The sequence below is a fragment of the Nerophis ophidion genome, linkage group LG03, assembly GCF_033978795.1.
Source record: "Nerophis ophidion isolate RoL-2023_Sa linkage group LG03, RoL_Noph_v1.0, whole genome shotgun sequence".
Lineage (NCBI taxonomy): Eukaryota > Metazoa > Chordata > Actinopteri > Syngnathiformes > Syngnathidae > Nerophis > Nerophis ophidion.
This window is the reverse complement of record NC_084613.1, coordinates 43,482,612-43,731,603: the sequence shown is the minus strand read 5'-3', so window position 1 is coordinate 43,731,603 and position 248,992 is coordinate 43,482,612. Positions and strand designations below refer to the sequence as shown.

At 40.9% G+C, this 248,992-nt stretch overlaps 1 protein-coding gene and 1 long non-coding RNA gene across 7 annotated transcripts; one reads left to right on the top strand and one right to left on the bottom strand.

Annotated features, from left to right (window-relative positions):
• The first annotated feature begins 9,487 nt into the window (after nt 1-9,487).
• On the top strand, nt 9,488-174,608 carry kif26ab (kinesin family member 26Ab). Of its 6 annotated transcripts, none has more exons than XM_061895270.1 (16): nt 9,488-9,906; nt 11,347-11,565; nt 90,855-91,289; nt 103,586-103,779; nt 141,450-141,633; nt 156,944-157,159; nt 157,993-158,086; nt 159,235-159,497; nt 160,271-160,454; nt 162,776-162,935; nt 163,266-163,428; nt 164,201-167,435; nt 167,950-168,143; nt 168,779-168,802; nt 168,894-169,044; nt 172,883-174,608. In XM_061895270.1, exons 1-16 carry the CDS (start codon nt 9,772-9,774, stop codon nt 173,065-173,067), a joined length of 6,036 nt encoding a protein of 2,011 aa, XP_061751254.1. In that variant the 5' UTR covers nt 9,488-9,771; the 3' UTR covers nt 173,068-174,608. The 6 variants fall into 6 exon arrangements, with proteins under 6 accessions (XP_061751254.1, XP_061751253.1, XP_061751255.1 ...); XM_061895269.1 differs by having other exon boundaries at nt 90,855-91,319; XM_061895271.1 differs by lacking the exon at nt 9,488-9,906 and adding an exon at nt 11,064-11,230 and having other exon boundaries at nt 90,855-91,319.
• LOC133549645 (uncharacterized) lies at nt 68,569-75,143 on the bottom strand. The gene is made up of 3 exons (XR_009806132.1): nt 75,075-75,143; nt 71,518-71,609; nt 68,569-71,322 (listed from the first exon to the last, which is right to left on the bottom strand). It is a non-coding gene; the product is annotated as an uncharacterized LOC133549645 (long non-coding RNA).
• Nucleotides 174,609-248,992: the final 74,384 nt, after the last annotated feature.

The following is a 248,992-nucleotide window of genomic DNA, read 5'->3' as shown; positions in this document are numbered from 1 at the left end:
GTCACCCCCCCACCCGCAGGGCCAACCCATACAAACAGACAACATTCACACACTAGGGCCAATTTTGCGTTGCCAATCATCCTATCCCCAGGGCCATGTTTTTGGAGGTGCAAGAAAGCCCAAATACCCGGAAGAAACCGACGCACTCCACACAAAAAGTTCCCGAGACCAGGATCGAATCCAGGACCTTCGTTTTGTGGAGGCACACGTTCCACCGTGCTGCATGGAATGAAAACCACATTCAACTGAATTGAATCCCGATAGATTTATTTATCTGCTTTTATTAAGCTATAGTTTTTAAACTGATTGCCAGACTTGTATTGATTTTTATTTTAGTAAATTGAGTTCCAGCCGGAGTTTCTATAACTGTCTGTATATTAAAACACTGAAGAAACAGCACAAGACTATTTATATCTAGGTCTATGTGGTGGGAAAGCCAAATCAGACACTCTTATAACAAAATCCAAATGCCCTTTTCTGAAAGAATGAAACAATCATTCATGAAGCACAGTGCACCATACTACATACCCATCTCTCTTATTTTTCTCCCTTTGATCCTCGCCATGCGGCGGAACTATCAATATTTGCTAAACGATTCTCACAAGGCCTTGTCTGTGGAGAAGGCGCACAGGTCTCACAAGCATGGCTAAGACATAAGAGAGGACTTAATGAGATGCTGTGAGCCATTTCCCTGTACGTGCACAAGGGCAGCAGATGTAGCAACCCAAGTCCCTGGGGGTTTCTTCCGTGGAATTTCATCAGTGAGTCGAGGGAGACCCCACCAAGACCTCCTCCACTGAGTGACGGACATGGTAAATCATCTTTACTATGGATTGTAATTATCGGCCTAGTGACAATCCCTGCCTCCACTCCCTCACAAATAAGTGTGTACTCCTGGGTGTCACACAGAGGCATGGTGCTTGTGCCTATAACAATTTATTCCACCCTAAAATATCAATTATTGACCCCTCTGCGATTGTCAAAATTGTTGCGTGTGGATGTTAATCTTCATGTAATCATGTCTAACCTACAATGGCAAAGGGCTCTAAATTTAGTCTCTGACCAATTTACATACATTGCTTACACTCACATAAAATTAACAAAGCTCTGATTGGACTTGCATTTTATAATTCTATTAGATTGTCTAATGCTATAAGGCATGCAATTAATCACGGAAAATATTGCATTAAATTATGCTGTTTTACCTTAACCGCAGATCGTTCCCTGAAAGGCGGCGTGGATTGTTATACGGTCAGTGATCAGGTCATTTCTTACGTCAGTGCAAATATGAGTGAGGACACTATGACAAATGTGAGCACTTGGAAATATAACTTCGAATTACACTCTGACTTTAGATAATACAGTTACAAAGTTTGTGCAAATTAATGTGCAAGTCAATCAATACTGTGTGATTACCCATCCATCCATTCAACTTCTTCCGCTTATACGAGGCAGGGTCATGGGGCAGCAGCCTGAGCAGGGAAGCTCAGACTTTCCTCTCCACAGCCACTTCATCCAGCTCTTCCCGGGGGATCCCGAAGCGTTCCCAGGTCAGCCGGGGGAGACATAGTCTACCCAACGTGTCTTGGGTCTTCCCCGTGGCCTCCTACCGGTCGGACATGCCCTAAACACCTCCCCAGGCAATTCCATGCATCCCTACTCTTCCGGGCTACATAAGCACCAAACCCCGTCCCTTCCAACCCCACCCACCTCAACCGACGCACAGAGGTGGTGGGGGGATTTGGTGCTGGCGGGGTGTATAATGCAGCCCGGAAGAGTTGGATGCATGGGATTCTGAGTATTTGTTCTTTTGTGTTTATTTTGTGTTACAGTGCCGATGTTCTCCCAAAATGTGTTTGTCATTCTTGTTTGGTGTGGGTTCACAGTGTGGCGCATATTAGTAAGAGTGTTAAAGTTGTTTATATCACAACCCTCAGTGTAACCTGTGTGGCTGTTGAAAAAGTATGCCTTGCAATCATTTGTGTGTGACAGCAGAAGCCTCGTACGACATGTGACTAGGCCGGCAAGGTGATTGGACGTGTTGTAGAGAGCGTCCAAGTCAGCACCTTCATAGGTTGCCCTTATTATTGTTAATCGAGGGAAGTTCTGCAAACTTTCGCGAGAATGGTTGATCGGACATTCGGTAGTCTCTCAGAATATTTGGGAGGGTTGGCAAGTGTGATGCTGTCAAGTGGCATTTATAAAAAACTTGCGGGCCCCACTATCATCAAATTTTCATATTAAGGTGCGGGCCGCGTGTCTGAGACCCCTGGTTTATACATAGTACAAAGTAAAAAAAAAACCTCTGTATGCAGTGTTATTTCATTTGAAATTTCAAGAGTTTTGTGACTCTTTGAGTGGTTAAGGTTGCCGACCCCTGTTCTAGTCCTAACTCAGCAGACTGGACGGTCAAACAGTATGTACAGTCGTGGTCAAAAGTTTACATACACTTGTAAGGAACATAATGTCATAGCTGTCTTGAGTTTCCAATAATTCTTATAACTCTTATTTTTTGTGAGAGTGAGGGAATAAGCGGTAGAAAATGGATGGATGGATTGGAGTACATACATGTTCGTCACAAAAAACATTCATGAAGTTTGGTTCTTTTATGAATTTATTATGGGTCTACTGAAAATGTGACCAAATCTGCTGGGTCAAAATACAGCGATGTTAATATTTGGTTACATGTCCCTTGGCAAGTTTCACTGCAATAAGGCGCTTTTGGTAGCCAACCACAAGTTTCTGGTGGAATTTTAGACCACTCCTCTTGCCCAAATTGGTGCAGTTCAGCTAAATTTGCTGGTTTTCTGACATGGACTTGTTTCTTCAGCATTGTTCACATGTTCTCAATAGGGTTAAGTCAGAACTTTAGGAAGGCCATTCTAAAACCTTAATTCTAGCCTGATTTAGCCATTCCTTTGCCACAGAACTTATCTTTGTCCATGTGATAAGCACCAAACTTTAGACGAGCCTTAAGTTGTTTCTTCTGGAGCAAGGGCTTCCTTCTTGCATGGTAGCCTCTCAGTCCATGGCGATGCAAACCACGCTTGACTGTGGACACTGACACCTGTGTTCCAGCAGCTTCCAATTCATTGCAGACCTGCTTTTTGGTGGTTTTTGGTTGACTCTTCATCATCCTAACCAATTTTCTCTCAGCAGCAGGTGATAACTTGCGTTTTCTTACTGATCGTAACAGTGACAAAACTGTGTCGTGGACTTTATACTTACGAACAATTGTCTGCACAGTTGCTCTTGGGACCTTTAGCTGCTTTGAAATGGCTGCTAGTGACTTTTCTGACTTGTCCAAGTCAATGATTCATTTTTTTCAAATCTGTGCCGAGTTCCTTTGACTTTTCCAATGTTGCGTTTTTAACTGAGTCTAATGACTGCATCACATGAACCCTATTTAAATGGGATCAGAGAAGTCAACAGGTGAGGTCATACATAATCACTCACATGAAGTTAAGAGGCCATCCCATGAACGTAGAAACCCCATTTCCATATGAGTTGGGAAATTGCGTTAGATGTAAATATAAATGGAATACAATGATTTGCAAATAATTTTCAACCCATATTCAGTTGAGACAAAGACAACATATTTAATGTTCAAACTGATAAACATTTGTTTTTGTGCAAATAATCAACTTTAGAATTTGATGCCAGCAATACGTAACAAAGAAGTTAGGAAAGGTGGCAATACATACTGATAAAGTTGAGGAATGTTCATCAAACACTTATATGGAACATCCCACAAGTGTGCAGGCTAATTGGGAACAGTTGGGTGCCATGATTGGGTAAAAATAAGCTTCCATGAAATGCTAAATACTTCACTAACAAGGATGGGGCGAGGGTCACCACTTTGTAAGCAAATTGTCGAACAGTTTTAGAACAACATTTCTTAACAAGCTATTGAAAGGAATTTAAGGATTTTACCATCTACGGTCCGTAAAATCATCAAAAAGTTCAGGGAATCTGGAGAAATCACTGCACGTAAGGGATGATATTACGGACTTTTGATCCCTCAGGCAGTACTGCATCAAGAAAACGACATCAGTATGTAGATGATATCACCACATGGGCTCAGGAACACTTCATAAAACCACTGTCAGTGCAAGTTAAAACTCTACTATGCAAAGCCAAACCCATTTATCAACAATATCCTGAAACGCCGCCGGATTGGCTGGGCCCGAGCTCATCTAAGATGGACTGATGCAAAGTGGAAAGGTGTTCTGTGGTCTGACAAGTCCACATTTCAAATTATATTTGGAAACAGAGGACATAGTGTCCTCCAGAACAAAGAGGAAAATAAACATTCAAAGTTCAAAAGCCAGCATCTGTGATAGTATGAGGGTGTATACGTGCCCAAGGCATGGGTAACTCACACATCTGTGAAGGCACCATTAATGCTGAATGGACCATACAGGTTTTGGAGCAACATATGTTGTCATCCAAGCAACGTTATCATGGATGCCCTTGCTTATTTCAGAAAGACAAGTGTTACAACAGCGTGGCTACGTACTTTCCTGGCCCGCCTGCAGTCCAGAGCTGTCTCCCATCGAAAATGTGTGGCGCATTATGAAGCGTAAAATACGACAGCGGAGACCCCGGACTGTTGAACGACTGAAGCTCTACATAAAACAAGAATGGGAAAGAATTCCACTTTAAAAGCTTCAACAGTTAATTTCCTCAGTTCCCAAACGTTTGTTGAGTGTTGTTAAAAGAAAAGTTGATGTAACACAGTGGTGAACATGCCCTTTCCCAACTACTTTGGTACGTGTTGCAGCCATGAAATTCTAAGTTAATTATTATTTGCAAAAAAAATAAAGTTTATGAGTTTGAACATCAAATATCTTGTCTTTGTAGTGCATTCAATTAAATATGGGTCGAAAAGGACTTGCAAATCATTGTATTCCGTTTATATTTACATCTAACACAATTTCCCAACTCATATGGAAACGGGGTTTGTAATTTGATTGTAACTTTTCTACATCACCAAAATTGATAATGTATGTTGCTGTATGTATACTTTTGACCCAGCAGATTTGGTCACATTTTCAGACCCATAATAAATTGATAAAAGAACCAAACTTCATGAATGTTTTTTGTGACAAACAAGTATGTGCTCCAATCACTATCACACAAAAATAAGAGTTGTAGAAATTATGGGAAACTCAAGACAGCCATGACATTATGTGTTTCGCAAGTGTATGTAAACTTTTGACCACAACTGTAACTGCTTGTTGTCAAATCTGACTTCTCCAGTCCGTCACTCAAATATGTCTGTCTGCAACATAATTTCGTAGCTGTAACTTTGGTGAAGCAGACTTACAAAAGTCTGCTTTCCATGGTAAATCCTGAACAATATTATACATTTCATAAAACTGTTGTAGTTATTTATAATACATGATATGTAATTGTAATGTTTTTGTTTAAAACATTTGACTGATTTTCAGACAAACAATTGACATAAGTTGGTAAACACACAAAAAAACGGTTTTCCCCCCCACCAACAAATAAAAAAATACATAAAATAAAAATGTAATAATTGTATTCATAATGATGAAGTAAGAAACCACAGACAGATGTCAACATAAAACCAGACAACCTGCATTCCTGAACAGCCTTAGAAAGATATGGCAACACACAAGCGCACAAAAGGCTCATCAACCACCCACATTTTGATTTGTTGACATTGTGTCAACAAACCAGGCTTGACCATACAGTGCATAAACGGATTGTCTTCAGTTTATCGGTTATGTACGCACATATACATTCTCAATTGGATCGCATACAGGGATGTATTTTAATGTGCACGCCACAGCCTAATTATCAGACAAAATCTAATAATTCCACTGGACCACAGCTAGACCAAGCCATTCGATTTGTGCGATAAAAAGGCTTGGCTCGTTGGATAAATGCTACAGGTCATTGAATACTGTTTAGCAATCATGCGGCTTTATTGGCTTCTCCTCCGTGATATTATAATTGAACAAAGGTTGCCCTAAAGTTTTATCTTTGAGCACCACAGTCCGAGAGGCTGCAGTATGTTACTGTAAATTCAAATCAATCAGAATCCAGTCAATTTTAGTTTATCACAATACGGCAGGGCTATTCAACTGGTGACCCTCGAGACAAATCCAAATCCATGACACCACATTTTGCCCAGTGCTCAGTTCAAAACATGGGTTTTTAAAACTTTGGGGGTTTTTTTGCATTTAAAAAAACTCAATTACCGTATTTTTCGGACTATAAGTCGCAGTTTTTTTCATAGAGTGGCCAGGGGTGCTACTTATACTCAGGAGCGACTTATGTGTGAAATTATTAACACATTACCGTAAAATATCAAATAATATTATTTAGCTCATTCACGTAAGAGACTAGACGTATACGATTTCATGGGATTTAGCGATTAGGAGTGACAGATTGTTTGATAAACGTATAGTTTGTTCTATATGTTATAGTTATTTGAATGACTCTTACCATATGTTACGGTATCATACCAGGCACGTTCTCAGTTGGTTATTTATGCGTCATATAACGTACACTTATTCAGCCTGTCGTTCATTATTCTATATTTATTTTAAACTGCCTGAAAAAATGTCTATTCTTGGTGTTGGGTTTTATCAAATAAATTTCCCCCCAAAAATGCGACTTATACTCCAGTGCGACTTGTATGTTTTTTTTCCTTCTTTATTATGCATTTTCGGCCAGTGTGACTTATACTCCGGAGCGACTTATCCACCAAAAAATACGGTAGGTCCAACATAGGCATCTTATTAAATTCAATTTTGAGTCGAATACAGTAGTGCCTCAACTTACGAGCCGATTTAGATCAATGACGGAGCGCTTAACTCAAAACACTTGTATCTCAAATCAATGTTTTCAATTTAAATGAATTTAAATCAGTTTAACTTGTGCTCCGTGACCCCAAAAACATCACAATTTTAACATCTAACATGCCATTTTTTTTTAAATACCAAAAACGCTTAGCTGTTATATAGTGTATCAAAACAGTACAACATAATGTATTACAAACAATTACAGTAGTTTTATGAAGTAATGTAATGGACCTCATAGAGCAAACTCTGAGGGCAGCGATTCTTTAACTGTGGTATGCCAAAGAATGACCTAAAGTGCAGCGTATTATATTCATATTATATTTTATTTTCATAGCTGCGATAGGCTCCAGCCCACCCCCCACGACAGAAAATGGATGAATGGATGGATACCGATTAAAACATAGTGTTACTCTTGAAACTGTGCAAGGATACAGGGGCCCAACATTAAATATAATTACATAAGACCTCGGACTTGTTTGTAATGAATACTTAGGCATACTATGCAACTGTATTTTAAATGTAGGTCACGATGGTGGTACTTGGAGAGCCATAACCTTTTTAAGGTGGTCCTTGGTGAAAAAAAATTGGATAACCACTGTTCTAGGGTATTTCTTACAGCTGCTTCTCCATCAAACACAGTCTCCATATTTTCCAAGATAAATGTCTGACGTTTAGATATTATCATTTTTGGCTGGCATTCTAGATTCTTTCAGCTTAAATATAGTGCAGATAAGCAGTGATTTGCTCAAATTGTTCTTTGAGGATTTGTTTCTTTAATTCAATGAATATTGTCCACTTTTGCTTGTCAGCACAGTTTTTCACATTCACTGTCTTCCTTCCCATTCTTGGAAAAATAATGTTGTGTCAATCTCTAGTTTTAGGCAAACACTAGTGAGTAATGCCAGATGTTTTGGGTGGATTTATAGGAGTTCACCGTGGCATTTGCTATGCCAACTAATGGCAGGGATGTTTGAAACTCAAATTTGTTTTGCAACTTAAAGCATAACAATTAGCCGAAAGAAACAGCTCTTATCTTAAAAACACTCTTAAGTTGAGGAAACACGGTAGCATACATTCTTTCCTAGGGCCCCAATTAAGCCTGGGGCATCCCTCGCCATCATCTACTGCAGTTGTATTTAGCATAATAAGGCTATTTTTTTCCTGAAATGTGTAGCTCTTGGCAAAAAATATCTATTAAAGAACATACTGGCTCTCAAATAATGAATTGTAGGGAATAGTGTTTTTTTTTTTTTTTTTGGAAATGTGGCTCCAAGAACAATTTAGTTCAAAAGTCCTGCTATACAATGCAGCTGGCATTGTGGGATAGATTATGTCCAGTGCATGTTGCAGGACTATTCCAGTAAAGGCCCTCTACAAGACGGGACAGAGCCGCATCTACTTCCTCAGGAGGCTAAGATCCTTCAACGTCTGTACAAAGATGTTGAAGATGTTCTACGAGTCAGTGGTGGCGGGCACCTTCTTGTGCGCCGTGGCCTGCTGGGGCAGCGGGCTGAGAGCGAGGGACGCTAACAAACTGCACAAGCTGGTAGAGAAGGCCAGTAACGTGATGGGAGTGGAGCTGGACTCTCTGGCGGTGGTGTCAGAGGGGAGAAGTCTAGCAAAACTCCTAGCCATTATGGACAACACCTCCCACCAACTACACTCGGACCTTGCGGAGAGAATGAGCAGGTTCAGTGGAAGGCTCAGACTCCCAAAATGTAACACGGAACGACACAGGAGGTCCTTCATACCGACAGCAATCAGACTGTATAATGCATATGTTCCTTCTTGACTGCATTTAAATGTAGAATATATTTATATTATTCATATATATTACATATACCGTACTTTTCGGAGTACAAGTCGCTCCGGAGTATAAGTCGCACCTGCCGAAAATCCATAATAAAGAAGGAAAAACAACATATATAAGTCGCACTGGAGTATAAGTCGCATTTTTGGGGGAAATTTATTTGACAAAACCCAACACCAAGAATAGACATTTGAAAGGCAATTTAAAATAAATAAAGAATAGTTAAACAACAGGCTGAATAAGTGTACCTTATATGACCAACTGAGAAGGTCCCGGTTATGTTAACGTAACTTATTACGGTAAGAGTCATTCAAATAACTATAACATATAGAACATGATATACGTTTACCAAACAATCTGTCACTCCTAATCGATAAATCCCATGAAATCTTACATGTATATGTTTAGTCTCTTACGTGAATGAGCTAAATAATATTTGATATTTTACGGTAATGTGTTAATAAATTCACACATAAGTCGTTCCCTGAGTATAAGTCGCCAAACTATGAAAAAAACTGCGACTTATAGTCCGAAAAATACGGTATATATTATGTCATACTGTATTTGATTTATTATTGTTTATTGTGAGCGAACTGTGGTGCTGAATTTCCCCCAGGGATAAATAAAGTACTTTCTATTCTATTCTAAAAATAGTGCCATTAAATAAGCCCCGCATGAAGTCATTTGTGTGCATACTGTAAATATGATGGAAACATCACAGGGATGTGTTAGCGATTACGACCCGTAATGTCATGTCTATACATCTTTAGGACCTGACATGCAGAGACTCAAGAAAGGAGAGAGCGAGGGGGGGGGAGAGAGAGCTACAAAAGGAGGGTGAAGGGATGCAGGAGAGCAGAGAGGACCAGTGGGCTCTCCTCACATCATGTCCTAAGAAGAACCCCAGTGGATAGAAATATGTCTACGGATTGTTTGGCTTCACTGTGAGGACATTTGAGAAGATTACTCTGTGCCAACTCTCTGGATGTCAGGATTAAGACTAGCATGTGGACTTTTTTTTCTTCTTTTTGAACGGATACACACTCTTTCTTCGTCTTCTTTACATGGCTCTAAAGATGCTATAGTGGAATATAATACGCGTAGGCGATATTTGCAGCCCGCATGGCTTTACCGAACTCACCGGGGGCTCCCGGAAGCGGCAAGCCGGACCCCGGCGTCATCGACCTGGGGACCATCTTCGTTGACTCCGACATCATTTTTGGATTTACCAGTCACCTGCTGAAGAGGAAAACAAGGGTGAGAAAACGCCGAATGTGTGACGACATTGCATCTATTTAAGGAACAACAACACTTTTTTTAAATTATTATCAACAATCTTACCTCTTTAGGGTTTGACTCGTTTTTCTTACTTTTCCACTAAGTAATGGCGGATAATTGTTGTCAACATAACAAGTAAAATGGGTATAACTTCCGGCAGACTTATTAGAAACAGGCGCGAGCCACTTAACCACGCCCATATTAAAATAGACTACCATCATTCCACAATATTAAAAAATACACGTTTTATTTTTTGGCGTATCAAATAAAATATATAAAAGTACTCTTAGTTAGAAAAAAAACCTGTCTATATATGGTTGTCTTTTTTTGTTGTTGGGTGCGGGGTAGGGGGGTCATGCGAGTGCACGAGGTGCGCGAGGCCACAGTCTGACGTCATCCGAATGAAATATTAAAAAGTTTACCAATGAAATATTTACCTGCTGAAAGAATATATATATATATATATATATATATATATATATATATATATTAGATTAGATTAGATTAGATAGTACTTTATTTATTTATTCCGTCAGGAGTGTATATATATTTAAAGTATATATATATATATATATATATATATATATATACATATATATACATACATACATACATACATATATACATATATATATATATATATATATATATATATATATATATATATATATATATATATATATATATATATATATATATATATATACATATATATATATACCCGCTGCCATCCGGTTAAAGTGGGTGTCATGCGATGTTCTGCCAGATGATGGCGCCAGAGTAGCGTGAAATGTCCAATGTGCGTTGAGCCGCTGAAATGTATTCAACACTGGCATAAAGTGCCAGAGTGACCCGCTAAATTACACATTTGGGCGATAAAAACCTGGCAAAATTTAGTATGACAATACCATTTGCAGGTGTATGAGGTAAATAAAATCCATGCAACTGTAGTTTGTAATCTTACAGTGTTTAACATTACCAAAAATTACTAAAAAAAACAAACTCGGCAGAAATCGTTATTTTCTTCCAATACTGAGCTCATTTTGCAGAGGATACTTTTAGCCCTCCCATCCCGTCGCAATAACACCGCCTCCTGGCACCGAAAGTCCCCCCACTTGTAAACTCGCGTGTGGGACATGCTGACACCATCACGGATGACAGCTCACCCTCCACTCACCCCGGCAGCCAATGGCTCGTTAACAACCTTCCCCTTGGCTTGTTATAAGTCGTGCACTTCCAGGGAACAATGAATGCATCTGCTGGCGACAACCCACCTCCTGACTTAGGAGGAGTTGAAAGCAGTGTAAGTGTATATTTGTGATTCAAACATGTTGTCAAGATGCTGCACACACTTGTATGCGTGACGTTTGACCTGACAGGTGGCCTCAGCAAATCTCATCTCATGTTTTGCCGCTGAAGGTGCAGGGATGTCCTCCTGGAGAGTCTCCCAACGCCCCCAGGAAGAGACTCTTCTCCACGGAGGACGCTCGCTGCAGCAGCCGACCTCCCCCTGAGGGCGCCGGGTCGGTTTCAGTGGCAGAGACGCAGGAGAAGGGAGGCTTTTGTCACAGTTGTCAGAAAAAAGTGTCTGAGCTGAGGAAGCTGGCGTTGGCCCTGGCAGACAAAAACTCATTAAAGGTAGGTCTTGTGTTACATTTCCGACTGGGATTCAACACTTGATGTTTATCAAAAGGTACAAACATGACTATTTGACTCCAGGCTAACAGTGTGTACATGTGCATGTATGTTCAGAAAATAGTTTAGCACCCCCATTTAGGGGTTTTAACCTTTAACGTTTCAGGGAGCGTACTATGGAGCTATCTTCTAATGTTGTGTATTGTTCCATGAACAACTGTGTCCACATCCATTGTAATAATTTGATTGCATGCAATTATAGACCATGTTGTAGTCTAGCTGCAAACTTGTAAAAGTGCAGGAGGAACCAATATTACACTTTTACCTAAATATTGTACAGAATTACATTTTTATATTTAAATGTTATTGTACTTTTGCAGGGGATGAGAGGGCATGTAAACTGTTCTAGGAGTGCCTTAATGATACCTTTGTAAACTTGTTTTCGCCCACATTGCAGTTATGGCTGCTCTCAGAGGGTCGCTTGTTGTAGTGAATCTATATTAAAGTTAAAGTTAAAAGTACCACTGATAGTCAAACACACACTAGGTGTGGTGAATTACCCTCTGGATTTGACCCCTCCCCTTGTTCCACCCACTGGGAGGTGAGGGGAGCAGTGAGCAGCAGAGGTGGCCGCGCGCAGGAATCATTTTGATGATTTAATCCCAATTACATCCCATGATGCTGAGTGCCAAGCAGGGAGGTAATGGATCCCATTTTTACAGTCATTGGCATGACTCGACCCGGGTTTGAACTCATGATCTACCGATCTCAGGTAGGACACTCTAACCCAGCGTTTCTCAAAGTGTGGGGCGGGCCCCACTGGTGGGGAATAGAGAAATGACAGGTGGGGCGCAAGGAACGGGAATACATTTTACTTAAATTATTATTTTTTTTTTTATTATATTCTTAGATTTTTTTTTTTTACTATGCTTTCGTTTTCTATACACACTGTAAATCACTTTGTGATTCTGTCTGTGAAATCCGCTATATAAATAAATGTAAATTACTTATTTTTCCTCTAGGCTTTAAATTTCTAGGTAGGAGCGAAAGTTTGACAGACATAGCAACAGTAACTAATGGGTGCGGGGCTAAGTGGAACAATCTTTCACGGCAGGCTAATGTGTGGACCACAATTACACAAAATGGATAAATTTGTGACTCACACCTCAAAGGTTGTCGAGCCAGTGCCTGCAGAGAAACAAAAATCTGACGGGCTTAATCAACCAAAAAGCCAACCGAAAAGAAAATATGATGAAGGGTATCTTGCTCTTGGATTCACGGCAACGGTGGTGGGGCAGAGGAGAGACCCCTGTGTGTTCTGTGTCTAAAACCGCTAGCGGCAGACAGCATGAGACCCAACAAATTAAAGAGACACCTCGAGACCACACTCCCCAATCACGTCAATAAGCCACTTGATTTCATTCAAAGTAAACTGGCAGAGTAGTTATTTTATTTATTGTTGAACTTGATGTAAGTTATACCACAGCTGCACAGTTATTTTATTTATTATTGAACTTGATGTTAATTTATGTTATTGAGTATACAACTTGAATGTTACTTGATGTTCAATAAATTTGAAAATGTTGAGCTTGGCATTAGCGTTCTGTTGGGGCGATGGGGGCAGGTGGGGCTTGAAAACTCCCCCTTGTCCAAAGTGGGGGATGACAAAAAAAGTTTTGAGAACCACTGCTCCAACCACAATAATAATAATAATAATAATAATGGATTAGATTTATATCGCGCTTTTCTATTGTTGGATACTCAAAGCGCTCACAGAGAAGTGGGAACGCATCATTCATTCACACCTGGTGGTGGTAAGCTACATCAGTAGCCACAGCTGCCCTGGGGTAGACTGACGGAAGCGTGGCTGCCAGTTTGCGCCTACGGCCCCTCCGACCACCACCAATCATTCATTCATCATTCATTCACCAGTGTGAGCGGCACCGGGGGCAAAGGGTGAAGTGTCCTGCCCAAGGACACAACGGCAGCGATTTGGATGTCAATAGGTGAGAAGCGAACCTGCAACCCTCAGGTTTCTGGCCGGTCGCTCTACCCACTACGCCATGCCGCCCCCAAGGCCACTGAGCAGGTTTATACTGAATGTATAAATATATATATATATATATATATATATATATATATATATATATATATATATATATATATATATATATATATATACATATGTATATATATATATATATATATATATATATATATATATATATATATATATATATATATATATATATAATGTATGTATATATATGTATTTATATATACCATTTACTAAAGAGTCATATATGCGGGGGCCATTTTCATATAATTTTGTTTCAATCAATCAATGTTTACTTATATAGCCCTAAATCACTAGTGTCTCAAAGGGCTGCACAAACCACAACACAAACCACTACGGTAGGCCCACCTAAGGGCAAGGAAAACTCATACCCAGTGGGACGTCGGTGACAATGATGACTATGAGAACCTTGGAGAGGACGAAAGCAATGGATGTCGAGCGGGTCTAACACGATACTGTGAAAGTTCAATCCATAATGGATTCAACACAGTCACGAGAGTCCAGTCCAAAGCGGATCCAACACAGCAGCGAGAGTCCCGTTCACAGCGGAGCCAGCAGAAAAACATCCCAAGCGGAGGCGGATCCGCAGCGCAGAGATGTCCCAAGCCGATACACAGGCAAGCAGTACATGGCCACCGGATCGGACCGGACCCCCTCCACAAGGGAGAGTGGGACATAGGAGAAAAAGAAAAGAAACGGCAGATCAACTGGTTTAAAAAGGGAGTCTATTTAAAGGCTAGAGTATACAAATGAGTTTTAAGGTGAGACTTAAATGCTTCTCCTGAGGTGGCATCTCGAACTGTTACCGGGAGGGCATTCCAGAGTACTGGAGCCCGAAATGAAAACGCCCTATAGCCCGCAGACTTTTTTTGGGCTTTGGAAATCACTAATAAGCCGGAGTCCTTTGAACGCAGATTTCTTGCCGGGACATATGGTACAATACAATCGGCAGGATAGGATGGAGCTAGACCGTGTAGTATTTTATACGTAAGTAGTAAAACCTTAAAGTCACATCTTAAGTGCACAGGAAGCCAGTGCAGGTGAGCCAGTACAGGCGTAATGTGATCAAACTTTCTTGTTCTTGTCAAAAGTCTAGCAGCCGCATTTTGTACCAACTGTAATCTTTTAATGCTAGACATGGGGAGACCCGAAAATAATACGTTACAGTAGTCGAGGCGAGACGTAACAAACGCATGGATAATGATTTTAGCGTCTTTAGTGGACAGAATGGAGCGAATTTTAGCGATATTACGGAGATGAAAGAAGGCCGTTTTAGTAACGCTTTTAATGTGTGACTCAAAGGAGAGAGTTTGGTCGAAGATAATACCCAGATTATTTACTGTGTTGCCTTGTTTAATTGTTTGGTTGTCAAATGTTAAAGTTGTATTATTAAATAGAGGTCGGTGTCTAGCAGGACCGATAATCACTATTTCCGTTTTTTTGGCGTTGAGTTGCAAAAAGTTAGCGGACATCCATTGTTTATTTTCATTAAGACACGCATCCAGCTGACTACAGTCTGGCGTGTAAGACAAAAACATATATTTGAAGGCAATACCTATCGTCAGCTTTGTTAAAAGTTAAAGTACCACTGATAGTCACACAGACACAAAGTGTGGTGGAATTACCCTCTACATTTGACCCATCCCCTTGTTCCACCCCCTGGGAGGTGAGGGGAGCAGTGAGCAGCAGCGGTCGCAGGGCCCGGGAATAATTTTTGGTGATTCAACCCCCAATTCCAACCCTTGATGCTGAGTGCGAAGCAGGGAGGAAATGGGTCCCATTTTTGTAGTCTCGGCCAGGGTTTGAACTCACGACCTACCGATCTTAGGGCAGACACTCTAACAAGTATTTTATTCCCACAAAAAATGTTTGGAATGTACATTAATAATACAGGGGTGTCCCAACTTTTTTCAACGAGGGCCATTTACTATAAAGTCAAATATGCGGGGGCCATTTTCATATAATTTTGTTTTGTAAATAAAAATAAAAAAAAGCCAAAAACAGGTATTACATATATCTAAAGTCAGCTTTGTGTGACAAAGTGTACTATTAAGAATTATTACAGAGGTAAAAACACAACAACAGTAAAACTGTGAACAAAAGAACAAAATGACGTAATGTTATGAGAAAAAGCTGACACTTTGATATTTACAGTATAATGGATAATAATACTTTGTAACTCATAACAAAAAGCTAACCCTAAGTTTTGTCTTTAAATACTAGATGTATAATGTCTGTTTTTATCTTCTTTTTTTTTTTTTTTTACAAAATAAAAAAAAAATTAAAATGGCCCCATACATTTTGACTTATTGGTATACAACCTTTGGTGGAAAAAGTTTGTATATCACTGAATTATTTAGAGCTTTTTCTTATTACATCAGAAATGTTTTTTTTTTTACATGTTTTACCGTTGTTTTTTTAATAAATGTATATTTTGTGGGCCAACAAAACTCGAGCTCCGGGTCCCACTTCAGACATTCCTGTGTTGATATAATGTTTTTGCATGTTCAGATAGTTCTCAAGTTTAAAATGAATGCAATTGTATGCAGTACATGCATTTTTTCTGTCAAAATTGAAAGAATCAATGCATTTATTTAGAAGGATGAAGTGCTTTATTCACACACATTATTTACAGACTTTTGCGGGCCTCATAACCCAAGTTGCTGTCACCTGTTGCACATTTACACAAATAACCAAATAAAAATCAGATGGTTCTCATTACTTGTTTGAGTCATGCAAGCTCAAAATATTTCATCTCCACCCTATAGCTGCTATTAACTCTCATATTTACACATGGTTGAATTAAACCCACCCGGCAATTAGTAAGCGAAAATGCACGAAAAGCTCTCAACATCTGCTGGAAATCTTGTTTATTGCCGTGCTTACTTAAACCAACTGGCATTGAATACCAAATTGTGGAGGGGTTTGTAGACTTTGAAATTGGGTCATTGTTTGGTCAAACAATGCTTATCTCTTTATTTTGCTGTTGGGTGTAAAGGAGGGGGGTGGGGGTGATTGGATTGAATTAAGCTTGCCTCAGACTTTGTAGACGGAGAAGGAAGTGGAGTCCCAGTCGACCTTCAGCGCGCATTGAAAGTGTTCCTGTATGGCTGCTGGTACAGTTCCCACCACTGTTAAATATAGGCCCTGAGACTACTGTTGTTGTGGCGGGCTGCGATTGCCAGCCCTCCGCCCCCGGCCTGGTCCTGCCTTTTGTTGTTCCATTTTTAGCAAGGGAGTCTAAAAAGTCAGATTGGATTACACCTCTTTAAGGTTCTCCCCCTAAATCCCGTTGCAGTTGATGGTCATACGGAGGCAGGTAGACAAGGGACAAGGGGCACCTGGGCTCGGAGTTCCAGACATCTGTATGTGTGGTCTCTGCTTGGCAGCATATCAGATCCATATTCAGGTATCAGGTAAAAAGAACACATTACGCTTCCCCTTGAGTGCTATTATCTCCCATGGGAACGGACCGCCCCTTTCAGCACGGGACTTTTCAACGGTGCTTTGTGGCTTTCACCAGGTGCTCTGTCTGCTAGAAGATCACTATTTAACACTTGTTGATGGCTAAATTGGGCCTTAACTCCGGGGTGGCAAACAGTGTACTTTAATTTTAGTAGGGTCATGACATGGGTCAATGCATAATAAAGCCACTGTCTTTGTGAGTCTGAGCTGTGCACCTGTTGGCCCTTATATTGAGGACCAGGTTGTGGAAAATTGCTTCCTCAAGTCAGAAAAGGGGCGACTCTTGCTGAATTTGCAATGGGGCTACCTGCTTAAATTGGCCAATGTTGTGTCTGGAATTTACATGGCTAAACGAGAGCGTAGATTGTTTACTTGAAGTCCACCCTCTTCATCCGGCGGCGGTCTCCTTTTTGTAAGAAGGAAGTGGGCTTGGTCCCCAGACACAACCTCCCCCAACCTAGTTCCAGACTTATTGTTTGAATACAGTAGTGCAGATTAGGAGAAAATTCAGAGTCTTTGTTGCGTAATTCATACAGTCAGAAAAGTAGTGTGCTCCTTCGGTGTCGTCTTTGGATTAAAGTTGTAACGTTTCTTTTAATGAGAGGAACACCAGTTGCCTCAATTTCACAGCTTGGAATGGATACTAATGTTCTTAAAGTGGACTGATGATGATTTTTGATCTACATTTAAACCACTTCCTTGTTCTCCAGATAATATGTATTGTATAAGTTTGGTGCAAAATTTGTGTAAATCTTTTACGAGTCTGTCTGCAAGATGTTTGATTCAGGATGCCTTTCCAGATTGCAAATAAAATTACGCCCACACCCTCCAAAAGCATCATAATTAGTTACTTGAAAATGTACACCGTTAGATATATAGTTTGAAATTGTCACAATATTTTCTTTCCAGACATTCATCCATCCATCCATCCATCCATTTTCTACCGATTGTCCATTTTGGGGTCGCGGGTGTGTCGCATATCAGACATGGTCGAAATTTAACTTAAGCGACATTAAATTACAAAGCAAGCCAGGATGACAAAGGAACTGAAAGAGGCTTGTAATAAAAAAAATACATTATAAAATACATTTATAACGCAAATATCCATATGGAGAGAAGTTAGGCACACAACATACAAGAACAAACTAACCAGCATCTTTTAAACATTTAGGAAATAATATTACAGTCATTTATTGGACAGGTACACAAATAACATGAGAGCAACATGGGGAATCCTAAATAGCATACTTTAAAATGGTGCTAAGAAGGATTACCCTCAATATTTCTCGGATAGAAACATGAAAAATAACAATATTATGACGACCAGGTTGCATGATGATGGGGGGTTCGTTCTCCCAGGATGCAAACAGACTTCGAGCACAGCGTGCAGGTAGGAAATGATTTATTTTAGAAATAAATCAGACGGGAACAAAAAAAAACGTGCTCATAGCACGGTAGGCAAAATCTATAAGGGGCTAGCGTGGGAGCTAGCAAGTAAAATAGCCTAGCGTGGAAGCTAGCAGGTAAAGAGCAGGAAAAAACTGTCGTCGACTGTTGCATAAAGCAAATTAGGAAGCCAGACTTAGTGAGGCCAGGATCTAGACTAAATAGCTCTCTGATTAGTGCCCGGGCAACAGGTGAGCGTCTCGAACACTAACCAGAGGCAGGTGAATGTAATCTGCCGTCATGGCAACTGAAACATACAAACTCAAAAGGTGCTGAAAACGACTTGTGGTGGCGACTTGTCCAGGGTGTACCCCATCTTCCGCCCGATTGTAGCTGAGATAGGCACCGGCGCCCCCCGCGACCCCCAAAGTGAATAAGCGGTAGAAAATGGATGGATGGATGGGATGGGCATCAGAGGGTCGGTTTTAAACTGGATTAGAAGCTACTTATCTAACAGGAAGCAATACGTGAAGGTAGGTGAACATGCAAATACATCGCTAATATATCTTGTGCCATACTCCAGGGATCAATACTGGGACAAAAATTGTTCAACCTCTATATAAACAACATTAGTAAAGTTACAAAGGATTTTTCATCAGGAGAGAACACACATAAACTAATACAAGTAGTGACAGAAGAAATGAACTAATTAAAGAAAAACAGATTATATTTGAATCTCAGTGAAACTAAAATGATGCTATATAGAAACAGCAGAAGAGAAAGTCAAATACAAAAACAAATAGACAAAGTAGATATTGACAGAGCAAAATAGATCAAGTTTGTGGGTGTAACAATAGATGATAAAATTAATTGTAAATATCATTTAAAAAAAATACAACATAAGGTAGCGAGAAACACTTTAATAATGACTAAAGCAAACTATATTCTGGACCAAAACTAGCTCCTTATTTTCTACTGCTCGCTAATAATACCATATTTGAGGTATTATGTAGAAATATGAGGAAACAACTACAAAATGTTGCTTATTTTACTGTACTAACTGTGTTACAAAAGAGATCAGTTAAAATAACACATGACATTGACTATCAAGAACATTCAAACACTTTATTTATTGAATTAAAAATATTGAAATTCAATGATTTGATACCTTTGCAAAAAGCTAAAAATATGCACAAAGCAAACTATATGTTGCTACTCAAAAATGTAAAACAATTCTTCTCAAAAAAAGACTAGATTCATAACCTTAGAGAAAAATTAAACTGAAAACATTTGTATAAACGTACAACTCTTAAGAGCTTTAGTGCGTTAGTATGTGGAATTAAATTATGGAATGGATTTAGCAGAGAAGTCAAACAATGTACTAATATGGTCCAATTTAACTGTTTACAAAGTGCAAAGAAGAATAATTCTGATAAATGTCTTTAACCTTATTGAAAAATGTGATAACTATTCATTTTATTGTGTGAATCACAACTTATTTAACTATCTATTGAGAACTTTTTTTTTTATGGAATTATATTGTGTACAGATTGAGAACAGGAAGTGAACAAAATGAGTTAGTAATTGCTATGAAATGGTAAAAAGGGGGAGAGGGGTGAAATAAGTTCTGCTTCTTCTTGCCCCTTTTTGGACATATTGTGATGAGGAACTGAAAAAATATCATGTATCATATTGTAACTGTATGCTTGTTTAAAATAAACCAAAACCCTAAACTAGACAATTTACGATATAAATTATGTACATTTTGTCAACGATACAGATTTTAATACTATTGTTATATCATAATGATACATTTAATGACACATTCAAGCTGTGCCCTGCAAAAACAACCCAACAAACGCCATGTCCTCGACACAATGTACAGTACCATTCTCTCTCGTGACTAATGTCTCTCCAGAGTGCAGCAAAGCCACTTCTAAGTCAGCAATCCTCGCCACCAAGGAGGCAAATAAAATATTTTCGTCATCAAGTGTCATTCCCTAGCTAAAGTTGCTATAGTACACACCATAGGAGGATATGCTAATCGCTAGCCTCAAACTAGACATTTTTAATGTAAACAAATGTGGGCGGATCAATACAAATTTTGAGACTACAAAGTAGATTGTATAATACTAGAGGAGTTAGATCGATCTATATATTTTTTTTTATCAAAACATTTTTTTGTTATTTTTGTATTGTTTACAAACTCAAAAATAAGACCCTGCATAGGGGAGGACTTTTATTTTTCAAATTTTGCCTATGGTTCACAATCCTTATGACAAACAAGATTACAAAAGTTTTTTTTTTTTTTTTTTTCATTTTAATATGTAACAATCGGCTCGTTCTAGGTGGCTAGCAATGCAGTTAAGGGAAGCAATCCATTCTGCCTCCAAGTCACTTTTAAAAAATGCATCCAAAAACTGCCAACAATACTTCATTTACGTTCCATGCCTGTATGATCCTGGGATTGTTGTGGCTCTAATGGGGCCGTGCCAGCAATTCAAGGGTTGCAGGTTCGACTCCAGCTTCTGCCATCCTAATCATGGCCGTTGTGTCTTGGGCAAGACACTTCCCCCACTTTGCTCCCAGTGGCACCTCCACTGCTGTGTGAATGAGCAGGACTCCCTTAAAAAAGAGGTTCTTAATCTAAATGGGACTTTTCAGGCTAAATAAACAAAAATAAAATAAATAATATTAGTAATAACTGAGCTGTAGTGACATTGTTATTGTAAGAGCAAACACGGAGAAACATTTTTTCTAGCATAGTAACACATCGCCTTGCGACGGCATGCTACGGCATGAGCCGTAAGCTAGCTTCTGCATCAGCAGCTGAATGATTTTTGAGTTTGTAATGCACAACACAATGCGATAGGACACAATTTTGTATAATATCTGTAAATTATTAGCCCACATTTCACATTTTGTTTATACACAGCTAGCTCAACCGTGTATGTACTGTAGTTGTAATAACACACATGAAGTACTGAATGTATCATAATCAATATTATAGTGACTCTTTCGATGGACAGTTGTGTGTTCGGTTCAGCTGGCCGGGCACATTCTTTTCCAGTTTAGTTTGGGTAAGCACTCCATTTATGTCGGCATTGCTCGGCTCCAAGGTTCATATTTACAGCGTCAAAGTTTCGTCAACTATACTCTCTTGGTTTACGCCCGCTCTATTGTTTAAGCCTTTCTCCGTGCTTGCTTGTAGAAGCAGTACTTTATCATCCGTATATTCAGGTACAAAAAGATAAAGTTGTGAATCCTCATTTGTCCAAAAATAGTCATCTTTGTTGTCTGTTATTAAGTCTGGCATGATTACAACATATTTGCGTTTATTTCAGGAAGTAGGAACACACATTTGTTGCCTGAAGTGTGTTTCTACGGAAACAGAAATAAATGCGCTGAGGGAATATGATCCGGTAATGCATAAAATCCCCAAAATACAGGAAATTTTGTACATATTGCATATTGTGAACGTTTCTCGTACTACATGATATATTTATTTGCAGTGTGCAAATACAATGTTGATGGAGGGTTTTGAAGTTGTTTTTGAGCGCTTTGAAGGCTACATTAGTGCATATTGCAAGTTTTTTTTTTTAATCATCCTTAAACTCCCCCCCAAAAACATGTGTGTTCTTGTTGATTGCGAACAATAAGCAAAATTCCAAAAAAAAGTGCAAGTCTTCTTCAAGACAGGATTTTCAAACTGTGGTACGTTTACCACTAGTGGTGTGCAGGCTCCATCTATGGGTACACCAAATAATCACTTGATTAAAGTACAGTGTTTTATTTTTGTATGTAAAAAGGCAGTATTACTGTTCAAACTGTGTGTATTGTTACAGTGGCCAAAATATAAATATGAAATACAACTTCTGCCTTGTTTTTCATGAATACTTTGGCATACTATGCTACTGTATTTTAATGTTTGTCATTATGGTGGTACTTAGAAAGCCAAGTTTTTCTGAGGCGGTACTTGGTGAAAAAAGTTTGAGAACCACTGCTTTAAGGGCAGAAATGAATTGGGGCGGCATGGCGTAGTGGGTAGAGCGGCCGTGCCAGAAACCTGAGGGTTGCAGGTTCGCTTACCACCTATTGACATCCAAAAAATCGCTGCCGTTGTGTCCTTGGGCAGGACACTTCACCCTTTGCCCCCGGTGCCGCTCACACTGGTGAATGAATGATGAATGAATGATTGGTGGGGGTCGGAGGGGCCGTAGGCGCAAACTGGCAGCCACGCTTCCGTCAGTCTACCCCAGGGCAGCTGTGGCTACAGATTTAGCTTACCACCACCAGGTGTGAATGAATGATGGGTTCCCACTTCTCTGTGAGCGCTTTGAGTATCTAACAATAGAAAAGCGCGATATAAACCTAATCCATTATTATTATTATTAAATCAGTGCCAATAGTAGCAAATTATATAAATATTTAGTTGATATTGTATTTTTTTCTTATGATAAAAAATGTATTTATTCAAGGATCTTGAAAATTGGAAGTATCAACACTGCCCTTGTAATGACTAGATATTGGACTCAAACCCAGAAAGAATGCCGAGTCAACAATTTTTTTTAACATTAAAGGCCTACAGAAATGAGATTTTCTTATTTAAATGGGAATAGCAGGTCCATTCTATGTGTCATACTTGATCAGAATCAGAAAAGTTTTTATTGCCATTGTTTGAGAACGGGTTCACAAATTAGAAATTTTACCTGGCGCGATCGTGCAACATAAAAGACATATAACACAGAATAGAATAACATGAGCTGTAATTGAGCTATCAGATCTTGGTATTGTTCACGTGTCTGATGGCCAAGGGGAAAAACTGTTCAGGTGGCGGGAGGTGTGGGTCTGGATGGACCGTAGTCTCCTGCCTGAGGGAAGAGGGGAGAATATTTTGTGTCCTGTCATTTCGTGATATTGCCATATTTTTGCTGAAAGGATTTAGTAGAGAACATAGACGATAAAATTTGCAACTTTTGGTCGCTAATAAAAAAGCCCTGCCTTTACCGGAAGTATGTGCGCGTGACGTCACGAGTTGCAGGGCTCCACACATATTCACATTGTTTTAAATGGGAGCCACCAGCAGTAAGAGCAATTCGGACCGAGAAAGCCACAATTTCCCCATTAATTTGAGCGAGGATGAAAGATTCGTGAATTAGGATATTGATAGTGAAGGACTACAAGAAAGAAAAAAAAAGCGACGGCTCCGGGCGGCGGCAGTGTGAGCGTCTCAGATGTAATTAGACACATTTACTAGGATAATTCTGGAAGATCCCTTATCTGCTTATTGTTTTAATAGTGTTTAAGTGACATTTTAAAGATTGTACAGACATACCTCGAGGTCGGATGGCTGCGGTGAACACAAAGTGTGTTAGAGAGAAGCCAAGGAGCCAAGCTCACAGCTGCCTTTTAAACAGCTGCTGCAGGACGACGAGTAAGCCAATGATTTCTCAAGTAAGATATATATCACAATTTCCCCATCCAAAAACATGCTGGTTGATGTAGAGAAAACATGTTCGCTTGACCGCTCCGCTTCACAACAAACAAAGAAACACCGGCTGTGTCTCGGTGCTAAAAACAGCTGCAATCCACCGCTTTCCACCAACGACATTGTTTTTTATAGTCTCCGTTATTAAATGAACAAATTGCAAAAGATTCAGCAACACACATGTCCAAAATACTGTGTAATTATGCGGTTAAAGCAGACGACTTTTAGCTGCAAGTGGTGCAGCGCTAATATTTCCTAACAGTCCGTGACGTCACGCGTACGCGTCATCATTCCGCGACGTTTTCAACTACAAACTCGCGGGAAATTTAAAATTTTTAGTAAACTAAAAAGGCCGTATTGGCATGTGTTGCAATGTTAATATTTCATAATTGATTTATCAACTATAAGACTGCGTGGTCGGTAGTAGTGGGTTTCAGTAGGCCTTTAAGAATAATTTAAAGTCAACACTAGGATGATTTCAGAGGTATGCTTTGGTTGAAGACTAAATTCTACAAGCTCAGATGTATTTAGCTTTAGTAGTGTATGAGTTGTGTGTACAAATACTGCAGTAACCATTCAGCATAAACAGGATCAAGGGGACGAAGACACATCTAATTTGTTTTAGACCTGTTCCCTCAGTTAATTACCTGCTACCAGTTGATAGGTACTGTACCTGGAGGGTTAGGGGGTTAAACTGAAAAATACTATGAATTATTTAATACAATGTTAATGTGAGGTTTCTAGGAATAATTTTTTTTCATGCAGATGATTAAAAACATGCAGAAATGGTTGAGACAACCCCCTTAGACTCGGTCAAACAGAAATTCATCCACTTTATTTGCATAATTAAAACCTGTGGGCATTATTTCAATTGAGGGCAGCGGAATTTTTAATTGTAGAATGAGCTTATTGTGGCGGGACATGGTGGCCGGGAATTACGGAAAAAAACGACCGTGTGCTGTAAAAAAAACAAAAAACTTCAAAGTGGCAAATTAACGCCTTGCCGTAATCACAGACTCCACAGACAAGACCACGTGGTTGGCTTAAATCCTCACATGCTAAATCTGCCTTTTTGGTTCTTCTGTTTTTATGTGTGGCAGTGACATCATCCAGCTCATGCAATAAACACAACAGAGTGTCAGTGCACAATAGGTGATTAGGCTCATGTGCAGCCAAGTCGCTTGGCGCTATTGTGACTAGCCTGGACTAATTCCCTGCCTGTGGCCACGCTGGAACATCTCCTGCATCACAGTGCTGACACTTGATATCCTCTTTTAGAAGACGCCCAGCCATAAGAAAGAGGACATTTGGAGAGACTAAAATGTTGAGTGAGTTCAATGAAGTGTGGAAGAAAGAACCCTTGTGTTCTATAAGTGGCCATAGCATGTCTCTGTTTTGGGCAGTTTCAAAACCACTTAAATTTTCCTACTGTCCATGTGGTATAAGTGTAAGTGAGAGTTAGAAATCCTTCAGGTTGCAAGTTGCTGCAGTGGCACTATCAGGACCTCTTCCGCATGGAGGCCAATTTGTGTATTTATTACAAAAGCTTTTTTTGGCACAGAAATTGGGATATTTTTTTTGCATTTGAATTTGCTGAACTGAATTTATTTTTTATTTTTTACATGCTGAATACAAAAATAAATACTAATTACATATACTGTAAAAGAAGGGACTCATAAATACTGCTGAAAAATAAACTTACATACAATTACGCAGTGCTTATTTACATAAATTCTAATTAAATCAGTAATGAAAAATTAAATATATTTCCTAACTAAGCTGTCCATACAATTAAAGTGCAAATAAAAGTCATAATTTTTGTGGTGCTTAAAAAACTTCTCTATGACTAACTTCTGTTTCTTTGATATTGCCCTGACTGCCAAAGGTGGTGTAAAAGTATATTACAACTGACTACTGCTGCCGCCCTGAGAAACAGATATTTTTTGGTGGCTTTCTAGGTGGCGCTCGCGTTTAAGAAACACTGCTTTAAACAGTGGAGGTTGCCGTGCATTAGTGAAAAAATCTCAAGATTCCGAACAAAAAGGATAAAAGCTAAGTACATTCACACTATAATGACTGATACTAAAAACGTTATAACAGAACATCTCAAAAACATAATGAAATGTTTTTTTTTTTACTAAATAAGACACTCAGAATGTACATGAAAATATAGAATGTGGTATTTACAATATTAAATAACAATACAACACAGGTTATTGAGAATATATGAGCATTGCTCCTTTATTTCCCAGACCACCTCTTTGATCGACACCTTTTATAATCAGAATCAGAAATACTTTATTAATCCACAAGGGGAAGTTTCAATTTTCAGCACAATCCCATTCAAGATCAGACAAACATGGAGACAGAAAAGGATCTGCCCACTTGTACCACGTGACTGTTTCGGAAAGCGGTTCAGATTTGCCTGGAGATTCAACAACCCTAAACCGCCCAAGCTCCAACGAAAATGTGAACATTTCAGACTGGTGGTCAGTTTGGAATATGGATACAGAATTTTTTTTTTTTTTTTTTAAATGCTGCTAGAATCAACTGCAACATCTGCAACATAATCAGAACTTTGGTGACACAATGGTGTGTGTATTTGCCTTTTATTCTACAAGACGTGGGTTTGATTCTTGGCAACATCAGTTCTGAAATGTGTTTATTACTGTAAACATTACATTTGTTAAAGTAAATCAATCTGTATTTATTCTTCTTAACCAGCTACCAGAAATCAATAGCTGAATGACGGAGAAGTTTTGTCCCCAAAAAAAAATAATTGCCTAAAACAAAAAATAAAGATTAACTAAATCTCCTCTGTTCTGTACATCATTGTCCAAGTTACATTATATTGTCATCATCCTCTTTATGCCATTTCTTCAAGTTGACAGAAAAAACAATATACAACTTGCCCTATTAATAAGTCTACAATGTTGGCAAAATACAGAAACAATATATGTACATATGTAACACAAAACATTTTACTATACTTTGATTTACTGAGCAACACCATTTTGTCAAACATTTACTGTGATTCATTGTCATTTCCATGAGCATAATAGACACAACAATTCAATGCGTCACACGTTATGTGGTTAAGATACAGCTGTTCGTATTTATACTTATGACTAGCAGGTGGAGTCTTGTGCCAAAGCATGCATTGAAGCTTCGAAGAAATTCTCAAACCAATTGGCTGTAGTGATTCAATGCCTCATGAGGCTTCATCTGACCATCACTACCGTGCAGGTAAAAAGGGTATTTAATCGAAGAACAAACAGAAGACAAGTGCAACAGGAAAAGTACTGCAGTATAGAGAAGGCTATGTAATACAAAAAACAACTAAGCAGGCTATAAAGTAAACTAACAGAATGTTGCAGGACGGCAAAAGTTTACCAACATGAAGCATTCAGAAAAAAACAATGTTCCAACAGCAGTCAGCGGCAACAGCTGAACTTAAAGTCTTAATTGGAAACAGGGAACAGGTGTGCTGCCAAAGAAAGTCAAGGTGCTGCATAACCAAAGTGACAGGAAGTGCAACTAAAATAAAAGCACAAGACAATAATTAAGACCCTAAACACAGAAAAACAACAGGAAATTCAAAATAAGACATGATCTGGTGTGGACAGATTGTGACACAAATGCACCTGCATACAGCTCTGCAGCCTCTATGATAGATGAAGAAGACCAGTTCCATAAACCTTTCCCTTCGTTTAAAATGAGTAAATGAGCGGTTTAGAAATATACAAAATACAGACTCCGACAGTGGAGGAAGAAGTATGTGAGCAGGCTAAACATGTTTGTGTACCTGGCAACAAGAGAAAATAAACACATCAATCAATCAATCAATCAATCAATCAATCAATCAATCAATCAATCAATCGTTTATTTTTTATTTACTTTATACGTGATGGCAGTGCTAGTAAGTTTGGGGAAGCATTGGATTCTGACATTTGCTTGGCCAGTGGTAACTGACCAGTTAAATGAAACCTTTGACCCCCCCCACCCACACTTAAAAAAAACCGAAGTGAGGTGGACTGACTTCAGGTTATGTGATTGCAACCAGCAATTGTTTCATTTAGCTCTCTGCCTTAATGTGAACATTTCCCCCAAATGTCTCTTGACTCCTATGTCATAGACGGTACTAATGTGAGGGTTTTAGCTACACAAGAGTTAGGTGATTGCAGACCTTGCAGGTCAATGATGAAGTCAGCAGTCTTTAACACGCTCTCATAAACTGAGCTTCATGAATATAAATGCACTGTTAGACCTGCCAGCTCTACCATCACACTGATTCATTAGCAGAGAACGTACTATAGGGATCTTATCGGTCTTACAAATGTGGATTAGGTGGAGTCATCACACAGAAAACCCCAATTTAATAAGAGTATTAGTTAAATATAAGAAACAACTATTAATAACAAATGCCAACCACTGCTGATGTATGCACAATATGTCTAAAGCGTTTGAGTGTGACTGCTGGAATTAATAAACCACAGGACCTTTTGTCTGCCTTTCATGCTGAATTCATAAAATATCTGAAGGCAAATGACTCACAGGAGACTCATTTGTATTTGTGTGTGATCGGTTTATGTTTTTGTTCCTGCTTGACCCTCCATTCAATTACAGTTCGTGAAACCTTCCATGTCTAACAAAGCAGTTTACGACTAAATGGATCAACCCCCACGTCATAGGACTAAACTTCTCAGCTTGAAAAGTCCATAACACCGCACAATCTTGTTTTGGTATGCAAAATCAGCACTGACAATTTAACTCTGTGCAATAAGTTCAACAGTCACTACATTTCCATGCACTAAATTAGTCTGATTTCTCAAATAGTTCGTTTTTTTGTATCTTCGCACCTATGTGTGAAGTCTAAGTGTCTACGCACACTCTCTAAGGCGACTATTGGTCATATGCCATGTGGCCCCTGTACTTTGGGAGGCCTTATTTTATTTTAGTGCTGATAAATTAATTACTTTCTGGTTGACCTATGACATCACCAGTGTTAACTTTGGCAGCAGTTTTTAATTGAATTTTAGTCATAGTCTTGACGAAAATGTATTTTAGTTTTAGTCATATTTTAGTAATCTAAACTGATTTAGTTTTAGTCTAGTTTTAGTCGTTTAATTCCTCAACATTTTTTCCGACTGAAATTATAGTAAATTTCATAGACCAAAATATAAATTATAAAGGATAACGCATCGTTAAAGTTGTATTGATACCACTTATATTAAAGTTATTTGATTTACTGAACTGCGATGACGTGGCGACTTGTCCAGGGTGCACCCCGCCTACTGCCCGATTGCAGCTGAGATAGGCATCAGCGATCCCCCACAAGCCCAAAAAGGACAAGCGGTAGAAAATGGATGGATGATTTACTGTACAACGTAATAAATCAACTGAGCATAACTTAGCATATACAGATACATTTCAATAAATCTGAATATGGTGCATCACATTATATCAGAATTAATTCAGTCCAAGACTCTAATTACATTTTTCAGTTAATATCCAAACGTGCATTGAAGAGAGAGTATTATGAAAATTGTCAAGCAGATCTGCTTCCATTACATTAAGCAAAGATAGCTGGGTAGGGCGGGGTGCATGGCAGGGTACAACATACTCACTTCCATTGAGTATAAAATGAAATTATGTGCAGTACGTACACTTGTATTAAAATAATAGTATTTGTTTAACAGGACATAATGAAAATGGAACATAAACATGTATTTGGCACTCAAACCATACTATTTAGAATGTATCAATAACTACTATATTTCAGTGTTACATTATTTACATACACAAAGTTGAATACATTAATTTTGGCAATTTGGAGTGGATAACCTAAAAAACCCCTCATATTTTAACTATTTTCTGTTCCATCAGTAAAATATGATAACAAAAAGAATATCGGTGACCATCATTTTGTTAAAAAAAAAAAAAAAGAAAACTCAATGGCAGTGTACAGTGCATGAAAATATATGTGCATGGTTATGGTCATATGAAAAAACAAAGTACTGTATTTCCTTGAATTGCCGCCGGGGCGCTAATTAATTTAAAACCTCTTCTCACTCCTGCGCTTATCAAAGGCATGCGGTAAAAGTAAGCATGCGCCAATTATTTTAAAACCTCTTCTCACTCTGGCACTTACCAAAGGTAGGCAGTAAACATTTGAGTGTGATGTAAGCTTGGACCTTAAATCCTACTTAATAACTCTTAATCTTCTTCCCTTTATGCGATTTCAAATTACCGGTAGGGAAATCAGCCTCCTCCATTTTGAAAATGATGACAGGGGGAAGTGTCACTCGTGACGTCTGAAGCTATGGTAAACTTAAGCACAGGAACAGGAATAAGAAGCATGGGTAACAAACGTAATGTTGCATGAAGCAAACAAAACAGCCAGACCCAGTGTGAAGAAAGGCAGGAATAAAAAGCTTTCTGATTAGTGACCGAGAGCAGGTGAGCGTCCCCAACACTAATCAAAGACAGGTGAAAATAATCAGCACCCAAGCAACCAAGAAACACAAACCCAGGGGTGCTGAAACAGAAATGAGAGTCTTAAACTAAAACAAAACATGATCCGGGCAACGGATCATCACAGTAACCAGTGTTATAAACTAATGTATACATGTACTGTATATGTCTCACATGGCTGTCTTTAGTCGTGTGTTTGCTTGAAATATGACCAATATGCTCTTTTGGGTTGTCAAGGTGTATTAATAGCTAAACAGTGTGGCGAGGACATCATAAAGTGTACTGTTCATGTATTTTGCTTTTTGTATTGGCGGATAATCATGTGGCGTCATGGTGTACTAGTTTTTTTAAGTAAGCATTTTTCTCCTGATCTGCCATCTTTGATAGTAACAGTAATTCAGTACAGTATGAGTTATTTTGAAGTATTATCTTCAGCCTACTTACTGTCGGGTAGGCCGAATCTAATGTGGTTAGTCTGCAGATGGCGCTTCAAGTTGGTCGTATTTTTACCGGAGAAAATGGAGCCACAAGGTTTACAAGTTGCTTTGTTTTCTACTGCGGCAAAAGGGGAAGTGCGCCCATATGTCTAATTTTTCTTTTTTCCCAGTGTAGAAGACATATTGTATTGATGTCTTGTATTGCGTCTTTTCCGGGTGAAAAATCCAAACTGTGATTGGCTATTTTAGCCCACATCCATCCATCCATCCATCCATCTATCCATTCATCCATCTTCTTCCGCTTATCCGAGGTTGGGTAGCGGGGGCAGCAGCCTAAGCAGGGAAGCCCAGACTTTCCTCCCCCTAGCCACTTCGTCCAGCTCTTCCCGGGGATCCCGAGGCGTTCCCATGCCAGCCGGGAGACATAGTCTTCCCAACGTGTCATGGATCTTCCCCGTGGCCTCCTACCGGTTGGACGTGCCCTATACACCTCCCTCGGGAGGTGTTCGGGTGGCATCCTGACCTGATGCCTGAACCACCTCATCTGGCTCCTCTCGATGTGGAGGAGCAGCGGCTTTTCTTTGAGCTCCTCCCGGATGGCAGAGCTTCTCAACCTATCTCTAAGGGAGAGCTCCGCCAACCAGCGGAGGAAACTCATTAAAGCCGCTTGTACTCATGATCTTATCCTTTCGGTCATGACCCAAAGCTCATGACCATAGGTGAGGATGGGAACGTAGATCGACTGGTCAATTGAGAGCTTTGCCTTCCGGCTCAGCTCCTTCTTCACCACAACGGATCGATACAATGTCCGCATTACTGAAGACGCCGCACCGCTCCACCTGTCGGTCTCACGATCCACTCTTCCCCCACTCGTGAACAAGACTCCTAGGTACTTGAACTCCTCCACTTGGGGCGGGGTCTCCTCCCCAACCCGGAGATGGCACTCCACCTTTTTCCAGGTGAGAACCATGGACTCTGACTTGGAGGTGCTGATTCTCATCTCGGTCGCTTCACACTCGGATGCGAACCGATCCAGTGAGAGCTGGAGATCCCGGCCAGATGAAGCCATCAGGACCACATCATCTGCAAAAAGCAGAGACCTAATCCCGCGGCCACCAAACCGGAACCCCTCAACGCCTTGACTGCGCATAGAAATTCTGTCCATAAAAGTTATAAACAGAATCAGTGACAAAGGACAGCCTTGGCGGACTCCAACCCTCACTGGAAACGTGTCCGACTTACTGCCGGCAATGCGGACCAAGCTCTGACACTGATCGTACAGGGAGCAAACCGCCACAATCAGACAGTCCGATACTCCATACTCTCTGAGCACTCCCCACAGGACTTCCCGAGGGACACGGTCGAATGCCTTCTCCAAGTCCACAAAGCACATGTAGACTGGTTGGGCAAACTCCCATGCACCCTCAAAAACCCTGCCGAGAGTATAGAACTGGTCCACGGTTCCACGACCAGGACGAAAACCACACTGTTCCTCCTGAATCTGAGGTTCAACTATCCGGCGTAGCCTCCTCTCCAGTACACATGAATAAACCTTACCGGGAAGGCTGAGGAGTGTGATCCCACAGTAGTTGGAACACACCCTCCGGTCCCCCTTCTTAAAGAGAGGGACCACCACCCCGGTCTGCCAATCCAAAAGTACCGCACCCGATGTCTACGCGATGCTGCCGAGTCTTGTCAACCAAGACAACCCCACAGCATCCAGAGCCTTAAAGAACTCCGGGCGGATCTCATCCACCCCTGGGGCCTTGCCACCGAGGAGCTTTTTAACTACCTGAGCAACCTCAGCCCCAGAAATAGAAGAGCCCACCACAGATTCTCCAGGCAATGCTTCCTCATAGGAAGATGTGTTGGTGGGATTGAGGAGGTCTTCGAAGTATTTTGTTCCACCGATCCACAACATTCACATTTGAGGTCAGCAGAACACCATCCGCACCATAAACGGTGTTGGCAGTGCACTGCTTCCTCTTCCTTAGGCGGCGGATAGTGGTCCAGAATCGCTTCGAAGCCGTCCAGAAGTCGTTTTCCATGGGTTCCCTGAACTCCTCCCATGTCCGAGTTTTTGCCTCCGCTACCGCTGAAGCTGCACACCGCTTGGTCTGTCGGTACCTGTTCACTGACACCGGAGTTCTATGAGCCAAAAGAACCTGATAGGACTCCTGCTTCAGCTTGACGACATCTCTTGGCCACCAGCCGCGCGTAGCCCACATACAGACAAAATTTAATATGATTGTATTTTGTCTGTCAATCTTTTCGTTTCGTTTTTATTCGTTGACTTAATTTATCAATTAATTTTGTCATTGTTTTAGTCAACATACTTTTGTTTTCATTTGTTATCATCCTAAATTAGTAATTTTGTCAAAAGAAAATAGGTTGTTGTCGATAACGAAAACAACAATTTTTAGTCAGCAAAATTAACAGATCCTTACAACTTTTTTTAAGTGATGTCCGTTTTAATATTGGCACATATTACAAATATTACGTTTCTAATGGTTATGCTGATGTAAAATAGCAGATAGCATCAAGAAAATTATCATGGATTGCGCTACAAACGTACCGCTACTGCAAAGTATGTATGAGGGCGGATGCAGGTCCGAAGCAAAGAAAGACTGACGGCAGAGTTTTTCGAAGGAATTTTCGGACAAAAATCATGGAAACAAAACTTTTTAATGTCTCGAAGTTCATTCAAAAGGTTCTGTGGATTGATGGAAGGAGTTTTATATCCGAAGGAAAAGCCAGTTTGTGCCATGATCGAAATTGTTCCAGATATAGGTTGCTATTGCTCTGGACTATCTTGCCAGTTGTGTGAAATACAAAATTATTTTGAATCAGTTTGGAGTGCACGAATGCAGTGTGAAAAGTGTTGTGTAGGCTCTATTATTCGCCTTTAATAAACCTGCTTCATTATCTTTCATCTTATTCATATTTAGTTGGGGGGTCCAAAGTAAGCTGGCATTTTACATTTCCTGAGCTCCCTTCTTAGATGTATCTGTGGGTTTTTTTTCCCCACCATCGATGCACATCAAAATGTTCTGTTCTTTTAATTTGCTAAGCAAAAAAAAAGTATCCTCTTCATTACAATTATTGCTACGTTTTTATTGAGTGGTATCTTCTTCCGGGTTGTATCCCGCGCGTTGAAACTGGCGCATGTGCGACACCAAGGGTCCTCTCTGGCCGCACACACTCCCTCGAGGATTCTATTTCACGATCGCATAATCCAGGTGTGTTAGTCTGACTCTTTAAAAAACGAACATGATCGAACTAAGGTGTTTCCATGGGCTGTAGGAGGCTTACTTAGAGTCAAACTATTTGAGAAATTGGATTAATTTAGTACATGGACACGTACTGAATGACTTGAAGCAATTTCCTTATCAGTGCTTCTGTTCTTACACACACATTTGCATGACTGTCACTCAGCAGTGTTTGGTTTCCTTGGATGAGAATCCAGCAAGGACATGACATTGTTGATTTGTGCACAAATAGGTAGAAGGCTGGGAAGCAAAGGGATGACTGCAGATTTACCTCTCAAGTGAGTTGAAGGATTGTGCGCTTCTGCTTTAGAGTTAGACAATCGATTTCTGGCCTTTCTGCTGCAACAGTTGACAAACAAAATGACTGAGTGACCGGCATCCTAAGAAAGGAAAGTATAAAAAAGCTTGAGCAGAGTTAAAACTTATTCTGCCCATAGTTTTCTTTTGAACTCTTAGCATCTTTACCTCTATGGCTCTGTATGTGGTGTGTGCAAGTGTGTGTGTGTTCAGCAGTGTGTACACTCTAGGAGAAGATGAGACACATCTCTTTGCATCAGATGTGGTCAGCGTGTGACTTGTGCTTTATGGCATGTGTCTGTGTGCGAGCACAGAGTGATAATATGGTGTCAAGTGGTGTGCAGACCTCAGACATCATTCATGGCTCTCCACTACACTCTGCATTTGTGAACCTTGGCAGCTGCTCACTGACACTTTACGTCGACACTCACACCTCTTTTGTTTACTCGTTGTGCAGCTGCCAGCCACATTTTCATCTGGTACATATTTTGGTGCTTCAATGCATCATCAATTATTTCTCATTCAGTGAGGGCTCTTGGACATTTCTGTTTGTAATAATAGTGGACAATGATTGCTTATGTTCAAAATAGAATGTGTGTCAGTTTTTTTTGTGCAGAAAGATCTGGCATTCCCAAAAGTCTTGTTGGTATTGCTAGGAAACCGAAAGTAGTCTAGCATGACGGGTGTCAAATAGTTGGCTTTACTAACTGCACTGTAGTGGTAGAATAGCATGAAATTAAAGGCTTGATGGAGCGAGCGCTCTTCTTTTTAAGTAAAGCAGGTGGCTGCAGTTCTTTGGGGAGAAAAATAACTTTAATTTTCCTCAGTTCTCAGCCTTGAATCACACCCAGGTTTTCCACAGTGGAAATGCAATTGAAATAGGTGTACATCCATCCATCTTCTACCGCTTATTCCCTTTTTTGGGGCCGTGGGGGGCGCTGGTGCCTATCCCAGCTACAATCGGGCGGAAGGCAGCATACACCCTGGACAAGTCGCCACCTCATCGCAGGGCCAACACAGCTAGACAAAAAACATTCACACTCCCATTCACAAACTAGGTGTTATGGTTTCTACTGGGGAAGAGACGGTACAGCAACGGGATGTCAAGTTCAATAGATTTATTGAAACTTTGATGATTGTGTGGAGTGTGTATGCTACTATGTGTTTGCAAGAATGACTATGTGTTGAATTATCATATAGGTATACCGTGAGAGTTGTTGAGTTGCGGTTTGGTTGAATGGCTTCCAAATCCGGAAGGGAATAAGCAAGAGGGAGTACAAAGTCCAACCTGGGGTCAGAGGCACGAGAGCGGGTCCAAAGTCCATAAACAAGGTCGAGGACTTGTGAAGGCAAAATGGGTCCAGAAGGGAAACAGCGGTGGTAACACAACACTGTGGGAAGAAAAGGAGAAACAGGGATCAGGGAAAACACAAGGGGCACAAGGAAATAGGCAATAAGCGAGATCAGGATGTAGTCAGAGACACGCAGCTTACAAAAGTAGTTTACGTTCCGACATCGAGGAGTCAGCGTCGGCCATCTTTATACTGCTCTCCTTCATTGGCGTCAGGTGTGGCCTGCCGTCGGCTGCGGCGGAGAGTAGGCGTGGTCCGCTTGATGAGTGCGTGGGAGTCTCTGGTGTTTGCAGTGGATCTTCTGCGTGCTCTTGCAGCAGCAGGAAGCACAGAGTGTGTGTGTGACACAACCCTAGGGCCAATTTAGTGTTGCCAATCAACCTATCCACAAGTGCATGTCTTTGGAGGTGGGACGAAGGCGGAGTACCCATGCAGTCACGGGGAGGACATGCAAACTCCACACAGAAAGATCCCGAGCCCGGGATTGAACCCATGACTACTCAGGACCTTCGTATTGTGAAGCAGACGCACTAACCCCTCTTCCACCATGCTGCCCAGCATGAAACTACTACTGTAGTAAACTCTATTGCATTGTTTTTTGATACAATAATCTTTATGTAGAATTTTTTTTTTCTACTACAAAGCATGTTACATCGTGTTGTTTTTTTCGAAGTACATATCATATTAATTAAAAATCTATTAATTTCAAAGGGAAACATTGATTTGAAATGCAAGTATTTTGGGTTACGAGCTCCATCACAGAACAATCAAATTGCAACAGGGACCTGTTTAATGTAGGCATTATTTTCACGGACCGGCCTTCCACATGTGGCAGATGAATACAGCAAAATTAAGTACATTAAAAATACAACTCACCTTAATGCTGTATCAGTGGTAGCAATGCCATTTTTCCCTTTGCAATACATTGTAAAAAAATACTTTAATTTTCGCATGATTCTGGGCTTACTTTTTGACTAACATATCGGATGCAGCGCCCTGGATTTCCACTGGATGCGTAACGGCTGTGTAATAGTGCCGTCAATGCGGTGGACTCTTTCTGTTTTCATTGTAATCAATGTGTCAGTTTCCACCGCTGTCATAAATAAATAAATAAATAAATGGGTTGTACTTGTATAGCGCTTTTCTACCTTCAAGGTACTCAAAGCGCTTTGACACTACTTCCACATTTACCCATTCACACACACATTCACACACCAATTGGGGGAGCTGCCATACGAGGCGCTAACCAGCACCCATCAGGAGCAAGGGTGAAGTGTCTTGCTCAGGACACAACGGACGTGACGAGGTTGGTACTAGGTGGGGATTGAACCAGGGACCCTCGGGTTGCGCACGGCCACTATTCCACAGCGCCACACCTTGTTATGATTTGTTTCAAACAAAAGTTACATTACAGAATATCACATGGTAACATTTGCACATTTGAACATATCTGAAAAGGAGCAGAGGTGGGTAGATTAGCCAAAAATTGTACTCAAGAGTATCATGACTGTAGAATAATTTGACTCAAGTAACTTGTGAGAAACTTCTGATTTATTTAGTAGCTACCGTATTTCCTTGAATTGCCGCAGGGCATATAGTATGCGCCTGCCTTGAATTACTGCCGGGTCAAACTCGCTTTGCAAAATAATTAGCGCATGCTTAGTATTACCGCCGGGTCAAACTGGTGACGTCACGAGTGACACTTCCCCTGTCATCATTTTCAAAATGGAGGAGGCTGATTTCAATATCAATAATTTGAAATAGCATAAAGGGAAGATGATTAAGAGTTATTCAGTAGGATTTAAGGTCCAAGCTTACATCACACGCAAATTTTTACTGCATGCCTTTGGTAAGTGCCGGAGTGAGAAGAGGTTTTAAAATAATTAGCGCATGCTTACTTTTACCGCATCCCTTTGGTAAGCGCAGGAGTGAGAAGATGTTTTAAATTAATTAGCGCCCCGGCGGCAATTCAAGGAAATACGGTATTTTTAATGGGTCTTGGACTACAATTTGAGCATGCGTGTGTAAGACATGAAAATCAAATACAATTTACTGCAGCATGTTTTCCAAAGTTGGAAGGGAAATTCTTGTTGGCTTAAATGGGAACATTTCTACTGACACAGATGACAGCACATTATGTAAGTGCTCCTATTTGTTTGTAAGTAATCATTGAAGATTTGTGCTGCCTTGTCTGATGTCATGTCAATTTCTACTATCAATACATTTTTATGCACCAAATGTGTATGATTTGTCAATAATTTACAAACCATGTTTCCATATGAGTTGGGAAATTGTGTTAGATGTAAATATAAACGGAATACAATGATTTGCAAATCATTTTCAACCCATATTCAATTGAATATGCTACAAATACAACATATTTGATGTTCAAACTGATAAACTTTTTTTTTTTTGCAAATAATCATTAACTTTATAATTTGATGCCAGCAACACATGACAAAGAAGTTGGGAAAGGTTGCAATAAACACTGATAAAGTTGAGGAATGCTCATCAAACACTTATTTGGAACATCCCACAGGTGTGCAGGCTAATTGGGAACAGGTGTGTGCCATGATTGGGTATAAAAACAACTTCCCAAAAAATGCTCAGACTTTCACAAGAAAGGATGGAGCAGGGTACACCCCTTTGTCCACAACTGCGTGAGCAAATAGTCAAACAGTTTAAGAACAATGTTTCTCAAAGTGCAATTGCAAGAAATTTAGGGATTTCAACATCTACGGTCCATAATATCATCAAAAGGTTTAGAGAATCTGGAGAAGTCACTACACGTAAGCGGCATGGCAGGAAACCAACAGTGAATGACCGTGACCTTCGATCCCTCAGACAGTACTGTATAAAAAACCAACATCAATCTCTAAAGGATATCTCCACATGGGCTCAGGAATACTTCAGAAAACCACTGTCACTAAATATAGTTCGTTGCTACATCTGTAAGTGCAAGTGTGGCACATTATGAAGCGTAAAATACGACAGCAGAGACCTCGGACTGTTGAACGACTGAAGCTCTACATAAAACAAGAATGGGAAAGAATTCCACTTTAAAAGCTTCAACAATTAGTTTTCTCAGTTCCCAAACATTTTTTGATTGTTGTTAAAAGAAAAGGTGATGTAACACAGTGGTGAACATGTCCTTTCCCAACTACTTTGGCACGTGTTGCAGCCATTAAATTCTAAGTTAATTATTATTTGCAAAAAAAATTTTAAGTGTATGAGTTTGAACATCAAATATCTTGTTTTTGTAGTGCATTCAATTCAATATGGGTTGAAAAGGATTTGCAAATCATTGTATTCCGTTTATATTTACATCTAACACAATTTCCCAACTCATATGGAAACGGGGTTTGTAGCTTTTCTCTCTAATGTCACTGTTGGCCATACTCCAGTTTGATTATCATACACAATGGGTTGGCCATTTCAGTTTGTTTAGTTATGTGACAATGTGAATATAGTTGAAGGAGAGAATGCTACATGCTAATAAGCTAGCGCTAGTAGCTTTCAAGCTCCGGATCTAACATATAGCTACAACTTTCCACTGCTATTTGGTGATGTTTTTAATGCTGTAAAGTGTTTAAAAAACCCTCGACGTTATTAGGATTATCAGAGACATACAAAAAGTTTGCTCTTTTAGTAAACTGTTTTAGGAGGTTTCTGCTTACAAGTTCATGCCACATAAATAAAGTGTCATCTTTGGGAACATTCGGACACTTATTAAACCAAGCAGGTTTCTATTTTATCATACCTCCGGCTTGTTATTCCTAGCGAAGTAGAATGCCATACTTTGTCTGATTGGTGTAACGGAGTCGTGTGATGGTGAGGCTCTCCTTGATTGGTAAAATGGAGTCAAACTTCACTAAAGCTTCTGTTGGGTTGGCCAAACAGAGTCATGTGCCGTCCATTTTTTCATTTTCTACCGCTTGTCCTTATCGGGGTCGCGAGGGGTGCTCGGGCGGAAGGCGGTGTACACCCTGGACAAGTCGACAGAGTCATGTGTTCTCTGGGAATTAAATCAATCACAACTGGACTGTTGGGTCCGTCTTAAAATATGTTTTGCCTCTAATCCAAGTAGGCTTCATCAGTTCATGCTCATAGACTTTGGTTGGTCAGATATAGCCTTAGACATAGATTGATCGGATTTAAGCCATGTGTACAGTAAGTTGTTTAACACCTTAAACAAATAATTATTTAGCCTATGCCCCGTTTCAGCCACACTAAACCAGCATTTAAGATCCCCCTCCTCGGACAAATTTTTACACGGATAATTACGCTGTGTATTTGTTGAATCTCCGGCACCTAGTTTTGTATAGACTCATTAATCGTTTAGAAACTGAGTTCGAAGAAGTGACGTCAGAAAAAACGCGCCCCAACCAGCTTCATAATAAAGCGGTTTCGTAACTCGGAGCTAACCATTGGAAATATGAAGGTGAGTCATCCAGACATGCCGTGTTTCTCAATCTTCTACATGTACAGACGCTTGTGGAAATCACACATGAATACATAGATACATAGATAGTTAGATAGTACTTTATTGACCTTAAGTGAAAGCGATTGCAGCTATTTCGTATACAATACTTCTCAGTCGCCAAGAAAACTTTTGAATGTCAGCTGTGATTTTACATAGCAAAAAACGTCATCCATTTGTCGAAGGAGAGACAAGGAGAATGCGAGCTCCCGTGGATGTGAATAAAAAAAGTAGCGTGTGCTTTGTATTACCTGGCCGTAGAGGGAAGATGAAGGAAAACTACTGAAAACAGCGAATGCATTTGGACTGGCAAAGCAGACTATATCAGTTATTGTCCGCCACCACGTATGTCACGGACTCAGCGTCTAGGTCCAGAGTATACAAAGTCACCAAAAACGAATGGACAATGAAGGTTAAGGCAAAAGAGTGAGTGTCCTGACCAGATATCTAGATCCCTAGTTTTAATTGATTACATGTCTAATAAAAATTTGATTAATTTATGATGGCTCAGGTGCGATTCACTACAATAGGGCCCCACAGCACACTTGATTCCAATTAATTGAAATACCACAACACTGGCTGTTGTTCAGATAAGTTAAATTTAAGAACTTGCACACAACGCAACACTGGTGATGACTATGACGTCTGTATTTTCCGCGCATGCGTCCTAAGCCGCGTTGCGCCAGCGGAAGGAGGGAGGAGGGGGTCTTAAACGGTGGCAGAATAATTGCAAAAAAAGCACTCAAAAAGGAGTGAGGAAAAAGTAACCAAGGATGCGCACGAAAGGTATGATGAACAAGCAGAAAATGCAGACTGGGGAAGGGCCACAGGATATGAGAAGCATAAGTGGAGCCAAAGCAGACGACATGAACACGACTAGAGGGGTGAACCATCAGGAATCTACTGGTGCCGAGTAAGGATGTATAGCAAGTACCTGTATTTTTGGGTACCGGTATTTAATTAGGTTGGTCCATAAGGACCGTGAAGATTCCGGACTAACGATACTGTTACTGGTATTTTTTGTTCCAGCTTACCGACGTAATTATGCCATGCTGTCACATTCATTCGCTATAATATGTTATCAGCATGCATTATAAAGATATAATAATTATATTAACACTTCTATCATTGTCAAAATGGATATAATATATACCGTATATTGTGTATATCACGCAACCTTAGTCACAACTAGCCGCAGAAAAAAACCCACTGACCTGCTTTTTTCAGCGAATGAATTGACCCTAATTATTACCCATATTTTTGAAGTTCTGCTTACCGCAATGGCCGATGGTGAATAGCCACAAGGTCGATGCACATCACATTTCAATAAAAGGCAGAAAAAATGTGGGAGGTGGTCAAGAAATTAGCATTTCATATCCAGCTGACATAGGCTCCAGCACTCCCCGCGACCCTGAACGGGACAAGCGGTAGGAAATGGATGGATGTGGAGACTTTATTTTTAAGACCATCTGGTCCTCTGCTGCTGTGGCTGCATGCCTACTGCGTGTCTTTGGGGCTCCAGATCTTCCCTCAGAAATCTGTGTAGGTGAGCTGAGCTATTTTAGCCAATTTGCTTTGCGGCCTTCTTCATTGTAAAGGCTGCACTTCCCCTTATTCACTGAAAAGCCAGCCAATTATGCTTAATAACAGCTATTCAGCAAAACATTCAATCAAAGCATGTGACTTAGGAACGAGCAGCTGTATCATTACCTTTATAATGAGCTGGGAAGGCGCCAAGCAAGCAGGCGGCCATGCAACTTCATACTTGGTTGAGTCTGAGCCTCTCGGAAAAAGCTTTTACATCGGGGCGGTGTGGCTCGGATGGTAGACTGGCCGTGCCAGCAACTTGAGGGTTCCAGGTTCGATCCCCGCTTCCGCCATCCTGGTCACTGCAGTTGTGTCCCTGGGCAAGATACCCACCTGCTCCCAGTGCCACACACAATGGTTTAAATGAAACTTAGACAATGGGTTTTACAATGTAAAGCGCTTTGAGTCACTACCTGAGGGTTCCTGGTTTGATTCCCAGCTTCTACCAACCTAGTCACGTACGTTGTGTCCTTGAGCAAGACACTTCACCCTTGCTCCTGATGGCTCGTGGTTAGGGCCTTGCATGGCACCTCCCGCCATCAGTGTATAGATGTGTGTGTGAATGGGTGATTGTGTCAAAGGTAGAAATGCGCTATAGAAGTATAACCCATTTCCCATTTATCATTTACTAAAGAAAAGCGCTATATACATATAATTCCCTCACTTCACAAATCTCAACCTTATGGAAAAAAAAGCCCATTCTCTTATTAAATTCTAACAAGCAAGAGCTATTGGGTAAGCATGGACCTCCGCCAAGGCTGGACAAGCCTAAACATGCCTGTCTGACTGAATAAAAAAAAAAAATATCATGAAGGGTTAGGAAATACTTTTGTACACCAATCCTGTATAGGTGACGAAAATGGGCATTACTGAGTGGGCACACAGTATTAATTTTTCACTGCAGCTCTTTCTGCATCTGTTATTGTATTTGGTCACAATGCAACCAAACTGTGGCAAAGTAAAGTAAAACTAAATTCCTACGTACAAGACATTTTCCAACATTTTGTAGAAGTCACAGACTTCAAGTGAGCTTGGTAGCGATAAATAATCATTGCTTGGTTTCTACATAAAAAGATATGGATCAACGGGACATTTGAGAACCGATGAAAAAAGAGGACGACATGTGTTTTTCTTGTTGGACACAATAGTGGAAGCACTGTGTAATGTGGACTTTGTGACAACGTGTATTATTTAGTCGTTTCTCATTGCTAACGTGCTTCAGGAAGGATCGCCCTCCATAATAGCGCTTGTGTTTGCCAGTGTTAGGTGCAGGATCATGCGTAACAAAGAGCCAGACTGCAGCTAAACAATAGTGCCGCGGTCCGGCCTGACAGGACGATGTGTTATAACACAAAAATGGTGTCCCGGCGTGTGAACACAGCAACAAAAGCAGAAATGTCAGCGAGCAAAGCACAAAAATACAACAAGAAGTTAATTAATCAGGTTGATTTGTTAATGTAGTGCTGGTCCCTCTCTATGTGCGTGTTTGTGTTTGCTTTGGTTTGTTGCGCTCAGCTCCATAAGTCAAGGAGACATGCACAATGTGAGAAGACCGTCTATTATTGGGTCTGATTCAGAGTATTGGAGAAACATAGTTGTCGTGATAAATTTAAGGCGTCAGGCTTGTACACATACGAGGAAGGAGCTCAGCGCTGGAGGTAATCTCTTGTTGGCTCCATAAAACATACTTCCATTGACAGCAGGCCTTGTGGTAGCAGACAAATCGCCTGGCTTATAGGGAAGCGTTGAAAGAGAACACCAGTGTTGTGCAATCCTGTCAAGATGGATATGTGGACGGCGAACTGCGCTGCTCGGGCGTAGCACCCTGGGCTCATTTAACATACTGGATCAGGGGAGGGCAATGCCTTACAAAGCTTTTAAATTGTTGTTTGTTTTTGTCTTTGGCAGAATAGAATAAAATTAATCTTCCACCATTTTGGATGACGGGCTTCACGGTGGCAGAAGGGTTAGTGCGTCTGCCTCACAATACGAAGGTCCTGCAGTCCTGGGTTCAAATCCAGGCTCGGGATCTTTCTGTGTGGAGTTTGCATGTTCTCCCCGTGAATGCGTGGGTTCCCTCCGGGTACTCCGGCTTCCTCCCACTTCCAAAGACATGCACCTGGGGATAGGTTGATTGGCAACAGTAAATTGGCCCTAGTGTGTGAATGTGAGTGTGAATGTTGTCTGTCTATCTGTGTTGGCCCTGCGATGAGGTGGCGACTTGTCCAGGGTGTACCCTGCCTTCCGCCCGATTGTAGCTGAGATAGGCGCCAGCGCCCCCCGCGACCCCGAAAGGGAATAAGCGGTAGAAAATGGATGGATGGCATTTTGGATGACAGCCAACCATCTACAAGTTGAAAAATAGAGCACTGGAATGTTGGAAAAATATAGACATCTGACAAAGTCCAACATTTTTATACTTGATCTGATATGATTGAAGTTATTGATCGTGTCTTACAGTGCATTCAGAAAGCAATGTACAATGACATCTCGAATTAAAACCAACGCTTGCCATCCAACCTGATGGAGCTTGAGTGGTGCTGCAAAGAAAAATACGCTAAAAGAAATGGGCAAAACTGCCCGAAGATAGGTGTGTCAAGCTTGTGGCATCAAATTGAAAAATACTTAAGGCTGTAACTGCTCCCAAATATGCATCAACAAAGTATTAAACAAAGGCTGTAAATGCTTGTATACATTTGATTTTTAATTTTTAATAATTTTACCAAATAATCAAAAAAAACTACACATTGTCATTGTCTAAAGAATTTTGAGGATAAAATGAATTTATTCCATTTTGGAAAAAGGCTGTACCAAAACGAAATGTGAAAGAAGTGAAGCGATGTGAATACTTTCCGGATGCACTCCAGCAGCACGAGTGTACAGCAATCTGTAACCAACACAGGTGTTGTAAATTCAGCCTCAATTAGTTTTGTCTAAATAAGTTATTGGAAGTTGAGATGTTGTAAATCCAGGAATACGTTTTCTGTTTTTTTTTTTTTTTTTTTTAGCTCAATAGAACACTTGTATGGAAACAGAACTTGTAATAGATTAACATCCATCAAATTTCGCAATGGCTATCCCTAATTCGTAGATACCCCCTCGTAATACACCATTTTGTCATCAATTAACAAAGGTTAATGTGCACTTTCTTAAAACTTTGGGATCAACCAAACATAAATGCAAAGTTATGCAAGTAACCAAGCATACTTTAGTGTAAATGTTTTGAATGGATAAACCATGGGTTGATTTTGTTGTCCATAAATTGACAGTAAAATAACCACAACCCTCCATTAATGTTCTGTATTGCTTTTCTTTGATATTGTTGCAGGGAGCTGCAGCCTATTCCAGCTGACATTGAGTGAGAAGTAGTGATGGTACGATTTACATGTTTTGGCGCTAGGAATTTTCAAAATGGGGTCCCAGGGACCCTTTTAAGTCATAAAAATGGGGTCCCACAGTAAATTTTTTGGTCCCATTTTTTGCAACCGTTTTGAAAACAAATTATAAATGTATGCATTATCCTGTTATATCTCACATTCTATATTGTGTTTTGGAAAAAGGTTGTCATAAACATTATTTAATTAGTTAAAAAAACAATTCGTATGACTTTTTATGCATACGTAAATTTAATCAGTTATAAACATTCATTCACTTTTTTCTTTCATGGATCTAAACTTTACCGCTGCTGGTAGTTTTTACTATATTTGTATTTAATAAGTTGTAGGTGTATATATTTCCGTATAAAAGTGTAAAAAGTTTTTTGCTCTGGTCATAAAATGATGATAATGGTGTGCCAGAGCATACATACATTATTTATTCAAAGCTTAAATCTCCAGAGTCTACATCAACTTCAGATCTATCCGTCAATTCTAAGTTTTTAAAAAAAATGTTTTTTTGTTTTTGTTTTCTGCTCTTTTTGTCAAACAAAATTATATTTTTTTTATGGCAAACACACAAAATATGCATAATCTTTCACAAAAAATAGTAATTGCAGCCCTGGATAGGTCAATAATTCATAAAAACATTGATTTGGATTCAATATTTGGTTTTGAGCAGTTTTAAAGAAAAAAAAACAGCTTTGTTTTATTAGTCAACATTGCAACTTTTTTTGTAAGCGTTTTTTAATTTCAATTGTGTTATGTTTTTGTTTAATTCAAAAGTATTTTTAGAATGTGCTGTGGGCCTTTAAAACTAGGCTGACCATACGTCCTCTTTTCCCCGGACATGTCCTCTTTTGCGGCGTTGTCCGGCGTGTCCGGGCGTTTTTTTTTTAAATGCGTCAAATTTCCTGCGTTTTGAATTAGGGTTGCGTGTATTTGTTGGCTGAGTTTTTAACGTTTACTTTCAGAGCGTGCATATCACAACATACAAGATGTCGTCATGGCGACACACCACCCCCCTTTACCGGGCTACCGCATGCTTGTCACTCCTGTTGCATGCTGGGTAGTGTAGTCCTTTTATTCCCTGGCTTATAACATCACACTAGCTTTTAAATATTCTAGCGAGGGGCCACGAGGTGTTAGCCAATAGCTTTGGTTGGGGGGCGGGACTTCCGGGGAAGCTAGGGACACTATTGACAGGAAGTGTTGGTTCAAGTTTTGCCGGGAAAAGGAAATAGACTTCTTGGTAAACACTAAGGTGAGTGTAAGACTCCAGAGATTTAAGTGTTAAATAAAAAATGTATGTATGCCCTGGCACACCATTATCATCATTTCATGACTCAAGCAAAACACTTTTTACACCTTTATACTGTAATAAATACACCTACAACTTATTAAATAAAAACATAGGAAAAACTATCAGCAGCAGTAAAGTTTAGATCTATGAAGGAAAGAAGAAAGCGAATGAATGTTTAGAACTGAATACATTTATATATGTATACACATTTGCTTTCTTTTATTATTTTTTAAAAATTAATTAAGTAACATTTATGACAACCTTTTTCCAAACACGATATACTGTAGAATGTGAGATACAACAGGATAATGAATACGTTTATCATTTGTTTTCAAAACGCTTACAAAAAAGTGGGACCCCAAAAATTTACTGTGGGATCCCATTTTTATGACTTGATGGGGTCCCTGGGACCCTATTTTAGAAATCCCTAGTGCCAACACAGCCGTCAAAAGAGGAAAAAAATGCTTTATTTAAATAAATATATTATTTATAAAGCAAGTTCGAGTATCATTGGCAAATTTTCACCTACTCCCGGCCTTGGCACGCGTACATGTGTCCTTTTTTTGGGATTTCAGAATATAGTCCGCCTATTTAAAACATTAGCTGCAAATGGCCTCCGGGCCACACTTTTGACACCCCTGCTATAGATAATAACAAATTTAATCTGATAAGTCTATGGATAAAAAGCAGAGCCTGGCGACGCATGCATGTTTATCATAATGCAGTCAGCATCACTGCTTCAGTAAACAATGACAGTGATGATGTCAGCGATGCGAGCGACTCTTGTTAACTTATCAGCCACTTCTCCAGGAGACTCCTTTTCAACACTGTTTGCACATTAATACTTCAAAAGCCACATATTTGCCCCCTTTGTTGACCTACAAAGTATGTTTTTGGGGTGGAGGATTCTTGAAGCTAATAGCTAGCCTGAACCATCTTTGAACGATGTCGCTTCAGCAGGAGATAAAAGTGAAGTTTCCATGGACTCACAAAGAATAATACAACTCGTTTACTGGAGACATGGCACAGGATGAAGTCAAAGGGGAACATTATCACTAGACCTATGTAAGCGTCAATGTATACCTTGATGTTGCAGAAAAAAGATCATATATTTTTTTAACTGATTTCCGAACTCTAAATGGGTGAATTTTGGCGAATTAAACGCCTTTCTATTATTTACTCTCGGAGCGATGACGTCAATACATGACGTCACCTAGGTAGTCAACGCCATTTTCGCCACCACATTACACGCAGCAAGTCAAATCAGCTCCGTTATTTTTCCATTTTTTCGACTGTTTTCCAATACCTTAAAGACATTATGCCTCGTCGGTGTTGTCGGAGGGTGTAACAACACGATCAGGGACGAATTCAAGTGGATTTATGTAGAATGTGCCTCGATTAGCACGGCATGCTAATCGATGCTAACATGCTATTTAGGCTAGCTTTATGTACATATTGCAGCATTATGTCTCATTTGTAGCTATATTTACATCCAGCCTTTCCCTCCATCCACATTTAATGCCAAACAAACACATACCAATCGACGGATTTAAGTTGATCCAGTGTCAAGGGATGCGAAAGTCCCTCGTTTGGTTTTTACCGGCGATGCTACGACAGAGATGGCATAGAGATGGCAAAAATGTCTGGATATCCTGCGACACTCAAAGCAGATGCATTCCCAATGATAAAGTCAACGAAATCACAAAGGTGAGTGTTGTTGATGTTATTGACTTATGTGCTAATCAGACATATTTGGTCGCGGCATGACTGCCAGCTAATCGATGCTAACATGCTATTTAGGCTACCTTTATGTACATTTGAAACTCTATTTACATCCAGCGTTTCCTTCCACCCACATTTAATGCGAAACAAACACTTTCCAATCGACGGATTTAAGTTGCTCCAGTGTCAATGCGAAAGTCCTGATCGTTTGGTCTGCACATTTTACCGGCGATGCTAACGCAAACATGGCCGAATAGCGTCAATAGCTATTTGCTCAATAGTTTCAGTTTCTTCTTCAATTTGATTTTTGCTATCTGCCTCCATACTCCAACCATCCGTTTCAATACATGCGTAATTTGTTGAATCGCTTAAGCCGCTGAAATCCGAGTCTGAATCCGAGCTAATGTCGCTATATCTTGCTGTGGTAACCACCACGTTGTTTGTATTGGAATCGCTATGTGACGTCACAGGGAAATGGACAGCGGCTTCGCAAATAGCGAAAATCAAGCACTTTAAAGCTTTTTTTAGGGATATTCCGGGACGGGTAAAATTTTGAAAAAAACTTAGAAAAATGAAATACGCCACTTGGAACTAATTTTTATTGGTTTTAACCCTTCTGAAATTGTGATTGTGTTCCCCATTAAAAAGGTTGACATTACACTCACCTTAGTATTTACCATGAAGTCTTTCTTTTGACAGCACCTCGCGGTATAGTTGTCCGAGTGCAAACTGAGGCAGTATTTGTGATCGATAAAACTTTCGGCAAATCTAAATTTGCGACCAATAAAAAAAACATTCAATGGGAACGGAAATTTGACCCAGCAAATATATACAAAACAAAACACAGGCGAAAAGTGAAATAATCGATACAATTTGAAAAAAACGAGCAAACCGGGCGGTAAAAAAAAAAGAAAATCAGCGCCCAGGGGACTTCCAGGCTTCCGGAATTGCTTGTCCTTTCTGATTTCAATGCGTAAAAAGACACAAAAAGTGCATTAACACCAACACTTGATTACATTTCAACTGATACCGATGCAAAATATGTACTTGAAATGGTAAATGGCCTGTATGTAAATGTCCTGTATGTAAATGTCCTGTATGTAAATAGCGCCTTACTATGTCTGCTCGATACTCAAAGCGCTTTTGTTTTACATTGTGCGTCACATTTACACACACACACTGATGGCGGAAACTGCTATGCAAAGCGCTAACCACGACGCATAAGGCGCAAAGTGGCTGGAGTGTCTTGCCCAAGGACACAAGGGCCGTGACTAGGATGACAGAAGCTGGATTCAAACCAGAAACCCTGAAGTTGCTGGCACGGCTGCTTTACAGTCTGAGCCAAGGCGCCGAAATGATGCCAGTGCCTAATTAATGCCTGAACTGATACTTAAAAAAATAGAATCATGCTTAAAAAAAATGTACTTGGGGGCTCAGTTGTTAGAACGGCCATGCTAGCAACTTGAGGGTTCCGGGTTTGATCCCCTTTTCTGCCATCCTAGTCACTGCCATTGTGTCCTTGAGCAAGACACTTTACCCACCTGCCCCCAGTGCCATCTACACTGGTTTAAATGTAACTTAGGCTGTGGGTTTTACTAAGTAAAGAGCTTTGAGTCTTTAGAGAAAAACGCTATCCATCCATCCATACATTTTCAACCGCTTGTCCCCTTTGGGGGGGGAGAGAAAAGCGCTATATAAATATAAGTCACTTCACTTCATTTTACTGAATAATGTGACATACAATTTGAACATAATAGTAATTTTAATAATTATGGGTTCAATCCCAGGCTCCGGATCTTTCTTTGTGGAGTTTGCATTTTCTCCCCGTGACTGCGTGGGTTCCCTCCAGGTACACCGGCTTCCTCCCACTTCCAAAGACATGCACCTGGGGATAGGTTGATTGGCAACACTAAATTGGCCCTAGTGTGTCTGTCTATCTGTGTTGGCCTTGTGATGAGGTGGCGACTTGTCCAGGGTGTACCCCGCCTTACGCCCGATTGCAGCTGAGATAGGCGCCAGCGCCCCCCGCGACCCCAAAAGGGAATAAGCGGTAGAAAAATGGATGGATGGATGGCAGCAAAAAAAGCACCAGCGGCAGCACGGTGTAACAGGGATTAGTGCATGTGCCTCAAAATACGAAGGTCCTGAGTAGTCCTGAGTTCAATCCGTGTGGAGTTTGCATGTTCTCCCCGTGACTGCATGGGTTCCCGTCGGGTACTCCGGTTTCCTCCCACCTCAAAGACATGCACCTTGGGATAGGTTGAACGGCAACACTAAATTAGCCTTAGTGTGTGAATGTGTGATGAGGTGGCGACTTGTCCAGGGTGTACTGCCTTTCGCCCGAATGCAGCTGAGATAGGCTCCAGCACCCCCTCGAACCCCCCCAAAAAATGGTACAAGCGGTAGAAAATTAAAGGATGGAAAAACAGCACCAAAAGAGAACAAACAGAATGTGCAAAAAACAAAAACGACCTACTTGTGTCATGTTAATGTTCGCAGTTCCGAGGCTCGTAAAAGCACCACACTTGCCATTACTGAGATTGGTGCATAATGAGAAAGTGTTGTGTTGCTGTTTTGGCTGCTAGCGCCTTGATAAAATGTTTGTGCGGGGTTAGAACTGAGGACTGTTGTTATGGTTTAACGCTGTTAACCATCTATGTGGCACCAGAAAAGCGATTCGGTACTCATGCCTCGTGAGAGGTGGGGTACACCCTGGACTGGTTGGCTGTCAATCACAGGGCACATAGACAAACTCACTAACATTCACAATCGTGGACAATTTAGAGCAGTGGATCCCAACCTTTTTTCAGTGATGTACCCCCTGTGAAATTTTTTTTTAATTCAAGTACCCCCTAATCAGAGCAAAGCATTTTTGGTTGAAAAAAAGAGATAAAAAAATAAAATACAACACTATGTCATCAGTTTCTGATTTATTCAATTATATAACAGTGCAAAATATTGTTAATTTGTAGTGGTCTTTCCTGAACTATTTGGAAAAAAAGGTATAAAAATACCTAAAAACTTGTTGAAAAATGAACAAGTGATTCAATTATAAATAAAGATTTCTACACATAGAAGTAATCATCAACTTAAATTGCCCTCTTTGGGGATTGTAATAGAGATCCATCTGGATCAGGGGTCGGGAACCTTTTTGGCTGAGAGAGCCATTAAAGCCAAATATTTTAAAACGTATTTCCGTGAGAGCCGTATAATATTTTTTAAAACACTGAATACAACTAAGTAAGACCAACTAATGTAAGACCAACATTTTTAGAGTATAATAAATCTCTAATTCTTTTTAATAACATTGTTATTCTGAAGCTAACCAATAATAAATAAAATACATCTTACCATTAATGCGACTTCTTGAACAGGCGCGGTAGAAAACGGACAAATGGATTAAAATGCATGAGAATGTTTTATATTTTGAACGTTATTTTTAACACTGCGATTACCAGCGGAATTATTAATTACTTATTCTGTTTAGTAATTTCAGCTAAGATTTATCTGAAAGCCAGATGCAGTCATCAAAAGAGCCACAACTGTCTCTAGAGCCATAGGTTCCCTACCCCTGATCTGGATTCATCAACTTAATTCTAAACATTTCTTCACAAAAAAAGAAATCTTTAACTTCAATATTTTTTGAACATGTCCACAAAAAATCTGGCTTTCAACACTGAATATTGCATTGTTGCATTTCTTTTTACAGTTTATGAACTTACATTCAAATATTGTATTATTCAATAAATATATTCATAAAGGATTTTTGAATTGTTGCTATTTTTAGAATATTTAAAAAAAATGTCACGTACCCCTTGGCATACCTTCAAGTACCCCCAGGGGTCCGCGTACCCCCATTTGAGAACCACTGATTTAGAGTTTCCAAGTGTCCATTCGTCCATTTGCATCTGTCCATGTATAATTTTATTTAATTCCCTTTGACATCTTTTCGATTAGTATTTGGGGCTTTCTTCCTGTGGATGACCGACATTTGCAGCCTTATTATCTCATTTTAATCAGCTTTTAGAGTGTGATTTTAACTGAGTGGTAAATTGACATCCCACATGTGTTTGTGTTGTGATAGCTGCATTGGATGGCTTGGGTTAACTGCCCTTACTATGTTTCCTAGCTACACTCGTGAGGCTATTCTTCTTCGTCAGGAGCTCATTCAGCTACCTATATAGCGCTCCATAAATCCTGGCGCTGTGTGAAAATGCCAGTCAAAGTTCACACCGCTCATGTTCATTTCATGCTTGAGCGTCCAGCGCCGTGAGTGAGGATGAGTGTGCGTATTGATGGCGTGCGGACGAGCGTGTAAGTACCGGAGGAAAGAAAAAGAAAGGAAGCACATTCTCTCTCCATTCCTTCAGACGTCATCCATCTTTTTCAACTTAACTGCCTACCAATTTATGATTGCATTACTGCAGTCAGTGTTATATCCTCATTCTGGCACTCCAAATGGAGGTCCGCTAAATACAGACAGTGATGTAGAAGGTGAAATTCTTCAGGGGGGAAATTGACTTGAGTGCACTGTTAAGAGTGACTGTATAATCATTTGAAACTGTATTCAGGAAGTTGTAAAGCTTCCACAGGTAAATATCCAAAAATGCCTTTGTTGCAAAGGTCGCACTACTTCTGCATACAGAGTGGAATCCCCTGTGCTGTTTTGTTTTACCACTTGAGTGATTTGATTTTGCAATCGCTTTGCAATTTGCCTGCTGACATTTGAGAGGAAATAGAATTGCGTTCCACAAAATGATGGCAAAGTTGCTTTTATTCTCCTGCAAAACAGTGAATTTCTGTCGCTATATGCTGAAAAGGTCACCCTCATCTATATAGATTTGTATAACGGATTTCCAGCAAAGAGAGTCAATCAGGCTATAAAAGCTGGATAGTGTGTCTTTTTGTCCTGAACCTTACACTCCCACTGCTAATGGACTCTCGAGGCACATTTGGAGGACTTTGAAAACAGCAGTGACTCAAATAGCTTGTGGTTTGTGTTGGTTGTTTTTTCTTACGTAAGATCAATTGTTACCAATATACAGTGGAGGGATCTCTCGATCAGTGGTTCTCAACCTTTTTTCAGTGATGTACCCCCTGTGAACATTTTTTTAATTCAAGTATCCTTAATCAGAGCAAATACAGCACTATGTCATCAGTTTCTGATTTATTAAATTGTATAACAGTGCAAAATATTGCTCATATGTAGTGGTCTTTCTTGAACTATTTGAAAAAAAAAGATATAAAAATAACTAAAAACATGTGTTGACTTTGGAATATTTAGGAGCGAGGAAATTTCACGACTGGATTTGTTGCACAGGCAGCATCCTATGACAGTTCCACGCTGGAAATCACTGAGAGCGGCCCGTTCTTTCACAAATGTTTGTAGAAACAGTCTCCATGCCTTAGTGCTTTTATACACCTGTGGCCGGGCCAAGTGATTAGGACACCTGATTCTCATCATTTGGATGGGTGGCCAAATACTTTTGGCAATATAGTGGAGGTTGAAAAGGATTTGCAAATAATTATATATATTTTTTTATTTACCATTTACACAACGTGCCAACTTCACTGGTGTTGTGTTAGTAGTTCTGTGCAAATTTAAAGAAACTTGAACAGTGGACATGAGAAATGTGGTAGTCGCCACACAGAAGTGTTTTTATCCATCCATCCATCCATTTTCAACCGCTTATTCCCTTTGGGGTCGCGGTGGGCTCTGGTGCCTATCTCAGCTACAATCGGGCGGAAGGCGGGGTACACCCTGGATAAGTTGCCACCTCATCGCAGAGAAGTGTTTTTATTTATGCTCTATTATGTTTTTGGTTCCACCCTACATGGGCTGTGACTTTGTAGACACACTGAGATGAAATCTAATTTGGAAAAAAAGGTATAAAAATAAATAAAAACTTGTTGAAAAATAAACAAGTGATTCAATTATGAAAAAAGATTTCTACACATAGAAGTAATCATCAACTTAAAGTGCCCTCTTTGGGGATTGTAATAGAGATCCATCTGGATTCATGAACTTAATTCTAAACATTTCATCACAAAAATATAAATCTTTAATATCAATATTTATGGAACATGTCCACAAAAAATCGAGCTGTCAACACTGAATATTGCATTGTTGCATTTCTTTTCACAGTTTATTACATTCATATTTTGTTGAGGTATTATTCAATAAATATATCTATTAAGGATTTTTGAATTGTTGCTATTTTTAGAATATTAAAAAAAAAATCTCACGTACCCCTTGGCATACCTTCGAGTATCCCCAGGGGTACGCGTACCCCCATTTGAGAACCACTGCTCCGGATGATTTGCACAAATTATAAATTCATATTAAACCGAATAAATTATTTGGGAATCGATGCCACCCTAGCAGGTCTTTCCTCCCAGCGGATGCTCATACAGTAAACCTTCCGTGAACTGACTCCCATGAATAGATCTGTCCTTTATACTTCCCATCTTGTTTCTTACTCTGAATTTTTATGATGTCACTCTCCGCTGCTGCTGGAGAGCTCTGTGCAGCTTTATCTCCTTTGTGTGTGTCAGGCACTTAAAGTTAAACCTCTCTGTTTACGAGCACCAATCTGCCTCTCCAACCTCTTGCGTTTGCAGCACAGTATCACTATTGTATCGCCCGTAAACCCGTGTGTTGTGGGAACGTGCAAGCTTTCACTGTGGACGTCCAGCTGAGGGATGCCTAGCTTGAAGTCTGAGCATGCAACAAGTGTGTGGATTTGTAAAAATTTATAAATATTACTTCCTTGAAAGCTAAGGCCTCCGAGTTGACATTATTGACATTAGTCTACATGTTTATGTATTACCAAGTTGTTGAGTATGTGCCAAAGAAGCAGGAGGGGCTCTAACCCCTGACTGGATGGCTATTAGAGCCCATCTGATTCATGTTGTAGGAAAAAAAAGAATTTATATATAGGAGGCAATGGGAAATACAGTAGCATTATAAAATTAATACACTCTTTTTACACCCAAATGCTTTTAGAAAGTCTAACAAAGGACATCATGAAAATAAATCCATCCATCCATCCATCCATCATCTTCCGCTTATCCGAGGTCGGGTCGCGGGGGCAGCAGCCTAAGCAGGGAAGCCCAGACTTCCCTATCTCCAGCCACTTCGTCTAGCTCTTCCCGGGGGATCCCGAGGCGTTCCCAGGCCAGCCGGGAGACATAGTTTTTCCAACGTGTCCTGGGTCTTCCCCGTGGCCTCCTACCAGCTGGACGTGCCCTAAACACATCCCTAGGGAGGCGTTCGGGTGGCATCCTGACCAGATGCCCGAACCACCTCATCTGGCTCCTCTCGATGTGGAGGAGCAGCGGCTTTACGTTGAGCTCCTCCCGGATGGCAGAGCTTCTCACCCTATCTCTAAGGGAGAGCCCCGCCACCCGGCGGAGGAAACTCATTTCGGCCGCTTGTACCCGTGATCTTATCCTTTCGGTCATGACCCAAAGCTCATGACCATAGGTGAGGATGGGAACGTAGATCGACCGGTAAATTGAGAGCTTTGCCTTCCGGCTCAGCTCCTTCTTCACCACAACGGATCGATACAACGTCCGCATTACTGAAGACGCCGCACCGATCCGCCTGTCGATCTCACGATCCACTCTTCCCCCACTCGTGAACAAGACTCCTAGGTACTTGAACTCCTCCACTTGGGGCAGGGTCTCCTCCCCAACCCGGAGATGGCACTCCACCCTTTTCCGGGCGAGAACCATGGACTCGGACTTGGAGGTGCTGATTCTCATTCCGGTCGCTTCACACTCGGCTGCGAACCGATCCAGTGAGAGCTGAAGATCCCGGCCAGATAAAGCCATCAGGACTACATCATCTGCAAAAAGCAGAGACCTAATCCCGTGGCCACCAAACCGGAACCCCTCAACGCCTTGGCTGCGCCTAGAAATTCTGTCCATAAAAGTTATGAACAGAATCGGTGACAAAGGACAGCCTTGGCGGAGTCCAACCTTCACTGGAAACGTGTCCGACTTACTGCCAGCAATGCGGACCAAGCTCTGACACTGATCATACAGGGAGCGGACTGCCACAATAAGACATTCCGATACCCCATACTCTCTGAGCACTCCCCACAGGACTTCCCGAGGGACACGGTCGAATGCCTTCTCCAAGTCCACAAAGCACATGTAGACTGGTTGGGCAAACTCCCATGCACCCTCAAGAACCCTGCCGAGAGTATAGAGCTGGTCCACAGTTCCACGACCAGGACGAAAACCACACTGTTCCTCCTGAATCCGAGGTTCGACTATCCGGCGAAGCCTCCTCTCCAGTACACCTGAATAAACCTTACCGGGAAGGCTGAGGAGTGTGATCCCACGATAGTTGGAGCACACCCTCCGGTCCCCCTTCTTAAAGAGAGGGACCACCACCCCGGTCTGCCAATCCAGAGGTACCGCCCCCGATGTCCACGCGATGCTGCAGAGTCTTGTCAACCAAGACAGCCCCACAGCATCCAGAGCCTTAAGGAACTCCGGGCGGATCTCATCCACCCCCGGGGCCTTGCCGCCGAGGAGCTTTTTAACTACCTCAGCGACCTCAGCCCCAGAAATAGGAGAGTCCACTACAGATTCCCCAGGCACCGCTTCCTCAAAGAAAGGCGTGTTGGTGGAATTGAGGAGGTCTTCGAAGTATTCCCTCCACCGATCCACAACATCCGCAGTCGAAGTCAGCAGAACACCATCCGCACCATACACGGTGTTGATAGTGCACTGCTTCCCCTTCCTGAGGCGCCGTATGGTCGTCCAGAATCGCTTCGAAGCCGTCCGGAAGTCGTTTTCCATGGCTTCCCCGAACTCTTCCCATGTCCGAGTTTTTGCCTCCGCGACCGCTAAAGCTGCACACCGCTTGGCCCGTCGGTACCCGTCCACTGCCTCCGGAGTCCTATGAGCCAAAAGAACCCGATAGGACTCCTTCTTCAGCTTGACGGCATCCCTCACTGCTGGTGTCCACCAACGGGTTCTGGGATTACCGCCACGACAGGCACCAACAACCTTGCGGCCACAGCTCCAATCAGCCGCCTCGACAATAGAGGTTCGGAACATGGTCCACTCGGACTCAATGTCCCGCACCTCCCTCGTGACATGTTCAAAGTTCTCCCGGAGGTGTGAATTGAAACTCTCTCTGACAGGAGACTCTGCCAGACGTTCCCAGCAGACCCTAACAATGCGCTTGGGCCTGCCAGGTCTGTCCGGCATCCTCCCCCACCATCGCAGCCAACTCACCACCAGGTGGTGATCGGTAGAAAGCTCCGCCCCTCTCTTCACCCGAGTGTCCAAAACATAAGGCCGCAAATCCGATGACACAACTACAAAGTCGATCATGGAACTGCGGCCTAGGGTGTCCTGGTGCCAAGTGCACATATGGACACCCTTATGTTTGAACATGGTGTTTGTTATCGACAAACTGTGACGAGCACAAAAGTCCAATAACAAAACACCACTCGGGTTTAGATCCGGGCGACCATTTTTCCCAATCACGCCTCTCCAGGTTTCACTGTCGTTGCCAACATGAGCGTTGAAGTCTCCCAGTAGGACAAGGGAATCACCCGGAGGAGCACTTTCCATTACTCCCTCGAGTGTACCCAAAAAGGGTGGGTATTCTGAACTGCTGTTTGGTGCGTAAGCGCAAACAACAGTCAGGACCCGCCCCCCCACCCGAAGGCGAAGGGAAGCTACCCTCTCGTCCACTGGGTTGAACTCAAACGTACAGGCTTTGGGCCGGGGGGCAACCAGAATTGCCACCCCAGCCCGTCGCCTCTCACTGCCGGCAACGCCAGAGTGGAAGAGGGTCCAGTCCCTCTCGAGAGAACTGGTTCCAGAGCCCTTGCTGTGCGTCGAAGTGAGTCCGACTATATCCAGCCGGAACTTCTCTACCTCGCGCACTAGCTCAGGCTCCTTCCCCCCCAGTGAGGTGACGTTCCACGTCCCAAGAGCTAGCTTCTGTAGCCGAGGATCGGACCGCCAAGTGCCCTGCCTTCGGCTGCCGCCCAGCTCACAATGCACCCGACCTCTATGGCCCCTCCTATGAGTGGTGAGCCCATTGGAGGGATGACCCACGTTGCCTCTTCGGGCTGTGCCCGGCCGGGCCCCATGGGAACAGGCCCGACCACCAGGCGCTCGCCATCGTGCCCCAACTCCGGGATGAAAATAAATATGGGTTAAAATGTTTGTGTTTGTGCTGTTTTTTTTTTGTTTTTGTTTTTTCTTTGTATAATACAGCTTCTATTCACTCTGTTGTGCTTTTAAAGATGCTATTATTCCTCAAAAAAAAAAAAAAATAATAAATAAATAAATAAATAAATAAATAAATGAAATAAATGAAAATAAATATGGGTTAAAATGTTTGTGTTTGTGCTGTTTTTTTCTTTGTATAATACAGCTTCTATTCACTCTGTTGTGCTTTTAAAGATGCTATTATTCCTCAAAAAAATATACAATGGCATTATGCTTGTATCTATTTTTTATTGTGCTGTTGTATCTGTTGCCCCTGTGATGAGGTGGCGACTTGTCCAGGGTGTACGCCGCCTTCCGCCCGATTGTCACTGAGGTAGACTTCAGCACCCTCCGCTACCCCAAAAGGGATAAGCGGTAGAAAATGGATGGATGGATGTTGTGTCAATCTGTTTTTATGTTGCGGGACTAAGGATGGAAATTGGCACCTTTGTTATAATCCGGCATTGTGATACAAACAATCCTAAGCGTAATTGTGTTCAGAAATGTGCGTTGTTCCTTTAAATAAATAAAGATATAGGAAAAAGAACAACACCACCGTTTCATTGAACGTACACTGAAGTTTGCTGTCATGCTGTTTTTAAGATAGAGTATATGCCAGGGGTGCTCACACTTTTTCAGCAGGTGAGCTACTTATCCAATGACCATCTATCCGGTATCTATCTATCTATGTAGTATCTACGTATATAGTATCTATCTATCAATCAAAGTTTACTTACGTAGCCCTTAATCACAGGTGTTTCAAAGGGCTGCACAAACCACCACGACATCCTCGGCTCAGACCCCACATCTGGGCAAGAAAAAAACTTAACCCTATGGGAACAAAGAGAAACCTTGGTGTAATGGATGCTGAGTGGATACGGTTAATAATGTGAGAGTCCAGACCAAACTGGGACCAGCATGGGATCATCTTACATGCAGACAAGTCAGGGTGCAGAGACGTCACCGACTGATGCATAAGGAGTGGTCACCCCGGGTACCGAGTTCATGTTGCAAGTCCAGTAAGGGATCATCTTGAATGGTCACAAGTACAAGTCAGCAGCGCAGTTAAGTGGTCCAACCCGGGTCCCAACTTTGAACAGATAGTGCTTTATCCGTGGAGGCTGGAGAGGGGGGCAGAGCAGAAAAGAGAGACAGCAGATCAAATGGTCTAAAAAGGAGTCTATTTAAAGGCTAGACTATACAAATTGGTTTTAAGATGGGAATTAAATGCTTCTACTGAGTTAGCATATCTAATTGTTACCGTTAGGGCATTCCAGAGTACTGTATCTCTCTCTCTCGCTTTAAATTTACATTGTGGAGGGAAAAAAGTCCTCTTCTCTTTCCAATAACACATGGAAGTGGTTGTTTTTAGCTTCTCATTTGTCCACCTTCCATACTTGTTTGTATAACCTTTACCGGAAATACATCAGAGCCAAACTTTGTAGCTCACTAGCTTATATGTGCTAGTTTTCTAAAACCCTTATATTATTAGCGCAAGCAGGATGGAGCCGCGCCTTTAATGTGACGACAGGAACTGTGCTGTCAGTCTTTTTAGACTTTTGACAGCGGGTATTTGGCGAGAGAGAGAGCGTTGCAATAAAAAGTGTTTCATGCGTTCCTGCCAGTCATTTTTGTTCTTCATATTGAGCTCGCAGAAGCCAGTGTCATCTGTGTGTCAATCAAGTGACAAAAATAACGTTATTGTGAAAATTGATGATCGGTAATTTTTAGCTTGATTTTTTTGTAATGCTTGGCAATCGATTGACACACCCTCTGCGATCGACTGGTATTTCGCGATCGACCAAATCGGCACCCTCGTATAGGCTATATATTCAGTAGTAGCTATCAAAGTAGCTAAAATTGACCAAATTACTATTTGTGTAGGTCACAAGAAATCGAATCGACATCAATGTTTTAATTAGTGCGATAAATAACAGCAAGAAACTGAGTTTGTTTTTTTCCTTTTTCTCAACCGTTTGTTAAGCTTTGCAATTGATCATCTCTTGCTTCAAAAAGGGACCAAGAGATCTCACCCTGTGCATCGCTTTCAGCACCTAAGCGCATTTAACAGTAGAATTACCTGAACTCAGTGAGCCCTCTTTTTAGTCATTCACAATCTTTGTCTTTGTGGGCGGAGAGCGACTCAGCAAAAGCACGTACAGCGACTCGCCAGTGAGAAGTTACGCAAAGCAACAGAAATGAAAAGAAATGAAATATGATTACAAAGCCTAATGTTCCGTTGTGTTAATTTTTCAGCTTTAAAATTAGATGGGCAATACGAGCCCATCAACACAGACGAACGAGCAAGAACGCCGTGATCACGATTAAACAAAAAGCCAATGTCCTTCCTCGTTTTTCCAATTGGGAAAAAAAAACACTTTACGATGCTCAGTATTAATCTAGGTACAATTTTGGTCATTGAAATGAGAATTCATTAAATTGTTTTGTTTGTTTATTTATTTAGGATAACAAAGTGATTTACCGTCCAATTACTATACACTAGTAAACTATTCTGCAGTACTGAAAAATAAAAGTTGATATCCTTTGAAATGGTTACTTGCATTATTATTATGTATTATGATAACATTACATCTTAAACACGGTATAGTTTTTCTTTCTATTGCTTCAGTATGAGATGATGTAGACAAAAGCTCTTAGTCTGTCTGCATAAAGCCAAACATTTTTTTCAAAGTAAATTATTGTATATTGTTCTTATGCGTGCCACCTTGAGACAAGAAGATGTTGATTGCCCGTCTCAAAGTATTATGTCTTCCTTCACTCGTTATTTTTTAAAAGTTTTATGCATTTTTATGCGTAAAATGTAAATATCAAAAAATGAATTAGGCGCCAGAGCCCCCTGCAACCCCAAAAGGGAGTAAGCGGTAGAAAATGGATGGATGGATGAATTACAATCACAATTTTGGAGAGAAAAATCTTAGTTATGTTTTTTCTGTAAATCGTGCAGCCGTGGCGTTTGTATGTGTGTGAGTGTTCCATAGGACATAGCTTCCGTGTGTTCAAAAATTAGCTGCTTTCAAGATGACTGACTGCCTTTCTGTTGACTTTGTGAGCAAACATTGAAATGAGCTATTGAGGTGTTTGCTGCTTTAAATGAATATGTTCAACACAATCATGGCATGAATGCTTCCATTTTGCAACACGGAAATACTATTTTTAATCAAACACACCAAGAAGAGAAGACCAGCTCCGCAAGCACACCTGTGCACATTGTGTTTCTTAGGTGAATTGCTACTTGGCTTTCTACTTTTCGAGTCATTGTGGACTCAGCTCCACTAAAATACAAACGTACATGACTTCCTCCTCAGTGGTCAGTGCTGTAAGATGGCATTATCTCTACAAATTCAGACAGCCAGCAGTAAAAGCATATTATGTGGACAAACTTGAATGTGTGAGTTTATTTGCACGTAACGTTTTACGAGCCTGACTCCGAAGCGACGCAACGGTTTCCAGGGCCAGCCCCACAACCAACCTCTGTGAGCGTCATGAACGGGAAGAGATTATATGATTGCTCTAAAGAGTCATTTTTGTCTAAAATGTTCCTCCCTCTTTGTGCGCATTCCACTGTGTTCGCTGCTTTCACACGGTCATTGCCACGTTGGTCTAGCAAAGCTCAGCCCCCTCCTACTCCTTCTGGCCATCCGATGACCTCTCAGCCTCCTCTCATCCCACGCTGAGCGTTTATGTCTTCATCTCTTTGTTGGCGAGGTGAATCCAGGGCACACTTGAACTCCCCCAGAAATGGTCACCGGGGACTACGTTTGAACTGGGTTTGACCTCCTGGACTAAAGTGCTTCCTCGCACACAATCAGGCTTTCACCTCGCCAGAGTCAGTTGATTCCTTGCTCAATCGTGATTGTCGTTAAGTGATGGAAGGTGCTGTAAAAAGCCTTACAGTAGCCATTTGAAAGTCACGGTGGTGCAATTGTGGTCGGAGGCCTGGAGGCTCCTGTAGTTCCTGCACAATGCTTAATTAGCTCATAAACAAAGACTAGTGGGGGATCACAGGGGACAATCAAAGTGGTTTGTTCCTTTGAGTTGCTCTCATCGTCAACAAAGCATTTCTAATAGTGCCGTTCCTCCATCTTTGTTGTGTCTCACCACAGTGCGCTTCCTGCCAACATAAAAGACCCAGATTCCAAAAAAGGGCCTCGGACAGCAGGCCGTAATCAGCCACACCTCCCTTTAGCCTTCAAAGCCAGGGCCCTTTCCTCTCGCTGCTGGAGAGTGACATTGCTTCTCGGCTCACCTCTGCACCGCTGCATGTTTGGGTCCCCAGCTTTCATGTGTTCGTGACTTTGGTGGTCTGCTTTCATTACCTTCCTTTGTGCGTCACTGTGTTGGGCTGGCACAAGACCGAGCAGTACTTGTCTTTGAGCGTGCCTTTGCATCACATCATCTTGGTCCGCAAAGAGGTTATGGTTGAAGCCTTTGTAGAGAGACTTTTGTATGGTAATCCACAAAGGCTGACCATTTTTTTATTCAAGATTTAGAGACTTAAGACTTCCTTTTATTGTCATTCATATTTGAACTTTACAGTACAGATAAGAATGAAATTTTGTTGCATTAGCTGGTTGTAGTGCAGAATAAAAGAGCAATAAGGTGCAGATATAAATAAATGGATTACTGTACAGATAAATATATTGCAATTTTTGCATATGCATCCACATTTATGGATGTATGTTATATTGTTATATTCCAGCGAGTTAATCTGTTTTTGGGGGGAATTTGTTGCGATCCGCTGTTTGGATCTTTACATAATCTTGTTTATTGTTCCTTTTTGGTATCACTCTGTTGTTTGACATCCTTATTTCCTGTTTAGTTTGTCACCATGGTAGCTCATTAGTTCACCTGCCCCATGCTATTCACGCACACCTGTTTCTTGTAATCACCTCCCTTATTTAAGCTCGCCCCTTTTCGTTGTTCATCCTGGGCTCCTAATTTGCCTTCGCGCAACAAGTGACGACTGCTTCGTATGTATTTTCTAGCTAGCTTACACGCTACTTCTTTGTGTTATGGTAGCTCTCATGCTAATGGTTTGTTTTCCTTTTTGTGTGCCTTCGTGCCAAATTTAGTGTTTTTCCGTGTATTATTCCTAGCCTCCATGCTAGCGTCTTGTGTTTGCTTTTTCTTTTTAGCTCCAGTGTTTTGTTCCTTAGCCCTTTATTAGTTAAATAAATACATTATATCTTACCTTTGCCGTGTTCTTGCCGACGCATCCTTGGAAGAACAAACCCGGCATCGCTATGCCACACAGCCGTTACAGAATTGAAGGGATTATTATAGTGCGTTCAAAATGAGAATCGATTCTGAATCGCACAACGTAGACGATTCGATTTGTATTCGAATATATTTTTTTCCCCGCCCCTAATATATATATTAGATTAGATTAGATATATATATATATATATAGATATATATATTATATATATATATATATAATATATATATATTATATATATATATATAATATATATATATATGTATATGTATGTGTATATATATATATATATATATATATATATATATACATATACATACATGTGTATATATATATATATATATATATATATATATATATATACATAAAATAAATACTTGAATTTCAGTGTTCATTTATTTACACATTTACACACACATTACACTCATCTACTCATTGTTGAGATAAGGGTTGAATTTTCCATCCTTGTTTTTCTAACCATATGCATGTACAGTAGATGGCAGTATTGTCCTGTTTAAGAGTGTCACAACATTGCTCTACGGTAGACGAAAACGGACTGCTGTTGTTGTGTGTTGTTTTTTCCGCGCTTGGAGGAAGTTAATGAAACTGCCTAACAATGAACCCACATAAGAAACCAAGAACTCGCCCTCGATCATTCTACAGTTATAACGTCATTGGGCAGACACACTCTTTATACACGTCACTCAGGTCTGCATGGAGCTGGAGGGGGTGTGGCCTCCAGCTCCGCCTGAATTTTGGGAGATTTTCGGGAGAAAATTTGTCCCAGGAGGTTTTCGGGAGAGGCGCTGAATTTCGGGAGTCTCCCGGAAAATCCGGGAGGGTTGGCAAGTATGAACTTACAACAAACAATAACATTATTGACATTGTTTCTGAGTCTGGAACAGAAAAGGTTTAAAATGCATCAATTTGCCTAAGATATATATATATATATATATATATAAACAATTCTTCTTTAAACTAACCGTTTTATACTGTAAAATAAAATTGAATAAACATGATGAATGATAATACATTCAAATTGATCAGAATCATTAATTCAAGAGCACAATATATAAAACAGATAGACAGACAACATTCACGCTCACATTCACACACTAGGGCCAATTTAGTGTTGCCAATCAACCTATCCCCAGGTGCATGTCTTTGGAAGTGGGAGGAAGCCGGAGTACCCGGAGGGAACCCACGCATTCACGGGGAGAACATGCAAACTCCACACAGAAAGATCCCGAGCCTGGATTTGAACCCAGGACTGCAGGACCTTCGTATTGTGAGGCAGACGCACTAACCCCTCTGCCACCGTGAAGCCCCCATTTTAACCTACAAAACAAAAATTAATACAATTTGTGCAGATGTTTTTTTCTTTATCAGTCTGAGAAAGTCAGGGTTAATGGCTTCAATGTACACATTTTGTAGTGCACAGCTTTTCAGGGTTTGAAGTATGAAGCAAAATATGACTCATGTAAAAGTAAAAAGTACTCATCCAAATAATTACTTGAGTAAGACTATGTTTTCAGTGGAAATACTACTTAAGCACTGAGTACTCTAATGAGTAATTTTTGACTTATTTAGAAGTGTTGGTAATGATACCTGTGTGTGTGTTTGTGCATGTGAGAGAGACACAGCTACAGCATATACTCTACCGCAAAAGATGCCCATTTTACAGTCATGTATTATGTTATGACAGGGCTAATGCTAGCATGTGAGCAGCTACATTAAAAAAGAAAACTTTACAACACCGGTTTTCAAACTTTTTTCACCGAGTACCACCTCAGAAAACACTTGGCTCTCCAAGTACCACCAAAATGACCAACTTTAAAATACAGTGGCATAGTAGGCCTAAGTATTCTTTAGAAACAAGGCAGAAGTTTTATTTAACAAGTATCTTCAATATTTCGGCCACTGTAACGTTGTACACAGTTTAAAGAGTAACACTGTTTTTGAATATCAGAAAATACAACTCTGTACTTCAATAATGAATCAAATACAAGTTAAATCGACATTGTACAGTAATCCGATTGTAACAACTTCCATTGAAGGCTGATAAATCTTTTATAACGGCTCGAGTAACGTCATTAAAATACTTAATAAAGTGATTCTTTGGCTTACTACTAGTTACCACAACATGTTTTCTTTACTTGAAAGTGGAATTATTTTAGGCTGAAATGTGATCATGTCTACTGATAAAAATGACAGTGCATGATATAAATGTTATTTTTCCTAGTTTGTAAGGTGAACATTAAAGAGCCTTGTCCCCATCTAAATGCGAGTTGCACACGTTCATGTCACTTTCTACAGTGTGGAGTGGGTCATGTGACTGCCAGGCATTAATTTAATTGGTGAAACAGAGTCAAACGTCACTATACGTTTGAGTTGTGAAACAGAGTCATGTGACAGTGCCTGCTGGAAGAAGTCTGCAAAACAATTTGTCTTTGCAAGCAGTAATCAATAAAGAATGAGTATAATAATGACATAAATAAATGTAGTAATTGGAAAAAAACTCGATGTAATGGTACGTTGCATTAAAAATAAACGGTATAATTTACATGGTAACCAATACTAGTACCAAATCGGTACTTTTAAAAACAGCCCTAGTGCTTCAACGATGCTTGAACTGGTACTTAAAATATTAACAAAAACCTGCATATTTCTGTTAAAAAACAAAACAAAACCCATTTTTGTTATTCTTATTAAATTTGAAGTTGAACCTCTTAGTAATTGAAATACTTAAATTATATTAGTTAAATGATTAGTGACACATTCAAAAATAAGGATCAATTTGTCATAATTATTGTAGCAAATCAGAAGATGGAGAATGTGCAAAAAGTGGCTTTTTTAATATTTATGCTGCCTCTCTTGATTTAATCTTTGTTTACATATAATAGTTAGCTTACCAATGCTAGCGAGTGACGAACCGGATGTTGGTCGGATTTTGCAAGATTCCATGTGGCATTTGCTACGTCAAAACTAGCGATGGGGGGCTATTTGAAGCTGGCTTGTAACTCTTAAATGTTAAAACCTAAAGAAAAAAATTATCTGACTGTCACGTCAGGGTCGCATGTTTACGCAGTGGTCGTTTCCCCAAGATGCAGATGGACGTCCGGAAGCAGTGTGAAGGTAAGATGGATGATTTATTTGAATCAACAGGACAAAAACACGAAAAAAGTAAAACGTGTGGATGGCACGAGAAACTACAGCAAAACTTAACACTAGACTAGCCAACAAAAGGAGCAAGAAGCAAGTAGTACCAACGTAACTGTCACGTGTTGCAAATAAGACTGCCAGGCAGAGTATGGCGCGAGGCAGGAATAATTAGCTCTCTGATTAGTGACCAGGAGCTGGTGAGCGTCCCAACCACTAATCAGTTGCAGGTGACAAAAATCAGCACCTGTGGCTACTAAGAACACAAACATGGGAGCTGAACTACAATTGACTAACAACTAAGGAAATACTAAACTAAACTAAACATGACCCGGGCAATGACAGATCATTGCCCGGGTCAGACAGAAACAGCTCATACCACAAAAAAACAATTGTATGATGCGGCACTCGTAAGGCGAGGTATCACTGTACCTTCAGCTTTAGTTTTTTTTACCCCGTTTATCCAAAACACTATAACTAAAATAACAATAACAAAATCTTGAAGATATACTGTATGCTTTTTATTGAACACACCACAATGCAACCTTTGATTAAAAAAACTTTTTTCCTCAAAACTTTATGACGTGGATTCAAGATTTTGTTAGAAACAGAGTGATTTCCAAGCTGTTCTTTTTCGGTGAATGAAGAATGCATCTTAAAATACCAGTAGAAAGGACCAAACAAGTTGCCTCTGTAGTGAAGCTATTATCATATATAGGAAATATATCTGATTTAAGACACATTAAGACTTCCAAAATGTGCGAATAAATATATATGATCATAATAGTATGAATCTTATTTTAAGAGATAATGAGGAACCCAGACACATCATCCTGTGACATAGAGGTCGGAACAGCAGATATCTTCCCCACCAAAAACAGTGCAAATCGCACAGACTTTGTGAGAGCCAACAACGATTACTTTAGGCAAAATTAGGATCCAGACCCTTATAGTGTTGACGCTGAATATAAGGAGGATGTGCTTCAAGTTTTAGATGCTCTGCTAAACAAATCCAGTTTTGGTGAAACACTATAGCATCATGTCGCAGTATTGCTAATTGCTAAACAAGAAATACAAACTACAAACATAATTAAATGATAGTTTACTGCAGTGGTTCTCAACTTTTTGTCAGTGATGTACTCCCCGTGAACATTTTTTTAATTCAAGTACCCCCTAATCAGAGCAAAGCATTTTTGGTTGAAAAGAAGAGATACAGAAGTAAAATACAGCACTATGTCATCAGATTCTGATTTATTAAATTGTATAACAGTGCAAAATATTGCTCATTTGTAGTGGTCTTTCTTGAACTATTTGGAAAAAAGATATAACAATAACTAAAAATTGGTTGAAAAATAAACAAGTGATTCAATTATACATAAAGATGTCTACACATAGAAGTAATCATCAACTTAAAGTGCCCTCTTTGGGGATTGTGATAGAGATCCATCTGGATTCATGAACTTATTTCTAAAAATTTCTTAACAAAAAAATAAATCTTTAACATCAATATTTATGGAACATGTCCACAAAAAAAATCTAGCTGTCAACACTGAATATTGCATTGTTGCATTTCTTTTCACAGTTCATGAACTTCATTCATATTTTGTATTATTCAATAAATATATTTATAAAGGATTTTTGAATTGTTGCTATTTTTAGGATTTAAAAAAAAAATCACACGTACCCCTTGTCATACCTTCAAGTACCCCCAGGGTACGCGTACCCCCATTTGAGAACCACTGGTTTACTGTACAATGTCTTCTCCTAGTTCGATGAAGGCTGAGAGGATGTCCATATTTTCTCATTCAGATGAACAATTATTTATGACGCACACAAAGTTAACAAGGAAGTCTCCCTGCAGACACCATCTTTGGTTGTGTGTGTTTGTCTCCATCTCCAAGCATGAATTAAATGTCACAGATGAACAGATTCAGATTCAAGGCTAAATCCTCCTTCTATACAGATGAGTGGCATGAGATTCATAATGTAGAATAACTTTGACGAGCAGAGGCGCGATTATGCGGGAGCAGCTAGTAATCGCTGCTGGCTCACAGTAAAGGGCTACTTAGCTGTCTGTATCTGTATCAAGAAATAGTTTGTTCGCGTTAGCGCTTATAATAAAATTGCTAATATTTGGTTAATATTCAGGTAACGATACGTATAGAGAATATTGTTGGTTATTTAGAGGGTTTTGTGGGCAAAATAGAGAGCCCCCATTGATTACATTGTTAGATTCCATCCATCCATCCATCCATTTTCTACCGCTTATTCCCTTTTTTTTGGGGACGCGGGGGGCGCTGGCGCTTATCTCAGCTACAACCGGGCGGAAGGCAGGGTTACACCCTGAACAAGTCGACACCTCATCGCAGGGCCAACACAGATAGACAGACAACATTCACACTCACATTCACACACTAGGGCCAATTTAGTGTTGCCAATCAACCTATCCCCAGGTACATGTCTTTGGAGGTGGGAGGAAGCCGGAGTACCCGGAGGGAACCCACGCATTCACGGGGAGAACATGCAAACTCCACACAGAAAGATCCCGAGCCTGGATTTGAACCCAGGGCTGCAGGACCTTCGTATTGTGAGGCAGACGCAATAACCCCTCTTCCACCGTGAAGCCGCCATTGTTAGATTACTTTTTATTTATTTATTTAGTTAAAATGCATAAAAAACATAATCGTTCATGTCTTATATAAGGATTCTGAATTATAAACAGCACATCTCTGTCTAATATTTGCATATTTCCAGTATGACTGATCTAAAATATGGTCAGAGTGCAGAAAAAATCCCTCCTGAACTAGCCAAAGGTATTCGGAGCAGAATATTAAAAATGGCTGACTGAATTTGGTGCATTTTGTGATGTTAAACTTTGTTTTTACATACTTTGCGGATTGTAAATAAAATTGGATATGTTTTAATGGATACAATGAACCACAATTAAGCATAAAAAGTCAACATGTTTTTCCACTCTACTGGTACTTTAAGGAGAGAAACAAATGCAGTAGGTGTAACCCAATATCTATGTCCTTGTTTAGGTCTTTTTTCTGTGTCTGGACGTAAGGCCCTTTGAAAGTAAGTCCATGTCCATTGCAGCAAGTTGGAGGTGATTGTTGCTTGTTTGTGTGGCTGTGTTATCATCTCCTGTTTCCTGTCAAAACAGGAAAAGTCAGGGGGTGAAAATGAAGGCTAGGAAAGTGCTGCCCTTGATGTGTGTTGGCTTGGTCTGTGGCTCTGGCCGACAACGACCCTCCCGGTCAGGAAAAACAGAATAGTTTGGGGTGGAGGCCACAGCCATGGTTTTATTTTTATCACTTTTACAAAGTAACAACGTAGTGAGGGATGCTTTTCCCCAACTGTTGACACAGGTTTCGGTCATTTTTATCTCCCAAACACAGCAGCTGCCGGCAACGGAGCGAGGGAGATGGCCCACCTGCCTGGTGGCCTCATATGATTGTGGTCTCTGTTTAGGAAAGGAAATCCTTTTTGACTTTTGGTTAATCATGAAAGTGAGACACCCCTTCTCTCTGGACGATCCCATGACCTCCAATCACAATGCCTCAATACCTCCCCTGTCCGACGGCGGCGGTCATGTGCTTTTATCCATCCATCACGCGCTTTAAAGTCGTGCAACAGGACGACACACACATGCACAGAGCTAACTTTGCACAATGGCCACACTGGAAGTCCGCTATCAGTGCTGTATAGTAATTGCTGATGGCTAAGCCGTTAAAAGACTCCGTCCATGTCTGCAGTGATATGGCTAAATGAGAATGCACAGGCTGACGCAGCTCAAAATTAGCTCATTAGGGAGCCGGCTAATTATTGTCTTTTGAATAATGATAACCATCTCCTGTCCTGGCCTGCGTCATGACTCACTCCAAAGTTAGATTTGTAGAATTCCAGGAGTCGGACAGCAGAGCTGCTTTTCGTTCTTTATGGGCTGTCAAACAACAGCATGTTGTTAGATTGCACCAAGAACTATTTTCTGTTTTGGCAACAGTGTTTGTGGACTTGAACCAGAGGCAATAGATTTCTATGATGGGAAAAACAACATGGAACATAAAAACATCAGCTTTGACACGTACATAGCAGATAAAGAGATGTTGTGTGCCATCGAAAGGGGGTCATCGGCAGGAGGGTCAGAATTCATTTGTCATTCAGGTGGTGTTCGAGTGCTCTTGCAGGAGTCCACACTGATGCTGACCTCCATTGGTCGCACAAATAGTTACCCTTTGACCCCTCAGTCTGACAATCAAACCACAAGCACGGGCGAGGGCATGCTTGTGCATCCCCAAACCTGCTTTAAATAGAACCGTGTGTGTGTGTGTGTGTGTGTGTGTGCAATTCAGTCCAACATGATGTCATTGCTCTTGGAGCTCTTCATTGTGTTTTTAGTGCCCCTGAAAAATAAACACAACAAAGGTAGAGCTGCGTGTAAAGATTTACAACTGCGTCTAGAGAATTTAGACCGAAGAAGAATATAGTAAATGTTTGTTAGCCTGGATCTCCCTGTGAAAAACTAAGGATGGGCATTTCACTACATTTACTACTCTAGAATGACTATGGGGAATATTAATAGATAATCAATTTCCTACCTTGGGGTCTCTGTGAATGAAGTTCAACTTCCCAGAGCTGATGTCTTGTTCTTTTTCACCTCTGCTGGTTGCAGCCAGGAAGTGCACTCGAACTGTTTGGATGTTAATAAGCACAATAGTATTCCCTGCAAGGTCTCACCGCCAAAGTGAAAGTCAGTGTGTAGGCAAAAGGCTATTGTTCCTAAAATACAAAGTAGCAGAATGTGCATGTGAAAAAACATGTTGATAAGCTCTGTATTTTCCGGGAAGGCAAATGAAAACCCTTCAGATTTGTTTCAATGGATTAGTGCCTGCTTCTCGCAACCAAGACAGTCCCGCCCACTTCCTTATCGTGCCCAGATTCAATTGAATGTGTCTAGACATCTCAATTAGCAAGAAAAAAAGGTGGTTAGCGCTTATCTCAGTGTGTTTTTTGTATCCTTATTCTCACCAGTGTGCGTAGTCTATGTAAACACAAAAGCATTTCCCATGGTCCTGGTTCTGGACTGAAGCAAACTTTTCTCTTATTGTTACACACTGATAATGGTATTCATTGACAAATCAATGGCATCGTAATCTTGGACATGGCCTTCTTTAATTTGGAATCAAAATTCCTAGCACTGGCAGACTGATTTTTACCTTTTGCAACTCCGTTGTTCCATTGTCCTCAAGGACATGCAGCAGTTTTGTTAGACACAAAGCGTGTCACTCAGCAAGATAATGCCTGCTGCTAGAGACGTGCTTGCACTGCTCACCCTGGCACAGAGAGAGCTAGGTAAAGCTACACTATTCCCAAGCAGTTTCGAATGGACCCAAACTGAGGGACGATGAAAAAAAAAAAAATGTTTTCATTCAATCTACTTAATAATTAATTGTGCTGAAATCAGGCAGGTCCAACATTTACACTTGTGCATTTTTGCATGTTATTAAAAACGAATTAAAATATTTCAAAACGGCTGCTTACGTATGCGCTAACGTAGTGCATCATTTATGTTTTTAATCGTGTATGCCCTGTGCAGTCGCTCTGTGTAGCTGTTGTACTATATTAGACTCTTATTGATGTACTTGCTCATTTTGAGTTCAGAGATGTTTTTTCTCCACTAGTGATGTGTATCGTTACAATTTTATTGATACCAGTACCGATATTACTTACAGATACCAAATGTAGCGGTACTCCTATCGATACTACGTGTAATTTGGTGTAAAAGATGTGAAAAGACTTTGAGCCTACGTTAATCGATATCAATATTTCGGACTACATCGACCTGTCCTCATCAAGTTTAGGAACATTGTTTTAAAAGTTAAGCACTTTAAATGTTAAGTACGCTTGTGTGATGTTTTGCTGGCATCGTGATGGGGGTGCATTCTCTCTAGGATGCAGTTCGGTCTCGGACACAGCGTAAAGTAAGAAATACTGATTTATTAAAACTAAAAATAGACTAAGAACAGAAAACTTGCACTAGGCACAAAAAGGCAAAAACAAAGAGCTAGCATGGGATCTAGAAAAACACAAAAGCATAGCGTGGAAGCTAGCAAGAACAAAGCAGGTTTTACCAGAATACGGAAGCAACGTCATCACTAGTTGCGTGCAATAAAAGCTAGGAAGCGAGAATGAATGAACAGAAAAGGCAGGCTTGAATAAGGACATAATCACATGGCAGGTGAAACTAATAAGCAACCATGGTGACAGAACAAACAAGGAAGTGCACTAACAAACTCAAAAATCCAAAAAACTTATGATCCGGGCAGCAGATCATAACAGCTTGCCGGAATTTAGCATCATCAAAGCAAAAATAACAGATAGCTACAGTGGTCGAAAATAGATCATAACAAATGCAAACGGCACTAGACATTATCATAAATTACAACACAAAACTTTCTGATCCAGCACGATTGCAAAAGCCACGACAAAGACAAATGACACAACACAATAATATAATGCCACAACTCAGATTTAAACAAGCCACAAAGGACACGACCGACACAATCGTGTGGACAATCGTATCGTTCCGAGAAAAAAAAAAAAAATTTTGAATCGTATCGGCAACCACAAATTCCGAATCAAATCCAATCATTGTTGAAACTAATCGTTACACTCATATTGCTCATATTTTGGCACGTGACTTCTTCTCGGAAGTAAAAAACAGTGGTGGTCAACCAAGCCAAAATGTCTTGAGTACGCAAAAGGCCTAGGTCTTCCTGCTGAAAGCAGATCGAGCAAACAATTATAAACTATGCTATGGAATAAACCCCTATACTTGATCATAAAAAGATTTATTCGAGTGATATCAAGGATTATACGTTGGTAGAGTTCTCAGACGTATTGAACTATCTTGTGCTCTGGGAATCATTCTGCAGGACAAAACAGATGCAAACATGGAACAGCATGAAGGTCTACAACTTATTTGTGTTTGGTTGGATAAAACAAATTGATATCAAGACTCTCCCGGATATGTATGCATCGGTTATGCTTATGCAAGGTTGCATTGCAAAAATTAATCTTGGCGTCTTGCCAGGATGCGTCCAGGTACACAAAAGGATTACAGCACCTGACAACTGCCACCCGGCACTGCATAGCCATTTAACAAACTAACAATTACTTAACCCATCCATCCATCCATTTCTACCGCTTATTCCCTTTGGCTGGTGCCTAGCTCAGCTACAATCGGGCGGAAGGCGGAGTACACCCTGGACAAGTCGCCACCTCATCGCAGCAATTACTGAACCATCACCATATTTTATTTTTGTCCTGTTTTAATATGTACTTTGACACACTTTTATGCAAAATAAACAAGAGCGGAAATGTAAAAGTACCTTTACTGACAAAGTATCATTGACCCTGACTTTCTGGTTTCTGTTTGTTAAAAACAATATACAAAAAGTATCAAGATAATACTTCGAAGGGAAATATTAAACAAGTAAATAAAAAATATATCAGACAAAGCTTTAATGAATTGTTCACTGCAAACTTGTGCGTTCTTGGACTTTTCTCCGTGGGAGTGGAGAGCGTGCCAGTTTGTCGACGTTGTTTCCTAAAATTTTGCACTCTTCCGCCCTTCTGGAGTTCCTCTCGACCTTTTCGCTATTTGAATTGTTTATACAGCCAAAAACAACGCAAAGGGCATTTTTCTTCGAGAATGTATAAATGGCGCCTAGTGCCCATTGAGAACAGATGCTGTTTGAAAACCACATATATTTAATGAGCCGGACGTGATGTCATTTAAATCCAAGCAATTCATTATGATTTATATTCAAGCTAGATTAGCTGTTAGCATGGCTTCCAGCAATAATCATTTTTGTAAGAAGAAATGTCGTTTATTTGCCACTATGAAGGCAAAGATTAGTTATTTAGATGATCCCCACCACACTGCGTACGGACATACTTTAGCCGAACCAGTTATCTCTCTGTCAGCCGGGATACAACAGACAAATAGGCTGTCATCAGCAACACAACACATTTACCCCCAAAAATGCTGTCATACAAATCAACAAGACACGCCAGCACTAGTAAGTACGCAGCAGTTTGGGCCAATGGTATTGACAAAATATAATTGTCAAACTCTACAGTCTAGAAATACCTTTACGATGGTAAGATCTGGTAACATCTCTGGAGAGATCTGAAAATGGCTCTGCGCTGATACTTCCCATTCAGCCAGATGAAGCTTGGGAGGTGCTGCAAAGAGGAACGGGTAAAACTGCCCAAACATAGGTGTGGCAAGTTTGTGGCATCGTTATCAAAATGACCTGTGGCTGTAATTGCTGCCAAAGGTGCATAAACAAATTTTTGAGCAAAGGCTGTGAATACCTACAGTATGTACAGTATATGTAATTTTGTTATATTTGCAAACATTTCTAAAAAAAAAACTTTTTTACATTATCATTTTGGGGTATTGTGTACAGAATTTTGAGGACACAAATAAATGTATTCCATTTTTGAATAAGGCTGTAACAACAAAATGTGGAAAAAGTGAATATTTTCAGGATGTACTGTACAGTAGTACCTCAGTTTTCATACACCCCACTTTTTGTACGATTTTTGAACGAAATGTGCCCCAATTATTGTACTCCTAAACTAGGGGTGTCTAACATACGGCCCGAGGCCCACGAACAGGTTTCATCCAGCCCACGGGATGAGTTTGCTAAATATAAAAATTAACCTGAAATTTTTGAATGAAAGAAACAGCTGTTCTAAATGTGTCCACTGGATGTCGCAATAGCAATTCTTTGTATCTTTGTAGATGGTGCTACATATGTAAAAAGTAAACCACATGTTAGTACATCAGTCGAGGAAAATGATCAAACTACATAAATAACATACTGTAATTTGATTTTCATATAATTTTTACATTGATGGATTGAAAATTAACACCAATGAGTTGACTGATGAACATTATCACATAATTTATTCAGAAAATATAAATAACGACAAATAAAGATAGAATACTTCTAACCGCAACATGTCAGTGTAAAAAAAAAACCAACAACATTTGGATTTGTACAATATCAGAAAGTGCTTGTTCTATTTTTAAACAAAGAAAATAACCTGAAGTTGTCTTTATTTTTAATTTATCGTGATTTTACCAGTCCGGCCCACTTGGGAGTAGATTTTTCTCCATGTGGCTCCCGATGTAAAATGTTTGACATCCCTGTGCCTAACGTAACAAAGTAATCTGTTTGCCTGTGAATAATTCCAGATAGAGTACCCAGACAAAGAATCCCATTAATCCCTATAAAATGTGTTTAGTGTTAATATTTGTAGATGTTTGAAACAGGCTAATTGGATTTACATTATATGTTATGGGGACATTTGTTTTTATGTTTGTTCAGTTTGGTCGTCGCAATTTTAGGAACTAGTTGCTCACAAAAACTGAGGTACCACTCACTGTACAGATGATTTACAACAGGAATGGAATGGCTAATGAAAGACATCTGAACCATTTGGTTGATGTGTGTTGTTCGGATCATAGTTGTTTTTTTTGTTTCAAGTCAGTTTTGAGCGTGTATGTGTAGGTCTGATTATAGGTGTGGGCATCGTGAGGTGAATGTGAAGCAGAAGAGTTGTAGAGGCATTTGTGTTGTACAAAGTGTGGAAAAAGTGAGCAAAAGCACCCGATCCCCAATGTAATATCACAAGGTCTGATAAATGGGCTTGACTTTATGTTCATGGTATAAAATGTGGTTAGAAATCATTTTCAACTTGAGAACCACAACTGATATATGGAAATGGTGGTTCACTGAGATGTATAAGATTCTGGGGTGCTAAAAAGAACACCGATGTACACTGAACAGAACTGAAAACCGTGACCACAAAACCAATCTTGTTACTGTGCCTGTTTTGCAGAGCGCATTGAGATATGTGAGAACTTTCACTGGGGGTCAAACTTTTGGATGGAGAAACAATGCTACCATGCAGTGTATTTGTCGGGAAATATAATAGCACAGACAACCCAGTAAGGGTGCGTGTTTTGCCAATTGTTTTCCCTTTTGTGTGCAGCAATTCAATAATAGAAGAGACAAACAAATACCCAATGGAGTATCCTAATTTTTTCCATGTGACTGTATGTTGGTGTCACAGTGGACGTGAGCTAACAGTCCTTCCATAAGGAGAGAGAAAAGGGGAGCTTGAATCTGCAGCAGTAACTGAAAACGTGACTGTTGTTCTCTACTCTGCTTGCCAGCGTTCTATAATTGCTGCAGTGTTCATTCTCACTGGATATTGGAGAGGAATTCTTGTTGAAGGATACTCAACATTTCCGTTGTCATCACTTTTATACCACTTTATTTTCTGAGACAAAACAGTGCCTCTTTTATGTGTGCCTTCTGTGAAATGTTGCTGTCATTATATAAAATGAGAAAAATATGCACTGTTCACAATCCATATGTTTAAGATTATGTTTCTGAAATGAAGACGTTGCTCTAAAACTGACTGATTTCATATGCTGTTGCATACACTAAGGTTTCTAAGTCATTAGATATAGACAATGTTTGATACTGATACAATTAATTTAGTTTGAGCATAAGTGAACACTTTTGCATTACTAGAATAGAGTGATACAACACGCCATCAGACTGTAAAGTTCCTCTCTGGGGGAAAGGGGCGGTACTTGGATGACAGGGGGTGCAAAAAAATCACAATACTGAAATAAACTGCAACAAAAAACAGTGCAATCAAAAGTGCAATACATTTCCATAAAATGCTCACTACTGCATAGTTTCTCTTGTAGTATTCTTATTTTTACTGGTATATTTTTATTGTTATTGTTGCTTTTTATTTTTACTCTTATTGTAATATTTTCTAATTTATTTCCATTTATACACCCATTATTTACTTTTTACTTTTTAAATTTGATCTCAATTCTGTACACTGCTGCTGGAATTTTAATTTTCTTGACGGAACTCTCCTGAAGGAATCAATAAAGTACTATCTATCTATCTATCTATCTATCTATCTATCTATCTATCTATCTATCTATCTATCTATCTATCTATCTATCTATCTATCTATCTATCTATCTATCTATCTATCTATCTATCTATCTATCTATCTATCTATCTATCTATCTATCTATCTATCCATCTAATATGCACACTTTTTTAAAGTATGTGTGGAGATGGTGTCATGGGTGGAGCTTTAGTAGAGATTTGCTTCACTGAGGGCACGCAGTGAAAAAAATCAAAGCATGCGGGCGCCATTTTGATATTTTTAAATTTTTAAAGCCAATACAATATATACCAGTCGATTTTTTTGTACCTTTAGGGCTCACTTTAAGTTTGGGCTCGGGGACCCGCAGGGGTCTCAGTCATTAAAATGTTAAAAACAAATCACATATATTTTTTATTCAATGCCTAAATCTCATGTTTAACTTCAAATTATTTTCCCACGGAATAATTTCAAAGTGGAATATTTGATGGGAAGCAATTAACTGGAGCCTTAGATACGTCAAACATTGATTTTAATTATTTTTATGAGCAATGACACCAGAAAAGAGTCACACTAAAAGTATTGGGGATATAAAAGGGCCCCACTCATAAAGGCGTTACCGTATTTTTCGGACTATAAGTCGCAGTTTTTTTCATAGTTTGGTCGGGGGAGCGACATATACTCCGGAGCGACTTATGTGTGAAATTATTCACACATTACCGTAAAATATCAAATATTATTTTTCTCATTCGCGGAAGAGACGAAGAAAATGTCAGCAATCGTCACATACACGTCAACCAATAAGAATTCGGCGGGTGAGGGTCATGGCAGAAATGCATTGTGGGTCATGGAATGCTAACTGCTATATGCTATATGCTTCTGCCGTAGCTATTAAAATTGATCATTTCATCGTTGGCGGTAACTTATAAAAACTGAGAAGGGCTGAACAAAAATGGCACCGAAAAGGAAATCATGTACTGAAGATTACAAGCTGGACGTAGTGAAATATGCAGCAGTAAACAACAAGAGGAAGCATATGTTATAGTTATTTGAATGACTCTTACCATAATATGTTACATTAACATACCACGCACGTTCTCCGTTGGTTATTTATGCGTCATATAACGTACACTTCTTCAGCGTGTTGTTCAATATTCTTCATTTATTTTGAATTGCCTTTCAAATGTCTATTCTTGGTGTTGGATTTTCCATCCATCCATCCATCCATCCATTTCTACCGCTTGTTCTCTTTTGGGGTGGCGGGGGGCGCTAGCGCCTATCTCAGCTACAATCGGGCAGAAGGCGGTGTACACCCTGGACAAGTCGCCACCTCATCGCAGGGCCAACGCAGATAGACAGACAACATTCACACTCAATTAAATTTCCCCCCAAAATGTGACTTTTTACTCTAGTGCGACGTATATATGTTTCTTTCCTTCTTTATTATGCATTTTCGGCCGGTGCGACGTATACTCCGGAGTGACCTATAATCCGAAAAATACGGTAAGTCTTAGATATTTTTTTCACTTTCAATGCTTAAGTCTTTGATTAGCCCATTGAGATGCAGCATCTAATTTCAAGGGGGGGTCTCTTAAAAATCCACTTAATATTTATCCGGTGATTGGTTTTTATTATTTTCTCAGGTTTGTTTTTTTGCCGTTTTTGTCAAAAAAAATGTATGGCGAACACACTTCGCCCTAAAAAGTATATAAAAAATATTTTTTTTATGTGAAATAATCTGAGCCTTGAATAGATCCATAATTCACAATAACATTATTATATTTTGAGAAATTACCGCTTTAAAGAAAAAAACTGCCTACATTGCAGCTTTCTGTTATTAGAAAGATAGCGATGTTTTCTCATTACATTTGACCTGTTTGCTCTTATATTCCACTTTTTTAAAGGTTAAAAAAAAAATGTTTTCAAGAATGTGCCACGGGCTGTTAAGGTCCACACTTTGCACAGCCCCATGACCTGTTTTCTCTCCAAATAAGTTATTGTAAAGTGGTAATATTTCCAGTTAGACCCCCGTCGCCTCCAAAACAAACTCCAACACACACTACTGTGACAGCTGAGACAGAGGAGAGGCAGGTGGCTGTCATCACTGGAGGGGGGTTGAAGTAGTGGCTTGGAAGACACTTTTGAGTCTGGATTCTGTACTTTGTGGCGAGTGTTTTAAAGTGGGCTCTTCATTTCAAATAGACCTTTCAACAGGCTCCAATGGGTGGTTTGGAATACTGAATTCGGGTTTACTTTGAAACCGCATCAGAGGACTTTCCAGATGCATGGCAAATAAGCTGTATATTCGCTTTTTAATATTCTTAGGATTCATATTTCTACATACTGCTCCATCATATGTGCATTAAGAGGGGTTTTGAACACCTCTGCCGCCCTCTTCAACTCTCCATCTGTCCTCACTTTCACCTGCAGTTTACTGCAACACCTGGCACCCGTCTCACCAGCTTGCCTGTTGAATCTTTCATTATTTTCCCATCTCCGTTTGTTTCCACAGCTCGGTCTGCTGGCTGAAGGAAGGGGAGGGGGACAAAGGTTATTTGGTAACAGGATGTAAACACAGCCCTACATGTAAGGATAGTAAATAAAAAAATACATTTTTACTGCTATAATATAGAATGTGATACATAACGTTAAAAAAAACCTGTTTGCTTTTTAGCAAACCATGTTGCTCTAACAAGCAGATGTCTATTCCTCCCTAGCACTATTACCCCCTTTTAAAGTGGATGAAAGAGACAGTAAATAATGCCTCAGCCTTGCCGAGGGGAGCAAAAGAGGTCAGAAAAGGTGGGGAGAGAGAATGGAAGTCTGTCCAAACAGTCTGGAAGGGGCTTGTTTTCTTTATGTGCGTGAGTGAACAGGAAAGGGTAATTAACTGACCAAGTGGCGAAAGGCCGGAGTGATGGATAGATGCGGCGTCGAGACGCAGCCACACGAGGGGACAACATACTCACGTGCACTAAAGCTTTGTCCTGTGAAACCTTTACGCAATGACACTTTTACAGTAAGGGCAGCTAGAAGCACTCTTGGCTGATAAATGGGTCCGTCGTGTGGGCTTATCATAGTCATAGATGGTTGATGACAGCTTTAGGCTCAATCCAAATTCTTCCTCTTAACCAGTTCCCCTTGTCTTAACCCTCACTCCTGGCCCTTACAATCTAGTACCATGGCAAAGTGTTGAAAATACGCACTTAGGAATTTGGCCGTCGCTCTAGTCTCGCTATGACCTCAACCCTCGCCGTTTGCTGCCGGTGACAATACTCAGATGCAACAAATGTTTCAGTTCAGTTCAGTTTCAGGTTATTTAGAACGTGCATTCAATACAATGTAATTCATCACATATTTTCACATATTGTTTCATGACAGCACGTCCGAAACGGAGTAGGAAGAAGCTGAGTTTTTTTAATCCTACCCTTTTTCATACCATAGCAATTTAATCCCATTTTCTTTTTCTCTGTAACAGAACAGTGAACAAATAAATAATAAACAAATAATATATCATCGTAAGTAAACAAATATTAAATACATAAATAATTTTGGTCTCAATAAAAAAAAAGGAAAAAGAAGGGGTTCAAGTTGTTCATCATAATTCTTGTTCTGTGGACTTTGTGAACACTTGTAGTTTGAACAGTCTCTTAATTAGATGTTCCTCTAAGGCAGTGGTTCCCAAATGGGGGTACGCGTACCCCTGGGGGTACTTGAAAGTATGCCAAGGGGTACACAAGATTTTTTAAAAATATTCTAAAAATTGCAACAATTCAAAAAATCCTTTATAAATATATTTATTGAATAATACTTCAACAAAATATGAATGTAAGTTCATAAACTGAAAAGAAATGCAACAATGCAATATTCAGTGTTGACAGCTAGATTTTTTGTGGACATATTCCATAAATATTGATGTTAAAGATTTCCTTTTCTACCTTCAAGGTACTCAAAGCGCTTTGACACTACTCCCACATTCACCTACTCACACACACACACACACACACACACACACACTGATGGAGGGAGTTGCCATGCAAGGCGCTAACCAAATGCAGAGGACACATTTCACCACACCAAATGTGTGTGACGATCATTGGTACTTTAACTTTAACTTAACTTTAACAGATGGATCCATATTACAATCCCCAAAGAGGGCACTTTAAGTTGATGATTACTTCTATGTGTAGAAATCTTTATATATAATTGAATCACTTGTTTATTTTTCAACAAGTTTTTAGTAATCTTTATACCTTTTTTTCCAAATAGTTCAAGAAAGACCACTACAAATGAGCAATATTTTGCACTGTTATACAATTTGATAAATCAGAAACTGATTTATGTGAAGATTGCCGAAACATAGTGCTGTATTTTACTTCTTTATCTCTTTTTTTCAACCAAAAATGCTTTGCTCTGATTAGGGGATACTTGAATTAAAAAAATATTCACAGGGGGTACATCACTGAAAAAAGTTTGAGAACCACTGCTCTAAGGTCATATTTCTCCTCTTTTGTTGAGAAGAATTGTTGTACAGTCTTTGGTAGTAGCAGGTTATAGTTTGCTTTGTACATAACTTAAGCTGTTTGCAAATGCACCGAATCGTTGAATTTTAATATTTATGATTCAATAAATAAAGAGTTTGTATGTTCTCTATATCCAACATTATGTATTATCCCAATTGATCTTTTTTGTAACACATTTGTAGTTGTTTCCCCATATTTCTACACAATAACTCAGATATGGTAACACTAGTGAGCAGTAAAGAATATAAAGTGATTTTTGGTCTAGAACATGTTTTGCTTTGTTCATTATTGACGTGTTTCTTGCTACTATATGTTGTATATTTTTTACATGAGATTTCCAGTTCATTTTATCGTCTATTGCAATACCCCAAAATGTGGTTTTCAATGTCTACTCAGTCTATTTGTATTTGTGTTTGACTTTCTCTTCTACTGTTACCAAATAACATTATTTTAGTCTTATTGAGATTCAAAGATAGTCTGTTTTTGTCAAACCATCTTTTTAATTTGTTCATGTCTTCTGTCATTATTTGTATTATCTTCCATGTGTTCTCTCCTGAACAAAACACAGTTGTGTCATCCGCAAATAATACTAACTTTAAGTCCTTTGTAACTTTACAAATTTACAAACCCTGTTGCCATATGAGTTGGGAAATTGTGTTAGATGTAAATATAAACGGAATACAATGATTTGCAAATCCTTTTCAACCCATATTCAGTTGAATATGCTACAAAGACAACATATTTGATGTTCAAACTGAAAAAAAAAACATGTGACAAAGAAGTTGAGAAAGTTGGCAATAAATACTGATAAAGTTGAGGAATGCTCATCAAACACTTATTTGGAACATCCCACAGGTGTGCAGGCTAATTGGGAACAGGTGGTGTCCATGATTGGGTATAAAAACAGCTTCCTAAAAAATGCTCAGGCATACAGGTTTTGGAACAACATATGCTGCCATCTAAGCGCTGTCTTTTTCATGGACGCCCCTGCTTATTTCAGCAAGACAATGCCAAGCCACATTCAGCACGTGTTACAACAGCGTGGCTTCGTAAAAAAAGAGTGCGGATACTTTACTGGCCCGCCCACAGTCCAGACCTGTCTCCCATCGAAAATGTGTGGCGCATTATGAAGCGTAAAATATGACAGCGGAGACCCCGGACTGTTGAACGACTGAAGCTCTATATAAAACAAGAACGAGAAATAATTCCACTTTCAAAGCTTCAACAATTAGTTTCCTCAGTCCCCAAACGTTTATTGAGTGTTGTCAAGAGAAAAAGTGATGTAACACAGTGGTGAACATGCCCTTTCCCAACTACTTTGGCACGTGTTACAGCCATTAAATTCTAAGTTGATTATTATTTGCAAAATAAAAATAAAGTTTATGAGTTTGAACATCAAATATCTTGTTTTTGTAGTGCATTCAATTGAATATGGGTTGAAAAGGATTTGCAAATCATTGTATTCCATTTATATTTACATCTAACACAATTACCCAACTCATATGAAAACGGGGTTTGTAATTTATATAGAGATTGAACAATTTGGATCCAAGTATTGAACCCTGAGGTACGCCACAGAATATTTTTAGCTCTGTAGAAGTGTTAAGTACCTGCTTGTTTACTTTCAAGATGCCGTGGCACGCGATGTTCGGCTTTGCTTGGTCTTTTTTTGTCATCGTTCACCTGTCTACATCAAGAAGAAGACAGTTACACATTTGAGAAGACATTTTCTGCAAATTATGGCACATCAACTTATAGTATGTGAAAAGTGTTTCATTGATGGAAGTGATTACACTTAGATTCTGGCTAGGTTTTATGAAATCCACTACTTAACTTATTATTTGTATCCATTTTTAACTCACACTCTTCTGATTCATGTGTTAACTGCATAGCACTCGTCGTCTCAGGAGGTATCTGAGCTCACTTCGTTTTTAGGGCTATGCGGTCCTAACTCTTGTCCCTCTCCCCTTGCCTGATGGAGACTTCGGACATCACTTGATTGAGGTGAACGGGCAAAACCAAGTTATTAGACACTAGTGATTACAACTAAGACAAGGCGGAGGGGGAAGTATTTGGATCAGGCCTTAATTTTGATGCAATTTCAGATGAAAAGCTACATTAAAATCGTAAAGTCATGAAATTGGTTCGTTTAGATTCTTCTGGAATTCTGCACAAGAGAAATGCTGTGATAGCCTGGACAGTTGGTCTCGTGTTGAAAGTGTCACTGAAGGGTAAAACCTATTTGCATTTTCAGTCAGCAGTTCTCTGATGGTCAAAAGGGAGGAGAGGCCTGAATCTCATAAGGCAGGCAGTCTGACATCTGTCTCTGTAAGCTCCTCATGAGGCAACAGATGCTAGATGCTCTCAGACGTGGCTGCTCATTTTAAGGGAATACACATGCAGACCTCTCAAGCTCACTCCTCCAAACAACGTAGCACCCTCGGTCGGTCCAACTTTAAAACCTTTGCTGACTGTATCGTGTTGTTCAAGTAAGTTGCCTGATGGATGTCTTTGAAGTATGCTGCGTTGTTTTTATTGTCTCTTTACTACTTGCCTTGCATGTTACCACCATGCAGTCATGAAGAAAAGACATGCTGAATTGATTCTGCAGATACATATGTCACAAAGGATCAAAGTCAGGCAGTCTAAAGTGATTTGCGTGCAGGAATGTTGAAATTATTGGCATGATGTAATTGCACTGTTATGTATCACAGGAAAATACATTGAGTGATAGCAGCCTTTAACCGAATCTTAGATAGATTAACTTATTTACTTCGTGACCCAAAGGGACAAAATGTCATAAGATCCTTCCTTTATCAGTCCAGCCAGGAAGTCATGATGATGCAACCTTGCCAATTCATTTGTTAAAAATGGCGGTAATGTGCAGTGGGGAATGAGTTGGACCATAAATTAATGGACGGACACTTTTTAAGCATAAAACATTCACTGAGAATGAGTGTTCACAACTTGCAGACACCACCAAAGATTGCCTGTGGTGGTGTTTTTTTCTCCAACTAATCATCAAAACAGTACAGTAATTTCACAATAAGTAAGTGCTTTTAATGCTATCCAGTGTCTACTTTTTGAAACTTTTCACCTAATTTATGAAATGGGTTACAACAAAGGTCAGTCCCATTAATACAATATTGGTTTTCGAGAACAATCAAACCCTTTATTTGTTGAATAAAACATATTGAAATTTAAAGATCTGGTGCATTTTCAAACAGCTACAATTATGCACTGAGCAAACTATAACCTGTTACCCAACAATGTAGAACAATTATTTTCAACAAAAGAGGAGAAATATAACCAGAGAGAAAAATTTAACTTTAAATATCTGTATGCCCACACAACACTTAAAACCTTTAGCATAGCAGTATGTGTAGTAAAATTATGGAATGGATGAAGTAAAGAAGTCAAACTACTAATAGATGTAGGAGATTGTTAAACTCAAAGTGTTTACAAAGTACAAAGAGGAAGAATACTGATACAAATCTTGAACTTGATTGATAAATAGCACATAATCCATCACATATTCAGTAAATTATTTGAACTTTACAGTAAATTAATTACCTATATATGTGAACTGTGTTGATATCTATTTTTTTGTTCATTCATTGTTGTTTTGTTTAACATCAAAAAAAGGAAGTGAACACTTGTGTTAGAAATTATATCCAGACAGGAAAGGGGTAGAGTTGAATAAACTCTGCTTCTTCCGAGTCCTTTACGGACATGTTTAAATGTGAAATTGTAAACATGTAACTGAAAACATGTTTGAAACATCACTATGTTGTTATTTTTATCTTTTATTACTAGTTTGTTGTTGTAGTTTTGTTTTGGGTTTCTTTCTTCTAATTTTTTTTTCCTTTTGGAAATAAGTATTTTCAATATAACACAGTACAATACTTTTAAGTCTGTGTGCTACAAAATGAGTGAAACATAAATACAGTATTTTTTGTTAAAATCCTGTGCTTTTTTATGATAATGTTGCTATAAACAGTTAAAACATTGATAGCAAATGTATAATATCACAAGTTAATTTAATATTTTGAAAAAAGAATGCACCTCAAAACATCTCAACATTTGCTCTTCAACTTTCTGAAAAAGCTGCCACAAAGACCCTGTAAAATCCTTGAGGGACTGCTTTATTATTTAGTTAAGACTGTGATTTGGATTTTTAATATCAAATGCAACATTGTGTGAATTGCATAGGCTGGATCAAATCTTCTCTGGTTAAATATATATTTTTAAAATATATTTTTTCCATTTTTATTTGATTATCTTCTATTATCATATAATTTGTGTCAGCTCTGAATAAACATGGCGATTAAACCATACGTGTTCTGACTTTCGATCATTGTTATGACATTATTATTGTGCACCAAATGTCTCTGCAGTGGTACGATGGTAAAAGTTGCACACTCTAAACAAACACATGCGTAGCCTAATCCTGTTGCATGGTCTTAAAACAGTCCTATTACAGGTTTGGCGCAAATATCTGTTTAATGGGATGTGCCGAAAGCGCCGCTCTCTGTTCCGCTGACGGCGTTCTCACAGTTTGTAGAGTAGCACACTCGTGTGACATCCTGGGTCATTGTGATGTGTGCCTCGGAGCAGGTAGTGGTTAAACTTAATGGTGTGTAACCCACAGGACTGCTGTGCCACTAAAAGCTTCACCTGATATCTAATCAGTGTTGGCGCTCGCTGCAGGCCTTCCAGCCCTCAAATATCCTTGAATGGATCTGAGCTTGAGTCGTCTGTTTTCAAGAGCACGTCATAGAGTGGGGGAAGTGTTGAGTAAGAGCAAAGGGGAGTAGAGGACGGCGGGCAAAGAGGAATTACACCGCTGGATGTGTTTCTTTTATCCTAAGGATGTAATCTGCTTTAATGCCCTCCGCCCACCCGGGGCAAGACCAGCAGCTGTTCTTGTACTTCTCCAACTTGGCTGTCAAGGGAGAACCCGGCTACCTGTGGGAACGCCGGCCCTCAGGCACAGGATTTAGACTGGGCCCCTGCGGCTTTATTGGGGACCACTCTCTTTGAGACTTATAGACTTGTGGTGTGTGGTGAGGGTCAACAGAGTCCCATGCAGAGTAAACTAGACGGCTCATGTCGCATCCTGTCGGGGCACCAGTGAAGACCATAACAAGTAAATGAGAGGACTTTTCTGTGTGGTCCTGATTTTACACAAAGTACCTGAATGTGTAATGTGTCAACAAGACTGGTGCAAAGTCTAGTGAGGCAAGAACTGCCTGGTAATCTATAGTATAAAGCAGGGTTTCAGAGACCCTAAAACGGTTAGGGCCTCCTAGTGCCCCTAAAAAATGTTTTTCTGTGACATACAGTATTTTGAGGAGTTTTGTGCTCAGACCAGATTTTATTTGCTATTACTGGTTAAAGGCAACTTTCACCCCAAAGTATTCTGCTGTGTTTAGGGGAACCCACTTCACACTTTGACAGTAAAATGTGAGGGAAGAATGGTTAAACTGTTAGTTAAATGAATACTCTGCAGCATTAAGGAGGAGGGAAGCCTTTTTTGCCATGAGAAATGTGGATTTAGTCTGTCCAAAGTGCGCTGTTGACTCACAAAATAAATCACACAAGCAGAATTGCTAAAAATATATTTATGCGGCACTATCTCACTTCCATTTTTGTTGTCATCATAGATGCACATTGGTCCAATTTTTCTTCATTTGTTTTTCTGCCACCGTGGGCAGCAGGGTCGTTCTCTGCACAGGAAATGGGCTCAAATGGAATATTTTTTTCAGTGAAGCGTGCCTTTCGGCGTGCGAGGCACCTCATGCATTTCAAATCGTTGTGACCTTCTTGTGATTTAAGTCAACTCCACATCAGTACATCGTTGAGCGCTTTATGCAAAATGAATCGATAGAGCTCCACTTTGTCTAAATAAAGAAAAGGTGCCCGGTAAATGTTGTGATTTCTAGTTTGAAAAAGAGCTTTTGTGTGATTTTTGCCATCTTTCTCCCTGTCCTATCATCTACAATTGGCCAAGGTTGAAGTTGTTTCCATCAGCCTGTGGGCATGCACTGCATGTGATGACACTCTCCATCAACCCAGAGACCCATTCACTTAGATGGTCTGCGGTGGTTTTCATCATGGATAGTGTGAGGACAGGGACAAACTTAGATCTTTAAGGGCAGCAGAGGGGCTTTATCCACATAAGAAGGTCTGCTTCTCCCTGCTCTGCAGCTGACCGACCTCCTCTCCATAATAAGGCCACGGCATCTGACTACGTTTTTCCCCAGAGTTTAATAAAGATCAGCGCTGACAGGCAGTAAACCAACAAAACCACATACAAGCCTCCAGGCAAAAGGGCCACAACCCGGGCATACCTCCTCCCACCACTCTTCCTCAGTCTGTTCTCTTATCCTCACCCCATGCTTCACTTGAGCTTTGCTTGAAAACCGAAACCATCTCCCACTTGCACAGAACAATGGCTGGTGAGTCAGATCCCTGAGGTAGAACCTCCTCACGAGCAGGAATGCTTTGAACACATGGCTTGTGTATATGGGCTTCTCTATGATGCTCTTTATGCTCACTTGCACCTGTCAATCATACATCACTTGTTATCACTTATGTTTATTGTCTCAAAAGCAAAGATTGTGTGATCATCTGCCGACCTTATTTAAGTGACAGTGTGTCCTTCACTTTCTTAATTCCCTAATCATTTGCCATCATCAGCGCCATCATCCCCACAAGCTTTGTGGCCGTGACCCTGCGTTAACTCTGCTGGGCATAGAGCTTGCAGACTGTTTTACAGGAACAGCCTGCTCTCTTAGCTCTCGAAACCTAACTGAATAGCAGATGGGCTGAGCTTTGTGTGTCTTTTTATTAGCTCCCCTAAATCAACACTTAACAATGCATGGAGAGCGGCAGCGGGATTGATCTATTCCATCTACCGGTGCCCCGAGGTGGGTAAGGGGTTGCCGAAGGGTAAAAGGGCGAGAGTGGATGGATAGAAGGAGTTAACCGGTTTTGACTCACCTTCAATTTCCTGCCCGGGAAAGGCAATGTACATCAAGCCAAAGGGCAGTATGTGCTGTTTTCCTTAGTTTTATCCAGCAATTTCCCTCATGTTCCACAAACTCACCACAGTGGCTGACAGTGTTAATAAAGACAGCAACCTACCCTGATCCAACCCAGTGAGATATACTTTGTCTCTTGATTCCATATTACACTAAATCTGTCACCCAGCTGGCCACGAGCTCTGTTTGTCGTTTGCAGTTTGGATTTATGGGGTTTGTATGTCCGGTTTCTGAGTTGTGCTTGGAATCTGCCCCCACCTGCTAAAGCTGAAAGCAGGTAGCCAGTAGAGTAAATCATCAGTTAGCAGGCAACCCAGTCACAGTACAATGCTTGGCTGCCTGCATTAATAACGCTTTAAGGCAGAGGTTGTACTAATATCTCAGGCTACACTGTAAGGCTACATATTGTTTATTTAAACTGCAAATGTTTTATTAGAAGGAGGCTGAGATTCCCTCAGCTGCTCTTTTTAGTGCCTTTTGGGTGCGATGTATTATGTGTCTACGGAGCTTGATGTATTAAGTGGCACTACATTAGAGCAGTGGATTATTGTTTCCTCCTTACTCCTCCTGATCACCTCTGAGGGTCCACAAAGCAAAGGCCTCATAAACATTTATGTTTGGGCTGTGGGCTCCCGTCTTAGACCATGACTCCACTGGGCCACAGCCCCTTTATGCCTCTTATGAGACTCTCAAATATATGCCTGCCTGTGTGTTTGTGTGTTTATTTGCCCCAAAATGAATGTTCACGTATAATTTGAATAGTTGGCTGACAGCTTGGTGTGCCTCCAGCTTCCTGCAGGAGATAGTTATTTTCACATTTGCTGGCATATCATCTGTTTTCATGCTGAGACACTTATCATATGTAAATTGTATACCTTTGGGTGCCAGAGTCGCTTCAGCTGTTGCTTTTCTTCAGCGTTCCTGTCCTGCAGAGAGGAACACCCGAGGGAACTCTCCTGGCAATTAGGAGAAAGGACTAAACTTCACTGGACACCATCTCCAAAATAGCAATTTTTCCTCATAAAGCTGCCAAAATAAATACAGATAGATTTCCCCAGAATTTTAATGAGGATTGTCTCTGTTGGATCTTCTACTAATCTACCAGAGCCTTCTTCTGGAGCCGTCTCATATGGTTCGGCTTGTTTTGTCAGTCTTGATTGGCTCCGCAGAATACACACTGCAATGAACACATGTCTGATCAACAATGTGCTTGCATGTAGACAGAGCGTCTCAGTCTGAACCAACATGTGATTAAACCGCTAACAAACCACTACCGTGACCAAAAAACATGAACAACATTTTTGTGTGTGGACATTTTGTGCAAAGAGTTACAGGGACCCTTTCATGTGTGTTTCTTTTGTCCTGCAGGACACGGGATATGCAACGTTCTTATTCGAGCAGCTCCACACATCCGGGAGCAAGGAAGGCGCTGTCAGCTGCTGCCAGGTGTGCTTCACGCCTCTCCACAAACTGAGGCAGGAGGCACTGCAGACTCTCCATGCTCCCGCTCTCGGCCCAGACATGCCGGCCCTGCCAGCCTCTTCCTTTTTACCACAGCCCACAAGATTCGCTGCGGCGCCGTCCGGCGTCAATGCCAAACAACTATCCAAAAGCCAAGCACACTCACTCCTACCCTTGGGGGAGCAGCACAGGGGCCCATGCTGGTCCCAGTACCCCTCGGCTTCATCAGGTCCGAAGACCAGCGTCCAGGTGACAGTGGCAGGAGGGCAGATCACTGGATCCTTGAGCTCTGTCACCATCCAAGCCCAGCAGTACCTGGAAGGCATGTGGAGCATCTCGAGGGTAAACAACTTCATTCCTCAACCTAAACCAGTACGTACTTTTTCAAACTTTTGAAGTATTTCACTTCCTTTCATCATTTTTAAGCTACTAGGACCTTTTATATTTTAAAATGCTTTGACAGTAAACCTGTCTTTAATTCCTGGGCGGTAGACAACACAAAAACAATGTTCTGTATTTACAGTACATTGAGACCATGAGATCATGTGCATGGACAAAAAAAGATAATTAACCTCAAAGTATTATATTATAGGTAACAGTTGTTTCTGATAGGATTATAACATAACTTAAGTGACTCTTGGATAATAACCATTATAAAAGATGAAGCCCCGGGTTGGCCTTCCATTCCTCAGTAGTCAAGGAGTCGCTGTGTTTTTAGGTCAGAGGTCATGGCAACACTAATCTACCAGCGTCCTCCTCAAGGCCATTTCCATTTCACCACAGCATCATCATAACTCTGTGTTTCCCACAGAACTGCATTACCATGAGGGCGCTGGGTGAGGGATAAGACATAATCGGGTCATTGGTTTAATTGGTCATGGACATTATAACGAACGCAGCATAAGGGATATTATTCTCTAGGAGGGTCGAAAAATTGATTTTGGAATTTTAGGATTCTTAAGCGATTAAAAACATGTGATTAAAAAAAAAAGTTGTTTAGTTGTTTTTTTTTTAATATGTCCTGTCCAGTCACTCAGGCAAATCATATAGTGGAGTAAGCTTACAATATCTTATTATTCTGTCAGCTAATGGAATAACCAAAGTATCTGCATCTTAACTGAAATTAATACAAAAAATTGCAGCAATGTATTTGAATACATCATAAATTGTAAACTGTAGTCCTAAATCCAAGTGTGCAGGTTAGCCATAATACCGAATTCGTTAAGCTGTTAGTGTGATGATTTTGGGCTCTTCCGTTCCCTAGTTTGTGTACTTCCTTGTTTTGTCTGGTTACCTTGGTTTCACATTGGTCCCACCTGCCCTTGTTTCTACGCACACCTGTTAGTAATTGTTCACGGAATTATTTATACCTGCCTGCTACCTTTGTTCATCCTGGATGGTTTGTTTGCTACATGCAACATACACGTTGGTATTTCTTTATTATCTTTACTAGTGCTAAGTCTCGTCTTAGCTTTTCGTGCGTTTGGCACGCTTGTTTCGGACTCTTTGACCCCTGCTAAGTTTTAGCTTAGCTCACCGTGCGTTCGGCACGCCTTTTCTTTGTCATTTTGTATCAGTGTTATTTTATTTTTGTATTAAATCAAATCTTACCTGCAACTCCTGCCTTTCTTGGTCCTCGTGCATCCTTGGGGTGACAACGTGCATCCACAATGCGTCGTCAACGCATCAGTTAGATGCTATTCATGAACCAAACACACCTGTCTTTCTGTTTGTAATGATATGAAAACATTAGTCATACATCAGACACATTTAGGAGAAGCCATTATTGCTTTAAACATAAAGTATATCTTAAAACATTAGAAAAGTCAAATCGACAATGACTTCTCCACTGCTCAAAAACTACACAAGAAAAAACAGGAAGTGGCAATTGAAATGTTTTTATGGCTGTCAAAAATAATCTGGAAGAAATGAATGTATTGTTATTTAGGGTAATACGACTTAAATCAGGGGTTTCCAAAGTGCGGCCCAGGGGCCATTTGCGGCCCGAAGCTAATCGTTTGCCGGCCCGCCACACATTCTGCAAAGATTGCAAAATTGATAGCATTACAAAAATGTATAAAACATTTACAAAAAAAAGTGGAATGAGGTGAAATCTAATGAGGAAAAAGTGGCAATGTTGACACAATGCTGCCATGCAGGCAGTTTTCTTTTTTCTTTTGTTTTTATTTTATTTTAAAAAAACGACAAAAAAATGTACGTTATAATTAATTATTATTTAAAAATTATCACTTTAAAATGTTTTATGTGGAAAAAATATTGCATATGTTGTGTGGTTGCCATATAATACATCAAAGTTTTGACAAATGAGCATCAAACAAACAAAATAATAGTTCAAACTTAAAATCGACAGATATATCGGAAGTTGATCTTGAAATGTATGTGTTAAAAGTAAAAAAAAAAACTAATAAAAATGTATCACTTTATGAGTGGGGAACCTTTCAGATCTCAAATATATTTAGTAGGATTTTATTTAACTTTTCACTGTGATTACTCAAAACTATTAAATAGTTAAAATCAATGGTGTCCTGCATTATTGATCTTTGAGGGATTTAATTGCTAAGTAAAGGAACTCTCCTGAAGGAATCAATAAAGTACTATCCATCTATCTATCTATCTATCTATCTATCTATCTATCTATCTATCTATCTATCTATCTATCTATCTATCTATCTATCTATCTATCTATCTGTCTGTCTGTCTGTCTGTCTGTCTGTCCGTCTGTCCATCTATCTATCTATCTATCTATCTATCTATCTATCTATCTATCTATCTATCTATCTATCTATCTATCTATCCATCTAAATACTACATATTTCAGTTTTACTTTAAAAAAGAAAGTTGTCCTTGACAGAAAAGGCATAAAACCTTTACTTTGTATCAACCTCAAGTTGATATAGAGATTTACTGTAAGCATTAAATAAAAAATAATCATAATAATTTGACTTACTTTTAACATTTTAGTGACTGAGACCCTCTATGCTCCCCAGGATCCCTAAGGATTAAAAAAAAAAATCCATATATTTTGTTATGGTTTGAAAATGAAAAATATTAAAATGGCCCCCACATGCTTAAATTTTTCTGACCTAAATAATAGTAAAACAATTGACTTGAGCAAACGTAAGTAAGTATTCAGTAAAACTATTACTTTAGTACTGAGTAACTGGTAAGTAACTTCTGATTTATTTAGAAGCTATTTTTTAAATTGTACTTGCAGTACAACCATAGTTGGTGAAAGGGAGCGATAGAGAGATACACTAGATAGATAGAGAGAGATTGAGTGTGGTACAGAGAGAGAGAGAGTAATGGTAAATTAGTTGTACTTGTATAGCGCTTTTTTACCCCTTTTAAGGAGCCCAAAGCGCTTTGACAGTATTTCCACATTCGCCCATTCACACACACATTCACACACTGATGGAGGGAGCTGCCATGCAAGGCGCTCACCAGGACCCATCAGGAGCAAGGGGTGAAGTGTCTTGCCCAAGGACACAACGGACGTGACTAGGATGGTAGAAGGTGGGGATTGAACCAGTAACCCTCTGATTGCTGGCACAGCCACTCTACCAACTTCGCCACGCCGTCCCCATGTACTACAAAAGATGCACATTTTCTAATCACTTATGACATCATAACAAGGCTAATGTTAGCATATGTGCAGTTAAAACCTAAAAACATCTACAACTTACCACAACATGTTTTCTCTCCAGAGAAGCGGAATTCTTGTTGGTTGAAATGTGAACATTTCTTCTAACATAAGGCTCTAAAATTTCAACAATGCTTTAACATATGTACAATATTAAGGCAATAATACATGACAAGAACACCACATAAAAAATAAAACAACAGCTCCAGCACATGATATACATGTTTTTCCTAGTTTATAAGTAAACAGGGCAGCACGGTGCGCCAGGGGTTAGTGCGTCTGCCTCACAATACGAAGGTCCTGGGTTCGATCCTGCGCTCAAGATCTTTCCGTGTGGAGTTTGCATGTCCTCCCCGTGACTGCGTGAGTTTCCTCCGGGTACTCGGGCTTCCTCCCACCCCCAAAGACAAGCACCTGGGGATAGGTTGATTGGCAACACTAAATTGGCCCTAGTGTGTAAATGTGAGTGTGAATGTTGACTGTCTATCTGTGTTGGCCCTGTGATGAGGTGGTGATTTGTCCAGGGTGTACGCCACCTTCTGCACGATTGTAGTTGGGACAGGCTCCAGCGCCCCCCACGACCCTGAAGGGAATAAGCGGTAGAAAATGGATGGATGGATGGATGGATTACAAGTAAACATTGAAGAATTATGCTGCCTTATCTGAAGGCATGTACTAATTTACAGTGTGTAATTTGAGTCAGGTCATATGACTGCCAGGCTCTGTTTGATTGGTGAAATGGAGTCAAACATCACTTGTGCCTACGTTGGATAGATAAACAGAGTCATTTGACCTTGCTCGCTTGAAGAAGTCTCTCTATCGAACCAAACAAGTATGTCTTTGCGAGCAGTAATCAATATTTTATGACGAAACATAATGATGATATATAAATAAAGGTAGCAATCGGATAGAAACTCAATGTAAGATTAGTGTTTCTTCTTCACCAAAATACTCAAGAAATATGTTGCATTAAATCTACTCTGCCAATTGCAATTTATCCAAAAAGATGTAAAGCATTAAAGGATAAATGATAAATGGGTTGTACTTGTATAACACTTTTCTACCTTCAAGGTACTCAAAGGGCTTAGACATTACTTCCACATTCACCCATTCACACACACATTCACACACTGATGGAGAGAGCTGCCATGCAAGGCGCTCACCAGCACCCATCAGGAGAAAGGGTGAAGTGTCTTGCTCAGGACACAACGGACGTGACGAGGTTGGTACTAGGTGGGGATTGAACCAGGGACCCTCGGGTTGCCTTTACCTTTGTGAATGTATACGAAACAGTCAGTTCGTGTCCATGCACTAAATTAGTCCGATTCCTCAAATGGTTTGGCTATAAGTACGCCTCCTACAGTCCATTGAAACACCTTAGTCCGGATTGTGTTCGGTTTTTGAAAAGTTGGACTAACACACCTCTATTGTGTGATTGAAAGCCAGCTCTCTCGAGGAGGTGTGCATGGCCACAAAGGACTCTTTATGTCGCGCATGCGCAAGTCCCACCGCGCAAGGTGCAACTCTGAAGCAGATACCTTTGAATAAAAACAACAATTCTCGTGAAAAGGAGACTTTTTATTTGCTTCACAAATTAAAACAACAAAACATTTTGAAATGCCTCGATGGTAGAAAGAAAAAAAATAATAATCATTTTAGAAGGTAGCTAAGGAAATGCTTAATTCGGACTCTCGAACAAATTATGAATGAAATGAATGAGAATGAAGCAGGTATATAAAGGCAAATTATAAAGCGTACACTTTGCACACTGACTGCATTTGTGCACTCCGAACTGATTGACAATAACGGTATTCCAGACAACTGGCAAGATATTCCAGAACAATAGCAAACTTCCTCTGGAACAGTATCATTTGGGGCACAAATGGTCTTTTCCTTCGATTTAGAACTCCATCTATCAATTCACAGAGCCATTTGAATGAAATCTGAGACATTAAATATTTGTTTCCATAATCCATTCATCCATCCATTTTCTACCGCTTATTCCCTTTTGGGGTCGCGGGGGGTGCTGGCGCCTATCTCAGCTACAATCGGGCGGAAGGCAGGATACACCCTGGACAAGTCGCTACCTCATTGCAGGGCCTGTTTCCATAATCTCCATCTGAAATTTCCTTAGAAAAAACTATTTCGTTTGTTTTTCTTTGCTTCGGACCTGCATCCGCTCCAGTAATTTCTTGGTAGTAGCGTCATGTTTGTTGCGCAATCCAAGATAATTTCTTGATGCTGTCTGCTAATTAACATCAGCATAGCTTTTAAAAACGTAACATTTGTAATCTGTGCTAATACTACAGCGGACATCACTTAAAACAAGTTGTAAGTATCTGGAATGCCTAGTTTGATGTCATAGCTCAACTGGAATGGCAATTAATTAATATGTGCTAAAAGGAAATAAGTGCCTTTAGTGTAAGGGAGGTGCAATGGCGTATGACTAATATTCACATAAGAGAGAGTGCACTGGGACTTTACATGTAGGTGGGAAAATACAAAAAAATTAACTATTTGAGAAATCAGACTAATTTAGTGCATGGAAACGTAGTGGCTGAGTCTGCACTCAAACTAAAGAAGCAGATCTTTGATGTGTCAAGAGACCCTTCTGTTGTATCACATTAATGAGCAAGGATCACTTTTTTAAACCTATTTTTCTTTCGAACACACACCGAGCAGTGTTATGTTGGCTTTTAGGTTCATTCTTCCTTAATGATCAACCAATTGTGTGCGGACGGACCAGATCTGATCGATATACAGCATAACTTAGTCAAAACGTTGATTGTCAGATTTTTAAAAAATGAATCTTGTAATCACATGTGTGTACATTAAGAACATGGCTCTATTTTTCCCTCACGCTAAATGGTTAATGTTGTGTATGTGAAAGACACTTGAAGGTTAGGATGTAGGGGTTTCATGGAGGTCCCAAACACAAGCAAGACGTTCCCCTTGTGTCTCTCGTTCATTAAAACCAGATCTTTCAGAATGACAAAAAGCCACAGTGGTCTACTGCTTGCGCCAAAGGCAAAAGTTTTAATTCACGATTCCCACTTGGCTTCTTTTGTGAGGAGAGCATGCAGTGTTGTGCCGACAAAGAAGCAAAGGCTGACTGACTGTGGGTATTACACAGAGGTTTGTGTGTGTGTGTGTGTGTGTGTGTGTGTGTTTGTGTGTGTGTGTGTCTAAGCTAGGGGCGCCGGGAGCACTCCAACACTGAGACCTCTTTGGATCCATTGCTATTCCCAATTCTCCTTATGTCTGGTATAATTGATGTGGTCTTTGGCATTGAAACTATCTGGGTGCTTCTTGAATTGGTGGACTCCTAAAAAGTTGACTACCTTGAATAGAAGCCCAGTAATACAATTTTTAAGCCAGCAGGATCACATTCGCCTAAAACCCTCACCCAATGAAGAGAAAAAAACAGTTAACCAAGTTATTCCTCGTATCATAACAATTTTTTTACTGCTCATTTACAAAGATTAAGTGCTTGTGACTCATTCTGTTATTGGCTCACGGCTCGCTTGGTGCCACTGCCACCTATTTGAAGCCCAAAGGAGGATTCTGGCTGCTGCTATGTTGTGATGCAGCTGGGCTTGCATGGCAGTGGGCCACGAACTAAAGATAACAGAACAAGAAGGATTCCCTTTACAGTCCTGACAAGCAAAGAAACTGCAATTACTCTCTTTTTAGTTGGAAGATTTAGTGTCTTGAGCAGTTTTACTTTACTTTTCCACCACATTTCTCATCTGTGTTTGAGAGTCTCACCTCCATTCGTTTCCATTAGCCCCACAGAGCAATGTAGCGTGACCGGCCAGATTAACTAGACCTCTTTCACTTGGCCAGTGATCGCCTGTTAACCAGTGAGATCGAAGGTCACAAGAGACTGCAGCCTCGCCAGCCAACCCTGCTTGCTTCACGCTTAACTCCAAGAAGTATTTTCTGTTACTTAGCTTCCTTGCTGCCACCCTTTTGCACACCTTTCCTTTTCCATTATGTCCAAATCTCCCCAGCTTTCGCTCCTCGCCCCCCATCGATCGCCGTCCTTGCTTTCTGTGACCAAAAAAAAAAAAAGATCAGACAGAGCTGGGGGTTAAAGGGTGGAAGGCCAGCTCATTACTGACTCCTGGTGCAAAAGGCTGCACCGACACAGCCTAATTACGTGACGTGGGGATAGATTGTACTTCTCATCCACAAACTGGAGCCAGTTTGGGTCCAAGGCTGCAGTGAGCAGCTTGGCTGAAGGGCTTAAGTCCTCATTCTCACCACCAAGGGGAATATCCTCTAATAGGCACTCTGATGCACTCAACTTGTAACCAGCTGTCCCTGTGTGCTCCAGAAATTTTGGCCTGATGATTTTTAAAACTCATACCTAATAGGCTCAATCTGTGAAACATTAAATGGGAACTTGCAGTTCAGCTTCCTGTGTGGCTGAATGTGAAGTGTTGAGCTCTTTTCGTGCCAAAGTGTAATGGACCTATTTCTCTGGCACGACCCGAGCTTCTTACCAGCATTTTGTTCTGCTATTTGCGTGGAGAGCTGTTGATGGCTCATTTGCCTTTTCCTTGATGCAATAGCAAGCTTAAATTCTGCAGCTTCACAAAAACCTCAGTGATGAAGCTTTGAGATATCAAAAATAGATATCTAAATGCTCAAAAGTTAGGAATGTGCAGCGCATGGTGAACGTTCACTGCTTTATTGTTTGCCTTGTAGTAAAAACCCTGTATATCTGCTTCTCTTCCATCTCATTTGAATTTCTTTCAGGAGTTCGAATTAAGTTTACATTCTCCATTCGTTTTCCAAGCAAATAAACCATCTCCTCTACATTACAATTATTGCTATGTTTTTATTGTGTGGCATCTGCTTCCGGGTTATATCCCGCATGTTGAGACTGGTGTATGCGCGATACAAAGCACACGCCCACTCGAAAAATCGGGTTTTCAACCGCATAATCTAGGTGTGTTAATCCGATTTTTCAAAAACTGAACACGATCAGATTAAAGTGTTTCCATGAGTTTTTGGATGCTTATTTAGAGCCAAACTATTTGAGAAATTCAGTGAATGGACATGTTTTGACTGTAATCTGTGTGGTTCAGTCCCTGCTCTTCTGTTCTGCCCAAGGACTTAGAGCTTTTCTTGCACTCATAGAGCAATTTCCACTGATTTGTGTTTTGTATATCAGAGCTTGTCCTACTGGGGGACTTCAACGCACATGTTGGGATCGATAGTGAAACCTGGAGAGGCGTGATTGGAAAGAATAGCCGCCCGGATCTGAAACCGAGTGGTGTTTTGTTTATGGACTTCTGTGCTCGTCACAGATTGTCCATAACAAACACCATGTTCAAACATAAGGGTGTCCATATGTGCACTTGGCACCAGGACACCCTAGGCCGCAGTTCCATGATCGACTTTGTAGTTGTGTCATCGGATTTGCGGCCTCATGTTTTGGACACTCGGGTGAAGAGAGGGGCAGAGATTTCTACCAATAACTACCCGGTGGTGAGTTGGCTGCGATGGTGGGGGGGGGGGGATGCCGGACAGAACTGGCAGGCCTGAACGCATTGTGAGGGTCTGCTGGGAACGTCAAGCAGAGTCTCCTGTCAGAGGGAGTTTCAATTCCCACCTCCGGAAGAACTTTGAACATGTCACGAGGCAGGTGCTGGACATCGAGTCTGAGTTGACCATGTTCCGCACCTCTATTGTTGTTGCGGCCGATTGGAGCTGTGGCCGCAAGGTGGTTGGTGCCTGCTGTGGCGGTAATCTTAGAACCCGCTAGTGGACACCAACAGTGAGGAATGCCGTCAAGCTGAAGAAAGAGTCCTATCGGGTTCTTTTGGCTCATGGGACTCCGGAGGCAGCAGACAGGTACCGACAGACCAAGTGGTGTGCGCCTTCAGCGGTCGCGGAGGCAAAAACTCGGATATGAGAGAAGTTCGGGGAAGCCATGGAAAACGCCTTTCGGATGGCTTCGAAGCGATTCTGGACCACCATCCGCCGCCTCAGAAAGGAGAAGCAGTGCACTGTCAACACTATGTATGGTGGGGATTGTGTCCTGCTTACCTCGACTGTGGATGTCATGGATTGGTGGAGGGAATACTTCGAAGACCTCCTCAGTCCCACTAACACTTCTTCCTATGAAGAAGCAGTGCCTTTAGAATCTGTGGTGGGCTCTCCTATTTCTGGGGCTAACGATCAACTAGTAGTTAAAAAGCTCCTCAGTGGCAAGGCCCCAGGGGTGGATGAAATCCGCCCGGACTTCCTTAAGGCTCTGGATGCTGTGGGGCTGTTTTGGTTGACAAGACTCTGCAGCATCGCGTGGACATCGGGGGCGGTACCTCTGGATTGGCAGACCGGGGTGGTGATCCCTCTCTTTAAGAAGGGGACCGGAGGGTGTGTTCCAACTATCGTGGGATCGCACTCCTCAGCCTTCCTGGTAAGGTCTATTCAGGTGTACTGGAAAGGAGGCTACGCCGGATAGTTGAACCTCGGATTTAGGAGGAACAGTGTGGTTTTCGTCCTGGCCGTGGAACTGTGGACCAGCTCTATATTCTCGGCAGGGTCCTTGAGGGTGCATGGGAGTTTGCCCAACCAGTCTACATGTGCTTTGTGGACTTGGAGAGGGCATTCAACCGTGTTCCTCGGGAAGTCCTTTGGGGAATGCTTGGAGAGTATGGGTTACCAGACTGTCTGATTGTGGCAGTCCGCTCCCTGTACGATCAGTGTCAGTGCTTGGTCCGCATTGCTGGCAGTAAGTCGGACACGTTTCCAATGAGGGGTGGGACTCCGCCAAGGCTCGACAAAATTTCTAGGCGCAGTCAGGGCGTTGAGGGGGTCCGGTTTGGTGGCTGCAGGATTAAGTCTCATCTTTTTGCAGATGATGCGGTCCTGATGGCTTCATCTGGCCAGGATCTTCAGCTTTCACTGGATCGGTTCGCAGCCGAGTGTGAAGCGAATGGGATGAGAATCAGCACCTCCTCGTCCGAGTCCGTGATTCTCGCCCAGAAAAGGGTGAAGTGCCATCTCCGGGTTGGGGAGGAGACCCTGCCCCAAGTGGAGGAGTTCAAGTACCTCAGAGTCTTGTTCACAAGTGAGGGAAGAGTGGATCGTGAGATTGACAGGCGGATCAGTGCAGCGTCTTCAGGAATGCGGACGCTGTATCCATCCGTTGTGGTAAAAAAAGGAGCTGAGCTGGAAGGCAAAGCTCTCAATTTACCGGTCGATCTACGTTCCCATCCTCACCTATGGTCATGAGCTTTGGGTCATGACCGAAAGGACAAGATCACAGGAACAAGCGGCCGAAATGAGTTTCCTCCGCTCGGTTTTGGGGCTCTACCTTAGAGTTTTTTGATTGATTGAAACTTTTATTCGTTGATTGCACAGTTCAGTACATATTCCGTACAATTGACCACTAAATGGTAACACCCGGATAAGTTTTTCGACTTGTTTAAGTCGAGGTCCACGTAAATCAATTCATTGTATAGAGATAGGGTGAGAAGCTCTGCCATCTGGGAGGAGCTCAAAGTAAAGGCTTTACTCCTTCAAATTGAGAGGAGCCAGATGAGGTGGTTCGGGCATCTGGTCACAATGCCACCCGAATGGCTCCCTAGGTAGGTGTTTAGGGCATGTCCGACCGGTGAGAGGCCACGGGGAAGACCCAGGACACGTTGGGAAGACTATGTCTCCCTGAACGCCTCGGTATCCCCCGAGAAGGGCTGGACAAAGTGGCTGGGGAGAGGAAATTCTGGGCTTCCCTGCTTAGGCTGCTGTCCCCGCAACCCGACCTCGGATAAGCGGAATAAGATGGATGGATATCAGAGCTCTGACAAAAGAAAAAGGGGCAAAACAAATGTTCACTTTGTGTCTCAGTGGAATAAGCATCAGTACTTGACAGGGCATTAGCTGTGCTGTGAATATCAGAATGTAAATATGTCCTCACATCCTGATATATAGCATTCACATGTAGGGCTCACTGTATAAATAGTAGGTGTGAGTTTGAGTTGACAAATGGCAGAGGAGTAAGGCCAGAATGTAGAGCAGAAGGTTTGAATTGTGTAGATATGACACATATGATTCTAAATGTTGCACCCAACTCAAAGGTGTTGCTATAAAACACATAGTGTCCCTGTCTTGATATTGTCTGATATTTACTTATTATAAGACCAGCTGTTTGTTCATTATTGTTTTGCAGTGCTCTTTGAATGTCCAAAATGTCCATTTTCCTTCAAGTAAATTAGTAGCATAAATGCAAGTGTGCATATGTTATAGCGGAAAAAAAACATCCTGAAGTTTTATATTTTTCCAGTATTCTGTGCATAAAGACAACCAACCAACTATCTCTCAATAGTGTACTGAGAGTGATATATATCCTCCTGGGACCCAGCATCCTTTCCAGTGGATATTTGTATTGGTCTATATCTTTTGTCAGTTAAAAATCTTGGGAAACAATAGCGTTGTAACGCAAAATGCAAATGCATATGCAGACAATGCGGATTTCAGGAGGATACACTAGGAGGGAGGGCTATGGACTGTCCCACATTTATGGCTATAGTGTGAACTTAACATATAACACTAAGTAGCCCAGATCTCTTTAAGGAATAGTCCATTTAAATTCCTGATTAAAGCTGAGTTTAATTATTCCAATGATAAAGGTACAGAGGGCTAGACTGTGGTTCTGTGGTTTGGTCATTTATTTACACCCCCTACTCTAAAACTGTGCAAACTAATTACATGTGCTTTCATTAGAAGTATAATGTAGGTTATCACTTAATTACAGTAGACTACAGGCCAGAGGCACCTCAAGCAATCATTGAATGGTACTATTCTTGCTGTGGAGGCTGTTGACTCCGGCTAAGCAACACTGGCTGCAGCATCTGTCCGTCCATCTGTAGCACAGATCAGCACATGGGGGGAGTAAATGGAGTGGAAAGAAGGAGGTGGTGCAGATTTGGGTCCTTTCTCAATGTCTGTATGCCAACAGGCCCAGAGCTTGATGGGCGAGGCCAACAGATATGTCACAACCACCGCGGGCCCGCTCACGCGCACAACCACCACCAGCACCACCAAGAGCAGCACCTTGATGCCCTGTCACCTCCGACGCTCCATGCAATCAGGCCTCCCTGCCCCCATCGCCAATACATCATCCTCTTCTACAGCAACCTCCTTCTTTATCAGGTAAGCAGTTCCTCCACATTGTGTCAAAAGGCTGCTGATGTCCAAATGTTAAATGATTAGATTAAGCTGTTGTTGAAGGAAAATGTAAGCTGGGAGAACCCACGCATGCATCCAAAGCTCAGGTGTACTGTGTGCGTTCGTGTGTGTGTGTGAGAGAGAGAGAGAGAGAGAGAGAGAGAGAGAGAGAGAGAGAGAGAGAGAGAGAGAGAGAGAATGAAAAGCACTGCACAGACTCGTCCTTGAAGATCACAGCGTAAATTTGATGTGGGGTTACCGGTTCTATTCCACTTCCATGTTGTTGCCATGGTTGAACGGCAACATTCAGAAGGACACGCTCCATCACCAAATTATATGAACCTTCAGTGTACGTGCACCTATGCACATGAATGGATAATATAATTACATTATTTGATATGAGGAGAGACTTAGGTTAAGTCTGTGTATTGTCCTGCAGTGCATTAGTACCTCGGTTTTCGTTAGTAATGCATTCCAAAAGCAATTATCCTATAAGAATCTCTCCCAGACACCCCAAAATATTAAGAAAAAACAAGGGGCGTCCTGTTAAACATTTATGGCCTATGATTCCGATCAAAAATTTTTTGGGCCTTCCGATCTGGTACATTGACATTAGATTATGGAACTGAAGATGTATTTAACAAGACACTAGAGTGAACATTTGTATAATATTTCATAACATTTTGAATTTGCATAGCACAATAAAGTAAATAGTGCATGATAACCAAACGATTGCAAAGAATTGGCTCCCATTTAAATCATTGGTGTTTTGCCCTTCATAGACTTCTTCTATCCAGAGATGTATTTCCTCAATGTGTAAACAATAAGTGAATTATATTTATATTGCGCTTTTCTCTCGTGACTCAAAGTGCTTTACATAGTGAAACCCAATATCTAAGTTACATTTAAACCAGTGTGGATGGCACTGGGAGCAGGTGGGTAAAGTACCTTGCTCAAGGACACAACGACAGTGACTAGGATGGCGGAAGCGGGAATCGAACCTGCAAGCCTCAAGTTGCTAGCACGGCCACTCTACCAACCGAGCTATGCCGCCCCAATAACAAAAAACAAACAAAATAAAAGATATCAATCTAATCACTGTAGTACCTACCATATACTGCAAAGATTCTTCGAGATTGCCAAGATACATGTGGCGGTGGGGGCGTGGTTAGGGGTGCGGTTTTGGGCGTGGTCATCATGGCATCGTCATATATTTTGCATACATCGCTACGATCAATCAATCAATCAATGTTTACTTATATAGCCCTAAATCACTAGTGTCTCAAAGGGCTGCACAAACCACCACGACATCCTCGGTAGGCCCACATAAGGGCAAGGAAAACTCACACCCAGTGGGACATCGGTGACAATAATGATCCAGTGGGACGTCTGTGACAATAATGACTATGAGAACCTTAGAGAGGAGGAAAGCAATGGATGTCGAGCGGGTCTAACATGATACTGTGAAAGTTCAATCCACAATGGATCCAACACAGTCGCGAGAGTCCAGTCCAAAGCGGATCCAACTCAGCAGCGAGAGTCCCGTTCACAGCGGAGCCAGCAGGAAACTATCCCAAGCGGAGGCGGATCAGCAGCGCATAGATGTCGAGGCGGATCAGCAGCGCAGAGATGTCCCCAGCCGATACACAGGCAAGCAGTACATGGCCACCGGATCGGACCGGACCCCCTCCACAGGGGAGAGTGGGACATAGAAGAAAAAGAAAAGAAACAGCAGATCAACTGGTCTAAAAAGGGAGTCTATTTAAAGGCTACAGTATACAAATGAGTTTTAAGGTGAGACTTAAATGCTTCTACTGAGGTGGCATCTCGAACTGTTACCGGGAGGGCATTCCAGAGTACTGGAGCCCGAACGGAAAACGCTCTATAGCCCGCAGACTTTTTTTGGGCTTTGGGAATCACTAACAAGCCGGAGTCCTTTGAACGCAGATTTCTTGCCGGGACATATGGTACAATACAATCGGCAAGATAGGATGGAGCTAGACCGTGTAGTATTTTATACGTAAGTAGTAAAACCTTAAAGTCACATCTTAAGTGCACAGGAAGCCAGTGCAGGTGAGCCAGTACAGGCGTAATGTGATCAAACTTTCTTGTTCTTGTCAAAAGTCTAGCAGCCGCATTTTGTACCAACTGTAATCTTTTAATGCTAGACATGGGGAGACCCGAAAATAATACGTTACAGTAGTCGAGGCGAGACGTAACAAACGCATGGATAATGATCTCAGCGTCTTTAGTGGACAGAATGGAGCGAATTTTAGCGATATTACGGAGATGAAAGAAGGCCGTTTTAGTAACGCTTTTAATGTGTGCCTCAAAGGAGAGAGTTGGGTCGAAGATAATACCCAGATTCTTTACCGTGTCGCCTTGTTTAATTGTTTGGTTGTCAAATGTTAGAGTTGTATTATTAAATAGAGTTCGGTGTCTAGCAGGACCGATAATCAGCATTTCCGTTTTTTTGGCGTTGAGTTGCAAAAAGTTAGCGGACATCCATTGTTTAATTTCATTAAGACACGCCTCCAGCTGACTACAATCCGGCGTGTTGGTCAGCTTTAGGGGCATGTAGAGTTGGGTGTCATCAGCATAACAGTGAAAGCTAACACCGTATTTGCGTATGACGTCACCTAGCGGCAGCATGTAGATGCTGAAGAGTGCAGGGCCAAGGACCGAACCCTGGGGAACTCCACACGTTACCTTAACGTAGTCCGAGGTCACATTGTTATGGGAGACACACTGCATCCTATCAGTAAGATAAGAGTTAAACCAAGACAGGGCTAAGTCTGACATACCAATTCGTGTTTTGATACGTTCTAATAAAATATTATGATCGACAGTATCGAAAGCAGCGCTAAGATCGAGGAGCCGCAACATAGATGACGCATCAGAATCCATCGTTAGCAATAGATCATTAGTCATTTTTGCGAGGGCTGTCTCCGTCGAGTGATTTGCCCTGAAACCGGATTGAAATGTTTCACATAGATTGTTAGACGCTAAGTGTTCATTTAACTGCTCCGCAACAATTTTTTCGAGGATTTTTGAAATAAAGGGAAGGTGAGACACCGGTCGGTAGTTTACCATGAGGTCAGGATCGAGGTTAGGTCTTTTAAGAAGAGGATGAATAACCGCTTTTTTGAATGCTAGGGGAACAGTGCCCGAGGAAAGTGATAAGTTTATAATATTTAGCACTGATGGAGCTAATAATACAAAGAGCTCCTTGATCAGTTTCCCAGGAAGCGGGTCAAGTAAACATGTTGTTTGTTTTATTCCATTTACACGTTGTAACAATTCCTCTAATGTTATTTCCTCAAAACGAGAGAAACTATTTTGGAGGGCAGTATCCGCCGTATATACAATCGTGTCAGTGTTAATAGAACCCCGTTGTAGCTGGGACGCATTGTCTTTAATCTCCTTTCTAATGACTTCAATTTTCTTACTAAAGAATTGCATAAAGTCATCAGCTGAGTGGGTGGAGCTACTGGAAGGAGTCCCTTGTTGGGTTAGCGATGCTACCGTACTAAACAAAAATTTAGGATCGTTTTTATTACGGTGGATAAGATTTGAGTAATAATTAGCTTTAGCTAAGGTAAGCATGCGTTTATAAGTTATTAAACCATCACTAAATGCTTGATGGTGCACCTCAAGTTTAGTCGTGCGCCATTTGCGTTCCAGCTTTCTGCATAATAATTTCTGAGCTCTACTTTCTTCTGTAAACCACGGGGTGCGCTTTTTTGGAGCCTTTTTTAACTTTAGCGGTGCTATGTTATCAATGGTTTCGCGCAGGGCGTCGTTAAAGTTGTTAGTGAGGTTATCAATAGAGCCCACATACTTTGGGAATGGTGCCATTACCGAGGGCAGTAGGTCAGCAAGAGTTGTCGTTGAGGCCGTATTAATGATGCGGCTGCTATAGCAGTTATTATTATTATTAGTTTGACGAACATGCGTCTGAACCTCGAATTTTATAAGGTAATGATCGGACAATACTTTAGTATACGGGAGTATCGTAACTTTGGAAGCGGTGATACCCCTGACAAGCACTAGGTCTATCGTATTACCGTTGCGATGCGTGGGTTCATTTATTATTTGTGTGAGACCACAGCTATCAATTATAGTCTGGAGCGCTACGCACGGTGGGTCCGATGTGGTATTCATATGGATATTAAAGTCCCCCATTATGATTATATTATCGGCGTGTGTCACTAGATCAGCAACGAACTCTGAGAATTCATTGATAAAGTCCGAACAGGGCCCTGGGGGGCGGTAGATAACAGCCAGGTGTAGAGGCAGCGGTGTGACAGACCTCATAGTAAGCACCTCAAACGATTTATATTTATTATTTATGTTAGGACTAAGGTTAAAGTTTTCGTTGTATATTAGTGCGACCCCCCCACCCCTTTTAAGCGGACGGGCAATATGCGCATGTGTAAAGTTAGGAGGACATGCCTCATTTAGCGCAAAAAAGTCATTTGGTTTAAGCCAGGTTTCACTGAGACCGATGACGTTAAGATTGTTGTCTCTGATGATATCATTAACTAACAACGTTTTGGGAGACAATGATCTTATGTTTAAAAAACCTATATTATAGGTAGTGGGCTGTTTTAGGGAATTTTTGATCAAATTATCCGTAGTAGCAATATTAATAATGTTGTGTTTATTATGCCCAGTGCATTCAGTATAATTACGACCATATCTAGGAATTGATACGACGGGAATGTTCCGATTGTTTGATTGTTGCTTCGATAAACTGCACGCATCATGGTTAGCCTCCTCAGTAACGGGGATTTTCCGATTGTTTGTTTGTTGCTTTGATAAACTGCACGCATCATAGTTAGCCACCTCAGTAAAACACATGTCCAACTCTGAAACACTCAAAGCAGAAAAAACTTGTTCTAATTTAACTGACTCCTTACCCAGACCAGTAGTCTCGCATCCTTTATTTAAATCCGTCTTCAGGGTGGAGGGAAGTGGTGTTCTGTGGGGATTAGCCTTCTGCTTTGTTTTTAGCCCCGCTCGGCATCCGCGTTTCCGATCACACCGCTGGCGTCTGCTCCGTAGACGGCCCCCGCTGCTACTAGACTCCCCTGCTTCACAGGCCGCTGGATGTAGCCGCCGACGTATTCCCATGCTAGTTAGCATGTTTAGCACGCCCGCGTCTATCAGTCCAAAACGGCCCGATATGTCCATATCCAGAAGTGTCTGGGGGTCGTACGTGATCACGGAGTGACCACGATGCGAGTCAGCCATGAAGTCTGATGATATGCTTTTTTTTAAAAGGCTCGAAAATGTACATATACATACATTTGAAAACAAATTTGTGTTTTTATTATGTTTTTATATTGCTGGTATAAAGTTTTGCTATATTTAAACTTTTTACTGCTTATTGTACAATTTACTTTGTTGAGAAATGTTCATGTGTCTAGAAACTTTTAGTATTTATTTTTTATACAAAATAAAAAAATCTAACATATTTTCTGGTACTATTATAGAATGTACTTGTGTATAGAAACTCTATTTTTGTCCCTCATTGTCCCCGACGGAAAGCAAGCTGCATCGGGTATGATGTCACACTTGCTTCGCGCTGCTGCTCCAGTTGGACTTTCTCTCCTTGAAAGCCGCCACACTCCTCTTAATATTTTCATATTTTGTAGATCGTATGTCTGGGATATATTAACGTTACATCCACATTTCAGCATTGCAGGCTGACTACACTCCAGACAATCGTGTGTGTCTTGATTATGTCACCACAACATCCGGTTTCGGCAGCGCTGTTTTTGGTGATCAAAGTCTTTTTTGGACGACTACATTTTCGGTGCATCATTAGTCAATAGTGTGCAAATAATAGGCTGTATATCCATTCATACTGTAACAACCTGCTGGTGGTAATGTTATATGTTGTGTGGTTTTGATTTCATGTTTATTTTACCAAGCATTGCAAACAAAACGTCTGTGCCTGAAAGCGGATTGGCGGAGACTGAGGAAGTGTTGTATGTCTGGGGAAGCACGGGGACAAACATGTTTAAACAGGAGGTAAAACCTTTTGGAATTGGGATGATTGTAAGCATAAGAAAACATTTAAGTTTAGAAATAAAAGTAAAAAATAACGTCAGACTTTTGACTTATTCTGGAGGCTACTATTTTAATTTGTTTTGATGTAAAACAAAAAAAACAAAAACTAATTTTCAAGGTGTGGCAGCTAAGATTTTCCTGTCTTATTTTTTTCTTGAAATTTTTGATTGCCTCCGTTCACCACTTTTTGGGGAATTTTGCCTATCGTTCACAATCCTTATGAAAGACATGACAAGGCCTGTTTTTTTATTGCATTCTAAATATTAAATGGGTGTGCTTACAATGGAGCCTGTGAGAACTGCTCTATTCTGCCTAAAAGCCCTTAAAAAACATCCAAACACTTCAATTAATGTTTTATATACATGCTGAAGGTATGTACTGTATCGTTGTAAACAACAAGTCTGGCTCGGTATGTGGAGAAACTGTGCCGACAACCTTTTTTGATTGATGGATTGAAACTTTTATTAGTAGATTGCACCGTACAGTACATATTGCATACAATTGACCACTGAATGGTAACACCCGAATACGTTTTTTAATTTGTTTAAGTTGGGGTACACGTTAATCAATTCATGGTAAACCTCATGGTTCTTGGTTTGATCCCCGGCTTCCACCATCCGAGTCCCGTCCGTTATGACCTTGAGCAAGACACTTCACCCTTGCTCCTGATGGGTCGTGGTTAGGGTCTTTGCATGGCAGCCCTTGCCATCCGTGTGTGAATGTGGAAATAGTATCAAAGTGCTTTGATTACCTTAAAGGTAGGAAAGCGCTGTACAAGTATGACCCATTTACCATTTTCTTTATCACTGATTACTACTCATCCATCCATTAATTTTCTACTGCTTATCCCTGCAGACTTTATGAAAGCCAACAAACATTATAAAACATCACATACTGTACAAGGTCTGCTGTCATTACAATGCCAACTTATACAATCTTTTAATAGTCCCGTTAAGAGGAATGATTATTTATAATCCTCGCGAAGAAAATGGGGGTGGAACGAATCGTCTTTTCATGCCGTTCTCGACACTACCGGGTCTAAATTAGCTGTCAAAGTGTACCAACTTGATGGAACACGTCGTCATTCTTCCAGGTGAGAGGCATGATTTATGATTTAGAATAAAACTTGACGAGGAAGGAAACAAGGAAGCAGCCGACCACTTTATCATGTCAAAATTGGCACACAGCACCGCTGTAAATAGTTGGTCTGCTTTACCGCTTGTTAGTGGTTTTTGGATGTTTTTTTAATTGGGTTTTATGGTTGGAATAGAGAAGCTCCCATTGGCTCCACTGTTAGCGGACTTTTATTGACGTTCATTTACGATAAAGAATGCGTAAAAAAGACTACAACAGTCATGTCTTTCATAATGATTGTGAACCAAAATTCCCCGAAAAAACGTCGCTGAGACAACGTGTTTGTTCCAGCTTCTACTTCATTTCATCCCATGATTGGGATCGAGACATTTCTAGATAAAACACACCTAATAGAAAATATTTATAATTTTACATACAAAGTACATATAAATGACAAATAAAATGAATAAATGATGGAGATGAAGGCAGCTTTGTTTGGGCACTTGATTCCATAAAATTATACACATACACAGTGTTACACACGACATTTAGCCGTACAATAACAGAAACAGAAACCGGGGCAACATTTGGGTGAAAATGTGGGGCCTTTTATAAACTGAGGAGCGACAAAGTAATTTTCTGGTCTCACGCTATTGTACCTCGGTAGTCACTGTTAAGATTCCCTGGCACGCTGGTCAGGTGCGTACACTCTCTATCTCTTCTCTCCGAGGTGCTGCTCTGGTAATGAATGCTGGCAATAGGGAAGCCTGCGAAGGGTGATGCATGGGGACTATTGGAGCTCTGCACCACAGGAGGGAGAGGGAATCTGTGAGGGGACAGTGACAAGTAGCCTGTGGGACATCACACAGTAGGCTTAGCTTTTTTTCTAGTAGAATTTGTCTTGCCAAATCCTGTACGTTCCAAAAGGATTGGGATTGGATGTTAATTTGAACGGAAATTCCACAATGCCCCCCCACCCCCCCCTTTTTCTGTCACAAGAGGAACAAAATAGGGTTGATCCCTAATAATGATTTATAAATTGTCCTGTTTTCTTTGGACATGACTTCAAACAGATAACGACCAAGAGCCGGGCTTGACCAACCACAAGGGGAAAAAAAAGAGGGTGAGGTTGATCTGTTTTTTTTTCCGTTGCAGCAGGTCCTGATAGGTTAGAGGAGGTGCGGATGGAAGTACAGGGAAAAGTTCCACCTTTCATTTCAGCTCAAAGATAATTCCTTTGCCAGGAATCTGATGTTTTTGTTGGCTCGCAGAAGTGCTACGATGCTTTGAACAACATTCCGCGGACAGAGAGTGTCAGAGATGCATTGTGGTTGATTTGAAGCTTCCTGACCCTCTCTCTGCAGCTGTTGCTGGCTACCAAAATATTGTCGTCATTATCAGCTCCTCCTTGTCTTTGTTTCATCGTGATTAAAGTTAAACTCCTCCCCCCGGAGGTGTAGCACCATATTCTGGGCCCTCTAAACACAGGACTCATATCCAACCCTAAACCAAACGTCACCGTCATATACACACACACACACTTGGTACATTCACATGCACCTAAAACTAATTAGGTTTGGTTGAATAAGTTTAGATGGATGGATAGTAGTTTATTGATTCCTTCAGGAGAGTTCCCTCAGGAAAATTAAAAATATAATTCAAAATCATAGCAGCTCGTTGATTTATTGTTTTTACCTTTCATCTATCATTATCTACAAACCCCGTTTCCATATGAGTAGGGAAATTGTGTTGGATGTAAATATAAACGGAATACAACGATTTGCGAATCCTTTTCAACCCATATTCAATTGAATGCACTACAAATACAAGATATTTGATGTTCAAACTCATAAACTTTATTTCTTTTTGCAAATAATAATCAACTTAGAATTTCATGGCTGCAACACGTGCCAAAGTAGTTGGGAAAGGGCATGATCACCACTGTGTTACATCACCTTTTCTTTTAACAACACTCAATAAACGTTTGGGAACAGAGGAAACTAATTGTTGAAGCTTTGAAAGTGGAATTCTTTCCCATTCTTGTTTTATGTGGAGCTTCAGTCGTTCAACAGTCCGTGGTCTCCGCTGTCATATTTTATGCTTCATAATGCGCCACACATTTTCCATGGGAGACAGGTCTGTACTGAAGGCGGGTCAGAAAAGTACCCGCACTCTTTTTTCCGAAGCCACGCTGTCGTGACACTTGCTGAATGTGGCTTGGCATTGTCTTGCTGAAATAAGCAGGTGTGTCCATGAAAAAGACGGCGCTTAGATGGCAGCATATGTTGTTCCAAAACCTGTATGTACCTTTCAGCATTAATGGTGCCTTCACAGATGTGTAAGTTACCCATGCCTTGGGCACTAATGCACCCCCATACCATTACTGATGCTGGCTTTTCAACTTTGCGTCGATAACAGTCTGGTTCACTTCCCCTTTGGTCTGGATGACACGATGTCGAATATTTCCAAAAACAATTTGAAATGTGGACTCGTCAGACCCCAGAACACTTTTCCACTTTGCATCAGTCCATCTTAGATGATCTCGGGCCCAGAGAAGCCGGCGGCGTTTCTGGATGTTGTTGATAAATGGATTTCACTTTGCATAGTAAAGCTTTAACTTGCACTTACAGATGTAGCAACAAACTGTATTTAGTGACAGTGGTTTTATGAAGTGTTCCTGAGCCCATGTGGTGATATCCTTTAGAGATTGATGTCAGTTTTTGATACAGTGCCGTCTGAGGGATCGAAGGTCACGGTCATTCAAGGTTGGTTACAGGCCATGTGGAGTGATTTCTCCAGATTCTCTGAATCTTTTGATGATATTTTGGACCGTAAATGTTGAAATCCCTAAATTTCTTGCAATTGCACTTTGAGAAACGGTGTTCCTAAACTGTTTGACTATTTGCTCACGCAGTTGTGGACAAAGGGGTGTACCTTGCCCCATCTTTTCTTGTGAAGGACAGAGCATTTTTTAGGAAGCTGTAGCTATACCCAATCATGGCACCCACCTGTTCCTAATTAGCCTGCACACCTGTGGGATGTTCCAAATAAGTGTTTGATGAGCATTCCTCAACTTTATCAGTATTTATTGCCACCTTTCTCAACTTCTTCGTCACGTGTTGCTGGCATCAAATTCTAAAGTTAATGATTATTTGCAAAAAAAAAAAGTTTATCAGTTGGAACATCACATATGTTGTCTTTGTAGCATATTCAACTGAATATGGGTTGAAAATGATTTGCAAATCATTGTATTCTGTTTATATTTACATCCAACACAATTTCCCAACTCATATGGAAACGGGGTTTGAAAAATTCCTGTGCTGTGTGTGAATGCTTAAATGTGAGCTTTGATAACATTATCACGTTTGTTGAGTGGAGTTTTCAAAGCTATGCTTAACCTTATTTAGGTGGAATGAACAATTCAGCCTTTTTGTTATGGGGGTGTAGGTAATCTTAGACATTCCTAATCGGATTAAAGCCACCCTTTTATTGAACTTTCACAGCAATATTATTTTTTGTATTAAAATGTATGATTACTTATTTTTCCTTTTAAATAAGTTACATAAGTTACATAAGATGGCGGCGCCCGGACGGGCTGCGACACTGCGGTGCTCTTGCTAAAGATGGAACATTTGGCGGAAATGCCGGACAGTTCTGCAGACTTCATGGCTGGCTCACATTGTGGTCACTCCGTGATCACGTACGACCGCCAGACACTTCTGGATATGGACATATCGGGCCGTTTTGGACTGATAGACGCGGGCGTGCTAAACATGCTAACTAGCATGGGAATACGTCGGCGGCTACATCCAGCGGCCTGTGAAGCAGGGGAGTATAGTAGCAGCGGGGGCCGTCTACGGAGCAGACGCCAGCGGTGTGATCGGAAACGCGGATGCCGAGCGGGGCTTAAAACAAAGCAGAAGGCTAATCCCCACAGAACACCACTTCCCTCCATTCTGAAGACGGATTTAGATGAAAGATGCGAGACTACTGGTCTGGGTAAGGAGTCTGTTAAATTAGAACAAGTTTTTTCTGCTTTGAGTGTTTAAGAGTTGGACATGTGTTCTACTGAGGTGGCTAACTATGATGCGTGCAGTTTATCAAAGCAACAAACAAACAATCGGAAAATCCCCGTTACTGTGGTGGCTAACCATGATGCGTGCAGTTTATCAAAGCAACAATCAAACAATCGGAACATTCCCGTCGTATCAATTCCTAGATATGGTCGTAATTATACTGAATGCACTGGGCATAATAAACACAACATTATTAATATTGCTACTACGGATAATTTGATCAACAATTCCCTAAAACAGCCCACAACCTATAATATAGGTTTTTTAAACATAAGATCATTGTCTCCCAAAACGTTGTTAGTTAATGATATCATCAGAGACAACAATCTTAACGTCATCGGTCTCAGTGAAACCTGGCTTCAACCAAATGACTTTTTTGCGCTAAATGAGGCATGTCCTCCTAACTTTACACATGCGCATATTGCCCGTCCGCTTAAAAGGGGTGGGGGGGTCGCACTAATATACAACGAAAACTTTAACCTTAGTCCTAACATAAATAATAAATATAAATCGTTTGAGGTGCTTACTATGAGGTCTGTCACACCGCTGCCTCTACACCTGGCTGTTATCTACCGCCCCCCAGGGCCCTATTCGGACTTTATCAATGAATTCTCAGAGTTCGTTGCTGATCTAGTGACACACGCCGATAATATAATCATAATGGGGGACTTTAATATCCATATGAATACCACATCGGACCCACCGTGCGTAGCGCTCCAGACTATAATTGATAGCTGTGGTCTCACACAAATAATAAATGAACCCACGCATCGCAACGGTAATACGATAGACCTAGTGCTTGTCAGGGGTATCACCGCTTCCAAAGTTACGATACTCCCGTATACTAAAGTATTGTCCGATCATTACCTTATAAAATTCGAGGTTCAGACGCATGTTCTTCAAACTAATAATAATAATAACTGCTATAGCAGCCGCAACATTAATACGGCCACAACGACAACTCTTGCTGACCTACTGCCCTCGGTAATGGCACCATTCCCAAAATATGTGGGCTCTATTGATAACCTCACTAACAACTTTAACGACGCCCTGCGCGAAACCATTGATAACATAGCACCGCTAAAATTAAAAAAGGCTCCAAAAAAGCGCACCCCGTGGTTTACAGAAGAAACTAGAGCTCAGAAATTATTATGCAGAAAGCTGGAACGCAAATGGCGCACGACTAAACTTGAGGTGCACCATCAAGCATGGAGTGATGGTTTAATTACTTATAAACGCATGCTTACCTTAGCTAAAGCTAATTATTACTCAAATCTCATCCACCGTAATAAAAACGATCCTAAATTTTTGTTTAGTACGGTAGCATCGCTAACCCAACAAGGGACTCCTTCCAGTAGCTCCACCCACTCAGCTGATGACTTTATGCAATTCTTTAGTAAGAAAATTGAAGTCATTAGAAAGGAGATTAAAGACAATGCGTCCCAGCTACAACGGGGTTCTATTAACACTGACACGATTGTATATACGGCGGATACTGCCCTCCAAAATAGTTTCTCTCGTTTTGAGGAAATAACATTAGAGGAATTGTTACAACGTGTAAATGGAATAAAACAAACAACATGTTTACTTGACCCGCTTCCTGGGAAACTGATCAAGGAGCTCTTTGTATTATTAGCTCCATCAGTGCTAAATATTATAAACTTATCACTTTCCTCGGGCACTGTTCCCCTAGCATTCAAAAAAGCGGTTATTCATCCTCTTCTTAAAAGACCTAACCTCGATCCTGACCTCATGGTAAACTACCGACCGGTGTCTCACCTTCCCTTTATTTCAAAAATCCTCGAAAAAATTGTTGCGGAGCAGTTAAATGAACACTTAGCGTCTAACAATCTATGTGAAACATTTCAATCCGGTTTCAGGGCAAATCACTCGACGGAGACAGCCCTCGCAAAAATGACTAATGATCTATTGCTAACGATGGATTCTGATGCGTCATCTATGTTGCGGCTCCTCGATCTTAGCGCTGCTTTCGATACTGTCGATCATAATATTTTATTAGAACGTATCAAAACACGAATTGGTATGTCAGACTTAGCCCTGTCTTGGTTTAACTCTTATCTTACTGATAGGATGCAGTGTGTCTCCCATAACAATGTGACCTCGGACTACGTTAAGGTAACGTGTGGAGTTCCCCAGGGTTCGGTCCTTGGCCCTGCACTCTTCAGCATCTACATGCTGCCGCTAGGTGACATCATACGCAAATACGGTGTTAGCTTTCACTGTTATGCTGATGACACCCAACTCTACATGCCCCTAAAGCTGACCAACATGCCGGATTGTAGTCAGCTGGAGGCGTGTCTTAATGAAATTAAACAATGGATGTCCGCTAACTTTTTGCAACTCAACGCCAAAAAAACGGAAATGCTGATTATCGGTCCTGCTAGACACCAAACTCTATTTAATAATACAACTCTAACATTTGACAACCAAACAATTAAACAAGGCGACACGGTAAAGAATCTGGGTATTATCTTCGACCCAACTCTCTCCTTTGAGGCACACATTAAAAGCGTTACTAAAACGGCCTTCTTTCATCTCCGCAACATCGCTAAAATTCGCTCCATTCTGTCCACTAAAGACGCTGAGATCATTATCCATGCGTTTGTTACGTCTCGCCTCGACTACTGTAACGTATTATTTTCGGGTCTCCCCATGTCTAGCATTAAAAGATTACAGTTGGTACAAAATGCGGCTGCTAGACTTTTGACAAGAACAAGAAAGTTTGATCACATTACGCCTGTACTGGCTCACCTGCACTGGCTTCCTGTGCACTTAAGATGTGACTTTAAGGTCTTACTACTTACGTATAAAATACTACACGGTCTAGCTCCATCCTATCTTGCCGATTGTATTGTACCATATGTCCCGGCAAGAAATCTGCGTTCAAAGGACTCCGGCTTATTAGTGATCCCCAAAGCCCAAAAAAAGTCTGCGGGCTGTAGAGCTTTTTCATTTCGGGCTCCAGTACTCTGGAATACCCTCCCGGTAACAGTTCGAGATGCTACCTCAGTAGAAGCATTTAAGTCTCACCTTAAAACTCATTTGTATACTCTAGCCTTTAAATAGACTCCCTTTTTAGACCAGTTGATCTGCCGTTTCTTTTCTTTTTCTTCTATGTCCCACTCTCCTTTGTGGAGGGAGTCCGGTCCGATCCGGTGGCCATGTACTGCTCGCCTGTGTATCGGCTGGGGACATCTCTGCGCTGCTGATCAGCCTCCGCTTGGGATGGTTTCCTGCTGGCTCCGCTGTGAACGGGACTCTCGCTGCTGTGTTGGATCCGCTTTGGACTGGACTCTCGCGACTGTGTTGGATCCATTATGGATTGATCTTTCACAGTATCATGTTCTCATATGTTCTCATAGTCATCAGTATCATCAGTATCACAGTATCATGTTCTCATAGTCATCATTGTCACCGACGTCCCACTGGGTCATTATTGTCACCGATGTCCACTGGGTGTGAGTTTTCCTTGCCCGAGGATGTCGTAGTGGTTTGTGCAGCCCTTTGAGACACTAGTGATTTAGGGCTATTTAAGTAAACATTGATTGATTGATTGATATTTAAATGGCAGAAAACTAAATATTCACACTTTAAAAAAAGCCAAGAGGCCCCTTGTGCTTTGGGCCTCGGAACAACGTTGAAATATGCAAAGAAATTCGTTTCTTTTAGGTTTCAGAATTGATTAGTATTCATTAGTACTCCTTTTTGTTTTGAAAAGATACCCTTTGTGGGATTTGTGGGCAAACCCAGGGAGCCCAGAATGGTGGAGCAGAATCACCAAACAGCAATTGGCTCCTTGGACATTTGTTTGACATTCACCTACAACATTTCACTCGCGGATGAATTTTTAATTAGAATGCAATTAGCAAGAGTTGGGCGCCTGTAGCCCTCACACTGCAATGAGAAAAGAACAATGGATATTGTTTTTTATTTGACAGTGTAACTGCAAGTCAACCTCTAGTGAATAAATGTATTCATGGTTCATTTATGTTTTCTAAATTGAAACATATTAGCATTGCATCACCTATTTGCTGCTACTTTTTCCTAAAAAGGTCTTGTAATGAATGTACTTTTTTTCAAGTTTGACTTTTTCATAGTCATTTTGCAAGGGGGCAAAAAAGCCTTGATGACACAGGGTCAGTAGTGACCAATTAGACAGACTCTACAGTTGCATGGAGACAGGAAAAGTCAGGGGTCAAACACTGACTGGCTGCTGTGCATATGAGTGTGCCTGTGGGAGGGGGGTGGGGGGGCTAACACATTTAGAGCCTTGTGTTCAGCTGACTAGCACGTGAAGCCCTGATTGCCTTGTGACGGAGCATATGATTAGTGTATTGACATAGCGTGGTGTAATGAAAGCAGGTGGAACTCACAGCAGGGAGTAAGACTGTGGAAATAACTGCTGCATCTATTCCCATGTTCCTGTTCCATTAACACCTGCTGATTGTGACGGTGTGTTTATTGCCTTAGTTGGGGCGACTCCAGGGAGAAGGAGACTGCTCAGTTTGCAATATATGCTGCTTAGTCTGGTTATTTTTACACAACTTATATGATCGTTGGTTTCTGTTAGTGTGCAGCCTCACAATAATCATGCCCAAGAGAGACAAATTCAGGGAGGTAATAAATAGATCTTGAAGAAGTGGCATAGACAGCTGTTTGCTGGAATGTGGCCCTGGAGGAGTATCCGGAGGAAGTGTTTTTTATAGTCCCCGCCCTGCAGCTGCTGCCCAGGTGAGTGTTGTCTGCTAATGACTATGATTGTACCAGAGGTATCTTCCCGTTATTGTGTCAGCAAGGTCATTCCGCCCTCGTTCTCGTGCAGGCACACATGGTTTTGTCCTTTTGTACTGTGCATATTTCCAAGTACTAGAACTGTATACAAAAGTTAAAATGGTTTGTTACAGAACATTTGGTTGGTTGGTTTACTTTAGTAGTGTAGGTATATATATATATGTTAGGGTTGTGAATCTTTGGGTGTCCCACGATTCGATTCAATATCGATTCTTAGGGTCACGATTCGATAATATATCGATTTTTTGGATTCGATTCGATTCTCGATTCAAAAACGATATTTTTCCGATTCAAAACGATTCTGTATTCATTCAATACATAGGATTTCAGCAGGATCTACCCCAGTCTGCTGACATGCTAGCAGAGTAGTAGATTTTTTTAAAAAAAAGCTTTTATAATTGGAAAGGACAATGTTTTATCAACTGATTGCAATAATATACATTTGTTTTAACTATTAAAAGAACCAAAAATATGACTTATTTTATCTTTGTGAAAACATTGGACACAGTGTTTTGTCAAGCTTATGAGATGCGATGCAACTGTAAGCCACTGTGACACTTTTTAAAATTTTTTATAAATGTCTAATGATAATGTCAATGAGGGATTTTTAATCCCTGCTATACTGAAGTTATAACTAATATTGATACTGTTGTTGATGATATTAATTTTTGTTTCAATATTTTTGGTTTGTTCTGTGTCGTGTTTATGTCTCCTCTCAAGTGCTCTGTTTATTGCAGTTCTGAGTGTTGCTGGGTCAGGTTTGGTTTTGGAATTGCATTGCATTGTTATGGTATTGCTGTGTAATGGTTTGTTGGATTGATTAAAAAAAAATAAAAACACGTTTTTATTTTTTTTTAAATGAAAAAAAAAAAAAAATTTTTTTTAAAATGTGAATCGATTTCTAAATCGCACAACATAAACGATTCAATTCGTATTCAAATCGATTTTTTCCCACACCCCTAATATATATATATATATATATATATATATATATATATATATATATATATATATATAGCCCTAATATATATATATATATATATATATAGCCCTAATATATATATATATATATATATACAGTATATATATATATATTAGGGCTGGGCAACGATTAAAAATTTTAAACAAAGTTAATCGCATTATTTGTCCGATTAATCGTGATTAACTGCATTTTATACGCAAAGCCCATTAATGAATTCAAAAGTAGTGTGTAGTGCACCTTTATTGGAATATTCTCCCACATGAACAAAAGCGCCAAAACATTTGTTGTGCAAACACAATTTAAATCAGTCCTTGTTAAACAGTAGCAGTTAAATAGCATATTTTATGAAAATCAACTCAAAAAATGTAAACACAAACATTTAAGCTTATTGCCACTGCCAGGGTATTTAAGTTACCCTGTTTGTTATGGAAAATAAATGTAATCTACATACAAATATCTGAGCCACAATCATAACATCTGAACAGGCAAATTCTGAGGTAACAGCAGAAACATTTTTTTTATCAGGGATCTTATGTTTAAAAAACCTATATTATAGGTAGTGGGCTGTTTTAGGGATTTTTTGATCAAATTATCCGTAGTAGCAATATTAATAATGTTGTGTTTATTCTGCGTAGTGCACTTAGAATAATTATGACCATATCTAGGAATTGATATGATGGGAATTTTCCGATTGTTTGCTTGGTGCTTTGATAAACTGAACGCATCATATACATGGTACTATATTGTGATATTATGAGCCAGGGAAAAAAAGAACTACCCTACCCAGCATGCAACAGGAGTGACGAGCATGCGCGGTAGCCCGGTATAGGTTGTGTGTTGCCATGACGGCATCTTGTATGTTGTGATATGCACGCTCTGAAAGTAAACGTTAAGAACTCAGCCAACACTCCTCATCTGCATTATTTATAAATAGACAGACAACACATATAGTCCGCTGCTTCACAGGCCGCTGGATGTAGCCGGCAAAGTATTCCCATGCTAGCTAGCCGGTCTAGCAAGCACGCGTCATTCAGTCCAAAACGGCCCGATCTATCCACATCCAGAATTGTCTGGCGGTCGTAAGTGATCCTGGAGTGACCACGCTGTAAGCCAGCCATGAAATTTGCAGAATTGTCCGGTATTTTTGCCAAATGTTCCATCTTTACCAAGAGCCCCTCGAAGCCGCAGCTTATCCGGGAGACGCCATCTTGTTAAGAAAAGGCGTTAACAAAATAAAAGCATGTAAATAACATACGCAAATGTGCGATAAAATAATTGTCGGCGTTAATAGATTGATGAGTTAACTGGTAATTAACGCATTAATTTGGCCACCCCTAATATATATATATATATATATATATATATATATATATATATATATATATATATATATACATATATATATGTATATATATATACACACACACACATATATATATATATATATATATATATATATATATATATATATATATATATATATATATATATATATATATATATATATATATATATATATATATTAGGGTTGCAATAAGAAACATATGTTTAATGTACCGGAAGATTTTTTGTTAAAATAAAGACAATAATACAAGTACTGAAAAGTACTGAAAAGTATTGAAATACATTTTGGTACCCGTACCAAAATACTGGTACAGGGCAACACTAATGCATATATATATGCGGTAGGTTTAGGAGGTTTCTGTGGTTTATCCGTTATACAGTGCTCAATACCGGGGTAGAGCGGAGTATATGTTTGGTCAGAAAAAAATACATAGAAGCAACATCATCACTACAAGCCTGTTTTGCAGGTTTCCCTGCTTGTCAGTGGATTTGATAAAATACCCTTGTTTTATTTATTTCATTTATATTTGTATGATATATTTATATTTTGTTGTTTTTTTGTTTTTTTTTAACAATACTGGCCATTACAGTGTCTGCTGAGAAAACTTCTGGCTTTTGGACAATGTAAATTAGGATTCCTGGTGCAAAGGCGTTGCCAGAAGACTTCAGAGGAAGCTCAGCGACTTAATTAAAGTAAAGAAAAAAGTGAGTATATATTTACAAAATATGCTCCAGAAATTTACATAGATAATTAGTAGGAATTCTTTGCCACACTTTGAAAACTCCTGTTTCGGAGTATTATTTGATTCTACCTTTGTGGGAATAGTAAATAGAAGACCCCTTTCTGTTGCAGCATAACTCTGCCCCACTGCAGTGGTCCCCAACCACCGGTCCGGGTACCGGTGCCGGTCCGTGGCGCATTTGCTATCAGGCCGCGCTAAACATTAATTCATTTATAAACGACAGCTTTTCTTCAAATTAACTTTCGCCTGTCCGACTACACACACCAATAAGCTTGTTCATATATGTATTACAAATCTCCTGATAAGCAGTCGCCATTTGATATATTATTTATATCTTTATTAATTGGGACCAAGCGCATTAATGAACATTTAGAACGTAAATGTAAATGTCCAGAGAGTAGCCAAAGGCCGATTTCCATCTCATCGCAAAGAAACAGTATTTTTTTCATGTACTTATTCTCGCTATATTTATCCGCCACACGTGGAAGGCTGGTCTGTGAAATTAATGCCTCCATTAAACTGGCCCTACCCTAGTGTACAAAGCAGAGTCCGTAAGGATGGAAGATTTTGGTGTGGAAAACCTAAGAACACAAATAAGGTCAGCAAACAGTCTCGACAACAATTTCTGCAGACAAACTCCCAAATCATAGAATATACAGAATGTCTAGTCAGAGGTTGAAAAAAGAGAACAGCTACTTATTTTCTCTCCTATGGATAATCCAATACATTTGTCCATAGTATAGTTTATTGAGAATGGGCGGCTACCACGCTTCATTAACATCTTTCGTGGTGAAGAGAGGCCGATTAAAGGAAGGCTGATGAATGAGGACATTGCTGTTTGGTTGGCTGCAGCGTGAGTGACAGCAGCGATCATGGCTTCTCAATAGGGGGGACAGATTCTGTGCAGCTCAAAGGTTCACTGAGTGTAGAGCTGACCGGACCGATGTTCTTGTTGTAAGTGATTGCTTTCGGAAAGCGAGCCCATGCTCAATTCTAACAGCATCAGATGTGAGGTGGAATATTAGATTCAGCACTATGCGAGTCACGTAAGTTGTCCGACACAGACAGGATTTCATGGATGTGTTGTGCCTGTGTTATGTTGTGACCTAATGCCTCTTTAGTTTTTTGCTGCTGGCTGATCTACAATGTTTTCTTACTCTTTCTTTTTTTTGTCCTATTTCTATATTTCATTTTGTGCTGCTTCTCTCTCTCCACTGCAGTTTTGTATAGTTGAGGCTAGACTTTCTGCTCCCCGAAGGTGAGAGGGTAATGGTTGTGTTGTCAAGCCTGCATGAGATGGATTCCTCCAGTGGGGCCAGCGTGTGAGCAGAATGTATAGCATAGCAGAAAAAAAGGTGCCTGCTGAAATGCTGGCTCTCTTTTGAGGTGCTGCTGTACAGTTGCCACAGTTACCTCCAAACTGCCTGACACATGAGAAATGATTCATCACAATCTGTTGAATCCGAGCAACACCACTGCAGCAAACAGCGCAATCAGTACTAACGAGTGGGTGGAATTTGGAATGGTTTAAATACAGTCTCTGCTGTATTTACCTTTATTTACAATGGGGTTCACTTCTTTACTGGTATTCAACCTTGTGGGATTAATGGCCGCTAACTGTGCGGCTGCAAACACAAATTGCAGGACCAGCTGAGGCCATGGAGGGGCTGCTTGCTTGAAGACAAGCCCAGGTGTGATTCCATCCAAACCTTGTGGGGCGCCGTCAAGGCTAAGGTGTTGATAGAGATCCAGCCTGGCCTTGTGGCGTCAAGGACAATCCCTCCCACAAACATCATTGCGCTCTCAGTCACTCACAGCCCTCCATGTTTCTCACCTATTTGAGTATAGCCTGTTCATTTCACGAGGATTTAGTGCGTGCTCACATATTGCCTTATTTACTTGGACACACTTCTCTCCCTCTGTCTTGGCACCTGCAGGCCTACAGTACACTCACACTGAACATTTGGACCTTGACCCATTTGTTTTTGCCATTTTATTATTTCACGTTGTGGATTTTTTCCAGTCTTTTCCGAGCTGTTCTGTTTTTTGTGCAAGATATAAACTGTCAGGTAGTACTTGCAAGAGGAGATATTGCATTAATTAAAGGCCTACTGAAATTAGATTTTCTTATTTAAACGGGGATAGCAGATCCATTCTATGTGTCATACTTCATCATTTCGCGATATTGCCATATTTTTGCTGAAAGAATTTAGTAGAGAACATCCACGATAAAGTTTGCAACTGGAGAAAAGCCCTGCTTCTACCGGAAGTCGCAGACGATGACGTCACATTGATTTTAATGGGAGCCTCCAACAAAAACAGCTATTCAGACCAAGAAAACGACAATTTCCCCATTAATTTGAGCGAGGATGAAAGATTCGTGTTTGAGGATATTGATAGCGACGGACTAGGAAAAAAAAAAAAAACAAGTTAGAAAAAAACAAAACGCGATTGCAATCGCGTTGCACTGAGACAGATTCATATGTTTTTAGAGACATTTACTAGGATAATTCTGGGAAATCCCTTATCTTTCTATTGTGTTGCTAGTGTTTTAGTGAGTTAAATAGTACCTGACAGTCGGAAGTGTACGTCCACGGCCGGGTGTTGACGCGCAGTGTCTCGGGGAAGTCGACGGCAGCTGTATGGACGGCACAAGCTCAGCTGATATCCGGTAAGAGGCGACTTTTAACCACAATTTTCTCATCGAAACCTGCTGGTTGACATGTAGTCGGGATCCATGTCCGCTGTGATCCATACTAAAGTTTCACCTCCATGAATTTTAAACAAGGAACTACTGTGTGTTTGTGTGGCTAAAGGCTAAAGCTTCCCAACTCCATCTTTCTACTTTGACTTCTCCAATATTAATTGAACAAATTGCAAAAGATTCAGCAACACAGATGTCCAAATTACTGTGTAATTATGCCGTTAAAGCAGACGACTTTTAGCTGTGTGTGTACGCAGCGCTCATATTCATTACAGCCCGTGACGTCACGCGTACACGTCATCATTACGCGACGTTTTCAAGAAAAAAGTCCCGGGAAATTTAAAATTGCAATTTAGTAAACTAAAAAGCCGTATTGGCATGTGTTGCAATGTTAATATTTCACCATTGATATATAAACTATCAGACTGCGTGGTGGTTTAGTAGTGGGTTTCAGTAGGCCTTTAAGTGGCATGTCTTTACACACAAACAAATGTACTCGCATGTGAGCAAGGGTGTCAAGGGGTTTTGACTTGTTGACTATTTGGAGTAAATTTTTTTATTATTAATTTTTCTTTTTATCATGAAGTATAACGTTATCTTTAACACTAGAATTCCAAGGGTTTTCTTAGGCCATGTCTATATTAAGCCGGATAACTCCTTCAATTAATAACTATTTAGCCTCAACCCTGTGTCACCCCAAAATTTGGATTTTTTTTCTGAATATATTTGACTCTATAGATGTAAAAGGGCATACCTTTTTCTTAATTTTTTTTTCTCACAATTTTTTTAAACAACTTTTTTCTCACAATATTGCGTTTAAAAAAGGCTTCAACAATGTTTTTGACCTTAATCCTGTAAAATGTCATAATTCTTTCTTGCAAAATTTCAACTTATTTTCTCAAAATATTGCGACATAAATCATGTACAATTACATTTTTTCCACATCATTTCTAACCTTTTTCTTATAAAAATTTCTTTTGTGGAAGACACATTTAAACTTTCACAAGTTTAAGGTAAAATATATTATTAAAAAGAGACACCATATCAAACTAAGGTGACAAATGGGGGTTAAATCACCATAAGCGATTCCCGGGCGCTGCACCGCTGCTGCCCACTGCTCCCCTCACTTCCCAGAGGGTGATCAAGGGGATGGGTCAAATGCAGGGGACAAATTTCACCACGCCTAATGTGTGTGTGACAGTCATTGGTACTTTAAAACTTAACTTAATAAGATAGCAGCAGAGGCAAAACAATAGTGACCAGCTCAACGGTTAACACCTGAGTTAATCCAGCTGTCTGGCTGCCTTTTGGGAGTTGTAGGTAGAAAACCAACTGGCTGTCCTTTGGGAGTTTTAGTGTTAAATGCAATGAAGTTACAGTCAATCATTGCACTTGAATTTGCCGAAAATGCTCTGGCCCACTTCTTCCAATCATGCCAAAGAAAAGCGACTACATTAACTTGAGTGCGCATCTGAGCATATTAAGAATTACCTAGTGTGCTTACACCGATGCATAATTGTGAATGTGTGTTTTCTCTCTGTGATAACATTGCGTGATATCATCTTGCCCATGCCCATGCAGGCTGATGCACACTATTGTGACGGGTAGAAAGGTATCAATTGCTCCTGTCATCACCATTGCCCAGAGTGTGTGAGCCAACACCCGGTGCGGTCTCTCTCTCTTTTGCTTGTTCCCCCATATAAACGTCTGAGTCAGTAACTCTGTCGGGCCCACTCACATAGCCTGGAGCAGGGCGGGTGTGTAACAAACAAAAGAGCCGAAATGCTGACGCAAGGCTAAGCGCTCACCATGCGCAGTAAGCCCCGCGGGGAGAAGGAGAAATGTGGCATTGCGCTCCTGACAGATTCTTTTCATACGTGGAGTCATAGAAGGATTTCTGTATAAGCTTGGCACCTAACACAAGCCTTCCATTGTCTCATATTAACGGAGGTAATTTAAAAAAGGCAAAATGTGTTGGCATCAATCTATTTCGAGCCCACATTGGATGTTCCCAACTCAATTGGAAAGAGAATCTGATGCCCTAGGCCCTGGGGATCAATGGTTAGGACGTTATGTTGCCACCAAGCATCCATCCATCCATTTCTACCGCTTATTCCCTTTCGGGGTCGCGGGGGGCGCTGGCGCCTATCTCAGCTACAATCGGGCGGAAGGCGGGGTACACCCTGGACAAATCGCCACCTCATCGCAGGGCCAACACAGATACACAGACAACATTCACACTCACATTCACACACTAGGGCCAATTTAGTGTTGCCAATCAACCTATCCCCAGGTGCATGTCTTTGGAAGTGGGAGGAAGCCGGAGTACCCGGAGGGAACCCACGCATTCACGGGGAGAACATGCAAACTCCACACAGAAAGATCCCGAGCCTGGATTTGAACCCAGGACTGCAGGAACTTCGTATTGTGAGGCAGACGCACTAACCCCTCTGCCACCGTGAAGCCCTGCCACCAAGCAAAACAGTTATTTTCAATAGGCATGGCATAGTTTGAAACTGCAACTTTTGATCCTGTTTGGATTTTTGTAATCAGTTATAGTAATAATAATAATGGATTCGATTTACATGGCGCCATTTTCCAGAGACCCAAAGCACTTAATACTAAAACCCATTATTAATTCAGCCCACAGGCACACATTGGTTGTTGCATTTGAAGCCACAGCTGCTCTGGGATAGACTGGTGTGGGGGTGAAGTGCATTGTCCAGGGACACAACAGCAGTGACTGGAGTAAGGGAAGTGGGGTTTGAACCTCCAACTTGCTGGTTTCTGGACAACATTCTCTACCACCAAGCCACTCCTGCCCCACCTATGTGAAATAGCAGAAGCAATGCAACGCCAGAAGAACGTGCAGCATTTTACGTTATTTGCCCTGAATAATTATTGGGTCTCACATAATGGGCTACTATCCAAACCTCTCGAGTGTGCATGGACAAGTTCATGCAAATGTCATTAGCTTACTGTGTATCAGGTATTGCACGAGAACGTTAAGGGGAATATGCATACAAAGGATTTTATGACCTATTGTGTACATATTCAAAACGAAACCATTTGCCCTCCGATCCCAGGAGCTATCTCCGTCTTTTACGTGGTACAACCCACAGAAAACAACTTGTGGCCGTCTTTTCTGTATGAAAAACTAATAGCTGCCTAATCAGAGCTTGTATATTAATTTTTCGAAATGTCTTTCCCAGAAAAACACATCACATTATTTTAACCAATGGATGGGACCGAGCTAAGATTACCACTGACCGTTGTCAAGGAACGCTTCGCTCATCACCCGCAGCTCCCAATGGAAACTTTTTAACATTTGGATCAGTAAACAGGAAATAATGGTATACATAAGATGAATACAACCTGGTTTACACTTTGGATTGGTACAAATAAAAAAGTTGAAGTACCATCAAATGCTTTAAAAAAAAAAAAATGTACAAATTGCTGACAGTTATTTGCTTCATTCTGTCATTTGCTCAACAATTAAAGTAATGATAATTCTGATGCTGATAACAGAGAAGCTTATTAGTTATTATATGACAGTCCATTGCCTGCACTTATTCAGAAAGTTCTGGTGTTCTTAGCCCCATTTTCTTCAATAACATTGAATCAACAGTTCTCTATAACATTCACGACAAAATGCACAGGAGTTCAAGAGATAATAGAGAACAAATACGGTGTTAATGTTATACTTGTTCCATACCACACAGACTTCAAAGTAGATATTAGATAAAAATTACATACTTGAAGTTCATTGTCAAATTACTGTACTGTTTTATTAATTATAACGCATAATAGTAATACTTATTTATAATCATAGAAAGAAACACCACCAAAGGCTTCCCTGACGCAGTCTGTTTGGTCATCCACAAGTTGCAGACATTCTCCGTGTATGGTTTACGCATGAAAAGTGTTTGATTATCTTTAAAATTAATTTATCTTGCAACACCTTTACCCCCTGCATGTTAAGAGCATTTGTGAACTGTTGAGAGCAATTTATAGCAGTAATTTTAGTTAGTAAATGAGTGACTAGAATAACTTATCCTCACATTCTAATTGCTCTATCTAAATGTTGCATCCCTGCTAGGTTGTCATTGCAAATGAGAACATGTTCTTAATTGTCTTGCCCTAGATAAATAAAGGTTAAATAAATGAATAAATACAAATAAACTAGGAAGTGAGGATGCCGAGAAGGGAGACAGAAAACGCAAGTATGTCTGCGCTATGCTGGAGGATGACATTTGTGCTGTTTGACCAATACAAACCTGATATATTGGTATAAATGATGCTAATTGGCCAAAAGTTGCGAGCACTGGACATAGTTTTGAGGCAGCGTATAATTCGTGGAGATTGGTTAAAATACGTCGATTGTCGCTATCGCTACATTGTGACTTCCTGGATGGTCTGATACAATAATGATGTCATTAAGGGTTCATCAGGAATCAAATCAAACTTCCTCACTCATTGTTCACTATTGAACATTTTTGAAGGACTTTGACTTTTTACAGAGGACTGGACCTTTTTTTTGCAAACGCCCCTCACTTTCTGTCTCACCCTCTGGACCGCCTACGGATTAATCACCCACAAATGTTCTTACTGTAGCGGCCACTTTGTTGTGATAGCCTTTATTGTCATGATCCACATCTTGGATCATGGCATATTCTGGTTTTGGTTCTATTTGTTATCACATTCTGTTTAGTATTTTTCTTCCTCAGTTCTTTGTGGCACTTCCTGGTTTTGTTCCGTTGTCATAGTTACCCATTTAGTGTCACCTGTCTCTCCTTTGATCACGCGCACCTGCCCTTGATTAATTATCTCCCTATTTAAGACCGCCTTTGTTTGACATTCTTTCTTGGACTCTTGTTTGCTTCACGCTACAGTTGATGTCGCTCTTTCCAGCATTGTGGTAACTATCTTCATGTACATTAGCTTCCATGCTATTTCAGTTGTTTGTCCCTAGCTCATGCCAGCGCTTTCTGTTTTGTTTGTTAGTGCCTTCGAGCAAGTGTTTTTGGTTCTTAGTCTGTTTTAGTTAGTATAAATAAAATATTGTTCCTACCTCACGCGGTGTCCATCTTCGCTGCACCCACGAGAGAACAACTCGTCACCACAATGCCACCGAGACGTCACATTTATGTGGACATGTTCAAATAAATAGTCACTGTCTGTCTCTCCTTGGCTGCAAGTGAATATTGAAAAAGCAAAGTGGGGCAGAAGCTGTCACTCCTATAAACATCATGTCCCACTCCAACAGAGAGTGTTATTCCAGGATTTACTGTATATGAATACGGGGACTGTTCACGTCACAAATATTATTAGGTTGTGTATTTTACATTCTCAGGACCGGAAATGTCAATCAAGCATTGCAGAAGTGAGCAGAGCAGCACTTCCTGAGGTTTTCAAGGGAAGGTGTGGGTGGGAATGGCGGTTGAATTTGAGTTCAACATGTGCACTCGGAGTGTATGAAGTCATTCCAGATGATTCCCCACAGCCGCGGAGATCGGCACAGGCGAAATAGATGGTTCAGAAGCAGGGTGTAAATACACAGGAAAGAGATGAAAGCATCTGTTAATCTTTGTCAGCGGTGCCAGGGCATCTGTAGGTGAGGATAAGCTCCAGTCTGCAAAACCTAAGCAGAATATATCTTCATTAACTTCTGTAAAAGTATTTTTACCCCGCCCTTCTGGTTAGATCAGTTTGATGTAATAGGGGAACATTTTTGCAGCTAGCATCCTGAGCTACATATGACTTGGAGTCACTTGTACACAAAAAGTGCATATATTACTTTGAGGACCATTGACTCTCATGAGTCAATGGTCAATAGGTTTCCTCTCTGGTTCTTTAACTGGTCCCGTTAGCTCATTGACTGTCAATTGAGTCTGACAGAGTTGTGTGTCCTCTTTTTCGTCCAACGTTCCATGACCTAATGTTTAGCCTATTTAAGGCCACACTAGTGAAAACAACCCAGAGAACTGTAAATGGAACTATAGCCCCTGACTTTTGCCCCTCATTTACTCGTCTTAAGCCCTCATTAGGATGCTGGTCTGCTCTCTGTGGGGGGCTTTACCAGCAAAGCAGGAAACAACTCTAAACGCCAAAAAGTTTCAAGCAGGAATGTCACACATCCATGTGATGAATTTAAGTACTACTAAAATCATTCCATTTGGAAAAAAAAATCCTTCTTTAGCACACTTTGGGAAATTGAGCTTTTAAACACAGTTGTGATTGTTAGCAGGACAGCAGAAACGCATCTTCTGGACATTATAGCACAAGCCTGTGTTAAACCTACTGTATATCATTTAGCTTATTTGAATCTGACATTAGAGCCAAACAGGTTTTCTTGAATTTTGATGAGTTTTGCACCAACTGTTCAATTTATTCTTGGCCAACAAGGGAATCCCAGATTTGAAAGATTCCAAGGTGGCTGCGTTAAAGTTCCAATGATCATTTCTTCCTCTTCTCAGGCTTACAATTGTCTAGTGTCGCACTGACAGAGCTTCACTGGCACTGAGCCAATCCATTAAGGACTCGGCTGCTCCTTCTCACTGCTTCTTATTGTAAATGGTACTGTCTTTGAACTGTGTCTCATATTTTATCACGATGGTCTCTGATTTATTCATCATTTTCTTTTCATGCGTACGGCATTTCTTTCTAAACTATTTTTGTGTCTTTTTTGTATTCTTGTACCAAAGTTTCTTGCATGAGGGGAGTTACTTTAGAATGATAAAAGAAAGCACTCCCTAATTGGCCTTGGATTGATGCAGAAGAGGACTGGTGTTCAGCCTCGGTTGTCATCATTTAACACACAAATGAATCCCCATTTGGTATTTGGTGTCCAAGGCCACACTGTGCAGACACTGACGAAAGGCTTGTTGAATACTTAGTGCGAAGAGAGCACTTTCGTAAAAGGCTTTGGTCTAATACGTGCTGGGCATGGTATTCCTCAGCTAACTGGGCATCGCATCTTGAGTTGTCTGCTTTAGTTGGGATCTGTTTATTTATTTTGAACATTTCAAGACAGCCTATGAATCTTAGCCTGGAGGTGTTAGGCCTTTTTCTTTAGAAATTGACACAGGGGAGCCTTCAGTCTACTTTTAAAACAGCCTAGCCGAAGAAAAAAAAGCTGGCAGACAGTCAGCTTAAAGCTCCCGAGCTTGGGTTTGATTAGATTCACTGAGGATCAGATTAAAGTGTTACTTTGCCCTTTTCATTTTTACATACATCTTAATGCTGACTGACATTGAAATCATATTTTTCAGAATTTTTAGTAGGAAAGCACGACAGGCAAACAAAAGTAATGATTAATAATAATAATAATGGATTACATTTACAGGGGCAGCACGGTGCCAGAGAGGTTAGTGCATCGGCCTTACAACACGAAGGTCCTGGGCTCGATCCTGCCCTCGGGATCTTTCTGTGTGGGGTTTGTATGTTCTCCCCGTGACTGTGTGGATTCCTTCCGGGTACTCTGGATTCGTCCCACCTCCAAAGACATGCACCTGGGAATAGGTTGATTGGCAACACTAAATTTGCCCTAGTGTGTGAATGAGAGTGTGAATGTTGTCTGTCCATCTGTGTTGGCCCTGTGATGAAGTGGCGACTTGTCCAAGGTGTACACCGCCTTCCGCCCGATTGTAGCTGAGATTGTAGCGACCCCAGAAGAGACAAGCGGCAGAAAATGGATGGATGTAGGGGTTACACTTACATAGCTGTTTTCTAGACTCTCAAATCGCTTCTCAGAGAACTGAAAATCCTTCATTCATTCACTTCACATTCACACATTGATAGTGGTATGCTACATTTGTAGCCACAGCTACCCTGAGGTAAACTGACAGAAGCATGGCTGCGCCTACCACCCCTATGACCACCACCAAACATTCATTCACATTCATACGCCAGTGGGGGAAGTGTCTTGCCCAAGGACACAACGGACGTGACCAGGATGACAGAAACTGGAATCGAGCCAAGAACCCTTAAAATGGTACGGCCGCTCTACCATATGACATTGGTAGTTTGGAGTGATTGAAGAAAAGTAAGAGGATATTAAAAAGATAACCGTTCATACTGGTGGTCTCCTAATTGCAGGGGAGTCCTCATAAGGAATATTATTATCAGACTTAAGCTCGCCACACATCACACAGCGGCTTTGTCGTCTTCTGTCTTATGTCCGTTATCTTCCTGTGTGCCTCGTTATGTTTTTGCTAACCCGTGGCCATATTGTCGTCGTTATTTAAGGTAAAGCTTTACTGTGTGAATGATAGCATGAAAGTGTGCGTACTCTCTATATGTTGTCGCCTAATCACCACTGAAATGTATAGCAGCAGTCAATCTTACATTATGAATGATAGGCCAGCACATGTTGGAGTGGATGTTAACACTTCTCTATCCAATGCCAGATTTCACTTTTTCCTCCCCACACCTTTGGGCCAAAAGGCTGTTTGATTATGTCAAGGGCAGCCCATCAATAAGACAGTGTGTAGTGATTTTAGCTCAGAGGAGCTTTCTTATTGATTCTCCAAAACACCGCACCTCACCTGAAAGAACAGCACACATCCTCCTCAATCAATCCTCACCATCTGCTGATATGGCACTTTGGCAGCCACCCCTGCTAGCAACCTGGCTTTGTGAGCCTGTCGAACATTCCTTTAATGAATCCGAGACACATTCGGAATCTCTCCAAAGGAGAGTAAGCCTGAATCATTGTGCTCTCGTCATTACCGTGGCACTGTGGCGATGTTGGCTTCCGTCTCCATTCATGAAGAGCCATGCTGCACAGCTAATCAGCGGCGCTGTGAGTGTGTGTGTTGTGCACCGTCTGATATCACACCCACTGATCTGATCCCGGCATGCGCCGTCTTATCTCGTCCGCAGAGGAACAAAAAAGGGGAAAATCACAAAAAAGGAAATGTCTGGGATGGTAAATGTGGCCCACATGGTAATTAGCCACACCTAAAGATATGTACGGCTGGCGTTGCGAACAGAGACAAATTTACACAAACAAGGTAATGGGCGCAGCCACTAATGATTCTCTGGGGCTGAGGAATTTCTCTTGTTAATTCGACAATGGCTGCCATTACTGACAGCGGGCCAAAGTGAGGCTTTGAGGAGAGTGTGGGGGAAGTCCAAAACACTACCTCTTCACTGTCTCTGCTCCCCACTGTGACTCCTTCCACAAGAGAGGACACACTCCTGATACCACTCCTTAAACAAAGAAGATTGTTTCTTCCAAAAGGCTCCTCAATTTTACATGCATCTTTTAATCGGCTCATTTATATACACAGCCGTCATTACCTGAGGTCTGTTCACGAGAAGACAGTGACGGAGCTGAAATACTATCAGGCCCCTTCCAACTGCCTCTGCTCTCAATTATGACGTCATGTTGACATATAACACTTGAAACCACAGCGAGGAGAGAAGCATTAATGACTGGTTCGGCTGTCAGTGTGACCGATGTTCACATTAGTATTGTCTTCCACTCGGACACTTGGCAATCAGGATGCAACAGGATCTAGTGGAATTGGAAGCATGTGGCAAAGCTTGAGGGGGGGCGACCACTCTTGCACTTTGAAATAAGCCCCCGAGGCAAATTAAGTTGGACACGCTGCAAAACAGCACTGGGAAGGAGGAAGCTAAAGGTCACGTGATACATCAAACCGCTCCATTACGATTCTGTGCTCGGCAAATAGGTAGGCAGGGGTTGGGTTTTTAGTTTCCTTTTCTGCTCCAATATTCAATCTATCCGAGTTCATAAAAGGGGCACTGTGTCAGAAGGAGAGTGTGTATTTGTGCAGAATGTTCTTTCATCTGGTAGCACTCACACTCACTCTGGCGGGCGCTCTCCAACAAGGCTGGCTGGTCGGCGGCCCAGAGAGCCCCGTGCTAAATTAGCAGCACAGGGAATACAGGGCGCTCTCGCCCACTCGCTTGCTTTCAATCCCCTTTTTCTACCCTTGACCGTCGACTGACTGCACTCAGTCACACGGTCCAGCATCAATCTGCCCTTCAATGATGTCATCTGTTCAATGTCTCAGCCTCCTCGCTCCCATTCCGTCGATGCATTGCTCATGCAGACTATCCATCTCTGCGCTCTTAAGTATACCACGTGTAACCCTTATGATTAATAACGCTCTCATTTGTCTGCTTGATTACATTCTTTAACAAAGACTAACTGTGCATGTGTGACAAACCACACCAACACACTCTCACACCATGCATGCACTGTAGGCATACTAAACAAATCTGTTTGAAGTGTGGGACCCTAAAAGAAGAGAGGGCTCCTGTGTGCATTAAGTATTCATCTGACGTGCAGTGGGGTGCATGTGTTCATGCACGTCGGGTTAGAGGAGCCTGTGTGTGTATGCGCGTGCACGTGTGTGTGCATATAGAGAAAAACAGCACTCCCAAATTGCGCCGCAAGCAGCCAGCAATCGAGCGCTCTGACACTTCGTCTGGCTGTCGAAGGGAAAAGGGGATGGGCCGGGGGAAAAAATAAAGAGAGGGAGAGGAAGGGAAGGGATGGGGGAGCCAGGCAGGCAAGCAGGGAGAGAGAGACACACACACACACACACACACACACACACACACACACGCACGCACCCACACACACACACGCACACGCTCACACACAGCAGGACAGCTGCCAGCATTTCTCCAGTAGTAGGAGAAGGAGCAAGAGGCAGACTAGAAATCCTCTTCATTCTCAGCCAGCCGGAGAAAATCTTGCAGCCCAGGCATGGTCATTCCTGCGTGTGAGCGGCACTCTGGGAAGGTTGTGGACATCAAATCTGGATTAACCACGCAGCCTGTGGCATGAATGCAGAATGGATGTGATTGAAGGGGCGGGGAGCGGAACTGTGTGCAGACTGTTGCTGCATTTTTGAATCTTTGGACCGAGGTTGGAACTTTTTTTTTTTTGTTGCTTGAAGAGGAAAGGAAAGCTTTGGAAGTGCTTTAGTGGCGTGTGAAATGAGGAGATGCTCAGCCTGGTCCTGACCCCCTCATTTCCTCCTCCTAAGAAGCCTGGTGGACTCCCTGCCCCCCTCACCCACTTGGTACTCTTCCTGGCTGCCCACCCTGCCCACTCTGCGCTTTTCATCCCTTCACCTCCTCCTGTTTTTCATCGTCTCCCCTGCCCCTCCTCCAGTTTCTTACAAACCTTTCTGAAATCAGGTGGAACTTCCATGATTGCCATCGGAGCACGACTGGCGAGCAGCCCCGCCTCACTCCGGACCCTGGCGGCGTGTCATATGTCCAAGTAATGGAGAGCGCCCACAACCCAAACGTGGACTGCAAAGTTGAACTCTGTCAGTTGTCTGTTTTCTGACTATGAGTACGCTCTAGATGATGGATTGGAAAGAGCTGTAAGTATACATGGCAGCATTCCCTCCAACTTTATTTTATTTGCACCAAACATGCATCACAGCCTGACAGCCACACGTTGCTTATGAATGTCGCTTCTCTGGCAGTGAACAGGTGAACAAGCTGTCTGAGTCTGTCCTCATTTTCTTCTGACTGATCATGAATAAGAAAGAAAGATGAGGGGAGAAGTAGCCTGACAGGAGGTGACAAGTCATTAATTTCCTTTTCCTGTCTATTAGGTGTTTGGGTGGAAAAACACATGCCTCATCATCTTTTCACCTCACTTTCATCTAAGCATGAGAGCATTATTATGTAGCATCATGTATACCTCAAGGTGACATGTTTTGGGTTGCAAAAACTCAGCACTGATAATGACAGTTATAGATAAATTTCACTGTATTTTTATTTCTGGTTGCTTTTCGATGATTTATCTCATAGATGAGGCAGGAGTGACGGACAGGGTAGATTCATCTCGAATGAATTATTGGCTCTATGGACAGTGTCTATCAGTCCACGTATACATGTGTTGCACCAATTTAGTTTCCACCTTTCATTCTTTTCATTTCGCAGTCATCTCCTCCATCTCCGTTTTTCGCCCTGTCCATCTCGCCGCCATGCTATCACACATCAGCAACTCCCCCGGGAGAACCTTCTCCTGTAGCCCTCTTGGATGCAATAATTATTCCATCAGCCGGCAGCGTGTTCCTTGATTGTGCTCAAGGGTTGTCGCTGCAGGGGGGCGTACAGTGGATAGGGGAGGGGATGCGAGGTATACTGGTAGTAGTCACTCCAGAACACAGGGAGGGGGGCCGTGTTTTTGGCAGGGGCCCGCCCAGTCCTGCCCAGTAAAAGACTAATGAGGCTTGCTTTTTCTTGTTTATACACTTTTCTACCACTGCTGTTCCCATGCGGCTTCCCTGCAATGACTTTTCAGTGAATTGCAAGAATATTGCTTTCCCTGTGACCTTGTGTTTCCATCTGGGGTGTTAGTTGAGCCTAGGAATACATGCCTAAGTTTGGCCGTATTTCCTGCAGACTGAGCAGAGAGATTGCTGCCACACTTTAGACAGAAAGGAGCTGACGGGCTGGACACAGTTGGCCATGTCTGACTCTCTCTGTAAGGCGGGAGACGGCAGACTGTAATTAGGAGACTGTCCAAAAAGCAATATTCCTTAAATGACTTACAGTTTTGTAGACAATTAGGATATATCATCACCATGTAGTGTTTTGCTCAATGTGCTTTAAAAGACATGCTAGCATACATGTTCCCAGAGATCCTCAAAGTTCTATAATCATCAGATGGTCATTGGCTACCCTCATTCTGCAGACCAATTTGAGTTTTTTGTTAAAATTCAATGTTTTTATGTAGTTTTACAACAAATTTGACTCTTATATATGTCACAATGTGTCTGTGAAGTGTCTTAAATGTGCACAAAACACAGTGATACAATTTGTGTAAGTTTAATTTGTGGCAATTTCAAGGATTTTATGGAAAACTAGTAGACAATTTCTTTACTTAATTGTTTTGCATCGTAGAATAGGAAAGATTAGGGTAAGAATTTTGGTTGATGTAAGTTCAAAAACACCTTTTTTTTCGGGTCTGACCGTTTACTGCTGCTTGTCCGTGTCACTACCCAATTGGTACTGAAAGACATGATTGGTCCACAAATTCACAAGGACTACATCATGGCCTGTCGATTATTTTTTTCTGCAGTCATTGCTGTCAATGCCACAATTGTTTCATTGTTATATTAATCCTAAGTAAAACAACAGTGTAATTTAGAACATTACATACAAAGCAAACAAATATCAAGAAAACAGTCTTTAACGGCCACATGGGTGACAATCGATTGGCACTCCCTGATTTGTACGAAAGCCCGAACATGTCTCCCTCCGTTTAGTAGCTTTAAATCAGATAAAAGACAATGGAACCAAGTTTATTTTTACTGCTTTATTTGCATCAAATTCATAAATTCACAGTACTTCAATTGCAAAGTCTACAGTACTTTTTGTGTTGGCCTGCATATTTCGATTTAAGTTAAGTGTCTTGGTTGAAAAAAAAAAAAAAAAAGGACAGGGACCTATAATTCAAAACCAACTTTTCTTATCTATTTGTACCTGTTTGTGCATTTGAGATTTGCTTGAATTTAGAGAATTTAGTATTGTAATTTGCCCCGTCTGCAGATATCTCCATATATTACCTGAAGAGCTTTGCGTGAGTCCACCATTGTAATTGTAGTTAATAAGTGCCTTCTTTTTGTCTATCCCAGTGGTTCTTAACCTTGTTGATGGTACCGAACCCCACCAGTTTTGTATGCACATTCACTGAACCCTTCTTTAGTGAAAAATAAAATGTTTTTTTTATTTTCAAATTCAAGACAAAGTTATATGTTCTTTTTTTTTTTTTTAAATAGTGCACAACATGAACCATGCATGAGAATCACCTTGTTCAAAGAACAAAACCAACACAGTGCATGAACTCACAACAAATTACACACACTTGCAAATTAGATGTAAAATTACAAGGACCATTGTTAGGGGGGTATCCATAATACTTAAACTTCCTTTTTATTGTCATTCAAATGTTAACTTTACAGTACAGATACGCCGATAGGGAGATGTTTTTATTTACACGATTGATTGATTGATTGATTGATTGATTGATTGATTGATTGATTGATTGATTGAATGAAACTTTTATTAGTAGATTGCACAGTACAGTACATATTCCGTACAATTGACCACTAAATGGTAACACCCGAATACGTTTTTCAACTTGTTTAATTAAGTCAGGGTCCACGTTAATCAATTCATGAGTCCGGTGTCTTTTTTGACCGCTGCGGAGGAGGCTCTGCTGAACCCCTGAGGCAGACTCATCAAACCCTTAGGGTTCGATCGAACCCAGGTTAAGAACCACTGGTCTATCCTCTTGTTGTAGGGCAGACTGGTTCGTACATGCACATGCATCCTCCGCTTTTGCCATTTCTAATACATATAGTCCAAACTTATATTTGTCAGTGGACGTCATATGTAAGCGCCAAGAACCATACATGTTAAAGAGGTGTTTTGAAAGTAGAAACAAAATCTAATAAAAACTTTTTAAAATTCAGTTCGGATTTTTCAAAAAATTAATTGATTTAGTAGTTTTCATATCATTGTTCTGTTGTTGTATCATATATTCTTTTTTTGTTATTGAAAAAAAACAAACATTGAAATATCATAGCACGTGACATCGCAGATGCTTCATTGTAAAAATTGTGATGAAGGAAATGACATTTTTCCGAGACATGCGCGGACCGATTGAGTCTTTTGGTACCGATTGGTCTTTTTTTTTCATGCCTATCAATTTTGGTTGAAGAATTTTGAGGTTAGTCAACTTTCGATGATGTATATCTCGTATAACTGTGACTAGAGCTCTAAGACTGCAATCACATCAGGTACATATTAGATTCATGACCACATATTAAAGAGGCCTACGTCATACTTGAAAATAAATCTGATGCAGGTCACATGATATGGGGCAAACAAATTGGAATTGACCTGCACTGTGAATGTAGCCTTTCTCTTTTAGTCAATAGTTGCCTGTGCAAAGACGATTTTTTCAACCAATCTTGTTGTAATTTTGCAAATACGTGCTTGTGAATTCCCTCGAGGTGTGGTCCCAATTGTATGGTGATTTGTGTAAATGCCCTGAAGTTACAGTGGGTATATTGTAGAGCCCATTGAATTGTGTGATAAATTTCAAGTCAATTTGATTTGTGGTTTCAACAATTGTGTTTTAATAAAAGAGCCGCAATGTCAGGAAAATAATTGCATAGGCAGAACAGTAAGGATGCATGCTTTTGTGTGCAAAGGGTCATGTGTAGAATAGTTGATTTACACAAACACGTCCTATCAATTCATAAAACAGCTATGCACTTCCTATCTTATGTACAGGTGATGGCCTAATTGGTTTTGATAAATGGGAAAAAAAACATCGAACACTACATGTTTTGCCTTGACTTTTATGACAGGTGGATATTATGTGTCATAGTTGATTATTTTCAGCCCCAGAGAGAGACTTGGTTTTATCCCAGGGGAGAGAGTGTTTGTGTTGTGTAGTTGGTCTGTGTCTGTTACAGTTGTGTTTGATCAAGATGAATGCTAGCTTTGGCTTCTGTGTCAATAGTCTCTGAAGAGCTGTAACTCGGAATCCTTCATCTAACATATTTGCGGTTACCTGGGGGTAGCAAAAAATAAGAATTACTTCAGTATTATCTTTCTTGCTAGAAGCCTAAGGAGACCAGTGGAAGGGAGTGTTGGAAAACAGAAAGGAGCTTGTTTTTCTTCCTGCTACTACACAATGTATGATTTCTCAAGTTGGATCAAATTGGAACAGGTCAAGCTTGACATTTAAAATCAATATACTACATGTTTTTATACCTCTTCCAATAGTATACCTTCGGCAACTGAGACTCCTTGTTTGTTTGCAGGGCAGCTCAGAAGCTGAACCTGTCCACCAAACGGAAGAAGCACCAGCCTATCCCGCTCCACCCGCAGGAGCCCTCCATCTACCCTACTAATTTCAGCGGCATCCTGCAGGTTTCGCCACCTCCTGCCCCGCCATGCCTGCTCAGGGCCGTTTCCAAAGTGAAGGAGAACCCAGGGATGGGCAAGGTGAGGCACACATCCTCAAATATGTACAGACTGAACACAATCATATAGAGATTTTTACACATACAGTACATTTAAAAGTGTGTGTGTGTGTGTGTGTGTGTGTGTGTGTGTGTGTGTGTGTGTGTGTGTGTGTGTGTGTGTGTGTCACATGGGGCGTAGTTATGTGCCCAAAGCTGGAAGAGGGCAGGATATAATGCCTACAACACTTTAAGTTAGCGCTCTCTAGGCAACCGCGTACATTTGCTGACAACCTTTTTAATTTAAGTAGATAAATGGACACAGAGGCTCTTTTGCTTGAGATATTTAATTTCAATGTGGATGATGACTACTAAACAACTGAAGGTGAAACATCCTTATGTCCTATTTACAATAGATCATCAATTTAAAAAATTCCCTGATTTCCCCATCCCCCAAAATTTGTTTTTAATGATCTTATAACAATATGTATCATTAGAACCTGTATGACCAGCAAATATGAATGCCCCAAGTAGTTTGCTCCCCTTTTTAGAGAAGTGGTGCATAAGACGATTTTGAAATCGTGGGGTTTTATGACATCAGAACCACAACACTCCTCCTTCATAGACATGATGCCCCCTCTAACCGGTTCAAGCAAGATGAACCCGCCTCCTGTTTACAGCCACCACCCTGTACCATAGTCTCCAGACTATAAGCCGCTCTTTTTTTTCAAGCTTTGAAACCTGAAGTTTATACAAAGGTGCGGCTAATCTATGGATTTTTCTTCGCTAACAATTATGGAATGGATTAAGCAAAGAAATCAAACAATATATTATAATGATGCCCTTTAAGAAACTTTTAAAACTCAACGTGTTTACAAAGTACAGGGAAAAATAATCCTGATAAACATATTGAACCTCATTAGAAAGGGGGAAAATATTATTAATCTCGTAAAGGATGAATAAAGACAGCACTGACTTTTCTGTTTTGTTTTATTAGCTGTTTTACTGGCACAGGCAAGGTTTGGAAACGATTAAGGTATATAAATAACATTTACAAAAATCTTTCTATGTCAATATTTTATTCCACAAAGTACCGGTATATATCTGTGTCTAGAAAATACGATGTATATATACATATAAGCAGGCTTCTCTGCACATCTGTTAGCTATCATCAACCGGTGCTGTGTGTTTGATACATTTTTCTCAAGCAAATAGGCTAACCTAGCGTGCAGTGGCTCACGTTTAATTTATTGATTCAGACTTTTATTAGTATATTGCACAGTACAGTACATATTCTATACAATTGACCACTAAATGGTAACACCCAAAGAGGTTTTTCAACTTGTTTAAGGGGTCCACGTTAATCAATTCATGGTAAGCTAGCTGTGCTAGTGTGACTAACGTTAGCGTCCTGGGGATGTTTTGTATATGATATATCAGTGGTCCCCAACCACCAAGCCGCAGAATAATTTTTTATAAACATTTTTTTTTAAATAATTTTATTTTTATTTTTTATTAAATCAACATAAAAAACACAAGATACACTTACAATTAGTGCACCAACCCAAAAAAAAACCTCATTTTTTCATGACAAAAACCTCCCTTTTTCATGACAAAGAAAAAAAAAAAAAAAAAATAATAATCCCCCATCCCCACCCCTCACAACACCCCCTCCGGACCGCGGGACAAATTATCAAGCGTTGACCGGTCGAAAGCTACAAAAAGTTTGGGGACCACTGCGATATATGACATTTATTAAATCGGTCAAGTGCAGAGTTACAGTGTATATGTAAAACGTGTATTGCACAATAGTATTTGTCCAAGCCACACAATGTTGTGGACAAATATAACTAGTTAAGCATTAGAGCTACAGACGCAGAAAATGGTGTGTTACAAGTCGGGCATTCTAAAAACCTTTTTTAAACCGTCAAAGTTCTAGCATCAAGGATCAAGTTTAGCCAAACTAATGATCAAATACACTATTGTGGGACCTCTGAGGTGTTTTTACAATATTTTTTACAATGAAGGGCCTTTCAAAATTGCAATGAATTCCTATCTTTGGCCAACGCGTAACCCTGCACACAAGCGTACCAGGAAAGTACACACAAGCAAAAACGCAACCCCCAGCAGTGAAAGCTTTACCTCATCCCTTCGCTTGAAAAGAGGTAAATATACAGAAGAAGCGGGTGAAGCCGGGTGTAGACGCACGCAGTCTGCTGCAGCCCAACCTGATTCAGTCTGATAAGCCTGCTGGAATGTCATGAATTCACTCATTTGTGAGTCCAACATTCCCCTCACAGGATTACAGAAGCACAGCAACAACTATTACTCTCAAATCTGTAGCTGTGTCAACAACAGGTTTTCACGTGAGGTGCACTATGCACTTATGAAAGTTGTGGTAATGCAGCAGTCATTAAAGAAAGCTGTGTAAACACATCACTCTTCCTCTGTGGTTTGCTGGCTATTGTTTGTCTGAGCCGACGTCCTGTATTTATCAAACAGACGTACCCAAACAAGATTAGGTCCCACTTGAGTAGCGTTTTTTTGCACTAGGTAGCCAGAGATAGTCGGGCCATTTACTGTAAATTTCCCTGCAATACAAACTTTGTATTGTAAACAAGACCTCAATAGCGTTAAACTATGCATCTGTTTTCCTCAAGGTTTTTTTTTCAACTAAGTAATTAACATGAATGGCATTGTTGGAAGTGCACAAAGCTATAATGTAATTCTAAAGCAATCACAACCCTTACTTTCTGTCATACCCATATGTATTTCACTTGTTGACTGACTTGATGCAGTATGATAGATAGTAATGCTTTGCCACTATCTTTCTCATTGCTTCAGTCTGTTTTTAATGTTTCAGAGTGCAAAAGCAGGTCACTTCTACTTTTAACTTCAGCATTCTGTAATGTTGATTTAGGGATTGACGAACCACACTAATGGACTTGGTGGGGGATCAAGGGGCAGTGAAACATGGGCCATTAGCACACCCGGATGAGGTGTGAAAATACCGTGGCCAATCCTCAGAGGCCACAAGCATGTGAGTTTTGCCAGCATAAATATAACTGAGGCATTCTCTGTGCGAGATACTGCAGGCATATGTGGAAGGACACTCTAAATGTCATAGCAAATGCTATTTTATTAACATATGCACATGTCAGTCATGGCAACACACCTCCCATAGAGTGAAAACCCAAAGCAGACTCACTACAACAGAACTGTTTCCAAAATATTGTTTTAGTGCACTATATTTATTTAGAGGTAGAAAGTAGGTACGTTCCGACTCGTTATTGATATCGGTCCGATGTCAGCAAAAATCGGCTGCATCAGTCAATCTAAAATTTGTGATATAAACCTCTGTAGACATCTTCCAATATATACATTCTGTTACAAATGGTCTGTTTTGCTCATCCTAACTTCGCTTCTTGTTATCTCAACAGACAAATAAACAGGTTGTCAATGAAGACTCCACTTTAGAGTTTGCTTTAAAACATTGTAAAACTGAACAGAAACCAAGTAAAATACATTTACAGGCATATGTAATAAAAATATATATACAAACATATATATTGATTTACAAACACATCTGTTATTAATGAATAATTATACTTTTTTATATTGTTATTCTGTATTTTTAAATTGTTGCTTCTTATACTACAATGTACTCTTGGCCGTAACTACTAATGAGGACACCGAGGTCATGTCCTCATTGTTTTTTTTAAGTGACAAGAAGAAGATGCGCTGTGCGTAGAGCTTTGCTATTCGTGCGGTTGGCACGTTTTGTGTGAAAAAGGGCATGTCAAATGTAAATTTTTGAATGACAAGGTGCTTCATATGAAATTTTACCCTAACGTATTCTTGGACATGACTTCCGGTGGCCCTCGTGGCACGCGTGACGAGGACAACCATTTCAAAGCAGAAGGTCTTGAGTTTAAATCCATGTCGGAGTTGAAGTAAAGTTTCCAAACTTATGTTTTAATGATGTTGAAATTTTTAATACGCTTCACTTGAGAGCGGTAAGTTGAGGGCTTTGCCTTCCAGCCGGAAGGCAAAGCCCTCAACTTACCGGTCGATCCTCACCTCTCCCGTCCAAAGTCAAAACCCAGTAACTCAATTTTGGTCAAAACTGAGCTGATAATAATTTTGGAGTTCCTAGGTGATATGCTTTACATTAGTGTATGCGAATTTGTAATTTGTTCCGTAAGTAAACTGTTACGCGCATGGTAGGACCTAGCAACTACCACATAACCGCGTAGATACAACAGAAAAACCTAGTATCTCAAGGGAACAATCGGAGCTTCTTTGCCAGTCGCCCTATTGTCTTTAATGAGACATTTGCACGAATGGGGGCCGACGGTCAACCTGATTATGTGATATTATGGCACGAGGGAATATTTGGAAGATTGGCCCAGGACGTTGCGAGCACCTTCATTAAATGTATTGTTCTTGATTCTACCCCTTGCATACTCTTTTGGGCAGATAACTGTGGAGGTCAAAATAAAAACTGGACGCTGTACATGGCTCTTGCCCAATGTGCAAACGCAGAATGGGGCCCACCCGAGATTGTGATAAAATATCTGGAGAAAGGGCACACGTTCATGAGAGCAGATTAAATCCATGGCTCAATCGGCAAGAAAATGAAAGCTCAAGAAAACATCTGTACGTTTGATGACTTTGTAAATCTTTGTAAGACAGCATCAAGATAGATTGGTTTTCCTTTGTTTTCTCAAAATCAGCTAGAAGTGAGTTACTAGGTTTTGCCTTTGGACGGGAGACCTACGGTCATGAGCTTTGGGTTATGACCGTTAGGACAAGATCACGGGTACAAACGGCTGAAATGAGCTTCCCCCGCCGGGTGGCGGGGCTCTCCCTTAGAGATAGGGTGAGAAGCTCAGTCACCCGGTAGGAGCTCAAAGTAAAGCCGCTGCTCCTCCACATAGAGAGGAGCCAGATGAGGTGGTTCGGGCATCTGGTCAGGATGCCACTCGAACGCCACCCTAGGGAGGTGTTTCGGGCACGTCCAACCGGTAGGAGGCCACGGGGAAGACCCAGGACACGTTGGGAAGACTATGTCTCCCGGCTGGCCTGGGCACGCCTCGGGATCTCCTGGGAGGAACTGGACCAAGTGGCTGAGGAGAGGGAAGTCTGGGCTTCCCTACTTAGGTTGCTGCCCCCGCAAACCGACCTTGGATAAGCGGAAGAAGATGGATGGATGGATGGATTGTTCATTGAGTTGCTCAAGGTAATATTATTTATATGATGCTAGGAAAACCCATAATTGCAGCCTTTCAACGCTCCTCTTGGACCATCATTTTTTGACCCCAGTATTTGTCAAGTTCTGAACGTACATGGAGATTTTTTAAAGTTCCTTCCTTCTCCAATCCTTTTAGTCACTGTTTCTGTATTAAAGAGTACTATCAACAAATCTATCATCAATCTTTTTCTGTTGTTATTATAGACTGTGCTCGTGTTTGGAGACCTTTCTGTTGCCCGATGTCCGCGGCCAACGGTAAAAGCAGCAGCAAGCCTGACATCACACATGTTGCACTGTCCTCTTTACACATTTTTTAGATGGCTGTCTGCGGGTATATCTCGGATATAAAAAAATACGCCCAGAGCGCAAACATGCTGCCTCTGCTCTGGACAATGATTATGTCATCACAACACCCGGTTTTGTCAGCGTCAGTTCTGGTGATCAAAGTCTTTTTTTCGGAGGCCGATTTTTCGGCGCTTCACTAGTCAATAGTGCGCAAATAATAAGCTATCTACTCATACTGCAACAACCTGCTGGTGTTAAAGTTTGTGTTTGATTGATGTTCAGTGTTGCCATGCACCATGAACACACCGTCTGTACCTGAAATATGATTGGCAGAGAATGAGGAAGTGTGGTTGTGTGTCTTGGAGTGAAGCACGGAAGTGGGCAAGTCTGCACTGGAGGAAAAATGTGTTAGAATTGGGGCAGTTGTTTGCATAAAATTGGCAATAACAGTTAAAAAGAGTGTCACACTTTGTGTGACTTCTTCTGGGAGCTACAAAACATGATTTTGATCACGATTAATTTTTCCATATCCTCCAATCTCGATTAATATCACAATTTTTTAAATTTTTTTAGTAAAGCAGATTCTCCCCTCCAGGATTATAAAGAGTGCCACTGTTTACTACTGCAGTATCTTGTGACAAATATTTCCAACATGTTTGATTGAGGTAAAATATGCTAACAGCTGACAACTGTCATTTTTTTCATATATATAAGCGTGTTTACTAGAGGTGCAACAGTACAGGTAACCCATGCAACGGTCTGTACCTGGTTTTACGGCCACGTTTTGCTTCTTTTTCGGTACATTTTTTGGGAGTAAAGAGAACAACCTTTTTGCTTCTCAAAGTTCTTTTGTTTTTTGCTTGTCATCATTAACATTCTGCAGTGAACAAAGTATAATTGGTGTAGTGAATACTATAAGACTTTTATTTCAAGTTAACATTAACTAAGCAACACTTTTGAATGGTAAATTATTATTTGTATTCTTCAATTGTTGTTGTTTACATCAGTGCTTCACACCAGTGCTTTGGTAAACAACAAGCGGTGACGCAGATTGTGGAGTTTTTAAACTCAAATTCTGTATCTTATTTTGAATGAAAATACATTAAAGTGCAGTTTAAATTTGAGGTGTGTGTGTTCTAATCATGGCAGACTTGGTAACAGACAACGAAGATGGTTATTTTTAAATAAATGAGGATTTGCAACTTTATCTTTTTGAACCTGAATATACTGAGGATGAACTTCTGGTTATAGAAACAAGCACAAAGACTTGACGCTGCAAATGAAGTACTTGGAACCAAGCTATTACAACATAAATTGTGTGCTTAACCAAAAAATGTTCCCGGCCCGCTGGACCAAACACACAACTGTCTATCGAGTGAATCACTATAATATTTATCATGATACAGGCAGCACATCATGCTTGTTATTACAACTACTGCTAAATGCACTGCCAAGCTAGCTGTGTACAAACAACACTTGAAATGTGTGCTAATACTTTACAGATACTGTAATATAATTGTTCTTGTTTTTCTGTCATTAGAAACTCAAAAGGGATTTGGGTGCTGACACAGAAGCTAGCTTACGGCTAATGCCGTAGCATGCCGTCACAAGGCAATGTGTTCTCTCTTACATTAACAATGGTGCTACATCTTGGTTATCATACAGGTTATGGAATGTAAATTAATTATTGGTAACAGTTTTTGAATGCATTTTTAATGTGATTTAGGCCCTGTCTACATTAAGCCGGATAACTCCTTAAACAAATATTTATTTGGCCTAAGCCCTGTTTCAGCCACACTAAACCATCGTGTAAGGCAGTGGTCCCCAACCTTTTTGTATCCGCGGACCGGTCAACGCTTAATAATTTGTCCCGAAATTTGTCATGAAAAAGGGACGTTTTTGTCATGAAAAAGGGAGATTTTTGTGGTTGTTGCACTAATTGTAGGTGTATATTGTGTTTTTTATGTTGATTTAATAAAAATAAAAAAATTAATAAAAAATTCTTCTGCGGCCCGGGACCAATCAGGCCACGGCCCGGTGGTTGGGGACCACTGGTGTAAGGTTCCCCTCCTTGGATAATTTTTTACACGGGTAAGTGCGCCGTGTGTTTCTTGAATCTCCGGCTCTTAGCTTTGTATGGACTCATCAATCGTTCACAAATAGAGTTCGGAGAGGAATAGACGTTAGAAAGAACGTGCCACAACCATCTTAATGAAAAGCGGTTTCGTAACTCGGAGCTAACCACTGGAAATATGGAGGTGAGTCATCCAGACATGCCCCTTTTCTCCAACAGATGCCTGTGGAAATCACACACGAATACCTTAAGAAAATAAAACGCGCGATTGCAAAAAAACGGAGCGTGCACTTTGTATTACCTGGCCGACGAGGGAAGACTACGGAAAGCAGCGAGGTTAGACAGAGACAGGTTAGGTGAGATTTACCCTGGATAACCTTAGCCTTAGTGTAGAAGAGGCCTTAGAGGCAGAATGGATAGGTCCTATTAGCTGCATTGCCTGCCACCGAGAACGAGTCAATTATTACAAATTAAAATGCAAAAAAACAAAAAACACTTTCTTGTCTCTAATAAGGATTGTGAACGATTCCAAAAAAGTGCAGTTCCCCTTTAAATGCTCTTGCAGTGCTGCTGTGAAAAATTATTTCTAATTTGTACAGTTTATTGTATTTTTTTTTTCCCTTTGAATATGACACTGTACATCCATGACCTTTGAGCCTCAAAAGGCCCGTTCAGGGTGTTCTGATTAGGGTAAATTACCGCCAATTCCGATCATCCATAAGTGAGATCCGCTAATATGAGCACATTTTTTATCATTTATTTATGGTGAGTGCTTTTAATTATACATTTGAATTAGTTTTGTATTTGAAGTAAAAATTGTACTGAGACATTGAAGACAGGCAGGCAGGAATGAAAGGTCAAAAGTACTTTTGAACAAAGCCAATATTTCTGTCCAGCTATAGTATAGCTTCAACATAGTTGAACTCTTCCTCTAACTTTTCTTCCAGACCGCTACCCGCTCTAATTGACTCCATCCTTCAAATGAACGACATTTCAATAGATGTGATTTCAAAGCTCGATGGAACCTCGACAGGCTTCAAAGCCAATTGATGCTGAAAGCGAGAGTGAGCAAGTGAGGATGAGATGGCAGATATGAATTAGATGGCCATCCCTGGGACGCTGCACAGGAAATTCATCATCTCATTAATGCAAGACATTAATACAGTTTAAACTACCCTTTTTAGTTAATTGGTTTAGGACGGAGGGAAGGCACAGTTGCCCTGCAATGAAGTGGCGACTTGTCCAGGGTTTTCCCCACCTACCGCCTGAATTCAGCTCAGATAGTGGTAGAAAATGGATGGATGGATGAAAGGCACAATTGTGTCCGACCTGTTTAAAATAAATGTTGTTACAGTGATTACCATCCTGATCTTTGGTGATGAAAGTCACGTTGAATAAAATCACACACATTCAGATATTTTAACGTGTCAATTTCCTCACTGCAAGTCACAAACCGTTAAGAAATTAATGGGATTCAGCATTATTTTAAGCTTCATAATTCCTTTGATGCATTGTTCATGTTTTCAGGTTGACCGAGTTCAAGCTTGTTTTGCATGTTACCCAAATTAACTTCACTGCTTTAATTACTATGAAACTTCGCCGAGGGACTTAAAGAAACCGTTAAATTTTGTTCAGTAGAGGTTCTTGTCACTGTAAAAACTCTGATCAAATTATGCATACATTGCCACCTACAGGACACAAATGACCATGGTATGTTGACCTGTGTCTGCATCTCAGGGTCACGTCAACAGCCGACGACGTGTCAAAGGCTGCGCGAGTGACTCAATACTTAATTTTCTAAGCAACAAAAAAACAAGACCAAAGAGGTGGCATGCACACGATGATTATGAAATACAAACATAAAGTGGATTGCATCACCTTCTACCTGACAGCAGGTATGTGCACATGGGCAAAATGTATTTAATCTAAACATAATTTTAATTACATAGTTACTCGTTTCATACACCCTGAAAAAAATTATCTGATTATGACGTGCATTTTATGCATCACTCCTCAAATGAGAGTACTATATATATATGTATATACATATATATATATATATATATATATATATATATATATATATATATACAGTATATATATATACATATACATATATACACGCATATATATATACGTATATCTATATATAGACATTTATATGTGTATCTATTAGAGATGCGCGGATAGGCAATTATATCATCCACAACCGCATCACCAAAGTCGTCATCCACCCGCCATCTACCCGAACCAACATTTTATCAGAACCACAACCACCCGCCCGCTGAAATACATCAGAGGTCGGCCACCTTTACCACTCAAAGAGCTATTTAAACCTGTTTCACAGAGTAATGATGGCAATTGGAGCCGCTAACGTTCTCGCGATTATCCAATGGCGTTCATCCTGATGACAAGAATATGGGCGTGCTGTGAAGCCATTGCCTTTGACACCTTCAACATTATGTACAAACCGATTGTTAGTCCGGCAACATGTTGTGTGCAGCTTTCGCAATCACACGTACAAGATTGAAAGGCATACTGGGTGATACAGAGTACACTGATGGTTGTTATATAAACAACTTTAACACTAACTAATATGCGCCACGCTGTGAACCCACACCAAACAAGATTGACAAACACATATCGGGAGAACATCCTCACAGTAACACAACATAAACGCAACACAACAAATACCCATAATCCTTTGTGTGCATGACAGTTCCTGAATATATTTTACACCCCCATGCCCCCAACTGCTGCTGGTGGGGTGTATAAAATAGTCAGGATTTGTCATGGATACCAAGGATTCTGGGTATACATACATATTTAAATGTATATATGTATATATATGTAATTACATATATACTTTCACATACATATACCTATATATACACAAATGTATACATACACATTTATATGTAGTGTATATGAATACATACATGCATTATATAAACAAACATACTAGGCATGATAACAGTTGGAGTAACAGAAGAGTGACTGACTGATGATTGGTTTCTGGGATTTTGTCTGTGTCTAATACTTATGACACATTTTTTTTAGCTTTAAAAAGTATCACGCATGCTGCTGTATGTGTGCTTGGTTCCGTTTTTTACGGAACATTTTAAACATGTGTGGGTTGTTCAGCATTACTTACTGAAAGAAATCCCTAAAATTCCGTAGAATAGGGTAAAAGCTAAACACACAAACACTCCCAATATGACTGATAGAAAGCTATACATATTACAGACCACCTCAAAAAAATTAATGTGATTTTACAGCCTTTTCACTGAACACACATGAAAATAAATAATGTGGGATTCATCATGTTAATTATGATGTTAACTATGATCCATAAAACAATAATCCATATAACATCACTTTTCTGCAGAACAGAACTTTGTTGTTGAAATCTGCTTTTGCGTCCCTCCCTGACACTCATGTGTTTCTGTAAACAAACCCTGCCCACTCTGCTTCTTGCTTCGTCTGCTTGGAGCTGCTGAGAAGTAGATTACCGTAATAACCTGTATATCACCCAAAAGTGCAGATTCTAACCATTGGAATACTTGCTATAGTTAAAGACTCACGAAATTTGATAAATGCATTGCACATCCTATTGGCGGCTCCAGTTGCGATGGTAAAGGTTATCCAAAATAATTTGGTCCAATGGGCTTGGTTGAAAAGCTTACCGGACGGCCCTTGGGCCGTAATTTGCTCAGGTCTTCTCTAAACCCCACTTTGGTTTTTTGCTTGTCTCGATTTTAGAGCAAAAACTCAACAGTATATAACGCTACTGATGTACATCTTGAACGGAGGGAGAAAGCAGCAAGACAATTGCTTCATGCGCTACAATCTGAATGACTTTTGGCATAAACCACCTGTGTTGATCGGAATTAAATTTTGATCTGAACGTGTGTGATCGGGTCAGAATATTCCAAAAGGCGTTTTTACATGAAGCATTTGTATTCCGGTTAGGCTGATTGTGTCCATGTGCACATAGTTTATGTTGGTGTAAGAAATCTCCTGATTTGTGATCATCCACATGCACGTGATCCCCCATGAAACTAATCAGGCACAAATGATATGCGGCCCCCTTCAAGATTTCTCCTTGTAACCCATTGGGTTGAGTTTTTCCTTGCCCTGATGTGGGCTCTGAGCCGAAGATGTCGTTGTGGCTTGTGCAGCCCTTTCAGACACTTGTGATTTAGGGCCATATACATGTACTTTGATTGATTGATTGATTGATATCAGCCCTCAAGCCAAAAGCAAAGTGGCTGAGGATGAAGGCAGACAGGAATTAGAAATGAAGAATAAAAGCATCGAACAGGAACTAACCACAAAACACAAGAACATAACAACAAAGTCCAACCTATAATGGGTGACCTTGACATCATGTCAACACATACACACACGAACACAAACACACGCACGCATACAAAAAAGAACAATGTTCACTGACTTTTATGCATCTTTTGGCCGATCATTTGCCTTGTATAACATAACTGCCCTAAAATTGTCAGTATAGTAACATATTGGATATACTTTTAATGTGTACATTATATTTACAGTCAAAGCTTTCATCCCTGTAGACAACATTAACAAATATATATTTTAATTTGAGTTTGCATGTTCTCTCCGTGAATGCGTGGCTTCCTCCCACTTCCAAAGACATGCACCTGGGGATAGGTTGATTGGCAACACTAAATTGACCCTAGTGTGTGAATGTGAGTGTGAATGTTGTCTGTCTATCTGTGTTGGCCCTGCGATGAGGTGGCGACTTGTCCAGGGTGTAGTCCGCCTCCCGCCCGATTGAAACACAATATACACTTACAATTAGTGCACCAACCACCAAAACCTAAATTTTTCATGACAAAAACGTCCCTTTTTATGAAAAAAAAAAAAAAAAAAAAAGGATTCCCCCCGGGCCGCGGGACAAATTATTAAGCGTTGACCGGTCCGCGGATGCAAAAAGGTTGGGGACCACTGCTATAGGATATTTTAGGAGAAAATCACATGTTATGTCACTTATGTAGACACATATATGATGTGTGTGTTCAGTTAGTATTGCGCTAACCATGGTAATCCTTATAAGTGGATGATGTCTCTCACGATAATGTAACATTTAAGGAACGCATGATTGAGACCTGTGTGTTAAAATGTATGTTTGAACCTCTTAATTTTCCAGCCATACAAAGCACTAGAGGGTGTGGGGGAGCTGAACAGTATGGAAGAGTGAGTAGGTGGGATAAGATGCGGGGGCCATATGCTCCGACACTCCCATGCTGGTGAGCTTCTCCTGGTCCAGAAAAACAACCTGCTGGAGCGCTAATCCCTCCCTGCATGTCGCTTCACACACATTCATATTCACCACTCTCTGCCTTGACTTTCAATGCACACTATGCTTCCTCACACCGACACCTTTAGGTATTATGTTGACCCATCAGGTTTGCCAGTCAATGTGAGATTGAGTGTTTCCATGGTAACCTTTCATGTCCATCAACTCTTACACAGGGAACCTGATGCTAATGCACAATGCAGCAGTGAGCGCTCTATTTGGAGGCTGAGCTATAGTCAAAATTCTTTGTCATTTTTTCCTTTTTATCAGTGTGCACTACTGTTCAACTAAAAAGATGGTTAGCGTAGCCTAAAATTTTTTTCTCTATGTGGTATGAACCTGGAAATGCAGTCTTACATCCTTTTGGCAAATGTGATGCTTTATGTCAGGGTTATTAAACTTGTGGCCCGGGGGCCAATTCCAGGCCTGAGGACAGTTCAAAACTTTGGAGATAAAATGTTTTGCAGCAAATTAACAAAACGCTAGAGTGCCCCTGCTGTATAAAGGAACTTCAACTATTTTAAACACACTGGCAAATCCTTGCATTGATATTTTAACCTGGCTTACCCCCCAGAACCCTGGGGCTAAACTCCTGATTTACACAATTGAGGCGTTCCTCAAGGCATCCCTTTAAAGGGGTCATATTCTGATTTTTTTGTACAATGAAAACACTTCCTTGTGGTCTACATAACATGTAGTGGTCGTTCTTTGGCCAAACATGTACAATACATTACGTTTTACAGACCAGACCGTTTTCAAACTACTTCCTTGAGGGCGGTCTTGTTTACATAGCTCCACTTTGACTGTGCCTTTTTTCCGTCAGCCATGTTGTCGTTATTAAGCACTTATTTATTGAGTCTACTGATGGATACAAGTTTGAAGTATACGCTACTTTGCATTGGAAGCGGAGGATGCATGCGCGTGTATGAGCCAGTCTACCCCACAACAAGATAGAGAAAAAGAAGGAACTTATTGACTACAGTGCAGACCACAATGGTGTAGTCGCGCAAAGCACTTTGGGTAAATCTTTAATATCCATCCATTTTTTACCGCTTATTCCCTTTGGGGTCGAGGAAGCGCTGGTACCTATCTCAGTTACAATCGGGCAGAAGGCGGTGTACACCCTCGACAAGTCGCCACCTCATCGCAGAGCCAACACAGATAGACAGATATGGATAAATCCACTGATGTCACACCTGGGAAAAACGTCTCAAATTGGGCAAATTCCAAATGGTTTGTTTGGAGGAAGTAGAAAGAAGAGCGAGATTCTTTCTGCCATGCGTCCATGGTTTGATTTAAAATTGTCGGGACTTATGCAGATCCCAAATACACAAAAAACAGGTACAAATAGATAGAAAAAGTTGGTTTTGCATAATAAGTGCCCTTTAAGTCCTCTCCTTTCTGGAAGTTACAATGTTTTTGTAATATGATTTATGTAATAAAGTTACTGCTGTGAATTGTTTTTTTTTGGATGCAGTCAGTAGTAAGAATGTGTATCATTACGAATTCATGGATATCTATTCCACTGTCGGTATTCCTTGTCGATACTGGTATTCATCAAGACATTTTATTCTTATTTTTGGTTTTTATTTTTATTCTTATTGTAATATTTTCTATTTCATTTCCATTGATACCCCCATTATTTGCTTTTTGCTTTTTAAATTTGATCTCAATTCTGTACGCTGCTGCTGGAATTTGAATTCTCCTGAGGGAACTCACCTGAAGGAATCACTATAGTACTATCTATCTATTTATTTTGTGTTACAAACGTTTGTGTGGTCCTACTTCCTTATATGTAATTGTTCAAAGCTGAGACATTGTATCATAATTACAATTGTCAGCTGGATTAAAAAAATACAAATAGTCCAATCATTTGTCCAGAATTTAAATGGTCCTCCTGGACCAACTCAATTAAAAACCGGTGCCAAAAATACCGATACTTGGTATGGATGCCTCTATTAGTCATTTTTTCTATATATTTAGTTATATTTATAGTCTTCCTTAAGGTTCATATTTAGGTTCTCTCTTTGTATCAATTGGCCTATTCAACAAGTGGCCTACGAGTTCAGTTCAAAATACTGTTTTGCAGCAGATTCTTAAAAACACTTGTCATTGTGTTGATCTTTGACCAGTTTGTTTGTTGAAGGTCTTTAAAAAATGCAGAGCTCTCTCGTAATACTGACAAAATAAAATTTACCAAAATCAGTGTACTGTAGAGGACATTGGTTCAAAGGAATATACAAAATAAGATTGATAGTGAAGAGATGAGTTTACCTCCCAGGTCTTAGCGTTCTAGAAACGTGCCCCACAAGACATTTCAGTTGAATAACACTGATTTACTGTATGTTATCTGGATTTCTAATCCAACCCGTTCTTATTTTGCTCCCCTGCTTTTTGTCTGGTTGTAGGTGAAAGTGATGATGCGTATTTGCCCGTCTCTGGAGGCTATGGACTCGTCAGAGTCCCTGTCCTTCTTGAAAGTGGACAGCAGGAAGAAACAGGTCACCCTCTACGATCCTGCATCCAGCCCGCCGCACTCCAGTTCAGGACACAGACGCTCCGCCACCGTTGCCGTCCCAAAGATATTCGCCTTTGATGCTGTTTTTACCCAGGATGCCTCACAAGTAAATATACCTGCATGTGTGTGAATTGTTTTTGATGATGTCGTGGACTACTGCCTCTCAAGGGCAAAAGAACATCTTAATACTGACAGGAGTGGCCAGGGGCTTAGGGGAAAATGCTGTCCTTGTGTAAGGGGGCACTCATACCAGCATGGGCCTAACAGCTGGGCCTTTTAAGCCCTCAAGGGAATGGTTTGAATCCACTGCTGTTATATCTAACCTCTCCTTCTATAGAGCTGCTACATCTAATCTCAGCCTTTTGGCGAGCATACCTACTGACATGAAAGACAAAAGGTCACATCATGTTTGCTACGGTGCAACACTTTTACCTTGTCACTGCTTTAAACAAACACTCCAAAAGTTCCTCCAGAAGTTTGCATGAATGGGTGAGCAAATAAGAATATCATCACTTTGAGAGCTTCTCAACTTAGAGCAAGTGTTTTCGTAAGTAAGCTGCTGATAGTTTTAGCCTAAAACGTTTTTCGCTGCAAAGCTGAGGCCAACATGCTAGATTGCACCGCTGGGACAGCGCTGCTGGTGGCTAACTGTATCAGCAAGCTGCCGTGCCGTTAGAGGCCTTGTTTGCTGTATGATGAATGGGAGGGGGGCCTCAGCTGTACAAGCTTTGTCCCAGAGGACTCATGTTGTAACAGATTGCAAAAATGAGTTACATGCTGAAGCATGTGCACACACCAGAGCAATAAAATATATAGAAGCCATTCACGTGATTAGGATAAGCAGTGCCAAACAAATGTTTATTTAAGCTACTTATGGTTGTATTGTTCATTGTTGGCTTGTCCCTTTTGTGGCTGTAAACTGTTGATGCCTTTCCGCAGGCTGAGGTGTGCTCAGGGACGGTGGCTGAGGTCATCCAGTCTGTGGCGAACGGCGCAGATGGCTGCATCTTCTGCTTTGGCCAAGTTAAGCTCGGTAAGATACACACCTTGCCAGAAAACACACCTTTGTTAGCTGGAAGCAACTGTCACTGCTGTGTGTGTGTTTTATTTTGACAATTGGTTTGTTGGTGCACAGGACTAATGTGAATATCAGGGTTTCGCTCCCAAAAGTGGTCTATTTGAGACTAGTTAACATACAGTGACTTCACATTAATACTTAACATTTTTGTAATTAAAACAATTTTCCCAGAAAAAATAATGGAAGTAACACAGATTTCAATACAATGTAGTCCAATGGTTTCAAATTTGTTTTCTTTGAAGCCCACATCGCAGTTATGGCCGACTGTTAACAGTGAATATATGTATAATTGCCTCATGATATATTGCCTATGCATTTGACTTTTATTATTATTTTTTTTTAACGTACAAATCAATAAATAACTTGCTTTGAAATCATGTGTCAAGGACTACGTTTACACTGCAGGCCAAAATGGTCCAAGTCAGATTTTTTTCAAAATGTGATTTTTTTTTCCCAGCTGACTGTTTACACTGCATGTAACATGTGATCTTTATCAGACTCCAGTTTGAACGCGCACAGGCCCCAACCAATGTTTTATCAACTGATTGCAATGATGTAAATTTGTTTTCACTATTAAACAAACCAAAAATATGACTTATTTTATCTTTGTGTTAAAAATTGGACACAGTGTGTTGTCAAGCTTATGAGATGCGATTCAAATGTAAGCCACTGTGACACTATTGTTCTTTTTTTTTATTTTTATAAATGTATAATGATAATTTCAATGAGGTATTTTTAATCACTGCTATGCTGAAATTATTACTAATATTGATACTGTTGTTGATAATATTCATTTTTGTTTCATTACTTTTGGTTGGTTCTGTGTCGTGTTTGTGTCTCCTCTCAATTGTTCTGTTTATTACAGTTCTGAGTGTTGCTGGGTCAGGTTTGGTTTTGGAATTGGATTGCATTGTTATGGTATTGCTGTGTAGTGGTTTGTTGGATTGATTAGAAAAAGAAAAAAAAAATCGATTTTTAAAAAATGAGAATCGATTCTGAATCACACAACGTAAACGATTCGATTCGTATTCGAATCAATTTTTTCCCACACCCCTAATGAGCCATGACTTGAATGTCCTCCTATATACACATCCTGCTGACAGGCAAGACCTACACCACGATTGGCAAAGACAGCTCCACGCAGACTCTTGGTGTCGTGCCCTGCGCCATCTCCTGGCTCTTTAAGCTCATCAGCGAGCGCCAGGAAAAGACGGGCGCTCGCTTCTCCGTCCGAGTGTCAGCAGTGGAAATCTTTGGCAAAGACGAGGAGCTGAAGGACTTGTTGTCTGAAGTGTCGACTGGGAACCTGCAGGAGGGCCAGTCTCCTGGCATCCACCTGAGGGAGGATCCTATTTGTGGCACTCAGGTAAAGAAACGATCCACCTCTCCACACTCTTGCGATTTAGCTCGCTTTCTTTTTCTCTGTGGGTGGTGCAGCACATACGTCTGCATAGTAACACTATTCTCTTCATGATCAGCATCATTCAAAAATGTTTGTCTTATCTTGTGTTGTGTGTTTCAGTCCCCCAGGTAGCATAGTCCAACTCTAACCTGCATGCCTCTCGCTTAAGATCTCCACCAAAGCCATCCATGTGGTATTGATGGCTTTCTACTTACCTTTGTATTGACTCTCTTGTCAGCATCTATCAAGTGTGTTTGAGTGTGTGTGTGTGCGTGCGTGCGTGCGTGCGTGTTTGCGTGTGTGTGTGTGTGTGTGTGTATTATTAGGGGACGGTGTCGGTTTTGAAAAGCCTCTCACAGGTGTTGCTGTCAGATGTTTTGGGGAATGTTTCTGCCCTCACTTCAAAGACAGTTTTCTTCCTCTGTGCAACCACATGGAGGTTCCCTTCCTCTCTCATCGTCATCATCATCCCATCCACGGTGAAGGGCTTACCTCTGCTTCCTGCTGCACCATTACCTTTGCTAATCTTCCTCCCTCTGTGCACATATCTGCTGGTTTAATTGCCCCAGAGACCCAATCTAATGGCCAAAGAATATGTGTTGGGGTCCAATTAACCGCTCTCCCTCTTTGCTCGCTTCCTCCCTTTTTGGTCCTGTTCTTTTTATGTAGCACCACGTGGTCTCTTTTGCTCACTCCTCTCTTTCTGTGACACCCTCTGCCCCCAAACCCCTTTGCAGCTTCAGAATCAGAGCGAACTACATGCACCAACAGCCGAGAAGGCAGCTTTCTTCCTGGACGCTGCCCTATCTGCCCGGAGCACTAGCCGGCCCGATGCGGACGAGGAGGAGCGCCGCAACTCCCACATGCTGTTCACGCTACACATCTACCAGTACCGCATGGAGAAGACTGGAAAGGGAGGAAGTTAGTGTCATTTCTACACGTTCTACGAATGTAGTTCCTCCCTGGGACCGCTTGTCCCTTTTTGGGGTCGCGGGGTTGCTGGAGCCTAGCTCAGCTGCATTCGGGCGGAAGGCAGGGTACTCCCTAGACAAGTCGCCACCTCAAATATATCATATACAGTAGGACTTCAATTTACAAACTTATTTGGTTCTGTGTTGGAGCTCTTAACTCAAATCCCTTGTATATCAAATCAATGTCTTCCATTGAAATTAACTGAAATCAATTGGGGACCCCGCCCTCCAAAAATCCCAGCACAATCTTAAATGGTGACATGCTTTTTACAAAGAAATCAAACGTTTAGATCAGGGGTGTCAAACTCAAATACAGAGTAGGCCAAAATTTTAAACTGAACAAAGCCGCAGGCCAAGGTTGAACAAATTAACCTTTTAATAGGGACCCAAACAAGTTTTGCATTGAATGTTGAACGAGCAAGGCTTGTATAACTTTATAGTGACATGCAAAATCGATTTTCAAATAATAATAATAATAATGATTAAAAAATATCAATGGTATATTAAATAAAACTAAAATAAAAAAATTGAATGCCTCTTTCCTATTTGCAGCTTTCTGATGTAAATATCAACATTAACTTGGCGGGGATTGGTGGTAGCGAGGGGTGTATATTGTAGCATACCGGAAGAGTTAGTGCTGCAAGGGTTTCTGGGTATTAGTTCTGTTGTGTTTATGTTGTGTTACGGTGCGGATGTTCTCCCTAAATGTGGTTGTCATTCTTGTTTGGTGTGGGTTCACAGTGTGACGCATATTTGTAACAGTGTTAAAGTTGTTTATACGGCCACCCTCAGTGTGACCTGTATGGCGGTTGACCAAGTATGCCTTGCATTCACTTGTTTGTGTGTAAAGTCTGCATATAGTATGTGACTGGGCCGGCACAATGTTTGTATGGAGAAAAAGCGGATGGGACGACAGGTTGTAAAGGACGTTGAATGCAGTGCCTTTAAGGCACGTCCCCAATGATGTTGTTTGGGTGGAAATCGAGAGAAATTCCGGAGAATGGTTGCCCCGGGTGATTTTCGGCAAGGGCTCTGAAACTCAGGAGTCTCCCAGGAAAATTGGGAAGGTTGGTAAGTATGAGTATTAGCGGTGAATGCGATGTAATAATACCGGCGGGCCAGCTCTAATGTTAATTTGATATTGCCTCAAGGGCCAAATTAAATTACACGCTGGTCCAAATTTGGCCCGCGGGCCAGAGTTTGACACCCATGGTTTAGATAATAAATATTGTATTTAAAACAATACAATAGAAATGTAGTACAAACAACTACAGTAGTTTTATTAAGTACCGTAAGGGTATTGTGTAGAATTTGCCTTGGAGAGTGGACTTCTAAAGTATCTCCTTCCAGCTGCTTCTCAGTTAATAACACCATCAGCAGCTTTTCCATATTTTCCTTGATAAATGTCTGCCGTATTATTTTCACATTCTTGGTTAGCGTTACACTCATTCTGCTGCAGCATGGTGCAGGACAAGCTATGCTATACATCGTCAACTACCTATTCTGTCATGTTTTTGATGATGTCTTTCTTTAATTCAATGGATATCAATCACTTTTTCTGAGCACTGTCCCTTACACTCACTTTCTTCTTTCCCATGCTTGGAAAATAAAGTTATGTCGACTTGTAGTTTTAAGCTAATCCTAGCGAGAAAGCCCAAACGTTTTGGGCAAATATAACGGGTTTACTATGCCAACTAATCGCGAGGATGCGTATAACTCTATTTTTTGCCTCAACATACATCATAACAATTAGCCAAAAGACAGCTCTTTTCTCAAAACACTCTTAAGTTGAGGTGCCACTGTACTACCTTAACATTGACATACGGTAAATTGTCCAATTAATGCTTCTATTAAATTAAATTTGTCGCTGCAATGTCTAAAAAGGGAAATAACCGCCAAAATTAGCGCTGGATCCAAAGCATCAGCATTTTTATTAACTTCACAAGATAGTAGGAGCAATGGTTGCACTTTAAAATGTTGGTTACTTAGCTATTGGTGTGGAACTCATGCGTGTTATACCCACAGTAGTTTTGTATACATTGAGCGGTATTAATGCTGGCTAAGCAGTTTGCGCCTTACCACTGTTGCTGCTGTGTTTATGCAATATACTTAGGAGTAAATAACTAAGCGCGAAGCTACATTTCCCTTTACAGTTTCTCATGCACTCTAGATCATTATTACAATCAAACATTAACATTTTTACATATAGTATAATGAGTTGACATAATGGATCTGTGCTTTACTCACTCATTTCTCCTTCTGCTCCCCCAGTGTCTGGCGGACGGAGCAGGTTGCACCTTATCGACCTGGGGAGCTGTGAAAAGGTCCTGAGCAAAAGCCGAGACGAAGGGGGCGGTGCTTGTCTTTCTCTGAATGCGTTGGGAAATGTCATCATGGCTTTGGCGAATGGAGCGAAACACGTACCTTACAGGTGGGAAATACTCCATTCATCATAGAGCCTCTGCAAAGTTTATTCCCAATGTCATTGTATCAGGCTAGTCCCAGCTTGCAGTGTTACCCTGTCACATGTGCTCCTAATTATTCAGTTTGTTGAGCTCGCCTGTTATGACAGCTTTTGCAGCTGTTTATAATATATTGTGCTAAGTGAGGCTTGGAAAGATTTATTATATGTATCTTTTTTTTTACCCCTAGTTAAAAATGCTTCATCCTGGAGAGAGTTTTGAAACCATGACAGCTCTTTTTATTGTCAGTGTGATATATAACAGGGCTGCTTGCTAATAACGGTGTCTAACTCCTGCAGGGACAGCAAACTGACAATGTTGCTGAGAGAGTCCCTTGGCAACATAAACTGTCGAACCACCATGATCGCCCACATCTCAAATTCTCCCGTCTACTACGCAGACTCGCTCACCACGATACAGCTGGCATCTCGTATACACCGCATGAGGAAAAAGAAAACAAAGGTATCAAAGACCAATGATAAAATTGAGCAATAATGAAAATGTGTTTAGCATTTTTATAGTAGCAAAGAGTAATTTAGCAAGTTATTATTCCAAAAATCACTACGCCTGTAATAACTGTGTTTCATTTGATACTTAATCAATACAGAGTAATCATTATCAAACATTTAAGTACTGCTGTTATACTATTTATCATTCTATTCACTCTGTCTCTTGCTTGGGATCCTAAATGTGTCTTCCTCATGTAGCGCTGGAGCTATTAAGGAAATTAATGTGTGAATGCCACTGCACATGAAAGATTATTTGTGCAGTAGGTCCAGTGGTAGTTTTTCTCTACTCCTCAACACATAATCGTGTAATCAATACCACCGCCTGAGGAATTGTGCAATGCATTGCTTGGTATTAGGTAAATATATGCTCCAGATAATTAGGTGGAATGATAACATGTATTTTTTTAACTAACGGTTCTAGGCTTAATTACAATGCAGTCCATACTCAGAAATTCATAATATTGACATTCATTTTAATGCGAGTATCGATGTAAATGATTGACCTTCAGATAAAACATGACTGATAAATTCACAGGAATAAATTCCCTCTTAATCTTATCTAAAGATTGTTTTGATCCTGGGAATTAATATCCCGATCAACTGGTTTCCAAGAAAGACCAGATTGCCACATGAATATTTTAAAAGATGGACTCAATGTTATTGCCTTCCTTTAATGAGATTGTCTTAAAGACATATTTGCCTCCTGTTTTTATTCTGCTTCTCAGTATGCGTCTAGTTCATCTGGAGGGGAAAGTTCCTGTGAAGAAGGGAGGATCCGTCGGCCACCTCATCTCAGGCCTTTCCACCCTCGGACCGTGGCCCTGGATCCTGATCTGCCTTCTATGCTCAGTGACCCAGACTATTCCTCTAGTAGTGAACAGTCATGTGATACTGTCATTTATGTGGGCCCTGGGGGAGCTTCCATCTCAGACAGGGAGCTCAGTGACAACGAAGGCCCTCCTGCCTTTGTTCCCATCATCCCCTCCCTCAACAAGAAGAGGATGGCAAAAGACGGCCCCTTTAACAGAGATCATTTTTTTAAATGCAACACGTTTGCTGAGCTGCAGGAGAGACTGGAATGTATTGATGGCAGTGAAGAACCTGCAGCGTTTGTTGGTGAGGGCAAGCGAGGCCAAGCTAGCCCCAAGACGGAAAAATCTACGGATAGCGGAAACACTGTGTCACCAAAGACTATTGCAAGTACCGCTTGCAACCAAGATGATATCTCACCCAAACAGACTGCTAAATCTGTTGCCGTACAGCCATTTTGCAGCCCTGGCACTAAATCTAAATTGGACGTATCAACGAGGCAACATGCAGAACGGAAACCATCCGATTGTATTCCAAATATGTGCAGAACTAGTGCTGATGGTGAAAGGAATTCGCTTTCAGAAAACATGAGTGCTGAAAAATTGTCAACAGCTGCAACAACTGATCCTGAGCCAGTTGTAAGGGAGAAGGTCTACTACAACAAGAAAGCATCTAGCAAAGAAAATGTAGAAAAGGAGAAGAAATCAAACACTAGAATGCCTCCAATAGGAATGAGCCACCAAGCCGTGAAAAGCAGGGATTCTTGCTCTTCCCCAATCCTCCGAGCTCCAATGGAGGTTTGCCAAGTGCGCTCTACCTTGCAGGAAAGATGTTTTGATCGGGACATTCTTAGAGCTACTGTCACCTTGCAGCAGCCAGTGGAGCTTAATGGAGAAGACGAGCTTGTGTTTACGCTGGTAGAGGAGTTGTCTATAGGCAGTATTATTGACAGGGACCGGCCATCCAGCATTATCAGCTTTAACAGTGATTGCTCTCTGCAGGCGCTTGCCTCAGGTTCCAGACCAGTTAGTATCATTAGCAGCATCAATGACGAATTTGATGCCTACACATCATCTGTCGGAGGATCGGAGGTAAACATTGCGTTGGTCACAGCACCACTGGAAGGAGTGAATATGGATAGTAGAGGTTCATCTATCAGCTCCTGGCTTAGTGAAGTTAGTGTGTGCACGCTGGAGAGTGAAGGGGCTCAGTCTTCTGATGTGTTCCTTCCACCAGGCAAGAGCATGGGCCCAGAAGGCACCTTAAATTTTGATTCCCTTGATGTGTTCCATTGTGTATCATCTCCTAGAGATGCCAAGAATTCCTTGAACGACAGCGGATTTAGTTTTTCAGAACAAGACAGTGACAGTGTTGCCTCAAGCAAACTATCATTGACAAAGTGCCCCCCATCTCCAGATTCAACCAAAGGGTCCCTCAGATTTCCATCTAAAATAGCAAAAGCCCATTTACTCAGCTCCTCCTTTCCACAAAGTCCCTCTATAGTTCACTCCAGTCTTCCAAGAAAGGTTAAACCTACCTCATCTATCTCCAGTAGTAGCAGTAGCAGTAGCAGCAATAACAGAGATCCACCGAGGCAAGAGGCTAAGCAAGACAGTCTTTTGCAGCAGGCAGACAACCACCCACAACTTCAGCCTTCTGACTCCAGCAACACCAGCAGGTTTGTCAGAAATCCCCCCAGCGGTATCTCTTCAAGCAAAATATCCAGCAACTGTAACAGTGCACCTCGTCCATTAAAGGTGCATGGGTCTATCTCATCTCAAAGGGTGGTTGATGGATGTGAGAAGCCGACTAGTAAGAAATCTGATCCTCCAAGCAGAATGCCTCAGCTGAGAAGAGGTGCCACCACTCTAGGAACAGTGCCCGTTATCCATTCATCAATGGACTACAAGAACACCCAAGATGTTGCGGGAGCTACAAGCCTTAAGTTCTCCTCTCTGGGGAAAAACAGCAAGGCTAACTCACAGAAATCAAGTAATCTCCCCAGACCTGGTTACACATCCCCTCCTCTGCCACCAGTGAGAAAGTCTAGTCTTGACCAAAAGACCAAGATCCTTCTACCCCAAAGTGCCTTAAAGTCAGCATATGGGGAGACAGCAAAGAGCTTTGGAGCGAGGGTAGCTGTATCAGAAGATGAGATTGAGGTTCGTCACAGAGTAGACTCCACTAGTTTGAAAACCTCCAGCCTCAAAGGTGAACATAGTGTCAGAGTTGCTTCCAGTATGAAGCCCAGAGGGACAAGAGGTGAGGCTGGACAACACTATGGTAGTCAAATGTCCTTGGAGAGGTGTGAAAGCCTCTCTCTGTCCAGCCCCAGACTAGGACTTAGTAGGGAAAACAGTGGAACGAGTTTGGGGAACAGCAGTAGCAAAGTAGGCAAATCTATACCAAGATTTGGTATCCCTAATTCATCAAGTTCCCCTATCGCTACCTGCCCATCATCCCCAGGAGGAGGAACTATAAGCAAAATTGGTCAGGTCAAAACATCAGGAAATCCTCGAGTATTTGGAGCAATGAACAGCAACAAAGCACGCTCACTATCAGCCAACAATTCCAAAGGCCTGAGCTCGTCTACTAAATCTTTGACTACTGCTGGGACTAGAAATATGAATGCCAACCTTCCTCCTTCAGGCAAAACTTCAGCTCCTCGGACTGCTGCTGCTGTCAGTAACAAACCCGGAAGAGGGACTATAATGGGCACAAAACAGGCTATACGAGCTGCCAACAGCCGTGTGAGTGAACTGGCAACAGGCAGCATATCAGGCAAACACGTAAGAGGCTCTGGAGATTCGGACAGTGGCAACGACAGCGGCGTAAACGTGAGTGATGACAAAAGCCCTGTTGCCATGCTACCTTCTCCATACAGCAAAATCACTGCACCTCGGCGGCCCCAGCGTTACAGCAGTGGTCACGGCAGTGACAACAGTAGTGTGTTGAGCGGAGAGTTGCCTCCTGCTATGGGTCGCACTGCCCTCTTCTATCACAGTGGCGGCAGCAGCGGGTACGAGAGTATGATCCGTGACAGCGAAGCTACAGGGAGTGCATCCTCTGCCCACGACTCCATGAGCGAGAGTGGTGTGTCCTCTTCAGGCAGAAACAGGACCTCCAAATACCCCAAGAAGCGAACAACTGGTGAGATTTGGAAGTTTTACTTGTGTCGAAAATGTACTACTGTATCAATATAGCTGTCGTTGGTGCTCTATTATCCAGGAAGGCTCTTTATCCTTTTCTTTCCATTATCCTCTCTTATTACAGTAACAAATAGCTATTTCATTGTATTTTCTTTCTCCTTGGTTCAGTCTCATCCATTATTCATACATATACGAGAAAGCAGTGATGAATGTTTTAGAAAAAAATTATTCAAACCATTTCATGGTCAGGTTAGATGAATTGAACATGAGTGATCGGAACCTCCTTCAGGTTTTTTGTCCAAGCCCATAGGAACATCGGTATTCAGAGCTTACACAGAACCCACAAAAATGTTCTGTCTGTAAATGTGCTGCATGTTAACTCATGAAAAGTCTATAAATATGCAACCAGCAGCCTTGCATCACTTGAAGCTCATACATATTTAGCCACAGATCCCAACAAACACCAATCCATGCCTTAAATGTAACGCGTGCATTTGTGTGCATGCCTTTTTTAGGCTTCCAGCGAAGACGTCTCATCCCGGCGCCCCTGCCAGACACTTCTTCCCTGGGGAAGAAAGCGGGCACAGCTGGGCAGTGGGTAGACTTGCCCCCTATGTCGGGAACACTGAAAGAGCCTTTTGAAATCAAGGTCTACGAGATCGACGATGTGGAACGCCTTCAGAGACGACGTCAGGAACAAGCTATAGAGGTGTGTGCCGGGTCATTCCTGACATGTTTTACATGCCGATGCATCTTGCTGACCTCGTCATGGATCATGTGGCGCCTGGGTCCCGTCAAGCCCGCTTGCTAAGCCTCAGCCGTGTTTTGCATCTCCAACAAGTTGTGGGAAGGTCTTAGTTCACTTCTTCCCAGTTTCTTTTTAAAGACCGAGACAGGAATAACGCACTTCAGACGTCTGACCTTCTGTCAGCACGGCGGCCAATCCCCCAGCGACAATGTCAATGCAGAGATTTTACCAACTCAGACTTTTGACTCCTCGGGAATGTCAAGAGTTTTGCAGGCAATTACTAACGTGATTTAAATTATAGTTGGACTGTTTACTAAGGCGAGAGTGAGGATAATGATCTTGTTAGAAATAGTTGAAGAATGTGCAATGAAGGAAGGACCCTCGCCATTCATCGCTGATTGCTTTTTATAGCTCCTCTTCAATGGATCATTGACTGCTCCCGTAGGTTTAACACGGCAAGGCCAAAATTACATTTGATTTTATTTTAATTAGTTAGTGATTTATACTTTCTCCACTACATACACTTACCACAGTTCCAATGAAGTATTATAGAAAAACAAAATATTAACATTGCAACTTTGCCTTCTCAATTCCAGCAACCATTCCAGGATGTTGACAAGGTGAGGAAATAACAGGCAAAAAACAAACGCGCTCTTCTATTTTCTGTATATTTATTCCTTCACTAACTGAGTTTTTGTCTAATCTCTGTAGGGACTGCTGTATTTCAACAATAAATTGAAGATGTTGGAGAGAAGGCAACAGCAAGTGAAGGAACTGAAATCCAAGCATGAGGTGTTAATGGAGGAGCTGGAGGACACCAAGGCTCGCCTAATGATGGATCCCAGCAAGTGGACAGGAGAATGTAAGTAATGTTTTTCTTTTCTTTTCTTTTTTGCTATTCCAAAGCTGCTACTTTTCCGGATTTTTCGAGAGACTCTTGTCTAACAATATCAAGTTGTGATGTTTTTGTGTGGATATGAAGTACCGGACCTTTTGCTTGGAAGTCTCAAGGCTTGATGAGAAGGTGGTTGATCAACACACACCAACTTCCCCTCCCTTTTTCCTTGCCTTCCTTGTGCCCATCCAGGGCTAGGGATGGGAATTCAGTTCAGTTTAGTTCAGTTTCAGTTTATTTTGAACATGCATACGATACAATGTAATGCATCACACATTTCCATTTGTTTCATCACAACACGTCCGAAAAGGAGTAAGAAGAAGCAGAGCTTTTTCGATCCTATCCCTTTTCAAACCATTGCAATTTTATCCAATTTCCTTGTTCTCTGTAACAGAACAGTGAACAAATAAATAATATACAGCTGAGATAGGCTCCAGCGACCCTAAAAGGGACAATCGGTAGAAAATGGATAGATGGATACCATAGTAAGCAAACAAATATTAAATACATATATAATCTTTGTCTCAATACAAAAAAAAAAAGTGTTCAAGAGGTTCATAATGATTCTTGTTCTGTGTACTTTGTGAACACTTGTAGTTAGAACAGTCTCTTAAACTGAATCATATTGGTGCTTTGTTTGATTTCTTTGCTTAATCTATTCCATAATTTAATTCCACATTCTGATATACTAAAGGTTTAAGTGTTGTACGAGCATACAAATGTTTTACATTAGATTTATTTCTATTTATATTTCTCCTCTTTTGTTGAGAGGAATTGTTGTACATCATTTTAGCTGTTTGCAAATGCACCAAATCGTTGAATTTCAATAATTGTGATTTAATAAATAAAGGGTTTGTATGTTCTTTACATCCAACATTATGTATTATTCTAATTACTCTTTTTTTGTAACAGTTAGTGAATGAAGCGCACATTTGTAGTTGTTTCCCCATATTTCTACGCAGTAACTCAAGATATGGTAACAGTAGTGATCAGTAAAGAATATGAAGTGATTTTTGTTCTAGAACATGTTTAGCTTTATTGATTATTATTTTCCGGGTTCCGATTCCACTTTCAGTTCTCTTATCGATTCTTATTTGGGAAAAAAAGAGAACAAAAAGGTGGATTAGCATCAATTGTGTTTAGTTTAGAGGTAATTTGACTTTACAAAGCCCGCAGTGAGTTCTTAAGAGACACATAACACAGACAAAAATTACTTTTAAAAATAAATGTAAGAAATAAAAATTCTTCTGTCTTCTAATTTTTCTGTCTCAAAGGTATGTGGAACTTAACTAGAATGTAACATTTAGGATCATTTTTAAACTTTTAGGAATCGTTTTTCATCTTTCTAGAAAATATATTGGTGTAACTCAAAATATTAGAAAGGTTTATTTAGATTGACAAAGTGAAACTATCATATACACCTAACACGCAACTCAATATATTTCAAGCCTTCTTTTGATTTAATTTTGATGATTATGGTTTACAGCTAATGAAAACCGTGAATTGAATATTTTTGGAATGATCATCAAAATTATTATAAACGCTTAACATATCTCACTTGGAATAATATTGGTAATATCACATCTCAGTTTCACATTTGAAATTGAAACCCGGACATGGCTGGACTTTTCCACAATATTCTCATTTTAAGTGAAAATGTCGTTGCAGGAAAACCTGCAACTTTCCTCCGACTATAATTGTTTGTTTTGCTGTTTGACATCACTACGCACGTTGCGTAATGACTTAATTCCCAATCCGGCATCATTAAGGGAATCGTTTCAAAAATTGGCAAGATATTCCAAAGAATTGATACACTAAAAACTGCTTCTTAGCAAGAACCGGTTTTCGATTCCCATCCCTATCAAGGGCCTAGGCTTTTTGTGGCCTGAAAGAGGATTTTGTTTTTGGGCCGATTTTGGTCTTTAATATTACCCGTGTAACACTTTATAGGCGCTATAGGCAGTGATGTGCGGTAACAAGCTACAAGTAGCAATGCTATGTAGCTTAACTACATTTCGCATTAGTGCGGCGGTAGTGTCGCTACTTTTTGAACCATTAGTGATTGGTGATAGCTTAATTATTTTTTACACCCATGTGGTGATATAGCTTCCATATAAGCTACAAGTTACAAAGAGAAAAAAAATGTGGACTGCAAATCCATCCATTCAATATTGCTTGTCCCTCCCGGAGAACCAAGTGTTAAAACAAAAAAATACGGGGAAACTCTTTGATGATTGGTTGGTTCACGTATTAAGAGTCACAATTGGCTAAGGGTAGGGGAAAACATTACGGCAGGCCAATCAGAGACAAGATAGGGCGGGTCATAGCGCTTTAAAACTAGGAAGTAAAATCAAAATTGGCAGAATTACAGAGACCACATAAGGCGATTGTGGGTCTAGTTTCAATAACTATGTTTCTTCCAGGGTGCATCAATAGCTCATTTACCAGTACTTTTATTAAATGTACATTATTAAATACTTTTTAAAAATGTGCAAAGCTGTGTAAGCCAACAACTCAGGGAGGAGGGTAGTGATGGGAAAGTGTCCATACAGATTACTCCATGCTGCTTAGTTAACACTGGTATGAAAGCTACATAGGATTCACCAAAAATGTTTTCACTTTTATTGATTTCTGATCATATAAAGATGGAATTTGTTAATATTTGTTTTGTGAGACAAATGTTTTGCACTTTTGGCCAGGTTATTGTAATTTTCCCACTGGGATTTCTGTTGAAACAGTTTTTTTAATCCTGTGCTGAAATGTCCCCATTCTGATAGAAAGTATGTATCTAGTTTTTTATTTAATACTCTTATTATTGTTTCAATGCCCTTAACTGAATTTTTTTCCGGTATTTACCTCTCATGTTTAACTTAGCAAGTTAATTACATTTAATCAAGAGTTATTTGTAGCTTAGCGTTATACATTTTCCAAGTAGCTTACACATCACTGGCTATAGGGCCGACTGCAGTCTAGTGAGTATTCTAATACTCTACTGTCTTCCCTTTTTACTTCGTGTTTTGTAGGTTGCGGCTTGTAAAAGTGACCATGTGGGTGTTATTTCATGTTGAAAGGGCTTTCCTAATGTTAATAATTGTATTTAGTAAGTCGTAACCTGTTTATGTTCCAGTTAAAAATATATTCTGTTTATAATGAATAATTCCTACTTCGTGGAAATGAATTTGCCAGGCAAGGACAACACTAATTAACAGCGATAAACAAGGTTTTATGGTATTACTCTTAGATACCAGAATAGATTTGGCAATAGGAGCCTGAGTGTGTGCGTTAGAGACACAGCCAACAACAATGTAGTTGAAGTATGTTTATAATTAAATATTTAAAAATATTGTACTATTAATATTACTATCAATAATCACATATGAATCATGGAGAAAAAAACTAAGTTGAGAACTACAATTCTGTTAAATCCAATTTGTTGACTAGTTATGTGTTTAAATTTCAGATAGTGTCCAAAGTTCTATCACAATGTAATTTGTCTTCATGACCGTGGTTGATTAGCAAGTATATTTATGGGCTTTTAATGGAGTGAAACTATTACAGTTGACTCACTGCTGAATAGCACAAAAAGTATCATTTTATCAAAGCAGTAATTCAGTCCATCAAAGTAGAACAAAGAAACATCTGCAGAGCACCACAACAACTCATACATTTTTAAAATGTACTTATGCATCTTGTAAGGCTCATACGCACAAGATGTAACCAACCAATCAGGTTTCCCGGATTAAAAAAACACCAAATGTTGGCATCTTTATCTTCTGACTTCTCAATCTTGTGGTTTTTTTTTCAGTCGACATGGACCAGAATTTGGATAACGATTCTCCGGAGTACCTGGAGGTCTTAGCGCGGGTCACGGAGGACCTGGAGTTTTGTGTCAACCTGTGCAAGTCGCGAGTCATGATGGTGACGTGCTTCGACATCAGCAGCACGCCGGGATCCGCCGCACAGGAGGGGCCGCGGGAAGTCGAAGTCTGAGGACGAGTGAAAGTGGATGCGGAAGTGGAAAAAAAAAGCGAAGGATGGTTCTATATAGCAGTCGCTTCACGGATATTACTGCGATGAAGATGACGAGAGGGCCGTGTCTTTGCGTGAGAAAGGGAAGTCGTAACCACTTTGCTACAGTGCCTCGTTGTCCAGAACGTGTTTCATGGCGGCGAAACGAAACGTGAGCACAAATGCCTTTCGGGCATAGCAGTGGCCGTCACTTACTGGAAAAGTCAGTGAACACCTGGAAGTGCCTTTTTCTATTCTTTTCATTCGGTGCAGGTATCTGAAACATACCTAGGCAAACCCTGAACATACACAAATATTTTATATTGCATTGTGAAGTGTATTTATGATCACGTGGTGTGTACAAATCTCACTCAAAGGGAGGAATTGAAGAGCAGTTTAAAAAAAACAGAAAAAAAAAAGCAATAAGCTAATGTTATTGCGCTCCCAGACTTTGCCTTTTTCTCTTATTTGAAACCTCAGTCAGCATTTTTGTCATGATCACTCTTGCGCCTTACGTTCACTTTTGTAGTTCCGACTGGACTCTGTTCTCTCATCAAGGATGCATTGTTGTCGTCTCTCCTCACTTGCCAGCTGGATCGTGGAAGCTTGCGAGTTGGAGTGAATGTTTGATTGGTCCCCCCAGTTGCCTTGACCACAATGAGTCTCAGTGGATGCACACTAAGGTAGAGCAGCACTTCTACACCTGCTCGGCCAAAAACGAGACATGAAGCCAAAACATATCAATCAGAGAGCCACTGTGATGGACAGTTAGTGTTGGTGTTCTCTTTGGTGCCGCCACGTGCTCATTTTCTACAAGAATAACCCGACATGGGGTTCGAACTATACAATGTCGCACAAAAGAGGCACAGAGAAAGCACAAATCTTCCTGTTGTTGACTTTTTTTGTTTCTAGCCGAGCCTCAGCTCTATGCATTCCAAGCCTTTTTTTTACTGAAACTACTGTCAGACTATCATTACTGACTTGAAGCGCTGCAGCAGCAGCAGCCCATTTTTTGTTTTAGATTTTTACATCCAAGCAAGTTATAAATGGCGTTTAACTACTCCACTTCATCATTGCTACTTTTTTGCAGCGAGTACGAGCACGAGTGAGAAAAAAAACTAAACTTTTTTTGTATTTTGGTGCGTTTGAGTTCTACTGGATGCGTAGGACAACAGGAATTTGTTTACTTTCTTCAACAAAGATGTCCTCTCTCAGGCCCTCTCTGAAGATGCTGCATGAGATTTTTTTTTAATCACTGTTAGGGATGATTTCTACTTCATTTTTATCATTCTAATTTTTTACAATAACTTCACTGATGTGGATTTAGGCTTGTGAATTAACCAAACCAAGACCTTTTTTCCCCAGAAATTATTTTATGTAAGATCATGTTTCATATCGAAACCCATATTTTCGAATATCTTTGTTCTTTTGTATTGGATTTTCAAACACTGTGTATAAATGTATGATATGGCAGCTTGTGTTTTACTTTTACAGTATCTGTGAATAAAAAAACTTCCTCTTAATGACGATGCAGTCTGATTGTTATTTTTAGGCATTATGTCCCGCTTCAGAATGTCACTGAATGAACCACAGCTCCGTAGAGCCGACAGTAGTGATGGGTAAGCGAGTGTATGGCACACTCACTACCTGTATCAACCCTGCACTGATTCTGTGTTAATGTTTCCTAATCCTCCTAATCGGATTAAAAAAGGCACTACATTTGACCTGCAAATAAAATTTGTAGTTTGTTTATCAATATTCACCTCAGCTTTTGCAATTCTTCTTGGACTCTAAAATTACAAAAATGCTTTGAAGCATGCATGATAGTAAGGTAAAAGGGGATACACACACATTCATACATAACAATAACACCACATTCAAAATAAAATATAACTTCCATATGACATACAATAAAAGTTATGTTAATGTAGGAGTACACAATAACCATAAAGGTGTTTGTTTACAGAAAAGTCAAAGCTTTCACAAAAACGGTACAGATTTTTTTCATGGATTCAAGTTGAGGACCATAAATAGACCGCCCAAAAATTCTGTAAATGTTAATAATTTACAGAATGTTGCTGAATTTATTCCACAAATTGAAAAAAATAAGAACATATCCTTTTTTTAATGAACAGGTGTGCAGAAAGGAATAAGAAACATGTAACTCTGGCCAATGACCAAAATGGTTAACATAAAAAAAAGCACATTATTTGGTGCAATAAGATCAAAATTATTTTTTTCTTTTCTTTTTTTAATTTTAATTTTCAAGTCTATATTTTATTGTATTTTTCATTAATATTATTTTTTTTTAACAGATTACAATTTATAATTTAACTTATATCAGCAACCTATCATTTGAAACGGGAACATTCCCAAAACAAAATGAAAATAAAAAAAGTTGTCGTCCGGTTTTGTCCACCACAGACACTGAGATAATTATCCATGCGTTCGTTACTTCCCATCTTGATTACTGTAACGTATTATTTTCGGGTCTCCCTATGTCTAGCATTAAACGATTACAGTTGGTACAAAATGCGGCTGCTAGACTTTTGACAAGAACAAGAAACTTTGATCGTATTATGCCTGTACTGGCTCACCTGCACTGGCTTCCTGTGCACTTAGGTGTGACTGTAAGGTTTTACTACTTCAAATACTAAACGGTCGAGCTCCATCCTATCTTGCTGATTGTATTGTACCATATGTCCTGGCAAGAAATCTGCATTCGAAGAACTCCGGCTTATTAGTGATTCCCAAAGTTTGTGGGCTTTAAAGCGTTCCAGTACTCTGGAATGCCCTCCCGCATTTAAGTCTTATCAAAAACTCATTTGTATACTCTAGCCTTTAAATAGACCCCCTTTTAGACCAGTTGATCCGCTTTCTCTCTTTTCTGCTATAGAGAGGTTATCATGTGACTCTGGATCAGCCTCCATGGAGGAAGTCGGTATCTAGGGTGGACCACTTCTCTGTGCATCAGTTGGTGACTTCTCTGTGCTTTTGAAGTGTCTCCCTTCAAGATGATCTCCTGCTGGCCCCACTATGGACTATACTCTCACAGTATTAACCGTACCCACCGGGCATACATTGTACTGGTCACCCAAGTAGGAGGGGAGTCCCCACATCTACTGTCCCTTCCAAGGTCTCTCGTTGTTTCCATTGGGTTGAGTTTTTTCTTGCCCTGATGTGGAATCTGAGCAGAGGATGTGGTTGTGGCCTGTGTAGCCCTTTGAGACGTTTGTGATTAAGGGCTATATAAATAAACTTTGATTAATTGATTGATTGATTGATAAACAACATTTGTAAAGTAACAAAGGACTTAAAGTTAGTATTTTTTGCAGACGACACGGCTGCATTTTGTTCAAGAGAGAACACACAGAAGCTAATACAAATAATAACAGAAGAAATTCACAAATTAAAAAGATGATTTGAAGAAAACAGATCTTTGAATTTCAGTAAAACTAAAAAAAATGCAATTTGGTAACAGCAGAAAAGAAAGTCAAGAAGTTTTTCAGTCAAATGTTTTTTTCTTAAAATGACACACTCACGAGGGACACAGTATCACTTCCTTGTGTAAGGCATTGATGCTTAACTAGCTAGCAGCACTCATGCAGCCCCCCCCCGACGACGCTACCATGGTAGGCAAGACACTTGTGTTGCCAGACAACACATTTGTACAATATAACATTTCTACCGTCCAAAGGCAAAACCCAGTAACTCAATTTTGGTCAAAACTGAGCTGATAATAATTTTGGAGTTACTAGGAGCTTACTTACGGTACAAATTACTATATCGCATACACTAATGTAAAACATATCACCTAGTACAGTGGTTCTTAACCTGGGTTCGATCGAACCTTAGGGGTTTGGTGAGTCTGCCTCAGGGGTTCGGCAGAGCCTCCTCCGCAGCGGTCAAAACACACCGGACTCATGAAGTGATTAATGTGGACCCCGACTTAATTAAACAAGTTGAAAACATTATTCGGGTGTTATCATTTAGTGGTCAATTGTACGGAATATGTACTGTACTGTGCAATCTACTAATAAAAGTTTCATTCAATCAGTCAATCAATCAATCAATCGTGTAAATAAAAACATCTCCCTATCGGCGTATCTGTACTGTAAAGTTAACATTTGAATGACAATAAAAAGGAAGTTTAAGTATTATGGATACCCCCTTAACAATGGTCCTTCTAATTTTGCATCTAATTTGCAGGTGTGTAATTTGTTGTGAGTTCATGCACTGTGTTGGTTTTGTTCTTTGAATAAGGTGATGTTCATGCATGGTTCATGTTGTGCACTATTTAAAAAAAAAAAAAAAAGAACATATAACTTTGTCTTGAACTTGAATTTTTCACTAAAGAAGACCTAGTAACTCCAAAATTATTATCAGCTCAGTTTTGACCAAAATTGAGTTACTGGGTTTTGCCTTTGGACGGGAGATTTGTGATATACAACATAATTGTCAAATGAAGGACTTCTGCTATGAAGTGACACGTTGATTAACATGTTAGTCATGGCTGCATCTTGTTGCACTTAGAAGTTGCTGCCTGAGTGGAAACAGTTGCAGGGAGTCGCGGCAGACGTCTGCGCTAAGTCGACATATCGTAGCCCGCTTTGCCTCAAGGCTTTAATCATTTGCAGGGAGCCGACTCTTGTGAACAAGGATGAGTTCACTGAAAAGTCAGGAGTCTCCTCTCATACTGAACCCATTTTACCTCAACCTCGCTGTAACCTTGTACTGGTGCTTTCTGCAAAGTCTTCACTTTTTTTTCAAGAACAATCCCCCCCAGTTCTCTGGACATTTTATATATTTCCCTTTTCTGATGCCTCAAGTCTATGTTGCCATCATTACCTAACTACATTTAATCAGCCTATTCTAATGGATTTTTCTTTAGTTCAAACCTCATTGGACTTAAGTTTTGTTTAACTTTTGGCCTATCCGCATATTGCATCATCTTATGTCTACTAAGGAACTCAAATTAAAAAAGCAACAAGATACAGGACTAGAAAAAGCCATACATTTCAGAATAAAGTGAAAATATTGTGAGTAAAGTGGACTTGTAATCAATAGGGAAATGTTATCATTCTACAATAAAAAAGATGAATTGCTAAAGTGACAACGTACTCATATAGTATTGTGTCACAAATTAGCAACGTACTACCAAAATAATGTCAGTGTTACAAGAATGAAGTTGTAATTAAAAACATTTATTACTGTTTTACAGGGAAAACATGCATTTTACAAGACAGTGTTGAAATATTACAAGACAATTAGTGTTCCATTTTCCTTTTTTTTTGTTTTTTAACAAAATTAAAATTAAAATACTGTATATTTCAGACTTTAAGACACTACATTTTTCTTTTAACCCGGTGGCTTAAAAAAATGGTGTGGCTAATTTATGGATTTTTCTTTGCTAACGACCGTACAGTTTTGTATTCAACAAATAGATTTTTACACAGACAGAGACACTGAAAAGTTCTGTTATTGTTTGTGCTATGGCGCCATCGTTTAGACGAGTTTTGCTCACTCGTACTCCTGCGGTTCGAAAATGTACTTCCTGTTTCGTGCCTTGAACCCGTAGTATATCCCGTTTTGTCTACCATTTGTGTATAGCGTTTCTGCTTGAAAGGGTTTTGCATTCATCACTTTAATCAATCAAGTTTTACAGTAGAACTAAAACAATTCATACTTTTTAAACTGTCCCACGTGTGATGTCAGTAGGAGTGTTTTAATGCATATTTGTATGTGCTATCGTAATGTAATCAAACTAGAGTCATTAGCATTAGTGAATGTGCTAGCATGTTTACAAGTGTCTGTGTTAGTATTATTAACTTACAATGGCATTCTTTTTGGAATGTTTCAGTTTCGTAAACTCACCAAAACGTCAGAGTAGAGTTATTGAATCTGTTTAGCTGATTAAAGCGCTAGCTTCTGCAGCATGTGGGTCCATGACGATGACTTCGGTTCTGTTGGCTTAGCCGTGTTACAGGCACTGTTCAAAAACAATTAAGGTATGCAATATTTGTAAATAAACATTGGCAAAATATTTTTTACCGGTGTATAGCTGCAGTTTATAGCCAGTCCGGTGCGGCTAATATATGCAAAATATTTGTTCCTTTAATAATGTGGTTGCGGCTTAAATAACGCTGCGTTCTATTGACCGGAAAATACGGCACTGAAATGTTGCAAGAAATGTATCGACCTGAATAGACCTGCTCATCTGCAGTGCACCTTATAATCCGGTGCGTCCTATAGTCCAAAAAATATTGTAAACAAGGAAGGAAGACACACTGGCAACATAAATCCTTCCATCCATATATTTTCTACCGCTTGTCCCGTTAGGGGTAGCGAGAGCCTATCTCAGCTGCATTCAGGCAGAATGCAGCTGTGGACTAACATTCCACAGAGCACAATCTACAACCTGATCAACTCTATGCAAAGGAGATGTGTTGTACTGCGTGAGGCAAATGGTGGCCACACCAGATACTGACTGCTTTTCTGCCCCCCATCCCAGACCCCAATAAATTGAAACTGCACATTTCAGCCAAAGACACACCTGTGCAATAAAACCTGCTGTTTGGTCAGCATCTTGATATCTCACACCTGTGAGGTGGAATGGATTATCTTGGCAAAGAAGAAATGCTCACTAACATAGACTTAGACAGAATTGTGAATAATATTTGAGAGGAATAAGTCTTTTATGTATATAGTAAACATTTTAGATCTTTGAGTTCAACTCATGAACAATGATAGCAAAAACACAAGTGTTGTGTTTATATTTTGGTTCAGTGTATATCTGCATTAAGATGAGGACTGTTGAGGATATTTAACAAACATTTAATCAGTTGACCTCCTGATCTTTGTTGGAATTCTTGAAAGAAAATGTGACCTTAATCTCACAAGAGCATCATTTATAGAGAGTTTTCTTTTCCAAAAGAATCAAATCAAATCCCTCAGCCAGTATTGTCGCTTCAGATCCATGAAAGAAAAATCTGCAACGTGTGAGCCCTTCTCCTCCACCCTCAGGCGTTGGTAGCGGTAGCCGTGGTCGCTCAGCTTTGGATTTACGGCTCGCAGTCCCACAGATCGCTGCGTCTGAAGCAAGCCTGCTCTTTGAAGACGACTATTAAACCTGACCAAATGCTGCCACTTATGCTCAGTAATTAAAGCAAGCTGCCGTGTAGAAAAGTCCCTAAATTATCAGATGCGAGTCTGCCTGCTTGCTCGTGCTTCAGGGGGATCGTAACTATTGACTCCTCTAACCCCAAACAGATTGCATGGAAGGCGAGTCCTCTCAGTCCCGTACGGAAAACTTTTAGGAGCTCCTGAAGCCACATTGTGTGTAAATTCAGGCTGGGTGGTCGTGCGACTGCAACAACACTGCTTCAGGTCATAAATCAGATCAAAGCAACCTATGAAGAAAAGGAAATAACCTTTTTAGAGACCTGCCGTGACCGCTGATGATTTAAGCGAGTCTGCTGTGTATGCATGAGATCGTCAAAACACCATATTGCTGCATATTGAATATGAATGTTCTATGGTTTTATCACCACTGAACAGCCATAATGAGAGGGGTCACTAGTTCAAATGATGCGTTAGCTGCTGACCTGCTAGCCTGCTCACTTAATGAGTGTCGAAGTGATGATGTGCATGCAAACACACACACACACACGCACACACACACACACACACACATACACACACGCACATACACACACGCACACCCACACACATACACATGGCTGCATTGTTCTGTTTTGATACCCAATATTGTATTTTCCTGTCAGTCTAGGAATCAAACGTTGACCCTCCTGCATCAACGTTACAGGACTCTGATTTTCACAGATAATACACAATGAATATTCATGTTTTTTAAAGGTTCTACATAATTGAGCAAAGTCCTTGGTTATTTATTTTACCGGGAAGGTTAGCATACACTACAATCAGGTTAATGAGACTTTTTCATTTTTTTTAAAAGGGGCAAATTGCACTCAGGAGATCGCTTGCCATAAAAATCCATTAGTCTCATGGAGGGAAAAACAAGGTAGTTGCTCAGATATAACCGTTAATTGAGTAGTGAAACCTAACAGCCGTCAATTCCAACAGATGGTCAGGTGTCAGAGAGAAGACCTTTTTAATTAGTTTGTCAGAAGAGGTTTCTTCGCTTGAGTTTCAATGGCGATGAGGAAAGTTATTTGCAGCAGTAGCAGTATTCCTGAGCTGAGTAAAGGGGAGTAGAGCTCTCATGTCCTGTATAAACCGCTAACTTATATGTCATCCCAGGAAATAAAATATATAATGAAATTAAATGTTGAATCGCGACCAATCGCAGTTTGTTCATAGTTAACTCAAAATTGATTCTGATTAACCGCAGATCATTAAAAAGTGTACTAGTTGTTACAAAATGGTCGCATCTTGAAGTGTGGGTTCGTTCTCCCAGGATGCAGATGGAAACTCCAGAGGAAAGGTGCAGGTAAGAACATGATTTATTTTTCATAAATTGGCCAGGATACAAACAAAAATAGAACAAGCATGCTGGTAGCACTGGAAGCTATGGAAAGGGAAAGCTTAGCATAGAACCCAAAAAGCAAACAAATGGCTAAGCCCAGCTCAGGAATCAAATATGGTAACACGCATAACTTGTTGCGGGAACAAACAAGACAGCCAGACCTAGTGTGGCGAAAAGCAGGAATAACTAGCTCTCTGATTATCGGTATCGGTTTCAAAAAGTAAAATCAATTACTTTTTAAAACGGCGTTGTACGGAGCGGAACACGTAGGGAGAAATACAGAGCAGTTGCGTCTCCCAGTCAGCAGCCCCTCCCCTCTCCCCTCTCCCCTCTCCCCTCTCCCCTCTCCCCTGTCCCACACACAACACAGGAGTTGCAGCACGACTACAGCATGAGAGGTTTACTGGCGACGCTTGATGACCTCATCAAACCGCCGCGAGCGCAGCATAACAACAACAAGAGTGTTGTTGCCAGTGCTGTAGCCGTGGCTAAAAAGCGAGCTCTCACGGTGACTGACTAATGACACCATGCCTATGGTTTGGGATTATTTTAAAGTGTCTCTGACGGATAAAAAACTGGCAATTTGCAATGACTGCAAAAAACGACAATTTCCCCATTAATTTGAGCGAGGATGAAAGATTTGTGAATGGTGATATTGATAGTGAAGGACTGGAAAAAAAATAAAAATAAAATATAAAGCGACGATGGCGGCAGTGAGAACGTTTCAGATGTAATTAGACACTTTTACCTGGATAATTCTGGAAGATCCCTTATCTGGTTATTGTTTTAGTGAGATTTGTAAAGACATACCTCGAGGTCGAATGGCTGCGGTGAACACGCAGTGTCTCAGAGAGAAGCCGAGGAGCCAAGCTCACAGCTGCCTTTCAAACAGCTACTGCAGGAGGACGAATAATCCAATGATGTCTCCGGTAAGATATATATCACAATTTTCCCATCCAAAAACATGCTGGTTGTCGTAGAGAAAACATGTTCGCTTGACCGCTCTGTGTTAAAAACAAAGAAAAAACGTCTGTGTCTCGGTGCTAAAGACAGCTGCAAACACAGCTTTCCAGTAACAGCATTGTTCTTTATAGTCTCCATTATTAATTGAACAAATTGCAAAAGATTCAGCAACACAGATGTCCAAATTACTGTGTAATTATGCGATGAAAAGAGACGACTTTTAGCCGTAACTGGCGCTGAGCTAATATGTCTTGACAGTCCGTGACATCACGAGCACGCGTCATCATTCCGCGACGTTTTCAACAAGAAACTCCGCGGGAAATTTAAAATCGCAATTTAGTAAACTAAACCGGCCGTTTTGGCATGTGTTGCAATGTTAATATTTCATCATTGATATATAAACTATTAGACTGCGTGGTCGGTAGTAGTGGGTTTCAGTAGGCCTTTAATACGAGCAATTTGATTTCCCACCTCTTCAAGAACCACAAGGAGATACACAATGAATACAAGCGGAAGATGGATGAAAAGCAAAAACCGAAACAAAGTAGTACCACACCGTTGTCGCTTAGAGACTCAGCCGAGAAAAAACAAATATACAACAAAAACCACCCCAAGGCAAAATCCCACGTTTTGGTCAGGGACAATGCACGCTGTATAGCAAAATCTACGGTGGAGTTTGGTGTGGCTAGTCTGCCCTGCGTGGCGCACACTTTGCAGCTTGCAGTGAACGGAGGTGCCCTGTCTCAACGCAGCATTTCAGAAGCTCTGACTGACTGGTAGGCCACTCCAAGCACTCACTACTAGCTTGCAGCACATTTGTGTTACTCATACAAATACATTAGAGCAGGGCAGATTGAGCCCAATTTATAATTCCCTGTTACACAGGATACCAGTCAATTTTAGGCATAAAATTAGGCATAATATGTGTTATTCCACGACTATATATATCGGAATAGGTTAATATCGGGATCTGTAATTAAGAGTTGGACAATATCGGAATATCGTATATCGGCAAAAAAGCCATTATCGGACATCTCTAATTCGAAATATTAAATAAATGCAATCAAAAGTCCATTTAAAATGGAGCCTTTGTGAGCCATTCAATTCTGCCTATAAAGTCCCTCAAAAAATCCAAACACCTTCATTAGGGTTTTATATACATGATGTAAGTACTGTATATAATGGATGTAATGTAGTAACTGGCACATTATCATGACATTTAATATTTACGAATTTTGATCATTGTCTGCATACGTGGTGCACTAACTTAAAAAACACATTACATTTTTTTTCTTCATTACTTCTATCTGCTCACTGCGGACTTTATGAGAGCCAACAAACATACCATTGGACATTCCATTGGCTCCGCTGCAAGCAGACTTTTTTATGTTTAATATTTAGAATGTATACAAAAAAATGCATACAAAAAAATCCATCCGTTGTCATGGCTTTCCAGAAATGTTCAAAGTTTGGGAAAAAAGTATCAGCTTAAACTCTGTAAAATTATAAAGATGCAGTATTTAAACTAATGCAATACAAATGACACAGACTCCACACAACATAAAACAAACATCAGGTATTTTCTCCACATACACATTTTGTGTCAATATTACAATAATGAAAAACATAATATATTGCAATATACGTACAATACATAATTGACTGTGTTATATTAAAAGAGGGCTTTATGGTGGCAGAGGGGTTAGTGCGTCTGCCTCACAATACGAAGGTCCTGAGCTCCCGGGCTTTCTGTGTGGAGTTTGCATGTCCTCCCTGTGACTGCGATGGTTCCTTCTGGGTACTCCGGCTTCCTCCCACCTCCAAAGACATGCACCTGGGGATAGGTTGATTGGCAACACTAAATTGGCCCCAGTGTGTGAATGTGAGAGTGAATGTTTGTCAGGGGTATCACTGTTTCTTCACATACACATTTTGTGTCATTATTTTCCTTGCCCTTATGCGGGCTCTACCGAGGATGTCGTTGTGGTTTGTGTTGTGGTTTGATTGAATGTTGTCTGTCTATCTGTACTGGCCCTGCGATGAGGTGGTGACTTGTCCAGGGTGTACACCGCCTTCCACCCGATTGCAGCTGAGATAGGCACCAGCGCCCCCCGCGACCCCAAAGGGAATAAGCGGTAGGAAATGGATGGATGGATATATTAAAGGACCCATTCCGTCCAGATGACTATTATTTCACCAACAAGTTCTCTATGTATTTTTTGCTCCTGAAAACGAATCTGGCAGTTATTTTGCACAATATCAATTAGTTTTTGAGTAATCGGTAGATAACTTACTGTACTTGGAACGCCTCATTTCCATCGCCAGACTCGATATGGTGCCCCCTCTTGGTGTGACATCATCTACAGAACTGGAGCCCATCGCCCCGCTCAGACTGTTTGGATAAAGGCATGTAAGACAATTATTTTGAACTCTTAATTGCATGTTTTTGTCACCCTGGTCCATGATTACCTCAAAAGTTATATGGGTAACATCAGCAAAAAATAAATTTTGAAAAAATTGCCATTTCCGGTAATCCCTGCTCCTCCAGTTCCTCTTCCATAGACACCATATCCTGTGTTACGTCTTTCAGCGTTTCCTTAAAAAATCAGTAGAAGAGGACGCAAAATAGAATACTAGAAGATTACCTCGTTTTTCTCTTGTTTTTTATCTGCTCTTCTTTATGATGATCTCATTTGGCTTGAGTCATGTACATTTTTTCCATCCAAACTCCAACCAAAACTTTTCTTTGAAGTTTAAATTATTAAAATGATCTCTGCTAGTTACATGCTTCTCACTTGGTCCATCCCATTTTGTGTGACTCAATTTGACTGGACAGGTCGATACTTTCCTCATAATCCCATCATCTGGTTACGTTGTATTCACTTCTAACCAATGGAAGAGGGGCAAACAACTAAAGTTGCGCACAAGTGAACCAAATCATGATAGAGTAAAAATAAAAATATGATTAAAAATCAGAGAAGGTTTTTTACTTGGAAGCTGAGCTGTTGAGACACTTGAATTCAAGTGCACTTTAATGGTATTACATTGTAGTGTTTCTAAGCCAGCTAGTGTGTCTTGGCCTTTTTACTTGTGGGAATTCCTCCTGTGTGAATGTCTCAGTGAATCACAGTGTCACTTTTCAACCATTTTTCTCATTGCTAATTACTGCTGACTTTGTTTGAATGACACACGGTCCTCTACAAGGTTGTCCCCTTATTTCATGTCACCCTCACTCACACTTTGTAATTAGTTGTGTTGCTTCTATTTGCACATGCAGATGATGGTGATAATCTATCACTGCAGCACTGGAGCCTCCTCTTCATTGTTAGTGTACAGCGAGACAGTGTGGTGTCTCATCAGACGGTATCATGCGTACTGCAGTGCTGACAGCGCAAATCCAGTCTTTGTATTCCTTCTGTGTCTCCCAGCTTCGGCGCTTGATTGGTGCAGGTTGCTGACAGGAGGCTGTCAGTAGGCACGACGTCTGAAGTGGAATATATACTAGTGGAGAGGTTAATTACACAATGTTAAAGTCCCTCCTTCACCTCACCATCTCAGCTGACGTCAATCAAGTCCTAATAACTGGCTAATCAAACGTAGGGTGGCAGCTCAGTGCTGCAGCAACAGTTGTTGATGGCGGCTCATCTGCAAGATGAGTGTATTCTCTGGTTTGCCTGGTTGAGTTGGTTGGTTGGATTGTGCAATCTCCTTCTTTTACTATATTTTGAAAGATATACTGAATTTTCCAGGCTATAGAGTGCACCGGGATGTAAGATACAACCACCAAATTTTAGAATACAATTTAGCTGCACTGGACTGTAAGCAATATATATATATATATATATATATATCTGCGATGAGGTGGCGACTTGTCCAGGGTGTACCCCGCCTTCCGCCCGATTGTAGCTGAGATAGGCGCCAGCGCCCCCCGCGACCCCAAAAGGGAATAAGCGGTAGAAAATGGATGAATGGATATATATATATATATATATATATATATATATATGTATATATATATATATATATATATCAATCAATGTTTACTTATATAGCCCTAAATCACTAGTGTCTCAAAGGGCTGCACAAACCACTACGACATCCTCGGTAGGCCCACATAAGGGCAAGGAAAACTCACACCCAGTGGGACATCGGTGACAATAATGACCCAGTGGGACGTCGGTGACAATGATGACTATGAGAACCTTGGAGAGGAGGAAAGCAATGGATGTCGAGCGGGTCTAACATGATACTGTGAAAGTTCAATCCATAATGGATCCAACACAGTCGCGAGAGTCCAGTCCAAAGCGGATCCAACACAGCAGCGAGAGTCCCGTTCACAGCGGAGCCAGCAGGAAACCATCCCAAGCGGAGGCGGATCAGCAGCGCAGAGATGTCCCCAGCCGATACACAGGCAAGCAGTACATGGCCACCGGATCGGACCGGACCCCCTCCACAAGGGAGAGTGTGACATAGAAGAAAAAGAAAAGAAACGGCAGATCAACTGGTCTAAAAAGGGAGTCTATTTAAAGGCTAGAGTATACAAATGAGTTTTAAGGTGAGACTTAAATGCTTCTACTGAGGTAGCATCTCGAACTGTTACCGGGAGGGCATTCCAGAGTACTGGAGCCCGAACGGAAAACGCTCTATAGCCCGCAGACTTTTTTTGGGCTTTGGGAATCACTAACAAGCCGGAGTCCTTTGAACGCAGATTTCTTGCCGGGACATATGGTACAATACAATCGGCAAGATAGGATGGAGCTAGACCGTGTAGTATTTTATACGTAAGTAGTAAAACCTTAAAGTCACATCTTAAGTGCACAGGAAGCCAGTGCAGGTGAGCCAGAACAGGCGTAATGTGATCAAACTTTCTTCTTCTTGTCAAAAGTCTAGCAGCCGCATTTTGTACCAACTGTAATCTTTTAATGCTAGACATGGGGAGACCCGAAAATAATACGTTACAGTAGTCGAGGCGAGACGTAACAAACGCATGGATAATGACCTCAGCGTCTTTAGTGGACAGAATGGAGCGAATTTTAGCGATATTACGGAGATGAAAGAAGGCCGTTTTAGTAAGGCTTTTAATGTGTGCCTCAAAGGAGAGAGTTGGGTCGAAGATAATACCCAGATTCTTTACCGTGTCGCCTTGTTTAATTGTTTGGTTGTCAAATGTTAGAGTTGTATTATTAAATAGAGTTCGGTGTCTAGCAGGACCGATAATCAGCATTTCCGTTTTTTTGGCGTTGAGTTGCAAAAAGTTAGCGGACATCCATTGTTTAATTTCATTAAGACACGTCTCCAGCTGACTACAATCCGGCATGTTGGTCAGCTTTAGGGGCATGTAGAGTTGGGTGTCATCAGCATAACAGTGAAAGCTAACACCGTATTTGCGTATGATGTCACTTAGCGGCAGCATGTAGATGCTGAAGAGTGCAGGGCCAAGGACCGAACCCTGGGGAACTCCACACGTTACCTTAACGTAGTCCGAGGTCACATTGTTATGGGAGACACACTGCATCCTATCAGTAAGATAAGAGTTAAACCAAGACAGGGCTAAGTCTGACATACCAATTCGTGTTTTGATACGTTCTAATAAAATATTATGATCGACAGTATCGAAAGCAGCGCTAAGATCGAGGAGCAGCAACATAGATGACGCATCAGAACCCATCGTTAGCAATAGATCATTAGTCATTTTTGCGAGGGCTGTCTCCGTGGAGTGATTTGCCCTGAAACCGGATTGAAAGGTTTCACATAGATTGTTAGACGCTAAGTGTTCATTTAACTGCTCCGCAACAATTTTTTCGAGGATTTTTGAAATAAAGGGAAGGTGAGACACCGGTCGGTAGTTTACCATGAGGTCAGGATCGAGGTTAGGTCTTTTAAGAAGAGGATGAATAACCGCTTTTTTGAATGCTAGGGGAACAATGCCCGAGGAGAGTTATAAGTTTGTAATATTTAGCACTGATGGACCTAATAATACAAAGAGCTCCTTGATCAGTTTCCCAGGAAGAGGGTCAAGTAAACATGTTGTTTGTTTTATTCCATTTACACGTTGTAACAATTCCTCTAATGTTATTTCCTCAAAACGAGAGAAACTATTTTGGAGGGCAATATCCGCCGTATATACCATCGTGTCAGTGTTAATAGAACCCCGTTGTAGCTGGGACGCATTGTCTTTAATCTCCTTTCTAATGACTTCAATTTTCTTACTAAAGAATTGCATAAAGTCATCAGCTGAGTGGGTTGAGCTACTGGAAGGGGTCCCTTGTTGGGTTAGCGATGCTACCGTACTAAACAAAAATTTAGGATCGTTTTTATTACGGTGGATGAGATTTGAGTAATATTTAGCTTTAGCTAAGGTAAGCATGCTTTTATAAGTTATTAAACCATCACTCCATGCTTGATGGTGCACTTCAAGTTTAGTCGTGCGCCATTTGTGTTCCAGCTTTCTACATAATAATTTCTGAGCTCTAGTTTCTTCTGTAAACCACGGGGTGCGCTTTTTTGGAGCCTTTTTTAACTTTAGCGGTGCTATGTTATCAATGGTTTCGCGCAGGGCGTCGTTAAAGTTGTTAGTGAGGTTATCAATAGAGCCCACATACTTTGGTAATGGTGCCATTACCGAGGGCTGTAGGTCAGCAAGAGTTGTCGTTGTGGCCGTATTAATGTTGCACCTGCTATAGCAGTTATTATTATTATTAGTTTGCCGAACATGCGTCTGAACCTCGAATTTTATAAGGTAATGATCGGACAATACTTTAGTATACGGGAGTATCGTAACTTTGGAAACGGTGATACCCCTGACAAGCACTAGGTCTATCGTATTACCGTTGCGATGTGTTGGATCATTTATTATTTGTATGCGACCACAGCTATCAATTATAGTCTGGAGCGCTACGCACGGTGGGTCCGATGGGGTATTCATATGGATATTAAAGTCCCCCATTATGATTATATTATCGGCGTGTGTCACTAGATCAGCAACGAACTCTGAGAATTCATTGATAAAGTCCGAATAGGGCCCTGGGGGGCGGTAGATAACAGCCAGGTGTAGAGGCAGTGGTGTGACAGACCTCATAGTAAGCACCTCAAACGATTTATATTTATTATTTATGTTAGGACTAAGGTTAAAGTTTTCGTTGTATATTAGTGCGACCCCCGCAGCCCTTTTAAGCGGACGGGCAATATGCGCATGTGTAAAGTTAGGAGGACATGCCTCATTTAGCGCAAAAAAGTAGTTTGGTTTAAGCCAGGTTTCGCTGAGACCGATGACGTTAAGATTGTTGTCTCTGATGATATCATTAACTAATAACGTTTTGGGAGACAATGATCTTATGTTTAAAAAACCTATATTATAGGTAGTGGGCTGTTTTAGGGAATTTTTGATCAAATTATCCGTAGTAGCAATATTAATAATGTTGTGTTTATTATGCCCAGTGCATTTAGTATAGTTACGACCATATCCAGGAATTGATACGACGGGAATTTTCCGATTGTTTGATTGTTGCTTTGATAAACTGCACGCATCATGGTTAGCCACCTCAGTAACGGGGATTTTCCGATTGTTTGTTTGTTGCTTTGATAAACTGCACGTATCATAGTTAGCCACCTCAGTAGAACACATGTCCAACTCTTAAACACTCAAAGCAGAAAAAACTTGTTCTAATTTAACTGACTCCTTACCCAGACCAGTAGTCTCGCATCTTCCATTTAAATCCGGCTTCAGGATGGAGGGAAGTGGTGTTCTGTGGGGATTAGCCTTCTGCTTTGTTTTTAGCCCCGCTCGGCATCCGCGTTTCCGATCACACCGCTGGCGTCTGCTCCGTAGACGGCCCCCGCTGCTACTATACTCCCCTGCTTCACAGGCCGCTGGATGCAGCCGCCGACGTATTCCCATGCTAGTTAGCACGTCCAGCACGCACGCTTCTATCAGTCCAAAACGGCCCGATATGTCCACATCCAGAAGTGTCTGGCGGTCGTACGTGATCACGGAGTGACCACGATGCGAGCCAGCCATAAAGTTTGCAGAACTGTCCGGTATTTCCGCCAAATGTTCCATCTTTAGCAGGAGCTCCTCGAGGTCGCAGCCCGTCCGGGCGCCGCCATCTTGGAATATATATATATATATATATATATATATATATATATATATATATATTAGGGCTGCAACTAATGATTAATTTGATAATCGATTAATCCGTCGATTATTACTTCGATAAATCGATTAATAGTCGGATAAAAGAGACAAACTACATTTCTATCCTTTCCAATACTTTATTTTCAAAAACAGCATACTTAGACTTAGACAAACTTTAATGATTCACAAAGGAAATTGTTCTGGCCCCATGTCCTTTCTAATTGCCAAATAAAACAAGGCAAGTGTTAAAAAAGTGTTTATTTTTTATAAAGTGCACCATTGTCCTGCACAATAGCAATAATTCTGCTTGGGGGAATTTCAAACCTGGCTACTACCTATTCCAACCATTCTGCAATGTTGGATGCTGAATGTGTTTCCTGTAGTGGCATGGTCGTAAGGCAGATTGACTTCATGTTCCATTCCTCTCCAATGTAGTGGCATGTATTGCCAAGGTAGGCTACACTTGTCCAATTTTGCTCTGGGTGGCTTTTATGTCAGTCTACACTGCATGGATATGTCCGCTCGTACTTCCTCTCCATCAGTTCGGTAAAATGGTTCCTCGAGGGAAGAGTGTAACCAGGGTTGAGGACGTGACTCACTTGTCTAAAACCTTCATCCTCCACCATTGATAGTTGCCTCATGTTAGTTAGCAACATATTCAGGATAGCATCAGTCAATGCAGCCACTTGCTGTGGTGTGCAAAACCTTCCCTTGTACCAAATCTCTAATACTGCTTTGTTTCTTTCTGAAATGAGAGAAACCATATTATGAATGTACATAGTAGCATCATTTACATGTAACTCAATACATACCCGGTTGATTTGATTACTAATTTGTGACGTAAAAGACAAATACACCACCGCATAAAAAAAAAAGCAAAATTAAATAATTGGACATTAGAGTTGCAGAATACACAAATAACAACACAGAAATGTAACTCATCAGATCAAAACTGGATCAGATATAGTACATGTTTCTGTTCTGAATAATAAATGATTCACTTGAGGCTACCTCTGAATCATAGCATGAAATATTCCAGCACCTTCATAGCATTTAGTTATACTAAAGCGTCACTCAAGTCTAAATAGATTTATATAGCTTTATCGGGCCCAGCTACATTGATCCATTATGAAACCAACCTGAGATATTTCTGTCCGTTACGTTTATTTCAAAATTGTTAAACGTGCGTTTTCTCTCTGAAAACGGAGTCAAATGTGACAGAGACATTATCAGCCCCGCGTTGCAACAAGGACATAACATTAAAGTTACTCACAAAGAAAGATTAATTTATGAATGAATGCCTGTGGGATTAAAAAAAACACAGAAAATGAAGTCACCGCACTATCCAAAAAGTTCCTAACACTCTGAAAGTTAATACACAACAGTTGCTGCTGCGTTTCCTGACAAAAACCTCCTCGTTAACAAAAGATTAAAAACACACAAAGACGGACACAACGGATCAATGTACTCGGACTATGGACTTAAAAAAGTTATGTACCATGACTTCTTCCCTTCATCCATGTTTCCTCTTCAGGTGCTGCCGAAGCAATGTTGTCCTGCCGTGCCACGCGACGTCCATGCTACACGTTTTGCAGGAAATGTCTTCTTTGAAGTCTTTAAAGTAAAGTGTTACGACACTTTGGACGACTTATGTCGTACACTTTTCTCAATTGAAGCAATAACCTCGAGATGCTTCTCCACTGAACTATCCGTACTGTTTCCCTCCGCCATTTTTAGAACGTTACCACAATGGAGACGGCGTGGTCACGTGAGCTGCACATGACACATCATTGGCTGGCTTACTGCCACTTCATGAGACGTAGCCTCAGCACAGCCCTGGCGCTGTTTTGTACTGTTTTTGTACTTATTTTGATTATTGTTTTTCAGCTGTTTGTAAATGTTGCAGTTTATAAATAAAGATTTAGGGGAAAAAAAAATTATATATAAAAAAAAATATCCACGCATGCGCATTGCATACATCCATCGAATCGATGACTAAATTAATCGCCAACTATTTTTATAATCGATTTAATCGATTAGTTGTTGCAGCCCTAATATATACATATATGTGTGTAGATGCTGACAGAAGCACATTGTATACATGTTATATAATTTCATAGTTGGTCAAATAAATAAATAAATATGTAACGGTACGTGTATTTGTATTGAACGTTTCGGTACGGGGGTTCCCAATCAGTGCGGAGGTGTACCGAACGAGTTTCCACACGAACATATGAAGTAGCTGCCTAAGCTAAAGTCTTAACAAGGTGCTCTGCTTTCTGCCTCTGTTTCCTACACAGCACCCAGCATTGTCCCACCCACACAACCATCTGATTGGTTACATATATAGCGTTAACAGCCAATCAGCAGTGCGTATTCAGAGCGGTAACAACCAATCAGCAGTGCGTATTCAGAGCCTATGATGAGCCTGCTTTATAGATTGATGTCAGTTTTTGATACAGTGCCGTCTGAGGGATCGAAGGTCATGGTCATTCAATGTTGGTTTCCAGGCCGTGCCGCTGATGTGGAGTGATTTCTCCAGATTCTCTGAACCTTTTGATGATATTATGGACCGTAGATGTTGATATTCCAAAATTTCTTGCAATTGCACTTTGAGAACTGTTGTTTTTAAACCGTTTGACTATTAGCTTACGCAGTTGTGGACAATGGGTTGTACCTCGCCCCATTCATTCTTGTGAAAGACTGAGCATTTTTGGGAAGCTGTTTTTATACCCAATCATGGCACCCACCTGTTCCCAATTATCCTGCACACCTGTGGGTTTGTCAAAATAAGTGTTTGATGAGCATTCCTCAACTTTATCAGTATTTATTGCCACCTTTCCCAACTTCTTTGTCATGTGTTGCTGGCATCAAATTCTAAAGTTAATGATTATTTGCAAAAAAAAAAAAAAAAAGTTTGAGTTTGAACATCAAATATGTTGTCTTTGTAGCATATTCAACTAAATATGGGTTGAAATCTATTTGCAAATCATTGTATTCCGTTTATATTTACATCTAACACAATTTCCCAACTCATATGGAAACGAGGTTTGTGTATATATATATATATATATATATATATATATATATCTTGTAGTTGTTTATTTACATGCTTTAACTGTTTCCAAAAAGTGCCTGTCATACGCTAGTGAAACAAACACCTGATCAAACAAAACAGAAGTCATTATCATGGACACGCTACATGAAAGGATGCTAATCGTGCAAAAAAACTCCAATTTGAAATCTATTTCTACCGCCTCTGACAACGGCAGGTTGTCTGGTGACAAACAGTTTCTACTGTAGTTTCGTGAGTGTTGTGTGTTCAGCCAGCTGATCGCATATGATTTCTTCTTTCAAACACCAGGCAGCAGAAATCGGTGATGTTGCTATGCCGCCCTGTATTGGCAATGCTAGTCTTGGTCAGCCCTCTTTCCTTTGGAGTCTCGCATAGATTGGTGGGGACCACGTTCGCAATAAAGGCAATACCGGTACAGTATATAGAAAATAAGTCAAAACTTTCTCATTGCTTAACCTATTTTTAACATTATTATTTCCGTCTTTTATGAAGTTTATCTATTTATTTTTAACCCAAATAGTTCCCAGTGCCGTTCTTTCAAACGTAGGGTGTGGTGTATATATGAAAGACAATTTGCAAGCATTTTTGTTACAGTTGTCATTCCGCCCACAACTTGGAAATGTCCTAAAAAATTTGCTCAAAGGGGCACGTCCTATCTAATGTACTGTTCATATCTAGCACTAAGTGAAGGAAGTTTGGATACATACCTCACCAACACACCATAACATACAGTGTATGATGTCATCAGAAGCAGGCGATGGTAAGCAAAATTCCACAGAAAGCTGAGTAAAAATCACCAAAAATAATCCGAGCCCAGAAACATAAATTAAAGTTATAGTCATCAAAAGTACTTACCGTATTTTTCGGACTACAAGTTGCAGTTTTTTTTCATGGTTTGGCCGGGTTTGCGACATATACTCCTGAGCGACTTATGTGTGAAATTATTAACATACTACCGTAAAATATCAAATAATATTATAAATCTCATTCGCGAAAGAGACCAAAAAAATGTCAGTAATCGTCACACACGTCTGCAAACGTCACATACATGTCAACCAATAAGAGTCCGGCGAGGGAGGGTCATGGCAGAAGTGCATTGTGGGTCACGGAATGCTAACTGCTATATGCTATATCAGGGGTCACCAACGCGGTGCCCGTAAGGACCAAATGAGTCGCCCGCTGGCCTGTTCTAAAAATAGCTCAAATAGCAGCACTTACCAGTGAGCTGCCTCTATTTTTTTAAATTTTATTTATTTATCAGCAAGCTGGTCTCGCTTTGCTTGACATTTTTAATTCTAAGAGAGACAAAACTCAAATAGAATTTGAAAATCCAAGAAAATATTTTAAAGACTTGGTTTTCACTTGTTTAAATAAATTCATTTATTTTCTTACATTGCTTCTTATAACTTTCCGAAAGACAATTTTAGAGAAAAAAACAACTTTAAAAATGATTTTAGGATTTTCAAACACATATACCTTTTTACCTTTTAAATTCCTTCCTCTTCTTTCCTGACATTTTAAATCAATGTTCAAGTATTTTTTTTTTATTGTAAACAAAAATAAGTACATTTTAATTTAATTCTTCATTTTAGCTTCTTCAAACTTATGATTAAAATTCAAAACAATATTCTGGTAAATTTAGAAAATCTGTAGAATCAAATTTAAATCTTTTTCCAAAGTCTTTTGAACTTCTTTTAAAATTTTTGTTCTGGAAAATCTAGAAGAAATAATGATTTGTCCTTGTTAGAAATATAGCTTGGTCCAATTTGTTATATATTATAACAAAGTGCAGATTGGATTTTAACCTATTTAAAACATGTCACCAAATTGTAAAATTAATCTTAATCAGGAAAAGATACTAATGATGTTTTTCTTTTTAATTTTTTCGGTAGAATTTTGAATTTTAAAGAGTAGAAATTGAAGATAAATAAAATTTTCATTTTTTTCGTGTTATCTCCTCTTTTAAACCGTTCAATTAAGTGTTTTTTTCATCATTTATTCTCAACAAAAAAACTGTATGTATGACGGAATGACAGACAGAAATACCCATTTTTTTTATATATATATATAGATTTATTTATTAAGCAAATTGGCTATTTCTGGCAATTTATTTAAGTGTGTATCAAACTGGTAGCTCTTTGCATTAATCAGTACCCAAGAAGTAGCTCTTGGTTTCAATGAGGTTGGTGACCCCTGTGCTATATGCTACTGCGGTAGCTATTAAAATAGATCATTTCATCGTTGGCGGTTACTTATAAAAACTGAGAAGGGCTGAACAAAAATGGCACCGAAAAGAAAATCATGTACTGCAGATTACAAGCTGGACGTAGTGAAATATGCAGCAGAAACCGACAAAAGGAAGCGGCGCATACCTTTGGAGTTGGCAGAGTTGTTTAGAAGCGACATTGAGGAAGAAGATTTCATCGGATTTATCAATTAGGAGTGACAGATTATTTGGTAAACGTATAGCATGTTCTATATGTTATATTTATTTGAATACCTCTTACCATAATATGTTGCGTTAACATACCAGGCACCTTCTCAGTTGGTTATTTATGCGTCATATAACGTACACTTATTCAGCCTGTTGTTCACTATTCTTTATCTATTTTAAATTGCCTTTCAAATGTCTATTCTTGGTGTTGGATTTTATCAAATAAATTTTCCCCAAAAATGCGACGTATATATATGTTTTTTTCCTTCTTCCATCCATCCATTTCTACCGCTTATTCCCTTTGGGGTTGCAGGGGGCGCTGGTGCCTACCTCAGCTACAATCGGGCGGAAGGCGGCGTACACTCTGGACAAATTGCCAACTCATCATGCATTTTCGGCCGGTGCGAGGATTTATAATCTTATATTCCGAAAAATATGGTACTCATCTGTTTTAGGCCAGATTACGGATGCACAGTAAAGTATTTGTGTATACGCAGTTAAAATGTTTTAATCTAATAAAACAAAAACCTTTATATCCTATTTCATAATAATTTGTTAGTTTTTTCCTGCCATTGCAGCAGACAATTTAGAAAGCAATAAAGTATGAGCGTAAATATCCCTGGATGATACGCAATAGGATGTTTCTATTAATTATTTCCTTTCATGACTATATTGCTCTATGGAGCCTCATATGGAAGATGGAAGACTGCAAGAGGTTCCCGAAGGTATTAAAATCAGAAAGACTAGTAATCAACCTGGCACTTTATGACGGGTATAATTCAGTTTGCCTAGTTGTTAGGAAAAAAACAACAGTTTTACAATGAAGTGTTTGTTTTTAGCACCATACTAAAAATTAATTTGCCTCTTGCCCTCACGGTGACAAAAATCAAATTGGATGGCGAGAATCGAGCGACACATAATGTCCTTGACGACGCTTCGAAAAGCAGCAACGAGACATTGTTCAAAGTAGCAACAGTGACTTTATTCACCATGCCAATTTACCCGAGGTAATGTTCATTGTGTTTTCACTATATGCTGCGCCATGGCAACGCAGATGAAAGGCTTTGATTGATTGGCTCGGAGGCAAATTAGGCCTCGCTTGGGAGTGTCCATGCAATCAGTTGTGCTCTGCCTTCATTGTGCTTCAACATATATTTCTTCCTCCTCCTTATTTCCGACTGGCTACCTGCACGGCAAATGGCGAGCTGCCCTGATACTTATCTGTCAGCTGTTTAAAGCCACAGCTCATTGATTAGGCTGTGATTGCTAATAGGACGTGAAATCCTACTGCTTTCCCTACAGACTACAATGAACGATTGCCCCGAGTTAAGTACTTGATAAGACAAGAGCATGATGATCACTCGTTTAGGGCAATTTTTTTGTCAACCAACGCATAAGGTAACCAACTTTCTCACTACAAAATAGAAGGCAGGTGCACGGTGCCATGGTGGTGTTAGAATATAAGAATACAGATTTTCTGATTAAGCTGTGTAGGTTTCATTTGAATCCTTACTGAATCATGATGTAACCTCATGAATACTAAATGTCAAAGAAATGTGTCTCAGTAAAACCTATGTCAGTTAGCCAGGTGTACAGATATGTCCTATTTTTACTTTAGTTTTGTTTATACTTTTTGTACATTTTATTCTTAATATTTCAAATATGCAATAACATATTGTTCTTGAAGTTATAAAGAGCCTGTGTAATTCCTATTGTGCCACGAAGTTATTTCAGGTGGCGGAAAATTCTAAATAGTGATCTCACTGTCCAGCACTATGGAATGTTTACAATGAAAACAGGAAGCAACCTAAATCACAATATTTACATACAGTATTTCAGAATAATTGTAGAAAATTTGAAATACCTAATCCAATCTCACTAATGCTTGTGATAGTTATTGCTTCCATGATAGAAACAAGTTGCTTCCAGTTGAGTTCCAAAAGGTACGTATTGTAAAAACGGTTCTTTGAGAGGAACGATGTCAGGACAGGCCTGGCTTTATACATTATTTCCAAGTGTTTTATGTTTAGTTAGAGAATCAGCGCTCCTTCCTCTTTGTTTTCTCCACTTCCTGTGTGCTTTTCCTGCCTGGTCACAGCCAGTGTGGAGCGCTGATGGACACACCCGCCTCCGTTTGGTGATCAGGACACACACCTGTTGACTATCACCAACTGAGTGCTTTATATGCCAGATGTGGCCATTGTTTTGCTGTGTTGGTGTTTTGCATCTTTGCATGTTTTTTGTTGCTGCTAAAATGATTAAATTAACATTTTTACCTGGACATTGTAAATCCTGGGTTCACGCCTACTGCCAAAAAACAAGTTTCTGACAAACTGCACAGAAAACCAGTCTTCTGACAAGATGTGAGTGTGTTTGCGGGTGTACGGAGTCAACTGGGCGGGCGCAGTAACCAGGATCTGGGTGGCGAAAGCACAAACTATACCTTACCACAGACAGAAAAGCAAGCCCAAATAAGCAACTATGGATTTAAAAAAAAGGAGACAAAAAACCCCAGCATGACCTACTAGATTTGCAAGTGACTTTGGAAAAAAGCAAGCCAAGTGTGGCTTGCATAAGCGGACGAGGCAACAACGATTTGGAGCATTTACGCTGTATACAACTGACGCACACTAGGTGGGCACTGATTGAGCTGTTTATTTGGCACATTAACTACGATCTGTAGAAAGCTGTATTTACAAGAATTAAAGGTCAATATATGGGACAATTGGGCTTCACGGTAGAAGAGGGGTTAGTGCGCCTGCCTCACAATACGAAGGTCCTGAGTAGTCAGGGTTCAATCCTGGGCTCAGGATCTTTCTGTGTGGAGTTTGCATGTCCTCCCTGTGAATGCGTGGGTTCCCTCCGGGTACTCCGGCTTCCTCCCATCTCCAAAAACAAGCACCTGGGGATAGGTTGATTGGCAACACTAAATTGGCCCTAGCGTGTGAGTGTGAGTGTAAATGTTGTCTATCTGTGCTGGCCCTGCGATGAGGTGGCGACTTGACCAGGGTGTACGCCGCCTTCCGCCCCATTGTAGCTGAGATAGGCACCAGCGCCCCCGCGACCTCTAAGGGAATAAGCGGTAGAAAATGGATGGATGGATGGATTATGGGACAATTGCAGTCAAAGTAATTTTTGCTGCGCTAATTTAGCCAATTTACAGGGACAGTTGGAAAACAACATAATGAATCATTGTACTTCCTGTTTTGTAATTGGTCTATTGCTATCAATACATCAGAAATGTATCAGAGCTTGGTCCGCATTGCTGGCAGTAAGTCAGACACGTTTCCAGTGAGGGTTGGACTCCGCCAAGGCTGTCCTTTGTCACTGATTCTATTCATAACTTTTATGGACACAATTTCTAGGCGCAGTCAAGGCGTTGAGGGGTTCCGGTTTGGTGGCCGCGGGATTAGGTCTCTGCTTTTTGCAGATGATGTGGTCCTGATAGCTTCATCTGGCCGGGATCTTCAACTCTCACTGGATCGGTTCACACCCGAGTGTGAAGCGACCGGAATGAGAATCAGCACCTCCTCGTCCGAGTCCATGGTTCTCGCCCGGAAAAGGGTGGAGTGCCATCTCCGGGTTGGGGAGGAGACCCTGCCCCAAGTGGAGGAGTTCAAGTACCTAGGAGTCTTGTTCACGGTGCGGCGTCTTCAGTAATGCGGACGTTGTATCGATCCGTTATGGTGAAGAAGGAGCTGAGCCGGTCGATCTACGTTCCCATCCTCTCCTATGGTCATGAGCTTTAGGTCATGACCAAAAGGATAAGATCACGGGTACAAGCGGCCGAAATGAGTTTCCTCCACCGGGTGGCGGGTCTCTCCTTTAAAGATAGGGTGAGAAGCTCTGCCATCCGGGAGGAACTCAGAGTAAAGCCGCTGCTCCTCCACATCGAGAGGAGCCAGATGAGGTGGCTCGGGCATCTGGTCAGGATGCCACCCGAAGGCCTCCCTAGGGAGGTGTTTAGGGCACGTCCAACCGGTAGGTGGCCACGGGGAAGACCCAGGACACGTTGGGAAGACTATGTCTCCCGACTGGCCTGGGAACGCCTCAGGATCCCCCGGGAAGAGCTAGACGAAGTGACTGGGGAGAGGGAAGTTTGGGCTTCTCTGCTTAAGCTGCTGCCCCCGCGACCCGACCTTGGATAAGCAGAAGATGATGGATGGATGGCTAGATGTTAAAACAGTGGTTAGTCAAAAACATCAATAATGTAAAAAAAATATTACTGAGTAATACTTTAAAAGAATACCTAATACTAAAAAATACAACAAATTGGCACAATCGTCATAGCAAAATCATTTTCAGAACAATTCAGAAGATTTACAGTACTTCAAATGCAAACATTCCGCACAATTTGTCTCGAAATTGATTATTGATACACAATTGCACTACAGCGGTGTTTGCTAGTTAATCGTACATGCAAGCTTAAATCAAACTTAACACCATCATGACCCTAATTTTTGCCTAATTCCAGTTTCACTAAAGTATTACTATCAATTCAGCACTAAAATCAGGGCACAATATCTACTTAGTATTTTGGTCCGGTTACTGCCGTTTACGTCAGGACTTGTGCCATTATGGTACTAAGTAATGGTATGCATGCATACAAGGAGATTTGCATCCTGTGTAGTTCATATGTTTGAACACATATGATATTTGAGTATGTTAAAATGTTACTTCAAACGTTGCCTTTGCAGTTACAAAAGATTAATGGTGGTGACCGTTTGACCCTGACTAAGAATTCCATTCATAATTTTTTTCCATGAAAATTTTTCGTATTTGACCAGCAATTTTCATCAGTTAATACAATACACTGCTTTGATATGAATTTATAAGACATCAATTCCCAGGACCGGGTAATCAATAGTAAAATTGTTTGTACTTTAAAGCTGTGTTGTCCAGATGTTATCTTGTTTTCTTATATTTCTGTGTCTCGTATAGTAGACTTTGCATGCGAGTGCAATTCCAAGACATTAGATGGCAGTAGTTTTTAGGCCACAACATGTTGCCTTTGCCAGGAATATGACGGTCAAGTCCTCCAGGTTTTTTCACAGCCGTGCTCAAACTTGAAAGGGCCAGTTCGTCTCAGGAAGGACACAAAGGGACAAGTCGATCCTCTTTCCTTGTGATTTATTGATGTTTGGTTTGAAGCAATGAAATAAACTGGGTTATCGGTGTAAATGAATGAATGAATAGAATGAATAGTTGAATAGTAGGATAGTTGAATAGTAGGATAGTTGAATAGTAGGATAGTTGATTGGATAGTTGATCAGTGGATAGTTGATCAGTGGATAGTTGATCAGTGGATAGTTAATTAGTTAAATTGTAGAATAGGTTGATAACCTTAAACAAACAGAAAAAACACACATTAATGTTTAATAAACATACATTATTATACATGCTTTGCTTTCCATTAAATCAATCCAAAGAAAATGAATTTCCACTGATAGGGCCTCGGTTTAAGAATAAACTTAAATATTTCCAATTATATGAGTGAAATTAAATTTAACCATTCATCCTAATTATACGAATAATCCTATACATCACTGATAACTTTTCAAATTAACTTTCAGTCAACTTAAACAATTTTGTAAACATCAGTGCAATTATCTCCTTTAAACATTTTCCCCAGTGAAATTATTTTCTTCAAACAGTCCCCTCAGTCCAAACAAGCACTTCTTTCCTTTGGTTTTCTCACCAGTTGCGTCTTCTGAGTCCACACAGGAACTGTCGTCCTTCCTCTTAGCAGCATGTCAAAAAGGGGTGACTGACTGAAGCGCAAACATTTTGAGCATATGCTCTGAGCAAATGAACAGGTGAACTCAATCAAACCAATCTGTTTGAAGCAGGTGGAGATGTTCAGCCCTCAGCTCTCACTATTGCCCCTTCAGGCCTGGAGTGTGCTGTGCAACTCAGTGGTGTTTGTGCTGCTCTGTACTTTGACTTGACAATGACTTTGCCAGTAAGTTAAATGTGCCAGTCTTGTGTTGAGCCCTAAAAAGTGTTTGTACTGGAAGTGTTTTATGATTGTAATGTGTATCTTAGTTGGAGTTTTGATTATAATAATAATAATAATGGATTAGATTTATATCTCGCTTTTCTATTGTTAGATACTCAAAGCGCTCACAGAGAAGTGAGAACCCATCATTCATTCACACCTGGTGGTGGTAAGCTACATCTGTAGCCACAGCTGCCCTGGGGTAGACTGACGGAAGCGTGGCTGCCAGTTTGCGCCTACGGCCCCTCCGACCACCACCAATCATTCATTCACCAGTGTGAGCGGCACCGGGGGCAAAGGATGAAGTGCCCTGCCCAAGGACACAATGGCAGCGATTTGAATGTCAATAGGTGGGAAGCGAACCTGCAACCCTCAGGTTTCTGGCACGGCCGCTCTACCCACTACTCCACGCCGCCCCAATTACTAAATTTGGAGGTGTCGATATGGCCAGGTAAAATTGCTCATGCTCATTCTATGCATGTCTATGGTGAATCAGTATCGAGCTGGCACATTATGAAACGTGGAACCTTATTGTACTTTTGAACACCTTCTTCTTGTTTTGTTAGCATGAAAAATTGTAACATTGCCTCGAGGCAGTCTGGCTAAGTCCACTGTCAGTGCTAGACTGGTTGTTTCCCGGACTTGAACCGCTGCTTGAGTCGGTGCTGAGTTTCCGATGACAACACGTGCAACTAAGTTATCGAAATATGGTTCCGTTTCATTTCATGTGAGTCGGTACCTAGTCGTGTCGACGGACTTTGGTCTCTAGCTATAAAAGCACCAAATTTGGTACCTATCCCTAATATTGCAAAAGTTCTTTTTAGACTTTAAAATTCAATCGGTCGTGAAAACACCAAATGTCAGCCATCAATTATTTGTTTATTTTAATGTTTTCTATGAATGTAACAAATCTGAAATGAACAGGTGGGCTCATGCCTGCAGGCATTTGAACCCAAGGCCTCAGCAGCTCCACCCTCCAGATTTTCCCCCATGAGACTTTTGGCGGACGTGCAGCAGTCACCACCCTCTACCCCCCTCTATCCATAGCCACGGCTCCACAAACACAGTTGTTCATGAATATGGATTGCAGGCAAGGCTCCCTGGCATCATTAACGTGCCACAAGCCAACATAAATCACTCCACCATAAAATCCTCCAAATGCTCTGATAAAGAAAGTAGCACAATAACAACCAGCGCAAAACAAGAAGAGAAACACTTCTTGACAGACAGCATCTTTGATTTGTTGCTTATTTTGCTCTTTAATTTGTATGGATTCTTATTGTGTGTTGTAGCGTAAACAGCCGAAAAAAAGCCATGTGAAAATCTAGTATGCATTTCCTGCAAACATGCTTTTGATGCCAAGACATAGGAAACCATCCTTTCCTCAAAAATGAGCTTTCCTACCAACTTTTTCCATTTTATTTTACTCTTATAATTATGAAACACACATCCTCTAAAAGACCTACTAACCATCTGCAGTGTGGTTGGGAGGGAACCTTTACGACTTAGGTTTACGATACACGTGAACACCATGTGTATTCTCGAGCCACATATCCAATGTGATGGCACTGCATCGTAAAAAAAACCTCCTATTTAAGTCGCATTACTGCTCCAAACTCAAATGAGTTTGGCCGGGGTCACTTGCACACAAGACTGTCTCATTTGTCGAATCATGACAATTATTCAATTTCCATCCATCCATCCATCCATCATCTTCCGCTTATCCGAGGTCGGGTCGCGGGGGCAGCAGCCTAAGCAGGGAAGCCCAGACTTCCCTATCTCCAGCCACTTCGTCTAGCTCTTCCCGGGGGATCCCGAGGCGTTCCCAGGCCAGCCGGGAGACATAGTCTTTCCAACGTGTCCTGGGTCTTCCCCGTGGCCTCCTACCAGCTGGACGTGCCCTAAGCACATCCGTAGGGAGGCGTTCGGGTGGCATCCTGACCAGATGCCCGAACCACCTCATCTGGCTCCTCTCGATGTGGAGGAGCAGCGGCTTTACGTTGAGCTCCTCCCGGATGGCAGAGCTTCTCACCCTATCTCTAAGGGAGAGCCCCGCCACCCGGCGGAGGAAACTCATTTCAGCCGCTTGTACCCGTGATCTTATCCTTTCGGTCATGACCCAAAGCTCATGACCATAGGTGAGGATGGGAACGTAGATCGACCGGTAAATTGAGAGCTTTGCCTTCCGGCTCAGCTCCTTCTTCACCACAACGGATCGATACAACGTCCGCATTACTGAAGACGCCGCACCGATCCGCCTGTCGATCTCACGATCCACTCTTCCCCCACTCGTGAACAAGACTCCTAGGTACTTGAACTCCTCCACTTGGGGCAGGGTCTCCTCCCCAACCCGGAGATGGCACTCCACCCTTTTCCGGGCGAGAACCATGGACTCGGACTTGGAGGTGCTGATTCTCATTCCGGTCGCTTCACACTCGGCTGCGAACCGATCCAGCGAGAACTGAAGATCCCGGCCAGATGAAGCCATCAGGACTACATCATCTGCAAAAAGCAGAGACCTAATCCCGTGGCCACCAAACCGGAACCCCTCAACGCCTTGACTGCGCCTAGAAATTCTGTCCATAAAAGTTATGAACAGAATCGGTGACAAAGGACAGCCTTGGCGGAGTCCAACCTTCACTGGAAACGTGTCCGACTTACTGCCAGCAATGCGGACCAAGCTCTGACACTGATCATACAGGGAGCGGACTGCCACAATAAGACATTCCGATACCCCATACTCTCTGAGCACTCCCCACAGGACTTCCCGAGGGACACGGTCGAATGCCTTCTCCAAGTCCACAAAGCACATGTAGACTGGTTGGGCAAACTCCCATGCACCCTCAAGAACCCTGCCGAGAGTATAGAGCTGGTCCACAGTTCCACGACCAGGACGAAAACCACACTGTTCCTCCTGAATCCGAGGTTCGACTATCCGGCGAAGCCTCCTCTCCAGTACACCTGAATAAACCTTACCGGGAAGGCTGAGGAGTGTGATCCCACGATAGTTGGAACACACCCTCCGGTCCCCCTTCTTAAAGAGAGGGACCACCACCCCGGTCTGCCAATCCAGAGGTACCGCCCCCGATGTCCACGCGATGCTGCAGAGTCTTGTCAACCAAGACAGCCCCACATCATCCAGAGCCTTAAGGAACTCCGGGCGGATCTCATCCACCCCCGGGGCCTTGCCGCCGAGGAGCTTTTTAACTACCTCAGCGACCTCAGCCCCAGAAATAGGAGAGTCCACTACAGATTCCCCAGGCACCGCTTCCTCAAAGAAAGACGTGTTGGTGGGATTGAGGAGGTCTTCGAAGTATTCCCTCCACCGATCCACAACATCCGCAGTCGAAGTCAGCAGAACACCATCCGCACCATACACGGTGTTGATAGTGCACTGCTTCCCCTTCCTGAGGCGCCGTATGGTGGTCCAGAATCGCTTCGAAGCCGTCCGGAAGTCGTTTTCCATGGCTTCCCCGAACTCTTCCCATGTCCGAGTTTTTGCCTCCGCGACCGCTAAAGCTGCACACCGCTTGGCCCGTCGGTACCCGTCCACTGCCTCCGGAGTCCTATGAGCCAAAAGAACCCGATAGGACTCCTTCTTCAGCTTGACGGCATCCCTCACTGCTGGTGTCCACCAACGGGTTCTGGGATTACCGCCACGACAGGCACCAACAACCTTGCGGCCACAGCTCCAATCAGCCGCCTCGACAATAGAGGTTCGGAACATGGTCCACTCGGACTCAATGTCCCGCACCTCCCTCGTGACATGTTCAAAGTTCTCCCGGAGGTGTGAATTGAAACTCTCTCTGACAGGAGACTCTGCCAGACGTTCCCAGCAGACCCTCACAATGCGCTTGGGCCTGCCAGGTCTGTCCGGCATCCTCCCCCACCATCGCAGCCAACTCACCACCAGGTGGTGATCGGTAGAAAGCTCCGCCCCTCTCTTCACCCGAGTGTCCAAAACATAAGGCCGCAAATCCGATGACACAACTACAAAGTCGATCATGGAACTGCGGCCTAGGGTGTCCTGGTGCCAAGTGCACATATGGACACCCTTATGTTTGAACATGGTGTTTGTTATCGACAAACTGTGACGAGCACAAAAATCCAATAACAAAACACCACTCGGGTTTAGATCCGGGCGACCATTCTTCCCAATCACGCCTCTCCAGGTTTCACTGTCGTTGCCAACATGAGCGTTGAAGTCTCCCAGTAGGACAAGGGAATCACCCGGAGGAGCACTTTCCAGTACTCCCTCGAGTGTACCCAAAAAGGGTGGGTATTCTGAACTGCTGTTTGGTGCGTAAGCACAAACAACAGTCAGGACCCGTCCCCCCACCCGAAGGCGAAGGGAAGCTACCCTCTCGTCCACTGGGTTGAACTCAAACGTACAGGCTTTGAGCCGGGGGGCAAAATTATTCAATTTGTCTCTTATCATTTTTTAATTGTGACTAAAAACAGTTTGGCTTAACCTTTTAAACCCCGCTGCCATATTAGATGTTTAACCAACCTTCCCGTTACTATGGTGACTTATGCAAGCCCACATGCGGAAACAACGGACATTCGCTTCAGGTGCATGTCCACTTCCAATTTCAGACAAATGCTGATTTATGGAAATGATTGATATGGCAACAGCACAGAAGAGAACATTTTCCTTCTGTGTTTTCCTGACAATGTAAAGATCAAACAGGCCCCCCATTTTCATAAAATAAAGTGCCTTAAGTTAGATTTTTCCCCCTCTGTGTTTGAGTACAGCTCTCCTGAAATCCAAACATAAATATGCAGGAGTCAGAGCTCGATATGCAGGCGGGCGTGCATATCATCTCTTCTTCTTCAGAGCATCTTCAGATGAAGTTCTTGGCAGGGGGTCTGCAGTCAATTCTGGGGGCAGCACAATGGCAGCACTTCCAACACAAACATTCTCTTGTATTAAGAGGGGCAAAACTGCAAAACGTCCTATTTTCTCCCTACAAAGCCAGTGATGCTTACATATTTTTCTGACATAATTATTTTTTAATTTAAAAATGAGACGACTTATTTTTCTTTTCTAATAATAATGCAGATGCGTCTAACTGAAAGTGCTAATACAAATTACTACTGTAATTAATCTCGAAATGGAGAGCTGTAGCAGTGTTTTGCATATAAAACACATTTTCTTCCATAATTGATTCATTTTAGTAATGTATTGAACTTGTGCACTGCTGTTGATCTGCACATTTCCATTTTGTTGCATTACGAATGATGTGGAAAATGCATGGCTAATTATTGAGGCATTTGTGGAGATGCTGATTGTTTTGGTGTTGTGTTACCTTTCACGGTTCTGTTTCATGACTGATCAGCTTCTGATTTCCTCGGGGACTTTTTACACCGGCAAATCATCCATTTTGAAGCCACAGAAAACATGGCATATTTGTCTAATATGTTAGGCTTTAACACAATTAAGACAAGATGGAGCAATGCGCGACCACTTCGGATCAAATTAGATTAACAGTTGCTGAATGCGGGTATTAACCGGGTGATGTAATTACAAGTGCAACCCTAAAGCCATTATCAAGACGAGAGGATATTCCCAAATCAGATCAGGACGGTGAACTTCAACCTCTCTGCATTGAGTAGGAGTTTATTTTTATAGCCTCCCTTTGAATTTGTCTTCAAGAAGAGATGACATTATGAAACCATCCATTTATAATCACTCAAACTTTTCTATTGGAATTATTCACAGACTCTCTTTCCATATTACGCATTTTAAAGTTGCGTGTTACACATTTCATGTGACAACGAAGAGTTTTGCAGTGTATCATATGATGTTTCATGTTAAAACACATTTTGTAACCAAATTTTGTCTCATGTTGTCATGTATTACATTGTCCATATCATGTTACAACATTTACTTTAATGCCGTCTCGGATTTTGACATTTCGTGTTAAAAAATGTTGTGTTACGATATTTCGTGCTGTGATGTTTGGAGTTATGAAATTTCAAGTTAAAACGTTTCGTGTTACGTCTTTTTCTGTTTTGTGTTGCAGCGTTGCGTGCTATGATGTTTCACGTTACAATGTTTTGTATTATGGCTTTTTGTGTTCCAATGTTTGGTGTTACAAGGTGTCATGTTATGTGTCAGGACCCTGCATGTTATTTATGAAGTAGCGTGTTACGTTTTATGTTGCAACTTTTTTCGGTACAATGTTTCGTTTTAGAAGGTGCCATGTTTTATGGCAGTTTAAAATGTAACTTGTCCAGTCACAATAACAATTTTATGACGCTGACAGCTTCTTATTAGAAAAAAAAAATCTAAATTACAACAAATTTGAAGTGGACCAATTGTTTTATTTTCAACAGATGCAGACAGACATCAAGGTCAAGGGTTAAGTAGGTCTTGCCTTTGGAACATAGGTTAGGATTTTTGCCTTCAGGCCAAGATTGCTCCATTGGGTGTGCTCCATCCAAAACATGAACTGGGTTGGAGGTGTAGTTCTAGAGGAATGTTGAGCATAGGTTGACTCCCTAATTGTAATTGTAGCCACATGGGAGAGAGAGAGACAGAAGGGATAGGAAGGGATCTGACAGCCCCCCCAATGACAAACAAGCGAGTGTCAGTATTCTCTCTCGGTTGAGGTCGGCCTCATGGCCTGGGGCCAGGCACCACCGATTAAAACATCCTGCCCACAGGTCTTGGGGCAGACACATCCAAATGCAGGACACAGGGACGTCCATTATAATAAAGGGACAGGAGCATCATGTATAATATTCATTATTATTCTAGTCTCCTTTTGGTGTCTGTCAATTTAATTCCGGTACAGTCCCAATGATGCCAACCTTTTGTCAGTATTGCTAATGTCAGCAAAAATATGAATACTACGCGATGAATGCAGTTTGTGATTATTTTTACTTTCATATGTGCAATAATGGAATGGTTGGCACACAAAAAAGAAGTGAAGGGTACAAAAAAGTCCTTTGATGAAAGGACTAGCCAGACGCTCGCTCACACGCTTTGTGCGTCCTTGCCCTCTGGAGTTAATCTGGCAGCCTCAACCAATTTACACAAGCGGCATCCTTCTATTTTGTTATTAATTTATTTATTTAACCTGTGCATGCCTTGCATATTCATCCACCCCCATCCAGCGTTCTCTGTGTCTGTTGTACTCTCGTGCAGTGGGCTTTGGAATAATGTCAAGTACATCAAGGTGGGAGACAGTAATACCCCTTAGGCGGGAAACACCTACTGTATGTGTCACGACATGTGTAGATCCAGCTACCTCTGGTGCCCATTTATTGTGCAGTCTTTTCCCTTACAGTACCAGTTTGGTGTCCATTCCGTCTCCATCCATCCATTGATTTTCTACCGCTTATTCCCTTTCGGGGTGGCGGGGGGCGCTGGCGCCTATCTCAGTCTCATACACGCTGAATTGAGAATTGAGAGAGATTCCGTGCTTGAACTCCTTCTTTAACTTGAACTTCCTGACTTGAGCAGCAATTTGAGCCGTGCTCTGAAAAGAACCGGATGGAACACGTTTTATTTGCTAATGGGCCTTGGATGGCAGGTGAATGAATTGCTTGAATGGTGCTGTGTGTGTGTTAAGCCACATCATGGAGCATGAGCAGTGTTTACCCTGTTCATCACTGTGTCTGAGCAGTAATTGGCCAAACACAAATAGAGGTTTTTGTTTTGTGATAGTATTAGTCATGCTGGTGGGTGAAGCTTGGTATTGCTTCCTGCTGTAATGTGTTCAATAAATCCTTTGGGCACGCTGATTCTCTTGAATGTTTTGAAGCGGATCCAAACATGGTGGCCCATCAATTCTCTCTCCACTAAGCTTGCCCAGATCAATTAAATCAAAGTTCATCGCAGCCGGACTTTAATTAGTTAATGAGCAACATGTGGATCCGTCGAGGCTTTGCGAGCATTGAATGGGAACTGAAGAGATGGAGGACTCTATTCAACATGATGGCCTTCATCTTTGGCGACTTGTTGGCTAATGGCTCACAGGGCCTTTGTATCAATCTGTGTTATTTCATCCGCTACCTGAAACTTCCCCACTAAGTACCATCACTACAGTTTTCATAAAGAATGCATTCCTGAGTTTAGTGCATACATGTGTAGCCTGGTAGACCGCTCTCAGGAAGCAGCTATCAGTTCTTAGGTTGTAGCTTGCTGCAAATATTTGCTGTCTGCTGTGTCTGCGATGAGGTAGCGACTTGTCCAGGGTCTAACCCGCTTTCCTCCAAAGTGAAGCTGTGATAGGCACCAGCTCCCCCACAAGCTAGAGAGGGAATAGCGGTAGAAAATGGTTGGATGATGGATGGATTTTTGAAGTACAAAAGCGAATGGTGACTATATCGTACCAATGAAAGAAATTCACTGTCAACATGTCATGCAGTGTTTTACATCCTCACAGACCACCAGTGCCTGCAAGGCTTCTTCTTGTCCTTTGTCCATCAAAAGTAATTGTTTTGTGTCTGTGAAAAAAGGTAGTAGAATTGTAGTACAAATTTTGATTGTTCTGTGATGGAGCTCGTAACCCAAAATGCTTGCATTTCAAATCAATGTTTCCCTTTGAAATTAGTTGGTTTTTAATTATAATGTTCTGTACTTCAAAAAACACAACACAATGTAACATGCTTTGTAGTAATAAAAACAAACTTCTACATAAAGAGTATTGTATCAAAAAACAATGCTATAGAGTTTACTACAGTAGTAGTTTCATGCAATACGAAGGTCCTGAGTAGTCCTGGGTTCAATCTCGGGCTCGGGATCTTTCTGTGTGGAGTTTGCATGTCCTTCCCGTGACTGCGTGGGTTCCCTCCGGGTACTCCGGCTTCCTCCCACTTCCAAAAACATGCACCTGGGGATAGGTTGATTGGCAACACTAAATGGTCCCTAGTGTGTTAATGTGAGTGTGAATGTTGTCTGTCTATCTGTGTTGGCCCTGCGATGAGGTGGCGACTTCCCCCCGATTGTAGCTGAGATAGGCACCAGGGCCCCCCGCGAACCCCAAAGGGAATAAGCGGTAGAAAAATGGATGGATGGATTGATAGTGTGACGCTTTGCTGGCATCGTGGCGTGATTTGCGTTCTCCCGTGGGTGCAGCGAAGATGGACACGGCGTAAAGGTAGGAATTAGAATGTATTTATACAATAAAACAAACTAAAAACAAAGACACTTGCACAAAGGCACTACCAAAAACCAACAGAACTAGCGTGGGAGCTAGAAGGAACAAAAAGCGCTGCCGTGGAAGCTAGGGACATATACAAAACAGGAATAACGTGGAAGCTAACAAGTATACAAAAATAGATTACCACAATGCAGGACGGGCGACGTCAACTGTTGCGTGGGAGCAAACAAGAGTCCAAGAACGAATGTAAAACAAAGGCGGTCTTAAATAGAAGACATAATCAACAAATCAGTTGCGTGACGACAAACAAGAGACAGGTGACACAAAATGGGTAACTATGACAACGGAACAAAACCAGGAAGTGCCATCGGGAACTAAGGACGTCAAGTAACACAACAGGGTGATAATAAAACAGAAAAAAAACACAACATGACATGGTCCAAGACGTGGACCATGACACATAGTTTCATGCTGTGCAGTGGTACTTTAATAGACTTTTGTTTATGCTTTAAGTCGCGAGCATAATTCGACAGAGCCCAACTGGCCGCCGGTTGATGTGATGTTTATCACTGGGATGTGCCATTTGAACAATAAAGAGTTAATGTATTGTTACACTTTACTGTTCTTGCAACAAGCATACGTTTTGTTCAGACAATCCTGCCTGAGAAAGTTAGGTCAGAAGAGAAGAAGCGGAAGACCAAATCAAAGAAACAAACCATTAAAAATGTGTCGTACCTCTTAGCAGCCAAACCGGCGAGTTGGTGTCAGTAACACAAACTTCAGCCAGCGTCGTTGGCATGCAGCCACAAACATCCAAACGGCAAACATTTATCCATGAAAATATTTGAAAAGCTGCAGATGCTGTCTGATGTGTTTCAAATTGTTCTGTGTACTCCTGACTTAACAAACTAGATGGTCGAAAAATAGCTTTGGTACACAGACTTCTACAGTCCGTCAGTCAGATGCATCTGTGTAAAACATAATCAACAATTTCCTAGTTTCTATTGTTACATGACTGAGAAGCAGCCCAAAGGAGAAGGAAAAAACAAAGCCTGCTTCCAAAGGTAGATAATATATATAAAGTTAGCCTTCCTTTATAAAAGGCATGTTACATGTTAAAGTTGTGGTGCTTTGGCAGGGCCAAGAATGGATTAAAATATTTTAAATGTATTTCAATAGATGGGGCTGATATCAGATACGAGTGTTCAGAGTTACGAGATCTGTCATGGAACGCAATGTGCTCGTAGATCAGGGTACTACTGTAATATCATAATGTTTAGCATTTACCTTGGCGAGGAGACTTTTATGGTACAGTATCTCCTCCCAGCTGCTTTTACGGCAAACACATCATCAGAAGCTTCTCCATATTTTCATGGATAAATGTCCGCGTTTTAGATATTATTGAAATGTTTTGCCAATACGGCTACACACACCTATGCCATGTTTTTTCATGATTACATTATGCGATTCAAATAATATCATCTGCTTCTTCTTCTTCCAAACACTCTTTCCCACTTACTCCCTTTCTTCCCATGATTAAAAAAACAAGTTTATGTTTTCCTAGTTTTTATATAACGAGCTATCGAATGAGACGCAGATGCTTTGGTTAAATCTTACGGACTTCACTGTGACATTCGCTATGCCAAAGCATAATCTATAGCATAACTGTTTGCTGAGAGACAGCTGGCAAACTTATGAGCTGGGGAACTCATAAACCGAAGTACCCCTGTAGTTTTCTTTAGACACAATAATTCTTTCATGATTTCTCTGGTTTGGTTATTGGAGAGAGTGCTAAAATGCAATGTGCGTTAGGGTACATATGCACCACTTTTGGATGCATGTAAGTTTTACATTATACCTCCATAAGTAAGGACAGTGATGTTTACACTGTTTTAACAGCACGTGGCTACGCAGATTTATGTCATCCATCCATCCATTTTCTACCGCTTATTCCCTTTTGGGGTCGCGGGGGGCGCTGGCGCCTATCTCAGCTACAATCGGGCGGAAGGCGGGGTACACCCTGGACAAGTCGCCACCTCATCGCAGGGCCAACACAGATAGACAGACAACATTCACACTAACATTCACAGACTAGGGCCAATTTAGTGTTGCCAATCAACCTATCCCAGATTTATGTCAAATAACAGTCAAATAATGCATTCATATTTTAAACAATGCTGTTTGTTTGAGGAGGAAATGTGTAATCTGCTGGAGAACTGTAGTGTTTTACATTAGCATTCGTGTATTGAGCTCCTCTCCTTTTGATTATCGAGGCTCACCTCCTAGGCCTTAAGTCAAAAGGAAGAAGACCCTTTCTCATTCCTATTTACACAATGATGCATCAGCACTTTGGGCGCCCCGGGTCAATGTAAGTCTGCCAGCACCTCACGTAGCCTGTCAGAGTCAATAGACAGGCTGACATGACATGCCCTACATCCATGATTGAATTACCAGCTATTTGTCCGCCATGATTGTCTTGCCGTCATATCAGCGTTAATCTCATTGTGGGTGTTGTCATCTCGCATGACACAGGAATCAAGTAATTCTACAGCACCATTATTGTCTTTGTGCATTTGATCTCATTAAGACTGATTTGAATTTCCCCAGTATGTTCATTAATTTTAAGTTTTAGTCAAATTGTGAAGTGACTCTAGAGACTCTAAGCACTTTACATAGTGAAACCCATTATCTACAACCTTTAAGCTACATTTAAACTACTGTGGGTGGCACTGGGAGCAGGTGGGTAAAGTGTCTTGCCCATAGACTCAGTGGCAGTGACTAGGATCCTAAAATGGCAATAAAACCTGGTACCCTCAAATTGCTGGCACGGTGAAGGTCTACCAACCGAGCCACGCCGCCCCCTAAATTAAAGTATCTTTTCAAATTCACTCAAAATTTTAACAATACACTAGCACAATTAGTGATCAGTACTGGTAAAAATTAAGGACGGTAGTATTGGTCCGATACTGGTCAAATTTACCAGATTGGATATGAGGGAAAAAAAAAACTCAAATCTGGTCGCAAAACCAAAACTATCATATAAGTACTCAATTTAAAGTTGCGTAACATGACGTAAATATACGTAGAAGCTGGTTTGCATTTGTGCACAGTAACTAACAAGCACAGTTACTAGAGTCTGACCTTAGATATCCACTGGATGCGTAGCGGTTGCAGAATGGCGCCGCCACGGCAGCAGACTCCTTCTGCTTCCATTCTAGTCAATGTGTCAGCGGCCTTTGGAATGTCTGTGTATGGCGCCGCTATGCCTGCAAACCGCATCCCTGCGCTAAATATACACAGAGCTTCTATTTTTTGCCAGATGGCACAACACGGCAGATCAATATAGCTCAAATCTGTTTGTATTGGACAGGATATTAATAACAGACATAAAAACAAAACATCTAGTTTGTTATCAAAATAAAATCCTCCGTGTTCAAGACGGGTCATACTTTACACTTTGAAATTCCTAATGGACGGGAACAGACCTGAAGTCAACTTGTCAAAGGTTTTCAGATATCATTTTACCGCCTTCAGACAAATGGATGAAAGCATACTGATCTGTGGGTCCAAAATCAAAGAATCACATAGGCATAACCTGGACAGCTCTAAGATACAGGGCCAGGGGAGTGGGTGGCCATAGTAAAATGAGATGTTCGTGTGTGTGTGTGTGTGTGTATGTTTGTGTGCAACGTTTGGCAGTTGCTAGTTGTGTTGTTGCTTGCTACAAATAGAAAGTCTAATTGTCATTCCGTGTCACACCCCGCCTCGGGTGAAGGTAATGTAACCTTTGCAAACCGGACTTCAAATCAAGGATGGCAAGGCACGCAGTTGGCAACAGTTTACAAACATTTACTGAAAAACCCAAAAAGTGTCAAGATGTGAACAAAAACAGGAAGGAAAAGCGCCCACAATCTCAGTAGATGTTTGATGCATGTAGGCATGTAGAGCGAAACTCTTGCTCAGGACAGAGAACCTCCTCTGGCAGTGACAGACAGCAGACTGGCAGAAAAATGGCATTTTCCCCACTTAAATAGCCCATAGCCCCGCCCACTAGCTAGGACCAATATCACAGGGGAAATTAAGAAAACAGTTATTTTGTAAATTACACCATAAATAACCATCACATGTCTAAAAAGTATTCACATAGTACTTTTGCATTTTTAAAGCAGTCATTTTTGTACACAGTGTATTCAGGTTTAGACAACACAACTTTCAAATGTCCAGTGTCGCTCAGCAACACCCAGCTCCTGACAATCATGGTTCAGCCCAAATTAGGCTTAATTAGTCAAATCCGGTGTGCTCACCTACATAAAGCCCTCAGCCCCTTCCTGACTCTTTTAGCCACACATTCAGAGCCATGGTGAGTGAGATGTTACAATTTGTTTGTGAAGCATGCTTTTCACTAACACGATTGAATGTTTGTAGTCTGTCCATGTTGAGCTTCTTAACAAATGTGCACGGTTCGTGGAGAAGCCAAAGGTCAACCAGTGACAGTGAGGGGTCAAACTGTCACATCCTGCAAGGCAAAACTGTCGTCTTTTCCACAAGTTAAGGCTGGAATATACTCTCAAGTCACATCGCTAGCGCCCCCCCTGACAGCGTCTTGTTTGATTTATAGTTCTTCTATGGCGGTGGCACCAGACTTGTAATTCTGTTCCAAAACATTAAGGAGGAATGTCTTCAGAAAGAGCAACAACAGCTGTTGTTGACTCGATTCTGTATTTCCGTCTTGTGAAGAGTGACGATAGACGACAACCACATCATGGAAATGTTTTTCTACACAGGAACTAATAATTCAGAAACCTCAGTTTACTTGTAATGGACGTTTTACTCATAAACCAGAATAAAATACCTTCGTGAATATTGACTGTGCAACTTCTTGGTTTACAAAACACAGGATAAGTTGTAAATTCCTTTGTGCAGACACATACTTGAGATTGTTTGGTGATGACTGGTGAATGGTGGATGGGTGCTTTGCAATTTGGACGCATCATCAGTAGTGTGCCCCTAGTGTGCCCCTAGATGCCCTATTCAGGGGTGGCAAGCCACAGGGTGATCAGCATAAATCCTAATTAATCATGAGTTGCTTGGTGTTGAGCAGCAGACTTCTCATGAGACTATGCATGGCAGGGGCGTCCTTTTCCCTGAGTCAAGCCTAAACTGACCGCATACCTCCTAGCTTGCTACTTGGGGGGCCGGCAAGGGTCTTTCCTCCTCATGAACAGCCACTGGCTGCCTCTGACGCAGCTTTGATGGCTATACGAAAGCGTTGACCTCGGACTTCCAGGTCTACAAACAATTTGGTGGTAGATCTCGCCACAAAGCTTCTGCAGCCCACCTCTACTAGACGGACCTCAGTGTATTAACAAGTTGCGGAAGAGGACGCTAATATTATTTGCAACTCTATTCTGTCATTTGAGATATGGGCCAAGAGAGAGGTATCATGTAGTTGTAAATAAACACAACTGTTAAATAGCTCTTATAAATTAACAACATGCTGGTGTTAAACTTGTGTTGTCATGTTCAGAGTTAACATGTTCCTAAATATAAAGTGCCTGAAAGATTATTGACGGAGAGTAAGAAGTGTTGAGTGTGGCAGAAAAAGACATGTGCACGAAAAAGAATATGTGTCGGAATTTAACCGGTTGTTAGCACATGATTGGGAATTTAAGTTAAAAAGAGTGTGGTACGTTTGGCACTTCTTCTGGGTCTAACAACACAATAAGCTGAAAAACACACATTCAGTAATTATTTTTAGAGCACACCATGCAAATATTTAACCACTGTTGTTTTAGTTCTAATAATAATTTGTGCACATTGCACAAAGTCTGCTTGCCTGTGTTTAGGGACCCTCCTTGGCAATAACTGACCAATCGTAGCTCTGCGTTATGTGTCGTCGGCAACGCAAACCTAGAACTTTTGAGACGTGCACGCAAGGTCTGTGGAAGGCTACGCAGGGGGAGGGGACACGAGAGTGTACACCAGGCTTTGGTGCCGACATTGCGGGGTGCTTCCGTGTTGCTATTTAGCGGCCGTTACGTATCTCAAATGGCAGGGCTGATTTTATTTGCTTCTGCTCCTCTGGAGGGACAGATGGACTGTTTGTAGTTCGCTTTCCTACATCTCCTCCTATCCCGTGATTGAGCGCGGATTTGCAAGCTCACGAGACGGCGGCACAACATTGCGCATCAAACGGCAGTGGGGATTGGCAGACGGCATGTGGCGGAGTCATTCCGTGGCAGCGCCATTCAGCAGCTGTTACGCATCAAGTGGAAATCCCGGGTAAGGCAGTTAGCCTGGCACCAGTGTTGCCTGATGTACAACAAACGTATTGGTGCAACCATTTCAAAAATCCCACAATGACCAATAATGCACACCATTATAAGGATATATCCTGCAATACACCTGATGTTGTGCATTTACCACATGATTCTTAACAGCCAGATGGGACGGCTGTTCTGCAAGTGGTAGCTTTCAGCAGATTTCAATTACGTACAGCGGCTAATTCCTTTTTTGATGGCCGGGTTAATCGATTTTGCATATCTCGTAAAACCTCTGATTGAAAGATCGTGTGACTGTTTGATTTTATCTGACAATACATCGGTCCACAGTGTTTCGCCCTGCAATTTAAATTTTCTTATATGACAAGGCTAAATTTATTGGCGGAATGTGAACCTTGTGAACTCAGAATGTTGTAGAAAGCACAGGGTTTAAAGCTTGGGAAAAAATTGCTTTGTGACCAAGATTTCAACTTTTGTAAGTTTTACTTCATTCAACTGCACTTTTTTTTTTTTTTAATTTTGCCTATTTCACAATCGTTTTAAGAGATAAGAAGACAAACTTTTTTGGGTTTTTTTGCTTTCTAACATGTAAAAATTGTCTCTTTCTTGGTGGCCAGCAATACAGCTAATGGGGGCAATCAATTGTACCTCTAAATCAAAATGCATTAAAAAAAAGTCAACAATACTTTTTTTTTCATTCCGTAACCTGTATAACCAAGCTCTAGCAAGAACTTCTACATCAGCAGGAAACGCGTTTGAGTTTGTAATGCACAATCCTCCGATAGGACACCAATCTGTACTGACTGAAAAACATGAACAATCATATTGCAGTATCTGTAAAGTATTAGCCCACATGTCATGTTTTGTTTGTACACAGCTAGCCAGAAAGCGTATGTACTATAGTTGTATTTACACGCATGAGGTGCTGCATGTGTCATGATTCATTATTAAAGTGTGACTCACTTGATGTACAGTTGTGCATTTGGTCTCGCTGGCGGAGGATGTTTTTTTCCGGTTTATTTGGGTAAGCACTTCATTCATGTCAAAATAGCTTGACTCCAAGCTCCATATTTATAGGGTCAGTCACTTTGACCTCTTTCTCTCGGCTTGTGTTTGCTCCACGTCTCACCCTCCCTTCATGCTCACTTTTATAAGCAGTATAACATCCTTTGTATATTCAGCTTCAAAAATATAGAGTTGTGAATTAACATTTGTCCAAAAATAGTTGTCTTTATTGCCTGTTGTTGATTCTGCCATGATTAGGAAATACTTGCACAACTTTTTTCCAGAAATAAGACACACAGTTGTTGCCGGAAATCGGAAGTGTGCTCCTACGGAAATGGAAATAAATGCGCGAAGGAATTAGTTCTGGCAATGCTTAAAATGATCAAATATGGTAAATATTGTACAGATTTTAGTGACAGGTCTTTTACTGCATTCTATGTATACTTGCAGTGTGTATGTAAAACATTGATATGACTGACATTCCAAAAAAGTTCAGTTCCCTTTTTTGGTATTTGGAATTTTGTTGTTCAGAATTATTACGAGCGACAAAAAAACAAGTATTTTATTATTTTAGGGTTCTAATGATGCTAAAAAAAAAAAAAAACGCTTGAAAGATGCGACTAATGGGAGTCGCAAATGTAGCCTTGAAAGCCCTAATAAACAAACCCTCCATCAACGTTTTGTATACACACTGCAAGTTTATATATAATGTAGTATCAGACACGTTCGTATCAATATACAATATGTACAATAATTACCGTATTTTAGTAATTTTAATAATTTCCGGGACTGATTTCTTCCGTGCATTGATTTCCGTTTCCATTACAACGCACATCTGAATGTCTGGCAACATATGTGTGTTCCCACTTCTGGAATCAAACACCACTGTGTTTTCTAATCATGGCAGATGTGGTAACAAACAATGAAAACAAATATTTCTGGACAAATGAGGATTTACAACCTAATACTTTTGGAACTAAATATATTGCTGCTTATAGAAACGAGCACGAAGGAAGAGTGAGACGTTGGAGCAGACAAATGTCGGGAGAGTGAAGGGAAAGTGATTTTGACCCTATGAATATGGAACTTGGAGACAAACTATTTCAACATAAATGGATAGCTTACCCAAAATCAACAGGAAACCAAACTGGCCATCAAGTGAGTCACTGTAATATCGATTGTGATACAAGCAGCAAGTCATGCGAGTTATTACTACTACAGTACATACACTGTCTGGCTAGCTGTGTACAAACAAAAGATGAAATCTGGACGAATACTTTACAGATACTGTAATATGATTTTTCATGTTTTTCAACCAGTACATATTGGTGTTTTATCGCTGTGTTGTGCACTACAAACTTACACGTGTCTCCTGTTGATGTAGAAACTACCCTATCTCTTGCCATGGCTAGCTTTTACGGCTAATACCGTTGCATGGCAATGTGTTACTCTGCAAGAAAAAGAGTTCCTCAGTGTTCGCTCTTACAATAACAATGTGTTACTCTGCAAGAAAAAGAGTTCCTCAGTGTTCGCACTTACAATAACAATGTCGCTACAGCTTGGTTATTATACAGCTTATTTAACGTAAATGATGGTTTTTAAATGCATTTTTAAAGTGATTTACAGGTAGTATTCATTGCTTCCATCTTTACAGTATGTGATGAGTGCTGCATGTTCATGTGTTCCTTGCTGCTCAGCCACATTTCCAGTGAATTAATTAACTGCGATGTTCAGCCTGTCATAATTATCATGCGGGGTCGACGCTGACTGAATTATGATTACTACGCGAATACATCTTCGTTGTGGGATGTTAAGCTGGAAACAGGCTTCTATGTACCCCATTGATTAACAGGACTTTTCATAATTTGAAAATGTGTTAGTGTTAGGAAATGTGTCAAAGTATTGCCCTTGTATGTTTATTTTATTTTATATAACAACAATAATATATACAATTAAGAGGAATTTGATTCGAATCTTGATTCACCTCTTGGCTGCTGACGAATGATGTATGCGTGCAGTGAATAAGTGCAAAGGCTGTCTAAAAAATGTATTTCCAAAAATAAAAATAATCGATTTTTTACAATTATGAATTTATTTAAAATTGGAATAAATAAGAATTGCGACTAGGATGTGATTTTTTTTTTTCAGCACCCCTATTAATGAACATTCAAAATGGCTTTTACACCTCTTGCTTCCACAGTTAATAACTCAAACAATGGTAGAATATGCATGCTTTTTCTTTCATAGACTGCTTAAACAGCACAGACTGCCTTAGACGCCTCGAATATTGATCCCCCTAATTTATTTACAATTGTATTTCAATGCAGTGGACCTCAGATTCCGGGCGTTAGTGGTTAAGGCAGCTCTTCTCAAATAGTGGGGCAGGCCCTACTGGAGGGGTCGGGGATGTGAGCACCCTTTAGAGGAAAAAAAAGAGGAAAATTGAGGAAAAAAATGCTGTTTTCATTTGTGAAAAGTTGCCTTGTTTGCATTGGTTGATCATTTACGTGGCGATAATTCTGAAAAATACAAACACATATATTCTCCTTGAAGGTTGAAGCGTCTCACTAATCTATCTACAGTAACGGCCTTGCACATGTAAATAAATTTTTTTTACAGCCCGTCACACCTTTTTCGAGATACCCGGTGACACAACTTCACAGCGACTCATCGATGGCTGTAAGTCATTGGCTGACGTTTTTAAAACCTCATACTTCACCTTGTTTCTCTGACGTGAACCTGGCCTGGCACGTGCTGTTTAACGGGGAGATGAATGGCCGCCCGGGCGCTGCTGTTTCGTCCCCTGCGTAAGTCATGATGAATAACAGGAGCAGACTGACGGGACACGGGGACAGTTAAGAGTTGAGATATCAACATCACCACAGGCTCAAACAACCGCGGTGTAATTTAGCAAGTCGTTAAATCACCAGCAGAGAAATATGAGTCCAAGGTTCATGAGTCCATCTTGAGTGATGGACAATCACAGTGGTCTGCAAGGCTGGTGTTGTTGCGGAAATTAGATTGGTGGTGGAAGGGCTTAGGGGGGTTGTCACTAACTTTAAACGTGTTAATTATAGACGTGAAAATAAATCAACACATGAGCAATAGATTGATATGGAAAATTTGAGATATAGGTGGTGGGATGCAGCGCAACCCCCCCCCCCCCCCCAATTTAGGATGGACCAGCTGCTGTCCCCTCAAGCAAAGTATAGTATTTTACCCCAAACAGCACCTGTAAAAAAAAATCCCCATCTGTTGCAGTGGGCCCTGGAATATGTCAGCACTGGCTGAAGGCTGTCTTTACTGCGCCAACGTTGGCTGTCTGGCTCTCAGGGTCTTCTCTCGTCAGCTGCACCCCGTCGGCTGGTTGAGAGAGAGAGATGATGCTGTGGCAGTCAGGCAGCCGCAGCCTCTGGGAGGGAGGAAGGGGGTGAGGGGTATTCCATAGTTACACAAACCCTCTGTTGTTGTACGCCATTACGGTGGCGAGATTGTAAACGGCTTCATCTCCTAAATGTCACAAAAGGTGCTCTGTGTATAAAGCAGTTGCACTTGCTCCCTTGGATAACAACAATAATGGTGAGCAAGCAGAAGCACAGATGTTACCTAAAAGCTTGGACTGCCATGTGTTTTATGGGTTTTATGAATGTTTTTGTTGCAACAACTCCAAACCATGCAGCATGGGTGCAATATGAAAGCCAAATCTATTTATTTTTGTGCTCACTGTCTAACCGGAAAGCACCACTTTGATGCTTATACTTTCATATTGCAAGGCAACTGACAATAAACACAGTAAAATTACACTGACTAAAAAGGTTGAATTTACACTGATGGTTTAAATATTTGCAAGTAACAGTTTTCATGACATTCAAGTGAAACAATAATTACAGAATATCATTTATTTAATTTAATAATTTAAATGATTCAATATTATAAATAAACTGATAGCTAGGAACTAATTTAATAATAACTAATAAAATCATAAAAATAATAACTGTCATGTTTTTCTGCAAACCAGCAGCATTACAGGTGACATTTGCAAACCCAAAGTAACGGCATGGTGATGCGGGTTCGTTCTTTCGTGGATGCAGTCGTGCTCGGACACAGCGTGGAGGTAAGAAATACTGATTTATTAAGAAATAAAACAGACTAAGAAACAGAAAAATGTGCACTAGGCACAAAAGGCAAAACAAAAACTACTAGCATGGGAGCTAGAGGAAAACAAAGGCACAGCGCAAAAGCTAGCAAGTGAAAACATGGGAATAAGAGTAGTTACTGTTGCGAAACACAAACTGCGTGTAACATAAACTAGGAAGCAAGAATGAATGAACAGAAAAGGCAGGCTTGAATATGGACGGTGATTAGCAAAAACAGGTGTGCTTCTGGAAACCGTGGCAGGTGAAAATAATAAGCAACCATGGTGACAGAACAAACAGGAACTAAGGAAGTCAAACACTAACAGAATATGATACAAAAACGGAACAAACTACAATATGTTTTGATCTGGGCAGCGGATCATAACACCCAAAGTTTATTTCCTATTTGTACCTGCTTTTGTGTAATTAGGATTCACATAAGGCATAGAGGCATGGCAAAGATATTTATTTAAACAAACTTGCTTTCCTTTATGCATGCTTCAAACAAACTGTTTGAAATTTCTGTAGCCAGAGATGTATTTGTCTCTAGTTACTTAAGCTGATGTCTCCTATATGGTATAGGTCTACCTAAAGGGCTTTGTAGTCTGACAACGTAGTCACAAAGGTCCTAATTTTCCCTATCCTCTTGTTGTGGGGCAGATTGGCTCATACCTGGACATGCATCCTCCACTGTTGCCATTTCTTTGTTTTTATTTTTATTTGTCCTGTCCAGCTTCTCAGGAAAATCATATTGTTGATGTAGATGTCCATATCGGCTGTACAAATTTACTTTTCAAAAGAGAAGTGTGGGATACTTCTCTTGTTGCCTTATATGTATTTTACTTTATTAAATGTATTTATATTATCATTTAGTGCAGCCGTGCCGGAGCAGGAGGGGATAGAAAGAGAAAAAAAGGAATGGATGGGGGACATTGTGGGGATAAGAGGGGGATAAGACAGAGAGACAAAAACAGCAACAGCAAACGCAACAATAAAAACAACAGCAAGAACAACAACAATAGAGCAACATCAGTAAATACAATATGTACAAATATGTCTTTTCCTTTGTCCCTTCCTTTTTCTTTGTCTTTTTTTGTCCACTTTGACTCCTTCTTTGTCCTCTTTGACTCCTTCTTTGTCCTCTTTAACTTGTTCTTCATCCTCTTTGACTTCTTCTTTGTCCTTTTTGACTTCTTCTGTGTCCTCTGACTTCTTCTTTGTCCTCTTTGACTTCTTCTTTGTCCTTTTCTTGAATTTCTTCAAGTATTTATTCTTCTTTCTCAATTTCTTGAGTTTCTGTCACTTCTTCTTCTTTAACTTCTTCTTCATCTTCATAATTTTCCTGAATTTCTTCACGTATTTCTTCCTCTTTCTCAATTTCTTGAGCTTCTTCAACTATCTTTTCTTCTCTATCATTTTCTTGAACTTCAACTTCTTCTTTAACTTATTTTTCATCTTTACTTTCTTCTTAATCTTCAACTTCTTCTTCGTCATTTTCTTGAAATTCTTCAAGTATTTTTTCTTCTTTCTCAATTTCTTGAGTTGCTTCAAATTCTTCTTCATCTTCAACTTCAACTTCTTCTTCATCTTCATCATTTTACCAAATTTCTTCAAGTATTTCTTCTTCTTTCTCAATTTCTTGAGTTCTTTAACTTCTTTTTCATCTTCTTCATCCTCAACTTCTTCTTCATCTTCATAATTTTCCTGAATTTCTTCAAGTATTTCTTCTTCTTTCTTCATTTCTTGAGTTTCAACTTATTCTTCATCTTCATGCTTCGGTTCATCCTCCCCAATCTCCTCTTCATCATCATCATCATCATTTAGCAGGGACAACTCGTCCTCCTTCTCTTTGGCCGACAGCTCGCCCTGCTGGTCGGCAGACGCCGCTGCTGCCTGTCCAGCTCCGCTTTCCAGGTAGGAGGTTTCAGCCCAGACTTCACTGGCATTCTCCTTGACTTCTTCTTTGGGGGAACACTCGCCGCTTCCCCCCATTTGGCCCACCAGTGTTTGCAGAAGCTGGCAATACTGACGCTTTTCCTCCGCCAGTTTGCTGAACTTCGGGACGAGCGTCCAGAGGAAGTTGTCCTCCCCTGCCTCTAATGATCCACCTGCGTTGGGCGCCAATTGTGAACGACTCTGATCGTCGTAGCGTGGATTGCAAGGATCATCCATGAAGGACACCACTAAGCAGGTTTGACTCTCGTTTATTATTTCAATAAACCATTCTACGTCAAAGTCGTTCGCGCCGATTACCAGTGCTTCCTCCTCTTATGCTCGTCTCAGCTGGCCTTTCGGTCGCCGGTGACTCCGTCTACCTCAGGGGCTCATCGTTCGCTCGTCTCGTTTGTCTGGTCGTCTTCGCTTCTGCTTCGCTGTGGACACTCCAACTCTCTCTATCCCCTCCTTCCTCCTTCTCTTCTCTTAAATGCTGTGAGGAGATGGACAGATTAAGACCCGGTGTGTGTGTTACACACCTGACTTTGATTATGGTGGCATTGCTCTAGGCATGTCCCACCTCCTTTTTCCACTGCATCCTCCGCCTCCTGGCTGCCATCTTGAGCCGGGCCAAAGTGAGCCCCGCCCTGCCGTCGGTTTGTCGGCTCCGTCTCTCCAAAGTTCTCCATCGCCAAACTCAAGCCGGGCCTTAGTCCGGCTGAGCTCACTCCCCCCTCCCTTTTCTGAAGGAGCAAGAAAAAAAAATGCCCCGGCCACCTGTCTTCTCTTTGCCTTCTTTGTCTTTTCCTTTGTCCCTTCCTTTTACTTGTCTTCTTTGTCTTCTTTTTTGTCCTCTTTGACTCCTTCTTTGGCCTCTTTGACTCCTTCTTTGTCCTCTTAGACTCCTTCTTTGTCCTCTTTAACTTCTTCTTAATCCTCTTTGACTTCTTCTTTGTCAATGAATGTACAACATATTTGACTCCCAGTGTGCATGTGAGCCAGAGTTCGGCCCCAGCCACCCAGAGAGCCCAACCCACAAACAGCAGGTGTGGCGCCCAGGGAACCAGGGACCATCGGCCCCACGCAGCCAGACCGAACAGCGACAGGAACCCCAGAGCCCGGCCCAACGTTCCGCCCAGAAGAGCCAGCAGCAGGCCGCAGACAGACGCGCCCAGCATAGGACAAGACACGGGAGAAGCAGGGGGCAGCCATCCCCCAAGCCAGCGAGAGATCACACCCCACACGCGCAGAAATGTGGGACGCCCCGCCCGAGGGTCCCAGAGATTGTCCGCAACCGGACGGGAAGACCGCCCCCACCCCACCAGCAACCGGGCCCCCACGAGCCCAACCCCGGAAAGCACGGCACGGCCCGCCCCAGGCCACCCCACCCAAGTCGGCCGCCGCAGGACCAACCCGCACGGGGGCATGGAATGGAGATTGAACAACCAGCAACTGCCCTGTCGAATGCCCCCTCCCCCCGAGTGAGGGAAAAAAAAAAAAAGAAATTATAATGAAATTCATAAAAATCCATCCATTCATCCATTTTCAACCGCTTGTCTCGTTCAGGGTTGCGGGTGGAAGGCAGGGTATAACCTGGACAAGTCGCCACCTCATCGCAGATTTATAAAAAAAATAAACAAATATAGCTCGGTTGGCAGAGTGGCCGTGCCAGCAACTTGAGGGTTGCAGGTTTGATTCCCGCTTGTGCCATCCTAGTTACTGCCGTTGTGTCCTTGGGCAAGACACTTTACCCACCTGCTCCCATTGCCACCCACACTGGTTTAAATGTAACTTAGATATTGGGTGTCACTATGTAAAGCGCTTTGAGTCACTTGAGAAAAGCGCTATATAAATATAATTCACATATATAAAAAAGAGAATTTAAAGAAGATCACAGACACGCTGACACACAAGGTCACTACTCGAGATGATGTTCAAAACCAGTTCTCCCAATTTTTCGCTAAGAAAAGAACCGATTCCATGGATTCAAATCCCATATTTGAGAACCGTGTCCCGTTATCGAAGCCACTGTACCGTTTTTTCGCGACCATAGGGCGTACAGTATTAAAAGGCGCTGTGTCAGTAACGGGTGCTATTTCTGTATTTAACGCTTAAATAAAGCGCAGCGTATTTTTGGAGGCAGGCATGGTTAAACATACACTAATTTAAAACTTAAAACATATGCTAGCATGCATGGAGGCTGTTTTATTAAGGCAGCAGGAGCAAAGCTGAGTTCGGTTGTACTTTATAGAAGTATTTACATTATTTTTTGATCAATCCTCATCCACAAATCCATCAAAGTCCTCATCTTCTGCAGGGCAAGTTCTCCATCAAACACGCCAAATTCCCTCTCCTTATTTTCAAAGTCAGTCTCATTGTCCATTAGCACAGCAAGCTCGCACAACAGTAAAAGCAGACTTCTCTTGCACCTTTGTGCATATGGATTCGCTACCGTGCTGGTCCCCTTTTTCTCCACGATGTGCTTCACCGGGATGTTGAAAGTGAGCGGCACCTCGTCCATGTTGGTGATGTGCTTGTCGGAATTTTTTTTTTATTTACAACGCACATAGCAGCACTACATGCTCACTGCGGGCGTGCGTTTAGCCTCCTCTCTCACCTGAAACCTTCACCCTTATCGGCCGCATGCTGTCCTCAGTCCCGTCCGCTTTTCCTCCATATAAACAGCGTGCCGGCCCAGTTATATAACATTTATTGCTTTTGGAAGTCAGTGCACACACAACAACCTATCTGGATTCGATAAGAGATTTGATAAGGAATCGGCTCGATAAGAGGATTCGATAATGACATCGAACTTGAAAATTTCTTAACGAACATCATCCCTTGTCACTATCCCTTGCAGCACCTCGGAATACCTTGCAGCACCAAGCTACCACAATAGATGCCAGGACTAGACCCAGCAGGCCCCAACAAAGACGGGCACCCGTAAAGGATGGACGGTGGGACCCAGGAGCTCCAGACATGCAGCCCAGATGCAGTAGCCCGAGGCGCCGACCCCCGCCTGACAAGCAGGCCCAGAGCGTACCCGGAGAAATATGCACATATATATATATATATATATATATATATATGTATGTATGTATGTATATATACACATACATACATAATTTTGTAAACACACACCTACCTATATCCATACATACACACATTTACATACCTACATCCATCTATGAGGGGCCGTTAGGGACATTATTCAGAATTACCTCTTACATACACTACTGAAATGCTCTCACATACACGACTGAAATGCTCTTACATACACGACTGAAATGCTCTCAAATACACAACTAAAATGCTCTTACATAAACAACTAAAATGCTCTCACATAACAACTAAAATGCTCTCACATAAACAACTAAAATGCTCTCACATAAACAAGTGAAATGCTCTCACATAAACAAGTGAAATGCTCTCACATAAACAAGTAAAATTCTCTCACATAAACAACTAAAATGCTCTCACATAAACAAGTACAATGCTCTCACATAAACAAGTAAAATACTCTCACATAAACAAGTAAAATACTCTCACATAAACAACTAAAATGCTCTCACATAAACAAGTAAAATGCTCTCACATAAACAACTAAAATGCTCTCACATAAACAACTAAAATCCTCTCTCATAAACAAGTAAAATGCTCTCACATAAACAAGTAAAATGTTCTCACATAAACAACTAAAATGCTCTCACATAAACAACTAAAATGCTCTCACATAAGTAAATAAAATGCTCTCACATAAACAACAAAATGCTCTCACATAAACAAGTACAATGCTCTCACATAAACAACTAAAATGTTTTACTCTCACGCACACACACCACTTGCGTGTGAGAGAACAATTTTAGTAGTATGTGTGCAAGGATTTCAGTTATATGTATAAGAGCATCTTACTAGTGTGTGTGAAAGCATCTTACCAGTGTATGTGAGAGGCTTTCACTAGAGTGTATGAGCGACACTGCATTCCGGTTCCGGTCACCTATAATGCCCGCCCCTTTTCAGTTTTTTTTTTTTTTCCTTAAAAGCCAAGTTTGTGAAAAAAATGTCTGCCGAACTACCAACAAGTAGCTTCACAGAGGCACCACCCGCAGCATTATCGAGCGCCTCTTCTACCACATGGACATCGGGTCAAGAGTAGGAAAAGGTAATTAGACATTATTTATTTCCAAATGATTGTTGAATCCCACGGAATGTAAGGCAACATAGCATTGGAGCCATTAAGCAGTTAGCCTTGTGTGCCTCCACTACAAACAAGTTAGCAACTAATGTTTCTGCGGCTCCTAAGAGTCTCACATCTATTGCAAACTTGCAGTTTGTCTCGGAGGAAAAAAAAAAGGTACACTGTCAAATCAGCTAATAATGTTTGCTGAGTTGTTGCTATGGTAAAATGTCGAAATGTGAGTCACGTCGTGGTAGCTGATCGAATAGTAATAATAATAGATTACATTTATTTAGCGCTCCAACATCCGGCCCGCTGAAATTATTTTTTTTTTATATAATTATTTTAAATCTGTCTTTTCTAATCCATTTTTTGATGTCCCATAGCCGATCGAGCAAATCATATTGTCTAAAAATGCATTTTCCCGTATGACTTATATTTTCTTAGCTGTTTTCATGTGATCTGATTGTTACATTCTTATTTCAGAGTCACCACGCATGGCCATTTCAACAAGGACGGAATACACAACCTCTGGATTCATGGAACTTCTCTGCACACAAATATATTGTTGGGAATATTCAATAAATTTTACATAAATAAATATAACATCTTTTTTTTTTGCTCAAAGTTTCCTTATGACTCTTTATTCATATACTTTTCAATGTTTCTTGTAGTCAGACAGTAGACATTGTTTGTCTAAAATTATAGTTTAAGTGAATGTGTTAATATTTACACCTAGCCCTAACATCCATCCATTTCCTACCGCTTATTCCCTTTGGGGTCACGGGGGGCGCTGGTGCCTATCTCAGTTACAATCGGGCAGAAGGCGGTGTACACCCTGGACAAGTCGCCACCTCATCGCAAAGCCAACACAGATAGACAGACAACATTCACATTCACACACTAGGGACCATTTAGTGTTGCCAATCAACCTATCCCCAGGTGCATGTCTTTGGAGGTGGGAGGAAGCCGGAATACCCGGAGGGAACCCACGCATTCACGGGGAGGACATGCAAACTCCACACAGAAAGATCACGAGCCCGGGATTGAACCCCAGACTACTCAGGACCTTCGTATTGTGAGGCAGACGCACTAACCCCTCTGCACCGTGAAGCCCAGCTCCTAACATAAATACAATAATCATAACATAAAAAAATGCGTAGCACAAACGTTTGGGACAAGTTTAGGGAGATTTTGACAAAGTGTGTGTGGTGGTGTGGGGCTGGATGCCATCACTAGTCAGAACATGTATTTTAAAATAACTTAAAAACCTCAATGTTAGAAACAAATGTTTACAGCAAAAACATATTGCAGTGTTATTTTGATATTTGCAATAATAAAGTGGGCAACTTCATACAGGTTTGTGTAACAGGTTCTTTTTTACAAAATGTTCAAACAAAACCTTAATTCGCAGAATACACAGCACAAGTGAAGATAACATTTTAACAAACCATATAATTCCCACGTTGTTCACTGCATAATGTGCAGAATTAAAGTGAAAATGTCTACTCTATCACATAGTTGCCATCATTTTCAAGTGGGTTCACTTGTTGAATAATGTTAATTGTCGTTTCATTAATGTTAACATCTATGTGTGAAATTACGTTATTTGTTATTTATTTATGTGAGAGCATTTCAGTAGTGTATGTAAGAGCATTTTAGTTGTTTATGTAAAAGCATTTCAGTAGTGTGTGTAAGAGCATTTCAGTCATGTATTTAAGAGCATTTTAGTTGTTTATGTGAGAGCAATTCAGTACTGTATGTAAGAGCATTTCAGTAGTGTACGTAAGAGCATTTTAGTTGTTTATGTGAGAGCAATTCAGTTGTGTATGTAAGAGCATTTCAGTAGTGTATGTAAGAGCATTTTAGTTGTTTATGTGAGAGCATTTCAGTAGTTTATGATAGAGCATTTTAGTTGTTTATGTCAGAGCATTTCAGTAGTGTATGTAAGAGCATTTCAGTTGTTTATGTGAGAGCAATTCAGTAGTGTATGTAAGAGCATTACAGCAGTGTGTGTGAGAGGATTTCACTAGAGTGTATGAGCGACACTGCATTCCGGTTCCGGTCACCAATAATGCCCGCCCCTTTTCAGGTTTTTTTTTTTTTTTTTTTTTAAGCCAAGTTGTCTGTGGACAAAATGTCTGCCGAACTGCCAACAAGTAGCTTCACAGAGGCACCACCCGCAGCATTATCGAGCGCAACCTTCTACCACATGGACATCGGGTCAAGAGGAGGAAAAGGTAATTAGACATTATTTATTTCCAAATGATTGTTGAATCCCACGGAATGTAAGGCAACATAGCATTGGAGCCATTAAGCAGTTAGCCTTGTGTGCCTCCACTACAAACAAGTTAGCAACTAATGTTTCTGCGGCTCCTAAGAGTCTCACATCTATTGCAAACTTGCAGTTTGTCTCGGAGGAAACAAAAAAAGTACACTGTCAAATCAGCTAATAATGTTTGCAGAGTTGTTGCTATGGTAACATGTCGAAATGTGAGTCACGTCTAATTCTATGTCTAATTACCTTTTCCCCCTTTTTGACCCGATGTCCATGTGGTAGAAGAGGCGCTCGATAATGCTGCGGGTGGTGCCTCTGTGAAGCTACTTGTTGGTAGTTCGGCAGACATTTTTTTCACAAACTCGGCTTTTAAGAAAAGAAAAAAAAAAACTGAAAAGGAGCGGGCATTATAGGTAACCGGAACCGGAATGCAGTGTCGCTCATACACTCTAGTGAAAGCCTCTCACATACACTGGTAAGATGCTTTCACACACACTAGTAAGATGCTCTTATACATATAACTGAAATCCTTGGACACATACTACTAAAATTGTTCTCTCACACGCAAGTGGTGTGTGTGTGTGCGTGAGAGTAAAACATTTTAGTTGTTTATGTGAGAACATTTTAGTTGTTTATGTGAGAGCATTGTACTTGTTTGTGTGAGAGCATTTTATTGTTTATGTGAGAGCATTTTACTTGTTTATGTGAGAGCATTTTAGTTGTGTATGTGAGAGCATTTTAGTTGTTTATGTGAGAACATTGTACTTGTTTATGTGAGAGCATTTTATTGTTTATGTGAGAGCATTTTACTTGTTTATGTGAGAGCATTTTAGTTGTGTATGTGAGAGCATTTTAGTTGTTTATGTGAGAGCATTTTACTTGTTTATGTGAGAGCATTATACTTGTTTATGTGAGAGCATTTTGTTGTTTATGTGAGAGCATTTTACTTGTTTATGTGAGAGCATTTTAGTTGTTTATGTGAGAGCCATTTATTTGTTTATGTGAGAGCATTGTACTTGTTTATGTGAGAGCATTTTACTTGTTTATGTGAGAGCATTATACTTGTTTATGTGAGAGCATTTTGTTGTTTATGTGAGAGCATTTTAGTTGTTTATGTAAGAGCATTTTAGTTGTTTATGTGAGAGCATTTTATTTGTTTATGTGAGAGCATTTCAGTAGTGTATGTAAGAGCATTTCAGTAGTGTATGTGAGAGCATTTCAGTAGTGTATGTGAGAGCATTTCAGTAGTGTGTATAAGAGTGTTTTAGTATTGTGTTTTAGAGAAACACATTTCAGTTGTTTATGTGAGAGCATTTCAGTAGTGTGTATAAGAGTGTTTCAGTAGTGTTTCTAAGAGTGTTTCAGTGGTGTGTGTGAGAGAAAAACATTTCAGTTGTTTATGTGAGAGCATTTCAGTAGTGTATGTAAGAAGTAATTGTGAATAATGTCCCTAACGGCCCCTCATATCCATCCATCCTCCATCCACACGCGTACACACGCACACACACACACACACACACACACACACACACACACACACACACACACACACACACACACACACACACCACACTCATATTTATACAACAACAAATCCATACACAGGCAGCATCGGGGGCGGTACCTCTGGATTGGCAGACCGGGGTGGTGGTCCCTCTCTTTAAGAAGGGGGACCGGAGGGTGCATTCCAACTATCGTGGGATCACACTCCTCAGCCCTCCCGGTAAGGTTTATTCAGGTGTACTGGAGAGGAGGCTACGCTGGATGGTCGAACCTCGGATTCAGGAGGAACAGTGTGGTTTTCGTACTGGTCGTGGAACTGTGGACCAGCTTTATACTCTCTGCAAGGTCCGTGAGGGTGCATGGGAGTTTGCCCAACCAGTCTACATGTGCTTTGTGGACTTGGAGAAGGCATTCGACCGTGTCCCTCGGGAAGTCCTGTGGGGAGTGCTCAGAGAGTATGGGGTATCGGACTGTCTTATTGTGGCGGTCCGCCCCCTGTACGATCAGTGTCAGAGCCTGGTCCGCATTGCCGGCAGTAAATCGGACACATTTCCAGTGAGGGTTGGACTCTGCCAAGGCTGCCCTTTGTCACCGATTCTGTTCATAACTTTTATGGACAGAATTTCTAGGCGCAGTCAAGGCGTTGAGGGGTTCCGGTTTGGTGGCCGCAGGATTGGATCTCTGCTTTTTGCAGATGATGTGGTCCTGATGGCTTCGTCTGGCCAGGATCTTCAGCTTTCACTGGATCGGTTCGCAGCCGAGAGTGAAATGAATGGAATGAGAATCAGCACCTCCAAATCCGAGTCCATGGTTCTCGCCCGGAAAAAGGGTGGAGTGCCATCTATGGGTTGGGGAGGAGACCCTGCTCCAACTGGAGGAATTCAAGTACCTAGTAGTCTTGTTCACGAGTGGGGGAAGAGTGGATTGTGAGATCGACAGGCGGAGCGGTGCGGCGTCTTCAGTAAAGAGGACATTGTACCGATCCGTTGTGGTGAAGAAGGAGCTGAGCCGGAAGGCAAAGCTCTCAATTTACCGGTCGATCTACGTTCCCATCCTCACTTTTGGTCATGAGATTTGGGTCATGACCGAAAGGATAAGATCACGGGTACAAGAAGCCGAAATTAGTTTCCTCCGCCATGTGGCGGGGCTCTCCCTTAGAGATAGCGTGAGAAGCTCTGCCATCCGGGATGAACTCAAAGTAAAGCCGCTGCTCCTCCACATCGAGAGGAGCCAAATGAGGTGGTTCGGGCATCTGGTCAGGATTCCACCCTAAACACCTCCCTAGGGAGGTGTTTAGGACACGTCCAACCGGTAGGAGGCCACGGGGAAGACCCAGGACACGTTGAAAGACTATGTCTCCATGCTGGCCTGGGAACGCCTCGGGATCCCCCGGGAAGAGCTAGACGAAGTGGCTGGGGAGAGGGAAGTCTGGGCTTCCCTGCTTAGGCTGCTGCCCCCGCGACCCGACCTTGGATAAGCGGAAAAAGATGGATGGATGGATGGATGGAGTTTGAACATCAAATATCTTGTCTTTGTAGTGCATTCAATTGAATATGGGTTGAAAAGGATTTGCAAATCATTGTATTCCGTTTATATTTACATCTAACACAATTTCCCAACTCATATGGAAACAGGGTTTGTATATATAGTGTTTATATATACATTAAATGATAGAGCTACAATACTCCCCCTTTGTGTCTGTGCTGTCTACTTCCTCCGTACATAACCATCTTTTGTATTTTGTCTTTCGTTCTTATCTTGGTCAATGATGTGTTAAGCAATATGTGAGGTTGTTTTATATTTGTCAACTTTTTACCATTTATACTGCATGTGTGATCTTTACCTGACCACACCCTAACACTTATGAAAAAATTTTTCTTGCAATATGCTTTTTCTGCCTCTGGGTGCTTCCAGCAAACACCTGTAGTTAAAACGTGGTTTATGTTATGGATCGCACTGCAGCACTGCTTCTAAAATGCCCAGAAAATGTGGTACATGTTATAATATTCTGCAGCATGTTTCAAAACCTAGTAAAACGACACAGGGTGACATGAATGCGCAGAGAAATTAGTGTCTCCATTGAGACAGCTGCGCACGCAAAATCCTCATTCAAATAGGGTAGTCTGCACCACTTTTGCACTTGTTATCAATTGCGCACACAGTCTTTGTAGATCACACACACCATGCCCACTAAAAGTACAAGCAATTTTATAGTTACGCATGCTGTCTAGCACCTGGTATTTGGATCTCTGAAGATCAGGACCAAAATTTGCAAAAACCTGACCTAGTTATGTTGTGATGTTGCTGTTCAGAATTCTGAGGTTTTGTTGAAGGACCTTTTTGCTGTGACCGTTATTGGTGCTCACTGCAGTTTAGCTGTTATGGATGCTTTTGCTATGGCTTATTGCATTTGCGGTGTTGGACCTGAGCACTGTCAACCTCACCAATAAAGTTTAAAAACAGTGTCAGACTGTGTATGTCCGTCAAGATGCGTTATTACTTGCAAAATATCACCTTCCATCACGTATTGGAGGTGGTTAAGTCTGCATTGATTTAGCAGCAAAATGACATTTCTCTCTGGTTCCTACTGTATTATTTACGTTGGCACCACTGCCATTGTTAAACCAAATATTTGTAACTCTGCTATACCATGGTGTTTTATCGTCTCTGCTGTATTTATACTATATTTCCATCATATCTCATGGTCTATTCTTTTGCTGAAAGGTTTATTTTTTATGGGTGTTTTTCAATTCACCACAGTCACATCGTTCTGTGTATTTCAATGACATAAAGGAGTTGTTCGTTTACAGTCCGAGTGCTTTGGCAGTTAGTCGATTCATTTTGGCTTTTCATTCACATTTGAATCTCAAGATTTTTTTTCTTTCATGCTGTCATGACGCATAGCCAAATCATGCCACTTGAACCCTGTTGTGTAACTCCAGCCAGAAGCCCATCTGCCTCCTCAAATTGAAAATAGGCCTTAATGTCCATCTTTGCCGGTCATTACTTCCAACTTGAAATGAATGGAGGCTATTTGTTCCCAAGAAGTGTGCCTTTACATTGATATATTTACATTTACATCTAAGTTCACATTTTGTGACATAGTAAGTACTGTGTATACAATATAAATATAACTATGTATATAAACATTCATAAAAAAATATATATATATGTAGTACAGGCCAAACGTTTGGACACACCTTCTCCTCATTCAATGGGTTTTTCTTTATTTTGCATGACTATTTACATTGTCACTGAAGGCATCAAAACTATGAATGAACACATGAGGAGTTATGTACTCAACAAAAAAAGGTGAAATAATGTTGTTTCTTCAAAATAGCCACCCTTTGCTCTGATTACTGCTTTATACACTTTTTGCATTCTCTCGATGAGCTTCAAGCACACCTGTGAAGTGAAAACCATTTCAGGTGACTACCTCTTGAAGCTCATCTAGAGAATGCCATGAGTGTGCGAAAAAATAATCAAAGGGTGGCTATTTTGAAGAAACTAGAATATAAAACAGGTTTTCAGTTATTTCACCTCCACATGTGTTCATTCATAGTTTTGATGCCTACAAATTGTAAATTGTCCAAACTGTCCAAACTTTTGGCCTGTACCATGTGTGTGTGTGTGTGTATATATATATATATATATATATTAGGGCTGGGCAACGATTAAAAATTTTAATCGAAGTTAATCGCACAATTTCTCCGATTAATCGCGATTAACTGCATTGTATACGCAAAGCCCAATAATGAATTCAAAAGTAGTGTGTAGTGCACCTTTATTGGAATATTCTCCCACATGAACAAAAGCGCCAAAACATCTGTTGTGCAAACACAATTTAAATCAGTACTTGTGGAACAGTGGCAGTTAAATAGCATATTTTATGAAAATCAACTCAAAAAATTTAAATACAAACAGTTAAGCGTATTGCCACTGCCAGGGTATTAAGTTATCCTGTTTGTTATGGAAAATAAATATAATCCACATACAAATCTCTGAGCCACAATCATAACATCCGAACAGGCAAATTCTGAGGTAACAGCAGAAACTTTTTTTTATTATCAGGGATCTTATGTTTAAAAAACCTATATTATAGGTAGTGGGCTGTTTTAGGGAATTTTTGATCAAATTATCTGTAGTAGCAATATTAATAATGTTGTGTTTATTCTGCGTAGTGCACTGAAAATAATTACGACCATATCTAGGAATTGATATGATGGGAATTTTCCGATTGTTTGCTTGGTGCTTTGATAAACTGAAAGCATCATATACATGGTACTATATTGTGATGTTATGTCCAGGGTGTACCCCGCCTTCCGCCCGATTGTAGCTGAGATAGGCGCCAGCGCCCCCCGCGACCCCAAAAGGGAATAAGCGGTAGAAAATGGATGGATGGATGGAGCCAGGGAAGAAAAAGAACTACCCTACCCAGCATGCAACAGGAATGACGAGCATGCGCGGTAGCCCGGTATGGGTTGTGTGTTGCCATGACGGCATCTTGTATGTTGTGATATGCACACTCTGAAAGTAAACGTTAAGAACTCAGCCAACACTCCTCGTCTGCATTATTCATAAATAGACAGACAACACATATATTCCGCTGCTTCACAGGCCGCTGGATGTAGCCGGCAAAGTATTCCCATGGTAGCTAGCCGGTCTAGCAAGCACGCGTCATTCAGTCCAAAACAGCCCGATCTATCCACATCCAGAATTGTCTGGCGGTCGTAAGTGATCCTGGAGTGACCACGCTGTAAGCCAGCCATGAAATTTGCAGAATTGTCCGGTATTTTTGCCAAATGTTCCATCTTTACCAAGAGCCCCTCGACGCCGAAGCCCGTCCGGGCGTCGCCATCTTATTAAGAAAAGGCGTTAACAAAATAAAAGCATGTAAACAACATACGCAAATGTGCGATAAAATATTTGTCGGCGATAATAGTTAACTCGTAATTAACGCATTAACTTGCCCACCCCTAATATATATATATATATATATATATGTATATATATGTATATATATATATACATATATATATATATATATATATATATATATATATATATATATATATATATATATATATATATATATATATATATACTCCATATAGGTATAGTCTGATAGTCTTAGCTGGAAATGCACATTTTAATAATATTTTATTTAAATAATTACACTCACCTGTAATTATTCTTTGTAATAACAAGCATAATAACTGTTGTCGTGAACATCTCGATGAACTTTGGATTATTGGCTTGTTCCAAAACAGCAAAAAATAAATAAATAATAAGTGTAGAGAATATCTTAAATTAATATCTTAAATTCCTGAAGCTAAAAATTGAAACCATTTTTGTATGCTGACTCAGTTATCAGATGGCAAAACATTGCACTTAACAAATAAGTTGTTTAATGTCATATGTTTTCGCAAAATAGACATCCCAAACAAAGAATCCCTTAGCAAATTAAAACATTTTTCTTCCTAATGTTGTGAACCGGTTCAGATCTGCCAAATTCCTCTCAAGATTTTGTGCAATTTTAAATGAGACATTGCCAACAGTTGAAATGCTGACTCTTGAAACAACAATCCATGTCGGTTGTGACCAGACTTTTTGACTCTGATGGCCAAAGTGAAAATGCACCAATGGGCGTGGGTCAAACACAAGTCTTTACCGCACTCGAAGCAAGGGTGTCCCTAAAAAACATTTTTTTTTCCCACATCCGATAGAATACTGAGCCTGTCCCAATGCTGTGCAACACAGTTGAGTGGAATGCCAAGATGCAGAAAAATAGTGAGTAAAAAGTTTATTTACTGGTAAAGGATACTCACAAACACACTCATCAAACGTGAGCTAACAATGGGCGACAGTGCAACAAAGAGAAAACAAATGGGTGCCGTGGAAAACTAAAAACTGCTAGATTCAAAAACAAACTGGGTAGGAGTTACAAGACACAAAACCGGATGACGCTGGGAATGGCAAATATTGCATTACCACAAGACTAGTAGTCACCAGGCATGGATAACCAGGGGATCAAATTGCCGAGTGCCATCCAGCTGACAAGATGTTGCTAAACAAGGCCAATGCCAAATTGGAAGCAGCCGGGCATGTCTCACAACTCCGCTCACAAGGGGAACACAGGAACTTTATCAGAAGAAGGAGAAATGCAGTAAACAACACAAAAGACAAACTGCACAAAGGGGGGAACTGAGAACAAAAAACACAAAGTGGCATAAAGCTGTGACGGTATCTCTGGCGTCATTTCTGTTTTTGGGGGGATTCTGCAATAAAAGTCAGAATTTAATGTTTTGTCAATGATGAGGAAACAAGGGATTCAGCAGCGATCCTTGTGGGGATAACCATTCCAGTCGATCAGTAACTGCACCCCCCAGCCTTGCCTTTCCTTGCGTCCAGCATGCTGTTGACTCTGAAGGCAGGATGACTAAGGTCACTCGACTCCACAGGCTTCAGGCGGGAGACATGAAAGACAAGATATGACTTGTAAAACTTGGGGACCTTGAGTCAAGACGTGACGTGAGCAACCATCTGCTCCACTTCATATGGACCAATAAATCGTGGTGCCAGCTTCTTTGACAGTGTAATGTCTTGGGACGAAAACCAAACTTTCTGTAGTCAGGGGTTGATCTGTAGTGACAATTTGCCAGGTTTGGTTACGTTCGGCTGTGCGGGACAGGACAGCATGGATATTAAGCCACACACGGTGCACTCGGCGCAGGAAGGCAGCCACGGGGGGAACAGTGCACTCGACCTATTGAGAGGAAAAAATGGGAAAATGGCACTGATGCACCACATGAAAAGACAGACCTGTAGATGAGCATATAAGGGTGTTGTTGGCATAATCCACCCAGGGGATAGGAGGACCACAATGAAAGATGCTGATGACAAACACATCTCAAGGCCACCCCCAAATCCTGGTTGGCCAATCCGTTAGATTATGGGTGGTGATAAAATGGCTGTAGCACACAACAATTTGCAGAAAGAGCTCTATGAAGCTGACGAAAACTGAGGATCTCCTTTGAGACCACATCCACGGGGAACCCGTGAAAGCGAACCACATGGGTGAACAGAATTGTGGCAGTTTGCAGGGAGATAAGAAGTCTAATCAGGGTGACAAAATGTCTGAATTTAGAGACTCTGTTCACAATGGTGAGGATGACAGAAAACAGTGGAAATGGGTAGCTCCGTGACAGAGTCCAGAGCAATGTGTGACCATGGACAAGAAGGAATTGAAGGCCGTAGAAGCACTGCAGGAGCCTAATGGAAGGACTTTTTCCTGGCATAAAGAATATGCAGCCACACACTTCTTGGTGTCTGTATGAGCGGTTGGCCTCCAGAACTGCTGAGTGAGAAGAAACTTTGTGCGTCTGGCACCTAGATGACAAGCAATCTTGGAAATGTGAGGCCACAAAAGTACGCCTGAGCACAGGGTTCTCGGCACGTAAGGGGCACCTAGCAGGGGATAGGGAGTCCTTGATTGCCTCCAACACATGCTTCTCGACCTCTCATTTTAGTGTTCCCAGGACCAGGGATTGGGGAGGATGGACTTTGGGAGTCTCTTCTGTCGGGGGAGAGAACATCCCGGAGAAGGCGTCAGGTTTCCTTGTGCCTTCAATCTTGTAGGGCGAGGACCACCACTATAAGCTCTCGGTTCCCGATGTCATAGTTCCTCTCCACAGGTGAAAGACATTTAGAAAAGAAGGTGCAGCTTCTGATTGGAAATGGAACGCTTGGATGTCGGTGTAAGATGCGTCCACTTCGACAAAAAATGGGAGATCAGAAGGGGTTTTAGGTATCGGAAGACCCGGTCAGCATCCGAAGACCACACAAAAGGAACCTTAGAGGACGCTATTCTATTTAAAGGTTAAGCTACCTTGTTAAAATCTGTAATAAAACAGAGATCACAATTTGCAAAACCTGGAGGACGACGTGGGCCAATATACCACTGCCTGAACTTTGGCTGGTCCTGGTCTGACCTGTAGCCTCTCAAAAAACAACCCTAAAACGACATTGTTGTAGAATGGAAAGTGCACTTTTGGGGCTTACCAATTAACCTGTTCTCCAAAAGTCTCTGGTATTACAGAAAGTCTCTGTAATACCAGACGGATATGCTGATGATGTAGACCAAGGGTGCACACAATTTTTCTGCATGCGTGCTACTTTTTAAATGACCAAGTCAAGGTGATCTACCTCATCTTCTCTCTCATACTCTCTCTCTCTCTCTCACACACACACAGACACACACAGACACACACACACACACACACACACACACACACACACACACACACACACACACACACACACACACACTTGCTTATGGCAGTCCATCAATGTCGATGATGACGTTGCTCCAAACGAAGTATTGGATTGGTTATTGTTGTGCTTTTCGTCTGTGCATAGCCAGGTGGCTGCTCAGGCCTATGTGTGATCCACAGACTTTGTCACAGGAGGGGCAGGGGAAGGCAGCGGTGATGGTCGCTGGTGCTGTGGCACGTTGGTGTCTTTGTGCACGCCGCTGTACTCTCCGCTCTGTGAACTTCTCCTGAAGATGAGTGGTTCCCTGGTGGCAGGTAGAGCTCCAAGTCTGGCGGTCAGCAGCCAGGGACTCCGGTGCTGGTGATTTGATGTCACACTTTTTCAGGAGAGTTTTAATGTGGTCCTTGTACCGTTTTTTCTGGCCCCCGGCAGACCTTTGACCGACTGAAAGCTGGCCATACAATATTTGACGGGGTAGGCGGTGGGCTGGCATACGAATCACATGTCCGACCCATCTTAGGTGTTTTTGGCCAAGGAGTGCTGTGATGCTGGGTGTGTTGTTCCGGTCATAAATTTCAGTGTAGGGCACCCTGTCTTCCCAGGTCAGACCTAGGATCCTTTGGAGGCAGCGAATGTGGAAGGCCTTGAGACTCTGGATGTGCCTCTGGTAGGGTGTCCAGGTTTCGGAACTATAGAGCAGCGTGGAGAGGCAGACTGCCTTATACACGGCTGTCTTGGTGGAGATGGTTAGATTCCTGTTCAGGAAAACCCTGGACCGTAGCCTTCCAAAGGCAGCAGAGGCCAGGCCAATACGGGCCTGGACGTCATCATCAATGGTGCAGGTTGGCGACAGGGTGCTACCGAGGTAGGTGAAGTGGGGGACGGTGGCTAATGGGTGCCCGTCAAGGGTGAAGATTGGCGTGTTTGGCTGGGAAGTAAACTCCTGCACGAGTATTTTTGTTTTCTTGGTGTTTATCTGAAGACCAATGGCACTGTAGATGGAGGCTACCACATTCAGTGCGCGCTGGAGAGACTCTGGTGAGTGTGCAAGTACAGCGCAGTCATGCGCATACTGTAGTTCCAGAATATGCTGGGTGGTGAGTTTAGTGCTGGCTTGGAGGCGACGGATGTTAAAAAGGTTACCATCCAGCCGGTATTGTATCTGGATCCCATCTGTGGGGTCCAGGTGTTTATGGGACAGGAGGGTGACAGTGGAAATGAACATGTTGAATATGGGTGGGGCAAGGACACACCCTTGCTTGACCCCCACATCCACACTGAAAAATGGGGATTGTTGGCCGCCGTTGCTCACACAGGCCTGCATGCCATCATGTAGCTGCCGCAGTAGGTTGCAGAACTTTGCTGGTACACCTAGTTTTCCAAGTACTTCCCACAGCAAGTCACGGTTTACTGTATCGAAGGCCTTGGACAGGTCAATGAATGCCATGTACAAGTCTTTGCGGTGTTCTCTGCATTTTTCCGGTACCTGTCTGGCAACAAAGATCATGTCTGCGGTGCTCCGATCACGTCTAAAGCCGCATTGAGATTCGGGCAGGATGTTTTCGGTTACATGAGTTGCTACTCGATGTAACATGATCCTTGCTAGCACCTTCCCGGCTGCGGATAGTAGGGAGATACCTCTGCTGTTGCCGCAGTCTGCTTTGTCGCCTTTGCGCTTATAGATCGTTATGATGTTAGCATCCTTCCAATCTTGCGGGATGACTTCAGACGACCAGATGGCAGTGATCAGCTGGTGCATTCTGCGGTGCAGGCGATATCCACCGTGCTTCAAGATTTCTCCCGGGATCTTGTCAAGGCCTGGGCTCTTGTTGTTTTTGAGACCCTTGATGGCCTTGAGTACCTCTGAGAAGCTTGGAGAGGAGTCCAGCGAGTCTACAGGGGGCAGGCATGGGAGGTCAGAGAGTATGTCTGTCTGTATTAACCTGTTCTCCAAAAGTCTCTGGTATTACAGAAAGTCTCTGTAATACCAGACGGATATGCTGATGATGTAGACCAAGGGTGCCCACAATTTTTCTGCATGCGTGCTACTTTTTTAATGACGAAGTCAAGGTGATCTACCTCATCTTCTCTCTCATACTCTCTCACACACACACACACACACACACACACATAGAACATGATGTTTCCACCCCCATGCTTCACAGTAGGTAGGGTGTTCTTGGTATGCAGTATTCTTCTTCCTCCAAACACGACGAGTTGAGTTTATACCAAAATGGATACATGGATGATACAGCAGAGGATTGGGAGAATGTCATGTGATCAGATGAAACCAAAATAGAACTTTTTGGTATTAACTCAACTCGTCGTGTTTGGAGGAAGAAGAATACTGAGTTGCATCCCAAGAACACCATACCTACGGTGAAGTATGGGAGTGGAAACATCATGCTTTGGGGCTGTTTTTCTGCTAAGGGGACAGGACGATTGATCCGTGTGAAGGAAAGAATGAATGGGGCCTTGTATCGTGAGATTTTGAGCCAAAACCTCCTTCCAACAGTGAGAGCTTTGAATGATTGACGAAACACTTATTTTCCACCATAATTTACAAATAAGTTATTTAAAATTCCATCCATCCATCCATCTTCTTCCACTTATCCGAGGTCAGACTTCCCTCTCCCCAGCCACTTCGTCTAGCTCTTCCCTCACCTAGGACCAGTTTGCCTTAGATGACCCTACCAGGGAGCTTAAAGCCCCCAGACAACATAGCTCCTAGGATCATTGGGACACGCAAACTCCTCTACCACGGTAAGTTGGCAGCTCAGAGAAGAGTCTTTAAAATTCCTACAATGTGAATTCTTGGATTTCTTTTTCACATTCTGTCTCTCACAGTTGAAGTGTACCTATGATGAAAATTACAGACCTCTGTCATCATTTTAAGTGGGAGAACTTGCACAATCGGTGGCTGACTAAATACTTTTTTGCCCCACTGTATATATATTTTATTACATAGATGTATTATTTATTTATTTATGAAAAATACGTTTTTGCTAGCATGTTACAGGTGTATAATGAGCATGTATAATATTTACATTCCTTTCTTTCATGAAGACAAAAATATACCTTGGTCTATAACCTTATTCTGATGACTTGCGTTTATTGGAATCAGACAGGTCGGGGGTGGGGCGGAAGCGTGCTTGGGTGTGTGGTTTGGGTGGGGGGCGTGGTTAAGAGGGGGAGGAGTATAATTCACCAACTCGAGTATTTCATATATATTTCATATATATATAAACATATATATGTATGAAATACTTGAGTTTCAGTGAATTCTAGCTATATATATATTTATTTTATTAAATACAGAAATAAAAGAAATTGTTGAATTTCAGACGGCACCTATCAAATACACAGTAAGAAAAACACAGTTGTTCTACTAACTGTACTGTGCTTGCTGGTTACTAAAAAAAACCCAACAACACCTACATTTCACTATTTGAGTAACCTTTGCTCTGCCATTTGCGTACTGGCTATAGTCACATGCCTCAGGTGCACAACACCACGTAAATCGTTGGCCAATCAAAAAGCAACCCCATAATGCTATACATTCACCAGGAGATGGCAACAGACAACATAGAATCACTCTATTACAGATGGCGTCGCCATGGCTGTAATTTCATTCTTCTGCTTTGTCTCTTTGTGTGTGCAGTTTTTTATCAAAATGTTGTAACATGATTGGGCAGGCAAGCTGTTTATATAACAGGAAAGCGGACGTGAAAACAGGCTGTCCCCACTCATGTCCGCATGGAGCTGGAGGGGGTGTGGCCTCCAGACCTTTTGGAACTGATTACTAATGGAAACAGTTCACTCACTGAGTGTGATTAATCCAAAGGAAATGATGAACATTCATTACTGTAGTGGTCATTAAAAAAATAAGTATAAGCACAATGTCTTATATTGAGTCTTTGCAATTACCATTCAAATACAGTGAAATGTTTTAGTTGTCATTTTCTCACCTGCAGCTATGTGCAAACGTGTGTGTGCGAGTGTGTGTGTGTAATAATCACCACCCTTAGCAGTAATCAATAAGGTTTAAGCTTTGCAGTAATTTAGCTAATGAAAAGCTGGGGGGCATCGGACAACAGTGGACTTTAGATCTCAATTTCGAAGGTGGCATAATTATGTGTGCCATATTTTGTCAAAATTGCTGGGAGGGCTTTCTCCCTGCCTGGATCGAGCAAACTCGGAATATTCATCGGGCAATGTTACTGTAAATGGTGTTTGTAGACACAGTAACACTCCAGTAGACGTGTCTCTGCTCAACAGAGGAAGTGTCAGCGGAACATCATTGCACTGCTGGCTGATTTGTTAAATGCAGCGTTTCGCGGGCATTTTAACTGAACAGCACTTCTGCTGGATGTGCAAACAAAAGCTCTAGTCTTAGGCCAATTTATATAAAATAAAACACACAAAATAAGCGCAATTGGCAATGATCTGTTTATAAGATAAGTGGATTAACAACAAATCTGAATTAAACATAAGGGCTATTGTGTATATTGTCTCTCATTTCAGTTTGAGGGCCAACCAGCATATGGCGGACAATTGAGTCTACATAAACACCGACCATCGCCATGCTTCATTTAAGACCAAGTGCTTGTTTTTCTGCATAAAAGCAGCAGAAGAAGATTGGAGGAGTGTAAAGTGGTCCATAATTGTATTGTCAAGGGAAGAACCTGCACACAATCTCACACCATATGCACTTGGACATGCGCAATTACATCTGCATAATTTGCACATCTGAGCGAATTTCACTTCATCCGTCTTAGACAAGCATACATACTGTATAGTAACTTAACTACGTGCACAAAATTGGAATGCAATTGGAGAGCAATTTAGCAAATATGACGATTGTTTTTAAATTTAGATCAGCGTGCACTACAGTACACTGTGCTGCATGTCAGGATATTCCCTCTTAATGAGGGGCGCAGAGAGCTGCAGGGCATGACAGCCTGACTTTACATGTCACTCCGATGTAAATCTTTCAAACATCGGCACACGCACCTATACATATATATATATGTAACAGTCAGTGTTCTGCGTTGTGTCTTTTTTTCGTGATGAACCACAGGATTCGAGTTGAGGAGGATTTATTCACCAGCTTTTTCTTAGGGACAAAAAGAAAAGGGCGTCACATACAGTCCACAGTATCTCTCTCCACAGCTGCAGGAGTCAGTACTTACTGAAACTCAAACTTATGCTTACAAAAGGAAACAACAACAATAATGATAATAAAAATAATGAAAAGGCAAACAAAGCGCAAATCACCTCTTTTTTTCCCCTCACATCAACTCATTTTATATATATTTTTTTTACTTACAATAAACAATGCCAAAACTTATTAACAGACATACCTTTTTCATAGGGACAAAAAGAAAAGGGCGTCACATACAGTCCACAGTATCTCTCTCCACTACAGAATAAAGAAAAAGGAAAAAAACACACACACATTAATGGCACAGCAGCACACAAGATGTCCACACAAACAAAGCAGAGTACCCTCGACCCGTGCACAAACTCATGAGGCCAGGAAACCCCGTAGCAACTGCTGCTAGCATTAAGCTAATCCACACATCATTTAGCAAATAAGTCCGTTTTTTACAACACTTAAATAAAACGAAAATTCGGGAATTCAACCCGCATGCTTAACAGCATGCCACGAAACAGTGTTCACTTTGAAAATACTTTAAAAGTGACAGGCAAAAAGTTTATAAAAAAATAAAAAGGAGAGAGACATAAACATGACTTACCAGCTGCAGGAGTCAGTACTCACTGAAGCTGGTCACACAGGTGCAACGCCAAATCACCCCCCAGGGAAACAAAAAAGTATGTAATAGAAAACAATAGGGCGGAACCTATTTGCAATGACAGACACTTTTGGGGAAGTTCACAACAGAAAATGATGTGAAATAAAATGATGTGAATAAATTACCAAAAATTAAAAATAAAATAAAATTAAATTTAGCTCGGCTACACATATATATATATATATATATATATATATATATATATATATATATATATATATATATATATATATATATATATATATAGGTTATAAGTAAATTGAAATATATACACAGCCACCCCCATGACCCCGAGAGGAATATCTATATCATTAACTTAGAATTTAATGGTAGCAACACATTGCAAAAATGTTGGCACGGGGCATTTTTACCACTGTGTTACATGGCCTTTCCTTTTAACAACACTCAGTAAACGTTTCAGAACTGAGGAGACTATTTTTAAAGCTTTTCAGGTGTAATTATTTTCCATTCTTGCTTGCTGTACAGCTTAAGTTGTTCAACAGTCCGGGGTCTCTGTTGTCGCATTTTACGGTTTATAATGCGCCACATATTTTCAATGGTAGACAGGTCTGGACGACAAGCAGGCCAGTCTTGTACCAACACTTTTTTTTACTAAGAAGCCACGTTTTCTAACACATTTTCTAATTTGGCTTGGCATTGTCTTGCTGAAATAAGCAGGGGCATCCATGAAAAAGATGTTGCTTGGATGGCAACACATGTTGTTCCAAAACCTGTCTGGACCTTTTAGCATTAATGGTGTCTTCATAGATGTTTAAGTTACCCATGCCTTGGGCATTAAAACATCCCCATACCATTACAGATGCTGTCTTTTGAACTTTACACCCATAACAATCCGGATGGTTCTTTTTAGTGACATGCGGTCAGGGGAGGCAGTGCCTCACCTGTGCTCATGCAAAGAAATAAAATATATAATGATAAAATAATTGTCATTTTTAGTTTTTAATTTTCATTTAGCTTCACCAATTTGGATTATTTTTTCATCAAAACCGCTGAATTTTCGCAATCTGTCATAAACTTCTCTGTCTGCCGTGTGGCCAGAGCGCATTCTTGTCTGGTGTGTTGCTGAGCGTTCAAAGCGGCAGAGAAAAAATTCTGAGGTGAGGCAAACATTTCTCGTGTCTCACGGTAGGGACGCTCAGGATCAGAGACATACGGTGGCGTAAGCGAGTCAAGTGCCGCAGCGAGTAACATGTTTTGTGTGTTGGTTGAGCCATCAAAACGGCAGAGAAAGAAGTCCGAGGTGAGACTTTTTAAAACTGAAGGAAGTGAAGGAGGACTTTTATCAGAAAGTGACAGCTATTTTTATCCCAAGGACCGGCGCATGGACTTCATTTATAAGGTAAGACAGGGATAAAATTACTTTTGTTTAGTTTTGAATGAAATAAACATTTTGTGGGCGACAGTTTGTACGTGTAAAGAATGCAGAAATGAAACATAACCCGTAAACTGCTGCCAATTAAATGGCAAATAATCTGCGCAGTGCGCATACTGTATATTTGTACATCTGATTCTGATTACGTCAGTGCCTCACCAGCTATAAACCTCACCGCACGTCAATGGTTATTTTCCTCATTGGTCCGGAGAACACGGCATTCACAGTTTCCAAAATCAATGTGAAATGTAGACTCATCAGAACATGGAACACTTTTCCACTTTTCATCAGTCTATCTTAGATGAGCTCAGGCCCAGCGAAGCCCGCGGCGTTTCTGGGTGTTGTTGATAAATGACTTCCGCTTTGCATAGTAGAATTCTAACTTGCACTTACAGATGTAGCAACGAACTGTAGTTACTGAGAGTTGTTTTCTTAAGTGTTATTGTGCCCATGTGGTGATATCCTTTACACACTGATGTAATTTTTTGGATGAAGTACCGCCTGAGGGATTGAAGGTAATGGGCATTGCCCCTTACGTGCAGTGATTTCTCCAGCTTCTCTTAACCTTTTGAAAATATTACAGACTTTAGATGGGGAAATCCCTAAATTCCTTGCAATGGCTTATGAAATATTCTTAAACTGTTTGACAATTTGCTCACACATTTGTTCACAAAGTGGTGACCCTGGCCCCAATGTTGTTTGTGAATGACTGAGGATTTCATGGAAGCTATTTTATACCCAATCATAGGATAAATAAATAAATGATAAATGGGTTGTACTTTTCTACCTTCTAGGTACTCAAAGCGCTTTGACACTACTTCCACATTTACCCATTCACACACACATTCACACACTGATGGAGGGAGCTGCCATGCAAGGCCC

What these genes read in the sequence shown, in the direction of transcription:
- kif26ab (XM_061895269.1), top strand. Translation starts at nt 9,772, where the DNA reads ATGGCTTTACCGAACTCACCGGGGGCTCCCGGAAGCGGCAAGCCGGAC. An exon ending in GCAACCTCCTTCTTTATCAG is followed by an intron (nt 103,780 to 141,449) that starts GTAAGCAGTTCC and finishes GTTTGTTTGCAG; the next exon opens with GGCAGCTCAGAAGCTGAACC. An exon ending in GAAGACTGGAAAGGGAGGAA is followed by an intron (nt 160,455 to 162,775) that starts GTTAGTGTCATT and finishes CTGCTCCCCCAG; the next exon opens with TGTCTGGCGGACGGAGCAGG.